This window comes from Amblyomma mixtum, chromosome 2, assembly GCF_055824585.1.
Source record: "Amblyomma mixtum isolate Tamu chromosome 2, ASM5582458v1, whole genome shotgun sequence".
In the NCBI taxonomy this organism is placed as follows: Eukaryota; Metazoa; Arthropoda; class Arachnida; order Ixodida; family Ixodidae; genus Amblyomma; species Amblyomma mixtum.
In genome coordinates, this window is record NC_143013.1 from 12,835,869 (window position 1) to 13,124,226 (window position 288,358).

General features: G+C 48.1%; 5 protein-coding genes and 1 non-coding gene across 6 annotated transcripts in view; 1 reads left to right on the top strand and 5 right to left on the bottom strand.

Moving 5' to 3' along the window:
* The window catches only part of LOC149358456 (uncharacterized), a 20,327-nt gene extending 16,158 nt beyond the window's left edge, over positions 1-4,169 (bottom strand). The window contains exon 1 of the mRNA XM_089567551.1: positions 2,915-4,169. Coding sequence (XP_089423677.1) covers positions 2,915-4,117 — 1,203 coding nt within the window. The 5' untranslated portion in view covers positions 4,118-4,169. The remainder of the gene's footprint in view (positions 1-2,914) is intronic.
* Positions 4,170-24,574: 20,405 nt separating this feature from the next.
* Positions 24,575-161,341, bottom strand: LOC149358457 (uncharacterized). Its single transcript, XM_089570523.1, has 15 exons — positions 160,225-161,341; positions 76,293-76,445; positions 75,151-75,247; positions 71,379-71,503; positions 63,962-64,129; positions 62,603-62,770; positions 57,761-61,147; positions 56,796-56,975; positions 54,272-54,477; positions 52,543-52,678; positions 50,216-50,347; positions 47,275-47,429; positions 38,796-38,943; positions 36,404-36,493; positions 24,575-31,991 (listed from the first exon to the last, which is right to left on the bottom strand). Exons 1-15 carry the CDS (start codon positions 160,945-160,947, stop codon positions 31,965-31,967), a joined length of 5,895 nt encoding a protein of 1,964 aa, XP_089426649.1. The 5' UTR covers positions 160,948-161,341; the 3' UTR covers positions 24,575-31,964.
* LOC149358458 (U5 spliceosomal RNA) lies at positions 101,448-101,568 on the bottom strand. The gene has a single exon (XR_016289291.1). It is a non-coding gene; the product is annotated as a U5 spliceosomal RNA (small nuclear RNA).
* Positions 161,342-163,016: 1,675 nt separating the features above from the next.
* On the bottom strand, positions 163,017-186,647 carry LOC149358459 (uncharacterized). The gene is made up of 7 exons (XM_089568842.1): positions 186,456-186,647; positions 182,875-182,933; positions 180,441-180,551; positions 178,738-178,764; positions 175,191-175,413; positions 172,593-172,924; positions 163,017-163,341 (listed from the first exon to the last, which is right to left on the bottom strand). Exons 1-7 carry the CDS (start codon positions 186,625-186,627, stop codon positions 163,318-163,320), a joined length of 948 nt encoding a protein of 315 aa, XP_089424968.1. The 5' UTR covers positions 186,628-186,647; the 3' UTR covers positions 163,017-163,317.
* An 18,271-nt stretch (positions 186,648-204,918) lies between these two features.
* Mettl14 (methyltransferase like 14) lies at positions 204,919-207,177 on the top strand. The gene has a single exon (XM_089570526.1). It carries the CDS (start codon positions 205,091-205,093, stop codon positions 206,363-206,365), a length of 1,275 nt encoding a protein of 424 aa, XP_089426652.1. The 5' UTR covers positions 204,919-205,090; the 3' UTR covers positions 206,366-207,177.
* Positions 207,174-271,724, bottom strand: Cerk (Ceramide kinase). The gene is made up of 11 exons (XM_089570525.1): positions 271,412-271,724; positions 227,224-227,592; positions 225,405-225,533; positions 223,877-223,940; positions 222,548-222,768; positions 221,927-222,079; positions 221,009-221,123; positions 216,085-216,170; positions 214,934-215,133; positions 212,890-213,038; positions 207,174-209,379 (listed from the first exon to the last, which is right to left on the bottom strand). The coding sequence occupies exons 1-11, from the start codon at positions 271,707-271,709 to the stop codon at positions 209,289-209,291; spliced, it is 1,875 nt and encodes a 624-aa protein (XP_089426651.1). The 5' UTR covers positions 271,710-271,724; the 3' UTR covers positions 207,174-209,288.
* Positions 271,725-288,358: the final 16,634 nt, after the last annotated feature.

The following is a 288,358-nucleotide window of genomic DNA, read 5'->3' on the forward strand; positions in this document are numbered from 1 at the left end:
GGTCCACGATAAGGACTCCATGTGTACGTGTGTGTGCTGTGCATGCGTGCATGGGACGCGTTGTCAGATGCACGCCGCGCAAATGGACTCCAGTGGCGGTAAAGGCCTTGCTCGCGACCGTGAATCAGTGCCGGATGGTACCTGCCGCTACTGTTTGTACATAATGGCTGTAAAAAACTAAATGACTACTGTTGGTAGGAATTTAACCGGTGTTTGATAAACTTTCTTTTTTAGTGCGAAAATACAGCTTCACGAGGTCGAACCGGCTCGCCGAGTTTGTGTGAAGCTTGACCTTGAGGGTCACCTGGGTCAAACCATAATTAAGTAAAATAAATACTGCCGCGACTATGATTCCAACCCGCTGCGGCGGGAACAGATGAGCTTCGCTGGACTGCACAAGAGCGCTAGGCTATCGCCGCAGCACACGCTGGCGCTGTGCATTGGACATCGTCGTCTTCACTGGAGTGAAGATGATAATCATCCGCCGACGTCAACGACGACGCTCTTCATGTTGCCGGCTGACGCTCGTGCTGGAGAACTGCTAACAACAACAAAAACTGCTCTTTGTTACTCTTCCTCTCGCCCCGCTGCTTCATCGATTAACTGTGCGAGAGTCTTCGTAGCCTGGGCTTCTCACGTCCCGATGAACCACCCTTCACTGTTATCGTCTATTCAGCGAAGCAACGACTCAGTAAAACAAATCATAAGCCAATCAGGCTAAACACATGCTTTCGCCCGTCTACTAAAACCCCACCACATTTTTTTTTCTTCTTTGATCACGTTTCTTTTCTTTTCTCCTCATTTTCTTTACACACGAGAGACTAGTGAGCACGACAGTATGCTTGAACAAATAAACTCGAAATGCATTATGTAGTGTAAAACGCTGCAGCTAGCTACCTAGTCACTGACTGCAGTTGTCAACCCATTCAAAAGGTACAAAGTCGCATGTTATTACATAAGCTCCTTCCTCGGTGCTTTCTAGTCATTGCAATGAAAACGTAAACGTGGCTGACTGTATGAGCAGGGTTCCGTGAGAGTTTGTATGCGAGCCAGTCACCTAAAACATTGGACTTGTGTGGTAGTACACCATGGAATTCAAGTAATATCTATCATCAAACGTATTTCGGAGGCTGCTTGGAGTCGAGAGCTTTTTCGTGAGTCATTATTTTATTGCTAAATTCCGCAAGCAAGCTTTTACGCATCGCATGTGCTTTGTGGAGAAGCTTGCACATAAGTTCTGGCGTACTTGACACAAGAATAGCCCCATATTACTTCATTATACACTGAGTAGGCAAGGTTGGATCGCTTGCGAAGCCTGAACGTTCCGCGTCGATGCTTATTTTTTCCTGCTTGATTTAGTTTAACCCAATCTTCGTCCGCCGCAGGCTTTCTTTCCGTCGACTGAAGGAAAAAGATAGTAAGCGTTACTACATTGCCATTCACGCGAAAATAAGACGCTGCCAAAGCTGTTCCAAGTTGTAATCTCAACGCGAACATCTCTATTTTTACAGAGCTTCAGACATGGCAGTTGCGCGAAACACACACACACAAGACAGGTTACGGGACGAGCGCAAACTTACAACTGATTTTATTCAGAATACAAGGCACATATTTAAAGGAAGAAAAATAGAATGCACTTTGAGCATGCGCATCGAGATTATACATGATGTAGCAATCAGAAGCATACCAAGGTCTGAACTTACATCGTCTTATCCAGAAAGGCTACCTCACTATTGTACAGTGCAACCGAAGAATCACTGATACATGCTTGTCCTCTTTTCTTTATGAAATACGCTTCCATCACTTCCCGTGCAACTGAATCTCGACTTTTGCCCAGAACTCTGATCTCATTAAGCCGTGGCCGACAGTGACTGCAGGACAGGCAATGCTTTGCCAAATTTGATCCCTCCCCCGTTGTTAACGATAACCCATGTTCCCGTGCGCGATCGTTCAAGCAGCGTCCAGTCTGGCCTACGTACGTTTTTCCACAAGTCAATGGTATTTCGTAGACAACTCCGACGGCGCATTCTGCAAAGGGCCTAGCGTGCTTCTTGTCACAACCACTTTTCTTTGTTCCTTGATTGGTGATGCGGGGGCATAGCTTTGCCAGTTTGGACGGTGCTGTAAACACCATTGGCACATTGTACTTCCCCGCCACCTTCTTCAGGTTGTGTGACACCTTGTGCACGTACGGCATGACTACTGGTCTTGCTTTGCTTTTCGCCCTTTGCCGCGCTTTCCCTTTCATCTTTTGCAGTAGCGTCTCAGCCACAGCCGCCACGATCGCACGGGGGAACCCGGCAGATAAAAGCCTGCTGACCTGATCATTAAAACTTTCCTGCACTCTGTGAGGACACGATTTCATGAGGGCAGACTCTAGACACAGAGCAGCAATCCCTCTCTTCACAGTTTTGGAGTGCTCCGAACTATAGGGCAACAGACCTTTTTGGGCTCTGGGACGGTACAACCAGCACACACCATTGTTCGAAAAGATAATGTGGATATCTAAAAACTGCAGGCAGTCCCCCGAAGGCATTTCATGAGTAAAAGTTAGACCTTTACCATGTTGCCTGAACTGAAATAAAACCTCATTCACCATATCGTGGGTCGTCATAGCGTGGTGGTTGCTCAAAAGAACTAAAAAATCATCCACATACCTAAAAACTTTTAAAACCTTACTGCCATCTAGGGCAGTTGTCAGTGACTGGTCAATACGTGATAAAAAGATGTTGGTTAGTACAGGTGCTACACATGAACCAATGCATATGCCACGGCGTTGCAGATAATGATCTTTGTCAAATGAAATAAAAGTGGTACTAAGGTAAAATTCCAGAAGTGTCATAAAATCATCTAGGGACATGCCTGCAGAATTCTGGAACGACACTTCTCCGTGTTCTTCCACACATTCCCTTACCGATGCGAACAATTCCGCGTGTGGTACTGAGTAGAAAAGGTCTTCTACATCCACAGAAAACGCGTACCCAATTGAGTGGTTGTGGCCCAGATACTCTGTGACATCTTTTGAACTCTTTGTGCCGAAAGGGTCGTTTACACTCAGTTTGTTCAAATGCTTAAGAAGGAACTTGCTAACCTGGATCTGCCAAGAGCCCTTTTCACTAACAATTGTCCGGAATGGTATGTCAGGTTTATGAGTCTTTGCAGTAAAGAACACATTCAACGAGTTGGATTTGCACTTGCCGATCGCTGCAGCCAATTGTGGGAGGCCCAAGTCCTTGCATAACCGCTCCGCCTTGCTCTTCACCCTTGTAACGCTGCTCCTGACCTGGTTGAAGTTCTTTCTTAGTGCTTGGGCTGCCTTCTCATTGTAGGTACCGGTGGGCATAACGACAAATCCTCCCTCCTTGTCGGCCTGCAACAGTTTTAGGTCGTTCTGCCTGAAGAAACGGACCACAGCTCCCATTTCTTGATGCATTTTTGCGGAAGAAGGCTTGCCAACCGATCTCGACAGAGTATCCACGCCTTCTAAAAGGCATCTCTGCTGGTTCTCGACATCTGTTTTTTTGGCCACTCCCCGATTCACCGCCAGCAACTCGTGGGCTTGTACTGAAGCTTCATAACTATACTTAGGTCCCTTCTTGAGTATAGTGGAAATCTTCTCAGGAACCTGCACGTCGCCCAACACCGTCAGGCCATGATTGGTGTGAAGGGCCGCCTTGCTCATTCTCTTCAGTTTCAGCAGATGGCGAATGGAGTAGTTCCACCAGTTCTCGGTGATCTGTGCGGCGAGACGTCTATGCACACGTAACATGTGCTCTGCGAGCCGCTCTGGATACTGGGCATAACAGACAACTCGTAGCCAGTCCTGGAATAGCCGAACTTGCCGCCACATCTCGGATCTCAGTATCTTGCACACACGCTTGACATGTCCAGGCGACGCATTAACGCTTCCAAAAATTGCACTTACTTCAAAAGGCGTCAATCCCCTCTTGAGACAGAATGTGAGGTTTCTTGCTCGTACAGTAGAAGCGATTATGTTCGAGACCAAGGCGTCCACTTGAGGGTAGGATGAAGGAACACATAAAGATGGGCCCGCTGAAGAAGAAATATGATTAAGTAGAACGTGTTGTCGGGCTAGTTGGTTGAATACTTCAGACATGGCAGTTGCGCGAAACACACACACACAAGACAGGTTACGGGACGAGCGCAAACTTACAACTGATTTTATTCAGAATACATTCTGTCTCATTTGACCTCACATTCTGTCTCAAGAGGGGATTGACGCCTTTTGAAGTAAGTGCAATTTTTGGAAGCGTTAATGCGTCGCCTGGACATGAAAAGCGTGTGTGCAAGATACTGAGATCCGAGATGTGGCGGCAAGTTCGGCTATTCCAGGACTGGCTACGAGTTGTCTGTTATGCCCAGTATCCAGAGCGGCTCGCAGAGCACATGTTACGTGTGCATAGACGTCTCGCCGCACAGATCACCGAGAACTGGTGGAACTACTCCATTCGCCATCTGCTGAAACTGAAGAGAATGAGCAAGGCGGCCCTTCACACCAATCATGGCCTGACGGTGTTGGGCGACGTGCAGGTTCCTGAGAAGATTTCCACTATACTCAAGAAGGGACCTAAGTATAGTTATGAAGCTTCAGTACAAGCCCACGAGTTGCTGGCGGTGAATCGGGGAGTGGCCAAAAAAACAGATGTCGAGAACCAGCAGAGATGCCTTTTAGAAGGCGTGGATACTCTGTCGAGATCGGTTGGCAAGCCTTCTTCCGCAAAAATGCATCAAGAAATGGGAGCTGTGGTCCGTTTCTTCAGGCAGAACGACCTAAAACTGTTGCAGGCCGACAAGGAGGGAGGATTTGTCGTTATGCCCACCGGTACCTACAATGAGAAGGCAGCCCAAGCACTAAGAAAGAACTTCAACCAGGTCAGGAGCAGCGTTACAAGGGTGAAGAGCAAGGCGGAGCGGTTATGCAAGGACTTGGGCCTCCCACAATTGGCTGCAGCGATCGGCAAGTGCAAATCCAACTCGTTGAATGTGTTCTTTACTGCAAAGACTCATAAACCTGACATACCATTCCGGACAATTGTTAGTGAAAAGGGCTCTTGGCAGATCCAGGTTAGCAAGTTCCTTCTTAAGCATTTGAACAAACTGAGTGTAAACGACCCTTTCGGCACAAAGAGTTCAAAAGATGTCACAGAGTATCTGGGCCACAACCACTCAATTGGGTACGCGTTTTCTGTGGATGTAGAAGACCTTTTCTACTCAGTACCACACGCGGAATTGTTCGCATCGGTAAGGGAATGTGTGGAAGAACACGGAGAAGTGTCGTTCCAGAATTCTGCAGGCATGTCCCTAGATGATTTTATGACACTTCTGGAATTTTACCTTAGTACCACTTTTATTTCATTTGACAAAGATCATTATCTGCAACGCCGTGGCATATGCATTGGTTCATGTGTAGCACCTGTACTAACCAACATCTTTTTATCACGTATTGACCAGTCACTGACAACTGCCCTAGATGGCAGTAAGGTTTTAAAAGTTTTTAGGTATGTGGATGATTTTTTAGTTCTTTTGAGCAACCACCACGCTATGACGACCCACGATATGGTGAATGAGGTTTTATTTCAGTTCAGGCAACATGGTAAAGGTCTAACTTTTACTCATGAAATGCCTTCGGGGGACTGCCTGCAGTTTTTAGATATCCACATTATCTTTTCGAACAATGGTGTGTGCTGGTTGTACCGTCCCAGAGCCCAAAAAGGTCTGTTGCCCTATAGTTCGGAGCACTCCAAAACTGTGAAGAGAGGGATTGCTGCTCTGTGTCTAGAGTCTGCCCTCATGAAATCGTGTCCTCACAGAGTGCAGGAAAGTTTTAATGATCAGGTCAGCAGGCTTTTATCTGCCGGGTTCCCCCGTGCGATCGTGGTGGCTGTGGCTGAGACGCTACTGCAAAAGATGAAAGGGAAAGCGCGGCAAAGGGCGAAAAGCAAAGCAAGACCAGTAGTCATGCCGTACGTGCACAAGGTGTCACACAACCTGAAGAAGGTGGCGGGGAAGTACAATGTGCCAATGGTGTTTACAGCACCGTCCAAACTGGCAAAGCTATGCCCCCGCATCACCAATCAAGGAACAAAGAAAAGTGGTTGTGACAAGAAGCACGCTAGGCCCTTTGCAGAATGCGCCGTCGGAGTTGTCTACGAAATACCATTGACTTGTGGAAAAACGTACGTAGGCCAGACTGGACGCTGCTTGAACGATCGCGCACGGGAACATGGGTTATCGTTAACAACGGGGGAGGGATCAAATTTGGCAAAGCATTGCCTGTCCTGCAGTCACTGTCGGCCACGGCTTAATGAGATCAGAGTTCTGGGCAAAAGTCGAGATTCAGTTGCACGGGAAGTGATGGAAGCGTATTTCATAAAGAAAAGAGGACAAGCATGTATCAGTGATTCTTCGGTTGCACTGTACAATAGTGAGGTAGCCTTTCTGGATAAGACGATGTAAGTTCAGACCTTGGTATGCTTCTGATTGCTACATCATGTATAATCTCGATGCGCATGCTCAAAGTGCATTCTATTTTTTTTCTTCCTTTAAATATGTGCCTTGTATTCTGAATAAAATCAGTTGTAAGTTTGCGCTCGTCCCGTAACCTGTCTTGTGTGTGTGTGTTTCGCGCAACTGCCATGTCTGAAGTATTCAACCAACTAGCCCGACAACACGTTCTATTTTACAGAGCCTGCATCGCTTTCCAGCTTTGCACCTTCAGGTGGACCCTGTCTTATCGTAAATACCCTGCGCCCCGAGCTTAACCTAAAACACGGGGCACTCTGTCAAGTGAGAAATGCTCCACAAACACGTCTATCGCGTGCATGCTTTAGGGAAAAAGGGGCCTCGCTTTCTTCGACTCTTGTTTTTGGAGCTGTCAGCACTGAATGGATGCGACGTCAACACCCACTACGGGGGCTATCCTCTTCGTGCATCTAATAGTAGCCGCTTTCTTTCATGGTTCGCCCTGTTTGGGCCGTCGGGCGCCTCAGAGCGCCCTCTGATTTACGGGATAAGCATGGCGCGTGCTTAACCTATTCGTGACCCTCGTGCTTCTTCACTACAAAGTGCGTGTTCATTCTCAGGCTCGTGGCCTAAAAACCCAACATCCCGGCTTAACCTCGCCACGCTTTTCTTTTGTTTGGCGCTCACCCTGAGGCGCTCTATTGTGTAAACGTTCATACATCGGCTCCCATAGCCGCACGCAGCGAAATTAAGCAGAGGACTGCGCTTTCTATGTTTGTTGCCTCCCATCGCACGCTCATGTTTCGCTAGGGATTGTACACAGGGTATGGGCGACCGGCTCGTCGTACGTAGTTCTCTCCAGCCCATCTCCTGCAGAAAAAGAACGGAGGACCAGTGTACGCACGCACGCGCATGCGTGCGTGTTTCCTCCTCTCCTGGCGCCACGCTGACGTAGCAGCGCCATTCTGGAATAAGCCAGCGACACGCGGGGGTCTTTGTTTCGTCAGCGGCGACTGAGGGGGTCGATGCGTAAACAGTCGCAACTCATGCTGCCTACCCCCTTTCACCTTACGTTCGGGGCGCCCCCTTTTCTTCCTCTATGTACGCGAGCACGCATCGACGACGATGTTCGAGGTCTACGCGTTTCCCAAGACAGACATCGGCAGGCTGTAGCTTCGCATGCCACCCCCCCCCAACCCCCTTTTCCCCGCCTCATAGAAACAGCCGCTTACTTCCGCCTCCCGGAGCCGTGTATACTCTAATCAAGCCTACCCGCCGGGCGTGTGTTGGGATGCGCGTCCTTCGGCATTTTCCCGTCACTAAAGCGAGGTTCGGATTTCGTGTGCTTGTCGTGGCGGGCCGTAAAATTTTGACGGAGTGTGTCCAAACGCCGAGAGTAGGGTTGAGTGTGAAATGCTTGGGTACGTGCAGCAAAGCTAAGGCGTTGTGGGGGCCCACCACCGTCCATAACGACACTCCGTATTATGCGAGTTTAGTTTCATTCACTTATCGAGAGGTCATTATTTGGAGTGCTGTCCGTTTATCAGTCTCGCATAGTTCGCTTTAGTTCCATACATCTATAAGATGAGCAGTAGACACACTCGCCTTCCAAGAAAACTGTCTTCTAGGAGTCTGTTTTGGATCTACAATAGATTTAGATTCCACCTTCCACGACTGCTTGGTTAGTCACTCCTCGGTCTTTTGGTTCCACCAGTACATTCGAAACGCATTTTTTTTTTTGTCAACGTAGCTTACTGACGCCGAAATGAGCCACGCGCCGTGTCATGACAGAAGTTCGCTCGACAGACAGCAGGCTTGCGCGCGCCAGGGAATGACGCTTGATCATCAGTCTGAAAAGGCTGGAGGTTAAGGCGACGGTTAACGAAGCTACGTGCTTTACGGTTAACGAAGCTACGAATGTTACGTGCTTTCAGGTTATGTCCAGCGCCCTGACGTGTTTATTTTAACGACACGCGATGTTAAACTAAATGCTCATTATCCCCTACTATTCCTTTGGTGCCGACTGTGGAACTGTTTCGCGCACATTACCTCCTCCTCTGAGCCGCGGAAAGTGGATGCTTTTCTCTCGTGTGCAGGGCAGCAGCTGGCTCGGACCGACTTTGATTTCGGCCTTCGTCAGGTTTTACGAGGCGCTGCGCGAGAAGGATGCGTTCTAAAGACCGAGAGCCCCCGCAAATACATCACCTCGCGGTAGCGCGGCGCTCCGGCCGGGCAGGAGCCGAGGCCCCTGTCCGGCGTTCCTCCTGCCGTTCCGGTTCCAATCAGTCCTGGATTAGCGGATGACGAATGCCTCCTGGAGCAGCTGAGGGCCAGGCCGGCCCGCAAAGAGTTATGGCGGCGGAGTCCCCTCGGCATTAGTTCCAGGGCTCATGTTCTCCTCTACCCTTGCCCTCTCCTGTTTTGCAAGAGGACAGCTCCTTTCACGGCGGCTTGCGGCGCACATTGATCACTGTGCCTCCCCCGCGGCTTCGGTATAAAGCAGCATTGTTTGTGTGTTCGCGGTCAAAAGACGTCCTGTTCTGCTTAGGTAGGTCATGTTAGCTCAAGATGCTAATGAACTGTTTATGGTGATTGAAGCGTCTGGTATCTGAGACGCGTCCGTAAAGATAAACTCGGCGAAATCTTCTACTTCCCATTAATCTCAACGATGTGAAACACCAAAAAATTCAGGGGGCACTTTGGCTCTCTAAAGTGCCGCAAGGCGAAAGCCTTTCCTGGCGCACTGTTTGCATTGACTGCGAAACTGTTTGGGCTGTACTAGGGCTTTATTTGACTACACCTTTGATTACACATTACAACTGCACATTATGACTGCAGGCTTTGACTGCTTCTTTAGCACGACTCTCTCTCTGCTTCGATGAGTTCGGTTGTATCCATGGCTCTGTTCGCAGTAATGAGGTATGTAATGTGGTCACCCACGGGCGCCTTACGCCCCCTGTCGGAACGGACGACAACTATCTTATTAGTAGTCGTCAGCTCCAAAAGGGGACGTCAGGCATCCGTGAGTGACCTCATTTCTTCGAATCCGCGCACTCTGATGTCATAACCATTTCGACCAACCGAAAAGCGTGACACCTCTGCTGACAACCTTCTGCTGACAACCTGCTGTCGACAACGATGAGGCATTAAAGGCTTTAGCCTTAATAGGACGAAACAGGGGGCAGGACGCTGGCTACCCCTATTTCTCTCCAGCCGAATGAATTTGCGGCACGCGGCAAACTTTGACGAGATTATGTCCACAACTTCGTCACGTGACTGTAACGCTAGAAAGAAAATTTTCCATGTTGCTTCTATTTTGATATAGACAGAGGCTATTCTTCCTTCCATCCGCAAAGCCAACTTGTTGCTACGGGCTCTCTAAAATGTCGCTTCGATTATAACAAATAATCACGCGTATTGCCTGGTGAAGGTTAGAGGTCCTACCCCATAATGCTGTATCTACCCTTGCGATTAACCTTAAAACTAAACCAAACAACATTGATATATTGAACAAAATCGAAAAATTGCGAGCGTCCTGCTATGGCCTAAACCGTGGGCAACAGTGCAACTCTAGGCGAGGTTTATTATAATCGTTTTTTTTTTTTTACAATATGCTGCGCACACGATGCAACCTCGTTATATTCGGTGTGTCTCGCCTGAATTATGTTGTCCTTCAGTCCTTTGCTTCGTGCTTGGTCCCTGATGAAATTTCATTTCTTGTTCCTCGTTACAAAGGAGGCTATGCCCCTCATTTTTTTTATGCGAAGCATACTACTTCAGCTACCACTTCAGCCCTTCACCGTGGTTATGCGCCTCCAAATCACGTGATACATGACGTCACACCACGTGACACGATGACGTCACGGCAGTGGAGAAACGGGGGCCCACCTCGCGCCGTCGCTGTGGTTGTGCGCCTCCAAATCACGTGATACATGACGTCACACCACGTGACACGATGACGTCACGACAGTGCAGAAACGGGGGCCCACCTCGCGCCGTCGCTGTGGTTGTGCGCCTCCAAATCACGTGATACATGACGCCACACCACGTGACACGATGACGTCACGACAGTGGAGAAACGGGGGGCCACCTCGCGCCGTCGCTGTGGTTGTGCGCCTCCAAATTACGCGACACGATGATGCTTCGCATTCTCCAGGCTTAACCAAGTTAAGCCTCAGCCATTTTTTTTTTGTAGACTTCTACAAGTACGGCCCGGCCTTCTGCGAAGAACACTTTATTTGTACCGGCGCTCCTTTTTTGACTTGGGTGTTATTTATTGGCTTTGCAGGGAGAAAATTCCGTAGTGGGCGAATGTCAGCGAAGCTCGCAGAATTACTGGACGAACTTTCCAGGCTAATGGTTTTTACCCATTAGCGGAGACTCCTCGACCATGCGAGTGTGTAGGATATGTTTCTCTTACTTACGGTTTGGTCCCACAGTTAGGAAATGAACGGCCCTTTTCTATTACGTGCCCTAACAGCCGAACTGAAAATAATTGAAAGTGAAGCTGAGAATAATTTTGAAACTGAGAATTATAATACGCGTCAAATACGCGTGAGTGGTTGTGAGGCACTACATAGTTGGGGCCTATATAATTTCGACCGCATGGGGTTCTTTAATGTGCGCCGAAATCAGTGCAAACGGGCGTTTCTGCAGTCGCTCCCGCCCTAACGGGGTAGACGCCACCTGAATCTAACCCTGTACCTCATGTTCAGTTGCAGAGCGCCGCAGCCAATGTGACACAACGGTGGATATTTTGTAAATCCGAGAGTGATGTTGGTCTTCGGCGCTCAAATTTTATAGCGGATAGACAAAGGGATGATTTTGTGCCTCATAATTCTCTGGCAGCACTAATTAAACCATCCCAGAAAAGTGCTTGCTTCTCCGTTAAGTCGAATGCTGTCACTTCCAGACATATTTTGCCGCTTTAGCGCCAACACGTGTACGGACTGAAATGAAGAATAGAATCTTGTCACGGTTGTGTGAAGGCGGTGTGAAGGAAATGTGAACGTCTTGGTGATAACACTAATGACTCATCCTTTTGCGCTTCGCAGATGTTGAGCTATATCATCCTTATGGGAACACATGAGGAATAAACTCGATCCTGCTCAGACAGACCACCCACTTCATGTCGCACGCTCGCGGGCAAAATGTTCCTCCCGGTGTTACAGCTAAACTGCTGTTTGTAATGAGGGCAGCTGATTTGTATCTTTATTTACCGACCAAGTTCGCAATGTTCCTGCGGTTAGCTACTGCACAGTCAGTGCGAGTTGAAAAAGTGGCGACCTGCATATCCAAACCATGGACGCACGCTTCCTGCATTGCGGTTAATTTCAGCTAGAGATGTAGGTGTTGCATCCACTTCCGGTATACGAATGGTGGTGACAAATGCAGACGCCGCGATTGGTTTCGTGGCAGTCGAAGGGCTGTTAGGAAATGTCTTGGTCGCCAGTATTTCAAGATCTGCAGAGCATAGAGTTTCTTACTATCACCTAGAGGGAAAGCTGGCAGCCCGTATGGGAGTTTGCTTGGCGACCCCTCGAGACCACTTCAGCCACCATGGGCGCTCAAAGCATCATGGGGCGGTGAGCTACTTGTTGCGGAACTGCAACTTTTGGCCAAAATATAATAGAAAAATTAAGCTGTTTGATAACTACAAACGTCCTAATATTCAATATCTTGTCTAATGATTGCAACAAACGAGCAGAAAAACATTTAAGTGCAAAGTTTGCCCAAAATAAGAGACGACTCGCTCTCCTATTGGCCTAGTAATGAACACTATAAAAACTAATATTTCGTAATTAACAGGCGCACTTTTAAAAGTAAATATGTTTTCAAAAAAGATGTTGTTGCTTAAATACTATAAGAGGTTTTTTAATGGCATTTCGGAAAAGTGAAACCTTTTATTGGCGTCGTGTGTCGTCGCGTTTTCACTACTATGGGTTTTGCACACTGCGTTCGCGCGAAAGTCGTCTGCGCACACACGAACAGAGTTTTCGGAATGAAACGTCTTAGTAGTGCCGCTCCATGTTCCCAAAAAACTACGACTGTGCCGCAACAAGTAGCTCACCGCCCCATGTTGCTTTGGGCGTCCATGGTGGCTGAAGTGCAGCGCCGCCAGCTTTCCCTCTAGGTAATAGTAAGAAACTCTATGCTGCAGAGAGTTCAACTACTTGGAGGCGGGCCCAGACAAACACTTACCCTAGTTTACACATCCTAAGCAAAATTCGCCAAACAGCGTCTAGGGCCGCCTATCCGTTCTGCAGGGAGGTGTCCACATTGCATTACACTTTGTGGGGCTGCCAACGCAAAAAAGCAGTCCCCAGCATGCAACAACCAACACATGAGCTGAGGGAGGAGGCTTTCTCCTGTTGTACACTCTAAACAAGACAGGAGAAAAAGTAAGCGGTCCTCTAGCGCACTCCCTTTAAGCAGTAGGGTATGCTGCCCTAGCCCTGGGGCAGATTTCTATCTCTAAAAATACAGAATACTTGCGGTTGGCAACGGAAACAATTAGTCCTCCTTCAAAACATGCGAAGCTTTAGCAGTCACGATCGAAGGTTACAACTGAGGTTTCTACTCGCTCTATTTGCTAGCCTCAAGACCACCGGTGCATCGTCTAAAAGCATCCTCCCATTGCTGAAAGCATCAAGTTACAACGACATGGATTGGAAATATACCTCCGCTGCCAAGAGTAAGCATCCCGTGTATTTAGTGCTTGAAATCTACTCGGGCCCTTAGGCGGCATACTCTGCTCCTAAAAGGGAATGCGCTAGAGGACAGGTTACTCCCTTTTTACTCATATATGGTCTCATTTGTGCTTACAGTGTAACCTGGATTACCAACGACGCCTGGTGGACCGGGTGAGAGCTGCGCTGAGGTCTCTGTAGGGGCCCTGGACTAAGGGCTCCACCCAATCGCGAGAGAAGGCTTTGCTCGACTCATTCATTCATTCATTCATTCATTCATTCATTCATTCATTCATTCATTCATTCATTCATTCATTCATTCATTCATTCATTCATTCATTCATTCATTCATTCCCACTGCACTGACTGCATGGGGCTGGCCTTGACGCTTCATCTGCAGTGTGGCACAACAAAGCTGCTGATTATGGAAGTCCCCTAACGAGGCCCTAGTGCAAGCATGAAAGAGTGTCTGGACGAGAATACGTCGACAGGAAAAGCGCCCGAGAGGTAGACAATAAGTGTTCCGAACTTCTGGCCAGCATATTAGTGGTTAGCAGACCGCCCTCGAAGCTAGGCCTAGTATGTGGAAACGCAATGGAGCCAGTTGTAGGCATCTGGACCGGTCGATCTGCTGGTGGCGGTTCCAGCAAGGAACTAATCCTGTCTTCTTGGGCAGCCATCTTATTTGCAGTGCTTTCGAAGGGAGTGATAAGCCGTCTAGAGGAACCAATAAGGCATGTTGACGGGCTAGTTGGTTTTGCATCTTGAAACATGAAAAAAAAAAACCACCTAGGCGCAAATGATTTCACGACACAAAAAGAGACGAGGAGACGACGGACAGGCGCCTGTCCGTTGTCTCCTCGTCTCTTTTGGTCCTTGTGAAATTATTTGCGCCTAGGTGGTTCTTTCCAAGTTTCTAGAGGAACCAAGGTTCTCTTCGAATTTCGTCCGGAGCGTTTTCATTTCATTTCATTTCATTTCATTTCATTTCAAATATTTACCTTAAAGGCCCATTTCGGGGTATTACATAAGGGGTGGGATAATCAAAAATTGTTACATTTGTTCACGATGACATATGAAGTTCAATGTTGGCGTTGAAGAGTGATGGGCAGGTGACAGCCGCAGCGGAGTGGGGGAGGCCGTTCCAGTCTGACGCGGCTCGTGGAAAGAAGGACGTGTAAAAGGTTACGGTACGGGCACGTGGACGAGTAACTTGAAGGGGGTGACCAGTGCGATGTGATATGCGCGGCGGAGGTGCGCAGATGTATGGTTCATGGCCGAGTGAGCTGTAATAAAATTTATGAAAAAGAGATAGGGTTGCGACGCGACGACGGCAAGAAAGACTTCGTAAGTTGGACATTGATTTCAGGGATGACACACTGACTTCGTATGAATATTGGGAGTGAATGAAACGGGCGGCGCGATTTTGCACGGCTTCAAGTGCATCGATTAGATATGCTTGATGGGGGCTCCAAATGGGGGATGCGTATTCTAGTTTGGGTCTTACCAATGATGTGTAAGCGAGTAATTTGACCTCTTTTGTTGCGTGACGTAAATGGCGCTTCAGATATCCAAGGGTTCTGTTTGCAGATGAAATAACATTAGTAACATGTTCCCGCCAAGTTAAATCATTCTGCGCGTTCAGAGCCGGGTGTAGTAAGCAGCCGAATACAGCCGCTTGGCGCTTGCATCCTCGAATCTGCCACATTTCTGTTTCGGCTCGAAAGCTGATGCGAGTGACGTTCTTCCAGAGTCTTCACCGCTGGGACACACCCCGTGAAAGCGACGTCAGTGTACGTGCAACGAACAAAAAAGAAAACAAAACTGTGGTGCTCCAAATTAGGTGTAACAACTTTGATTATAACTCATACAGATCAAAACGAACGTCACGTGTGCTGCCTTTCTTGCTGTTTTTCTTTGAATTTTTTTTCTAGAAGCTGTACTTCAACGATGAAGGCTGCATGTGAGGATTTCCGTCATCACAGCATCAGCCAATTTCATTTATTGCAACGTCACTTTTCATAGTCAACCTTTCATATATATATTGCGCAAATCAGCACAAGCGTGAATGGCCACTCCATCTGAGAGGAGTTTAGCGGAGATGTTGGTTGCGGCTTTCGTTTCTTTAATCGATCTCTATTTCATGACAGCGTCGTTATCACTAGAAATATTCTCTCGTTCACTACAGAGTGAACGACAAAATGTATCACGGCATATGTTAAGGTAAATAATGCCTCAAAATAGCGACTGCACTGCTTACCGTTTATGTACAGATTTCGCCTGTAGCCGCACATTTTCAGCAGAACGAGGCAGTTGACAGATAAAAAAATTAGCATAAGATAATTTTTACAAATTTTCCAGACACTGGCTTAGCAAACTAATTAGGTGCATCTGCACCAAGCAGCAGTTGATAACTGCAACTTGTAATCTATACTAATAGCAAGGCGTCGATACATGGGGGGGACAACGTATGTGAGTTTTTCTCATTACGAACCTAATAAGCATTTTGCTGCCTAAAATTATATACTCAGGTCAGCAATTTATCCGGCAGTCAACATGTAACAACCAAAGGCTTGTTTACTAATTGCAGAGCTTCAAGAAAATCGCACGTTATGATAAAGGAAACTCCGAATACAGCATGATGGTTTATGGATGACTAATCTTTCGTTATTAAAGGGCTACTGAAGCGGTTTTAGAATTCGATGAGTTTAAGGTTGCCGAATGTGCGAAACGTGCACGTAAAGCCTGCGAAATCGTTTTGCTCTAGCATTTAAAACGGTGGCGTAATCGCCGAATAAAGTCTTCGTCGGCGTTCAGGCTTCTCTGAAGTGCACAGCGACGGGCAGAGGCCCCGATAATGACGTCACGTATGACGGCACTACGTTTCCAGCGAAGAAACGGTTATTCCATGGAAGAAAACTGACGCCATCGAAGGTGAAGCTCACGATGCATTGTTTGGCGCCATCTGACGACACACAGCAGCATGCAGGCGTAAGCAGCGGACAGCTGAAAATTCGGCAACAATGACGTCACTGCCGAGTTTCCCCGCACTCCTCCAACGTATTGAGAAGAAGCCTAAACATCGTCGCGGTTTTAATCGATGATTATGACATCATTTTAAATTCTAGTGCATAAATACTTTTCATGCTTTATCTAGAAGCTTGATAGATTCGAATTCTTGAACAACCTCAAATTCTCAAAAAACCGTTTCAGCTTCCCTTTAAGAAGCTACCTCGCTGTATTACGGTCCTCTATATGCAGACGGTAAATAAGGTTAGCATTCTGCGAAGGATCTACGTCGGAAAATAATAAACAGCTTTTATCCGTTGTTGTGGTTGCATAACTAAGTGTAAACGGCATAAGATTCAATTAAGTATAGAAACAGCGACAACTGAGACTGGGACGGAAGAATAGATACAAGAACGAGCGCTGACTTTGAAACGAGCTTATTGCTTGGCCCGCGACAGTATACACGACATGCTCAACCAAAAAAAAAAAAAAGTAGATTATTCGGTGGAATACTAAGCCGCCCAAGCTTATGTTTTAGATAAGAATGAAACGAAAGCACAAAAGCACAAACATGATCACTAAGGAAAAGTAATACACTCTTTGTTATCACTCTGTTATTCTTTCGAAGTGGGGTCGTCGCACACCGGAAGTGATATTAAAACAGGCACGTACATGATTGCCGTCTACTTAAGTGTTCTCATTTTCGTACTTGTGTTTGAGTTGCACGGCTCGTCTCCCATTTTTGTGCGACACTATAAACTTCCGTGTTGGAGTAAAATGCGGTATAATTGGAGGCACAGTGGAAATAACAAACATACACTCGCCAACAAATTCTTCAAAAAGGAAACACGACGTTTAGGGGCTTGTACGGGTCCCATGCAGCGCTCTATGTGATCAGGGGGATCCGTACGAGCCCCGAAACGTCGTGCTTCCTTTTGAAGAATTTGTTGGCGAGTGCATGTTTGTCATTTCCACTATGTTCGCTCTTCTCCAGACAATATTCCATCAAGCTCTGGACTATAATTGGAGGCAGTCCTATATCGAGTATTTACTTCCAATTGTAGGTGTTAATACTATAAGGTCTCAAGTTTATAAACAGAAATGGAAAAATACAAATTTACCGTTACCACCACTAGCGTAGACGTGCAAATCGCTTTCAACGCCGTCAGAGGGAAGTGCTCTGTTCTTCAAACACGTAAACTCAGGTCTTTCGCAGCGCAGTGCTTCCCATTTCTTACCAATAACGAATCAACCAGCTTTGAATCGTCACGATGCGTACATTCTCATCGCCACACGTTCTTCGCACTGACTATCAGTGACACTGAACTTCGCGGCCCCCAAGGAATTTGGGGGCCCGAGTTTTCGCCGCTGCAGTTCCCCATCTGGCGTTTAGCCGCGTGCCATGCAGCAGCAGCCATACGCCGTCTCTCAGCGAGGTGCGTTCGGCCATGAACCGAGTCGAGGAAGGGGTCTTCTTCGGCGTCTACGCGGAAAAGAGCAGCTGTTCGTCGCTCAAACGACGTCTCCGAAAACCGCCGGCCCTGACTGAGGCGAACCAGCTTGGCTAAACAAAGCTGGCCCATTTCGCAGAGCCCGGACCGACGCCGCCGCCACGGCAGACGCAACGCCAGCACCAGTGAAGTCGATGTCTTTGCCCTCCCCCCTTCTCACACAGACGAGAGGCTGACAAAGCGCTACAGCGCGCAGCCGTGAGAATGTATGTGCAGCGTCTGTAAAAAGCACCACGGGTCGTCGCGCTCGTCACATGACAGGGGAGACTGTGTAAACGTTGTGGGGCGGCTTTATAGGCTTTCATAGGACGCCGCTTGTAATGGGTGGTCGTTGCCCCAGTGACACCGCGAAAGAAGTAATTAAGAAATCTCCACCCGCAGTTTTTCTCCGGACGGCCGGCGAACACTGAAGGATGCTTTCTTCCGAGGAACGCGTGCCGTCTTTCTAGCCCTTGGGGCTCGAGCTTTGACGCCTCAGGCGTTCGCCGAAAGTTTTAGGTGTAAGATAGCCATTGCCAGTGGTGGTAAAATGTTTAGGGAAATCCCCCAAGGTGGAGTAAATTTGTAATAAGGGAGCAAATTGGGAGGATGCGAAATGAGTAATTTTCTCCCTTGCAAAAACCGAAACGTCTTAGTCTTCATTATAACAACAACCTTTTGGTCGGCGTTCCTTCCATTAAATTCATGAATCATCTACCCGACCAGACGAGTTTTCGTCGAACGTTAGATTTCAGGATAGTCATTGCCAGCCAAAGTAAAAAAGTCATAGAGTCATTTTATTTCGATAATTTTCCGCGCCGCTACATCGCATAAATCAGAACAAAAGGGTAAGTGAGGGCGAGTAAAGAAAAATATTGTACAGTGAGTATTGAAGTACAGGTTTCAGAAGCGACATTTGTCGCAAGCAGCCCCACTTTGTGAACACAAGCTCGCAGTGGAAGTTCGCAATTTTATTAATGGTTATGCTTCTCTGCAAGCTTCTTCGAGGCCGCGGTGAAGGCGATAGTTCTCGCGGCTGTTACATGAGGAACTCTCATGATAGCGCAGAAGAGAACACCGATAAGCCGGCAGATATAACGTGATCAGATAAGAGTAGACGCCGGTATACTTCACTGCACAACAATTTTCCCTCATGGCTTGGTAAATTTAAACTAAAAATGGATCGTAAAGTGGCTAATATATGCTATGGCGATCTCCGCCTTGCATAAAAATAATGGCTCAGGAGGAAACTTGATGCTACTTTAGAAGAGAACCATCAACACCAACAAAACAAAATTGCTCGCGCCTTAGTTGACGTCAACGGACACATAGAGTAAAAAAAAGAAAGAAAAAGTAAAAGAAAGGCTGCAATTGGGCATGCAGAAAACTAGCGTGCACTCTTACCTGGATATTCTGGGTATGAGGTTCAAGTTTGGCACGAAAGCTGTCGTCGATGCCTTGTCGGACTGTCTTCCTTAATCACAGGCTCGATTTTAAACGGCGGAGTAAGATTCTGGAAAAACTGTGCGATTTGTCCTCTTTAAAGTTTCTGTCGAACAGAAAACAGCGTTCAGAAGTGAGAAAAAGTTGCTCTTGCGCGACAAGCTCCTTTCCAACCGGATTTTAGAGGACTTCCTTAGGGTCTGCGCACCAACACACACCTCTGGAGTTCGTTTCACAAAATCTCACTATAGGAAACTTTCCACAAGACCGTCGTGAAGAGCGAATTTAAATCCACACCGCTCTATATTCCAGTTTCTTCTGTGGTAGCAATAGTCTGACGATGCGACGCACACCTTTCACGACGGCATGTCGAAATGGCAGCACCCTGCCTTCGAACTGAGCTCTTCCAAAACAGCGACGAACAATGTGGCGACTGAATCTTGCGTGCGCCAAGCGGCTCCTCTTCTCTGGATGAACTTCACTGAAACGTACAGATTGGTGCAGAAACCCAACCAACTGGTAGTGTCAGTCACTGGTGCCGATGTCCTGTTCCAGTAGCCCTACACACAACGCCCTTATTTCGAAGCTGAAGACACAAGCTCCGCGTGTTCGCCAATGCGCTTGAGATCAGAGGAGCCGCATCTCGGTGACACTGATGCGATGACACTGGAACCACATATCTTCGGGATGGTTTTGCTCCTTGGATGAAGACGGCGACGGTGGGAGTGCAGAAGGCAAGCCTTCTTGTTTCTCGGAACCGGGCGGCCCCGGCGCGATTTGAGAGTTTGGCGAGGGGGGCGTAGCCCGTCGGTGGGCGGGGTCACGGGGAACGCGCGCTCCCGATAGCGGCCGATTGAAGGAAGAGAATAACTACGTCGGCACGAGAGGAGGGGGGGGGGGGGGGGGATTACCCCATACGGAGAGTGATGAGGAGGTTTCGCCGATGCTGCCAACATTACGCGGCCGTTACGTTCAGCCGTTCAGTACAAGGCGAGCCCCTTGACAACTCTTGAGTTCTTTATCTTTTCTTTTTCGGTGAAACTTTCCACCGAATACAAAACTCGGAGTACCAGGCGACTCTTTTAACGTCTTTTCGAACTCTTTTTTCATTTTCCGGTAGTTTTCTGCTGGACGTGCTTTGTAATGATTAGTTTCGCACTCCATCTTCTTGTTTGATGGTACCAGGGCTGACAGCTAGCAAGCGGTGCAGTTCGCCTATTTTGGCATAGACGACTGTGCTGGGAAATGACAAACAGGTAGAAAGACGATTCAGGAAAATTTTCACCCTAATATAGGACCCTGGATATTCAAAGAACCGTACACCTTGTGAGCACATTCGCAATTCCTTGAAGAGTGTATTCATACTTTCACATTATAAATTTTCCCGTTAATATGAACATGGAATACTCATATATCGCCGATGTTCTTTGTGCTTATATTGAAGAAATGTATTATTGTTATGTTCAAATCAAGACCTGCAGTTACGGAGCCGTTCTTATTTGCGTGGCTTGCCTAACGATTGGCTGGACCCCCAGATAGCATCTTGTTGGTTATTGTGATCATTTCCTGCGTGATCTTGAGAACAAACAGCGCTTGCAGACAAAGGACCAGAACAAGAAGGACACACAACTGCGCTGACTAACAACTTTTATTTGGGAAGGGAGCCGATCCGCACCTTTTATACAGAACTGGAGGGTGTGAAGCGCATGCGCAAAGATCAGGAATGTGGGAGCACGGAAAGTGCCAACACATAGACCAAGTATTCTTATCGTCACTGATAACCAATAACACAGCAAAACACAAACGAGAAAAGCAGGGGAGACAAAGGCATGGAGCGTTAAGAAACAATTCTAAAAAATCTAAAAGATCCTGAAGAAGCCAACAACCAACATGGCTAAACGAATGACGATGAAAGGTGACAAAGATAAAGGCACTAAAAACTGAACAGACTGAAGCATAAAAGGTGCAGAAAAGCCTGCGGAAGATGTAAAAAATCGGCACGGCTGAAAGATGACGGAATTAAAAGCGTTAAAACAGATAAAAGCAAAAACCTGAGAAGCCGCTGAGAATAAAAACAAGAAGGAAAGGTGGTCACTAAAAAAATGAAATTGAACAGACAACAGATCTCTAAAAACAAGCAATGAATCGTAAAAACGTGTGGGCGATAAAACCTAAGGTGAGATAACAGAAAAATTTTTACAGAAAAGTTTAGGATAAAAAACATCGTAAAAAAACACGGGATAAAACCAAAAGAATGCGCTGAATCAAATCGAAGCAGAGAGGAATGAACACTCTTTGTCTAACAGGGCAACTGACAGCGTTCTAACGCACTCATCTTTTAGCTTGATAATAGTGGCTGCTTCAATGATTTCTCGGGTCAGTTGATTTAGGTTTTTCGCCAGAATATCTGTTCCTTGAAAGTGGGGGAGATGCGACGGCAAGGACTGCAATCACGGCAGTGGATGGCCAAATTACCGGACCTTTTATCTCAGCAGTAGCTTTATGCTCTACTAACCGCTTGTTAATACATCGGCCTGTTTGGCCGATGTACTTCCTGCCGCAGGGTAAAGGTATCGAATAGACAACGCCCGATGAGCAAGCAACAAACGGATCCCGATGCTTAATTGTGCAGTCTGGAATTTTTTCCCCAGAGCCATTGACCCTTCTGCAGAGTCAAGAAAGGCGGTGAGGAGCAGAGAAAATAACGTTTACCCCTGCCCTTTTTCCAATTCTTTTTAGATTGTGGAAATTACATCGGAAGTACATCGGCCAAACAGGCCGATGTATTAACAAGCGGTTACTAGAGCATAAAGCTACTGCTGAGGATAAAAGGTCCGGTAATTTGGCCATCCACTGCAGTGATTGCAGTCCTTGCCGTCGCATCTCCCCCACTTTCAAGGAAACAGATATTCTGGCGAAAAACTTAAATCAACCGACCCGAGAAATCATTGAAGCAGCCACTATTATCAAGCTAAAAGATGAGTGCGTTAGCACGCCGTCAGTTGCCCTGTTAGACAAAGAGTGTTCATTCCTCTCTGCTTCGATTTGATTCAGCGCATTCTTTTGGTTTTATCCCGTTTTTTTACGATGTTGTTTATCCTAAACTTTTCTGTAAAAAGTTTTCTGTTATCTCACCTTAGGTTTTATCGCCCACACGTTTTTACGATTCATTGCTTGTTTTTAGAGATCTGTTGTCTGTTCAATTTCATTTTTTTAGTGACCACCTTTCCTGCTTGTTTTTATTCTCAGCGGCTTCTCAGGTTTTTGCTTTTATCTGTTTTAACGCTTTTAATTCCGTCACCTTTCAGCCGTGCCGATTTTTTACATCTTCCGCAGGCTTTTCCTGCACCTTTTATGCTTCAGTCTGTTCAGTTTTTAGTGCCTTTATCTTTGTCACCTTTCATCGTCATTCGTTTAGCCGTGTTGGTTGTTGGCTTCTTCAGGATCTTTTAGATTTTTTAGAATTGTTTCTTAACGCTCCATGCCTTTGTCTCCCCTGCTTTTCTCGCTTGTTTTTTGCTGTGTTATTGGTTATCAGTGACGATAAGAATACTTGGTCTATGTGTTGGCACTTTCCGTGCTCCCACATTCCTGATCTTTGACGATGCGCTTCACTCCCTCCAGTTCTGTATAAAAGGTGCGGATCGGCTCCCTTTCCAAATAAAAGTTGTTAGTCAGCGCAGTTGTGTGTCCTTCTTGTTCTGGTCCTTTGTCTGCAAGCGCTGTTCGTTCTCAAGATGTACCCCAGCCAACTCGCCCAGCAACACACCTTGCCCTGCGTGATAGTTTCTGTCCAGAGAGGAGGTGAACTTCAGTATGAACAGCTCCTCTTTGAATCCGGTTCGCGAAGATAGTGGCTAAACTCAATGCCAGCTACGAGTTTAAGACCTCTTTTGTGTTGATTCCTTGCTTTCGGCCTAGACTTTTCCGGCGGAATGCTAGACTTGGTCGTCTGTGGCAGCTAAAACTATTTCACGCTTAAAATTGTTGACGTTCGCACCATCTGTTCCGAAACACAGTCCTGTTGCTCGAGTTGGTCGTGAGTGGCTTCTTAAACCATTTCCCGCTTAAAACGGTTGACGTTCTTACCGTCTGTGCAGGGTTCCGAAACACAGTTCTATTGTTCGGCTGGTTTGCCACTAGCTTCTAAAACCATTTGACGCTTAAAATTGCTATTGCTCGACTGGGTTGTCACTAGCTTCTAAAACAATTTCACGCTTAAAATTGCTACTGCTCGACTGGGTTGTCACAAGCTCCTAACACCATTTCACGCTTAAATTGTTTACGTCCGTACCCTCTGTACAAGGTTGCGGAACACAGTCTTGTGGCTCGAGTTGATCGTTAGTGACTGCTAAAACAATTTAAAGCTTAAAATTGTTGACGTTCTTACAGTCTGCTCAGGGTTCCGAAAGAAAGTTCTGTTGCTCGATTGGGTTGTTACTGGCTTCTAAAACTATTTCACGCTTAAACTTGTTGGCGTTCATACCGTCTGTGCAAGGTTGCGAAATACAGTTCTGTTGCTCGACTGGGTAGTCACTGGCTTCTAAAACTATTTCACGCTTAAACTTGTTGGCGTTCATACCGTCTGTGCATGGTTCCAAAATACAGTTCTGTTGCTCGACTGGGTAGTCACTGGCTTCTAAAACTATTTTACGCTTAAACTTGTTGGCGTTCGTATTGTCTGTACAGAGTTCCGAAACACAGTTCTGTTGCTCGAGTTGGTCGTCAGTGGCTTCTGAAACCATTTTGACGCTTAATATTATTGACCTTCGTACCGCCTGTACAGTGTTTCGAATCAAGTTCTGTTACCCGACGGGGTCGTTACTGGCTTCTAAAACCATTTCACGCTTAAAATTCTTGGCGTTCGTACCATCTGTGCAGGGTTACGAAACACAGTTCTGTTTCTTGACTAGATGTCACTGGCTTCTAAAACCATTTTCACGCTTAAAATTGTTGACGTTCATACCGTCTGTACAGTGTTTCGAAAGAAGTTCTGTTGAGTGACTAGGTGTCACCGGCTTCTAAAACCATTTCACGCTTAAAATTGCTGACGTTCGTACCATCTGTACAGGGTTCCGAAACACAGTCCTATTGCTTGACTTGGTCGTCAGTGGCTCCTGAAACCATCTTCAGGCTTAAAACTGTTGACGTTCGTATCGTCTCTGCAGGGTTCCGAAACACAGTTATGTTACCCGATTGGGTCGTCATTGGCTTCTAAAACTATTTAACGCTTAAAATTCTTGACGTTCGTGCCATCCGTGCAGGGTTACGAAACACCATTCTGTTGCTCGGCTGGGTCGACAGTGGCTTCTGAAACCATTTTGATGCTTAAAATTGTTGACGTTCGTACCGTCTGTGCGCGGTTTTGAAGCACAGTTCTGTTGCTCCTTTTTTGGTGCCATAAGATGCGGGCCTTCAAACGACTCACGCCGAAGAAATGTACGCAATGAGGAAGCTTAGTGGCGATGAAACGGTTTGCTTTTAATGCCCATTTTTCAGACATAGCATATGCACTCTCTCGGAACAGCCAGCGCGCGACAGAGCTCTTTGGAAAGTGAAATAGAAAGCGACAGTGAGAGTTGAAGAGAGCGAGAGCAGCAGGCGTCAGGCTTGACGGCCACACACAGAGAGAAACGCGCACACGGTTCGGCCGCACGCACTGCGCAGGAGTCGTACACGCACAGCAAGCGAACACGAACGGTGCAGTTTGGGAGCGATGCCCTCTGCACCAGTGCTATTGGTAACACGGAGGAGTTCGAAGAGAGTATTGCTGTCGGCACACCACTTCTGCGCGGAGACAGAGGGTGCGCCCCGATCACCGCATGTATCTCACACCGTAAAGATCCATAACTTTCAGTTTTGTTTTCTAAACACTTTTTTCTTTTTTTTTACGTGTATTGCAGCACATATTTCCCACCACAACCATTGCGAATTCCGGCTGAGTCAAGGTTCAGTGAGTACACATACTACCTGGAGAGTTTCCAGAACATTTTGAATTGGAACAACCAAAAACTCTAGAACCACTTCAACCACCCGTACATGCCTTATCGCAAAATTTTAAATCTCGGAGCCAAAACGCCACGCTTAACATGATTTCAAACGAATTTAAAGAACAGAACCTTCTTGAGTGCCCAGACCTTCAAACTAAACCACGGAATCGTTACAGTGGCGCTTCGAAGGAAGAATGAAGAGGTACTGTTCATTACAAGACTGTTCCCCCTCGTGCAATGACGTCACGTCAGAGAGAAAGTTGAGCTTCTGTTCAGCGAATAAAAAGTAGCGCCCTGCCTTCGAATGCGACGTCACACCCATGTGATCATCTCTTCAGCCAACAAAGGTGCGCCACGAGATATAATTTCAGAGAAAAAGAACGCAGTTTCTATAATAACGGTATTTTCCAACCAGTCATAAACCGCAGTTAGGCCTAGTTAAAGGTTGCTTTGACATGTTCATATGGGAGTAAAACTAAATGACACAGCGCCATTTAAGTCATCGTTTATGAAGCTAAACTGGGGAGGTTCAAGGAAATATATCATTTCTTCGCTGCGTTCGTACGTTTCCAGTTTTTGGTTTTATGTTCTGGGGGTCGTGGCTATCTGAACTTCTTGTGTCCTACAGCCAACGTGGCTATCTGTAAGTTCGAACGCCGGTGCGGTCGCTACAAGTGCTCATACTCTACATACCACTCTGTGCGGCTATCAAGTGCGATGGGCACGGTACTGTTCAGTCCCCACCCATAGCGCGCGGTACGAGCGTGTCACCGCTGTCAACTACTTTCCGTAAGGCATTCACTATATTTTATACTAACCCACGCTGTGGGTTGGGTTGTGCGTAAGGGGCGTCATGAAAAATAATAAAGAATCGTAATAACGAGAACATAAGCGGGTCACGCAGAGTGCTAGTAAACATAGAGCTCCTGCACGAACGTTACTCACGTTAATATTGTATAAAAGGAATTGAATTATACCTCGACTTCGTAAACTGCAGTCTTTCAGAAAAATAAGTTCACACATCTTAGCTTGCTTGCAGGCAAGTCGTAGGTGACAACCAAGTTTTGAATCATGCCGCGGAAATTAACGCTGGTTTTCGCACAGTCCTATCACACTACCACATTGAACGATAAGGTAATGATGTGAACTGTGGATAAGAAATGCCTTTATGGTAGAACTCACTCGTCCTGCCTAACCTCCCCCTCTTTCCCCCTTCATACTGAATGAATATTCCAAATGAAGCATGCCAGAAAACTTTAGGGCGCTCATATCTGTGGAGACACTAAGCTTTCCAAAATATCTGCTGCCACCTGTTAATGCGGTTAGGAATGAATGTCTTAATAAACCGGTCTTGGATAGCAGCCATATTCAGTGCGATAAAACACATTGAACCTAATCAACAAAATACTAAAAAAAAGAACCCGGAGAGTGCTGTCATACGTTAACAGTTTTAGCCCAGCCACATTTAGACTTCGCGCATACACTTAAGATCAGATTAGAGGCTTTCCCACACGCAATACAAGCCTTATACAAATTTTCCACCCTTACATTGCCTTTATTTTTCTATGCGCCAACTAAGAAATGCATCCCTCAGGGAAGTAATCGAGTTCTAACTGTGAGGTGCACTAATGGGATGCAGAATCCTAAAAGGTGCTTCTCCTCGCAATTTGCATTTGCATTCAAGCGAGCGCAATTTTCCTCGGTGTGAGGGAGGGTCGGGTGCTAATATCGCATTCAATTATCTCAATCTTCATAGCTGTGCGTCAGCGTTCTGAGACAACCAATTGTCGGGATGCGAAGGCTAGGTCAGGTTGGGTTTCTCATAACCACGTCCGTCCGATGTTTTCCATCTCATGTTACAGCACACTCACATATAGCTCTGTCAAAGCCACGCGGAAGCGAAGCTTTTACACGCAATAGTGATTCCATACACGCCACCCACTCTCGGCCAGGCTGCCGTCGCCTATAGAATATATACGCGTACAAACCATCGTCCTTAATGTACCTGCGGCCTGTGTATAGCGGCGGCTGCGTCATACTCAGGTGAACCCGGCATTCCCACTTGTCCTCCAGACAGACGTTTACAAAAGAACTGTGATAAAGCGCGTGTTTTGTTTTGCCTAAATGCGTTGGCAGTGTAGAGACACCTCTGCGCTTGAGCACGCAAGAACCACCAGAAAGCGTTTTGAAACGAGAACGTACCGACAATCTCTGCACATACGCTGTCCACAGCAATCTTTCTGTTAAGAATTGGCAGCAGTTTTCATAAATATTAGCAGCTTCCCAATGAGGACGTCCTGGGGACGTTTGGGACGTCCCGTGGACGTCCAGTGCAGTTTCGGTGCCAAGCGAGTTCCTTCTTTCGTCTCCGCCCTTCGCGATGCTTTGACGAATGGCTCAGAAATAAACGGATAAAAATTGCCGCATCTGATGCCTAAGTGAACCGGATGCTTCTCACTGCCAATTAAAAGTATAAGGCCATAAGGTACGTGACAATACATTAAAAAAGCATCGTAAGAAAGCGCTCCAACTAACGCCTTATCTGCAACAAACCGTGTTTGAAAACACGGCTGTGTCTAAACGAGTATATTTACAGCTACAGGCTGAAGATCAGAAGGGGCGCATCTCAGTTCGCTCCCCGTCACGCACTTTTTATGGTCTTGCTGTTGACTCTCTGTCCTGCACAAAGGAGGTTCGCGTCAACCCGCTTCCCTTTTTATTGTTTTCCTTTTAGTAAGCCGCTTTCGCATTTTGCTGCATTGCAGTCTGGTGACTCGTCGCTCGGGAAGTGCTCAAGATGCATTCAGTGAAGCCTTATGCACACACTAACACTAGAGTGACATACCATGAGACGCCCGGAATACCCAAGCGTCGTGCGCTCGCCCAGCGTCCGCTCAACGGCCCGTTCCCGGTGACACAGGTCAGCGGCACAGACCATGCTAGTATGTATTTATACATATATTTATATTTACGCGAAACACAAACGCATGAACAAAAACACGCACACGCACACACATGCGCACACATCAACATGTACATATATGTATATTTATATATATATATAATATTTATGTATATATTTATATACCTAGGTAATAATAGAGTGCACACCACGATGACGAGGAGAGGCTGAGTTTCATTTTTTTGTTTCTTTGTTGGTTGGAGGTTACGCAGTTTCATATGGTTTACGCACACTTGGAAGGGTAAATGATGGTAATAATAGTACACGTGTAACAGTGTAAAAACAACAAACGATAAAAAACGAACAAGCAACAACAGTGTTTTTCTCTAGACATCTTCATCTACAATGTCGGATTGACATCATGCACCTCGACAGAGTGAGTTGCCGGCCGGCGATACAAAAGAACACACACAGCCAAGCGCAGGCTGTTCACGTGTGTATACAAGCAAGGGGAAAGAATGAGAAAGTGCTTGCGAGGGGCTGTTCCACAAGTTCCGTGCACAACGCGACAAAAGGAACAGGCGCGCCAAGCGTCGGAATGATTTGAATCGTCTGAGAGAGAGGCACTGCAGATAGCGGAACAGAAAGGGCCACCTCGAAGGCCTCCTCCGACTGAAAGGACCTCTAGCGCCCCCAGACGGAACTAGAATATAGCACACTGGAATCTGTGAACACCCGAGAAGGTGCAGTAGTGTGGTCTCGTAGCTGGCACGAGCTTTGTTCGTAGTGGTTCTCGCGCTTGAGGCTCGGTGTCTTGGGGACCGAATGTGAGAACCTTAGAAAACCGGTTGCAGGAGACGCTACACTGTTCGATCGAACTTCGGTTCAGTTTTTTTGATAGACCGGTGTCAGTGCCACAGTAGTAGGGATCCAGCCCCTAGCTGGCTTCTGGTACAGTACACCCTGGTCTGTTTGACGCAGAGTTGAATTCACGATCGGTTAGAAAGCCCAGGTCTGAGAGTGCGCACAAAGTACCTTCGTGGCAAAGCCCTTAATTGCGGATTGTACCAAATGAGTGGTCATACCAGTAAGCGAGAAATTCTACAAGCTATACGGTCCTGGATCCGTGCTACCGTTGTCTTTGCGTTTTTGACACTGACGCCAGCAGGACAGTTGAAATGCGCGCTTGAGGCGAAGAGAACAATGCCCCGCGTGTCAGCAAATGGTGAAACAGGAAGACCATGATGATTAAGCGCGAGCCTGTGCTGAACAGGGACATGCTAGCTTCGAGACGTGACGGCCGCACCTTCCTGGGCGTCAAGAACTTCGTGCGTGAGCGCGTGTCCCAAGCGCCCAATGTCCGAAGACGTGACGCGTGGGCGGAGGCTCCGGCGCCATCTTATAGGCTTTGCATAGCTAGATGCACCATGCTGCGTAAAAGGCCACCGGTTGGCCGAATGCCAACACAAAAACCGATAGGACTAGAGCAGAGAAACCAAAACGGACTTGTCTACGGATCCGTTCATTTTGGGTCCCCTCGCCGGCTCCAGGAATTCAGGCTCGAGGGCTCGGTTTCTTGCTGGTGAAACTCGCTTGCTGCCAACCCTTGCGGTCACCTCTTGCGAGGAGGAGTCCTGGCAGCGCGACCTTTAAGTATGGGCCAAAGTGCATCTTCACAAGCCGGTTCGCCATCTTTTTGCAGTGCTTAGCCTTACATAGTCCCGCTGTACAGCGTTGCATCACTCGAAAATGCGATGATTCTAGGCGAATGTTTGTGCTGTGATCTGCGTGATAGTTGCTATGATTCGTAAAGGCCTGTATCGGGATCTAGCTTAAGCATTTGTGCGTCTTTTTCTTCCACCAAGAACTTAGACATCTACGTGGAAGATATACCGTTATAGTGTGAGTGTACAAATTAATGCAAAAAGAACTGATAACATTGCAAAATCAAAGAAGCGAACATGATCCAGTGTGGCTCCGGTAATGATGTAAGGACCATAGAGCTTCATTAAGATAAAATTTTGCATCCAAATGTGGACTTTTTTTTTTTCCTGTCTGTGGCGTGTCTACTCACTGAGAGTATTTACGGGATAAGTACAACCACCGAACGCATTAGAAGTGCGGTCGATTAAACTGAAATCAAAGAAGTACGAGAGAAAAAAAAATAAAGCGATTATTTGTATGCAGGAAATGAAAAGAATACCTGCCGCATAAGTCTCTAATTCTTCTACAAAACATATGGAAACAGCTGGGAACAATCTAGCGAGAAATGCAGTTGTAACGTAAAATGCCCTCGTGCACTTACTGCGTCCTCTGAGTTCCTCTTTGTGCAACTCAAGAGGCAGTCTCCGTGCAGTCGTGCCCCCTAACTTACACACAACCTTCAGCTTAGTGTCAGTTAGTGCTCTCTAATGATAAGCTCATAAATATTGTTTCAGAACATGTCTTCACAACTAGGTGCGATAACAGTACAACCTTCTCTCTTTTTAAACTATAGTGATATGTGCACTTAATTATTTTTTGTCATTTTTTTCACGCATACTAAAGTATCCTCCAGACGACGGCGTCTAAGGAGTACTCTGGGTGAAAAAAAGATTTAAAAAAAATGGCACTGTTTATGCCAGTTCAGCCAGCCATCTCTTCAGTCCAGTGCGTACTAAACGCATAACAAAAGTATCCCCAGCAGTACAGCTAGTCGGCCCAGTATTGGAAATGTACTGGCACAGGCCGGTACAACCAAAGAACAGGGTGACACCAGCCATTTCCAATACTGGGCCAACTACCTGCGCAGTTTGGGATGATTGTTTGCATCTTCTCACTCGCCAAGTTTAAGCTAAAGCATAATATTTCTTCTTTCAAGTTTTGGTGAATTTCTCTACTTCACCTGAGCACACGTTGCTCGCACTAAAAGCGATCGTTTATTCAGTTGACTCGATGGGCACTGCTCCACAGCTCATATAGACAAGCGATGTCACTGAAAATGAGCATTTCACCTAAAGGCGCGCAAATGGCCCGAAGCTTTAGAGATGCAGCAACACAACACCTCATTAAAAAGAAAAAAGATTGCTTTCTCGCTTATGAAGTTCTGAAGCAAGCAAACCATCATACGAAAGGCTGCTGGAAATATGCACAATAGACTTCAATACATACGATGAAGACGCCTCAGTGGCGGTCATGAAAGCTCATGCACCGTAAAAACACGCATTATTTACAGACAATATAAGCGGCAGCTTGCCTGTCCCTCAGGAGGAAAAGAGAATTTTAGTCCTCGCTAAAAAAATAGATGAATATTTAACGCTACTCGATTGTAAAAAAAAAAAAGGTTTACAATATGAATGACAAGACTAAAACTCATACTATAAAGTTCGCCGGCCAAAGACCTTCGAACGAAGTAGTGCCCGTCGAAAAAAAAAAAAGAAAACAATGAAAACATTCTGCTGTTAAATCTGGCTGTATGAATAGCACAGTGCGCATTTATATGAAATATACAAAACGGCTCGTGTGTGCCACTTTTCATGGACATAACTTCACGTATGGGGTCAAGTCAACGAGCTGACTCTTTGTACATAAAACCAGAAAGGTCCAAATTGCGGCAACTCTTGTTCACGGCGTTCTTGTTTGTGTCTGTCACGTACGCCATGACCATTTTTGACCAGATTTGGCACGGTGAGAAAAATGAGCGAATAAATAAGTGTCACGTGGTACATCACGACATTTTCATGCGGTGCGTCGACCGACTCTGCTTATCAGCGCAAAAGACTCCCACCGTATCACACACAGATGACTGAAGAACCGATAACAAAAGAAAAACACTGTGGTCACGTGGAATCGATGAAGACTTTTTTGCAGGGTGACCCGATGGGCTCTTGTTGGGTCCCAGTCCGCTCTACAGCCTTGCGTCTTCGTCGATGGCACCTCCGAGTCGAAAGCGGCTCCGCAGGTGCGCGGTACTGGAACGTCACGTTGTGTGGGCCTTCTCTTCTTCCTGCGCGAAGAGACGGCAAAGTGTGAGACGAAACGAAGCAGGTATGAAGAAGTGGAATCCTTTTAGCGCGAAAACTTCACTAGCAAAGCTGAGAAACCCGAGGTATGTGTGTGAAGCCTCAACCTTTGATGAAGCGCCAGCGGTGGAGGTCTTGAGCAGTTGTTCTGTCAGCGTAACCGCTGAATAAAGCTGCGGCGGTGTTCAGGCTTCTCCACAGCGCACCACGCGGGTACAGCGCCCGATCTTGACGTCATCTACAGCGGCGGTACATTTAGAACGCAGAAACGTCTGCTCGGGGAAGGAAAACCAACACCACCGAAGGCGTAGACCGCAAAGCTTTGTTTGGTGACGTCGGACGACGCGTAGGAGGACGTGGGCGAAGCCAACGGAGATCTGAAATGTCACAAACAATGACATCATTGTATAGATTCTCCGCTTTCTTTCGGTGGCATGAGGAGAAGCCTGAAAATCGTCGCAACGTTAACCGAAGATTAAGTAATAACTTTAAACGCTAACGCGAAATTGCTTGGTATGCGTAACCTTAGGGCTCCATACATTAGAATCCCTGAATCTCGTCGATCTCTCAAAAAATGCTTCAGCTTCCCTGAATGGCAGGTCTTGTGTGTTGGTACAAGACGTGGGGAGGGAAGTACAAAATCTAGGATGCAAATGTGGACAGAGCGAAGAACTTTCTGCTCTGAGATCGAAGGGGCAGACCATGGTTGTGCTAGCTGAATGAATGAGTACGAGAAGTATTACCAAAACAGTTTCAGAATGAAAAAGAAATAAAAATATGGGAGTTCAAATTCTAATGCATAGATAAAAACCTGCTTCATGTATTTTCAACAATTCAACACGATGAAAAGGACACGTAGGCATGTCTTCGTTGGAGTTCTCCGTTCTCATGTGTATTTTTGGTCAGAAATAACCTGTTTACTGCGCATTGATTGCAGCGAGGTAAGCTCTCGGTTAACGTCCTGAATTTCAACGCCGAAGCAATAACGAAATTAGGTTGGAAGAAAGAGCCCTGGTCACGACTTTGCAAGTAGTTTAGTTCTCCACGTTAAAAAAAAAAAAAAAAACTACTGCACTTTATGTTAATACGAGCTCATTTGTTAACTCCCAATGAGAGTAAAGTAAACATTCATTGTTCTTGTCTAATACTAACTTGTTTGCTCCCCGGGCTTAGTCTGCTCTAGTTTTTCATGCTTTACAAATCGTAAGAAGTGCCCCAAACAAAGACCATGACATTTCTGATAGCGCAGAAAGCTAGCTTCAGTTTGAGGCACTACTCAGTGCAAATTTCAAGAATTATTCTGGAAATCACATCACCCTCTCATGGGGGATGCATCTACCCAGCAGTAGTAATGATTTCAAAGGTGTTCTAATCATTTTATTATGTCAGTATTACAAAGCACCGCATTGATAGAGTTCATTGAAAGTATTCTGTTATCAGCGGAGTCATCAAATGTCGCTCCGCCCCAACCACCTCCGAAACTCTCCCTGTGCTGTCGCCATTCTTAAAGGGACTATGCAATAAATTATTTGAGATTACGTAAAGTGAACGGGAGATAGGCATTCCATCACTCGTCACCCCAACGCACGAATTTTTGAGCTAGCATCAATAACAACGAAGTTATAGGCGATTAAAAATTACGTTCCTCATTTCCCCTCTCAACCACCACCACCGAGATTAACTGCCTCAACTCGTACGCGCCAGAAACCAGAAAAAAAAATAAAGAAAACAACTCTGGGACTGGGCCCTACCCATGATTACGTCATTCACTGACGTTCGGTTTGCGACTTCCGGTTGTCGCACCGAGAGCCCCAGCCCCAGCAGCAGCGTCGGCAGCGTCTCTCCGGTCTCTTCGCCTTCCTGGATTGCGGCGCGCGTCGGATTTCTTTGCTTGTCACTGCGACAAATGCACTGCGAGTGGCTCCCGAACTCCCGACAGAAAGAGGCGGCAGAGGTAAACTGAAACCATATGCGCGAAGGCAGTGCCTAGCTGGCTCGCGCTTGCCCGAGGGGGTCGAGCGGCGGCACGAGCAGACGATTTTCACGGCGACCGGAAGTGTGCCCGTGACATCGTGGCTGCCGTGGCTCCAGCGAATGACAGTGCGTGGTGGCCTGCCGACGTCACGGGACTAGTGACGTCTATTTTCACGATTTTAGTTTCAAAATCGGTCACTACGAAGACACCAATCGGACCGCGAATTTTAAAAAAACACGGTTTTTAAAATTCATAATAAATTGCTGGCTCAGCGCCGAAGACTCATACTTGGTGTGCATGCTTCTTAGCATCATTTCTAAGCGCTAAAAACATTTACAAGCGACTTTTAATTCGCTGCATAGTCCCTTAAGTGTGATGAAAGGCACTAGGTTTCGACACCGGCGAATTTTCGTCACCTTCTGCTCAGCGGCACAACATCAATACGTCGTGCTTTTTCTCGCTATGGCGGCACCAGTCACACTAGACGAGAATGTCGGCGTCGTTCATGTGAAGCCTTCACTATCCAAAAGCTCCATTCTCCTCCCGACTATAACTCAACGATCGAGAAGAAGCGCCGCCCACCATCAACCCCCTACTTTCTCTCTCCACAAGGCCTCCATCATTACGACTCACCCAGGGGCGGATTTATGGGTCTCTCTTGGAGGGGAGGTTGGGGGTGGCGGTTAGCGGCCCTATTTGAACAACGCATTTCTTCGATTTTTTTTTTGGCAAAAAATGGGGTTCAGCTTAGTTTAACTATGTAACATTTCTCGCTTGAGTGGAGGCCCCCCCCCCCCCCCCCCCCCCCCAGCTTCGTTAATTGGCCCTGGCTCACCTCTCTACGCGACCTCCGCTCTCTAGCTGCACCACACATCCGTCCACCTTCATCTTCTAGAAAAATTCTGTCACGTGTGTAAAGCCTCAGCATCGAGTAAATACCTCAAAGTAATTATCGGGAGTAAATCGAGTTGCTATCACAGATTTATCGCATCAGATTTCATGATCGCCCAGTTATTTCATGATCGTCCTGTCATGATCGTCCATGATTATCCTGTCAACGTAATCGACTATTGAGTTTTATGCTTCTCCTCAAAGCACTGAAGGAATGTGGAGAAGTTTGATGTGACGTCACACAAGGTATGATTTCAAATTACCGCTGCCGTCATCCACACCCTGTAGTGCTTCGTTGGATGCTGCCAAACAACGCTCGGCGAGCTTTGCCTTCCGTGGCATTTTTTTTTCCTTCAAAGCAAGCGTTTACGCTTTGGAAATGCACTGGTACCTTCGATGACGTCATCAGGCGTCTCTCACACGGCGCTGTGCGCAGCGGAGAAGCTTGAAGGTCGTCGTGATTTTAATCCGTAATTACGTCATCGTTTCAAATGCTTGCCGAAAAGGACTTTGCATGCTTTATCTGAATGTTTCACACATTCGACCCCTTAAAGCTCGTAGATTTCTAAAACCTATGCAGTTGCCCTTTAATGATTGGTCGCGAGGTCGCTCGGAAAGAGCAGCCTGGGCCCCACAGGCCCCTTCGATGGCAGGTGCTTCCAGTGGCGCATCGCTTAACCGCTGCACCACTGCGCCAGGAGTGGGAGGAGAACTTCCAGGGGTCTGTGAATGAGAATGACCAATGACTAATGACGACCAGTGAATGACCAATAGAGAATGACCAATTCCGCATATATGGTCCTTGACCAGTTATAGCTATCGGAACAACTTCTATCCGTGAACAATGAATCCGTACACCAGAACCTAAGTGAAACCTGAAATGCTACACCACCTAATTCACATTTGGCCGAGCTACGCAAATGGACCTTCAATTTTTTTTTCGCTTCTTTTCTTCCGGCCATATCTTCGTCTCTTGCTGTGATCACTCTGACACTCTTCGTACGTGATGCTGAAAAAATCACTCCGAAAACAGCTATCGATGTCTCGTGTACGTGTCCACTGCCAAGACGCTCAATACACCTCTAAGAAAAGCGGCCATTTAAAACAGGCCCAAGAAAGGGAGAACAGCTTTCGGAACGATATTGTAGGCTGTCTCTTGTGCACGGACCTTTTATATTTGGCCCAGGTGCACAGTGTCACACGAGCTATTGATCACTCTGTTTACTGTTCATGCTAATAAAGCCAGTAGCTGCCCTAGACAAATTTAGCTTCACGGAAATGTTTCCAACATCGTGATTCCTCGTTAGAGCTTGGAAAGGCGAAGGCCGTCCGTATTCATAAATAGTGCGAATTACAACAGGCAAGAATAAATAGTCAACTTTACCGCCCCCTTTAACTCATTTTCGAGCCACACTCGTTAGATAGAACCCCGTGACACACTACAGATTAAACATCCACATATCCACGTTATGATTTTCTGCTCACACAAGGTGTGAGTGCAGCCGTTATCTGTTGACAATGCTCACTTACTTGCTCGTTCGTTGTCTCGTCAGCCTGATTGCCGTTGACTTGCTTCAAGGCGTCGTCAGCTTCAGCGATCATCTTGACACGACTCTCATTCTGCGATGAGAAAGAGCGACGATTTGATGTTTACAGTAAGGGAGCAGCTTCATTTGCAATTTCATCGCATGTCCATGGTTTGAAAGCTGGTACGAGTGCCTAAGAAAGAAAGAAAGAGAGAAGAAAAGAAAGAGAGCAAACAAAAGAGAGAAAGGGAGAAAGAATGAAACGAAGGAAGGAAGGAAGAAAGAAAGAAATAAAGAAAGGAAGAAAGGAAGAAAGAAAGAAAGAAGGTAAGAAAGAAAGAAAGAAAGAAAGAAAGGAAGAAAGAAAGAAAGAAAGAAAGAAAGAAAAAAGAAAGAAAGAAAGAAAGAAAGAAAGAAAGAAAGAATGAAAGAAAGAAAGAAAGAAAGAAAGAAAGAAAGAAAGAAAGAAAGAAAGAAAGAAAGAAAGAAAGAAAGAAAGAAAGAAAGAAAGAAAGAAAGAAAGAAAGAAAGAAAGAAAGAAAGAAAGAAAGAAAGAAAGAAAGAAAGAAATAGTGCCTCCCTCGCTATAAACAGTAGAAGTATAGCTGCTCCCAAAACTGCGAAATGTATACCTTCCTGATGATCCCTTTTGACGCTGATCTACCTTGATTCTTACTTCCATATCAACTCTGTTTCCTTCTTTGTGGTATCGCGTGAAATAAGCACTCACAAGCACACACATCTGCATGCAGACATGTTGCTCACGTTTGCGCAACGAACAGCTTTTTTGTGGATGAATACTGAACGCCATTAAAGAAAAGTATGTCGTACATATATCGATTGTTTCATATTATTCAGTGCAGAGTTTTCATTTGCATGCCCAATAATTCTGGACAAAGGCATTTTTGAACGGGAAAGAGTTTACTGGCACAATTTTTTTCATATATCACTTTAAAACTTAATATATTCTCAGATCTCCCTGCGGTAGGCTTGTATCTTATTTTTGCTATTTGCGTTCTCGCTCTCCTCAAAAACGTTCCTTATTGGTTTTCTAAGGAAGTTCTAGCTGTTCCATGCGAGCAATGGAAACGCTACGAAAAAAAAAAGATTTTGCGACATATTGGAAAAACGAACCATTACCTTGATTATTTATTTACCAGCCGTTAACAGATTTCCGAAATTCACAATTTTTCTCTAAGAATGGTGGACATGGAAATTATGAAAGATACTTCGGTGCGGTCTGTGCAGGCGGTTTGTGAGGCTAGGCGAGTATTATTTACGCGAGGCACTACAATTAAAAAACGGTAATTAACTAAGCTAATGAAATTTAAATTTTTGGTATTATGGCACAATATTGCATTGAGAAATTGAAGGCCGCCAAAAATTAAGGCCAGCCCAGTTATAAATAAGTCGGAATCAGCGTTGTGCTTCGACATATCGAACATGAAAAGCGCTTTCTTGAAAAACGTTAAGTTGGCTTTCCCCACATCACACAAGAAGCAAATGGCGCAATTGGAATATTTAATGCAGGAAATACTTCTATATTTAATGCGTTTAAGACGCAGACGACGCTGGCGTTGGTTCCACATCCAGAAACGCCATTTCATCGATATGCCCCGTGGCAAATCCTACTAAAGAGCATTCCAAGACGTCTTTTTCACTTTCGGAAAAAATAAAAACCAGTTTGCTGATTTCTAAATTGTAAAAAATTGGGCCCAGTTCAGACACTGCCAGTCTTTAATTTCGCAATGAAATCTTGCAGCCAAAAAACCAGAAGTTAGAAGGTTGATTAATTTTGGTTCAACAAGCGCATTTTAATGGCAATATATTAAGTAAATTACTCCCGCCTTGCCATACTGACCACATGCACGGCCACGCCGAAGTATCTTTCTGTCGTGTCCGGTCGCTGTGTTGAATGCAGCGAAAGACGCACACGGTACTTTAAGACTTCGTTTATTTAAAGCCGATGAGGGTGCGACCAGCGTCGACCGAGGCAGGAGCCGAACTGGCCGCCCGAAGAAAGGGGGGAGCTGAGAAGCGTCCACGGGAGGGAGTGGCTTCCCAGAACAGGAGGAGGGTGCGGGGGCGCACCGTGGGGGGGCCTCTGGCGACAGCGTGCGACGAGGGGCAATCGGTCGTTAGGAGGAGGATTGAGTGGTCGTTAGGAGGAGGATGCGAACTGTCGTTAGGAGGGGAATGCGAGTGGTCGTTAGGAGGGGAATGCGAGTGGTCGTTAGGAGGGGGCGCACACACACAAAAGCAATATGGGGACACAACACTTTCACAACATTTAAATGAAGATTCTGTAATGATTAATTTGAAACACCCAGTACTTCTGGCGTCTTGAATACGAGTTTTATGCTCTTAATGGGGATTAAGCATTATGGATACCACACCTCTATCTTTATCCGCTGAACAAGTCGTTCCTTCTCGGCCCGCAGGTTCTCAGCCTGACGCTTGGTGTTCTCGTCCTGGTGGATCTGTTCCTCGAGCAGCGCCAAGTGTGCGTCCTTTTCGCTGATGGCCGCAGAAAGTGCCTCCAACCTGCAAGCCGTGTTTGCAGTTCCAATTAGATCAACCTCCGTTGCAAATTTTGGTTGCGCAGTGTCAACTTCCTTTGTTGTAAACCTCATTAAAAAAAAAAGAAAAACAAAGAGCTCTGACGGAAACACCGCGTTCTGAAGTGGTCTGCTTGGGTTAATATTCTATAAGCTGTCCATTTTCTGTTTTCCATTTCGCGTCCATTCTGTCGTCTGTCAGTTATCACTCCGATATGCCCCCCGGCTTTCAAGCGTCTGTGCAAGCAATCCGGCCATTGGGTGGTTGGCAACCAGACCTCACAATTGGCTGCATATCATAGCCAATTGCAGCCACTGGCCATGTCCGGTCGCCTGCTGTTGACAGGAGAGCGCTGCGATGCGCCTCACCATTGGCTGCATATCTCAAACGATGGCAGCCAATGGTGAGGTCCGATCACCGACCATCCAATGACAAGAAGGCTTGCCAGAGACGCTTGAAAGCCGTGGGTATATATGAGTGACCAATGAGGGAGGACCGAATGGACGGGAAATGGACAACGGGAAATGGACAGCTTATAGAAAAAAAAATTGGCAGTGGCTTAGCTCTGCTGTGCCAGGATATACGTAGGCTCGTGAGGTGAGGGCGAGGTGTCCACATTTCTGTGGACACCTGAACCAGAGGGAAGGCGCATAACTGCCCCCCTTGGAACAGTGGACACCTCAACCATGCTTTAAGCTAAGTGGCGGTAGTGACAGGTGTGCGCCAACGTTGGTGTGCGCTGCATGCATCGGCACTGACAACGTTGTGCCAGAAAGGCGGAGCTGAAGCCTCCACTACGGCACCTCTTTCTCTCTTGCTTCTTTCACTCCCATCTTCCTCCCTTCCCTCACACCATGGTTCAGGTGCCCGCAGAGATATGCGAGACAGATACTGCGCCATTTCCTTTCCTCAAAAACCAATTTATTGAATTTATGAGGCCTTCGGCGTTCGTTGTGTTCATTGGCACTGGCGTTGACAACGTTTTGCACCCTGATCATTTTAAGGAAAGGAAGTGCGCATAATGGGTCCCTGGGTCAGTGGACGCCTGAATCGTGCTTATAGGTACGTGGGGTGATGAGAGAGAGATGTGAGCTGCAGGCATTGACAAGGTTGTGCCAGAAACGCGGCGCTGAAGCCATAGGCCGTCGGCGTTCATTGTGTTCATTGGCGTTAGCGTTGTCCACGTTTTGCACTCCGATCATGTTAAGGAAAGGAAGGCGAGCGCGCGCGCGGCGAGGCACGCCAGCTGTGCGCTGCGTGACGTCACTACTCGCGCATGCGCAGCACGGCTCTCCAGGAGCCACGCGAGACAGCTCAACCTTGGCCAGTGTAGCTCACGCTACAATACAGATTAACTTCTTCCCGCTCCAGAGTTGGAATGGCAAGGTATCAAACCTAAGGTTAAATAATGCAGTCGTCTCGGTGAAAAAAAAAATGAATCTGAAAGCATGAAGTGCGTTGCGAGTAACTTGTGCGAACTACTCAACTATGCTTGGGCATTATAAATTTCTTTTTAGTTCTGATGGTGGAAATTTCATGAATGCTTAAACGAAGCACTACGACGATGCCGTGAGTATTAAGTGAACCAGTTGAAATTTTCTTATTTATTGCTTAGCAGGGGGGTGTGAACTGCATAATGAAGTTGGATTTTAAGAATAATAATTCAGTTGTGTCAACATACCCCCCCCTCCCCCAAGAGAAAAATATACGCCATGAACCGTTTGTAAACGCACACAGTATCTACCAAGCTATGAACGTATGCTATCTCGAGCGCAGCTACAGGCACCGTACGACAGAGGTCTGAATTTGTTCTTTGATCTTTAGATGCACCAGAGGAACACCTTGGGCTGTTCGTCTTCGCTAGTAGGTTGTTACTCAGCATCTTAACAAATCGCACACGACATTATTGCACGAATATGTGATTATGTCAGCATTTATCTGCGGCAAAGAAATACTTCTTCATCATAAATAGGAAAACACCCGAGGAATTTCTTTTCTGCAGTAGGGTGGATACAAGGAGAATATGCCTTTTTTTTTTGCTGGTTCCAGGATGAGCGGATGTACAGTAGTGAACAGAAAATTGGTGGTGGCTTAGCTTGGTTAAGCCATGGTAATTGCGAAGCAATACGTGGGTTCTGCTATTGTACCGCTTGTGGTGACACTCTGGTTAAGCTTATGCTAGTATAGCTAAGCTATGCTAGTATAGCTAACCGTGCCTACTGCCTCGCACTGCGACGGCTCGAGCCGGGCCCCCGTTTTTACACAGATGGTGTGACGTCACTCCGAACGCGGCGCCCATGGTGAGAGCAGCGGGAGTTAGGCCGCCGCTCCGTGGCTACCACCTAGCATCGCGACGGCGTGTTGTTGTTGTTGTGACAGAGAAGGATGAAAAGGAAATTGCACGGGCCTGCCTACTGGCTCGAGCCGAGCCACCACCGCTGCCACGTGCAGATAGAGGAGAGTTAAAAGATCAGAGGAAAGAGAAAAAGGAAAGAAAACACGCGCGTCGCAGCAACAACTGCGTCCGCCGGAGCGGACGCTGCTCGAAAAAGAAAAATTCTCTGCCTCTCCCGTAACCGAGAGTAGAGTAAGCATGAAATGTTTACGGGCCTAATGTCATCTCGGTGGACACCCGAACCGCACCGTACAGGAAGGGAGGAACGCCACCACCCGTTCAGCGCAATGCCTTGCCATTTGAACGCAAGGTTTTTTGAGGAAAGGAAATGGCGCAGTAATTCTCTGCCATCTCGGTGGACACCCGAACCGCACCTAAAGGAAGGGAGGAACGCCACCACCCGTTCGGCGCGATGCCTTGCCCTTTGAACGCAGCGCTTCTCCCCCGGATCACGTATGACAACGAAGTGTAACGTGGCATTTATGTGCTTTTTGCACGTGTTATTAGAAATCGGAAATTATAATTCCGTGCATTATCAAACCCACAGCTCCACTGATATCTTGATAAACATTGAGAAGGCACTGGCAGCAGTTATTTTTTGTCTCATTTGGAGACCAACCGGCGCTTGCGTGCCGGTCGCGTAGGAGGGCTTAGAGAGTCTCGTTAAATCTCGTTAAGTCTCGTACGGTGCCCGGATGTTCTCGTTTCAGAGCCCGGATGACTGGAATTCAGTGCCCGGATGAGTGGATTTCAGTGCCCGGATGACTGGAATTCAGTGCCCGGATGACTGGAATTCAGTGCCCGGATGAGTGGATTTCAGTGCCCGGATGACTGGAATTCAGTGCCCGGATGAGTGGATTTCAGTGCCCGGATGATGGCTCTCGGTCTCGACGTGACGTCATCACACTGCCGACAACGGGAGCTAAAAGCATTTCATGCTTAAAAGATCAGAGGAAAGAGAAAAAGGAAAGAAAACACGCGCGTCGCAGCAACAATTGCGTCCGCCGGAGCGGACGCTGCTCGAAAAAGAAAAATTCTCTGCCTCTCCCGTAACCGAGAGTAGAGTAAGCATGAAATGTTTACGGGCCTAATGTCATCTCGGTGGACACCCGAACCGCACCGTACAGGAAGGGAGGAACGCCACCACCCGTTCAGCGCGATGCCTTGCCATTTGAACGCAAGGTTTTTTGAGGAAAGGAAATGGCGCAGTAATTCTCTGCCATCTCGGTGGACACCCGAACCGCACCGTAATGGAAGGGAGGAACGCCACCACCCGTTCGGCGCGATGCCTTGCCCTTTGAACGCAGCGCTTCTCCCCCGAATCACGTATGACAACGAAGTGTAACGTGTCATTATTTATGTGCTTTTTGCACGCGTTATTAGAAATCTAAAATTATAATTCCGTGCATTATCAAACCCACAGCTCCACTGATATCTTGATAAACATTAGAAGGCACTGGCAGCAGTTATTTTTTGTCTCGTTTGGAGACCAACCGGCGCTTGCATGCCGGTCGCGTAGGAGGGCTTAGAGAGTCTCGTTAAATCTCGTTAATTCTCGTACGATGCCCGGATGTTCTCGTTTCAGAGCCCGGATGACTGGAATTGAGTGCCCGGATGAGTGGATTTCAGTGCCCGGATAACTGGAATTCAGTGCCCGGATAACTGGAATTCAGTGCCCGGATAACTGGAATTCAGTGCCCGGATGAGTGGATTTCAGTGCCCGGATGAATGGATTTCAGTGCCCGGATGATGGCTCTCGGTCTCGGCGTGACGTCACCACACTGCCGACAACGGGAGCTAAAAGCATTTCATGCTTAAAAATGGCTGTGGCTCAACTTGGTTAAGCCGGGAAATCGCGAAAGCAATACCCATGGCTACGCCGAGCTCGCTCACATGATAGTCGTGCTGTTGTGGTGCTTGTGTGAAACTTGTTGTATACCTTGGTGCTGCTGTGGTGATCACTTGGCTATTCTATGTACAACTAGTAGTGAAACTATAATCGCTGCGGCTGTGAGGATATACTTGGTCACTGTCGACAACACTGAGCGAATCAGTCCCATCATCCACTGAAGAGCTCGCACGTTCTCGCCGAGCCGCATACTGGGCACGTCGCTTAACGAGTCTTGTTTCACGCTCTTCCTCTGTCTCTGTAGCTCGCCGCTCTCTTTTACGCGCATTACGACGAGCCTCCCTAGTGGTAGGCGGCCTCGCCGCGAAGCAATGTTAAGGCGCTGGTGGTTGGCACAGCTACTGCTTTCTAGCGACGTGAGTCGAGCCTAAATCTCTTCAGCGTAACTAGGGAGCCTACATGTCGCTTGGCTTAAGCCGGGAGGGGGCGCGACATGTAGGCTCCCTAAGCGTAACGCCACAATCGCGCTCCTAGCGGAAAGCGCAGGAGTTAGGCGCCCGTGGTCGTGGCCGCCGCGATCTGCTCCGGCGGCGGCGCGCGCTGTTGCTCAAAAGCGCGCTTCGATCGCGGAGGCCACGCCGTGGTGGCACCGCCGCGGCTTGCGACGGCGCGAGTCGGTCGCCCTTCTCTTCGGCGTGACGTCACAAAGCACCTGTTGCGCTCCTAGCGGAGAGCGCAGGCGTTGGTGGTGGCGCCGCCGCGCCACGGCAAAGGCTGAAAGTGCAAGTAGTAAAGCTTTCGCTTTAAAAAATTGGCAGTGGCTTAGCTATGGTTAAGCCTAGATATACAAGCGAAAAGCTGCAGTTATGCTTTGTTTGACGTCATGGCTGTCGCAGTTCGCGCACAATGCACTGGGAGCACCACGATAGCGGTGTAGATTTTGAGCCAACTCCCTCGCTACCACTTCTGGGTCTTCTTTTCTTCCTTCCGTGGCGAAGGTCTGCGTCTCTTCTAAGGCCGCCGCCGCCGCTCACACGTGCGTGCTCGCAACGCCTTGCGAAAGAACCTTCTCTTGGGACGGCAGCGGAGACCGCGCAGCAGCGCCAAGGGGTAAACCGGTGGCGAGGAGGAGAAGTGGCGATGGAGCGCGCGCCGCTGCGCGCGGCCTCTTTTATGTCCGCCGCCGCCGCTCGGGCGTTATCGCACCGCCTTGCGATAACGCGATAAGAATGCGATAAGAACCGCTAGCAGCGGCGAAGGGTAAACAGGTGGCGAGGAGGAGAAGGGAGGGGGTGACGAGGAGGAGGAAGGGCGCGCCGCGGCGGCGCCCAGGGGTGGTCCACGCGAAGCGCGGTGTTGACGAGCCTAGTGAAGCTTTTCGCTTCAAAACAGATACGCGGCCGAAGCCGCGGTCGCCGAAGCGAGATCGCGACGGCGTGAGATGGGGCCCCGTTTTTACACAGATGGTGTGACGGCACTCCGAACGCGGCGCCCCTGGTGAGAGGAGCGGGAGTTAGGCCGCCGCTCCGTGCCTACCGCCTCGCATCGCGACGGCGTGAGATGGGGCCCCGTTTTTACACAGATGGTGTGACGTCACACCAGACGTCATGCTAAAGGTCAACCGTGCCTACCACCGCCTCGCGTTTTGACGGGCTGAGGTGGTAGCTAAAGTAGTATTGCTTCGCAATAAAAGATATGATATTTCAGCTTTTCGAATTTAACATTTTATCGCACTAGAATTTGCGCTCCGGGTTAGAGGGACTACAATGTCAGACTTTTTACACAATACCAACTAATGTTTATTATCATATTAAGCGACAGTTTTTTTGTTCCCTAAATTTATTGAAGAACTGCGGTGGTGTGAAGGCATCGAATATTATACGCTTTTTATTACACAATCAGGCCACAATTTCAAGGGTGCCTTTTCACAATAACTTGATGCGTCAGCACTGCACACGTGAGCCTTTTGCACTGATTCACTGCTCGACTCCGCCGCAGCACGAAGTCCAGAAAAATGTTAGTGAATGTCTAGTCCATGTTTCCCCTCTTCTGCCGCAGCTTCTTGACTCTCTGATCGCAACTGCTGGCTTTTTTGTCCTTCGGACGATGAGCGATTCGTATCCAAAGTTATTCAATTAAAATAATCTTGGTAGGCCGAGTGCCTCGGGTCGCTATTCTGTTGAAACACATATCAAAACCCCACATTCTTGCTTGCCAATGGAAGCAGTACCTTTTCAAGAATGCCCTGATCAACCTATCCGCTCATGGCACCCTGAATTGAAAAACTCAACAAGCGGAGAATCACCCCCATGCCATTACGTTCAAGATTCTTTGATTTAAATTGGGAAGTTAACAATGTGTTGCATATAAACTGCATTTGGGGCGACGTATACAACGAGTCCCATCATTTCCGCACGACAATAAACTCGGGTTGTCTAATGAAATCATTCTTTTCTATTCGTCACCAATCCAGATCAGGTGTTCCTTTAAGTTTAATCGCTCTGGAAACCCAATTCTTTTCACAGATATGCGAGGGTTGAGCTGGGTTCCTGTTGCTTTGTTTAGTACATTTAGAGCCTAATACCATGGCTAAATCTTAGGAAATGTTGATAAAAGTCCGTATAGGGTTTTTCAGGCTCGCCCGAAGAATGTATTTCGAAGCAACTTAGATGGTCGTTTCGGCGTGTGTCCTGCGAAAGTCGAAAAACTAAACGTTCCCTTAAAACTTTTGAACGATGGACGGTGCTACTCTGAAATCAAGTGAAAGCTGTTTCATCCCATAGTTGTGGCCGCGGATAATTGCCATTTCAGCAGACTTGATGGCATGATGTTAATCTCACACTCCGGCCACTGCTTATAAAAAAATGCAGTGATATACGTAACCACGAAATATGTCAAATGAAAATGAGAGCGAGGTAATAGTTATTTAGAACAAACGGAAAATTAACGCAGAGGGAAGCGCCTATGAAAGGACAAAAATGAAAAACGAACAGAAGACAAAGAGTTACTCCCTCAACAACACCTAGCAGTAGAAGAGGTCATTATTGCACTATAATCTACTCAGAAATGACGAACATGCATTTTATATCCGTGATCCATTGAATTTTTATCAGGAAAACTGTAAATACCATATTTCTTTGTTTACTATTGTATGTTTCCAATCACCTTCATTCAAGATCATACCTAACAGAACTTATCATACTGTAGGGTTCTGATTTGTGTTTTAGGGGGTTTAACGCCCCAAGGCGACTCATGCTATAAGGAACGCCGTAGTGAAGGGCACAGGAAATTTCAACCACCTAGGGGTCTTTAACGTGCACTGACATCGCAAAGTACATCGGCATCTAGAATTTCGCCTCCATCGAAATTCGACCGCCGCGGCTGGGATCCAACCCGCGTCTTTTGGGTCAGCAGCCGAGCGCCATAACCACTCAGCCATCGCGGCAGCTATATAATGTAAGGTTCATTGAACGAGTGAACTGAGAAGTCGAAATAAAAAGTACGCTTAAAATTCTACCTTTACCTTCTTTAATAGTCAAGATATCCCGACGAGAGCCTCATCTCATTACCCTTGCCTGCTTACTGACATGATACAAAAGCTTCCGGCTTTTGTCTAATCCTTTTTATCGTGTACATGTTTCAACCGCACCATAGCTAGATGTGAACTTCAGTCCGTTAAGGCCCGTTGAGGCCGACTATCCAGGAAATACAAGCATATACAAACAAGTGCTGCAGAAGTGGTGAAGAACCTTAGCTTCTTGAATACAAAGTGAAAAGCTGCCTAGTGGGGAAGATGTGCTTCTGGATTACACGTATGCCCATGATATCTCAGGGAAACATGAAGCCTTCGGAGAACAGCTAGAAGTTTAGTCAGTACAGGCGTGCTCTCCCAGCATCCTCCTGCAGACGTCCCGTAGACGTCCCGCAGACGTCCCAGCTTGCTGCTGGGGAACCCAGCAGCAGCGCGATGCCCCAGCAGCGTAAAATGTGACGCTACGCTTCTCGTATGGGATGCACTGTCTCTGAGATAGGCACCAAGCAGAGTATTTCCTTTATTTGCAGAAAGACTCACTTCATGTCGTAGAGCTCATCGAGATGCCGCTTCCGCTCAGCCCACATAGCTCTCCAGCTGGCATCCTTGGTCTGGAGCCTGAGGTCAGGGCAGCTGCCGCAACGGATGCACTCTTTGCTTTTGACACGTCGAAGTTCAGCTTCCAGGCTGGACATCTGTGCGCACGAAGCAAAATATGTCTCTACCTCTGCTCCTGATTTTGTGCCAAATAGAGAAGTTCAGGGAGACCCTAGATTGTATGTCCCTCCATGCTACTGCCCCCTGTCTGCTATACTCCTTGTGCGGTTTTGCGTATCATTTCCTCCCTTGTTTGTAGTATTCCAGGAGAAGCCTCCGGCATCATTCACCTGACATGGACCTGCAGAGAACGGTTAGCATCACGTCGCAATTCAGGTGGCCACTCGTACCGCGCTTTTCCTTTCCTCATAATTTCCTCCTCTCCTTTCTCAGGACAAGTGAGCAGTGACATAGTACAACTATGCGAGTATTGAAGAAGCGTAGCTTGTTGGGCCAGTTGGTGCATGGTATGTAGAAAACCAGCGAAAAGGACGCATTCACAAGGAGGAGAAGTACACAGGACAACGCTGGACAGGACAGCGTTGTCCTGTGTACTTCTCCTCCTTGTGAATGCGTCCTTTTCGCTGGTTTCCTACATAACTATGCGAGGTTCTGGCAAGGGCGCTACGAAGAAAACAGTGAAAACAAACGGTAGTAACGGTATCAAGATGCAAATTTTGCCAATTTGCGATAGCACAGCCTTTTCTAAAGTGTGGGCAGAGGTGGTGAAATTTTTGCTGTTGTTAGTGCGTTGTAACATCGGCTCTTATTTCAAAGGTTAAGTAAATGCGAACAATGTTACCGTTACTTATACATGTACAGCTTTTGTCATAAATGCACAGATAAAGCGGTTTGTGTTCTAACCATGTAGTAGGGCTCTCCATCACGCCTGGGGTCCTAAGCTTCGGAGGAGTGGCGACGAAAGCCCTTTCCGCGAACGAGCAGCTTTGCGTGGCCCGGAAGCGAAGCTGGTGGGCTGTATATTTCTGCCAAAGGTTGTACTTCTTTTTGATCACGGACAGCAGCTATGCTTCCTAGCTTCGACACATATCATGCGCATAAGGTAGTGCGCTTAGCCATTAAAGATACGTTCACACGTCTGCGCGCATGCCACACACGTGCACAGAGAAGAACACACAGGAACAAGGAGTGCGCCAGTCCGCCGAAATCTCGAGTCACTTATCATCCAGACAACGCCTAATACACTTGTCGGAGACGAAAAGGGCGACAAGATGCGGCGCCATTCGGCACGCGATTTCCTCGGCCAGGGACCCTTGTGCATATGTGTGCGCGCGTGTGTGCGTGTGTGTGTGCGCGCGCGAGCCGACCAAGTGGCAGGCGCATTAAAGGGGATCCCGCGGCCGTCCCACCTCAACCGTCCCTGAACCGGGCGGCGGGCTTTGATGTTGAGCAGCGAGGTTGACCGTCGCCGTTTTCCGGGAACTCTACTGTCCAAGGTCGGAGAGGCGGGAGCGGCGGCGGAAGAGGGAGAAAGGGAAAACTCGGCCCGGCATCGAAAGGACAGTGGTTTTGTGAGACGCTGAACGGAAAGGTCGTGCTTCCAATCTCTGTGTAAAGTTTTCTTGTGCTACCGTTCGACCAATTAAACCAGTTGTTAAGTTTTACCGGAGTTCCTTCACTGTGAACGAAACTAACGAACGCGTACGTAGAGCACGTACTCTCTCACGTACGAGACAACACTAAACAAGAACGATGTCACCCTGCATAATATCTATGACAAATCACTAAAAACGCTACTAATTGCTACAAGAACCGCGGGTCGTCCGGCCGGTTGTCTCAATGTGGTGCTACCGAAAGGCAGCCGTGGTGCTACCGAAACGTCATTTGTTTTTCACCATGGTCAGTGACTTGCGAACTTCATCGAAGTATAGGTCCGCGTGCACGGTCTGGGGAAAAGGTGTTTCTAAAAGTGGCGTTTCTGTTTATAACTTGCTCGCTGCTTTCATAAGCGCCTTCTCGTCGTTTTCGCCAAGCAGGAGCCCTGCAGACTGAAACAAGTAAATACCTCCTGGCTTTTCTCAACAGCATGCACTACCGGAAAATGGAGCGGTATTGAAGACTGACCAAACCTGGAGCAGTAAATGTCACTTTTGCTCTCGAAAGTATGTTTGATGCTGAGACACTCATGCTTAAAGGACAACTGCATAGATTTTAGAAATCGCCGAGCTTAAAAGGGTCGAATGCGTGAAACTTGCAGGTAAAGCACGCGAAGTACTTTTGTGCAGGCATTTGAAATGATGACGTAATCACCGCTTAAAATCGCGACTCCCTTCAAGCTTCTTCGCAGCGCACAACGCCAAGTGTAGGGCGGGGGAGGGGGGCATGAGGACGTCATTGAAAGTATCGGCAGATTTCCAGCGCATAAACGCCTGCTTTGAATTAAAAAATCAACTCCACCGAAGGCAAAGCCCGCTGAACGTTCTTGACAGCAATCAACGAGGCATGGCAGCGTGTGGCTGACGGAATTTGAAACCATACCTTCCGTGACGCCAGACTGAACTTCTTCGTACTTCTTCGGTGCTTTGAGGAGAAAAAGAGCAAAATTAAATCGTCGATTACGTCACTATTGTCATTGCTAGTGAAAAAAAAAATTGGCATGCTTTACCTACAGCCGATACAGATTTGAATCCTTGAATATCGCGAACTTCTCAAAAAGTGGCGCCGTTGCCCTTTAAGCACCATGTGAATTCCGTCTGCATGCTTTGCGTCCAGCCCTCTTTCTCTGTTTGCATATCTCAATCTGTTTACTTTTTTCTACCACATTTTATGGCTGCGTCTCTGGCGGTGTCTCTGGTTATGTTTTGCTCTATGTGTTGCTTGCTTTCCCTTTCCTTTTTGCAATGGGCGAGGCAACCAGGCAGACCTTATGTTGCGCCTTCTGCAGCAGGTGCTCCTGGCGGACCACCTCGGCTTCGCTCTCGGCGGTGATCTCGACGCTCTCCCGCAGGGCCTCTTCCAGGGCCTCGATGCGCTCGCGCTGCCGGGACACCTCCTCCTGCAGAGCGGCTCGGCGCAATCAGCCCTCGCAGCGTTTCGCTCCACGAACCGCCGCGGCCTCCGGGAGCCGCACAACTCAACGAGGCGATACCGAACAAAGGCAACACAAAGTGGCAAAGCAAACCCGGACCCATTCAAACGAAATAAACAAACACAAAATAGAATAAACAACAAAAGCGACTCCAAGCTCCAGTCGTCCGCACGGGGTAGTAACAGGAGATTAAATCAACAAAATTTCAAAGAAGCGCACTTGCTTTCTGACTTTCGAGCGCTGTGTTCACCAAGCTGCTCAGCTTATGTTGGCGAAGAATGATAAAACTAAACGACATATTCGAGGCATCAATGGAAACTTCAGCGGGCGGTCAGAGTTAAGAGACGATTGCCGTCGGCACTCTTAATCTAGCCCGTATGTTAGGTGACATCTCAGATAAGTGAGAAAGGCAGTTAACACAGGATTTAGGGACCGTATAGCAGGCCTGCACGCCACAAACATACACATGTGCTTATAGAACAAGCGTAAGTCAAAGTAACGCTGCAACGCGTTGTCCACAAGAGATACATAGTGTATATATGCAAATATGTAAACGTCCTTCATCGCCGGCTAGAGATTCCGTCTCTTTTCGTTTAAGGCAGTATTGTTAGCATTACTCCGCGGTTTCTGGATCACCGACTCGTCGTTTATATTACATGCTTGCACGCACAAACGAAGGAAACGAACAACGAAAATGGCGCTAAGTACGCGTAGATTTTGGTGCTCGGCTTCTGCCTTTAGATGAGAGGCAAATCAAGAGGCCCACGTGACCGCCACCAAGCTGCATTATTCTGAGCCCAAAACTCAACGCTCAGGCATGGCTGTCGAAAAGGTAACCCATAACGTGAACGGAACATAAGGAACGTTAGAAAAAACTCGAGAAAAAACTGGCTGGACCGGGCGCCTGCAATAGAACAGTAGAAGGCAGAGGTGAAATTGACACGCTGGTGATCACTGCACAGACAACACTGCAAAAAATTGGGATGCGATGAAAGACTGCAGTGTTGAAGAGCACTTGTCTGCTAGCCAGAAAATTTAATCCGCCCATGGCACACTATTTCAAACTTGAAAGGCCCCTCTTTTTACACGTGCAAAATTTCGTCAGCTGCTTCGGTTTTTGGGTACACCTTTTCTAAACAGCACTGTAACATTCTTACACTGAGCGGTTAATCTTTGTGTTGCAATATTATATACCCAGTTGTCACGTATCTGAGCCATAACAAAGCCCTCCTAAAGACTACCTTTTTTTTTTCGCCGTCAGGTTCGTTGAGTTTGCTTCTCCTCACAAATACACTGTGTGTGGCGGAGCGCGCTTTAAAGGAGAGCCAAGAGAACGTTGACTGGAGTCGAGGAATGGTGGCGATATAAAGCCCAGAAGTCGGCTTTGAGGAACTCAAAACAGGTTATCCTCTTGTTTTCACTTGGTTTTGACCGTTTAAAGAAGCTGTAGGTGCAGCCTGCATATATGCTGACAGTCTCGCATGAGCCTACGCTGTTGTATATCACATTCTAACTGATGTGTTACTTCGTAATTGCTTAAACAAAGTAGATAACTTATTTTAATGCGCATGACCAGACGGGTTTTAAGTAAAGATGATGTTTTAAGCTTATATTTATAGAATAATACTGAGTGACGGTGTGAGGCTGCTATCATCCTACTATATTGCTCTCACTATCGGTCAAAACACCAGAAGCATGCCAGTCAATGAAGACATGACCACCAAAATTTGGCCGAGAGCCCGAACGAAAACTCGGGCAGAAAGCATGTGTAACAAAAAACGGCAAAGGAGATAGACCCTAGTACTTCTTAAAAGCCTCAATAAATACAAGACGCCGATCACAAACAGTAATGACCGCCCGGTAGGCCATGGAATAGCGCGGTCATAACAGCCTCATCGGCAAGCTGTCGATATTTACGTCTGACGGCGTGTAATACCGAACTGCAAAAATATACGACATCCTGAGCAGTAGCGGCTTGTATTTTTTTCATCACAACACCACTACAACCACTACAAATGATTTGTATGTGTTCCGTCCAACTACTGCATTGTCTGAAGCCCTGCTGTTGACTTCGCGGCCAGTGTGTGAAAATGTGTTTCCTTTTGGCAGACATCGGCTTATCGTCAGCGAGAGGGGAAAAAAAGTGTTTTCTTCTAACTCACTTGAGCTTTGGAAGCTTCTCGACCGAGGTCGCCTTCTCTCCGGCGGGCTTCATCCATCATCTGGGCGCTCCGTGTCTTGTCCGCTTGCTGGCTTCGCTTGAGCGCGTTCAGCTTGCTTTCTCTGTCCTTCAGCGCCCTGTGGGGGGGGGGGGGGGGGGGGGGTAAGAAATTCTGGTGAAGCGAGCAGTGACGAGACCACAGCAACTGGCATGCTTTCATTCAAGCCAGTTAATCCGTGAAAAAAAAAAAAAACAGACTGATTGGAGAGTCCATTATATATGCGCCGCATACCTGCCAGAGAAACACAGCAGTCAGGTGTGGTGTGAAACAATGATCGCTTGTTGCGAGACTTGCTTACGAAGAAAAGCTTGTTACGAAACGGACTGAACAGAAAGTGTGTCTAGCCGTTAGGTTCATTTCACTACAATCCATGTAAGTACACGCGCACGTCATAAACTACGAACTTTGCCGTCCATAAAAGGCTTGAAAACTGTGGTTGACACCTGTTAATTGCCCCAGTAGGAAGACGGTATTGTCACCGCTTCGTAATTTAGTTAAAGTTGAGCTTGGCTAACTCATTGTCGACGCCTAAATACTGCGCGACTCGAAGCAAAACTGGGGAGAGCACAAAGATTTAGAAAGGAAAAAGAAGAAGGAGTGAAGGGTTTCATATCAATTTAGACAGTGCACTTTTGGGTTTTGTACTTCGATAAAACTTTTGTCGTTGCCAGATACAAAGGCCGAAGAGTGATTGAGAAAAATCAAAGCACACAGCTTACTCACGCCCGTGTCAGAGACGAGTGAATTGCGAGTGGTAAAAAATGCGATGACAAAAACTTATCATGCCACTCAGCAATGCGTTATAGCCAGCAGAGAACGATCAGAGTGGTATAGGGGCACCGACCACCAATTTTATTTCCAGTTAAAATGTCATATCATCATCACCTTTCCCGCTTTCTCTTTGCACGATACGCATCTTGCGAAAAACCAATTTCTAGTTAGCGCCCTAACCCGCCTAGTTACGGCAGTTTCTTTCGCGTGTACACGCCATTCTTCAGCAAACTGGATGAGCAACTTCATGCCTTACCAAAATCAGACGAAAAATCACAATATCTTTTCGTTCTAGGAATGCTTCTGTCGCCCCCGCAGCAATTTTTCAACTCTACAACGCAACAACGCCCCTAGCTGATCTAATTAGGGAACGAATCTCTGTGGCACGCTGTGTTAGTAAAATGGGCTACGGTAAAGGTTGCACGCACGCCCACTCCTGCGGGTTTCTCATACGCGACGTGGGCGCGGCTGAACTGAACGCAGTGAACGCTAGGTAGCGAGTTATTCATTCATGCAGTCTTTTACCTTTTTTCCAGCACACTTATTTGGCTTCACGACTGCTGGGTGGCCTGACAGTTCTGTGAATCATTGTGCTGGTATGAGTTAGTGCTAACCCATGAAAGTTGTAATTACCACACTCCACATCGTCCAAGGTTTTGCTTCATTTATTTAGAAAAGTGGCATTGCATAGCGACCGGACATACAGAGGTTTTTGTAGTCAAGACCCGGACCGGTAATATTTACCCAATTTTTTACAGATGACCCTGTTTAATTATTTTGAACTGATGTATACACTCACTCGCACAAAAACACGCACACACTGTCTCTCTCACTCACTACTAATTAATTTATCTACTCATTTACAATTACTCGCGAGGCAGGGCAACTTCACACTCACTCCTGCAGCTGCTTGATCTGTGCGTTGAGATGGTTCTTCTCTTCCTCGAGGGAAGACATGATCTGCAGCAGCCGTTCCAGCTCCGCCTCGTTGGCGCCACCCGCCTGTGCCGGCGGGGGCGCCTGCCTGGTCTCCAGCTCCGCGCAGCGCATCTTCAGCTCAGCCAGCTGCCGAACCAACTCCTGCTCTGTCTCCGTGCTACCCGCCTGCCGGGTCGAAGGCGACCACAGACCGGGGTTAGAACCCTCGATTTGACAGCAAAAGCGTACAAGTGGCGCAAAATTTAACGTAAGTGTGAGAGGAAAAGGTGGGAGGGGCGTTCACGTAAGATGGCACATACAAGTGTCAGCGGCAGCTGCAAAAAAGGGGCCGTGTTGGGCTAGGAGGTCATGAGGGCCAGGTATGTAAAGATTTCATAGTCTTGTACAAGGGGATCATTAAGCCACATGACCTGCTGACAATTAATGGGTCACACGTGTAGGGACGCGCTTTACTCGTCCCCTGTGGTTCGCTTCCCCGCAATGCACCCTCCGTAGCCGTGTTAGTTTCTTTAACTAACAAGGGAGGGCGCCGGCGTCACAGCAACACGAGCGCCACGGATGGCGTGTTTGCTGCGCGGGGGGGGGGGGGGGGGGGGGGCGGGGGGGGGGGAGACGGGGAGACGGCCCTGTTCGACTTGGGATTTGGCCGCGTTCCAACGTGTCGCGCGGCGCTCCGGTCTTCGCCGGCGGGCGCCTTGTGGTGGGAACATGCTCTCGCCAGCTCGACCCGTCCGGCCTCGGAGTTTCCCCCTGCCCTAGCGAGGGCGAACATTCGCTCGTAACCGTGCTGGTGAGTCGGACGTCCTCGATTCCTCAGTGTATTTTGTTGCTAGCTGGCGTTATTGTTGTCGTAGCAATAGATGCCTTGTTTGTGTCAGTCAGAGTGTCGTTCTTTGTACTCTCAAAGTAAGGCCCGCCGTGGTCGGCGTGCGCTCGGTAGCGTACGCGACCACGGGGTGGGGTCTCGGCGGCTTTGAACTGGGTCAGCCGCGGTGAAACGGGGAGAACGTAATTATCACCCCAATTTAAAACCCCACACACGAACTATTGATGAGATCACAGAATGACATGAACCATTGTTTATGTGACGCACTGGTTATAGACTGATGACGTAGATCACGTGGTCTTTCTATGTGATGACCTCACTGATGCGGACGATGACAGCCAGGTCATAAAACGCGGTGTGGTAAATATGGCTATAGTGACGCAAGCTTTTAGATGTTTGTTTTTACATTCTTCAGAACTGCCGGCACGCGGCTTCATCGCTCTGTTTGTGATGCAAGACGCCACCAGATTTATCTCGATTGATCGCGCCGACGTATAGCCGATTCCACGTTGTTCCAGACTGTTGTGGTTACTTTGCACGCCATATCTCGAAAGTTTGTTGCCGGCTTTAAATTGAGCGCAGCCGGGAGTGACAGGCATTCTGTTCGCACAGCATCGAGCATGCTTATTGCTACGCCGCTGCCGAGTCATTGAGTTGTTTGTGGGTGCAGGTCTGCCCAATAAACATTTTCTTTCAGAAGCCGTTTTCGCCACCTTCCTGCTCTCCGAGCTGCCGTCACCACTACGTGAAAATATAATATCTGGCTGTCTAAAATATGTTGTGGAGTGATTGATATCTGTAAGCTTCAAAAGAGAGAACATTCACATGTTTATGATGACATTGGCACCTCTTTGTCAAACACCTCAACAACAAGAAAACATAATAGGGCCGACACAACAGCACCCATGCCGCCCCTGTTCACGTGGCAGGTTCGGTATCACCTCTTCATAAAGTGGCCTAGCTGAGAACGTGGTCCCAATGGTGCCAGTACTTCAAGCTCCAAGAGTACTGCTGGAATGTAGCTACTTGTTCTGAATTGCCTTACAAAGTGCTTTGAAGCTATGCAGTCTCCAAGTGTAAATATCGTTGAAAGGATGTGATCAAATACAGCATATAAAATATTCGAAACAAAAGTTACAAAACCACACTTATTACACACATAAATCATGAGAGGCGCAAAATAACGAACCACATTTGTCTCTCTTCAATTCAACAAAATGTTTACGCGCGAAAATGGTGCAGGCACGCGTGATTCGTTAAAAAAAAAACTAATAAATAAATTCACCATCACACTGATATTGCGGCCGAGAAGTTATATGGACTACTTTCTTTGTGGTATACCCAGCGAAGTCAGGCAATAGCGCAAAACTACATTTTCTATGCCACAGTAATGCTTTTGCAAAACAGCGCCGTAACTGTACAGAGCGTTGCCACATCCCTGCTACTACAGGCACACGAGACACTAAATTAAGCGTCACAGGAAAAAGCCTCAAATTCGGTAAACGGAAGAATAAACAGTCAAAATCCAGAAACTTTCTCCTTTGTGAGACCGTGTCGTGGTGCAGGCGCTGATTAATCGCGGAGCGGAACATTCGCCTGCCAACGCGTTAGTGTGCATGTGAATAATATAGACCCTGATAATTCTCGGACTGCGAACCTTTTGCAGCTCGGCTTCGGCCTGCTCCAGCTTCTCCTTCTTCTTCTTGAGCCTCTTTTCGAACTCGTCCAGCTGCTTCTGTCTGTCGTCGAGCCTCTTCTTGAGGGTCTCGAGCTCGGCTTCCATCTTGGGGCTCGCCTGGGGCTGGGCGGCTCTCGCGCGCAGGTTCTGGATCTCCGTCTGGAGAGGAGGGCGAATCGATTAGCTTTTTATCATATCAGCAATTGCGGTAGAGATTTATGCCCGTTTTAGGGCCAACAGAACCAAGCAATCGCCAAGGAACCAATTGAGGGTATACGGCATGCAATTTCATGGACACTAAAGAACCTAGTCGCAGTTATGGTATAGATGCGTCGCATTACGAACTATGCTTAGTTATGTTTACAATAAACGCGGTGTCTATACAGCAGGAACGTTTTGGTGGGCTTGTTAGCCAAGCATCCTGTATCGAGCAGCGCAAACATAGACAAGCACAAGAGACGAGAAAACTGACAAACAAAACGCTGTGTTCGCCTGTTTCTTCGTCTCTAGTGCTTCTCTGTGTCCGCGCTGTTCGATACAGTATACATCAAAAACGCTTACAGCCTTTTCTACTACAGACACGAAAAATACGACTACCATCAGAAAGCTAGCTACATGCTGACAGCCGTACTTCGTCGTGCACGCTGTCATAGTGGCTACAGAAACAAAAGGAAACTATACATAAACCTAGCAGTTCTTGTGCAGAATTAAAGCGAAAATATCTACAGAAATGCAAGCATATATGTTCATCTCAAAGCAAAGAAATAAAAAAGAATAATAAAGGCACATTATTGATGTGGAAACAAAACTGCAAGAAAAGGGGAAAAAAAAAGTCACTGAACCATTCGCCAACAGAACAAAACGCGTGCTGCTAGAACCAGGGTTGGAGTAACCAAGGACGTGCTGAAGCCATTCGTCGATGAGCACACGTGACGGTCACTGACCTCCCTCCGTTCGATTTCTTGCACCAGTTTCTCCAGCTGTTCCTGGAAGCGATCTCGTTCCACGGCGAAGTTCTTGACCTCCGCGCGTGACTGTTCCAGCTGCTTCCTCAGCTTCGAAGCTTCCTCTCTCTGGCTTTCCATTTCCGCTTGCATCCTGTCCAGCTCCCTCTGCATTTTCTCGCGCTCACCTTCCTTGGCTCCACCGGCGGCTTGTTGCTGAAGTTGCTGCTGTTGCTGCTTCAGCATCCGGTTCGCCTCTTTCAGTTTGACAGTCTCCGCGTGGGTCTCGTCTGACTGCCTCTGCGCCTGAGCAGCTGTGTCCAGAGCCCTTTCCAACTTAGCCTTGAGCTCCTTGTTCTCCGTCTCGAGCTTCTGCATATGCTGGCTGCTCTTCTTCAGCTCCTTTTGCAGGTGCTGAAGTTCTTGCTGCTGTTTCTCGATCTCGCTGCGCAGCCTAGCATCTTCTTGCGCCCGTGAAGCCGCTTCCGTTCCGCTTCGTCGCTGCAGTTCACCGACGAGCTCCTGGACTTCGACCTGAAGCCTGTTCCGCTCCTGAGCTGTCTTTCGTAGCTCTTCCTGGACCATCTCGAGACTTTCCTGGAGTCGTTTTGTCTCTGCTCGAAGGCTCTCCTGTTGGTTGCGGTCTTTCTGCGAACTCTCCTGAACGCTCGAGATGTACCGCTCGGCGTCTTCGACATCCTGTTTCAAGCGCTCCACCTCCATCTGTAGCCGGCTGTTCTCTCCGACCGTCTTCTGGAGGTCTTCCTCGGAGCGACCCAGGAGGTGCCTTAGGCGCTCTACCTCCAAGCTACTCTTCTGCTTGTCGCCCTCGCTTGCTTCGTGCAACGAATCCAATGTCGCCTGAGCCTTGTTCAGCTCTGCAAGCAGCGTGTCCCTCTCCTGGATGGCGCGGTCAGATTTTTCCCGCAGCCTCTGACACTCGATTGTTAATTTCTCTATATCCTGGCGTTGTCGATCGTCTGCCGTCGCATTAGCTTTCTTAAGCTCAGCCTGCGTCGCCTCCAAGGCCCTCCGCAAGCGTTCATTTTCAGCTTGGTGTTGGGCGCGCATGTCCTGTAGTTTTTTGACCTCCAACTTGGCGCCTTCGTACTTGTCCTTGGCTTTTTCGACTTCGATGTAGAGGCGTTCTATTTCATTTGCATGTGCCTGGCGTTCTTCCTGAGTGACGCCCTTTTCTGTCCGTGTTCTGTCCAGCTCGGCTTTGAGCTTCGCGTTTTCCTCGCTTGTTTTGTTAAGTTCCGCGAGTGTCTTTTCGTACTTGTCACGCATCTTCTCGACATCGATGCGAAGGCGTTCAAACTCAGCTTGAGACTTGTCCTGGACGTTGTGATACTTGGCCATTTGCGCCTGATAACGATCCAATTCGGCCTGCTGGCTCTCTTTTTCTGATTGAAGGCGATCTTTTTCGTTCTGTGTCTTACGCAGTTCTGTCTGTGCCCTGTCCAACTTCTCGTACAGTTTCTCCAGTTCCACCTGCATCCTAGCCAGTTCTTCTTGGGACTTCTCGTGGTGCGTTTGGGTCTTCCCCACTTGCGTTTGGATGCGGTCCATGTCTAGAGACAGGCGGTCTACCTCGGCTTGCAGCCGATCGCGCTCGGCTTGAAGACGGCGTGCCTCCAGCTGTGCCTTATCCAAACGATCGCGGGCCACTTCCAGCTCGACTTGACAGCGGTCAAGGTCCTGTCGTGTCTTCTCCTCCGCCTCTTTGGTCTTTGCGAGCTGAGCATTCGTTCGGACATACAGATCTTGCAATCCTTCAAATTCTTCCTGAGAGCGCTTGTGGTCTTCCTTAGTTTTAGCCAGCAGGACTTGGCACTTGTCCAATTCCAGGGCCAGACGGTCCGCTTCTGCCTGTCCCTGGTCCCATCGGGCTTGGGCTTTAAAGCTTTCCGCCTGTGCCCTGTCAAGCTTCTCGCGGAGCTTGTCCTGTTCCAGTCTGCACAGTTCCCTTTCTTCCTGGGCCTTCTGCAGCTGCAACTGGAGTTTGTCGGCGCGGTCGCGCGCTGCCCGCAACTCGGCCTGTGCTGCGTCGGCCTCGGCTCGTCCTCGCTCCGCCTGGAGCGTCGCCTTGTCGTGCCTGTCACGCATCACCTCAAACTCGGCCTGGATGTTCTCGCGTTCCTTGTGCGCTTTGGCTAGTTGACTCTGGAGCAAGTCCAGGCGGTCTCTAAGCGCATCGGCTTCCGCCTGAGCGGTGTCGCGTTCCTTGTGCAGCCTCTGCTGCAGCGACAGCGCTCTTTCGGCCTTCTCCCTAGCCTGCTCCAGCTCTGCCTGCAAAGCGTCCTTCTCCTTGTGCGCCCTTTGAGCCTGCAGCTGAGCTTGGGCCAGCTGGCCCTGCAAGCCTTGAACTTCGTCCTGACAGCGCTCGCGGTCGGCCCCCAGCCTTCTAGTCTCGGCCAGCGCCTTGTCCAGCTTCTCCTGAAGCCTGTCGGCTTCCAGCTGCGCTCGGTCCAGCGAAGCTTGCGTCTTCTCCTGCGATATCTGTGCCTTGGTCAGAGCGCCCTGGACGCGCTCCAGCTCCGCGCGCAGCGTATCGGCTTCAGCCAACGCTGCGTCCCGGTCCGACTGTCCACGGGCCACGATTCCCTGCACGCGGTCGTACTCTTCCTGCAGGGCCTCCCTCTCGGCCTGCGCGTTCTCCAGCTTGGCCTTGAGCCGGTACACCTCTCCCTGGGAGCGCTCGAGCTTCTCCTGCAGCTGCTCCTGTTCGCCGCGCGCCCGCTCCTGCTCGGCTTGCGTCATCCTCAGCTCAGCTTGCGCCCGGCGGAGCTCGGCCTGGCAACGGTCGAGCTTCTCTTGTATCCGCTCGTCGGACGCGTGCTGCAGCGGCAGAACGCTGGTGGTGCTCCGGTACGGCGAAGCCGTCACCGTGGGCTGCTCCAGGCGGCCCACGTGCTCCCGGAAGCGGTCGTTCTCGAGCGACAACCGCGCGTGTTCGCCGCGCAGCCGCTCCCAGTCTGCAGACGAGCGGCTTACCTCGGCCTGGATCTTGTCCAGCTCGGCGCGCGCCTGTCCAAGCTCGGACTGGGAGTTCTCGAGACGCGCCTCCAGGCGCTCTTTCTCGGCGTTGGCCTTCTCCAGGCGGCCCTGCAGCTTGTCCATCTCGCTCTCCAGCGCGTGCATCTTCATGCGGTACTCGGCCAACTGGCGCTCGTGCAGGTCCCGCTCCTCGTTGCGCTCCTGCTCGGCGCGGTCCCGCTGCTCTCGCAGCTGCACGATCTGCTTGTCCTTGTCGCCGATGGCCTCCTCCAGGCTGGACAGGGCGCCCTCCGACGTCGAGTGGTGCGCCTGGATCGCCGAGAGACGCGCCCGCGCCATGTCCACCTGGTTGTCCTTCTCCTTCAGCAGGTCCTCCAGGTTCTCGATCTGCATTGGCGAGGGGACATCTGAGCTTCTCACGTTGAAAAACAGAAATGCAGGTGACTTGACAAGAAATTGATACTGGCCTGGGCTTAATAATTTTATCGCCGGATACAACTCAAGAACCAAGTGGCAGATGGTTCTCGGAAGCGGAATTGCAGCCTGTGACGTCCACCAATAGCAACGACGTCCAGTTTATCCCCTTCACCTGCTAGCGCGACATCGCAGGTGGGTGGCAGGAGCAAGGCGATTAACCGTGACGTCGTTAAATTTGGCCCATGCCAACTGCTGCAGTGTCTCTTCCCAGGGCCATCTATCGCTGCGTTTAGTGGCATCCTACTGTAGTGTTATAATGTTATAAAATAGATCACATATTTTGTATACTTTCAGTGACATATACAGCCGCAATTCTTTATAGCATGCCGTAACTGAAAAGTTTACTGCATGCCAAAATTATGTAATAACTATCGGGGCACGTGCAACGATGCTCTGATACCATTTCTCGAATTGGACAGAAAATAAACGTATTTCCTTGACACCAAACGTGGTCGAAGTCGGAGTGTGTGAAAGAAACGCATGTCTACTACAAGGGATCCTGAAGAAGAGTGAAGGAAGGTTCTTCACGGAAGACAAAAGAAAGCTGCTTTAGAGTAGGCTCTTCTTTGACTGCTCCGCTTAAAAGGGGGAACGCATGCCATAGATGAACAGACAACGGTACTTAACCAATGGCATGTAATACATTACGATGCTTTGGAACTAGCCACTCTCCATCATAAGACGTCTAATGTTAGCAGTTGATTATAAATATAATAATCGTTTATTAAAAATTAAGGTGAAGTTGGCTTCCGCAAATCCTTCGGCAGCGAAACACGCCACGTGAGGACCGCCGCTAGTCTTGAGTTAGGTTTTCTTCACCGCAAGACACCGATATGGTGTAAAAAAAAAAAAAATCGAGTACAGGAGAACGAAGGCCACCCTAAAGCACTCCCCACGTTCACCTCGTCACGCGGTTTCACAGCGCTAGCGTTGCCATCAGATGTAGAAGGCTGCGCAGCAGATCCGTCTCCGCGCGCGAAAAGCCATCGAAGGAAGCCATTTCTTAGGAGAGGCGCCACACGCGGGACCGCGGCGCGCAGTTCGATATATCAAAATACCGGCGAAATCTCAGTTCGATATACGCGCGACGCGACTCCTCTATTTATACACAAGATTTTCAAGAGGATATCCTGTATGTTCGATATAGCCAATAATTCGATATATCCAGGCTCGACTGTATGCGCGTTCAAATTAGGTGCAGCCGGTCGGCAGTTTACAGCAGAACAGTTTGCACTTCGCGCAACAGTTATAACCAACTCTAGTTAATTTAAGACGTTACGGCAAACGTACACTACTCCTAACCCCCAAACTCAGTTAGGTAATGAAATGTATATTATGGTGTAAATGTGAAGGGAAAGTACGGACCTTCCTCTGAAGCACGTTGATTTTGCGATCCTTGATGTCCATGTGGTCTCGGATCTCCTGCAGCTCCTGGCTAAGATGGTTGCGCTCCTGCGTCGCTGTGAGCGCCTGCTGCGTTTTTTTCTCGATCAACTTGTTCTTCTCTTCCAGCCGCTGCCGCAGTTCTTCTACCTGCAGGGGGCGTTGCAACCACACCGACCACTGCACTGGATGCGCAGGAACTGGGTGCGAAGGCTGGCAAATTTAGTATTCAGCAACACTGAGATTCTGCAACATTGTTGACATTTGGAGCCGAAGAAAAGCAGTTTTCCTCACTTCCCGGAAATAACTGAGGCACTTGCTAGATATAGATACCAAGAAACTTTTTCGCAGTTGAACTGACCCAGATTACCAAATATAATCAGGTAAGCTGACCCTACACGTCCCGTGCTTTAAGTTCGAAATTTGTTTTGAAAATGAGCTGGCCTACTTCTCTCGTAGATGCTGAGTTTGATTACAGAGCAGTTGGGTAACTGGCGACAAATAACTAAAATCATGGAAAGAGGTTCGAATTATTCCACGCACGCCATGTAGACACTTTCCCTAAGCGCGTACGCGAAAATCATGGCCTTGTGGGTCATGTCTAGAGTTTCTAAGAGCTGTAATATTCATGCGATGGTTTCTTCACTGCAATTACTTGGATGCTGTCTTAAGCATAGAGAAGGCTCTATAACTTTAGCGGTTGATGGGGTCGTTGAAGTCATCACAAAAAAAAAAAAATAGAGTATTTTTGAGCCCTATAAACGACCGGTGAAAAGACATCATACAGCCTTTGCATGTAACCTAGACACACAAACACCGTCGCAACAGACATTGCAACCCACGCGTCGCAGAGGATTTAGTGACAGCATTATTTTGTCTTCATTTTACGCAACAGGTCACTGGAGGAATATAAGAAGAACGGTAGAAAAAAAATTGCAGAGAACCGTGGGTTAGCGATTTCCAAAATTAAGTTCCTTTTTCCTTGTCCGTCTGTCATCAACTGCGTTGTTTTTTGAGTTGTGCCACATGAGGAAGTCTTTCCAAACCTCATTCTCGAAAGCAAGCTATGATGAAATGAAAAAAGCGATAGAACGTTAATGTTGGGAGCACTTGTCCTTCATAAGAGCTGCGTTTGAACATCGCGCAGGAGGCAAATTTTTTCCGCTTTAGAAGAAAAACATTAGCAAATGTACACAAAAACCTTTCCAAGCCAAATGGACCCTCTACTGTCCAGCATCAACAATCGTCATTTCGGCCAACGTTTCTATCTTCTAGTGAACCTCACACATTAATGAGAAGAGTAGTGACAACGAAAGGAGAGGGAAGAAAAAAAGCACTGACGTCTGCCTGGAGCATGTTGTAGTGCTCCTCCTTGGCGCACAGAGACTCCTTGAGCACGGCGATGTGGCGCTGGTAGTCGTGGTGCTGCTCCTCCAGCGTCTTCATCTTGGCACCCATGGCCAGCAGCTCCTGGTCGCGCTTGTTCAGCTCGATCCGGAGCTCGTCCAGCTGCGGCCGAACGCCCCACCATCAATCAGCCACCGCTGCTAGGCTCGTGAGCGCGTCGCTAATCGAAAGCACACTGGGCGTGCTCTAAATCAAGCTTGGAGACGATGTCGTGCGAAGCTCTGCGAACAGCCTCTTTGCTCGAAATTTTCTCTACAACACTGAGCGCTCAATTGTAGAGAAGCTGACTTGAAGGATTTTCTTTCCTTTCCACTCGAGTAACAAAGTTTTGTTCATTATGGGCGCTCAGTGTGATAAAACTGTTGAACTGCAATCTGTTGGTTCCCGTGCACTAACCAGTGCAAGGAGCAATGTGCGATAGCGAAATTTCCCGGAGTAGAGTGCGTTTACTTCTAAATAAAACATGGAAGTTTTGAAGTACTTGAGTCTTTTGTTTCCGCTGCACAAGACAAACAGCATCTGAAGAAGGCATCAATGAAATGACTGCTCAAAATTACCCCATTTCTTGAACAGACACATTAATGAACAAGCAATATCACGTAATACGTGGGTCAAATAACCTAAACTTGCAAGCCATCTTCATGAGAAAACAAGACGGTGCCATCGCAGCAGTAATGCGCTTTGCGAAAAAGCCTACTGTCGGAATTTCTCATATCGTTTATTACACTTTCCAATGAGCTCACTTCCAGGATAAGGTTGAATTGGTTAATTAGTTTTGTGAATTTTAGCAGTGATAAATAAACCAGAATAATTTCGCTTGGGCACCAGCAGCAACTCTTCGAGAGAGCACGAGCAGCAAACACAGCCAGTGGTGCGCCGGACTAGGGACCCCAACCACATCAATCTCCATCAAAAACTGTCAAACATTTTCATCAGCCCCACCTACCGGGACACATTTTGATAACTGGTGCCGACAAGCAGCTTCCTTCTTTCTTTCTTTCTTTCTTTCTTTCTTTCTTTCTTTCTTTCTTTCTTTCTTTCTTTCTTTCTTTCTTTCTTTCTTTCTTTCTTTCTTTCTTTCTTTCTTTCTTTCTTTCTTTCTTTCTTTCTTTCTTTCTTTCTTTCTTTCTTTCTTTCTTTCTTTCTTTCTTTCTTTCTTTCTTTCTCTCTTTCGTTCTTTCTTTCTTTCTTTCCTTCTTTCTTTCTTCCTTTCTTTCTTTCTCTTCTTTTCTTTCTTTCTTTGTTTCTCTCTTACTTTCTTTCCTTCCTTCCTTCCTTTCTTCCTTCCTTCCTTTCCTTCTTTCTTTCTTTCTTTCTTTCTCTTTCTCACCAACTTTTTTAATAGGCTCATCCGTCTCCGTTTAATTGGCATCGTCTCTCACGGCTATTCTTAGATCATGAGCTGAGATCAGAGCCTAGAAAGGAAAGATTTGGCTGCAGTCGCCGCTTTATGGGATAGAACCTAGTCCCGTTGTCTAGTAGGTGCATCGCCATTTAAATACCGTCGGCGCCCAGTACCTCTAACCATCCCAGTACCCATCTTACATTTGGTGGAGGTGCTGGGTACCAAGCACCTCCACCAAATGTAAGATGGGTACTGGGATGGTTAGTGGTACTGGGCGCCGACGGTCCGTAGACAAAGATGTCGAGCACTGAGAGCACACACACAAAGCGATGGCAATGCTGCTCAATACAACGGTCAGAAGTTCGTACTGATCCCAGTACCTCTCATGACTTGCAATAGGCATATTTTGCTATTATCTTCGCCTATGGCTTTGTACGCGACCACATATTTACTCTGTTGCATATATTACCGCAGAAATAAAAGGCACAAGCCCATGGCCGAGCTTGCTAGAGGCGCAAGCAAGGCAAGGTTGACGCATACTCACCGATCTGCTTGTTCTTGCACGTGCTCACTCACAAACCACTACTTACCGACTACGAAGCGAGGCCAGCATGACGTGACCGCAAGAGTGAAGTCAGTGTAAAAGGACGGACACAACGTGTGCGCTGAATGAAACATGGGGCAGTACCTTCTAATAATTCACCTCGTTTTGTTTCATTGAGTCCTCTCTGCCATTGGTGGCTGCTCCCGGCGACGTAGGTCATGGGAGAAGGCGACACGGCGGTAATGACAGAAACAGGCCCATGATGTTTGCTTGCATAAACGCATCTCGCGCTCTTGTCAAAATGGCGGAATGGCGGACCGACACCGAGGCCGACTAACAAAGGCTCTCGGTACATGTGATTCAGTTGTGATGTATTTTTCTTGTTGAGATATGTGTTATGTACACTGCTCACAATTCGTTACCTAGTCTCCTTTGCGTTTTAGGTCACTCGCCACCTTTCCTTTATTAATGTCAAATAAAACTTTTTCTAGCAGCACGACTGAGCGCTTGATGTGCCTGGAAATCTTCATCGGCGCTAATCGTGCCCCGGAAAGGAAGCTATGCAATCCTTGTGGGTCGAGTTGGCACAGCTTGGTACGTGTGAGTCGACTTGACTGAATGCGGACCGTTTTTCTTTTTTGTTTAGCTTAACGGAATTAGTCGCTCTATTCTTTATATTATTCTTCACATTATGCATACTGTTGTGCCTACCCTTATAAAAATGGTCTATAGACTTCTTATAGACTCTATCTCTTTCGTATAGATATTTCTTTTGTCTATTCATGATCTATACACTGTCTATAGAAGTGTATGGCCATAAATCTAAAGATTGTCTACAGACTGTCTACAAAATTTTTATTGCCTATAGACTGTTCTCTAGGATTTGTCTATAGAAAGCCTACAGACTTTATAGGCAAAAGTATGTGAACAGTCTATGCTGTCTAAACATTTTCTGTAAGGGTATTCTTTGTATGTAATATTGTGCATAATTCGCATAGCTATTCTCTATGTGTTAATCACACTCGTCTGTACACTTTAAAGTTTGTAACTCTTTCTTGGAATTAATAAACTTTGATTTAATCTGATGTGCCTTACTACGGGCTCCAGTGTCTCCCTCAGTGTCACTATATGTGATCTCGCGCTATGGACCTGGCAAGCTTCTCCGCCGCCAAGCACGATACTCACCGCGACGTCATCGTTGCCGGCGACCAGCTGTGGCGTGTGCGCATTGAGTTCGGCTCGCGTCAGGCGGGCTGTCTGCTCGAGCTCTTTCTCGAGCAGCTCGACTTCGCTTTCCAGGATGTTGATCCGAGCATCCTGACCAGCACATTGAACAGCGCATGCGGGGAGCGGGTGGGCGCTACGGCAGGCGGCAACAGAAACGACAAAGAGAAACGAAACAAGGAGGGACAAAGCAAACAACAAAAGAAAAACAAACAAGGGAAACAAACACACAAGGGCGAGTTCGAAGGCGGCAGCTACAGCAGCAGCAACAGCAGCAGCAAGCCGGTGGGCAGGATTTCCGACGCATTAATTGAGATCCTGCTCTAGATATGCCCAATTTCAAGCCGCCTGAACGGAGCAGAGATCGTAGCTATCCTTACTTCCGTGACAGGTTTGAGGGAATACCGTGAAGCTTATTTTTCACCCGGGAAAGTAATTCGGAGACATGGACAACTATTAATTAAAAAAAAAATGACACTGTGATCGATGAATGAATTAACCTTTCTAGTTCTCCTGAGTATATGACCACGTTACGTTCACAACTCAGGCGACCATACTACGGCTTCTATCTTGTTGGAACGAATCAGAATAGTTGTAATGGCTAGAATACCTTCTTATGGAGAGCCGTGTAGTGAGTGCTGGGTTAACGTTTTCAGCTTTGGGATTTGCACACAGTTAAAAGCTGTACTTAATGCTACCATAAATTGCAGTAAATGGAATTTTCATTGGTTCGTTCTCTGAACAGAAAGCCTAAGCACTCCCTTGTCATACACATGAGCTCACCGCGTCTGCTCTACTTTTGGCCGAATCACTGAACGTATGCATCTAGCCAAGGTTTGATATGGGAGTTCGTCGCGTGCTCATACTCGGCATATCTACCTTGCCTGCGTGTTTCTGACAGCTCGTACAATGTCATTAACAGCGCATGTGATACAGCCTACAATTATGCTGCTGTAAATAGCTACAAAACAATAGATAAAACACTCGCAACCAACAGCAAACAAAATAATTCAGTGCAAATAAAGGCAACGCGAAGGCTAAGCCAGAATATGAAGATCTCCAAATGCATTTGCCAATTCACTAAACAAATAAAAAAGACTTTAAACCAAACGTCGCGACCTAGAAACTTCAGGGAAATTAATTTTACCGAAGTATCCTCTGATGCCGTCATCTGCTGCATTTCATCAGCCTCAAGGCCAAGCATTTTAGCACAATATATTTAATATTGCTGTCACACTAGCACTTTCGATCACGGTCGAACTCGATGCATATCCGACTTTGCTACAAGACTAATTCGACCACCTTCGGCCCCAATCCGGTTCCTGAAGCGTGTTCGAGCTTTTGATCTGAATTGAGGGCTGCTATCGTCGTGCTCAGGAAAGAAAACGCAAAGTAAAAATGAAACGTAAAGGAAGATGTTATATGAAAGCTCTGGAATTTTATATTAGTCTTCACTTTGTCTAGCGGGCTTGATTTTCAATGTTGTTTAAACGTCACAGGCCTATCTGGGAATTACTTAGCAGTAGCAGAACCCATGTCCACGGGACGATTATATAGTCTTTCGTGTGCGTTTGTGATGAAACCCGCTGTAGCTTCGTCACAGACACGGAATTTTCGATTGGATGTGTTTAAGTTTACTTTTACCTCATAACGAAACCATTCGTTTGCCATAATTTGTGCAACTAAGAGTGCAAGCAGCGCTTACTGGCATTTAGCAAGCCAACTGGTCGATCGGGATCGATTCGTGACAACTAGTAGCGTTACATGTGTGGGATATACAGATATCCCTCGCCGCCCCGCGCTGAGTCACGCGACGAAGCGCCCGCCGCCGGGCATGGGGAGAGGGGGGCACGCGGCCACTCTCCTCACCCTCAGCTCGGACGTGACGTCACGCCTACGCTCTGGCGTCTTAGGAACGGGGTGAACGACCCCTCTTGGTTGCAACCGGTTGCTCAAGGGGGTGCAATGTCGTAGGGGTTTAAGGAGAGCTCACGCGGGAACAAAGGCTGTCTAGTCTCTCCTCTCGCCGCGGTGACTGCCCGATTGCCCCGCCGACCCCGTCTCCTGCCCGCGCCCTCCCGGATTATCCAACGCCAGTCGACGACGACTTGGTAAGCTGCTGAACCATCTATTATCGGATAGAACATTCTTCCGCAGTGTGCTTTGCCTTGCGCTAGGTAAATAAACGGTTTCCTAGCGTACTCTGTTCGTTGCCTACTTCGTCCGAACCCGCCGTGGCTGTGACTTTGCGCCACGGGTTGGGGACACGAGAACGCCCGCGCATAGCTGGCACGGAAGCGCGCCTTCCCGGCCGGCTGCTCGCGGGTGACCCCATACATGACGGAAGCCAAAGCACTACGCATGAATACCCTTGAAAGCGTCGCCACAGATAGCATAAGATGGTTCTCGCACAGCTTCCGCCCTTGCCGGTCGAGCACGTTCCTACGTGGCACTCGCGGTAATACAGGAGGTGCTACGTCGGCCGCTGTGGAAGAGGGTGGCGCTGGTGAACACTCTAAAGGTTCGGTCGATTGCATATAAATACCCCCGAAAGCAGAAGATTGGACAGCCGTAGCCGTAGCTCATTTGGTAGAGCACCGGATACGAAATTCTGAGGTCATGAATTCGGATGCCAACGGCAGCATTTGGTTGTTTTTCTTCTGCTTTCTAATCAGTTATCTTTAAAAAAAAATAATTACTGTATTCATAGCTCACTGATGAACAGAAAAAAAAAAACAACATCCTCTATTCTGCTTGGTTTCTGTGACTGTTGGCTTCCGTCATGTGTGTCATAACGAGCCCTTCTTTCCCCCCTCCTCTTTTGTCCATCTAGCAGCGCTGCACGTCGAGCCAGATCAGAGTCGATCGAGATCGGCATTGCCCGTGCGACAGCAGCATTAATTCTGCGACTACGCGTGGCAGAGGGAGAGGATGGGATGATCTACATACCTTCGTGTCCAGGATGGCCTCCATCATGGCAATGTGGTTTCCGTACGTTGCGCGAAGCTCGTCTGAGAAGGAACGCCCTCGCCGGGCAGGGCTGGCGGACCCGTCGCCTGCCGTACGCCCGGTACCGGCGTCGCACAGAGCTCCTCCGCACTCCATCGTACACTGCTCCGCCAGATCGCCGAACCAACGTCTCTCATTAATTACTCATCGAAGCCTTACACACTGTTTATCCGAGGTGAGAGCGCGCTGTTATGCGCCAGAGTAAAAAGTAATACTTACGTTACCGACGTATGACTGACGTAGCGCACATTGGTGCTTTTCGTCATGCCAAGACAAGCAGAACAGTGAGATGACTCCAATATAATTTGTTCCAACACGCACATGGCCGCGATGTCAAGGGGCCGAAGGGTGCCTACTTTTCCCCAAAGCCAATTTCTGGCTCGCGTAATTACGGTGCATGTGAATGCGATCGTAACGCTGAGTTTAAAACGCTTCATGCACTCGCGAGACACGTGACTAAACGTTTACTCCCTACAGCATTTAGTGCAGGACTTGGAGCATTGTTGTAGGTTGTTTTTGTGGCTATATATATATATATATCAACAAAAACCATTGACATACCGTCACTGCATATCGTTACTATTAGAGAGTTATAGCATAACGCGATCCACGGTCCACTACCGTGATCCGCTTCCCCGAGGCGTCACTGCGCGTGCGCAGAACGCCCTGAGGGCACCAGGTGGCGCCGCTTGCCCGTCAGCTGCGTGCTCGCCTTCCGCGTCGGGACCAATCAGCGCGTACGCAGTGGTGGCCCGCGGAAGGCGATCACGTTAGCCCATCGGGGATCGCGCTATGCTATAACTCTCTACCGTCGCTCCTGCTGCGTGCTGCATATGTATTAATACACCGCGCATGCGCGTAGAATGCAGGGCAGCATAGGTACTTCGCACGGCAATCCGGTAGCAGTATAGTAAAACGTGCTTGTAGAGTGCGCAGCCAAAAGCATGTCCCCTAATTTACTACAACTGTCCTGTGCCCTGAAACATGATCGCGCAAACGCATCTGTCGTTTAGACGTGTTGGTTCACTCTGGCGATTCAGATACAGCGCTGTGCTAAAGCACGATGCTGGTTATGGGCTTCTGTATTTATCAACGACTTTTTAAGCGCTACAATACTGTCGATCGGCGATGATGGACCCTCCTGAAGCGTCCATCGAGTTGTACTGTAGAGGTGGTACCGGAGAAGAAGAGACTCCTTATGCGACGCGTTATGAGCAAGGATCGTGTACCTTGCCAATGTCTCGGTCTCTGGTGTCCAACATGGTCTCCAGGTGCCTCGCACGTGCTTCCGATTCAATGAGGCGGCTCTTGAGTCGCTCCATCTCCATACGCTGTTCATCCAGCATCTGGCCCCCTGCGAGGCAGAGCCACGAACGGCTTGGTTTCGTCTCTTCCCATCACTACATCATCCGGCAACTAGAGAGCTTCCGGTACGTCATCAGATGCTGTGTTCTGCCCAAACGCGCCAATAAAAAACTTAGAGGTCAACGCGCTTGGCTAATCGGCAAAGCCTTTTAGACACATTCAAGAAAGTAGTCTACGACGAAACTTCGAATTTTGTGTAGTGCCGTACAAACTAAGCGCTAATGACGATAGCTATAAATTTCTACAGTTTTTTCACACTTAACATGCAAGCAAGGAGATTTGGGCCGACTAACCTTGTCTAGTGATTACAGAAAACAAAATGGCTTTCCATCTTCAACGTTGTACAACCCTGAAATTTTCTTCTCGGAAGATGTCTTTTCCTAATGAGGTCGCAGCCAACAGCTATATGCACTGCGGCCTTTACAACCTTTGCAGAGCTAACTTACGAAGCTTCGGCCTGCTTACAGCGCAGTCCAAACATCACCATCTGCCATGACAGTCGTGAAAAATATGGCGACGTGGTTTCTGTAAGACGGCGTAGTCTAAGCGGGGAATTCAATTTCTCTGCTGTCTGAAATAAAATGTAAGGAAGTGGCGTCTGATGACCGACTTAAAATTTTGGATTCAGCACTGATGCCTTTATTGTCACTACAGCAATACATCCAATGACAGCCACGTACACAAGGAAAAACAGGTATTGCACAAAAGTACAAGCTCGTCACTAGCAAAATCAAGTCTTGAGATCAACACAACGGCGATCAGAGGAAAAGAAATTTGCAGACGCACTCTCTGACAAGCCGCGTTTGAATTCACCTATACCGTGTCAACTAATCACGTTTTCTTTTATGTACTTCTTTGACTAGATCGAGTTTGACTTCACTGAATAATTTCGTACGTGGGTGAAAAAGTTTTGTCGGAAATTCTACAGGCAGGTTTTCTTGGGTACCTCCATCCAAGAGCAATGATATGTGAAATTCGAAAATATGTGAGGCAAACTCAACTTGGGAACAATTGATACACTTAACATAGCGCGTACCGCGACCGCTACCGCTTACTGCGTACCGCGGCCCGCCACTGCGCATGCGCTGATTGGTCCCGACGCGCAAGGCATGCACGCTGTTGACGGGAACGTGGCGCCATCTGGCGCCCTCAGGGTGATCTGCGCATGCGCATTGACGGCGCAGACTCCCAGCACTCCGGTTACGGTAACGGTATCACGACACATGGTATATTAAAGGTGTCTATTCTCTAGTGTTTGAACTACGTTCATTTTTTGTTCATGCACGTGAATGTCCGTTTTTCCGTCTAGTAGAAATGGGTAGAGCACATGTTTAAAATAAGCGTGCAATGCCAATGCGTCAAGCATAAATACGCTCGTGATATCATGCAGCCTCTCGGTAGCTTATTCTAGGTATCAGGTAAAGTAGTGTTTTGATTCGGTGGGTATTACTACAGTATTCCGACATAGTTTTCTGCCCCCACATTAGACCAGTTAATATTAAAGAATAAAATGTCAAGAACTGTGTCTGATATGAGTTCATCAATCGGGTATTTTCGGCAGCCTTACGCCGTGCAGGTTCTATTACTACTATTACTAGGCCGCCGCGGTGGCTCAGTGGCTATGGTGCTCGGCTGCTGGCCCGAAAGACGCGGGTTCGATCCCGGTCGCGGCGGCTGAATTTCTTTGCAGGAGAAATTCGAGGCCCGTGTACTGTGCGATGTCAGTGCACGTTAAAGAACCCCAGGTGGTCGAAATTTCCGGAGCCCTCCACTACGGCGTCTTTCATAGCCTCAGTCGCTTTGGGACGTTAAACCCCATAAACCAAACCTAGATGAAAGTAAAAAAGCTGGCGAGGGATTCACATCACTACTGTTTTGATGTATTATTACAATATCCATGGGGGAGTTAATCACTGGAAACGAACAGGTTCAATATAGGTACTCCTACGAGATCACGACACACGCGGACTATCATCCCCAGAGCATGCTGGCAGCGAATCCTGAAAATAATCGGTAGATGAACGGCTTCTGCCTGGATCCTGCATATCCTGGCAGTGCAACATGTTTCAATACGGGGATACAAATAGTACGACACAGGCAGCGCTAAATCGGACAGGTGCTGATGGTAGTCAGCAACAACTTATCTGCAATGGTTACAGCTGGTTCAAAACGAAAATGCCTTGCACAGTATACATGTCAGAAAAGGGTTGGCAGCCTGCGATATGTTTTCAGTAATTACTTTGTTTCAGCTTGCCGCGAAATTCCCCCATGCAGACTTTCAAAGTTGAATACCTTGTAAATTAAACTTTCTTGATATGTTATGAGCCGTGACTTCGTCACACCCTGTGAATAGCGGCCTCTGGAGATCACTATGTCTGATTATACGAGTTACAAAAGGGCAGATTGTGATCTAGATTGTATACGTCTGGCTTATGAGTTCATCAGAACCCGCCAGTGGCTGTATTAGAACACTCAGTTGGCAGACCGCGGCAAAAGAGCTCGAAAAAGCTCATTTGAGCTTTGGATAGTGAATACTGGAACTTGCCGGCGCTGTTACCTCAAACGTTCTCTCGACCCTGCATAAAGAGTGCACCCTAAACGCGTACACCTGTAGTGTCATTATAGTTCACCGGCAACATTTTTAGTAGATATCGATTGAGCACGAAATATAAAACGGCAGTGAACTTAGAGAGACCACGAAGAACTGTCATTATAATCGCTGGTAAGCTGACATTGCCTCGTACCTGAACACATTACTTCAAGCTTATTCAGGGGCAATATTAAACTCTCTTCGTCGTCGCCAAGATGCAGACGTCAGTAAAACTATGTCCCAATATTCCAACTGCACATGTTCCAACAGCTACCTGACCAAAATGACCCTGCTGCTCCTTACAGTTGCAACCATGTCTTTACAAACCTTTTTTTTTTTCTTTTCTGCACACCCCAAAGGCAAGTTTTTTTGCCGACTCTGGTGTGCAAGGTAAAGCCCTCATTACAAGCTCACTGAGTGCTAGCTTTTACTTAACAGGCCTGCGAAAAATAAAAAAAAGGACTACTCGCTTCGGCCCTTAGCGCCCTGATTAAACGAAACCCGCAGGAGGCTGAGAAACATGTCGTCGACCGATTAGACGAAATGCCAGGACACAGTGAGGCGCGGCGCTGTGCCATAATCACGTTACATTACGTTATCCGTGATTTTAGGCAGGTTTCTAGCACTCGCAGGAAGAAGGAACGGTTGCCTAGCCAACCTTCGAGGATTTGACCTTTTCGCCATTTCTGCGCCTGCTCGCGTTCCCTCAGCCCGCCGTTCCTCACCCACCTTGGCTCCGCCAAAATATTCCTCTTCCACGTCATTAGGCCGGCATGCGCAGAACGCGTGAAGTGTCACTAATTAGCCAGAAGTCGACAGATCGTTAAGGGCGCTCGAGGAAAAAAAGGCGTGGTTAGCATTCTGTTCGGCCTGGCCCGTTGGACGGAGGCCGAGGGCCGCCGCCCCCTGCGGTAGTGCGGCAAGGAGTCGATCAATCGACAAGCAGGCGCCCGCGTTAAGCGTGTCGTCGCTCGCGATAGCGTGAGACGGCGGCGGCAGCTCCGCGGAGGCGTAGCGCTGCTTATCGCAGGCGAGCTGGAACGCACCGACACCCTTGCTCTGCAGCATCTCCATCAGCTTCTTGATGCTCTCGTCTCGGGATGCGAGCGTCTGCTTTTGGGTCTCTATCCGGAGCTCCAGTTCCTGCAAAGCAAGGCGCATCTTGGTTCACATTCTGGCCCCGAGCTCTGACGCCGACATTGCACACGAGTTGGAACACAACCGTCGAAAAGGAATTACTAACTCTTCAATTTCCGACGTATCGTATGTCATAAAGACTGCAAAAAATGTTCATAGTTTTCATTTATGCTCATACAAGTTTACCAAACCCTGGCAGTATTGCAAAAACAACAGTTTAGATCGTATATAAAAAAAAAAAAAGAACGGGGGGGGGGGGGGGGGGGGGAGCATCAGCTGGCAGAGTTGCGGGAGGCCCGATGCAAAGTTACTAATTTGCAAAAGCTAAGTCTAACGACAAAACAGCCTAAGTTACAGCCGCCGTACTTTGCTGCAAAATCGGCAGGTGACGGAAAAGTTTTTACTATCGCCATCTATATGTAGTGTGAACAAGACGATATGCATGCGCAGTTCTACCGCTCTCAGACGTTCCGAGAATGTCCTATTTGGCGCGTTTTAATTACGCAGTATTATAACTTTTAAAAATAAATCTGCGAGTTTTTTTTTTTGTACTTCTTGTATACTGGAGTCGCTAAAAAAGAAATTCTACAAGTTCATAAAATTTTTTCCATGCATTCATTTCCTCAGCATTCCCGGGTTATTATGAAGGTCTCGTTCGAAAGGCATTGTAAGTGAGTAACTAAGAACAAAGAACAAGCAATGCGAAAAGCTTTGAGTGTAAATTAAAACTAGAATTTAGAGAACTAACGCAAAACAAAGAGCACCGGGTGAAGCCAGAAGGGACTGAATTCACGCAGGAAGATATTTCGCAGTTATTTTGCATAATTGTTAATTGCTCTGGGCATGCCAAAGTCATTGACGGACCGCTTTAAAGGCTTCATTTTTCAATGCGAATTGCTCTCCTTCAATGATTTAAAAAATCAGTGTCGTGAAGAGATCGCACACACTAGCTGGCAAGATTTGCCAATCACATTCAAGCATATTCGTTGATTTGGTCCTAACTTCCAAGTGCGCAAGGGCGTTGAGAAGGGGGGAAGAGGGCGTCGCATACCTTGATGGTCTCCCTGAGCAGGAATATCTCCTTGGCCATGTGCTCTTTCTCGGCGTAGAGGGCGTCCAGGTGCTGACGTAGCTCGGCGTCGGGATTGCGCATGTGCGCCATGCGCAGCTCTTCCTCCAGCTGCCGGATCAGCGATGCCTGCTTCTGCGCACACCGACAGAGAGGGAGAGGAGGGAAGACGGCGTGAGAAGGTTGTCACGTGATTGATTGATTGATTGATTGATTGATTGATTGATTGATTGATTGACTGACTGATTGACCGACCGACCGATTGATTGATTGATTGATTGATTGATTGATTGATTGATTGATTGATTGATTGATTGATTGATTGATTGATTGATTGATTGACCGACCGACTGACTGACTGACTGACTGACTGATTGATTGATTGATTGATTCCATAACTTGCGACCATGATCAAAACAAAACTAGCCCACCTGTTTTTCACGCTGGCACCTAAGAAACGAGCGGAAGAAACAGTGTCATTGTTTAATTCGTTTTCATGTGGGCAGGTCGGTAGAACCTTTGTCAAACACGTTTCCAGCGTTCCAAATTTAGCGAATGCGAGAGGAGCTCTCCAGCTTACATTTCCAACACTTAAGACTTCCTAGGGGAGCTACAGCTTACAAGCCAGCCACTTGGGCTCCTTACTTTCGACAAAGGCTGTGCATATCTTTCCGTACACTTGGAGTGACTTGCTCATAAGCATACATTATGATCTGCGCGAATACAGTTCTGACAGAACCATCCGCGATAGCATTGTTCTGGCGTGAAAAAAATTGTGCTAGGCGTCAGTGCGAACAGGTAGCATACACTGTTACGCATCGCTGCCTCCGCGTGCGGTAATTCAAGTGTCCTCAAATCAAACAGCTACGAAGGCAAGTGCATTTTCACGATTAGATTGTTTATTGACTATTCGAAATCAATTACGTTCGCATACATTCGCAAGGCTCTCCGTTACGTTTTGCGCTTACCTAAAGCGAACTGAAAAGGGCCGTGACCGCATATTATGCCTGGTGCCTTTTGGAATTCCGTCAATATGGCGTCATAAAGATTCATTCATTCATTCATTCATTCATTCATTCATTCATTCATTCATTCATTCATTCATTCATTCATTCATTCATTCATTCATTCATTCATTCATTCATTCATTCGTGAGCACCGGCGTACATATATGATCTCAGCGATAACACTATGAAAGCACAGCACGAACAAAAATGAATCACCAAGGAAAAATGCGGTCGCTTCTGATTTAAAACGTGGACTAGTAATATCGCCGATAAGGCGATAAGGACCCCTTCTTTACTAACATAAACAGGCATAAATGCTGCGAATCGAACACGTGGACGCGTTCATTTCGGCGCGAAGAAGCTGCGCTGCCGGGCATTCCACTGCCTACAAAAATAAAGCCGCAGTCGAGTCAGGCAGAGCCAAAGCCTTGGCGGTGCGCGCGATCACGTCAGTGCGAGATTGGGGCGTGGAGAGCACGTTGGGGAACCACCGTCGCCGGAAATTGCCGTAAAACAAACGGTCGCTCCTTCTCCCCAGTGCGCGGCGGCGCCGATTGAACCACTTCGCCGGCGCACTCACCTAATGGAACGCTGCCACGAAACGCTCGTAACCTGGTCAAGGGACGAAGTGCCCCCGTGCGGCCTTCTCCGACCTCGTGCGCTTTTTTTTTTTTCGCGCCATATGCATTTTCTTTTTTTTTTTTTTGGCAGCGTCATCCGCAGGCAGGCAAAGCTAAGCGCGGCATTTCAACTCTCAGATTTGTCCTTTCCACCTCGTCTGTCGATCGGGGATGGGAAAGAGGCCGGGGAACGTCTCGAGGGAAAGAAGTGACGAGGATGAAGACGATGATGCAAGAACTGCGTGACGAAAGAATCCCATGGTTAATGTGTCTCGTCTGCTCGAAATGGGGTCAAAGACCCATTTCTCCCAAGCCTTTCACACTAGAGAAGCTGATTGCCAGGCAGAGGAACGCTTGTACTCATTTGGTACACGGCGGATCTGGGAATCGAACCCTGAACATCCCGCATACGAGGCGCGTTCTCAAACCACTAGGGCCACCGTCTCAGTTAAGGGGAAGCAGTAGGTCCACTTTGTGGCGTCCAACGAATTCTTGGTCAGTCTCTCATTTACAGCGAGCGTGTGCTGTGCCTCATGGAGATGCTGGAGATGCAAGCTTGGCGGCGTGCACTTGACAGGATGCTACATATGGGGAAATGTTTGAAGTGGTGCGCACTCACAAGGGTCCCACGGACAAGCAAACAAACACAAAAGATTTTCGGCCAGACTGTCGCGAGTCATGTCTCCTTTAAATTCTAAGTGGATCTCCACAGCATTCAACACAAAAGTCACCCTCGAAGGCTAACTCCATGGGTTCTCTTCACAAGCCAAGCACAGTTAGTGCTGGTAAGGGCGCGTTTATAATGCAAAGAGCAAGCTCAGTACAGTCTTTGTCAAAAGTTTAGAGCCCAAGGGGTTTGCTTCTAAGCCTTGTAGTGGGACTCCTGAAGCATTCGTGGCAGCCCTACCCATTGGAGGAGGCAGGACCAGAAATCATCTTACCTTCAGGAAATTTGGAGCGCTGGAGATGCATTACGAACCACACAGTGTGGCTCAGAAGCAAACCCCCTGGACTCCAAACTTTTGACAAAGGGTGTACATGTCGTCGGCCTGCCTTTTTGTCTCAAAACGAGAGGCAGGAAGCGAGGCGAAGGAACGGTCAAAATATTATTGCGACCTCTGCCCCGGCATCAACACCTCGCAAACACGCTCGGTGATTCAACGCACACACGCTGCAAAAACCGCTTTTCTCCGCTCGCACTCCCCCTCCTAAGCGCTTGTTTTCCCAACGGGACGCGTGGTTGTTCCGTCAGGAACGAGAAACAGACGTTCGCGCAGCCAGACCCTCTTTCTCGCATCCAGATAACAAAAACGGGCCGTGTTGTTTCTCCTTCTTTTCTCCCCCCTTTCGTCTTTCTTTTCATCTGTCTATCCGCGCTGCGTCACGTCATTCGCATGCAAAATAAGGAGCAACGGCCCTTTCGAGAGAAGCTCGCCCAAATCCCTGCTTCTTATGCGCCGCTTGAAGGAGGCGGCGGTTCCCAGGGTCCGCGCTGTCTGTATGGCTGCAAGATTTCGCTACAGTGTCGCATGGTCGTGGGTGGTGTACATAGCTGTAGGCGGTGAACAGAATGCCCCCCCCCCCCCCCTCCCCAATCCTTTATGCAAACGAATCGCGAGATCCTCGGCGCTCCCTCGGGCACGCTTAAGTGGTCAATCAGCGGGCTCGGCTGAGGCTGCGTCAAAGCAGACGACAATACTTCTGCTGCGTCTCTGCGCGGAAATTGATCGGCTTCAAGGGCAGTTTCGTTTCAGATCCTTCCCGCACCCTTTATCCCCAAACGCCGATCTTTTCTGTGCTGCGAGAAATAATGCGTATTTATACACTTTGCGCACTCCGCCGGAGTTTTTGTCCTCTCATTTACAAAGGTGAGGTCGGGAAAATAAAAAAACTTCCTTCGAAGTTTTTCCGTGCTTGTGTTTTAGTCGATTAAAAACAGCTCTGCAATTGCACCGAGTTTGAAATTATGGCGCAGAGACCTTAGACATATATGATCTCTCATCACGCTAAACTGCGTAATGCTGCAGTTTTTCTTTTATTCTTCTTCGAGACTATCTGCGTTTCGCTGACACGCCTTCGTCACCACCGTTGACAGACTGTGCGACTTTTAAGGTGCGAATGCTATGAACAAGTTAAGCACCTTTTCTTTGATGGTTTTGGGGATGATGATGGCGTTTTACCGAAGCGTGGCCTTGTGGTAGAGCAGCCGCCTCGCATTCGGGAGGTGCTGGGTTCGATCCCCAGTGCCGCCGGGTACCCACCGGTTTCTTTAATGGGTACAAGATTTCCCCTGGCCTGGTGCTCGCCTTCTTTAGGGTGAGATGCTTCAGAAAAGGCTTTTCTTTGACGCCATTTAACGGCTATACGTTCCTAGGAGTATAATGCTGAATATTTTAAAGCGCACAGAAACAAGAGCGAAATCCGATAGCGAACTGACAGCCGAGCCTGGTAGAATGAAGCACGAAGGGAACAGTATATGATAGAACTTGGAACTTGTCGTCGCTGAGCTGTTTTTTACTACTTCAACTTGCAAACATGATAATTTTAATGCAGAATGCCTACTCGGCCTTCATCACACATTTTCAGAGATTGTGTCCGGATTCTGAGCTCATTCGGTGGTTTGTTGCTGCGCGAAGGTATAGGAACCGCCAAATTGAGTTTTCGGAGCAGCTTTTGGAGCATAAAAATATGAGTAGCGGAGGAACTCTTGAGCAGAAAAATGGGTGCTAGGAGCAGCTATGGATCAGAAATATAATAATTTTGGAGCAGGATATTGCGATTTTGGAGCAGTTAACCTAAGCGTATGAACACAGTTGGCACAGTTAATAGTTAACGAACGGTTAACTAAGTTAAGGCAGAAATTTAAAAACAACACAGTGTTTACGCTAGTTACTTATTAATTACGGTCGGGGTGATGTTTTGCACGAAAAGCAGAGAGGGGGGGGGGGGGGCTGGAGATTAGGTTAGTGAATGAAACAATTCTTATTTTTTATTTAAAAGCTCGGCTCTGCTCAAGCGGGCAGGGCTCTTCAAACATTCTCCTATAAGCTCAATCGATTGCACCTTACCCCGGTTATCTTTAGTAAAAGATGATAATTCTTGACAGCCGCATTTTTTTCAAGGCGGAGTTGTTTATGAAAGCTTCTTTTTTTCTCGTATGTCGTAAGCCTGCGTCATAAAAAAAATTGGCGGGGGCTTAGCTTTGGTTAAGCCTGGTAGGTTGCGAAAGCAAAAGCGCAGCGACTCCAACTGAAGGAACGCAGTGCGCCGCGTCTACAGGTCACGCGTGGCTACCGGCCGCCGCTGCGCGACGACTGAAAGCGTCTTGGAACGCAGTGCGCCGCGTCTACAGCTCACGCGTGGCTACCGGCCGCCGCTGCGCGACGACTCAAAGCGTCTTCGGTATTTTTTTTTATTGCGAAAGCAATACTACTTGCACTTTCACGCCTTTGCCGTGCCGTGGCCGGTGACCACCATCGTGCCGCGGCGGTGACTACCATTGACGTTCATTTGACCTTGATTGCATTAGATTGGATTAGATTAGATTGGATTGGATTACATTACATTGAATTGCATTGGATTGGACTGTATTGGAGTCGATTGGATTGGATTGCATCGGATTGCATTGCAGTGGAGTGGATTGGATTAGATTACATTAGATTACATTACATTACATTTTATTGCATTGGATTGTATTGGAGTGGATTGGATTTGAATGCATTGCATTGGAGTGGATTGGTTTGAATTACATTACATTGGATTGGAGTTGAATGGATTGGACTGCATTGGATTGGATTGCATTGAATTGTAGTGGATTGTATTGGAGTGGATTGCATTGGATTGGATTGGTTTGGATTTGTTTGGATTGGATTGTATAACCGATGCACCACCACAAGTCTAACCACAAGCACCACCACCAGCTACACTACCAGCTGTACCATGGTGTAGGTACAGATATTGCTTTCGCAATCAACGGGCTTAACCAGGCTAAGCCACAGCGAATTTTTTTAAATATTTTGTTTTGATGTTGTTGCGATTGAGAGAAAGAAAAATGGCTGAGGCTTAACTTGGTTAAGCCTGGAGAATGCGAAGCATCATCGTGTCGCGTAATTTGGAGGCGCACAACCACAGCGACGGCGCGAGGTGGGCCCCCGTTTCTCCACTGTTGTGATGTCATCGTGTCACGTGGTGTGACGTCATGTATCACGTGATTTGGCGGCGCACAACCACAGCGACGGCGCGAGGTGGGCCCCCGTTTCTCCACTGACGTGACGCCATCGTGTCACGTGGTGTGACGTCATGTATCACGTGATTTGGAGGCGCACAACCACAGCGACGGCGCGAGGTGGGCCCCCGTTTCTCCACTGTCGTGACGTCATCGTGTCACGTGGTGTGACGTCATGTATCACGTGATTTGGAGGCGCACAACCACAGCGACGGCGCCAGGTGGGCCCCCGTTTCTCTACTGTCGTGACGTCATCGTATCACGTGGTGTGACGTCATGTATCACGTGATTTGGAGGCGCATAACCACGGTGAAGGGCTGAAGTGGTAGCTAAAGTAGTATGCTTCGCATAAAAACAATCTACAGCTGGTATGACGTCCCAGCGGCAGTAGCGCCACAGGTGCGCAGCGCGGCAAACACCACGGCCGCTTGATGCAAGGCACAAAGCGAGGTCTTGATGCAAGGCGCAAAGCAAAGTGCGGCCAGCCACGGCGCGCCGCCGACAATGGGCGAGCAGGTCCTGGCGGAGTTTACAGTCGCGGCCGCTGTTTTCGGTGGGGGCGCCACTGTTCGGGGACAGGTTGCCCGGTTTCCCGGGAGTGGACTCCCGAAGCGCTCCTTGCTTCGTCGTGTTCGAGCGCGTTTGCCTCGTGTAAAACCGCGTTTGCCTTCCATATTCAATGCAAAATAAAAACCACCACTACTACTACCCACGTTCCTCATGTCTGCAGTGCTTTCTTTGGATTTTCTGCTGTGCGCGTGAGTGAGCACGTTTGCCTCGCGTCTGCGGTGCTGGATTTGGACTTTTCGTGTGCGCGTGAATGAATGTTTGCCTCGTGTCTGCCGTGCACGCTTTGGGCTTTTCGTGCATGCGTGTGTGGAGGTCAGTGACGTGTATGGGGCACGATGCCGCTCATCTGCTGTGTGCCACTGTCCGTCACAAGCTCCAGAAAACAGCCAACTGTGAGAAATCACGAGTTTCCCTCTGAACTACAGCGTCGAGAAACGTGGCTGAAAATATCGCTCGCCAAGGACTGTCAGGGAAAGGAAGCAAGTGGGTGCCAAGCGACAGGTCTCTGGTATGTTCTTTGCATTTCACAGAGAATGACTACAAAAAGTAAGGTCAAGGAAGGTTCTTAGTCTGTGAATGGTTCCTTCCTTTCTTGTATGACCATGCAATAAAAGTGTCAAGTACTGTACTTTGTGGTTTTCTCGGCTGGAGGTGGGCTTATGAAGTTCCACAACTTCAGCTATAACGATCGTTTTTCTTTCTTTTTTTATAAATTGCAATAACTTGTGTATATGAGAGCCAAAATTCGACGTGACACGAAGCGGAAATTTACTGCGTGTGACCAGCTGTGCGTGTCCGTCTCTTTCACCGTCTACATGGGGTAGCGAGAAGTGAATAAAAATCAGGGAGCACTTTGACGATCTGAAGTGCGAAGAGGCGAAAGCCTTTAACCGCCTCTGTCGCTGCCCTCTGCTTGGCGACTGTTGAAGATCGTTGGGCGATTCTTGAACGCCTCCGTATGGCATCGCGAGCGCGTTTCGTAGCGGGCGACATTGGAGCGCGCGCGGTCTGCATCCTTCCCCGATCAACGTTCAGAGAGCACCTGAGAGAGCTCTGGGTGATACGACCATTGTGCAAACTTTTGACGTCAGTGCACATGCGCCGTTGTTAAACCACCTGAGGATTGCGCATGCGGCACTGCGCAAGCGCATTGTGCGCGTTTAGTGGGACGTATCATTAACTAATCATCATTACTGTTCGTACATCTACTACTACACCATTAACTATCATTACTGACTTTTCAAGTAACCATTCTTGACAGCTGCCGCGGATGCATGGACGGACGGACACACTGGCGAGTCATGAGCCATAAAAGGCTTCCGCCTTAAAAATAGAATGAAAGCTTCAGGCGCATTAACGCTACATCCTGAGGTAGAGCCGCTGGCCCGGTCGCGCATAGTATATGCGGCCGTTCAGGCATACATTAGAAGGGGGATTCCCACCTGCTGCGGTGATTTGTGGCATAATCGGCGCTTTCAATGACGACTGAAAAATGCAGTCTTTAATGAGGCACTGGAAGCGCACTGTTTACGCCCTCAAACAGTGAGCAACGGGCGCACCGACGCAGCTGTCGCGGCGTTTCCCTGCGAGCAGTTGTCCCTTGGTGCCAGCGCCGGGGGCACCCTAGTTGTCCCCGAGCAGTGGCGCCGCGGCGGGCGTCCGGAAAACTAGGCCCAAGACGCCGTTTCTGTGCGACGTGGCGGGGCGCACCTCGCTTTGCGCTTTGTATCTAGCGGCCGTGCAAACACACACCGTAACTGCAGCCGGGCTATCTGAAGGCGCGAGTTGGTCGCCCATATTCACTCCGCTAAAGGTCAAACGTAACTGCGGCCGGGTCACGCGAAGGCTTGAAAGTGCGAGTAGTATTGCTTTCGCAATAAAAAAAATACATCCGCAGATCTATCCTCAGGGCTGTTCTGGTTCTCTGCTATTTAGTGTAAAAAACGTACCCCATTGGCTTTTATGCTACCTTTAACTGCTCGGTTCGAACGCTGGACAAACTTTAAATTAAACATTTTGCCACGCATGGCAGATCAGATCATCTATATCAATATCTTAATGACGGTATTTTCCAGCATTCAACAGATGAATCACAAAAGCGGCGCCCAAGAATGCTAGAATTGACAGAATTGGTAACTGGTTTTTGAGGAAAGGGAATGGTGCACCTGTGTCGCATCTCGGTGGACACCTGAGCCGCGCTGTAAGGGAAGGAATAAAGGAAGAAGTGAGAGAAGGAAGGAAGAAAGAGGTGCCGTAGTGGAGGGCTCCGGAATTTTTCTGACCACCTGAGGATCTTTAACGTGCACTAACATCGCACAGCACACGGGCGCATTTTGCGTTTCGCCTCCATTGAAACGGAGCCGCCGCGGTCGGGTTCGAGCCCGAGTACTCCAGTACGTGAAACTTAGGAGAAGCCTGAGCCGCCGCCGTGATGGCGCGGTGGTTATGATGCTTGGCTGTTGACCCGAAATACGGGGATTCGATCCCGGCCACGGAGGTCGAATTTCGATGGGGGTGAAATTCTATAGGCACGTGTACTGTGCGATGCCAGTGCTTGTTGAAGAACCCCAAGTGGTCAAAATTTCCGGAACCCTTCACTACGGCGTCCCTCGTAACCTAGGTCGCTTTGGGACGCTCGGTGGAACGCCTTCGCACCGGCTCTGCAGCGCTACTCATGGTGGGACGGGTGAATATTAAGGCGAAAGCCTTTAATGGCTCACACTGTCGTGACCAAGACGTGTTAGCAAATTTGTCCGCGTTTCAGATTGGTCGAAATTGTCGTGACATCACTGCGCGCGAATTTTGACGGGTGTCCACCGAAATATGGAGACAGTTACTGCGCAATTTCCTTTCCTCAAATACATTATTCGACTGGTGTCCACCGAGATATGTGAGAAAGTTACTGCCTAATTTCCTTTCCTCAAATACAATTTTCATTTTCTTCATTACGGCCCCTCTTTCTCTTTCTTCTTTCACTCCACTTCCTCCCTTCCTGTACGGTCTGGTTCACCTGTCCACCGAGATGACAGAGAATTACAGCGCCATTTCCTTTCCCCAAAAAAGCGCTGCGTTCAAAGGGCAACGCATCGCGCCGAACGGGTGGTGGCGTTCCGTGGACTCTCTGGCAGCGCTACAACACGCTGTCGCGTTCCACTCCTAAAGGCAAATATTCAGCGTCATTAATTGGCATTTAATTAATGCACCAACAGAATGTGACGTGAACAATCGCGTAGCAGAATGCAGCACTCAGGCTATCGCCTTTCACCACTTTAGCCGCTAAAGTTCCTCATAATTTTTTCCTCGAAGCAGCTATTGGTGAAGGGTCTGAGGGATAGCGCGGAGGATAGGGTCGCTGGCCTGTATTAAGGCGAAAGCCTTTAATGCCTCATATTGTCGTGACCAAGTCGTGTTAGCAAATGTGTCCGCGTTTCGGTTCGCATACCTTATATGGGCATATGCCAATCAACAGCCAAGCAATACTTAATCGGGTGCAATCGAAAGACATCGGAACAAGATATAAAGAGATTTCATGATTATATAATTGTACTGAATGACTAACTGACTAATTGGTAATTAGTAGTAGCTAAGAAGTGGCATGTGGAACTGTGCACTGAACCTGTACCTTAACTAACACTAATTAATCAGTGTACTAGTTAAGGTAGTGTTAACTATCACTAACCATACATTAACTAGTATCACGAAATGTGCAAGTCATGTTTAACTATCATTAACCATCAATAACAGATGTTTCTAGAAGTTTCATATACATTGTGTCGAACATTCTATTGTGTTCCATCACTTGACAGGTGAGTGACAGGACATGATGGATGGCATTAGAAAAATAGCAAATACCAATTAGCCTAATTATCCTTTCTAGTCAGACCACATAAATAAGTAAAACCGAGTAGGAAATTGGTCAAGTTGGCTTGGTTTGGTTTATGGGGTTTAACGTCCCAAAGCGACTAAGGCTATGAGAGACGCCATAGTGGAGGGCTCCGGAAATTTCGACCACCTGGGGTTCTTTAACGTGCACTGATATCGCACAGTACACGGGCCTCTAGAATTTCTCCTCCAAAGAAATTCAACCGCCGCGGCCGGGATCGAACCCGCGTCTTTCGGGTCAGCAGCCGAGCACCATAACCACTGAGCCACCGCAGTCGAGTTGGGGAATCTAATCAGGGTCTCTCCGGAGTGCGAGACGAGCACGCAACCACTCCGCCATGCCAGTTCGATGGTTTGGAATGAACAAAGGCACGTCTAGCTAATACGGCGTCTTCGTTCACTCCCATCTTCCTCCCTTCCCTTACGGCGAGGTTCAGGTGTTCACCGAGATATGCGAGAGATATACATTTCCTTTCCTCAAAAACCAATTTACCGTCGAGCAAGGGGTAGAGCCCAATGGGCGATGGCGTTCTGTGGACTCCCTGGCAGCGTTGCTAGACGCTGTCACGTTCCACTCTTAGAGGCGACGCTTAACATCTTAACCACCCCTCACCCCTTACCCTAGCACACTATCATCCCTCCTTCCCCAATCCGGCATGCACCCTATGCCCAGAACCCTTCGCCTCTTCCCTCCACATCCTTCCCCTCCGCCCGGCGGACCCTTCCCCGCGGGACCTAGAGAACCTCAAGACCTGGGAGGACTGGGAGCCCCTGCTGCGCTCGGAGGAACCGGCCGTGCAGACCATCGCCACCGGCTGGGCTGCCAGTGTTATGGACCTTAGGAACATAAGCATTAGTGCAGTGGGGTCGTGCGGGGACCCTGGGGCGTGCCCCGAATTCCTTTTACAATAAAGTTTTTTTCTCTCTCTCTCTCGATTCACCGCACTTTCGGTCCACAAAGTGCCCCCCTGAATTTTTCTGATTCCGAGGGAGACCAAGATATACCATCCTGTGACGTCGCCGCGCTGGCTATGTGGTTATGGCGCTTGGCTGCTGACCCAAAAGACGCGGGTTCGATCCCGGCAGCGGCGGTCGAATTTCGATGGCGGCCCATGTACTCTGCAATTTCAGTCCACGTTAAAGAACCACAGGTGGTCAAGATTTCCGAAGCCCTTCACTACGGCATCCCTCATAGCCTGAATCGCTTTGGAACGTTAAACCGCCATAAACCCTATACCGGCCTGTGAAGGTTCGTGTGAGCCTGGTGTATTAAGGCGAAAGCCTTTAATGCCTCATGCTGTCGTTAGCAATTCGTGCCGGCAGCCGTGTCTGCGTCCGTGTCGGCAGCCGTGTCGACAGATGAGTCCGCGTTTTGACGGGTGTCCACCGAGCTATGTGAGACTGTTACTGCGTAATTTCCTTTCCTCAAATACAATTTCCAGTTTCTTCATTACGGCCCCTCTTTCTTCTTTCACTGCCACTTCCTCCCTTCCTGTACGGTGCGGTTAAGGTGTCCACCGAGATGACTGAGAATTACAGCGCCATTTCCTTTCCTCAAAAAGCGTTGCGTTCAAAGGGCAAGGCATCGCGCCGAACGGATGGTGGCGTTCCGTGGACTCCCTGGCAGCGCTACAACACGCTGTCGCGTTCCACTACTAAAGGCGAAGCTTAAGCGCCATTAATTAGCAGTCAATTAGTGCTGAGTGATTAGTCAGTAATTTGTCATTAATTAGTAATTTGTCATTACTTGGCCATCAATTATGTGTGGCGTCATCCAGTGGTGACGTCACCAGTGTCACATAGGCAAAGTGGTGCGGAAAACGCTTTCGCCTCTACGCACTTTAGACAGTCGAAGTGTCCCCTGAATTTTTTTTTGGCATGTCGGCGGACCTCCGCGTGTTTCCCGATTGGAGACCCCAAGCCTAGTTCGTCCCGCATCCTCGGCGTCAGCAACCAAATACCCTATAGATGCAAGCCGAGAAGTGACAGTTACTAAGCCTTTCCTCCTCTAAAAAACGAATTCGATACCAGTAACAACAAGCTTTGGACTCAAATACGTAAATATGTGGTACACCTTAATTATACGCAGAATTTCTGCACAGTTAATTAATAGCTATAGGCGCGTGCGTCGTGCTTTTTCGATTGTTGGATTACAAAACTCCATATCAAGGACACCAAGCGAATCTCTGGCAGAAAAAACCGTGCCCCTTGTTCATGCAGTTGTGTTGGCTCGGGTGTCGTCCACTCGCTAGACGCAGACAACCGTCGCACTGGCTTCTCCCCCATCCCACGTGCTGATCACCAATCATCATGCTTTTTACGCAGTGGCCCATTTTTTTCCCTTCATTTCAATGCCGTGGGGTGGGGCCTATAAAAGAACCTATAGGGTAATTTTTGAGAGGCCCTGCCCGCTTGGGCGGGCCTTAATTTTAAAATCTAAAGTAAGATTTCATTTCCGGGTGAAGGAATGAGTGAAAAAGTGACAGGATAATAATTAAATTGAATTGTTTTTTTTTGCATAGGAAATGGCAAAATATCGGTCTCACATATCTCGATGGACTACTGAACCGCGCTGTAAGGGAAGGGATAAAGGAGGGACTGAGAGAAGAAAGGATACAAAAAAAATTACCGACGATTACGTTACTTCCTAATGCGAAATTTGAGCGCAGCAAAAAGGTGTTTCACCTTTTCGATAGATTGAGGCAAAGAAATCGAGCAACACATGTATGCGCTATCACAGAGTTTTTTTTTTATTTTTCACACGTATTCCTTTAACAAAGATTCCACTAACAGTTCTTGACAGTCATGAATGAAGCTTTGTGGTCGGAGAAATAGACTGATATATGTTCGACTTGGTACACCAATGCTTGATTCTCAAAGACGAGATCTATACAAGTGCCTCGCGAGGTTGTCACAGCCGTGGGACGCGTTACGAGCGAGAGGAACGGGATGTTCTCCCGCATAAGTGTTAGGAAATTGCTGTTTGTCTTTATGTCAACATTAAAGTCCCCCACTACTAACATCGGTGTGGATCGATGGACGGTTAATGCGAGTTGCAGGAAGTGCACGACGTCTTTCGTGAGTGCGGTAGGGGCGAAGTAGGCAGCTACTACCAGCAAGCCGTTGGGCAACTTTGCGGCGCACAGTTCGCCAAGTTCATGTGACGTGCCAAACATTTCGACTGGTATTGCAGAGAGACCTGTGCGCAAGTAGATAGCGACTCCCGCCGCTCTGTTGTGGTTTCTGCGAGCACCACAGCAGTATAGGAAATCTATGATTTCGAGAGGCTCTTCGGGATCCATCCAGGTTTCAGCAAAGCAAAGTACAGAGGAATGGCGCATAATGTGATCGTGGTGTACGTCCTTGGCATGTGCGGCAAGGGAGCGTACGTTAAGAATGTGGTTGTGAATGATGAATGAAGTGCTGCCAGCGAATGACGCGTCCATTGGCTGTCTGCGTGTGTTACTGATGTGTGGTTAACATGTTAAGCTTCGCCTGTAAGAGTGGAACGCGACAGCGTCTTGCAACGCTGCCAGGGAGTCCACAGAACGCCATCGCCAATTCGGCTGTACGCCTTGCTGGACGGTAAATTTATTTTTTGAGGAAAGGAAATGTATCTCTCTCGCATATCTGGGTGGACACCTGCACCTCGCCGTAAGGGGAAGGGGGAAGATGGGAGTGAACGAAGACGCCGTATTAGCTAGACGCGCCTTTGTTCATTCCAAACCATTCAGCTGGCATTACGGAGTGGCTAGCGTGCTCGTATCGCACTCCGGAGACCCTGGTTCGATTCCCCAACTCGACCAATTTCGTTCTCGGTTTTATAGATTTATGCGGTCTAACTAGAAAGGTTAATTAGGCTATTTCATATTTACATTATTGCATTTCTATCCATCGTGTTCTGTCATTAACCTGTCAATTGTTGGAACTGTCTAGGATGTTCGACACAACGTATATGAAACGAGCAACGTCTTACTGAGTTCTCCTCATTCTCCTCTATATTAATTAGGCTAATTGATTAATTAAGCAATTAACTAAACTCAGTCCAACTTAGTTCCAGCATCACTATACGATCCCTTTGATTGGTTGCATGGTTACTAGCCAAAGTACAATTGGCCCCATTTGAAATTCGCGCACTGTGACGTCACGAGCATTTCGACCAATTGAAAAGCATGACATTGGGGGCGGAGCTGGTTACGAGGCCGACGCCGACGCCGACGACGACGACGACGCGAAACCCAGGAACGGACGCCAAAGAGCTGCGCTCTAAAAAGTAGTGGAGGGCTCCGGAATAATTTCGACCACCTGGGGAACCTTAACATGCACTGACATCGCACAGCACACAGGCGCCTTTTGCGTATCGCCTCCATCGAAACGTTGCCGCCGCGGTGGGATTCAAACCCGGGTACTGCCACTAAGTACCCGAGCCCCCTAACCACTGAGCCACTGCGGCGGGTAGGATCTCGGCCTTGAGTGGACCAGATTATTCTCTCTCGCTCACTCGGCCTACGTCACGGATGACGTATCCGAAGAAGAGTAAATCAGGTAGTTGGGCCAGTAAGAGGGTTGCGTGGTGGTGTGAAAACATTTTTAGGAAGGGACAGGAGGTATATTTGGATCAGCCCGTAAGGGACCGATCCTTACAAGCATAGGTGGAGGTCCCTAGCTTGGGACCCCAGTGGCGGTGGCCGCCGCCCGGGCGCGCCCGACTAAGCCTTGTTGGGCCTGTTAATCGTCGCAGCCGAGCAGGGTCGCCTCCCAATCTTCCCGGGTTGGGTTGGGGATGGAGGGAATAGCCGGATTGGATCGGCAGGCCCACACCATGTGATAGGTGTCGAAAGACACCGCTCTACAGAAAGGGCAGCTGCCGTTAAAGGAGGAGTCAAAAATTCAAGGGGCGCTTTGTTGGCCTAAAGTGCGGTGAGGTGAAAGCCTTGAGCACAGTGTTGCTGCTTGTGTCACTGATGTGTAAGAGTGGAACGCGACAGCGTCTTGCAACGCTGCCAGGGAGTCCACAGAACGCCATCACCCGTTCGGCTCTACGCCTTGCTCGTCGGTAAATTGGTTTTTGAGGAAAGGAATTGCATCTGTCTCGCATATCTTGGTGAACACCTGAACCTCGCCGTAAGGGAAGGGAGGAAGATGGGAGTGAACGAAGACACCGTATTTAATAGACGCGCCCTTGTTCATTCCAAACCATCGAGCTGGCTGGGTGGAGTGGTTAGCGTGCTCGTCTCGCACTCCGGAGACCCTGGTTCGATTCCCCAACTCGACCAATTTCCTACTCGGTTTTATTAATTTATTTAATTTGTAGAATCACTATACCACCCCTTTAAATGGTTGCATGGTTATTACGGAAAGTACAATTGGCCCCGTTTTACATTCGCGCACTGTGACGTCACGACCATTTAGACCAATTGAAAAGACTGACATTTCTGTCGACAACTCCTGCTTACAACGTTAAGGCATTAAAGGCTTCCGCCTCAAAATGTTTTAGTGCTGCCGGGCACAGCAATATATTGGTGAGAAGGCGGAGAAGGAGCCGCTCATCCGCCTTCCTTCTTGAGACCGTTACATGGGCGAGGGTAAAGGCGCTGATTATTTTGATAGTAGGTTGTAACATCTTTGAAGGTTTAAACCGAATTAAAATCGAGTTCCTGATCAGGTGGGGAGGAGAAAACAGCCTGGTGAGAGAGCGCGCGGGCGGCTGCGTCTGCTGCCTCGTTTCCTGCCATCCCCTGATGAGCAGGGGCCCACATAGGGTAACGATGTGCGGGGTCCGTATCCCGTGTGCAATTTTGGTAGATTCGATAGGCTAGGAAGGGAGTGCAGCCTTGTTCGATGTTGCGTGTGACTTGGTTGACAAAACATTCCGCTGCTGGCGGTGCGGTGCAACGGATTAGGTTTCGTGCAGTGACAATTTGCAGTGTTTTCCTCAGTGCCGCAGAGTTTCTGTGCGGTGGAATGCGCTAATCTATCGAAGACGACCAGGGCCATATACGCATTCCTTCTGTTCTCCGAGTAGCCATAACAGGCGAAAAAAATGGCAGGGGACACTTACACTCCCCCTTAAGGTTATGACATGCTAGCGCTAACGGGTTAATTCCTATATATGCAGAATTGGTCATTCTCGGCTTTCGTATATCCCTGGCACTACTCACACCATTCCTGGCACAGTGGTGCAGCGGTTAAGCGATGCGCTACTGCCCTGCGACGGCAGGTGCTGCCACCGTTGGAGCTTGGCGTCCCAGGTTGCTCTTCCCGAGCAATCTCTCGCGATCAATCATTCATTTAACGGCCACCTAACGCGGTGGTTGGTTGGTCACAATCCGGTGGGCAGGTTGTGATGACGCAACAAGATCACGTGACATAGGAGGCCCACCTAGGTTGCTTCTGCGGGGATTTGTCGCTCACAGCGCCGACAACGAAGATACAAGAACGGGAACGCCGTCGCGTTAAAGTGTGATTTGGAGTCGCTCAAAGGGCAAAGTGAACGATGTCAAGTTCTGGCAGAATCTGCGTCGTGCAATTGATTGCAAGCCGGTTTTCCGGGTATAGTCACGCGCTTGCTTATTATTTGGTGAATAAGCAAAATTTAAGTTTATTGTCCTCCCGGATGAATCGTACTCGAAACATCAGCGACCGAGCGTTCATAGGCCTGAACGGTATGTGCTCTGTGAAAGTAGGTTGGTTGCGACTGAGAGAAGAATGAAAAGGAAATTGCACGAGCCTGCCAACTGGCTGGTCGTGGTGGTGAAAACATTTATTACGAATGAGCAGGAGGTATGCTTAGATCAGCCCGTAAGGGACCGATCCTTACAAACACTAGGTGGAGGTCCCTAGCATGGGACCCCAGTGGCGGTTGCCGCCGCCCGGGCGCGCCCGACTAAGGCTTGTTGGGCCTGTAAGTCGTGGCAGCCGAGCAGGGTCGCCTCCCAGTCCTCCCGGGTTGGGTTGGGGATGGGGGGAATAGCGGGGTTGGAGGGGCAGGCCCACACCATGTGATAAGTGCCAGAAGACACTGCACTACAGTGTGGGCAGCTGCCGCTAAAGGAGGGGTCAAAATGTTTTAGCGCTGCCGGGCACAGCAATGTATTGGTGCGAAGGCGGAGAAGGAGCCGCTCATCCGCCTTCTTCAGGCCTTTACATGGGCTAGGGTAAAGGCGATGACAATTTTGATAATATGTTGTAATATCTTTGAATGTATAGACCGGATTAAAATCGGGTTCCTGATCGGACGGGGAGGAGAAAACAGCCCGGTGAGAGAGCGCGCGGGCGGCTGCGTCTTCTGCCTCGTTTCCTGCCAACCCCTGATGAGCAGGGGCCCATATGAGGTGACGGTGTGCGGGGTCCGTATCCCGTATGCAATTTTGGTATATTCGATAGGCTAGGAAGGGAGTGCAGCCTTGTTCGACGTTCCGACAGGCCCCTCGCGAGTCGGTGATTATGTATTTTGAATTGGAATGTGAGGCCGCGAGAGCAATCGCGACCTCTTCTGCTTGTGTTGCACTGCGGGCTCTGAAAGTGAGGCCGTTAACTGTGTTGCTGTTGTGAACTACCGCGGCCGTGTACCATCCCCCGTGGTGAGGGCCGGAGGCGTCCACGTAGTATACACCTGTTTTGTTGCCATAATATCGGGCTAGCGCTTCCGCTCGTGCCAGGCGCCGACCATTATGGTCTTCATGTGACATGTTTGCTGGAAGAGGCCGCACGTGGAGGGCACGTCTCCACAGTTCCGGGATGCGAAACCTGTCTTCCATTGGAGGGGTGTGTTGGATATGGAGTCGAGCAAGAAGGCGGCGACCCGACTCCGTTAGCGACAAGCGCGTGTACTGGTTTGTAAGGTGCGCCTCCCGGAGTTCCCGGAAAGTATTCACCACCCCAAGAGCCATAAGCGGGCTGTTTGAAGTAGTGCTGGGGAGGTCAAGGGCACGTTTAACAATTTTGCGAAGGATGACCTCAAGGGCGTCCTCCTCTTGTTTCCGTAGGTGGAGATAAGGAGTCGAATAGAGAATTCGACTAGTTACGAAGGCGTTTGCCAGCCGCAAGGCATCCTTACTTCGTAACCCTCCGCGTTTGTTGGAAACCTGGCGGACCATGCGGCCCACCTGGTCCCCCACCTTACGGAGTTCGGCCAATGTAGTGTCTGGCCGCCTGTGTTTGTGGATGTAGAGTCCGAGTACCCGTATCTCATCACTTTCGCGTATGGGACCACTCTCAAGAGAGAGAGATATTTTAGTTGTGCACTTCTGTGAGGGGCGGAGGTGCACAAATTCCGATTTTTGAGGGGAACATTGAAGACCGCAGCGGCGGGCGTAGCGGTCTACTATCGTCGCCGCTGTTTGCAGGCTGGTTTCAATGTCTCCTGTGCTGCCCTGCGTGGCCCACAGAGTGATGTCATCGGCGTACAGGGCGTGCTGCACGCCGGCGACACCACTCAGCTGGGCCGGCAGGTGCATCATGGCCAGATTGAAGAGCAGCGGGGAAAGTACCGCGCCTTGAGGGGTTCCCCGCGTGCCGAGTAGGTAAGGACCATGGTCTCTATCTTGAATTCGAATGTAGGATTGACGATCTATTAAAAATTGGCTTATGTATTGGAATGTATTGAGGCCACAGTCGGTGTGACTTAGGTTAGTGTCGTGTCCGGTCGCTGTGTTGAATGCAGCGAAAGACGCACACGGTACTTTTAGACTTCGTTTATTTAAAGCCGATGAGGGTGCGACCAGCGTCGACCGAGGCAGGAGCCGAACTGGCCGCCCGAAGAAAGGAGGGAGTGGAGATCGTGTCCGGTCGCTGTGTTGAATGCAGCGAAAGACGCACACGGTACTTTTAGACTTCGTTTATTTAAAGCCGATGAGGGTGCGACCAGCGTCGACCGAGGCAGGAGCCGAACTGGCCGCCCGAAGAAAGGAGGGAGTGGAGAAGCGTCCACGGGAGGGAGTGGCTTCCCAGAACAGGAGGAGGGTGCGGGGGCGCACCGTGGGGGGGCATCCGGCGACAGCGTGCGACGAGGGGCAAGCGGTCGTTAGGAGGAGGATTGAGTGGTCGTTAGGAGGAGGATGCGAACTGTCGTTAGGAGGAGGACGCGGGGGCGCACACACACAAAAGCAATAAGGGGACACAACACTTCCTTCCCCCTTAGAAAGTTGCCTGGTATCGTGCAGGGGGTCGGCGCTCACGCGTGGAGGCGCGCTGGCTTTGTGCGCTCGGGGGAGAAACACTTGTAGGCTGGCTGTTGTTCGCTGTGTCTCCTAGGTCTGTCCTGGGCGAAGTCTCTTCTTCCGAGAAGAGGTGCCAGGCTATGTGGGAAGATGGTGCACGTGTTCTCTCCGCTGGCGGACAGCTCTCAGACGGCGTCGTAAATCTACGCAGCTGGTTGAGATGTCGGCGTGCTACTGTGCCATGTATGTTGACGAGCCAAGAGCGCAGGCCTATGCGTCTGACAATTGTAGCTTCCTCCCAGCGTGGCTTTTTCAGAAACTGTCGGGCGAGGACGCGCTGCCCCTCATTAAGCGTGCCGCAGCGCGGAATTGCTTTTTCTTCCCGGAACGTCTCTGCCTTTGGCTCGGGGAGGATGGCTGTGAGCTGGGTTCGCATTTCACGCTCGAACATCATTTTCGAGGGGGTCTCGCCTGTTGTGCTCTGAACCGTCGTGTGCTGCTTGAAGAGAAAGCGCGCAAGGCGGCGCTGCAGCGAGCCTGTCTGATCTCTTTCAAGGGCGCGTTTTAGCTCGGCTACGTAGCGCTCGGCTTGTCCGTTTGTCGCTGGGTGGTAGGGGGCCGATGTAACTGATGAGATCCCGTTGTCGCGATAAAACTTGAGGATCTCCGCAGACACAAACGGTGTTCCGTTGTCCGACACTACCTTGCGCGGCAGGCCGAACGTTGCAAATAGTGATCGGAGGTTGTCACTGACTGCTGCCGAAGTCGTCTGTCCCATTTGCCTTATCTCAAGCCACTTTGTGTAGGCGTCTACGACCACAAGGAAAGTGCAGCCCTCAATTGGTCCTGCAAAATCAATGTGCAGTGTGTGCCATGGTGTGTCTGGCTTTTCCCATTCTGGGACAGGAGCTTTCGGCGGGGCGCTCCGGCTGCTCTGGCAAGGCTTGCATTCTCGCACCACTGTTTCGATGTCGTTGTCAATGCCAGGCCACCACATGTAGCTTCTGGCACACTTTTTCATTGCAACGATGCCCCGATGTCCGGCGTGGATGAGAGACATAGCTTGTGCGCGTAGTTCTCTCGGCATCACAACTCGGGACCCAAATATGATGCAGCCGCGATGGGTGCTCAACTCTGTAGCTCGCCTGCGGTAAGCGTCGAAGTTGTCCCCTTTGAGTTTATGCACGTTGCCTTGTTGAACAGCTGTGTAAACTAGCCGGAGAGCTGCGCACTTCTGCGTAGATGCTGCAACTGTGCCTGCTGTAAGCGGAGGTTCTGGCAGTGCTTCGAACATCAGAACGTCTCCTGGTGGAAATGGTTCGTCAACAGTTGCGTCTAGTGGCAGACGGCTTAGCGCATCGGCGTTTTGATGTTTACCAACCATGTTCTGGCTCGGCGTCTGGTGTATGCCGCATATCATCACGCCTAGTGGAGAAAACCAGTTTCTCCCTAGAAGGCTTGATCCTGTGCCCTTCACAACAAGCAGAGGTAGCGTATGGGTCTGGCCGTTGTAGTTAACCTGCACGTTGGCAGAGCCCAATAGTGGCAGATTCTGTCCTGACCACGTTCGCAGGTGCGTGTCGTCTTGTTGCAGGGCGGGTGCGTCAGATGGCCATGAAGTTCGGAACGTGTCCTCACTGATCAGAGTACAGGCTGCGCCGGAGTCCACCTCGAACTTAATCAGCTGGTGATGTACGCTTACTTCTGTAAAAATCTTCGGTCGCGTGCCGAGATTCATGGTGTTCAGGTCGTACAACACAGATGGTGTTGCTGATGTTGTTCCATGGAGATCAGATAGCGGCGTATTCTCTGAGGCGTTGACGCTGTGATTAGGCTGGGAAGGTGACTTTATCTTGGCAAGTCTCCGTTTCGTAATGCATGCTCTTTCGATATGCCCTCGCTTGTGGCAAAAATTACACGTGGCTGACTGGAATCGACATCCCTGGGGGTTGTGTTGGTCGTCACACCGCCAGCAGCGTTGTGCCTTTTTGACCGATTTTACAACAACAGAAGCTGTTTTACAACAACAGAAGGCTTGCGCACCTGGTTGCTTGTCTGGTGTACCGGCTCGGTGTTCCGGCGAATCCCTCTCTGCTGGTGACCGGCGCTCTCCGCTCGAACGGCGATGTCGTAAGCTTTGCTGAATGTGAGGTCCTTCTCAGCGAACAGGCGCTGCTGCAGTGACTCGTCACTCAGTCCGCACACAAATCTGTCGCGTAACATCACGTCCAAGGGAAGCATGGTGGTGTTAGCAGAAGAAGCTGCGTCTCCCTCCTGCCCGGTAGCTGTTGTCGACAGCGTTCCAAAATTGCAGTCGGCAGCGAGCTTCTTGAGCGCGGCTACGTAGGCGCTCACAGTTTCTCCTCCCAGTTGATCTCGTCGTTGGAAGCGAGCCCGGCTGTAGACCTCGGATGGCCTTGGGTCGTAGTGCTTTTGCAGCGCTTTTACGATGTCGTCGTAAGACACTGCCGCTGGTGTGCTTGGCTGAATAAGGGCGCAGACAGTATCGTAGGTCTGCTCCCCGCACAGCGTCAGCAGGTTGGCCCTCTTCAAGGCTGGGTCTGTGATGTTGTTAGCTTCAAAGTAGAACTGAAGGCGTCCAACCCACGATGACCACGATGAGCCGTTGAATTCTGGTATCTGATTGGGAAACCCTCGCGTAGCCATGGCTTGTCAATAGCGTTGCGTAGCGCGGGTCGAATCCACTTTCTCGTCGCCACTGTCGTGTCCGGTCGCTGTGTTGAATGCAGCGAAAGACGCACACGGTACTTTTAGACTTCGTTTATTTTAAGCCGATGAGGGTGCGACCAGCGTCGACCGAGGCAGGAGCCGAACTGGCCGCCCGAAGAAAGGAGGGAGTGGAGAAGCGTCCACGGGAGGGAGTGGCTTCCCAGAACAGGAGGAGGGTGCGGGGGCGCACCGTGGGGGGGCATCCGGCGACAGCGTGCGACGAGGGGCAAGCGGTCGTTAGGAGGAGGATTGAGTGGTCGTTAGGAGGAGGATGCGAACTGTCGTTAGGAGGAGGACGCGGGGGCGCACACACACAAAAGCAATAAGGGGACACAACAGTTAGTGAGTATGATCTCATGTGTTACATTGTCAAATGCCCCTTTAAGATCCAAGGCGAGTACTACCCGGTCATTATGGGGGCATTCGACGGGGTCAAGGACTTCCCGATTGAGTTGCAGGAGGACATCCTGTGCGGATCTGTGTGGGCGGAATCCGAACATGGTGCTCGCAAAGACTTGTTTGTTTTCAAGATATGTAGATAACCGATCCCGCACCATCGTCTCCATTAGTTTGCCCACACATGAGGTGAGAGAGATGGGGCGGAGGTTATCTGCGTCAATTGGTTTGCCAGCTTTAGGAATAAAAGTGACCAAAGCCGTTTTCCATTAGATTGGCAGGGGGGTGTCCCCGCGCCAAATCGCATTGACGTATTCCAGGAGGGACTGGTATGCCAAGTCGGGCAGGTTCGTCAAAAGCTTGACGGTGACCTTATCCCGTCCTGGCGCAGAGCCCCGTTTCATTTTGGCGAGAGCCGCCCGCAGATCATGGAGCTGGAAAGGCTGATCCAGCTCCGTGTTCTCTCTGCCTGCATAAGAGTACGCAGATCCACGGGGGTCTTGGGCTGTACACAGATACTGGTCCCGAAGTTTCTGTGCAAGTTGAGTCGTGTTGCCAGAAAAGCGTGCAGGGCTCGGTGCAAGCCGAGCCACCACCGCTGCCACGTGCAGACAGAAGAGAGTTGAAAGATAAGAGGACAGAGTAAAAGAGGGAGAGTAAAGACGCGCGTCGCAACAACCGCGTCCGCCGGAACGGACGCTGGCTGAAAAAACAAATACACGGCCGCAGCCCGAAGGCTGCAAACCGAATCGCCTCGCCTCCCCAAAAAATCTATAACAGAGCTCTCGACCTCCCAATTGCAACATCCAACCAACGTCTCCTCGGCCTGGGGATGACGAACACCTTTGGGGAGCTGCGCGCGGTTCATCTCAGCAATCAATACTTGCGGTTAAGCAAAACACGTGCGGGTAGCCGCCTACTGACCCGCCTCCACATCAATTACACAACCCAAGAGGAGAAGCGAGTATCCATGCCCGAGGCCTGGCGCTTCGCACTAAAGGTTCGCCCCCTCCCCAATAACATGACAAAAGATGCCCATGATGGCCGCCGCCTCGCGCGAGCGGAGGCCATTTCCAAGCAGTACGGTGCTCGACCAGGGGTATTTTACACGGACGCGGCAGGTCCACACCATGGGGGTTGGTACACAGCTGCCGTTGTCCACCAAAACAACCAAGTTCAGGGCCTCACCTTCCGTGCCCCCAACATTACATTCGCGGAGGAAGTTGCTATCGCACTTGCAGCTGCGGATCCAGCGTCCCGAGTCATTATCACCGACTCAAGAGAAGCTTGCCGCAATTTTGAACAGGGCCAAATTCCAGATCGTGCTTTCCAAATTTTACACAGTTGTGAGTACCGGGATTTCCCAACCCGGCGCACCATCATCTGGGCCCCAGCACATGCGGGGATAGAGGGAAATAAGGTAGCGGACACTACCGCCCGCGCGCTTAACCACCGGGCATCGCCTCTCTCGCCGCCTGATCCGGATACTGATTTTAATCCGGCTATTACTTTTCGGGAGATCTCTCTCCTGTATCAAAACGCTCACGGCCGATACCCACCCCCCTGTAAAGGCCTCAATAAGGCAGAGGAGCGTTGGCTACTTCGCCTCTACACCAACATGGTACTGTGCCCGGCAGTGCTCAAATATTTCAATTCGGCCTTTTCGGGCGAGTGTCCACACTGTGGGGAAGTGTTTGCGGACACGTATCACATGGTGTGGACATGCCCTGCCAATCCTGCTTTCCCACCCCACCCCCACCCCACCCGAGAGGACTGGGAGGCTGCCCTGCTCGGCTGCTCAACTCTCCAGGACCAACGAGCCCTGTTGACAAGAGCCCGGGCCGCCGCGGAGGCCACAGGGGTCCCGGACTAGGGATCCCGCCTAGTGATTGTGAGGTCCGGGCCCTTCAGGCACGGTCCAAGCAATACCTCTGTATATAGTATAAATAAATGTTTTACACCACCACCCTCTCTATGAAAGTATACTGCAAGAACTTCTTATACTCCGTTTCATACATAGCAGGCAACGCTGCGGAGGCTGCGGAAGTAGTCCGTCCGCGAAACCATATCACTCCGGCATAACTTCACCAGCGAAAGAACGAGACACGAGGAGAACACAGGACAACGCTGTCTCGTCGTGTCTCGTTCTTTCGCTGGTGAAGTTATGCCTGATATACACCAACTAGCCCACATGATTACCTTGTTACAGTTTATATCACTCCGTCACGTATCATTTGTTCTTCTCTAATCCTCATTGAATGTTTGGGCGAAAACAAAGAGCGGTATAAAGCGAAGTGCTAGCACTGAAAGTCGCAGTCAAAACAGCAAGGTGCTCAGGGTTCGGGCCCTCTGGCTATAATTTTCGCCGAGTGTGGACTACTTTATAGGCTCGGATGGAGTCAGCGATTCACCCAAGGAGCCGCGTAACATACCGTCACGTCTCATTCTTGCCAAAGAGTCATTAAGAACCCCATATCAACAAAGAATGTTAAGTAATGTATACTTGACATCTAAAAGTTCTCATTTTTGATTTTAAAAAACGGCCCAGCCCAAACGGGCAGGCGCCTACAAAAATTACCTTAAAGGCTCATTGGCATGCCCCTCCCCACGGTAATCTTTAGTAAAAGGCGAAAGATTAGTGCGTGGTTCGAGGAGAGGCCTGAGCGATGGTGTTGAAAGTCTATCGAAGGGAGGACATCCGGGCCAGCCTCATTACATGAACAGGTGGCACCAGTTTTTCTGCCCAGAAGCTTCCCTTTCTGGCCTTAACATTCAGCCGTCGAATCCAACAATCTGAGAAGTAGGGCTCACGCACGTAGAGCTATTAGTCAAATGAGTACGAAGTTTTTCGGACAGCTAAAGTATGCAATGCATTACAATACATTTAGGACTCGAGCTTGTTACCGATAAGAAAGAGGAAGTAATGTATGGAAGCAAGGCGCGCAGCAGCAGCCAGATTTCGCATATGCTCCTGAAAGAATTTGCAGCCTCAGCGCGTCATCGTAATCATCATAAAACTTTATTTACACTACTGAGTAGTTTAGAGCACGCAGGCTACCGGGCCCCCGCACGGTCCCACAGCATTCAAGAGCTTCTGTTCCCCTGGTGCTGTGAAAGATGGCATTCACGAAAGCTTGAAGTTTCTTTCACACGTCCATATCTACGTTGTAGCACACCTCCACTAAGCTGTGCGCGTTCTGTGCTGAACCCTAGACGACAGATCATTTACTATCAATGCGACAGCATCACTAGGCTATGTCGACGGGGTCGTATCCGCAAAATGTGTCGGCAGCAGTTGTGGGCAACTCAGAAGAGCTAGCGTCAAACGAGTGGTTTTAATCGAAAGAGGATGATGTGAGGATGCTGAGCAAAAAAAAAATTTCGAAATCGGATGAATAGTTAATTAATTAGAGCCAAATATGTTCAAAAAGTGGACGGGGCCAGGGCAAAAGTGGTGCAAAATTTCAAAAGGCTGAAAGTGTGGGGCCACGTGACAGGAAGTGTGGGCGCAGCTAACGAGTGGCGCCAAATTCGGAAGTCCAGATAGAATACAGATGAAACGAGGGAAAATGCGCAGTTAATCGAAATCTAATCAATAATTATTGATTTAAACAATGTCAAGAGATGGGAGGGAGGGAGGGAGGGAGGGAGGGAGGGAGGGAGGGAGGGAGGGAGGGAGGGAGGGAGGGAGGGAGGGAGGGAGGGAGGGAGGGAGGGAGGGAGGGAGGGAGGGAGGGGGAGGTACAGTTGGAAATGAAAATTGGTTTTTGAGCTATCTCCGGAATGATATAGGCCACCTGGGGGTCTTAACAGTGCAATGCCAGTGCACGTTAAAGATCCTCAGGTGGTCGAAATAATTCCGGATCCCTCCAGTACAGTAATTCTTCCTTCCTTTCTTCTCTCAGTCCCTCCTTTATCCCTTCTCTTACGGCGCGGTTCATGTGTCCACCGAGATACGTGTCTGTGCGAAGCCTCCTCGGTGAGTGAAACCTGCACCCTCCAGAAGCCACACCCACCGGCCACCTCCCAATCACCCCTAAGGAATTACCACTTGCGAACTGCCCCCCTCGATCTACCTGCCCTCCCCAACCCCGCCTACTTTCCCCCATCAGAAGTGCCACCCAAAACTCATCCACCCAACTCTGTCCCCACCGACCACGAACTCCTACCCCCTCCTACCCGAACTCCTACCCGACCACGGACTCCTCCCTCCATTCTCGCGAAGTGAGAAAACCAGGCGCCCCCCAGAAACCTCACCCATCCCCTATAGGAGTCTGCCCACCCAACTATAGCTTCCCTCGACGTTCCACTCACTTTACCTACAACCAACCTCACACTCCAAAAGCTTCCCCCCCCACCCCAAGAATTCTGTGGTGCTTGTGAAGCCTGGTAGAGTGAAAGCATTTATTAGAGTAAAAGAGTAAAAGCATCGCATTAATCACCGACGGTAAATACAAATGTGTCGCAGCTTTCTCGTATCAGGTTTCATGATCGTCCTGTCAGTTTTTTTGTTTTTTTAAGAACAATAACTAAGCATTTCCATTCAAGACGTGAGCCGTCCAGAAGGGATCTTTGTTTCGAAAGTAGACGAGCTGCAGAATCTGCCAAAACCTTGCCGCTATTCACCACTGCTTCCTTGACTGCTGCGAATTGTATTTGTTAGTGCGCTGCAACAGCAGCAAGGAAAAAACATGAAGCAAAGCTGCATTACTTCATTCGACGCCCGTTTTCTGGAGGACAAATCCGATAAAACCGTAGCATGCGACCTCATTTTTCTCGTCTGCCTTCATCGCTTCTGGAGAGCCATAATGATTAATAGACGCGCTGACCCGGCGCGTGCGAAGAAAAGCCTGCGTCAGATCGAAATTGCTCAAGTGTGCGAGATATATGAAATATCTTGCGAGGAACCAGAAAAGGGCTTTGTCGTGTTTTTTGTTGTTGTTGTTTTGACTTCTGCATTTCCCACTGGCGTGAATTTTTATCTACGCAATGAATTTGATTCCTGCGACCATTTTATTTCTTTTTTTTTGTGGCCATGACCTTACTGCTTTCAAAGCACGATTCAGCAGATCATATGTAAGGACTTGAAGCTAGATGTTTGCTGTTAATCAGTGTGTAACGCTTAATGGAACGCTCCAAGTAGTCCGGCTTTCTTTTTGCAAGGCTTCTTCACTTCCATCGATGATGTCACAGGTGCTTGATTGCGTGTTCGGGCTCATACTCGTGGCTCGCCAGTTGTATGTTGTCTGTGATAAGTGAACTAGGGCACGTAGTACCTACCTGGTGAATAAAAGCTCTTCCATAAACTTGGAGTTCTTGGCAATCTTACTTATCTTGTAAGGCTCTCCAGAATTGCTGAATTTGGCACCACCACCACAGGGAAGCTGGCTATGGCCTTTGAGAATTAAGTTTCCTACGTCCATGTGTACTATCTCGATTGTGGCTCCATTTCTAAGCCGGTGATTTTTGGAAGGGAGGAGCGGGGGAGAAGTCCCGGATGTGAGTGACATAACCGATCTCTTGGGTGTCTGAGGCAGTTCACGTTAAAGGGGCCCAAGGGATGAAACTTAATCCTGATCACTCAACTACCGCTTCTCTTTCTCTTCATTTTTCAATCCCTCCTTCCTCCATTCCCTCACAATAACCACCTCACAACGAAGTGAGACAGTTAACTGCATGTTTCCTTTCAACTAAAATCACTTTTTTTTTTTTTTGCTAGGCAGTAACGGCTATCGTCGCAAATAAAAAGGTAGAGAGGGTGTTACGGCGTAAACGCCATGTCCAATCAAAAGGTGAGAAAATCGCTTGCGCAGTGAGAAACGTTGTTCGGCTTATATACAGTAGCAAACCAGCTGACTATGGTGCGCAGCCACATTGGACTGTTTCACACCGTCTTTTGCATCGCACAGTGCAACTATACATCGCTGACGCTTCTCATGCAGTCAAAGAGTAGGAGAGGTCTTTATTTTCTTTTCTTAACAGACTCTCTACCCGTTCGATCCCGGCCGCGGCGGTTGAATTTCTTTGGAGGAGAAATTCTTTGGAGGAGAATTTCTTTGGAGGAGAAAAGGCCCGTGTACTGTGCGATGTCAGTGCACGTTAAAGAACCCCAGGTGGTCGAAATTTCCGGAGCCCTTCACTACGGCGTCTCTCATAGCCTCAGTCGCTTTGGGACGTTAAACCCCATAAACCAAACCAACCATCTCTACCCGTTAAGTGAGCACGCACTGGCATCGAACAGGTAGCTGATTTAAAGCGAAGCTGCCACTTGATCCTGCTTTCACAGAATTAATCGAACAGATGAGCTTCCTCCAACTCAACACAGAAAGAAAACACACAACTTAGCATTAACACCACCCCGTGCGTCGCGCCTACGCACAGCACCTCAAAATCTCGATAATCTCCTTCTTATACGTCTAGGCCATGTGGCCCGTTTAGGTCGCTGCAGTAAGCTGAACGTGTCGCCGCATTCGCAATTTATGAGTCACAGACCATTCCGGTGATCACTTCCGAAACGAGGACGCGGCTTAAGCTCCTGGGAGAAAAACACGGTTCTCCCACCCCGCGCCACTCTAAAAAAAGAAGCAGCCGGCCGGACAGCTGCAGCGGCTCTTTGCATAGCGTATGAATGCTGACACCCTGTCTGCCTCGTTTAAACTTCCGCTCGAGTAACGTGCTGGAAAACGGGACGTCTTTATTAGATGTCTACTGCATTCATGCATCTGCGGGTGCGGTATCCCCTTCAGTTTGAGACCGCTGAGCGAAATTTATTCCGGTAAAGCCAACCAGGGGTGTTGTAAGAGATCCTCGGATGGCACTTTGCAATATATACACTCAGTGCTAGTGACGTTCGTTGTCATTAGCAACAGCCTAATATCGTCCACATGCCAGGCCTCCCGCCAAGACGGCTTCAGTCCGAGATAAACATCGTTACGCGTGAAGCCATCTCATCCCCCAGCTATTTCTTAACACTCTTACGTATGTTTCGTCGTAAGGAGGCCACTTCATTAATAATAATAATAATAATAATAATAATAATAATAATAATAATAATAATAATAATAATAATAATTTTATTGCCACAACACATGGTGATACGTACAAACTCGGGCCTGTCAAAGCCAAGGGAGGCTTGCAGGACTAGGCCCGGCAAAATCGGCGAGCGAAAATTAAAGGCAATAAAATATCAGGGTTAATTCACAAACACTGAAATACAAATACTAAGGAAGATACATTGTATAAAAGAGATGGAAAAAAAAAATCACATTGGAATTAGCATCAATTAAGAATTAAAACTTCACAGATTTAAGCAATTGCTTTACGGTGGCTTTGGATGTAGCCGTCAACACCTGATCAGGAAGCGTATTGAAGATTGTAGGGACATATACACATCGTCTTGCTTTGCCATATCTTGTTGCGTATCTGGCGACCGTGTAGCGTTGACAATTCCGCAGTGCTCTAGCAGAAACTGCTCTCGTCTTGAAAGCAGGATTCCAAAAGTGCCGAAGAATAACAGTGTGCTTATATAAAGTTTCAAAGGACGGAAGACCAAGAAAATTAAACAAGTTTACATGAGGGGGAAAGGAATGTTCACAGGCGGTACTTTTCAACATATATTTTAGAAGAGCGTCTACCCGATCATGCCACCTTTGCGAAGAGTGTGCAAAAAGTGTGATGCCATATCTAATAACACTGTATGCAAGTGCATGCATGATTGTCTTTTTTACCGATAAAGGTAGGAAAGATTTAACTGTGAACAGTAGCCATGCCGTTCTACGCAATCTGCCACAAACGTAAGCCATGTGACTATGCCATGAGAGGTCGCTATCAAAGTAAATCCCCAGATATTTTATGCAATCAGCCTTTTCAACAGGAGTACAATGGCAGTCTTTATCATTGTGGGAGTGCAAAAAAACCGATTCACTCAGTACTGTTGTCTTCAATGGGTTTCTAAAACAAACCAGTTTTGTTTTTTGTTGGTTTACCAAAAGACCATTCATGGAAAACCAGTTCATTGCGATACAGATATTTTCTTGCAGTAAAGCAACAGCACTTTTGTAGGAAATATGCTTCGTAAGTAAAACCGTATCATCGGCGTACTGAAAGACCAAGGCATTTGTCACTGCTGAGGCGAAGTCATTGATGAATAAATTGAAAAGCAATGGTGATAAGATAGATCCTTGAGGAACCCCAGCCCCCAACATCTGACGGCTGCTAACGGCTGTGGTGTAATCAAGGGCTACGACTTGTGAGCGATCTTCTAAATAACTTCTCAATAGGTCATGAAACGGGCCCCTAAATCCAAGCAGGTATAATTTTTGCAACAAAATTTTATGTTTTACGAATTGGAAAAACAGCGCAATCAAAGACGAGACACAAGAGAAGGACAAAACACCAGCGCTGACTAACAACCAAATGGTTTATTGCTACAGGCAAGGCAGCATATATATGAAATGGCACGAGTAAAAACAAAAAATAAGCATGAGAGAAAGATACCGCACAACCACACAACTTGACTAAAAAAAGGCACGTCACTGATTAAGATACGCAAGTTCCTTTGAGAGTAGATTTATGGATGGGCTGCTGATACAGGTGTTACCGAGCTTTCTGATATGGCAAGCCTCCGAAATGAGCCTTGTGGTCTCATCTTTATAACGGGCGATGATAGTGGTCCGATTGAGGTGCGCTTCGCAATCTTCACACTCAGCACAGTGCACAGCAAGGTGGTTTCTGCGAGACTTGTTCTCTATATCTTTTGCATGTTCACGCAGTCTATCGTTGATGCATCGTCCCGTCTCACCGATGTAGAAGCTGCCGCAAGAGGTCGGGATCTTGTAAACGACACCAACACGACACTGAACGACATTGAAAATTTTATGATTTACAGTGTCAAATGCCTTGGCGATATCTAGAAACAAGCCACATGCAAACAGATTATGATCAAAAGTTGCATACAATTCATCTGCAAATTCTTCGAGAAGTGAAAGCGTTCCACGACCTTCGATGAAACCAAACTGACGGTCAGACAGAATAGAAAATTTTTTCACAAAAGAAGTCATGCACTCTAGAATAAATTTTTCCATAATTTGGGATAGTACTGGCAAAACGGATATTGGTCTATAATTTTCCAGGTTCTCTCTCTTGCCACCTTTGTGTATTGGTCTCACAATCGCTGTTTTTAACATCTCGGGTATTGCGGCAGTCTCTAAGAATCCGTTAAGGATAAAAAGAAGGATATTTTCAAGACTTGCATAATTTCTCTGATGTAGAGACGCTGCAATGCCATCAAGACCAGGTGGTTTGTTACGTTTGAAGCTGAAGATTATGCGCGCCAGGTCTACTGCTGACAGTTTAGGTAAAAAGGCGGACGCAGATATGGTACGTGTCAATGAACATCTATCTTGTGGCAAGGATGAATTGGGCTGAGATACACTCGCGAAGTGCTTGTTGAATAATTCAGCTGTTTTTTGAGGACTACCTGAAAAAATATCATTAATAGACGACTCATTTCTGTCTACGCCCCTTAAATTGTTAATCAGTGACCAGGTTTTGGCGGGGTTTTTGGCAGCTAGTTTAAATTGCTCACGGTAATAATGCCGTTTAGCGGAACGAATAAGCGCAACAGCTCTATTTCTTGCGGCTCTGTAGTCGCTGCGCAGTTCATGATTTTTAGGGGCGCGTTTACACCGCTTCCATAACCAATCCCTGTATAAAATTGCCTTCATAATTGCTGCATTAAACCAGCTATGATTACGTCTTTGGTTTTTGCGGATGACCCTCTTCGAAGCTTGTTCAAACATCTTTAATTGTTGGCAGAATAAAGAATAAGCTAAATCGGGGGGATTAGACCTACATAATGCCGACCAGTCAATAATAATAATAATAATAATAATAATAATAATAATAATAATAATAATAATAATAATAATAATAATAATAATAAATAATAATAATAATAATAATAATAATAATAATAATAATAATAATAATAATAATAGTTTATGGTTTATGGGGTTTAACGTCCCAAAGCGACTAAGGCTATGAGAGACGCCGTAGTGGAGGGCTCCGGAAATTTCGACCACCTGGGGTTCTTTAACGTGCACTGACATCGCACAGTACACGAGCCTCTAGAATTTCTCCTCCAAAGAAATTCAACCGCCGCGGCCGGGATCGAACCCGCGTCTTTCGGGACAGCAGCCGAGCACCATAGCCACAGAGCCACCGCGGATAATAATAATAATAATAATAATAATAATAATAATAATAATAATAATAATAATAATAATAATAATAATAATAATAATAATAATAATAATAATAATAACGGACAACTGTTGCAACATGTATGCATCGATTTTTTAAAATAAATTTTTACCTTATCCCAGCTCTAATGCCCTGCAAGCAGATTTTCTTCTGCTTATGGAGGAGAGAAAAAAATTCAGTAGAGACACTTAAGACTCCTTACATGAGGGAATGCGAAAGCATTACTATCTCTGGGTGCACTGACATCCCCCCCCCCCCAACTCACGCACACACACTCGCGTATGACACCACCCGGACTGGTGTTCGACGAACGATTGCACCACAATTTCGATAGGAAAATTGGTTCTTGAGGAAAGGAACTGGTGCAGTAACTGTATCACGTCAAGGCGGACAACTCAACCGCGCCTTAAGGGAAGAAGTAGAGAGTTTTGGAAGGCGTACAATTGAAGGCGCATATGTCGTCGGTTCGAATCCCTGTCGAAAATTAGCCTTCCATTTGACTAGCACACATAAGTTGCATGCAACGAGAAATCGCGTGACACCACCTGGAACGCTGTACGACAATTGGTTGCGTCACAATTCTGGTACGAATTTTGTCGGGAAAACTGGCGCCCCGTTGAGGTAGGCCAGTGAAGAGTATATACCGGGTGTTTTTTTTTTAGAAGGTCCAAAATTTAAAAAAAAAAGGTAAATTGCTTTAGATTTATTTTAGCACTGGGGCTATACTGGAGGCTGCGGCGGGCGCCAGGCAAGAGGAAGACTGCTTTAATTAGTTCGCTGATTAACTAAATATGTTAATAAACTTTTCTAATTTTTGTTTTAGGGGGTATGTTGGATTCGCAGAATTGGAGATCGTCCTCTAAACAGTCCAGCCGAGAAAAAACAATATTAATTAAAAATTTTTCACGCACGTTACGAGGCGCGAGAAAGTCACCCTGGTAGGCATCTTCACACCGTAACACAGCGACGGGAGCGCCTCTGACGTAGTTCACTCCGCCCTGCGCTTTGCGTCACGCGTCCCGGACTGGCGGCCTGCGCTATCGCTGCTTATCTCGCTTCGCTCCGCGGCCTCACGGAATGCCGCGTTGGAACAAAAACTCACTGACACAAAGCGCAGGGCGGAGCGAACTACGTCACAGGCGCTCACAGACTCTGTGTGACAGTGTGAAGCTGCCTAGTAGGGTGACTTTTTCTCGCTTCGTAACGCGCGCAAAAAAATTTTTCATGAATTTTTTTTTTCTTCGCTGGACTGTTTGGAAGACGATCTCCAATCCTGCTAATACAACATATCCCCTAAAATAAAAATTATAAGAGTTAATTAACGTATTCAGTTAATCAGCGAACTAATTAAAGTAGTTTTCCTCTTACCTGGCGTCCGCCGTAGCCCTCAGTATAGCCCCAGGGTTAAAATAAATCTAAAGGAATTTACCTTTCTTTAAAAATTTTGGACCTTCTAAAAAAAAACACCCGGTATAAATGAACGATATGCATACGACTGTCTGAAATGGCGGTGCTCGGCTTGCTGTGTGCGTCAAACGGCAGCTTGATGATGTCACCCTATTTGCTCGCCTTCGTTGAGACCATAGGACTTCTCTCTCTGTAGCACTGTAGAAGGTGGTTTCAATGCTCTCTTGTATTGTATGCTCAAAGAAGCTGGTTCATTCATGGTTATATATGCAATTTTTTTTGTCTCTTCACTTTCCCTCCCTGTAATGACCCTCAAATGAGGGTTGACAGTATTCATAAATAAATAAAAAATAATAATAAATAAATAAATAAATAAATAAATAAATAAATAAATAAATAATAGGACTCTTCTAACAGGACTAGCAACGCTTTCGCATTAAAAAAAAACAACGAAAACAACAACAAACGTAGCAAAAAATTACCGACGATTACGTTACTTCCTAATGCGAAATTTGAGCGCAGCAAATAAGCTGTTTCACCTTTTCGATAGATTGAGGCAAAGAAATCGAGCAACACATGTATGCGCTATCACAGATTTTTTTTTTTTATTTTTCACACGTATTCGCAATTTCGGCTCGGGCGGTGCACATATACAGATCCGCCGCCACCGATCTGGCTCTCTGATTGCCACCGCACAGGGGTTGCATTGGAGGAGGAGCGAAGAAAGGAATTAAGTTCGAGCCGGCGCTTTGACAACCGGAGACTCGCAGGAAGAGGGGGGAGGGGGGCGGCGTGTACACCCAGCGGCAAACGATGGGGGCAGAAGCGCGCGCAGCAAGCGGACAACACGATAAAGGGAGGAGGGAAGAGATAGCAGCGACTGACTGATGCCGCTGACGCCGATAGGGCTGGGGGGATGAAAGGGGGGCGGAGCTGGTTACGAGGCCGACGCCGACGACGACGCAAAACCCAGGAACGGACGCCAAAGAGCTGCGCTCTAAAATACTGCCTTTCGACCAGAAGTTTGGTTACAACACCCTTTCACCACAGTACTCGCCCGTCGCTTTCGCGGCCTCTTATTGGTTCTTTAACCAACCGCACACAAAGCAACGCCCCTACGTTCACGAAGACGAAACCGTGCTCATGGCCTTTCGCAATCGCTCTTTCCCATCCATGCGCATGCGCGCTAGGGGGAACCGCACGTTTTTCTAGCAAGTAAAGAAGAAAAAGCGGTCGAAGAAATCCAAACGCGATCGAATGCGCGCACGGTGACGCAAAACGCGATCACCCGCGGACCACACCGTCCCGACCACAGCGAGCGCCGTTGAAAATTCTTAAATATTTGACAAGAAAAAGCGGAAAGGCGGGGAAAAAGAAAGTGGAGTTCGAGCGGCGCGATAACGCGATCTCCTCAGGAACGCTCCATGAATTCTCCAAGCGACCGCGGAGCGTTAATAAACGCAGAGCGAAGGAAGAAAGGAAAAAAAAAAGAAGTAAAGCATAAAGGGCGAGCCGAAGAAGGAAAGAGCAGCAGAAGGACGCCGAGAAGTGATTGCACCGTGGAATGAGAGGAGGGGAAGGAAATGCGTCGGGGCTAACGGTTTTCTTCACCGGCGACCGGGAGAGCGCGAATGCATACCGCCAGGAACGGGGCGAGGGCGCTGTTGCAGCGACAATCCCCGGAAGAGGAGGAGGAAGAAAAGAGATGCGTCTTGTTTGCCCAACGCACCGGCGGGCCTTTGTGCCTTGCGGACAAGCGACGCCGCGAAACCCCCATTTGCCGCGACCCGGGGCGAACAGACGCGGGTCGTTATTGGGCGCCGGGCAGCGTGTGAAGTGTATACGATTCAGGATACCTGCATTCCGGTTTTTATTGTTTTCTTCGTGCTTTATTTTTGTATTTTTGTTGCTTTTGTTCCTTCGTGTACCGTGGTTAAGCAAACATCTAAGTGCGCTGTTCCTGAATCCTGAGAGACTTCGCGTTGTTATGTGGCCGCGCATTCGAAGGTCTCACACGACGCGTTCGACCGCCCTCTTCGCCTATAGTTTCGAAATAGGATCTCTTCGCCGATGACGATGTTTGTCTTTGCCCGCTGCTAGTGCCGCACCGCGAAATTGATCTCGAAGTGCCCAAAGGAGGCGCGAACAGAGAATGGGTATCAGCACGGGCATTCTGCGCGTCTCTTTTTCCCCTCTGCCCGCGTCTTGGTGCACTGAAATAACTAGAATAACGATGCGTAGGCGACTAGCACAGCAACGTGCAGTTTAATTTGGCTCTAGAACAAGTAGAGCCTCAGCGTCATCTGTTTGTGTTTACCAAGAAACTCGAGAGAGACGACATGCGGTATACCGACACTAGATCATACAAAAAAAAAAGTGCGCGGACACTTTGGCAACTAAAGTGTTGAGAGGCGAAAGCCGAGGACACTATGCCGTGACCACCACTTCCGGTGTATGGGACGTCACACCGTTCCCGTGGCTATATTGGTACCCAAATTGTCATCTCTCGGGGATCTTAAGTGTTAATTACGCTTAATTACACACTTCTTCATCTAATTTGACACAAATCCGACGTTTATCCGACCATCCTGTGACAACTTTTACTATGCCGTGACGACTTCCGGTGAATGTGACGTCACACCGTTCCCGTGGCTATATCGACATCCGCGCTATTTCGACGCAATTTTGACATTTTTGCCTATAATTAATTAAATAATTAACCTACAGTTGTCAAACCTGGCTTCTAGGTTCATTTTTTCCTCCTCTATCTGAAGTAACCATTATTTTTCTTCTCTCTCTTTTAGTTCCCGAGTTAAACGCGTGTGACATGCTTTGTTAACGGACGACAGTACGAGCGATTAAAGCCTTTCGCCTTAAAACAAGAACACGGCCTAGATGATGAGTGATAGAAAGATAAAAAGAAGACCACAAAAGTCGTGACATAGCCTAGGTTGATCAAAATGCAGTAGTTGCCACACTGGAATGCGTGAAAGACAATGCGTGCCCATCGAGGCGTTTCTCATGGGATGCTTTCAACAAGTGGCGCAGAGTTTAAAGGTGGGATGCTGAAAGCGCTTTTGGGAATGCCTTTTAGAAACTGCCGCAGTAGAAGAAACATAGGCCTAGCGCAGCGCTACATGCAGCTACACCACTTGAAGGATTGCTTCACACTTGCACTAGGTGCAAAACACGGTTGCTACTGCCACGGGCAGCGCTGCAACACCGTGCATGCATGCAACCGTGGCCCCTCAGAGGAGCATTCAAGACATGTGTGTATAAGTATAACCCGTGGCGCGACACGCGTAGCATTTCACTCGGAATTAAGCTTCAGCGGCATAGAGCACTGCGAGCTGGTTAGGAAGCATGTCAGTTTCGTCGTAATCGAATCGTTTCGAGTCTTGAGAAGCGAGCGCAGACAGGTATAGGAATGTGACCGGCGTATAGGTCTCCAATGATATCTCTATATGAGACGTTCTGAGGGGCCAAGCAGAATGTTATTAAAGTGCACATGAGAATGGACGATTCTAAGATAAGTCCTTGAAATTGGTGCTTTCGTGACGCCGCCATATCCAGAAATTCTCGACAAGAGCAATTCTTTTAACGGGAAGTTGTTTATGGACGGAGTTTTTTCGCACATCGTAAGAGAGCGCCATAACAATCAATATAGCCACAAATCCGCAGTTTGGTCGCTATTGAAAGTGGCGTACAAAAAATCTGGACTTCGGAGAGGCGAGGAAAGGGAAAGGGGAGCATGGTGCAAGTATTGCTGCCACCTGATTGTCCTAAAGGATAGAATATTCATAAGAAAACCAGGGGATTCCACAATACGCTGATCTTCAAAAGCCATAGCTCGCTTTTTTGATATACTAAACGCCTGATAGTGAGTACACGAAGCACTGTTTGATTGCTGCCACGCGACGCAGCTTGGCTTTCAAGCACTCGTGGGAAGTACTTCAAGGAATTAAAACATTTTTGTATTATTTTTCTTTTAAGAGTTTGGACGGGCGTCCTACGTTTTAGCAAATGACTGTTTGCTTTCGCAGCTCGCAATATGTAGTAGGAAAATGTATGTCAGGCGCGCGTTTGACGATGCAAACGCAACTAAACTGCATGCACGTCTTGTTCGCATTGGGTAATGCGTGCTTGCCGCGGTCGATGGACTTAAACCTTTTTGTCCTTTTTGTTAATGCTACTTCGCAAGGTCGCAGCCGTCTCGTTTTGACTCTTCGCTTAGTGGTTACAGTCTGGACGGTGGAAAATGGAACGTTGCCAGCTAGCCCAAAAACCCATTTTACTTTCGACAGCTCTCTTTTTTATCTCTCGCACTTATTTGAGGTATTTAAAAGATGAGAGAAATTTTATGTTCTAGCAAAGCGGCCACGTTATGCCTCCATCCGAAGCCAATTTGTTCATCTTTATATGGACAAAGCGTTTCAAGAGCGCCGTATGACAGCAGGAAAACACAGCGCATCCATAGCTGTAAGTAATGGTTGCAGCGCATAAATACCTATGGTTATAAAACTATGTCGTTTCACAATCCCGTTCGTTTTTTTTTTTTTCGCGCTCTTCAGAGCTTCGTTTGCTTGTAGGATTAAGCAGGTGCTTGGGCTAGAATACATCACACCGCCGCCCTCAACTTGAATCTAGGTGCTATGCGATCGCGTCATTCGGGTCAACGCCCTAAGCAGCGTACGACAAGGCCCGCATCCCGTACCATTTCACAACCCTGCCTGAAGCATGCTCACGTTATTATACCCGATGCATTTTGAAGCCATGGGGAACTATCCTTCAGCATTTTGCAACGATGGGGAGCCCTTCTTTCGCTCGGCGGGCACGGCCCGTGGCAAAGCTACGGCGCCGTGGAAGAACTATAGCACCGGCCAAGTGCCTATAAACGGGTAAGTAGTGGGTGGCACATTTTATATTGTCACTGACAAACGCAGCGGAAAAGCGGGAAGCACAGCGTTTCCTAGAACGAAGCCCGCCGAACCGCCGAGCTCATGCAGAACGAAGACGACGCGCGGCCACGCGCCTGGAGGCAAGGTTCGGCCACCAGGTGGCGCCGGCAGAGTGCCAGCAGTGTGGCAATACGAGGGGGTACCCAAAAGAAACCGGACTAAATTTTTTGGTCGGCAAAGCTTCTGTGGTACCGTGTTTTGCTACTAGGAGCGCATAGAACGAATATTCCAGAGTCAGTAAGCCGAGTGTCATCGTTGAAGGAGGTCAGACTAGTTTAGGCAGAGTTTTAGAGTGACGACTGTTTTGTGTGAACGTCGTTTTTGCAATGGCTGATTTTCGTGAACAGCGTGCGCCGGTGAAATTTTGATTTTTGCACGGAAAAAGTTGAATGGAAACTCTTGAAATATTAAGAAAGACGTACAAGGACGATGCTATGGGGACAACTCAAGTGTTCCTGAATCGAATCCTGAATCAAAGCAACAATCATGCCAATGGAAAACTTCAAATTCACCTCGCCTCAAGAAAGCTCGTCAGGTGAAACTAAACCTCAAAACAATGCTGATTTGTATTTTCGACGACGTGAGAGGAGTCGTCCATTGGGAATTTGTTCCGCAGGGTCAGACAGTTAGCCAGGCTTTCTACTTGGATGTTTTGAAAAGATTGGGCAACAGTGTGCGGTGGAAGCGGCCAGATTTGTGGCGGTCGGGTGACTGGTTTTTCCATCATGGCAATGCCCCTGCTCACACAGTTCTGTCTCTACGACAATTTTGGACCAAAAATGGCATGACCCCTATTCCTCAACCCTCATACTCTCCCGACCTGGCCCCGTGCTACTTTCTTTGTTTCCTAGAATGAAAAAATAGGTGAATGGAAAGCGTTTCTCTGATGTTACTGAGGTGAAGAAAAAAACGACGGAGGCACTCTCCAGCATCACAAAAGATGAATTTAAACAATATTTAAAAAATGGAATGAAAGATTCGACAAGCGTATCATTGCAAGTGAGGAATACTTTAAAGGAGATTGAAGGTCTTTGCTTAAAATGTGAACAAATAAGTTCAAACAAAAATAAGTCCGGTTTCTTTTGGGTACCCCCTCGTATGTATTCACTACATCATGTTTCTGGGTCATCGTCGAGGATAAAGAGAGGGCAGTCCTATTGATCTCGCGCAATTTCCGTCGTCCACCCTATACGTAACCCCTTAACAGATGCGGGCACATGCGCAACAAAGTTACAGTAAACGTGCTAATGCCATTTGGCTGCTTATACTTTAAAACCGAAACATGTATATATATATCCGCTCATGCGCGTTCTTGGGCGCGTTTAGTGTTCCCCTGCCTTCTGCGCGTGCTGAACACCCACCCACACCTCCGCGTTGACCTTCTTTCCAGAAATGAACGACCAATTTCCACCACATCGCGGATTCCAAGCTAAAGTCGCCATTGCCGTCCATCCCTGATCAGCCGAACCATCGCGGCGTTATAGCCTTTGCTAGTGCTGCGCGATTCCGGCTTTCTCTCTTTCTTTCTCTCTCTTTCTATCTCTTTCACAGGCACACGCTCATAGCCGTACACTCTAAACACGAATACACCTACGTGGGAGTACAAAGGGAGGAAGCTCCCCTCGTGCCCACTTCCTTCTACAAAAGGGAGTGCACAGAGGATAGCTTACTCCCCGTTTACTGCTTTATGTTTACAGTGTAGGAGGAACCCACCAACGCGAAGGTGTACCGCGCGTACAAAGACGCTACCGGCGGCGCGGCATGTCTCTCGTATCCCGAAATAAAGCGCTCGGGTTATAGTGGAAAGGAGGAAGGGAACAGAAGAGCCGTAGCAGCGATCCGAAACGTCGATGGCCATTATCGACGGAGCGCGTCCTGCAAGAAAAAGGGGAGAGGGGGAAGCGGCAGATCGATGTTGCTGCGCGCCGTGTGCCGACTGTCATTCCCTCATCCTCGCTCTTTCCTCGCGCTCTGCCGCTTGTGCCGGCCGACGACGGCCGGGGAGTATTGCGAGCTCCCACGCTGCCCCTGTAATACGCCGGCCAGCTCTGCACCCTTCCTCTGCTCGCAATGTTTCAAAAAGAGTGCTCCTGTTACTTCTCCTAACTTCCGTGTTCGGAAAGGAAGATTTAATGGAGCAGAAACGGAGAGCGCCAAACTCGGTTATTGTGGCACCCGAACACTTGTTCGTTAATTGCCTCCCTCTCTCACATTTACTAGCTTTGAAGGCAAAAACTGTGCTCTTATTCCCCCGTGTACCTAACCCCTTCCCCCCAACCTATCACGGGTGGATGAGGTCTCTCTGAGGCGGCTGCGTGTCGGAGTGGCCCTTCGCAACCACTGGCACAAGATTCCTGCGCCGCAAAAATGCCCTCACTGCGAAGCACCCGCTTCCGACACCAATGTCCACCACCTACTGTGGACAGGAACTTCACTGGTGCGCGCTCGAGTTCTTCAAGAGGCAGGCCTGTCTGCCAACAATGACTCTAGTTTGCACGTGTGGGTAACGAAAAACATTTACGCCCGAAGCTTGTGTGACTATTTACACGCAACCAGGCTTCATGCGTTTTTGTAGCGTATTCTATCGTTCGTCACTAACACCACGTTTTATGCCGCGCGGCACACTTAGCCTCAAAAATAAATAATAAAGCAAAATTGTATTCTACGAAGGTTTAAGCTTCACACACAACGCGGCGACACTTCTGCATCCGCCTTGCACAGCTGACATGCTGGATAAAGTTTCAATAACACTTCTGTTGGGCCAAGTTGGTGCATGATAATACTACAGATGATCGATGTGCGCCAAACATTAGAGACAATCCACGTACCCGAGAGAAACACAAGGACAGGCGCTACACTAACAATCATATATATACAGGGTGTTTCACCTAAGACTTTATGCAATTTTTAAAAATAAGCTATTTGAATTAGATGCGCGCTTTTGTGGCATAGCATTGTCAGTGGTGTAGTACATCATAATTCAGCTAAGACGTGCTAACTAGCAGGCTTGTTAACCAATATTTAATAGTTAACTTTTAAACTATTACCATTCGGCTCCTTAATTATTGAGAGGCATGCAGCCCACCGTAAGTAATGTCCATATCCGTTTTTAGAATTTCGAGAACGCGATTATCCTCGGCGCTGTGGCCCAACAAATTTCGCCTACATCCCGCCAAAATGCATGCGGTTTGAGAAGCTTGCAGGCAAAGCAACCTCTCCAGTGAACCTAACTCGTCGAAATAGCCAAAATTTGTTGGGCCACAGCGCCGAGGATAATCGCGTTCTCGAAATTCTAAAAACGGATATGGACATTACTTACGGTGGGCTACATGCCTCTCAATAATTAAGGAGCCCAACGGTAATAGTTTAAAAGGTAACTATTAAATATTGGTTAACAAGCTTGCTAGTTAGCACGTCTTGGCTGCATTATGATGTACTACACCGCTAACAATGCTATGCCAGAAAAAGCGCGCATCTAATTCAAATAGCTTATTTTTAAAAATTGCAGAAAGTCTTAGGTGAAACACCCTGTATATATATATAGCGAAGTATACGCTTTCGCAACCCATATATATATATATATATATATATATATATATATATATATATATATATTTATATATATTGCCCCATTACAAAGTTAGTCGCCCTCGGGCTGACCATTTTCTATTTTAGCTGAGTTTAAATTAAACAATCTTTCCTTCATTATTTATTCAGTCTAGTTAAGAGCCACAAGCACAGCTCCTCTGAAACATGTTGAAAGAGTAAGTTCTCTGAAAGCCCCACGTGAGTAAATGTATCTGTGCTCATGAACATTAACGACAAACCATAACACGAATTTAACATGTTACAAGACGCAATTTGCTGCACTTAGACTCTCGGCTGCCGGAATTCTGAACATTTAATTTTACGCGAGCGCTAACTCGATCACTCACGTTAAATGCGCGCGCATGCCTGTTAGGGTAAAGTGAATAAGATAGTTTAGAGGTTCAAGCTTCACAAGAAGGTCGGCTGAAAACGAGCGGTGCGGGAGCATCTCTTCAATGGCTCTCTTACGAGCTCACGAGAGCTTCAAGATTAAACCAGCGCACTTAATAATTTATGGTTCAGTGCAGGCTCGCCATGAATTCTGCACAGAATGAAGTTTAAAAGGAGAGCCAGAAAGGCAGCCGGAAGGAGAATGATTCACTAGAGTTGGGCTTCCTCGGCATGCGCTCAATAGTGCGGCTACGCGGCACGGCTCAGAAGGTCTGCAATGAAGTGAAGGTTAAAGGGTGATAGGGATGAGACGGCGAGGCAAAAATCCATGGCGCACGTTGCTCTCAGTGCATCTACGTCTTTAGCGAAATGTGTTCCTTTCAACAGGCTATCGGTTTTCGTATCGGGTTTCACATAAGTCGAAGCACAGGCACGATGCCTTGCGCTCAGGAATGTGATCAAAAGGGCAGGGAGTCGCTAAGAGTAATTAATCGCTGAGTTAGGAGCAAGGGCGCACTGGGTTTGGTATCTGAAGACCTGTTTAGAAGGACGTGAGCGTCAAAGGACTTGCTGCTTGCGCTGAATGCCACTTCAAAGACCACGTACGGCCGGATGTCGCATCTGTGCGCCATTGGTCGCCGCTGCGATGTTTCTGCGGTCATACCTTCCTTTTATCTTTTGTTATATTAAGGCGAAAGCCTTTAACAGTTCATACTGTCGTCCGTTAACAAAGCGTGTCACACGCGTTTAACTCGGGAACTAAAAAAGACAGAACCAATGGTTGCTTCAGATAGAGGAGAAAAAAATGAGCCTAAAAGCCAAGTTCGATGACTGTAGATTAATTAGTTATTATAGGCAAAAATGTCGAAATTGCGTCGAAATAGCGCGGACGTCGATAAAGCCACGGGAACGGTGCGACGTAACACCCACCGGAAGGCGTCACGGCATAGTGAAAATTGTCACAGAATGGTCGAAAAACGTCGTATTTGTGTCAAATTGGATGGAAAAATGTGTAATTAAGCGTAATTAACACTTAAGATCCCCGAAAGCTGTATAATTTGGGTATCGATATAGCCACGGGATCGGTGTGATGTCACATCCACCGGAAGTCGTCACGACATAGTGTCCTCGGCCTTCGCCTCTAAACACTTTAGTTGCCAAAGTGTCCTCGCAATTTTACTCTGACGTTCTCTCAATTTTTTTTTTTTTCAAGTGCATAGCTTCGGTTTTAGTGAAATTTCAGGTTCGCAGTTTTTTTTTGTGCTTTTATTGGTTAATCATGAGATGCTTCTGGGCGTGACAAACAGGTTTTATACAGCTTTCATACATTTCGACAGAAATTCAGTTCAACGCCCTAACTGCACAAAATGTGCGTATAAAGCGGAGCCAACGAGCGTTATGATCAGCTTAGGCGCGCTGCATCACATACGCGGAAAGATATAGGCCACGGGCTCAATTAGAATCTCCCCTCGAGCCCTTCTCCTTGAAACGCTCTCGTAGATAGACACGCATCGTGAAAGCAAGACGCGGTTGCATCAGTAAGGCGCCGGACGCACTCGGGCTCATTAGGGGCCGGCCACAAAATGCTACGCTCACTGCCAAACACCCTCCTAACTCCGCAGCGTGCCCAACCGGAAGTGACTGACAGCATGGTAAGTAGAGTGCATATTTTGCATCGATGGTTGTATACAAGTGGCTTGCTCCGGATCTCTGACGGCAACGTTGTCGGCACGGTACGAAGTAACCAAAAACTCGCTTGTTAATCTGCCGGTTTATGACGATCGGTATTTTCTTCGCCGAAAAGGGAGCAGTCAAACCCAGGAGATGTGGACGAACGCTTTTAGTTTGTATGGCTGCCACCACATGCCGCGTGGCGGCGCTGCGAACAGGAAATCACCGCGGGAATTTCAAATTTTTCGCGCAGCCGATTTTCTGTGGCCGTTGATGTGTGCACAGAAGGCATTTTTTAGGTTATAGATTACAGCGAGGAGAAAGAATCAGAGCGATAATTACCATGTTCGCGCGTAATCTCTCGGGAGTCTCTATTTTTTGCTCAAAATTACAAGTTTAAAATAACCCATTGAGTTGCGCGGTGTTCGCTACTGGCAGCCCACAGATGGCACTAGTTGGTAACGACCAGAAAAGTTGTTCATGCCTTTTTTGTCAATATTAAGGCGAGAGCCTTTAATACCTCAACGTTGTCGACAGAAGGTTGTCAGCAGAGGTGTCACGCTTTTCTAGTCAGACCAGAAAAAAAATCTTTCTGCACGATGGGATTCGAACCACCATCCTTCCGTTCCTCAGCCGAGCGTGCTAATGACTACGCAACCTCCTGCAACGCATATGTAGTTCTCCTTGTCTAGAACGCTGGAGAGCGTTTCCAGAAAGGCGTCGGATCAGACGGATGCCTCCCAAACGCCTTCCAGTGTCTACAGCATTTAAGATTCGCAAACAATTGGTGTACTTAATTAGCATCTTAACCATACATCAATGGCACAAGCAGCAACACCACGCTAAAGGCTTTCGCCTCACCGCACTTTAGGTCAACAAAGTGCCCCCCTGAATTTTTTCTGCGCTGCTTCCTGGTTCCAATGCTGACAGTGGGGCTAGTTGGTATATATTCATAATTCGTATCACAGCGCAACGAAATACTAGTGCATGGCGCGTTCTGGATATGCATTTAACTCAGTGTTTTTATTAACTTATCCTCGATGCGCCTTTGAGTTTGAGTTGCCGCACTGACAATCCCAGCAGGCATTCACTTCCGCGTGGTAAGATCCTTGGCACACGCCAACACCTCTACAACCAAAAAAAAGTAAGTAAGGGAGTCCATTCTAGCCTCTCCGCTTCGAGAAGAACATCAGCCAGGCTGTATTTCTCCGACTGGTTCTGCATGTAACGCCTTCTCTGACGCCGGCACAAATCATTCCCAGGATTACACAGTCGGCGGAGAACTGTATACGAAGCCCCTTTGTCAAGTTTTACGCCATTTCACAACAGCCTCTCACTCCGGACAGAACAACGATCGTAAAAGCAGACAGTCCGGAGGGTCAGAAATGTGCGTGCTATTTCACCGACCGTGTTGAAATCGCTCTTTTATTGTTAGTTATGTTTGTGTGTGTGTTTGTTTGTTTGTTTGTTTGTTATTCTGTTTTTGTGGCACGCTTCTCAATTAGTATATTTTTATTCTTTACCTTACTCGCCTTATCACAGGCGCCTTCTGCTGCCCTCTCTTTTCGTTTTTCTATGACTCGCACGATCAACTTCAGATCATGAGGTCGTAGGCTCGTGTGCAGCCAAGCGCACGCATAACTGCTGCTCCAGAAGGTGTCCTTCAGCGCGAGCAGCGCATCTCGGCTCGCTTTAAACAATATGTCCCGCGCATTTCGAAAGGGCCTTGAGCTCAAATCCTCTCTCTGGGCAGTTTCCACTCTCTCTCTCTCCCTCTTTCTCTCTCTCTCCCTCGGTCTCCGTCTTCTCTTCGTCAAACCCCGCTCGCCCTTCGCACCCGCCCGCGCATGATCCGCGCGCAGCGCCACCACGCGCGCAGACAAAGCCCCACGAGCGGCCTCTTTCGCACGACGTTACACTCGAGGTGTAATTCCTTTTTTTTTTGTTTCTTCTTGTTCTCTGCGCCTTAAATATTAAACCTGCGCCGTCTCAAGAGCTTTGCGCAAACTCTGCCACCGCCTTTGAGGTTTTAAAATATGCAAACCAATGACAGGACACTCCCGCGGACGATATATATTAGCCCACGAGAGACCCCGTCGGCTCTCCCATAAGCTTTCATGGTTCAGACCTCCGTGGTTTTCCCTTTTTTGTTTTTATTGTTATCATTACACTGCTCCCCAGCGCGTGCTAGTAAACAGAGAGCAGGCCCGAGTGAGCCGTCGACGGCGCGGGCGCGGAAAAGAGATCCGGCCTGTTTTCTTTTTGGCCCAGCAAAGCAAGCAAGCAAACAGCCTTTGGCCAGTGTGTGTGTATGCGTGAGGAACGCTGCCGACGAAGGGAGTGGATGGCGCTGTGTTTTGACGCCGCGACCGGCGAAGGCGGATCCCTGGGAACGGAAGCTCGCCACGCCCGCGCGACGGCGCGAGCTTCCGCGCTTTGCGTATACCATTCTCACTTACGTCACAGGGACACAGTCACAAAAGACGTGCGGTTGTTATAAAAATTTATGGCCCACACATCTCGATTCCAGGGTAACGGTAATGCGCACGGTTTCGTATAATTACAAGGCTTTATATTTAGTGTGATTTATTCGCGGTGAAACCCTGTCTATTATTTTGCCGCAGGCGAAATTGAATTCAGAATATTTAATATTTTTAAGAGCAGTGCGCACACCTCTTCAATGATTCCCTTACTAATCCTTTCTCCTACGTTGTGCTGCATTATGACTTGCCTGAACTGTTGCATCAGAGTCATTCAACGGTCGATTGCTGCCTGGTAAAATGATAAAAGAAAGAAACCAAACCTTTTCTCATTGCGGAACACACATTTGGTCCGCTCAACTACCACGTCACGTGTACATATTCATGGAACCGAAGAAATAAAGGAATAAACCGTCGCTAGCCGATGTATCGTCTCACCACAGATCCACTCGTGTGAATGATTTCTTTCTTCCGAACGCCTTGAGTGCATACACTCGTTGCGCCCCCCCCCTATAACGGTGCCGGGCCCCAGTTGACTCAACTGTGCGTTTGTAGCCGGCTAGCAGCAAGAGTGTCGAATAAAGCAGAGGCACATAACCTGACTATACTACTTCTCACAACTTGCCGGCAGTGGAGTAAAACGCAAGAGCTCGAGGAAGCGACGGTTCCAGGTACGTGTGTTCGCAAGCACGCTGAGAGGAGCGCCCGTGTGGAAGCCATCGCCTCGATCTCGTAGCGTCCGCTCCACTGCGAACAACTAGCGAAAAGGAGTTGAGCTGCTAGCAGCGTAGGCTACACGAGAACGCCCCGGCCGAGACTGGATGCGCGTAAGGGATGCTCTGGCAATCTGCGGGCGCCTGCCAGAGATCTTCGCCCGGTTGCAACAACGGCTGGCGCCTATCGACCCCGTCGCTAGCGAGTCGAGAGAGCGCTTGAACTGACGATGAGGCCACGGGCTCTGGCGTTGCCGCTTCTTGTGCAAGATCCAGCGAGTCCACAGCCCACTGCGCCGCATTTCCAGATGCCATCACCGCTTGCATCCATTTTCGTCCAGTATATGTGCACGGTCCGGCATGTGCGTGCGTGTGATTGCGTAAGGAAGGACGTCGTGTCACAGCGGTTGCCCTGATATCGGCCTACGTACTTATACGTGCAAAATTCGCGCCAAGTTGTACATATCCGGAGTAAGTTTGGAAGATATACATCGCATGCAAAAGGGATAGAATTATAATTAATACGAGCAAAGACATGATTAAATTGCTGGTCACCTGACAAGTTGTTCTGTAAATGAAACTTGCGATATCGGCTCGTTAAGGGGAGTCGGGATGAAACACAGCATGAAGAAGACAGTACAAAGTGATTCCTTCTGTATTCTTCATGCTGTGCATCGTTATGGCGCCTTTATTAACGAGCATGACTCCGCACAAACAAGCACAAAAGCAAGCGATTTTATGCCATATCGGAACTAGGTTTGTCAGACGTCGAACGAACTGAAGGTGCCCTTTGGCATTTCCCAAATTTGCTTCTTCCGTTTGTGCGAAGTGAAATAACCTTAGTTTACCGTGAGAAGAAGTTAAAACAGGTGTAAGGGTGGTTTATTTGGTGACGCTCAGGACGACGGAAACAGCAGTGAAGCAGTGGTGGTCAGCCGTCGGTCAGGCTGAGCAGGGTCTCGCTCGGAGCGATGGCAATGCGGCTGGGCTGATGCCCATCTTCTTCACACAGGCTACAATATTGTGCAGACGGTGTTGTCATAAGCTCACGCAATCATGCCTTCGCGACCACATTTCATCTTGCATATACGTCCTTCGTTATTATACTACAGAACGCCATTTTCTACTTTTGTCTCCGAGAGTATACCAAAGGAGGGAAATCAGACCAGAAGACCATCCGCACCCAGCCCCTCCGAAGCCCCGCCCTTCGTTTCGAAGTGATCCAAAATGCGTTTAATTTCCTTCTTTCTTTCGCGATTATTGTTAACCGGAGTGTAGTAGTACGGGGTAGTTACAACAGTTTAAAACGCCTGCTAATTTCGCATCAACACTTTAAAAGTGAATGTAGCTTTATCTATCTCTTTTTCTCGAACGAAAGAGACTAATATAGGTTAGGTTAGGTTAGGTTAGGTTAGGTTAGGTTAGGTTAGGTTAGGTTACGTCAGGTCAGGTCAGGTCAGGTTACGTTACGTTACGTTAGGTTAGGTTAGGTAAGGTAAGGTAAGGTAAGGTCAGGTCAGGTTAGATTAGGTCAAGTTTCGTTAGGGGAGGATAGAGAAACAGGGTCAAAACCGCAACAAATGCTAATAGGTTACAATCAAGATCGATCGAGTGCTTGTTTTTGTCTCTCCTGGTTCACGTTTTCCAGCCGTCCTTTCTTGTAAGAAGCGGTAGCAAAGCGTAGCTATGGGAGTTGAGTTACGTTAGGTTAGGTTAGGTTAGGTTAGGTTAGGTTAGGTTAGGTTAGGTTAGGTTAGGTTAGGTTAGGTTAGGTTAGGTTAGGTTAGGTAAGGTAAGGTAAGGTCAGGTCAGGTTAGATTAGGTCAAGTTTCGTTAGGGGAGGATAGAGAAACAGGGACAAAACCGCAACAAATGCTAATAGGTTACAATCAAGATCGATCGAGTGCTTGTTTTTGTCTCTCCTGGTTCACGTTTTCCAGCCGTCCTTTCTTGTAAGAAGCGGTAGCAAAGCGTAGCTATAGGAGTTGAGTTCCGCGCTGTTATTCTTGGCTGGGGAGATGAAGTGACCTCGCGCTTTTTTTCGGTATCAGGAAGGAGGGGGTGTGTTCGGGGCAGCGGGTTACCTACGCCGCTGAAATCGTTAGGCCGAAACTCGACACGGCTGGCTGGAGCCTCCAGCAAAGGCGCCGCTTATACCGGGGTTCCCCCGCTCCTGTAGGGCCACTGGCGCAGCGGACACCGGTTCTGGGTCGACCATGCGTGCTCGCCGCGTATGCAACAAGGCTCAGGCCGCGGCCGGCGAAGTATAAATAGCGTGGTCGGGCCCACTGGTCTGCACGCGTCGCTGCTGCTTGGGTCGAACGCGGACTCCCGCGGAAAGGCGATCGACGGACGGCGCGCTGCGGTGGAGCTCGGTGCTGTCCCCGTCTTATCTGATTTGTTTGCGGTCTGGCGTGCCCGATCGCATGCGCTCCGACGGACGCATTCGTATACATGCGCACGAAAGTTATTTCTTTCAGGACACGACCCGATAGTCGTTTTTGTTTTCTGGGTGAGTTCTTTCTGTCGTCGCGGAGTGTTTTCTATGGAGCGGTATTGATGAGTCGTGAGCATCGGTGCACTCAAATTAAAGTGGCCTGTCTGCAGTAAGGGAGTCAATATAGAGGTCGGTAAGTTACTACTCTTCTTACCGTTGCTGGCATTTTAGGATGGACGACTACTCGGAGTTCCTTGCTTACTACTGCACTGGTTAAGCACTGAATACAGATGCTTTTCTATCTCCAGACTCAGTTCGGTCCTTAACATGGCGAAAGTTTTCCAAAATAGTTACAAAAGACGTATTAATTTTTTAAAATCTCAATCTGCAATAGTGACACCCAGTATAATAGCCCTCCCGTTATAACAGAAGGCCATGAGTCAAATTTCTGAGATTGACCCCGTTTTACAAAAGAAACAGGTAGAAGCTGGACGAGTGTCCTGCACAGTGGAAAAATTCAAAACGCTCCTCTGCGTTCCCTTTTATCTTCAATCCTTGAAAGACGCGACCTTGAGCGGACCGCGAAAAGACTGCAATGTGAAGCTGGTACAGCACATGATGTTCTAATTTCAGGTAACTAAATACTTTTTGCACCACTGCTGCGTTCAAGATATCAGATAGCAATCGTTCTCATTAAGAAAATTTTAAAAAAGCTCCAAAGTTTACCGCTGGAAGGGAAGTCGCATGCAACGAACTTTTTCATGAAAACGAACGCAACTCTGGTTCCTCAACAATGTTCGGAGATCGCAGATCCTTTGGCGGTCGCCTGTGGCTTCTTTTAGCTCGGCTCAATAATGGATCTACCATTAGGAATCAGAACAAAGGCTACGGATCTGGAACGCCCGGCCAGTCGGTTGCTCTAGGGGCAGACATCAGTGGCATCGGTTGCTCCCACGAGGCCTCCAAGCCTAATTTGTACGGGTTATTTTTTCTTATTATTTCTCCTTCAGTCCTGCGCAGTTTTATGCGAAGCATACTACTTTAGCTACCACTTCAGCCCTTCACCGTGGTTATGCGCCTCCAAATCACGTGATACATGACGTCACACCACGTGACACGATGACGTCACGACAGTGGAGAAACGGGGGCCCACCTCGCGCCGTCGCTGTGGTTGTGCGCCTCCAAATCACATGATACCTGACGTCACACCACGTGACACGATGACGTCACGACAGTGGAGAAACGGGGGCCCACCTCGCGCCGTCGCTGTGGTTGTGCGCCTCCAAATTACGCGACACGATGATGCTTCGCATTCTCCAGGCTTAACCAAGTTAAGCCTCAGCCATTTTTTGTAGCGCGTGTACTGCTGTGATTGTGAGGGCGAGTGAGTTGCCTTTTCAGGTCCCGCTCCATAAAAAGGGGGCAGATTGACCAGCGTCGTCCTATCGTAGTTACACTCTAAGCACAGATGCGCTTATATGGGTGTAAAAAGGGAACAACATGTCCTCCAGTGCACACGCTTTTATGAAAGGTAGTGCGCTAGAGGACAGTTTACTCCCTTTTTACACCTTTATGTTTAGAGAGTACATTCGGTAGTCACGTACCCGTCGTTTCCAAACCAGCCCCTTTACATTCCGAGTATTTTGAAACAAGCGCTAGCACCACACACAAAAAAAGAACTTGTTCGTTGATTTGAATGTGTGAGAGAGTTGCCCGAATAATAACAATCATTGTCATCAGGTCCGTTATGATTGTGTATTCGGTGAGCAACTTCATCTTGCCAAGCCAACCGTTGCCACTTATACATACAGGGCAGTTGGGCATCTGAGAACAAAAAAAAATGCGCAGGAAATTAGAGACAAGCCTATACGGTCGTGACTTTACTATGGCCTCTCAGCTTTTGATAAAATCTATTCAAGAAGGATGAACGGCTGGGCGAGTGTGTAATAATTCATCGCGGGGGTACAGCGCGAACACGACGAACAAGACTACACAGACAACGCTCGTCTGTGTAGTCTTCTTGCTTCGTCCTTCATCTTGTTCGCGCTGTACCCCCCCTCCCCGATGATAAAATCTGTCAAGTATCGAAACCCTTGTTTGTTCATCTGTGCCTCAGACGTGTCTTAGGCCGCCTATTGACTGCCTGTTGACTGCCTTACATTTACGTAACAATCAGTTCCTTAATATTCACAATGTTCTTCCCATTTATAGACACGTGTCTCACGTATGCAAAAGTTCCTAGCACCAATGTCGCTGTGAGAGCACACGACTAGACCACAAGTCGAGGGCGAACACATTATGACAGCAATTCCTGCTCCTGATTGGTTGAGAACGAATGTAGCTTCCACTGTGCCGCCGAAACCTACGTCTTTTGATCAGTTCGCGTTATTGAACATCTCTCGCTTTATAATTTGTGGTATTTCGGCGCTAGTATTGTGTCCCTTCATGTTACATGCAGTGTGCTAGCCCAGCTATCAGCAAGAAATGATTATCTTACAATAACCTCAACCCCAAACCTCAAATGATGAGTCCCGTGGTCCCCGCGCCTTGTTCTTTCACCATTTTCATTTTAGCACTGGTAGTTTGTACCAAATTTCCTTGAAGTTTTTCCGCAAGAATATCTGATACAAACGCTATACAGTTGAACCTCGTTATAACGAAGCAGAAGGGGCCCGGCGATTAATTCGTTATAGCCAGTGTTGACCAAGCTGCCACCAGGAATCGTCATTTCTTCGTTATATTCATCATTTCGTTATAAATTGTTTCGTTATAACAAGGTTCGACTGTATATTTATTGGGTACTTCCGATTCGTAAATACAATGAAAGGACGTATTATTTTTTGTTCTCTAACGCCGCCTCGCCTTCGCTGGCCACAAAAAGACATCTCACGTTGGCTCTTATCAGCTTCTTACTTTTTTAACGCAAGGACCCAAGTGCAGTTTCTCCTTCCCCGACTATACCTATAATGCATCTTCCAAAGATCTTGACGCAAAAAAAAATAAGTGACGAACACTCAAAAGGCATTGAAGGTGCTATATTATTTTATTAGCGTCCAGCATATTATTCGTCATCAAAAGTGCAACAAACGAAACCCTGATCTCCGCAGTAACTGGACATTTCCTCAAGAAGGATACAGCCATAACGCCCTATACCAGCAATTGCGCAAGTGCTCCCAGCCGAACGACTGACGCAGAACGAGCGTAACTATAACCAAAGCTCCACCGGCCACCAGAATCAAACCGCCGGACAGCCCACATTACTATTCCAAAAGCAGAGCACACATTTCGCCAGAAGTTACCATCTGACTGAACTCTCACCCTTCTACTTCCGTTATCGCGCACCTTTTGCTTCCACCGTCTCTCCTTTCCATCTGTCTCCTGTACGTGGACGGTAAGCACAAGCCGGTAACGTCACGTTTCCGGTCACGATCCCACTTTTGCGTACAGTCTCAACCGCACTCGCCATCCGGGCAGCGGTCACCTCACCCCGTTAACTCCGATACGGGTGATGTCAGGCGCGAGCTTTACGATACGCGGACGTCGCGACCCCAAACGGTAGCACTCTGCCTAACTAGAGCCCGTGCAGCGTTCTAGAGGCGTAAGCCTGAATCGACAGCTAACTAAAAGCAGGATTAACATGGCGATTCGCACGCAAGGTTTGTTTCTGATTGATCGGATCTTCTGCTATTGTATCTTGGCTGAGTGGGCGAGCTAGTCCGCAGCTGACTTGTCATTAACCGTAATTCAGGTTCGCTCATATTTGTGGATTCGAGCTGTAATTAGCTGACCCAAGCTGGGCCGTCTACAGTACTGCACCGTTTCTGAGGACCGCAGTCTGACCCGTAGCATAAATATCTCTCAACCGCTTTTATTTCCTGTCTCCCACTGCGCGCATACGAAACACGGCCGAAAAACAAACTCGCGCGAGGGCGCGCCAAGCGCTAGCAGCGCCCCCTCAGCCCTTCGCCGTCGCCCACAGCGCGGCGGTTCTATCTTTCCCTCATCAGGACAACCCGGCGGTCTCATTAGGCGGCCCAGGGAATGTGCCAATCCGTGGCCGCACGCAGTAGTAGCGGTGCGCGGCCCACAGGCGCGTATCCCCTCCCCACCCGCGCCATCGCACGCCGTCGCCGCGTCTCGTATATATATGCAAGCGAGAGCACGCGAGTGAGGGCGGCCCCGTACACGAGCTTTTTTCTCTTTCCTGCACGGGACACGACGATTAGCGTGCGAGCGAGCGGGCTCGTCGCTTTTTTCCCCCGCGCCGGAAGCGTCGGTCCGCCGCCGCCGTCATCTGTCCTCCGGCTGCGAGGGACCTGCTCGCGAGTGCTAGACATATCGCACAGTGTTGCCAGACGTGCCCATCCTCCTGGGAAGGGATGAAAGAGTGTTTCTTCGGAAATTCAGCAGATAGCGACATGGTGTAACATTGTCAGGGCCTACTTTGCTCAGGATTCTTCGGTCCTTCACGTCTATTTTCTTGCGTTTTTTTTTTTTTTTTGAAGCATGAAATAATTCTAACTCCCGTTGTCGGCGCGCCGTGGGTCATCATAGCGCCAGAAAGGAGGAGAACATGGAGCCGAACGTAAACGAACTATGGCGAAACTTTCAGTTCACCTGCCCCCTGTGCCTACGTGCTGCGCCGCCGCTGGAGCAGCGCATGCGTCAACAACGGCGTCTGCATGTTCCCGTGGTGGTAAGAGCCAGTGCGCTACGCAAAGTAGCCTAAGTACTGGCATGCAGACCGAGAGGCGCATGCGCAGTCCTGGTGGCACTTCATGAGCGAGGCGACAGTGCCGCGAGAGTTTCCGTTACTACGTAATGCGCGCCGGCAACACAGGTCCCTTGGCGCCATCAATCAGCCCAGTCAGTGACCAGCTTTTGTAGCGAGGGCCACCATACACACAAAGTGACAAAGCCGAGCCCGCTGTCGATACCGAAGGAAACCTTTAGAAAGAAAAACAACTGATAGCTTTCCTTTGTAGCCATATGGCTGCGCTTGGGTTGATGTCAATGAGTAATTACTCCCTTATTACAAATCTACTACACCTTGGGGGATTTCTCTAAACATTTGACCAAAAACAACTGATGTAAGACGCTACCGAGTGCGGCTATCAGTATCTATGAGCCGTCCTAGGATACGTTACAACGCTCCTCAGTGACTTGCATTCGCGGTTATGGCTACCACATATGTAATGTAGCGCACATAAAAATGCATACTGTGATGCTGGATGTTTGCGATCCAATTTTATTACAGCCATAATTCACGATTCATTTCAGCTTATCTTTGTTAGAGCTAGCAAAGCTCAAGCATCAGGCACATTAGTTGGATATGTGTTTAGCCAAGGATAGGTGGCTTTAAAGTGAACCTAAAAGAAAGTCAAATGGTACAGATTTAGTCTTGAGCGCTCGAGCCCTCAAACACACATGCTTACGTCAGCACGTAGTGACTTCTAAGCTGACTGCTAATTTAGAACTGCGTATTATCTCGTTTCCTTTTCACGTGCATCACCACCTTGCAGTCGTGATGAGTACAAAATATTCAACATAACGAAAACATAGGAGCGCCAGGGTTGTCACCAACGCCGCGACGTCATCCCACAGGAGTGGAAGGAAATCTAGATGCGTTATTTGACTGCATAACCATTATCATCAGCAGCCTGACAGCGCCCACTTCAGGGCAAATGCCTTTCTCGTATATCTCCAATTAACCCTGACCTATGTCGGCTGCGGCTACCCTGTCTTAATTAGGATCATCGCCTAAAACACAGTGCCAACAATCACCTCAGGCGCCGTGTAGTACGTTCTCGGCTGAAACGAGGGCTATACGGGAAGCCTGTATTTAAATGTCATTCCGTCACGAACACGCAGAACGTCTAAGTTGATTTATTCTTTGTATCTTCTTTAGGTGCAAATAAAACTTAAGTAGTAAGGTTTCTGAATGTGTTGCACGTTCTTTCACACACACTGTTTTGCTCCCTATACGAGACGGTGTCTATGAGAAGCGTAAGCTCTGCGCTACTGAATTCATCTGCCTTCAGTTTCACTATTTCTGTCTTGTCGCAACGTAATTACCCGGAGTTCGCGCGAACAGAGCTGCATTTCTGTCTCTTTGTGACGACGAACGAATATGCCGGAACTAATTAGTGTCTCGGCGCGAGTTTCGGCCCTCTCTCTTCCGTTCAGACTTGGTTTCCCGTTCAATAATTTAAAAACAGATGTCTAAAAATACCCGCACAGGGTTCCTTGGCTTTCTCAAGTTACCCGCACGGAGATCTGCAAGGCAAGTAACTATACAGCATTCTACCACCGCTCAATGACCTTTTCCCTTTTTTTTATCTCTACAATGCTCTCCACGATCACCGCCCACCGAGCGATATGGTTGCTGCTTTAATTCGATCTGCGCGACGCTAGTCCAGACTAATGAAAACCGTATGTGTTTTTCATAAAAGTTGCAAGTCCAGATTCTATAATTAATTAAAAAGCAATACGTGGTGCCATGCCCTCTGAGAGCTTGTTTGTGAACTGGATATGAACAAGCGCAAAAAGTGGATTGACCTTTCTGTGAAAAACAAGCCGTTTCCTACGCGAGAAAGCCAGCTTACCTCAGTTATTCTCTCATCATGTTGGAGGTTGAAAACAGTAATTTGAAACCCCGTGTCTCTGCTTTTCTGCCCACTCCTTATTAAAATGAGAAAGCTTAGTCAGGGCAAGGAATGAGTGAAAAAGGCAAGCCTTTATGTGTAGTTTGGCCATACTTGGCAGGTTATCAGGTAAAGTTAAACGGACAGAGAGGTTGTTTTGAAATGACCGGTGTGGCTAAAAATTCCTGGAATGGCAAGATGGTTCAGTCGAAAGGGAAAACTAAGTAAATAAATAGATAAATAAAGGGTGGCATAAAAGGGGCATCTCAATTAACCAGCGGTCAGTGAAAGACGTTTTTGTGTGTGTGTGTGTGTGTGTGTGTGTGTGTGTGTGTGTGTGTGTGTGTGTGTGTGTGTGTGTGTGTGTGTGTGTGTGTGTGTGTGTGTGTGTGTGTGTGTGTGTGTGTGTGTGTGTGTGTGTGTGTGTGTGTGTGTGTGTGTGTGTGTGTGTGTGTGTGTGTGTGTGTGTGTGTGTGTGTGTGTGTGTGTGTGTGTGTGTGTGTGTGTGTGTGTGTGTGTGTGTGTGTGTGTGTGTGTGTGTGTGTGTGTGTGTGTGTGTGTGTGTGTGTGTGTGTGTGTGTGTGTGTGTGTGTGTGTGTGTGTGTGTGTGTGTGTGTGTGTGTGTGTGTGTGTGTGTGTGTGTGTGTGTGTGTGTGTGTGTGTGTGTGTGTGTGTGTGTGTGTGTGTGTGTGTGTGTGTGTGTGTGTGTGTGTGTGTGTGTGTGTGTGTGTGTGTGTGTGTGTGTGTGTGTGTGTGTGTGTGTGTGTGTGTGTGTGTGTGTGTGTGTGTGTGTGTGTGTGTGTGTGTGTGTGTGTGTGTGTGTGTGTGTGTGTGTGTGTGTGTGTGTGTGTGTGTGTGTGTGTGTGTGTGTGTGTGTGTGTGTGTGTGTGTGTGTGTGTGTGTGTGTGTGTGTGTGTGTGTGTGTGTGTGTGTGTGTGTGTGTGTGTGTGTGTGTGTGTGTGTGTGTGTGTGTGTGTGTGTGTGTGTGTGTGTGTGTGTGTGTGTGTGTGTGTGTGTGTGTGTGTGTGTGTGTGTGTGTGTGTGTGTGTGTGTGTGTGTGTGTGTGTGTGTGTGTGTGTGTGTGTGTGTGTGTGTGTGTGTGTGTGTGTGTGTGTGTGTGTGTGTGTGTGTGTGTGTGTGTGTGTGTGTGTGTGTGTGTGTGTGTGTGTGTGTGTGTGTGTGTGTGTGTGTGTGTGTGTGTGTGTGTGTGTGTGTGTGTGTGTGTGTGTGTGTGTGTGTGTGTGTGTGTGTGTGTGTGTGTGTGTGTGTGTGTGTGTGTGTGTGTGTGTGTGTGTGTGTGTGTGTGTGTGTGTGTGTGTGTGTGTGTGTGTGTGTGTGTGTGTGTGTGTGTGTGTGTGTGTGTGTGTGTGTGTGTGTGTGTGTGTGTGTGTGTGTGTGTGTGTGTGTGTGTGTGTGTGTGTGTGTGTGTGTGTGTGTGTGTGTGTTTGAGTTTGTGTGTGTGCGCGAAGCAATATTCCGCGTGGGAGAAAAAATGATAAAGCCGTGCTAAAGGCAACAAGCAATCCCTCATTGATTCACAAAACAAACACTACCAGAAAATGTTATTTTCTGGTCCGCTCATTTGCTTTTTTCTTTTTATTTTAGAGCTTAACCCTTCTTTAAGCTGGGTCTGAGCAGTACCCAGCTTTTTTTACTGATTATTATGGAGGCGGACTTTGAATGGTTATGGCGGCTTTTACATAGATGGAAACGAGGCCCTATACATGCAAGTTTCTTGAAGCAGGGCTTCCAGCATCGTGGAAAATGCCGGAAGGAGTGAACTCCAGTGAACTCCATTGTTTATCCAGAAACAGGGAACTGACAGCGAAATTACAGATGCTTCTGAATTCAAATCACTGTATATCTTGATCGATATTAACTAAAACGCCAACACAGTGTTCCTAAAATCAATGTCTCTACTTTCGCGCAGGCGCCCGATTCTGACAGGAACACGAGTAATAGGCGGAATAAATTCCGTCTCAATCGTCTTTTTTTTTTCTTTAATACTTCATCATGCGAGCAAATTTTTATTTTTAGGCGAACTTACAAAATAACAAAGTACAATCTGAGGCCTGTCACGCTAAAATTCATTCTTCTGCAGCTGTATCAACGTTCTTGGGCAGACAATCACCAAGAAAAATGCGAAGCACAATTCCCAGCACTTCTGTAGTGGATGGTCAACTGCAGCGTCAGTTGTTTTCTTTATGCAACTGTGTTAAAGTAGACCGCACTCAACGTATCTCTGCCTCAAACGTTCTCTTTCCAGTTTGTACGAAATGCCTTCACAAGGTCACCATGAGCGCGACTTATTTTTTGTGTTGTCATTTATGCATGTGTCTGTTTAAGTCGACCGCCTCAGCGGGCTTTAAGGAGAAAGCAGCATAAGGTAAAAGCCGTGCGCAGAAACTAACCTTTTCATCGGTGACATTTAACGTTCGCCGCGGAAGAAACGTGAGAAGCCTATACTCGCCCAGAGCAAGATAAGGAAACTTCAGCAGACGCTGTTTGCTCGCCGCTGGTTTACGTAAAGCTTTTGTAACTACGCCTAGGTCTTGGTCGCAAATTAAATCCGAAAGCTTCTCGTGTGCCAACTGCACAAATACGTCGAGTAATGCGTATGTGAGTGCAAAAACACATGGCTTCGGTTTCTTACACGTGTATCTGTCGTCTTTCCTCAAATATCTCCAAAACGCCATCACATGTGGTTGTTTTTCATACCAGATATACGCACGAAATGCTGATGACTTTCAGCCTATCTGCTCGAGGCTGGCTTCTTCCGGCGTTTCTAAACCCGCGCGTATGTAAGCACAAAAATCTCGTGTTACTGAGAACAAAAAAAAAGTAAGTGTATGCTCGTCTCCCTTCCCCTTCGCCTGCCCTCCTAGCTGGAGGCGGACCACAGGAGGAGACGTTTTGCCGACCCCGGATAAAGCCCCCGGCGCGGCTATGTTTGCACATGCGATCTCCACGGCAAGCCAGGTCCTTCCTGCGAAGCTTTCGAGGACTTCAGAAGAGACAGCTTTTATCTCCAAGCGCGCCAGCGCCTTTTAGGCTTAGCCTTTCCATTTGCTCCGCCTCCTCTGTTTTGTTCCGAGCACATGCGGCCCCACTTCCGGCAGACTGCAGCGCGAACGGAACTTAACGATCCCCCGGCGCTGTCAGGGATCGGGCGACTGCGTCGTCGATAGAGCGGGCCCCGTTTGGCGGCGAGCTTACAGTTGGAACTTCGGCACAGCACTGAGAGAACAATGCGCCAGTAATCGCTTCCAGGCGCCGCCGCTTTCGTATGTCACCGCACTGCTTGCCATGTGCGTCGCGGACTCTGCAATGACAACGGCAGCACCGGCAACAACGGTGGCATCTGCAGCGAGGGCTCGTTCGCTTGTTGAGCGTGGGCAGGGGGCTCTCTCTTTCGGCAATGTCGTGGCACCGCCAACCGCTTCGTCGCGAGCCCCCCAGACGAGCTGGAGGAACTCGTGACGTGGGTGGGCTGGCTGGCGGCGACGACGCGCCAGTTAAGCAGACACGAGTGGAGCGGCTGTGAGCCGGCGTTAACTATACGTGCAGGAATTTCGACGTCAGCAACGCGCAGCAGACGACAGACGAGAATTAGAGACACTGGACTAAGCGCCGGCTATAGCCGCATCCGTTAATGCAGTTACTAATGAGTGCTCGCGTAGTGTTTCTCGTCGTCGTCTGGAGCCTCGTTTGCTGCTTTTCACGCCAAAATGTCCGTCAGCAGTTAATCAGGACTGATGTCTGTAGCAAACTCTGAACACAGAATTGTACTGGCAGGCATTAGTGATGTGTTGTACTGAGGAGCCTAAGATTTTCAGACTTTATGATAGATATCGCTGTCTTCGCGGGAGTGATGTCCTTTTTTCTTTTTTTTTTCTTTCAGGACTGACGCGAACATTATACTGCAGACAGAATCGAAGGATCGAGAGGCAGTTCGATGACGGTAGAACGGAACCACCTCGGCCAGCTTCGTACTTAAAGCGTTTGCCCAATACTGACACACGTTGGTGAAATAGTATAATCTGGCATGGTGCAGAGAATGGCTGTTTACTTTTTCCGCCTGTGATCTTCCTGTTCTGCGCTTGCGTCCGCAGATGAACGTAGCATAGACCTCTTCCCTGCATTCTGGAAGAAACGTGCTGGAACCCTGGCTGCTAGCTTCCCGAATGCTTGCGGAAATCGCGTATCGTTGTGTACACTTTTCGACAACTGAGACAAAGAGGGACTGACGGTTGCAATTTTCGGTACACAGGCTTGTTACAAATTAGTCGACTGAAGTTTGCGTGAGTGTGGGGGCATTCCGCATACCATTAGTATACCTTTCCAATGTGCATTCAAAATAGACTCCAGGGAAAATTGCACCGTCACCTCACAAGCTTATGAGACGGCACGAAAGAGAATTACGACAGAAGTGTAGCAGAGATGCCAGTGTGTCAAGTGCCAGTGTGTCAAGTGCCAGTGTGTCAAGTGTGTCATTATATTTACTGTGGCCTTAGCTGCTATTTAATTTGTCTTTACAGAGACCGCTCACCGAAGAAGTATTTATAACTACCACACTGTTAAAGTTATACGGCTTGCCATGCGCGCGCATGTGCGTGTGTGTGTTTGAGAGAGAGAGAGAGAGAGTGGTTAGACATGTGAACTGTTGTGCCGTATACATGTTAACAACATAACATATCGAAACGCTTTGAGCTGTTATGGCTGCGACTTATTTGGCGAATGTTGACCTAAATCTTTCCTCTAAAGGCAATGTGGATACCGATGAAGGTGAAAACTTATTGCCAGAACACTTTGAACTGAAAAGTATTACGTTTTAAAGTATCGCCATTGCTATTGCACCGTTGAAAGCGCTGACAGGACAGGACAGCGCTGACAGAATCATTGCATTGCCAGCGTCATGCAGAAAATAGTGCAGCGCTCTGAAGCATTGCTCTTTACATTGATTGTTAGTTCCAAAACACGTTACTTTTGATAAGTGAAAAAGGTTCAACGTATGCAGAACTACGCCGGAACGCATGCTTATAGCGTTACTAAACTATTATTTTTCTCGAGTTCCGCCATGATTAATGTTTCAAGTGCTACAGGAACGGTGTGGCATATCATCGCCGAATTCCCAAACGTTTCTTTCCAGTACTGCACGTTTGCGTGAATGTCCGTGTCCGCCTCCGCGCAGCTCGCAAGAAAAATGTTTTAAGCGTTGAAAAATGGCGCGCAGTCGTTCTTCGGCGAGAAACAACGGTACGTCGACTCCAGCGCATGGAGCCGGGCGTGTGGCGTGCGCCCCTTCTGGCGACGGCCAAGAAGAAAGTGATCGTGGGCGCCGAAAACGCACGCGTCCTTGTGCGCGAGTAGGCCAGCGAACATTCCGCGGAGTAGCAGTCGCCCGTGGGGTGCGGACGCAGCGAAATTCTCGCGACGAAAAGTTTCGCAACAGCGTGGCGGCGCCTTACGCTAACGCCAGCTGCGTGGGATGCGAGTGGCGGAAGAAGACTGATCGTGCCAACGCGCGGAGAAGGCAATTTAATTGAGCAACAGAAGCACGACGGTGATTCATAAAGGGGAAGGAAGAAGGGAACGAGGAGGAGACGCTGAAGAAGGAAAAACTGATATCACTGCGGTTACCTGCATAGGAGCAATGCGAAAGCAAAACGTCCACATACTATATCGACGTTCGTGGCTGTTCTGACGTCCATGTACTATATCGTCGTCCGTGCCTATTTTGACGTCTAAGTGTATTATCTCGCGTTTAATTAACTAATCACACCTCATCAATCAAATTTTTCCCCCGGCAATATTTTATCACACACTATGTGTCACAATCACACTTCTGCACATTTATCTTCAGAGAACGGCTTTACATTCGTAGATCGCGGGGAGTACTCAACATTCCTGGAGCAGTGATGCAGTAGTTAAGCGATGCGTCACTGCCCCGGCAAGCGGCTGTTTCAAACACAGCCGCTGGTTGGGGCTTGTGTGACCCAGGCTGCTCTGCCCGAGCAACCTCTCGTGACCAATCATTAACTTAACTGCCACCAGCATCGGAGAGCAGGTTGCGATGACGTCACAAGGCCACGTGACCCAAGTGTCATGCGGGCAATCTGGTTTTCTCGACATTCCGATGACCTCAGAGCTGCAGATGAACGTAACCCTCGACGATATCACGTTCAAATAAGTGTCATGCCGTACGTTGTACCTCCACATCTCAGGACTGGCGTGGAAGTAAGCGTGCGCGTCGCAACTAAGAAGCCATATCGCAAATTGTGAGAAAGGCACGTTGCATAAAATCAAATGTGACCATGGTGTATTCGCAATAAGTTCTAAACCAAACTTGCAGCATGAGGCGATGTGTGTGTCTAAAACTGAACAGAGCTAACAGGCGACTCGAAACAGGAAGCGCGAGAATGACCGGTCTGCATCGCTACGACTTGGCTGCACTGCTTTCTTTCACATCTTTCTCACAGATCTTTTCGGCTCCCCGGTTGCCTTGTGGAAATGAAAAACCTCCGAAGACTCATCGAGACACCTAAAAGCAAAACCCGTAGCGGGTGCTTGCATGTTGCCTGTCGGCAGTGAATAGGAAACGACGGCAACACCGGAAGCCGGAAGCAAAAACTTCACCCCGCACACACACCCATGCAGGCGAGCCTGGTGGTGCGGCACAAAAGCGCTTCTCTCCGCTCAGTGCCAATGCGCACTCGCTCGTACGAAGGGCTGGGATAAAGCAACGCTTCGAGTAGTGCTCAAACTCTCCTCCAATCGCGCGTTCCCTGACGGGCAGACGCACACACACTCATGCACAAGCACGCACGCACGCACACAAACCGCGCAAGCACCGACGCCGGCACGTCCCCATTTCCTCGTTCGACAGCTGCGAAGCGGCGGAGCAATACGGCGTGCAGAACCGCGCGAGAGCAGCGACCCTCCTCGAAGCTGTCTTTCCCCCCACTTCCTTCGTCGACACGTCTGGCTTCCCGCCGAATGCCGACCCCCCTCCCCCCTTCTTCCTGCTCGCCTTTCCCCACAACTGCAGCGGGCCTGAATGGAAGCGGCCCGTTCCGCTGCAGCAGATGTTCCCCCGCCGCCGAGCGGTGAGTATTACGGTACGGACGAGGGGCGCACCTTGGGATGAGAAGGCGCCCCTTCCCGCCGCGGGTACTATTCATTCCCGGCGTGACGGCGCCACGAGAAAAGGGAACGGGTCAACGCCGATGCATGCGAGACGCCCTCCTGGGTTGAGCAACGGCCCTTTCTTGTGACCACCTTGGGCGGGAGGTATTACGTCACAACGCTGTGTGCCCAAAGTTTTGCCTTAGAGAAAATACGTGAACCGATGTGTAGTTCAGTTCAATGCAGCTTAGTTGCAATGCAGGTGCAATGCAGCTGCAGCTGTAGGTGCAATGCAGCTTAGTTAGGGTTAAGTAGAATAGCTTAGCGTATGCGGAATATTTCTCCTTCCTCCCGTCTCTCTCTCTCTCTCTGTCTCTCTGTTTTGTTTGTGTTTTGCTTCAATAGCACGATTTGATTTCAATGAATTTTGTCTTTGTCAAGTGTGCCGCACGGCTTCTTTCTTCTTTCCTGTTTGTACATGATCATCGTAGCGAAGTTTACTGTCATAAAGTACATTTAGAGTTCGATGATTTTTTGGCTATCTTACGAAAATTAGGTAACTGTTTCTTTTCAGGATTTCTTGGCTACCTAACAAAAAATTGACTGTTCTTTTCGGGATTTTTTTGCCTATCTTACGAAAATTTGGTTGCTGTTTCTTTTCGGGATTTCTTGGCTATCTTACGAAAATTCGGTTGCTGTTTCTTTTCAGGTTTCTTCCGTCTGCCTGGAAAGAAGGTTTTTTTGTTTCGTTTAGTTACCATTCATTCAGCTTAATCCTTCGTTTTCGTGACGAACGCAGGAATATATAAGCACCCGTGGGACGTGAAGTCACGTGACGTCATGAGGAGGACTGTGGCTGTCCACTGTGTACTACGTTGAGTTGGTAAGCCCCGTGCATGGCAGTGGCATCGAAGCAGGGATATAATCAAACAAAGGAACTATGCAGTCGTCAGTTGGGCGGCACAAAGAACAAATACAAATAAAATTATCCTGCCCGCACCACCAATCGGACGGCCTTAAAGGAACAATGCTGAGGTTTCTTGCTTATATTATTTCCTTTCTCAGAAAAAACTTTATGAAATGCAAACAATAACTTGACGAAAAAAGGTTAAACTTCTGTCTTCAAAGAAAAAAAAAGTTGCAAGCCTACCCCGGGAGATAAACCTTTCACATCTTAGCTTCTACTTTGCATTTCAAGTTTCAAGTGCGGTTTCAAATCATGCATTTCACTTCATTTCTTTTCTTTTGTGCAGAGATAAATTTTTTGAAGTCGACAAGCATATGGGCAGCACCACTTTTTCTATCTTTCCTCAGACGAAATCACGCACAGCTATTAGGAAGACTGCGACAAGGATGACGTAATGCATGTTTGCGCGTGCTTTCAGTGCACGTTAAAGAGCCCCAGGGGGTCGAAATTTCCGGAGCCCTCCACTACGGCGTCTCTCATAGCCTCAGTTGCTTTGGGACGTTAAACCCCTTAAACCAAACCTAACCAAACCATTTGTAGCCATTTCGTAGCTAGATCCAAGTCTTGTTTAGAAATAAGCCACAATTTTTTATTTAATTATTAAGATTAAATAAGTAATTACGATTCATTATTGTATTTGCGCATTTTATGTTTGGATCGCCGACAGATTATTAGGCACTATTACTAGAGTGTTTCAAGAGGATTATAAGCATGACGTAAAGGACCCAGGTAAACGCATTCAAGCAACCTTCAGGCCTGGTCGAAGGGACCGCACAGATTTTCTTTTTCTTTAAGCTTGACAAATTGTGCAGTCTTTTGCCTCGCTACCTTTTTATAGTGTCGTGCAGTAGCCTGACGGAATGTGTATTGCTATTTGTATGAGTATTGGCAGGCTGGTCGTAATTTAGGATTTCTGCCAGCTGGCAGTATACATAAGCAAAATTATCGGACAGGCAACGAAAGGGACCGGACCACGGAGACAGAAGGCTTCTCACTGAAGAACCTGAGTGAAAAAAATGCGGTGCCTATTCGCCTTCAGTGTTTTTTCAGAGTCATCACGTCCCTTTTATTGCTTCTAGTATTTGTTAGTTCGAGCGAGGGCATGCCGAAAGAATTCATGATAAATCCTCGAGTGTTTTTAATTTTCGCTGACGCAAGGAAGTGATAATAGCTGCGTCACACCGACCGTAATGTGCACTCTCTGAGACAGGCAGGCCTCATGTATAGATCGCATAACCCCAGGTGGCCCATTGCATGGGCCAGGGGGTGACTGGGGCAGTGCTTCACCCTCATTGGTCAGAAGGCTGTCACGTGATCACGTGATCGCGAGATTCAGGGACATCTGCCTCACATCGCTATGCCACTATGAAAAGTATTAAGAACTCAGAGCGCATCTAGAAATCGTGGCCAGTACAGCATGTAGCCTTCGGTTTCCTAGACTGTGCATAGTGAAGCCAACTTAAAAGATAAACGCTTTGAAAGGCCATAAAGAAATTAAACATCGTGAATTTCATCATGAAGGAAAAGAAATTAAATATGTGCGGCTTTAAGGAAAAAGCGCACATAAAAATAAAGAGGGGGCACTTTGGTGACCAAAGGTGCAACGTTCTCCAGCGTCCTTACGCTAGACAAGGAGAAGTGCACATGCGATGGCTGGAAGTCGGCGTAGCATAGTGGTTAGCACGCTCGGCTATGGGACGCATGGATCGTTTTTCGATTCCCGCCATGTACAAGATTTTATGATTTTTTTCTAGTTAATGACTAGTTAGTCATGACTTGTGACTAGTGATGACTAGTTATGACTTTCACTTCAGATGTAACGGACGGACGGACGGAATCATGGCCGCAATTATGAGCCATTAAAGGCTTTCGCCTTAAAATCGACCCATCTGGAGAACAAACCAAAAAACCTTGGCAGCCACAAGCAGCTCCTCCCACGCTACGTCATAGCTCCGATGGATTGCGATTTGTTGGACGTGCGTGATCGCGTGTGGCCATGTTGATTCCGCTGTTGGCGCCTTCGTCACGCACTATATACATGGGGCAGGTTTTCCGAACAGCCAAATCAGTACAGCGCGCGTTTCGGGACCAGCGAGGCCCTCCTTAATAAGCCGACAGTCCATGAACAGTCTGCAGATTGCCTTTGGTGCTTAGACAGAGAATAGCGCTAAACGGCAGCGACGAAGGGAAACACGTGGAAAGGCACTCGTGCGTGAGCAAGCCGAATGTTTATCTTACTGTCAATGAAGTGAACCTCTTGAATCGGAAGGTGCCACCTCACATGCGTTTTGGTTGATGATATTTTTTAGGCACTGGCCTTGCCTTTATAAATGCCTATTATGTTGCCTTTATGTATATTTATGTCGCCTTTATAAATGCGTGTTTTCTGTGAATAAAGTCAGTTGATGTCTGTAGCGCTTGTGTTGTCTTCTCTCCATTTGTCCCTGTCTTTCAGCGCAAGTATTATATAGTTCAGCGCTAGTACTCTCTTTAGGCTAGAGGCTATACACAGAATGTAGACTAGTACTCTCCTTATGCTGCACACTATCCACAGAATGCAAACTAAACTTCCCATACTGTCCACAGTCTATGACTGTCATTTGGGCTCCGCGTTGAAAATACACCAAGTTAACTGAAAACCGCTAGACACTCTATAAGTTCGTGAATGTTCTGTACCAAATAAAATTCTGTCAGGGCCTATAGTGCGGCCGCTCCGGTTGGCGACCGCGGCGGCAACGTATCCCCACCCCCGAGCAGCAAGCGGAACTGGCCGGCGATCGATGGGCCCGCGCTGGAGGCCCCGCGAGGCAGCAGCTATGCGGCGGCGGCGGCGCGCGCGCTCGCTCCCCTCCGGTGCAGCGTGGCAGAACAATGGGAGGGCGCGTGCGGTAATTCGATGCCAGTGTAACGCTTATACGCTGTCGCAGATGACCGTACTACTACAGCGTGTATAGAGACTGTGCACGTGGTTCGAGTGATGCACTATATAGTCAATCAGCCAGTACCTGCAAAGAGGGGAAATGGTGCGCCCGGGGGCCATGCCCTTACTAATTCTCCCCTTTAGTTTTTTATCGTTATTATTTAATACAATGATGCCTTATTGGGCGCCTACCACAGGGTTGACGACCTCGGCGTGGCCGTTGTATGTCGTAAAAAAATGCACGCTTACACCTAATAACCTTATCTCCTGGCAATGCGATAGCATTCAAAGCTGTTGATGCCGTTAGCGGAAGTGACGTCACTTCTGCTATGGTGACGTAACTTCCCTCAAGCGAATGGGTGATCTTTGTGACCGATGACACATTTTTTTTTCCCCCGATGAAGCTATTAATGCCATCGTATTTACAAAAAGTCCTGTGTTCATGTGTTCACGCGACTAACACCTGGAAGGGAACGTCTCGCGGGGTTTCGAATAGCGGATTTGAAAAGAAAGCGTAACAGGCACCAAAAGTTGCCCATTTTCATGAGCACCCAGGGGCCGTCTTTTATAAGCTGTCCACTTGCAAATGGTCATTTCGCGTCCGCCTGGTTCTCTGCCATTGGCGACCGGCGAAGGGGCCTCACCGTTGGCTGTATAACGCAACCAATAGCAGACAGTGGCCAGGTCCGGTCGGCTCCTGTTGACAGAGCGCTGCGATGCGCTTCGCCATTGGCTGCATATCTCAGGCGATGGCAGCCAATGATGAGGTCCGGTCACCGACCATCCAATGACAAGGAGGCTTGCCAGAGACGCTTGAAAGCCGGAGCGGGGGGAGTATATATCAGTGACCAATGAGAGAGGACCGAACGGGCGGGAAATGGACAGCTTATAGACTACGTCCCCAGGCGTAGAAACCTTTAGTCAGTAAAATAATGTTGACGAATATGAAACCGGGCGTTGTCAAAAAATACCCGAATTTTAAAGCACCTTTGCAGAAACCGAAGTGAAATACGCAGTGAAGCTCTATTTTAATTTAATTTAGGGGCGTATTAGACCATCTAAGATACGTTCGCAGTGATGGATTCGAACCAGGAACATTAGAACACGAAGCCCTAAGCATTCGATCAGGAATACGTCTGCGGAACACTCTAGACTGCAGTGATGCCGTAATATGGAATATGCAGCAATATGCAAATAAAGGCAGGTTTATTTTCGAAGCGATTGGTGGTACTAATCAGCCCTGCTGAGTCTTCTATTTTCGCCTTACCCTTGGTGACGAGGTGCACAAGTAAAAAAAAAAAAAAAACTTCATTTCTTTTGGTCTACCTCAGAATGAGATGCAGAGTCGGTGTGCTTAATGAACCAAGACACTTCCATAATTAATTAGCTTGCCAGAAGGAAGATTCGTGATTTCGCCCGACTGACTTTTTCATGAGTGCGTGCAGCTGGTTGTAGCTCCCTTACCCGGGGGCAGCCATATTCACTGCGCCCTGGCAAGACATGGAACCGGCCTCGGCGCAGATTACGATGATGATGATGATTATGATGATGATTTTTTATGGCGCAAGGGCAGCTTTGGCTAAAGAGCGCCATGGCACAAGGTTTTTCTTCTTCTCAAGGTGAGGTCAAATACCCATTTCCCGAACATTTCTCCCTAAAGAAGACGAGCACCAGGAAGGGGAAAGCTTGTACCCATTGTATCACCGGTGGGTACTCGGCGGGACTGGGGATCGAACCCCGAACCTCCCGTATGCGAGGCGGATAGGAATACGAGACAGGAGTGAACTGGCAGGTACGCACAGCGGTAAACGCGGTATGTTAGTTCTGTATAAGACAGCAGTCCGTCACTGTAGGGACATCTGAATAGCGCTGCGCAGGCGAAAAAAGTTAGGAGGAAGAGAAATACGAACGAAAATTAGGACTCGCATACGTGAACCACTAAACAGGAAAATAGTAAGCGCGCAGAAAAGATCCCTCTAGCAAAATGCAAAATGCTTAGCTTAAGTACAACGCCACAAAGCGACTGAGGTTATGAGGGACACCGTTGTGGAGGGCTCCGGATGATTTCGACCACCTGGGGTTCCTTAACGTGCACTGGCATTACACAGTAGACGCTCGTTTTGAATTTAGCCTCCATTGAAATGCGACCGCCACGACCGGGATCGAACCCAAGGAATAGGCACAATTTTATGCAAATTGTAATGTAATAAAGGAAAATGTGAGTGAGTGAGTGAGTGAGTGAGTGAGTGAGTGAGTGAGTGAGTGAGTGAGTGAGTGAGTGAGTGAGTGAGTGAGTGAGTGAGTGAGTGAGTGAGTGAGTGAGTGAGTGAGTGAGTGAGTGAGTGAGTGAGTGAGTGAGTGAGTGAGTGAGTGAGTGAGTGAGTGAGTGAGTGAGTGAGTGAGTGAGTGAGTGAGTGAGTGAGTGAGTGAGTGAGTGAGTGAGTGAGTGAGTGAGTCGGAAAGCATGCCAGCGGGCGTGCAATATATAGGTCTATATACACAGCGTCTATATATACGTGCAGTATATGCAGCGTGCGCTGTATGCGTCTATAGGAGACAAAAGAGAAATAATCGGACGACAGAACTGAAGCTCGCAATTTCGGGATGCAATAGCAATTCACTTCGCCTGAAACAGGTCACGACGAAGACCAAAACACAAAACATAAACGAAAGATACCACTACGGTCGTTAATCAACGCTTCGAGCAGCGGCAGTGCGGTTTGTGCGCCTTCTTGAGACGGAAGCTGGCGACGGTCCATTTAGGCGGTCCGCCGAAGCCCGGGCGGGCGCTGCTAGGAGCGGCGCCTCCGATCTTGCGGAGGAGCCGAGGTCTTCTCCTTCCCTCACCCTCTTTCTCCCGCGAAGCCTGCTCGTTCGGGGCAGCGCGGCCGAGGCCATGGAAGCCAGCCTAGCCATGGTGTGGTGTATGTAAGGCAGGCGCGGCACAGCGCTGCGCCCGCGCTCGCGTCCTCCTCTCCCCCGCACTTCCTCCTCTCCCGTCTCGGCGATAAGTGGGCCACGGAAGATGCTCGGCGCAAAGGGGAAAGGGCCGACGCCCTGCCGCGCGGGTCGCTGTCATATGCGCGTCGTTTGTCAGCGAAGGTCAAGAACACACCCTGCCAGTTTATCGCCTTTCTTCACCCCTCCCCCGCAACCTCCTCCTACCCCCCCCCCCCCCCCCCCGTGCCCCGAGTGCGTATATATCACCGAGTTTCGTTAGGAGATGAGATCGTCCAGCTCCCCTCCCAGGAGTACCCCGAAACCGTAGAACTGGGAGCAGTTTTATTGTTTTGTTTATTTTATTATATCGAAGGCACAACAAGCAAAGAGACAGAGAAGAGACAGGGTACTTCTGGAGCAGGCCCTCTGTCCCTGCTCCTGCCCTTATTGAGCTTCGGGATTTGCAAAAAGCTGCGCGAAATCGCCAGCTCCGCGAAATGAGTCTGCATAAGCAGCGTGTGGAGAAAAGGAAATGGTTCGAAGGAATGGGCGAGACGAGGGCAAAAATTCTAATGAGGAGACATCCTCTTCTCCACCACGCATGTATTCTTGTGATCACGTGACCAACCATGAGTTGCTGTAACGAAGAAAGCGATGTCTGCATGCGGCGTTATGAGTTAATCTGTCAAGCAGTGGCAGTTCAGGTGCACGGGACTCGTACGTATTATGCGAAAGTTTATATACTGGAAAGAATTACGAATGAACTTGGTCAGTGTAACGCAGGAATTATTTGTTCTGGCAGTCAAGCGCACGTACAAGTGGGCAGAAGTCTGACAGGAAAGTGAGGCAATAACCGAATTACAGTGTAAGTTAAGCGGCTGCAGGGATCGAAAAACAGCAGCAACCAAAACAAACAGAAAAAAAAACACGGATAAATATCAGTGCGGGAAATGGGGACCGGTATTTTATAAGTACTAACAGAAAATCTATAGAGGTTATGCATTTGAATGCCTTTGACAACAGAGAACTCTCACATATATTTAAACATAAGTCTGCCTTTCGCATGTTGCTGTCCTATTGATGTCTGCCGATTGATGCCTCTGTTCCGTCATTCAAACTCATGACAAAATTAACGTTTCGTTTTTTTTTTTTTTTCTGCCAGCTAGGCACAAAAACAGGACTACAAGGAGTTGTGTTGAGATTGCGTCTTCAAACTTGGTTTTCATCTTCCTTAATGAGCTTTTTCTTTCACCTCCCCATAATTTGGAGAAACATGAAGATAAACGGTATCTGTATCCGTTTGCCCGCTGCGCGTGTATAAAACAAGTTCGGGATATTAATTCATATTTAACCCTGCGTTTAGAACATGATAACCGGAGACATTTAGGCCCCATAAAATCCACTATATATAGCCATAAGGTATGCAAGAAAGGTGTCAACTTTTTTAGAATAGAATGAATTAAACCCCAACAAGAGACGCACAGCTTCGGAATTGCCTCTGACGACGGCATTATACGGCTGCTTTAACTCGCTCCTCCCTCCCACGGTAATAACTTCGGACAAGTTGTTTTACTAAACAACTAGTTGAAAGACTTGGTGTTCCTCAACATAAATGGCGCCTAAAACGGATAAAACGTGAAGTTTTTCGGCAGGTCAACTTGTCACTTTCAACAACAGTAGGAGAGAGAATAACTTCATGAGGGAAATGTCAGAGAAGTTCCCCTGAGGTAGGCTGCTCTACAGACCAACACAGTATTTACAAATACAGAAAGCGCTAGTGAACGCCGGAGGTGGTCTGGAGTGTCGTCAGCGATATCGTCTGCTACGGTGCGTGGATTGTTTGTCATGCCGTCCGAGACCTGCCTTCCATTAAAATTGTCTAGGACAAGGGACACTAGAAGCTTGTACGTTGTGACGAATAACCCAGCTGAATGAGCACCTAGACATATAGTGGAGGGTATGCCCCGCATCACAACACACATTTATTGTCACTGTTTTAAAAAGACGTTTTAAAGAAGCATGAAGCGTACTTTTTCGTGCGCTTCCAAAGCTGCTCGTCAGCTGATAACGGACGTCCACCTTCAGAGGTATGAGAGAAAAAAAATTTGGAACATTTTATTTGCATTTTTTTTTATGAGCCGTGCTGCCGCCCTGTATAACCGCGCCGGAGGCAACTCCGGCATGCACATAATCCGGTGTTTTAAAAATTCAGTTCCTTTCCAAAGAAGTTCCTTACTTTCGCATTCGCTTTTTATAGGATGTACTATCAGCAACAAATGAAAAGCGAACAATAAAGTTGAAATACCAGCACAAAAACGCATACACATTTTCCCCTAGAGAGGAGCAACCTGCCTTGTATGTATAAGTGAGGTTGATTGACACTTCTAAAGGACAGCCTTCGCGCCTTCGAAACGAAATTAACTCGCGCTACTATTAAATTCCCTTGTTTAAGATCTTCTGATTTTGCTGCTCGTCTTTCAATTGTCTTGTTCGAGTTTCATCTGGTGATCAGCCCAATATTGCAAATGATTTGAATTGATTTGATTTGGTTTATTGGGGTTTAACGTCCCAAAGGGACTGAGGCTATGAGAGACGCCGTAGTGAAGGGCTCCAGAAATTTCGACCACCTGGGGTTCTTTAGCGTGCACTGTCATCGCACAGTACACGGGCCTCTAGAATTTCGCCTCCATCGAAATTCCACCGCCGCGGCCGGGATCGAACGCGCGTCTTTCGGGCCAGCAGCCGAGTGCCGTAACCACTGAGCCACCGCGGCGGGTCAATATTGCAAATGGTGGTTTCACTCTTGTCCTTTGTAGGAACGCGCCTTTTCCAATATATTTCCAATACTGGACCGATTACCAGTCCTGCATATGTACTCGGCTTCAACGAAACAACCTCTAAAGGTGCACTGTGAAATAAGAAAGCTACTTTGAAAACTTTCGTCTACATGCATTCTTGAGCGCCGTACTCCCACCTGTTACCCCTATACCACGCGGCCAGCGCCACGGTATTTTGCTTACGTCACAGATCGGTGTTGTCCTTAGCCTGGTTCTCTTGGGGGGAGGGGAGGGGGAGATTGTGGCAGGAAAAAAGACGCGTCGTAAGAGGTGACGATAACGACAGAAGATAACTGAGGGTTTGTAGCAATGGCTAGTTCCTCATGGGCTTGCTTACAATAGGCGGGGTAATGCCGGGTATACGTATAAAAACTCGGAAGAGGCCCGGATAATTTGGCACGTTTACTTAAACACCGTTTTCGAGGCACCAAAGAAAAGCATGTCCGCGGTAAGGCCGTCGCGTCAAATAGGGCGTGAGCCACGAAAACGACGAATAAATAATCGTAATTGCATAAGAGTAGAGGAAAGCCCTGTAAGAGTTAATGTAAGTGCAAGAGTCGCTTTGAAAACATGAAAAACTACACGGCAAAATGGAAAGCGAAAATGAACAAGCCGACAGGCACCAACCACTTCCGTTCTCTCTCTAGCGGCAAGCTCTTGTTTGGAATTGGGCGTGTCTCTACTGCACTGATGTAATGAGTATTGTAAAGCAACTCGTTAATCATCACCTCACCTCTTTTTCTCAATGTTTGTTGCTGAATTCTCCATGCATTCACGAGAAATTATCATTTAAAACTTGCATAAAGTCCGTGTATGAGTTGAAATGGCTGTACAACCTTACAAGGACTAATTTAAAGCAGTAAGTGATAATGAATAGCAGAATGGCGCTCTGAAAAATCTCAAAGCAAAATTAACCAGATATGTTTTCGTTTTTCAGAATTTTTCCGAATCACCGAGTAACAGGCTGCTTGCCAAAGGACAGATCTCTTCATCGGCTTTTCCTTCCTTTTTTGTTTTTAAGTCTTCTTTGCTTCCTCAACTTTTCATTTCTCTCTTCTTTTTCGATCCCTCTATCCACCTCCCTATGTACAGGGCAGCCAACCGGGAGAGGTTGACCTTCTGTCTTTCGTTTCCACAAGCACTCGTTATCTTGCAATTTCTCCAGTCGATTCAGAACCCCTACTCAATACTCAAGGCCAGTTTTACGCACACTTATTTGATTTTTTTTTCTACCCTTCAAAAATGTTTTTTCGATTTTGCGTGTGAAGGAAGAATTACGTATAGCATGATGCATTCAATCTGGAGGGATGGTGACGTTACAGGTTCAGAACTTTAGTACACATGGCCACGTGGGAATTTCGCCCCACCAGAAGCACGCGATGGGTAGTACCATCTGTGTACCAAAGGTACCAATGGGTGGTACCATTGGTACACGGATTGTGGACCACCTAATTGGCGTAGAAAATTCTCAGTTGTATCAAGCGAATCAGCGCGTTGCGGAGCATAAGATTACTAGTCGAATCAAAGCGTAGTATATAGTAGGGATTCGCACCGACGACCTTTGGTTCCCGAAAACGTGACTTGTTGAAACTTCAAACATCCATTACTGGTTTGGTTTATGGGGTTTAACGTCCCAAAGCGACTAACACACAAATTGACGTAGGACATTCAAAGTGGCGTCAAACGATTTGTCTTCTTGCGCTGTATGCGTTGGCATAAACAAGTAGATATCCGGGTATAACGAAAAATTTGCACCGCATATAGCGAAGGTGGCTGATGACGCAATATTCGTTCGATATTGCTAACGCTCGATACTCAAACGATGTCTCAGCGATTTGCTCATTATTATTTTTTTTTTTTTTTGAAACGCCAGTAATCAGCCGCCTCGCATTCTCGTGCTCCCTCATTAAACACCCACAGCTTGCGCGCACCTGGCCAGCGAGCGCATCGCTCGACGCCTTAGCGCCTGGCACACACACCCCTGCGTCGTCTCTCCGGCTGTCAACAGCGGTCGTTGGCAGAGTTGCAAGACTCGCCTGCGCTGCGTCTCGTATCGTTCGCGCGCAGCAACCCGACCCCCCTGAAGAGGACACGTGTTAGCCGCAGCGCCGACTGCGTGGCTTCTCGCCCGCAACATCGCGAAGGCCCTGACGTTGCCTGCAGGCTGTGCTGGTTGGCTTCTAAACGGCATGTTGGCGTGATTACGTAAACCTCTTGGACACTGCAGTTAACTCTCTCCTGCACCTCATAGGGCTGCAGCCACCCCTGAATTACAAAAGAATTGCTGCAATGGAAAATAAAATTTCAAGAATTTTCCTGGTTTCATTCTACCGTTGCAGTGATTGCGCATGGGCCTGTATGATTCCCTATATTGTGGACATTTAGTTTGCACCTTCTGTTGTATAGCTTTCACGTACTTAATTTCCTCCATTGTCGACCCTCTAGCCTCCCCCAAAAGTATCCGCTTTCAGGGTAAAATTAAATAAATTAAATTATTTTTGTTGTTTATTTGCTGTTGCAGCATTGTCTAAGATGATGGACGTTATAAAGCTGCAAATATAGTTTTTTTTTCTTTTTTAGAACTATTCTATCACAACACTCCCTCCGCGATTTGTCTTTGCCAAAGACTTTGCGTGGAAGTTACGACGCTGATGCTTTCTGAGGTGTTAATAGTGGAACGTGGGAATGGTTTACGGTTAACTTTGAATTCTTTCAAGCGTTTTCATTCGTAGAAATCGAATTTGCAGTCATCCTTCTTACGTCAGCTAAATTTGATCTATTATTCGTGTTAAACCTCCGTAACTGCTGTCAGCGTTTTGTGCTGTCTTTTTGTCCTTCCGCGTTCGTTTTCTTTTTCTTTTTTTTTTGTGCATCGACTGAAGTGAAGCATGTGGAGCCAACTGGCCCCTCAACTCGTCTTGCGCAATTTCGCCAACCATTCGTTCAGTCCCAATAAAGAGCAAAATACGAAGTGTACATTTCAAATGTTCCGACAAATTGTTTTATACTTATTAAGGTTCTCTAAGCACGTAAAATAAAAACTACCACAACAGAGCACACGAGCGCCCGTGTGTGTTCTTGCTTGCCCCTGTGTACTTTTGCGCTATTCTGTATGTCATGTGCAACCAACAAGCTCAAGTTGCCACCCTAGTAGGCTCTCTAAGCCTTTCTCTAACTCGGCTGGCGTTCGAATCACTGTGGACTTTGTGCGTGTACTGGTTGAATACTATTTATAACATAAACTTCAAAGGAAACAATATGCTCAGGCAGGTAACGATTAAAACTAAAAATCTAGACCCTGCCAATACCTTACCTGCAACACGACACCTGAAATACTGTAGGCATTCCAACTGCGTCCGAGAGGTGATGCCTTGTCGCCGATACAAGTTATCATACACACGCATAATCATTCGCAGCAATGAGATAAATATTATCGGAAATAAAGTTACTTGTAACAGGCGTTCGGCGTAGAGGTTAGGGAGAAGGCCGCTCAGTATACACGCCCTCTTAGAAAACACTGTGCAAGTAAAGACAGCACCAGTGGTCATCAACACCACCTACTGAGCTGTTCTTTCCCTCTCTTCGTCAAATTCGCCTAACAGTGCCTTATAGCATTCGTACACTCTCCATGGGGGTAGCTTCGGCTTTAAATCTTTTCACTTTTTTTTTTTCAGTTCAAGGGAAAGTGGGTGTAAGAGAAAAAAAAAATATGCTCGTATGAAAGAAAAACTGCAATATGATGCTTTTTAATGCGCCGATGAGCAGAAAAATACCGATGACAACCAAAAATAGCCCCCCCCCCCCCCCCCCAGTTTCGACGTGTATAGAGCTCAGCAGGTTGTTGACAGTAATTTTTTATGTATTTCCCTTAGCTCCGAATGTTCCGCTCTTCGATGTAATGGTAGCAACTATTTGGAGTAAAATATGACGAAACACTGGAGAGATGTCTCGTCAGGAATGTCCAATACAGGGGGTGTTACTTTACGAGCCTACGACACCGGTCGCTTGTTTCCCCTTTCCGCCGGTAGCTGCCGTTTTTAAAGGTGTGGAGATACCAAATTTTGAGGCTATAGAAAGCCTGCTATGGGATTCCTCTGTACGCAAGGGCACTCACAGCCAGGTGTTGGACACAAGAAGCGTTTAAAAAATATTTTAATTCGGTTCCAAAGATTGCCTAAATGCTCGCTCTCACGATCTAGACCCATCGCTAGCGCGATCAACGCTGACGTCACTACGCTGGTAGAGTAACCAACGTTTCAGTGACGTCATACCAAAATACAGTGACGTACGATGAGCGGGCCACAGCCACAGCCGCAGCCATGAGGCACGAGTGACGAGCCACGTCAGCGCAGTTGACGCACCAGCGAACCGCATTTGCTGCGAACCGCCACTCACTCGGTCAGTTTTCCTCAACGTATTGCCGAACTAGCCATGTCTACTGGCATTTTGCAAAGTGCTTCGCATCCTCACGCGAACCAGCGAAAGCGATATTAGCGTGCGATCAACAACAAAAAAAAAAAGTCGATGGAATCAGATCCATTTAAAACCGGAGCTGCTGGGACTAGCCATGCCTTTGTTTGTTTTCATGCGCTGGTCAGCACGTGTGTGAGAAAGCAGACGATGCAGCAGTAGGTGCGTCACAACTTCGTGGGCCCACGTGACCAGGCAAAGTAGTTGAGCATCCTAGATAGTGACGTCACTGTCCAACTCGGCGTTCAGAAACTGAAACTGAAAATCGTTCAACTAGAAATGCGATATTAAATTATTCACTGGGAATATATGAATCTTTGAGTGTGTCATGCTTCCTGGAGCCATAAGAAACGTTTGAAACAAAGAACGCGCCAACCGCAAATTTGGTGTCTCCACCCCTTTCAATAAATATTTTAACCGCAGCGCGGGGGAGTCGCGAGGGGTGACGACAATGCCGGCTCTCCGGGGCTTTAGGACCAAATGGTTTGTGATTCCAACGGCGCTGTGCCACGGCAGAGCATGCGGCGTAGAGGAGGTTTCTCGCAGTCGCAAAGGGCCAAATACCATTTTGCTACAAAAAACTGACGAGTGCTCAAGACAACTCGCAATTAATGTTAGCAGCTTGAAAATAAAGCCGACAAGGGGGCGCCTCAATGAGTTCTGCACTTCGCAAGCTGTGGAAGTGAAACCGCCGCGCTACGCGTTCCCTGAGGTGAGCGGTCCACTAGGTCTTGCTCTGGCGAGCCTTAGGCTCCGCCCACTTGCCTGTACAGTCTTGGTCAAAAGTCCTAAGGCCACAGTGTTCGCCTGCAGCGAAATGAATGTCCCTAGAGTGCTCCATGTAGCGGGTCATTCAAAAACACAAGTGAAGCAAGAAGATTCTCTACATCCAGCGGAAACCTTCTGCTTTCATTTCAAGGCCCTTCGGTCTTTAATAGTGCCGTAATAACTCTATTATGCGGCTGAAGCGGAAAGCCTTTGGCCTTAAGACTTTTGACCAAGACAGTACCTTCAGGTGTGTTCCGTGAGTGGATGAAATTCGGCGAGAGCTCGAATAATACAGCTCCGCTCAACCACCTCAGGTAATAAGGGAGTAATTACTCACTGAAATCCACCCAAGCGCAGCCATACGGCTACAAACGAAAGTTATACAGCTTTCTCAGAAATTTCGCAGTTAAAGAAAAATTCGTCCTGGTCCGGGATTCGAACCCGGGACCACCGTTTCACCGGAGCAGTCGCTCTACCAATTGAGCTAACCGGGACGGCAAGCTTATGGTAGGGCGAGAGCGAATTGATTGAAAGCTGTATAGCTTTCCTTTGTAGCCGTATGGTTGCTCTTGGGTGGATGTCAACGAGTAAATTACTCCCCTATTACAAATCTACTCCACATTGGGGGATTCCCCTAAACATTTGACCAACCACCTAAGGCGTTAAAGTGAGCTGCAAAGAAAGAGTGGGGGAGCGCGCCGGGTCTCGGTGTTGGCCGCTTCCAATTGTCTTCCGTCCCCGGTAAACCAATTTTGTTAAGAAGTTCGATGCGGACCGCACCAACCGGCAAAGTGTCCCCGGGCGAGCGTACGAAGACGCAAGATGGTCTTCATACTGCTAACTGCCTTAGACAATCACGGGCTATTGTGCCATCATCGTTCTTCATCGATCGCGACGGTCATCTGAGGAGCCGTAACAGGCCGCTTATTATAGAAAATTTAACTAGGGGTGAGAAGGACTACCGAGTGCTCGTTGTTCGAGGCTTGCGAGGGGTGTAAGCGATCCCATAGCTGACCGGGGTTTGGAAATGATTGTAACTTTGCTGCGCAGCAAGACAACGCAGCTGCAACGGTTGTCTGGCTCGGTGCCACTAATAGCGTGCTTAACGGAGAAACGCGGCTTCGCTCCAAAAAAAGCGCAAATATCGTCTCTTGTTTCTGTTTTTATTGCACCCATTTTTTTTTAGCTTGCCAGCCGAAAACGCTGGCTAGTCTAAAGTACATCGCCCGGACATGGCACTGAACTTTAGATTTCAGGAACAAATCCGCTTAAAAAGATAGAAATCGGTGTAATAATGTCAAGTGAAACTTTCTCAGCCAGATAAGTGAAGCTGAGTCAGTTCACAATGCGTAAAAAAAAAAATTCATTCCGTGCAAACGTCACTGAAAGTAGCCAAGTGAAATGGTGGGGCAGAGAGGAACACAATGACCAAGAGATCCGGTCGAATCCAGCAGGTTGCCCCAATTGCAAATTATTTGCACTTGAGCTGACGATAAAAGCCCGTTTAGTGTAGCAGATCATTTTGACACCACTAACTCTACATAGGAGAGTCTGATCTCACTTCACGTGGGGTCGCATAACCAAGAATTCTGGACAAAAGCATTTTTCAACGGGAAAGAATTTATCGGGGCATTTTTTTTTTTCATATATCTAAGATTTCTCTATAACAATCAATATCCGCAGAGCTCCCGTCGGCAGGTTGAATTTTGTTGCTATTAACGCCCTTGCTGTCGTCAGAAGCATTCCCCACTGTATGTATCAGCAGCGCGAACACCACACAGGAAGATACATATGCGCTGCTGATACATATGGATCGCAACCAACTAGCCCGACAGATGGTGTTATTCCCCACTGGTTTTCTACGGCGGTATTAACTGCTCTATGCAAGTGATGGAAAAACATTAAAAGAAAGATTTTGCTACGCATCGTAAAAATGAACGATTACATTCAATAATTCCATCGCAGTACCTTACAATATTGTAATATTCAAAGTTGTTGTCCAAGAACGCTGTACATGCTTCAAAGATAGAGACGGTAGGAGAAATTATTGTGGCACAAATTATAAGAATTGCGAGCCGCACCCCCCCGCCCTTTCGTCTCATTTAGGAATTAATAAAATACCAAGCAAGAAAACGCATACGCAGACATTTCCTATCCTCCCTGCCTGCAGAAAAAAGAACAAAAATACTGCACTCGACAAGGGCGCTCGCACCACCACCATCAATAATGTGCGCCCGTCCTCTTCACCTCGAGGCCTTATTCACGGGATTTCCCACAGAACCCTAGAGGCCACGGCCTCTGCACGTTCTTCTAAGCCCTGTTTGTCGCATTCTGTATCGATCAGAAAGCGACTATGTCAAGTGTTTTGAAGTCCTCTTCCCGTCACAGGTTAAATTATACAAATCTCCGAGAGTGATTCGCGAAATCTTTCCTTTCAAGAAGACGGCGACGACTACTGGCAGGTTTAACCGACCACCACACACACGGCCAGGAACAATTTCCCGACATTCGTGAGAGTAGCAGAGATAAAGCGTGTTGTTTGTTGCAAGCAGCATCCAACCGTGCGCCGAAATGATTTTCGGGAAAATTGGAAGCGACAGCCGCGATTCGTTGACAGCAGTGCTGCGTCTTCGAGTCTGGAGCGTTACCAACTCCGCACACTCCGTCTTCTTGGTTGTAGCATCCGAGTGATGCGGCGTTATCGAGCTAAGAGAGCACTGGTTCACGCTTTTTGATAGCCTTGCCGTTTCACGTGAAGTCAGTCTCGTCTAGCAAAACAGGCATTCTATTCGCCGGTCATAAACCCTCTGGGACTGAGCCGTTTCAAAGGGAAGCCTTGAGGGCTGGCTTTGGATTTAAAGGACGGATCATAAATTTTGCTACCCTCTACTCGTTTCGAATTTAACTTCGCAGAGCTCCTCCTTAAATCACTTCCACACGACTGCTACGAATCTCGCTGCTTTGACAGGATGTTTAACGAAGGCTGGCATTTCGTGTTAGCAACGCAGTGAATGAGAAAATTGGAAATGTTTCTAACGCCACCGCAAGATGAGCAAAATGGCTCGACATTTTACGCCTCTGTATTTTCTTCTAGATAGCTAATCCAAACTAGAGCTTGCTTCCAAAACGTACCAATGACGTTGAAGCAGGCTCAATTGAAAGAACCCTTTTGTTACGCAAATCCCTTGCGCATACGGTTATATCGACAAGACGTGTGAAGAGGGAAACGAGCTGCGTAAGTGAAATCCAGACCTGTCATTACTGACTGCCAGCGAAGAAATCCCTCAGCGCTCGCAGCAGTCAACATCCACGTAAGAAAGCTCAACACTGATCCGAACAACTGCAGCAAGAACACAGTGCGTTCATGAATTCGATGCAGAAAGGTTGTAAATCCGGTGTGATGGCAGTAGTCCATCGCCTAAGTTCACAGCGTGACAGACATGGAAGAGGAAATAACCCGTCACGTGCGGTTCCTTCTCTGTCTTTTATATATATTCTGCGCTGCGAACTTGAAAGGTATTCAGAAATAGGTGTATAACAACACTGTGGTAACAAAACGTGTAAATGAACGTCGAAGTATTACGGATGTTCCTTCCGAAGAGGCATAAAGCATTTTTTGTACCGTAGTAAGTCCATTCGATCTTTCAGAAAAGCGATTATTAAACGAGAGCACGGAACCCAGAGTATGTAAGTTAGTCCCATGTTCCGGGGAATGTTTTGCCTGCACTAGATTGTTTATAATCCACTGCTTGGGGTTGTTGGACTGGCACCGTTCATTGGACTAACATCGTCCCCGTTCGATGTTGTTGATATAGTCGCTTTCGCCCTAGCATTCGCTAGCCGTCCTGGTTCGCTTACAGGTACGTCTCCATGGGGGAGGTGACCACCCACCACCACCTTTGTTGTCTTGACAATGCTCAGGGAACTGTAAGCGCCCCCCCCCCCTCGCCCTCCCCCGCCAGTTAGAACAAAATTACCTTGGGTACCTCCAGCATAGCATATCTTTATAGCAGATCTTTATAGCAGGCTGCGTTTGGATGGATGCTGATGAGTAATTACTCCCTTATTACAGTCCGCAAGTTATACCCGAGTCGTAAATGCGAGTGGAAATGTTTATTGTCTGTCATGTTTACTGATTTAAGCAAGGTTAGCTGCTTTGCTCTCTCTCAAAGCAGCTGTTGCAGAAGAGGCAACATGCCGCGAACGCCATGACAGTTTCGCAATCGCAGGGTCCGCAGCTCCGCCCCCTTCAGATGTCCTGCGGGACTGTGGATCTGCACACGCAGAATACGCTGCCAACCTGAAAAACTATGGCACAAATCTAGTATTTTCGGGTCTGTCTAGAAAATGTTTGCTGTTAGTGGCTGAGCTCAACTGCTCTGTAGACACCATTCCGCAATACGTTTTGTCTCTTGCAGTTCCTTCGCTGAACAGCCAACTAAAACGCGTCCCATTCAGCCTTCACGGTATAATTTCTTTTACAACGTCCGTGTTCCTCTGTTAGGAGACAATGAGAACGACCTATATGAATGTTGACCGACAAGATTGAGGAGAATAATTTGGTGCACATCAGAAACGTACAGAGAAGCGAGGAGCTTGATATGCATATTTCTGTCACGGCCACCGTCTTCCCCTAGCTCTGCCCGTTCATCAGTACAGTACTTCCTAGTGCTCAGAGCCAGTTGAAGTGGCTTCCATGGACACTGCACGATTCAGGCTTGCATGCACTGCTGGTGGCGGCTTACCTGGTTCTCGGAGCGCAGTATCTTGAGCTGGTCGTTGATGAGGGCGTACTTGGCGGCCTCTTCCTTGCGCAGGGCGCGCTCCTTCTTCAGCTCGGGGCTCCAGAAGGTCTTGATGCTGTGCATGCTGGAACCGAGTTTCTGGGTGGTCGCGTCCAGCTCCCGCTTGACGTTGCCGTACTGGCTCTGGAGCTCGTTGAGCCGGCTCTGCAGCTCGGCCACGAAGCTCCCTCCGCCGCCTCTTTCGCGGCCGTAGTCCCGGTACGGGTCGCCGTCGATGGTGGTCTCGCGGTACATGTCCTCGCGGTAGCCGCCGCCGCCGCGGCGCCCGAGGTCGGCAGCCCCCCGCTCCAGGGAGCGGTCCCTGATGGGCATGAAGTCCTGGTCGACGCCCGGGTACGAGGAGCGCATGGGCGGCGGCGCGGCCCGCGTGGCCGACCGGCTACGGTGCGACACGCGCAGGTCCGGCTCGTCGCCGTAGTAGTCGTGCGCCATGGTCAGCGGGCTGCTGTTGCTGGAGCGGCTGACGCCGTACGGGCCCGTGGGCCGCATGCGGCGGCCCTGAGACGGTGACGACAGGTTTCGCGCTATGGGACTTCCCCTGGCAGACGGCGGCTGCGAGATGGACGCGTAGGACGTCTTAGGCGGCCCCAGCATCACGTCGCGCGAGCTCTGGGCCGCCCGGGGCGACCTCTGCGAGCCGCCGTACATGTCGCGGGAGGACATGCTGAGCACTGCGCGCCGCCCCCCTTCTCAGCTGCCCGGAAGGCCGCGCACCTCCCGCATCCGCCTCAGCTCGTCGCGGCTGGAGCTGCGGGCCCCGCCGGCATCGCGCCACTCACGCACGCGGAGCTTCGATCCGGCCGATGGCCGCGCGGCTCCTCCGGGCTGGCACTCCGGTCGCCGCCGTGTATTCCACTGCGGTCGGGCTCCTCGGCGGCGGAGACGAACGCTGCTCGCGCACTGCACCCACTGAGAACCGCCTCGCCGGTGATGGCCGCCCGCAGATGGGATGAGTGCCGGGATGAGAAAATGCAGCGTCCACCAGCGAGTCTTTGGCGCCGCAGCAAACGGCCGCCCTCCGAGGCTTCACAGAGCAGAGCCCGAGCGGACGACTCCTCTCTCGGCGGCACGCTTCCCGCGGCCGCCCCGCGATGGAGCCACTCGCGCCGGCCGGAGGAGGGGCGGCGACCGTCACGTGATCTGGCTGCTATACGCGCTAGATGGCTCTCCCTCGCTCTTTGCTGTTCCACGCTAGGCATCCTATTCTGCGCCTCCCTGATTACTCGCAGCTCCCTCGGCTAAGGGGGTGCCGCGCACCGATATATCTGTGTGAACTCGCTTAACTAAACGGACGAAAGTGGATGCAGCAAGCTAGGACGAGGGTAGCGGCGCAACAGTATTGGTTTTCTTGAAACTTCGCGGCAGCTATGAAGATTATCGCAAACGCACTTCGACCCCTCAATCTGAGCTGCTGCCTTAGAATAGACCTTTCACAGCAGACAATATATGACTGGCTGCAGCCGGAACGACTGAAGTGCTTATTGTTCGCTGGCAGCTTCAACAAAGAGAAAAAACGAAGCATAGAGGATGCGATGTTTCTTACGAACGACCTTTGTGGCTGGGCGGTTTCTTCGAGGGAACAAATTGTGCAACAATAGCACATAGTCGCTGTTTCTCTGGATTTAAACGGTTTCTATAATAGTGGCACGTTCAGGCACTAATGCCAACGGCCCCCAAAATTGTGTTACTGTTGTATACATCTTACGTTATTTATTATCCGACGTTATTTGTTCATTCGCACGATTGCCTTGCTTTGTTCCGTAAATTTTACCGAATCCAAGTAAACCGAGCTCGACCGGGAACTCCACTATAAAAAAAAAAAAAACTTCAATAGACGTGTCAGCTTAGTTTTATTTTCACCAAGGCATTCAAGATAGACTAACTGTTTGTTTTATCTGCGGTGAAAAGAATAATAAAGTTATGTATAAAGAAAATAAATCCAACCAGAAGCAACGCTTCTTTTATCGTTAATTTTTAATGCCAAATCTAAAGATTAGTGGTATATCTACTGGGCCATGCACTTATTAGATGTGATGCTTTATGGTAAGTTTCACTCTGTAATTGCCTCCAACGTTGCTGTGCCAACTTGAAGAGGCTCTTATTGGTCACTGTTCCGCACCACCTCATAATTGCAAGCGCGCTTTTTTTGGAGGTTGATGGTTTTGGTTTATTGGTTTATTGGGGTTTAATGTCCCAAAACGACTCAGGCTATGAGGGACGCCGTAGTGAAGGGCTCCGGAAATTTCGACCACCTGGGGTTCTTTAACGTGCACTGACATCGCACAGTACACGGGCCTTTAGAATTTCGCCTCCATCGAAATTCAGCCGCCGCGGCAGGGATCGAACCCACGTCTTTCAGGCCAGCAGCCGAGCGCCATAACCACTGAGCCGCCGCGGCGGGGTGTTTTTTTTTTTTGTGGTTGGTGTATTCTCCATAACTGTTACGAGTAACCTATATCCCCTCGTATTGCTGGAACTGCTAACTTCATAACATTGGGACCTTATTATATAGTCATGATCACATCATTGTCATGTTAAGACTGATTATTCTAGATGGGATCAAATATGTGTTTTAAACTCAACTTTGTCTGAATTCGTCACCATCAAAATCAACTGCATTTTATCAACGAGACAGGTACTTCACGATAAAGTCGTTTATTAAATTCACAAATCTTGTGGTTTAGTCATAATAAAGATGTTACAAAAAATTTGATTCCTTATTTCTTGCTGATGAGAGTTCCCGCAGCTGTATGGCTACTGCAGCCTCGTCTTGGTGGTCTTCTTTGTTACAACTGCAACACTGGTGTTCTCTCGCGCAAGAAACCAAAAACAACACAAAATCTACTTTACACTGTTAGTACCATCACGTCTGTAACACCGTTAAAGATGGTTAGCCATTGTGTCGTGTCCAATGTGCGTAAGCAGGTGCCTTGAATGGGCGCTTGGACGTAGTCGTTATTTTGCGAACTTCTTGCCCCGATGTCGCTCGACTTGTAAAAATTGCACTGGCACGTTGAGGGAAGCCGAGTTTCTTCAGTAGCTTGCAACGAGACATTCCTGTAATAGATAGAACGCAAAGTCACATACATCATCATCATCAGCCACAATACGTCCACTGCACAAGAAAGGCCTCTCCAATCAACCCTGCCCAAGTCACATACGGTACACCCTAACTACCTTATTTACCGCGACAGAATCTGCCTGCTTTGGTGCAGCGTCCTGCGAATGTGCCTAGAGTACAGCTGACTTGATCCCGGGATTTTAACCAGGTTTTTCTTATGCTTTCATGCGGAAAAAAAAAACAAGAAAATAGTTTTGCTGCATGCTTATTGCATGTACCATTTACGCCGAGTGAAAAAAATTAGCTATTTAATTGCACGTGGGCACGATCAGTACACTTCGCGAAACAAAGCAAAGCTCCCTTCACAATTTGGTAGCATCAAAAACTAAATATCATTGACCGGGACTTTTAAATTAGTCAGAGAAATATTCAAGATGCTCCAGAAATGTTGCCCCTGCAAATCGCCGGTAAGTGCGCTGCACCTCATGGTCTATAGCTTTGCAAAAAAGCCACCTTTGACGAACGTGACTGACAAATTTGTATGATTGATTGATTGATTGATTGATTGATTGATTGATTGATTGATTGATTGATTGATTGATTGATTGATTGATTGCGCGCTCCTCAGCGGATTTATATATTTCGTTTAATTAGTTAATCAACTGAGATTAATTATGCAATTTTTTTAATATCCACTTCAAGGTCAAGAGCGCTTCGCAGAATTCTAGAGCACGTTCAGAAACAATCGATTCCGTTTTTTTTTTTTTTTGTGGTAGCGCTATTCCTACGAGGCCGTTCTTCCTGACGTTTAAAGAAAACCGGCGAATTATATTTTAAAAAATAACGTAACTGCCCTCATCCGCTACCATATATACCAGCGCTCCCAATCGCGTTTTGAACGAACGAAATGTGTGCTCTGACCGTGCCCAAGTGAGCGGCCGCGGCTCACTTCAAGTTTTCAATGATACAAGTAAAGAAAACGGAGGCTAGCTTGAATTACGCAGCTTCACTGCCTTCCCTGATTTTTTTCTCTTTGCCTGTGTGATGGCTGAATTGAAGTTCCGCCTGCATTGTCTTTCGGTGGTCTGCCTATTATTTATTGCAGATCAAGGCGTGCGCTTTACAGGTTCCGGACGAATGTGCTGACCCGTCAAGATTATGCTGACAGCGGTGCCGGCCGCTCACTTCGAGTCGATGAGTGCGCACGCTTCGTTCTTTCAAAGCACGTTTGGCAGCGCTACACTGCGTTAGCGCAAGAGCGCATCAAAGTTTGTTTTTTTTCATATGCCGCAGAATTTTTTCAAACGCTAGAAAAAAAGACAACGTATACGCTAAACATTTGTTCAAAAAATTGAAATCGGCTGTTTCTTAACCCCCTCTACAGCTCGATTAAACGCTATTAGGCCTAAAATGAATAGCGGATAATTAATCGTAGTTAATGAACTAATTAAGGGGAATTAGAAAATGCTTTGTAGAGTGCCACATGACGACAAACAATATGTCCTTGGTTTCACCCGTCTGTAGTGCACCAATATTTTTCTAAGCCGTGGCTCAACTTACGTGACACATCCTGTATATCCACATGATGCATCGTTGTCAACAGTACCTGCCACTGACCACACCCGCGACTACACTAGCGTGCCCATGGTGGCCGCTCTCTCCTCCTTGCAAATGCAAACAGCGGTTACGAATTTCTGAGGAAAGCAGCCATCTCTGTAAAAGAAGCGTTCAAACAACAATCCGCCTTTCGTAAACTTGCCCCATAAACAAAAGCGCATAGTTTTCAGCATTTGTCACTCTTGACGCTTACTTCAAGACCAACGCCTAACAAGCTAGTCTTTCAACTGATCCTATACTACTTGCTGACTGTGCAGTTCGCCTTCATACTTCAATTCGCAGGCTTTTATCCTATCCTGAACAACTATACGCCTCCAAGGCTGTAGTACTTGACGAGCTGGTATAGTCGATACAGCGCTGTGTTGTGCCTTCCTTCCTGCAGTCCTTGTTTTTTAGTCTTGTTTATTGTTTGAACATGCAGAAAACCAAAGTAATGTTCAACAGCCTAGCAAGGGAACAGCAGTTCGCAATTGGTAGCGAGATGCTGGACGTAGTAAGAGAATATGACATCTACTTAGGGCAGGTAGTGACTGCAGATCCGGATCATGAGAGGGAAATAACTAGAAGAATAAGAATGGGGTGGAGCGCATATGGCAGGTTCTCTCAGATCATGAATGGTAGTTTACCAGTATCCCTCAAGAGAAAAGTATACGACAGCTATATCTTACCGGTACTCACCTATGGGACAGAAATGTGGAGGCTAACAAAAGAGGGTTCAGCTTAAGTTAAGAACAACGCAGCGAGCTATGGAAAGGAAAATGATAGGGGTAACGTTAAAAGATCGGATGAGGGCGGAGTGGGTGAGGGAACAAACGCGGGTTAATGACATCCTAGTTGAAATCAAGAGGAAGAAATGGGCTTGGTCAGGGCATGTAATGCAAAGGCAAGATAACCGCTGGCCCTTAAGGGTAACGGAGTGGATTTCAAGAGAAGGCAAACGTAGCAGGGGACGGCAGAAAGTTAGGTGGGCGGATGAGATAAAGAAGTTTGCGGGGATACAGTGGCCGCAACTGGCGAAAGACAGGGTTAATTGGAGAGAAATGGGAGAGGCCTTTGCCCTGCAGTGGGTGTAGTCAGGCTGATGATGATGATGATGATTCTTTGAACTAGGCCATCCTACAAGTGCTTCAGGGCGCACATAATTTTGACTACATAGCCTACATTAGTTCGCAGTGCGCTTCAACTTCATCCTTCCCTTCCAAACTCATACCGACTTTCACATTTTTTTTTTATGATTCAGCGAGCAAATCCCACGCTATTGTAGATAACTCTGTTCTCGAAACCTCCCCACCGACAGCACGCGAGCCGTTTGCACGCGGCATCTCGCCGGCGACAGAGACGAAACGGCGGCCGAGCGAAACTACAAAACGATTTTCCAATCGCTTCACTTGTGCAAGATAAAAGTGGAAAGCGTATAACGAAAGAGAACGGGGGGAAAGCGGTCGAAGAACGACAAAGGGGCGGAAAAGTCACCCCGGAGTCTGCCGCTCTCCCAAGCGTTGCGTCGGCTGCAGCGCCCCAGATCTGCGGCTGTTTCATAAATTCAACTGGAAGCGAAAGTGTGTTGCGGTGTCTAGAAAATCGATCGCCGCGCGCCGCTGCAGCCGCGTGCTTGGGCAGGCTCGCCACGGACGCCCAACGTGACCGGCGAGCGCGGTCGCGTCTCTGAGCGGCCTTGCCGCCGGCGCCGGTGGACGCTGGCACGCGCGCGCGGGTGTCGATGACCTGCGGCCGGGTCGCCTGGCACAGAGTTCCCCCTCACCCCTCGTCCCCCGGGGTGACGTCACTTACCACCTCTCCAATCTGGAACTTTCTAACCACAGCCACGGTAATATCACTAGTCGGATACAACAATGGTAGATTTTGGGCCAGTTTGTCCAACATAACTATGAGGAAAAAAACCATGACCTGGAACTTTCGCCCCTTGAAGTGGGTGTTCGCACTGAAACAATATGCCCTCCATTGACAACACGCACACACTTGTAGTATGGAGAGCTTAGGTAACCAGAATTCCTGCCGCGCATACCTCGTACTATAACACCGTGAAAGACGTGGTCGAAAATTAAGCCACATGTGTCACTGCTAGCGCAATAGGGATTTGAGTACTTGGCATTAGATACTTGAGCTATTGCGTTAAAACAAAGAGATAATCAGTGAGACTCAAAGGAAAAGAAATTTACACTATACTTTCCCTCGCAATAGCTCTCTGCATCAATCATCTGCTCAATCCGCATCGAAATTTTGTTGCATCACTTGAGTCGGACACGCAAAAATTGAGTATATTTTTCTTTAGCAACATTTCACTGTACACAGTACACTAGGTTAGCCTGCAAACAAGGAAATGTATTCCGCTTTCTGCGCGCGCACCCACACACACACACGCGCGCGCACACACATCGACCTTTAGCTTGCATATACAGACTACTCATTTTTCACGAGCTTCGATAAGGTGAAAGGTGCGCCTGCCCCGGAAGGCTGACAGGATTTTAATGCTGTGAACCTGTCGCCGAGCGTAAACCTAATAAATCGCTCCCATTGTCCTAATTACAGTATCAGTTCATTCAAATTCTCACCTTCGATCTAAGAATAACATTTCTGCTCAGTCGTTCTCCTCACACGTCTAAACGAATGAATACGTACTTTGCCTCACAACATTGTTGAGATTGAGAAAAGCGACTAAGAGCTATTCAAGGAATGTCGACCTGGGTTGAGAAACTGTTTATGGTTTATGGGAGCTTAACGTCTCAAAGCGGCTCAGGCTATGAGGGAAGCCGTAGAGAAGGGCTCCGGAAATTTCGACCATCTGGTGTTCTTTAACGTGCACTGACATCGAACTGTACATAGGCGTCTAGAATTTCGCCTCTGTCGAAATTCGAGCGTCCTGCACGGGATCGAATCCGCGAGGGTTGGAAAATGTATGAACTTGTTCTTAGATTTTACTACTGGTTTTTATCTGCTTTCTCTTTTTCTTTATTCTTTTCGGACTTCTTAAATTTTTCAATGACTGAAACTGAACAACATTGCCTTTTAATACAATAAGGTGACTCCTTCTTTATTATTATTTTTTTTTTTGCTTTCGAATGTTTAGTTCCATGCACGACTTTTCCCTAACCCAAACTATTGTACATTGCCACTGTTCAGGGCCACTAAGATAAAAAAAAAGGAATATTAGTTACTATGCCAAGTTATTGTCGCTGGGCAGGAATAGATGTACCAGCTATAAGTTACAATCTCTCAATACCTCCTAGCTCATTTTACAGCGACAACTGACCGCCTTGACTGTGCTACCGCCACTTCTTCACCTCTCGTAACGGCGAAAAACTCGAAAGTTTGGTCATTTTGCGACAACCATTCAGGCTCATCCACAGTCGCTAACTTTAGGGTCGGGAAATTTTGATCATATAAACTACATCAATCGCCACGCGTGCAGTTGTCATTGAGTTGAAATCCTCAAGCTCGCGACCTTTTGTTCTTTCTGCTCTTATTTTCTGCGTGCCGCTCGACGTGTACGTGTGAAGCAACTGAAACAACCGCTCAGTGCGTCGCTCCATACGTTGCCGTAACAATTGGCGCCTTTTGCCGTTGCGTCTGGAAAGCGTAACGACGTGACGAAACGTTCGTTCTTTGTTCACGCGTCCACACCACCCCGCCGCGACCTAGACGGTATTGTGCAAACGACGGCAATTTGGAACACTCGTTCTGGCTCACACTTTTGATAACGCTTTTCATTGAAACGCTTTCAAGTTTTTGGCAACCTTAGCAAATTGCATCGCTATCAAAGAAGTTGTTTTAGGTGAAAAAATGCAAAGTGGCGACTTAACGATCTTTCATTTCGGCCAGCACGTCCGACATTGTCTCTAATTTCAAAATTATTCAGGATTCAAGCTTTTGTGGACTGCACAACAGCTCGTTTATTCTGGCGCTTTATAAGTGCCATCTAGAAATCCCAAATGTATTGTCCGTGCCTGCGTTTGCCAGTTAATTGTCTACTTTGCATGTAGAAAAAGAAACTAAGTTGCGTTCCATTATTGCTATTCTGCAGTAGTAACTGCGAAAACAAGTTTCGCAAACAAAACCCGATACCAGAGTGCTAGGGGTTTGGGCTTTAAGCGTGCTTTTACCCAGTTCACCCAAAACCACAGGCAAGGCCGCCGATGCCTAATGTACTAAACGGAACATGGTTCAACGAGGGTTTACGAAAGGCGGTCAGCGCAACTTTGCTGTTCAGCAACACGCCTAATGGGAGCATCAATCATGCATGAGCACATCGTTCAGTGGCGTCAGAGTATCAGGTTTTAGATTTTTTTTTTTGTCTTTACGGTGCCTGGGTGTACTTTTCGGCGTCCTGTGGCCAGATTTTATGCGTTCGCTGATTTTGCTTTTGTATCGATCCACCGAAACTATAGGCAGGGTACCAATGGCAGCGGCATTTATTTTTCTTTTGCGAATTATCGAGACTTAAACGGATGTGTACTCGGATGTGCGTTCTTCCTACATGCGGAGTACGTTGGTAGAAGTGTATTTCTAACACGTGTAGGAAATGCCCTACGCAATAAGCATGACGGACGCACGCGCCTGTGTGCGTCGTATGCATTTTTCACGGGTACAAGTGGTACGACAAACTAAAATCCTCTGCGAAACCAATCCTGCAAGCGTTAGGAAAGTTAAAAACACTACGCTCAAATATTTTATGGCGTTTAACGTAAAAAAAGAAACTACTGATGCTATGAGGGTTGCCGTAATGGAGAGCTCCGAATAATTTCGAACAACAGGGATTCTTTAATGTGCTCTAACATAGCACAGTGCACAGACCTCTAGCAATTCGCTTCCATAAAAATGCGACCGCTGTGACCGGGATCGAACCCGCGACCTTTGGGTCAGCAGCCGAGTACCATAACCACCGAGTCACCGCGGCGGCACTACGCTCAACTGGACCTGGCTTTAAGTGAAAGAGCAATAAAAGCGGAAGATATTAAAACGCTGTTCGCGTTTCAGTATTAACCTTCGTTAACGAAAGGCTCTGGGGACATTCGCTGAAGAAACGTGTGTCTGACACAGAAATGTAAAGTCCCGGGTGTTTCCTCTAACACACCCTTTTGGGACACGCCAGCCTTAAGTCTAACATTGAGACTTCACAATTGTCTGAGAAATGTATCATTGTTTAAACTTGGCAGCCTGTTGTGCGCACTTGATATTTTTCAACAAAAAAAAAAAATCTGCTTCGCTTTAATACTTCTCTTTCAGTGTTCCGTTTTAGCGCTAAAAAATATATATTTACTATGTTGGCTGCATCTAGTGTACAGTCCGCACCCAGTATATCAAATCGCTTTGGGAATTTCATGCTATACGAATGACATTAAAAAAAAGTGATATAAAGTCCAAATATATAGATAGCCGCAAAGCCCAAAGTTCTAATTTTTTTAACATATATAACCCGCGTGCGTCATACCGGAATTCAGGGTACTGCTTAAGATTGATTTTTCTCACCTTTGATTGCGATCTCTCGAATCAGGGCAGAAAACAGTTAAAAAAAATGTTAAGACTAGGTTTTTCTAAACAACTGCGATTTTCATTAAAAACGCTAGTTAAATATATAACCAAATATTAAATTTTGCGGCAGTTTTCCGCGCACGTATGTACTTCCAGTTGTGCCTACGGATTTTATTCTTTGACATCTTCCTGTTCCGCGTGCTCTTAGAAGATAAGAGTGAAAACAGCGCGAAAGAAGAAGCCCGAAGGCGAAACGAAGAAGGGACAGGAAAGAGCGCTCTTTCCTGTCCCTTCTTCGTTTCGCCTTCGGGCTTCTTTCGCGCTGTTTTCACTCTTGCCACAATGAACTAACTAGCCCAGCAAAAAGTTCTGCTTAGAAGATAAAATTGAAAAAGTTTTTGGCGTAGAGCTCGCACTTAAATGCCAGTGATGCAATATAGACTGCCCATGTGAGTGCTGCGATAGAGTGAACATGACATGATCGTCAATAAATCGGGCGTCTTAACCATGTTGCGAAGACGCCTTCCATGTATTCACTAACGGCTCAGAAAGCTAATTGCTGAGCCTTCTGATGTTAGTTTTAAAGGTCCAAAGGCGCGAAGACAGCGATGCATCTTGTCCATTAGCAAGTTTAAGCGAATAATGTCTCTATTCTTAGGAAAGCTGTATGGTATCGGCAGGCCTCCGCAACGGAGACAATTCACGCCTTTTTCTAAAGCAGCCGGATATCCGCTCCCCTGTTCCCTCCCAGCTCTGCTGCCGAAACTGGCGGAGCTCAATCGCTCGTTTACTCCGATCGTGAATCACTCCGATCAGCATCTGCGCGAAGCACTAGACAGGGCTTCGCGGCGGCTCTCCACAACGCAGAATGTAAGATTTCAGTGAAAGCCTCGTTCTCCGTACTGGCGCCCATAAATCAACCTCGCGACCATCGCCAGTGAAATCATCTCAAAACAAGTACTTCGCACAGCCTCCTTGTCAATACTTCGATCCACCAATCAGTCACCTTCATTGCGTGATACACCGGGGATATTAAATCTCCCATATGCGTTACAAGTGGCTCGTCTAAAGTCTCTTCAGTTACTCAAATCGTCAAGGTTTCCCAGCACTTCCACTTCATAGCTCAACTGCAAGATCGCTTGCACGCGCTTTCACTCATACACTCGAATTACACCATAACGTCTTCCACCTCCTCTGATCTTTCCCTTTAATTAAAATATGTTTACTCCCTAGCGAAGAGTGCTAGGAATCACCGACTCCGGACAGGCCGCCATTGGAAACTGAACCTAGTAACACATAACCCTTGAACCTTATCCAGTGAGGCTATGCTTGCTAGTTCGAGGAACTAGAGGGTATCATATGGGATGTCACGGGGCTGAGTCACGGGGTGGCAGAAAGTTAGGTGGGCGGACGAGATAAAGAAGTCTGCGGGGACAGGGTTGCCGCACGGGGCATGATTAGCTGAGGAGATATGGGAAAGTCCTGTGCCCTGCAGTGGGCGTAGTCAGGCTGGTAATGACCTCCCACCAAAGAGTAGTGAAGGGGGTGATCGTGACAAAGCAAGTGAATGCACTGCAAACAAAGGTCCCTTTACCGCACCCCTTGCCGGGGCATGTTTTAAGGCGAAAGCCTTTAGGCTCATACTGTCATCCGTTAGCAGAGGGTGTCACACCTTTGGCAGCGTGTTAACTAGGGAACGAAAAAAGATAGGAGAAAACGAATGGTTGCTTCAGATAGAGGAGGAAAAAATAAACCTAGAAGCCACGTTTGATGGCTGCGGAGTAATTAGTTAATTAACTAAAGGCAAAATTTCAAAATTGCGTCGAAACAACGCAGACGTCGATATAGCCACGGGAACAGTGTGACGTCACATCCACCGGAAGTCTTCATGGCATAGTGCAAATTACCACAGAATGGTCAGAAAAACGCCGTATTTGTGTCACATTAGACAGAAAAATGTGTAATTAAGCGTAATTAACACTTAAGATCCCAGAAATATGTATAATTTGGGTATTGATATAGCCACGTGAACGGTGTGACGTTACATCCACCGGATGTCGTCACGGCATAGTGTCTTCAGCTTCCGCCTCTGAATACTTGAGTTGCCAAAGTGACCTCGCAATTTTTTGTGCGTACGCACCCTGACGACGTTCAGGGGGAAGATGAAGTTGTAGTCCTTCCACGTGATGGCGCGCGTGCGGCGGCTGTTCATGCGCGGCTTCCAGAGCAGGCCCCGGTACTTGGCCTTGCGGGCGCACAGGCACGGGTAGAAGCTCATCTCGTCGCTCACGCCGGGCACCTCCCCGGGCAGCGGCAGCGGGTCGTCCGGGGGAGGCTGCGCGTCGACCGGCGGGGGTGGCGGCGCCTCCGTCGGCACCGTGCTGGGCGTCGGATCTGCCGTGCTCGGCAGGGACGGCTCGTCCTCGCGACCACCTTCGTCATCGCCGGGCTTCACCGGAGGCGGGTCCCCTCCTGGAAGCGGGGATGTGCAGCTCAGTTTTCATCGAAACTTCGTTAGATTCAGGCAAAAGACAAGCCATGCAATGTAAACAGAAAGGAGTAAAAAAGAGTAAGCTGTAATTCTTTTATAAAAGGGAGTGCGCATAGAGGACGGCTTACTCCCATGTAGGCGTATTCCTATTAGGGTGTGTATCTCTTGCAGTAGTGTCTTCCCTTGACTTCCCGAATAATTATAGTTGACGAGGGGCCCCTTCCCCTCGCGTGATGTGCCCACACACAATTTTTCAACTTGAAGGTACACCAGGGATGAACTGCACTTGATCTGTATCGATAAATTACCGAATTTTAATGTACTTTAAATGAAAAAACAAGCTTTTAAAAGCTTTAAAATGCAAATAATAATAATAAAAGGTTTAGCCACCAGATGACATTTTGGAAGCAAAATGCCACGACATCACCGATTTTTTTTTTATTTGTATATGTGGTTGATCGCTGCGGCTAAGCAAGGCTGTCATTCACTCTCAAATGATGATCCGAGTTTTAGTCGAGTGGTAGGCAAAAATTTTTCATTTTTAAATCTAACTTTGTGAAGAATAAACGCGGCTTTTGATGCCGGAAAAACACCAACTAATTCCACAATGAGCGAAAAAAAAGAATTAGTTTTAAGAACAAAAATTGAATGATGTGCTCCTCAGTGCCCCTGAAAGCTCATGCCAATTCTTTGCGACGAAGGTGGTTCTCTCAAAACTATCACGGAGAGAGGTATAGTGCTTATTTTTTGAGTCACCGCCACATGTCGTTCGACAAGCCAGCAATTATGAGCAGCATTAAGTTACGCTAAATCCGAAAATAGTCATTTCGGGGTTTTTTAAACAAAAAAAAAGGTAAAAGGAAAGAAATCATAGCCTGGCTAATATTTGAGAATTCCATTAACTGTCATATCCCTAAATATTCAAGTCTTCCTGTGACGTCGAAAATAAAACTGAAATTTTCATCCAGGAGCAAGGTAGATATTTTTTACTAGTAACTCGACATCGAACACCAGTTCATATTTTGCGATGCAGGTATTCGTAACAGTCACGCCTTAGGGTGCATATGATCGTCTGCGATTGCACCTATTTTTGACGTACGCCTTTCAAAGGTTCCCTTGTGGGATGCACACGTAAGCCTCATCTTTTAAAACACGACAGGCCCAAAGCGCTGCGTTTAAAGAAAAAAAAAAGCACTGGGTAATACTTCGTTTCCAATCGCTACACTTGGGAAGCAAAACCATGCTTGAAATGAGTTCTTTCTTGTGCTACTAAGGCAGCTTATGAAACACTGAACTTACGTAAAGAAAGTTAAAAATGGCATTTGTCATTTCAGACGCCGTTAAACTATGCCTCGTAGAATTTTACTCGTTTAAAACCGCACCGCAAGATTTGTCTACTCAGGTTACTCGTTTTCTAGCGTGCAACGTGAGACTAACACAGGCTTCCCTACCCTTCAGAAGTGCCGTTAAGTCACCAGGCTCTTACAGAATAGGACATGTTTTTCGTTAGTCTTTTTTATTATTCATCCTAGTCATGTTTTCACAGCACGTGCAAGTCCGCGCAAGGCCCTGCTCGAGCACACGCCGTGACCTCTGCTCGCCCTTCTTTTGTCAAAACAGCCACGGACCGACTACAACGACGTTCCCACAAGCGCCGTCCTCTGCGTATACTCGGTTCATTTCAAGACAACCACTGAATCATCTTTGTCAGCACGTTTTGCACCCGCGCAGCCGCCATGTAAAGACACTGCGGTATTTTAGATACGCCAACATGTAGCTCAACAAACTAGACGACCATTCCGCTCCTTAGATAATATCATGTCCTTTTAATTACAGTTAAATATGCCCATGAAATGCCTGGTGACTTAGTTTTTACTGCAGTTGTATTCTTTTATGTGAATCCACTTCGATTGATTGATTGATTGATTGATTGATTGATTGATTGATTGATTGATTGATTGATTGATTGATTGATTGATTGATTGATTGATTGATTGATTGATTGATTGATTGATTGATTGATTGATTGATTGATTGATTGATTGATTGATTGATTGATTGATTGATTGATTGATTGATTGATTGATTGATTGATTGATTGATTGATTGATTGATTGAACATGCCAAGCAAAACTTCGGGCCACGAGACACCTCGTTGTGGAGGGCCCCGGACTAATTTCGATCACCTAGGGTTCAAACCTGAAGGCAAGCACGGGATGGCGCCTTGACTGGAAGTGTTGTGCGAACCTTCGGGGGGCGGGGCGGGCGCCGTTGAGGGAGGCACCGGATCGACAGACACGGTCGAGGGTTCCACTGGGACCTCTTCCGTGGGCGCACTCGTCGGAGGAGCCGCCGTGCTATCGGACGGCACTGCCACTCCGCCTTGCTCCGGACCTGACACACCCGCCTGGATAGGGTTCTCAGCCTCCGGCATGGTCGGCGGCATCTGAGGCCGCATGTTGTTCTTCGACTGAGGGAGTGTACAATGCAACAACAACAAAAACTTTTTGACATAATATAATTGCTCATTTCCTCTGATTATATTCAATTCTTATCGTCCAGTTTGTTTGCTGATCAATCGCAGAATTAGCAGGGGCGCCACTTTCCCTCAATAAGTGATAAGATGTGAAAACAATAAAAATGAAGTAGAACTGCAATAATATTGTGAACACCGTTTGCGGCTTCGTCCTTTTCACCGATCTGTATGCAACTTCATCCTTCTCACCTGTGTACACTAGTCATCGTTGCTCAAGCTGTTCGCCCGGAACGCGGCTCTTGCTGCGGGTTGGAATAAACCTGGTCGGTGGAGTCCTGCCTTAGAATATTTTCACTATTTTGGCACTGGTCGCATAGTTGCAAGTTAGGAAAGTTCGAACCAGGAATGAATTTTGTGTGTGTATGGAGGCGGGATGGAGGGGGATTGGTAATGCAAGCACTGCTGGGTTCCTCGCATTAATTTCTTATTTTATTCAGAGAAGCATCCTTCCAAACAACCCTACCTATAAATATTCCACACCGCACGTCGGGTAAAAACTCCGGAGAATTTTTAAATATACTCAGGCAATTTTCCCCCTTTCCAGAAGCAGAGAAGTGAGAGCAATACAAGTCAGAACCCTGCCTCCCATACTCGAGAGTGTATTACTTCTCATGCCGGCACATATGAGCACAGATGACATATTTTCGAGAATGCCCACTTCAAGCTGAATGTCTTTTGTAGACGTGGATTTACCAAGATTGACCAGGATTTACGTGGATTAAAGCGGATAGTATCATAAGTGGCCAACAGGTTTCTCGGTGTTTTCAAGAACACCGGGTCGAATAGGCTCCTCGTATCTACAGCGACCACTGTTGCGCGGAATCCAATATAATTCCTACTGCCGCTAAAGGTGCCTTCCTGGTGGTCTTTGGTGCCTACGATGAAACAACCTTTTCAAGAGCAATTCATACTGACATGGATGTAACAAGCTGGTACAGATGCGGATACTCATTTGCTATCACTTCTTTCGTATTTCACCAAATCATAAGTCGTTAAACAGCCTCTAAAAAAGATATTTCGTTGTAACCACTACATATGGTCAGGAATACACCTTTTGAAACACTAGACACTACGTTGTCTTTGATGTACAGCAGTATCAGTAAATGCGCATCGTGTTCTTCTTGTAGAACATGTCAAACGTGAACTTCAACGCAGGCGTAAATATTGGACCGAGTGCCATTTTCGTTGGTCCAACTGTAATAAAGCTTATTTAACGAATCCAAGTCTATGCTCTTCGTCCTCCAAGAGACGACCGTCGAACAAGTGGTCGGACGTGCTGCGGCCTATAGCTCTTAGTTGTACATAATCCTTTCTTTTCCCTTGCTCCCCAATAAGAGGAGCTGATTGCGTAAGGGCATCGGCACGTTACGTCGACACAGCAGTATTTTACACACGTCGTTGCGAAACTCGTTTGTTGCCTATATGGTGCGTACTCGGCGCAAAAAGTATTTCCTGGAATGGAAAACCTGAGATTGAGCAGATGGAACACTGCTCAAAATACGTCTCAGACGTGATGAGAGGAAATTATTATTTGTACATCTGTTTAAACCAGTGCTCGAAGGTTGCGCATGATTTCACAGCCCTCTGAGTGCAGCAAAATATGAGTGTAGAACGCCCACGATATGACTGGAAGGCTGTGATGCGTTTATGCAGTTGAGAGATTGTGTCTGTTTTGCGTTTCATCAAAATAGGGAAACTACTTTCCTCAACTTAGTGCGTGGTCTTACTCAAGCAAATAAATGTATGTAGAGCTAGCTGATTGTATATAAATCAATAAAATCAACAGCTTAACACATGGCTATGAAAAGCAATCAGCGCTAGCTGGTTCAAGAAATTATTAACACAGTAATGGCGACTGAGTTGATTTATGTTATTAGAAAATTACACTGAGCGTTTTATGTTGTGAGAAATGTGTGGCCACACACTTGCGGCTATTAACGTGTAGCGTGTTTATGGGCGGCGTCCTTAGCGCGTTGCAGCTTTTCTCGACTCGGCTAATACTGGGTTCTGGTCTTCTGCTTACGTGCAGCGTTCCGAGCGCGACGCTGCCGCTCAGGTGCATTCATAGTCTGACCGGGACACCTGTATCCGCGCGCTACCGCTCCCCCTACGCCGCCATGTGCCTTCCCCGCCTACTTAGATTGCCATTCTGCTCCTCCTCTCCTCCTTCCCCCTCTCCGTCCAAACTTCTGCGCTGATTGCAAGTAAACAATGGACTTGCGGACAGACGCCGACGACTACGCGAAACCTGGAGAACGAGGGCAAAACAGCAGCGTTCATTAAAGTGTGCCTGAAACGGTTGTTTCACCGTAGGCACTAAAGAGTATTAAGAAGACACCTTTACAGGCAGTGGACATTATGCTGGATTTTGACAATTATGTTGTGTAGCGCTTGCAATACATGGAATGGTAGTGGGACACAGCTAAGAAACCGAAACTAAATGGTGTTTTATCCTGTGAATATGAACTGTAATTAGCAATTACAATCGCAAATGCTTCCTGCCCGTGCAGCTGACGGGAGTTCATTTCGTCTTTTACATAACTTACTGCCAATTATTTATTGTCGCCATTATTATAAAATAAATCCTTGGGAGTGCTAAAATAAAAACGAAATGTTTTTCAACTAAGCACGATTTTAGAAAGATACATATAAACATAATTTGCAGCGTCAGTTACGAGACGAAAATTAAAAAAGCGCGTACTTCGTGCTCAGAGAATTGTGGCAACCTGAGGATCACATTTTATGGAAGCTTCCAAGATTCAAGAACAGACAGGAGGAATGACGGTTCAAGCGCAAAACGAAATAAACTGTATTTCGGGTGTGTGGTTTAGCGCACAAAATCTTGTGCGCCAAGAACATGAAGAAAAAGAAGAAAGCATGCCGTCTAATGCGTCCCTGTACACTTGGCGACAACCCATAAACACGCTGCCTATTTATTTTTCGCGTGTTTCCAATAGTACATCGTAACCTCACGGTTAGTACGCTGTGCAGCAAAATAGCGCATGTAGTGGGCATATAGTGCAGAGGGTGTAGACATGCTGCTGCTGCTACTGGTGGTGGTGATGGGGGTGATGATGATAATGATGATGATGTGTCGAGCTGTTGTCATCGAGTAGAGATTTTTTTATCTGTTCTTCTTTGCATTTCTGGTGCGCTCTAATGACGAACTCGCAACAGGCTACCGCCCCGCGAAGAATTTTAAATTTTAAGGAAACCAACGCTAACACAAAACGCGTAGGGAACACATAAAATACTCACCCTTTCTGACGCCATGCACGCTCGCAACTGAAAGGAGAGAAATAGATCGATAGTTGTAAACAATAAATTAGCACGTATAAAAAAACTGCGCAATTAAAGTACAGGGTTTTCTTGTCCACACGTTTCAATGTAAAACTAACAGCGCTAGAGCCACTGGTACATCCTATGAACATTGGCCTAAAGGGAACATGAGAGCGCTATGTCCTACCTTTGGTTCGCTTCCATCAGAGCGCGCATAAAGTCTAAATCAGGATGCATATCATTACGCTATGATGGACCAGAAGCTCCTCGCGTCAGTGAACACCACTGATTTCTGACAACAGAACTCAATTTGTTTCACACCTGCGTTCTCAGACTACGCGATAAGGCAGCGCCACATGCATCTGCTAACTAAATTTCTTTTGTCTACCTGTTAGATATTTAAAAAAAAATTACTCCTTTCTTTTTTTTTTCTTTTTTTGCTTCCCGCGAGCACTTTTTTGTAGACACCGTGTCTTTTTCCCATTAACTATGTGCAATATTACTTTCCAAAGCTTCCCCCGGACCACTTTTTGCCACGAAAACAGCGCAAGCTTCACGAAGGACGCAGAAAGGTAAAACGATACATAGGCTCTGACTAACAATGGTTAGTAAGCGCCTGTGTCTTGTCTTCCTTTTCTGTACCCTTCGAGAAGTTTGCGCTGTTTTCATTGTGATGGACAACCAACTAGCTCATGATGTGTTCTTCAGGTTAACTTTTTTCAGTGATGTTGCATGCCATGACCGAGAATTGTCTTGATTATACCCGAAAGTTGCCATTCCAGGCCATTTTTCACTGCAGCGGCTTCAGAACTCCGTCGGTTTGGAAAAATGTTAGGCAATTTCGGTTTCTCAATATCTTTAAACCTGCCCAAAAATTTCCTTTTCGCTCTATTTTACCCCTCGGCTTCCCTGAAAACGAAAAATTTTCGAACGGAGCATCACAGACTTTTTTTTAATCTTCCTTTGTTCATAACTTCCTCTTCTTCCGCCGATCGATATCGATCGACTGGCGTAACCACGGTCGGCACGGCGGTTCATCAATAATGTTCACCTCACTTTGTACATTGCCTGTAAGTATAAGTACAGGTGAAACCTTGTAGCAGCTCGAGCTGCTACAGGGGGCTCCAGCAGCTGACACTAAAAGCTCCCCGCATGTCCAGACTCCTCGGAATGACTGGAGCTCCTCGTTACTCTAATTTCTGCCATTGTAGAGATAATGAAACTGCGTTTGGTTCCTTTAAGCTTGCTTCTAGGCAAGTCAATTGTTTGGGCCTACACTCTAAACACAAATACTCCAAAATGGGAGTAAAAAGGGTGTAAGGTGTCATCTAGCGCGCTGCCTTTAATTCAGAGGTGTGCTCTAGAAGGTAGCTGACCTCTTCTTTCTCGTCTGCTACTAGCACCTTTCTAGAGCAATAAAAGTCTTTCCTACCTACCTACCTACTCCCTTACTCCTTTCTGCTTAAAGTGTGCTTTCATGACTCACATGAGCGCAGTTATGCCTTCTTAGAGGACGAATGTTCAAATGCTTCTCGAGGTATCAATTAGAAACAAAAAAGTTAAGTCAAAGCATCACGTTGCTTCTTTCGACTGTGCCCGTTGAGTAAATAGGTTAGTCAGTCAAGCTTATGTTACTGTGTAGCACTGATTGAAGTAGCTGGAACCTATGCGCTTTCGCCCACCTTAGTGCATGGCAACTTGTTCTCGCACAACGCAGTGAGGAACGTAGCAGCGTCCATGGTGCCACCCACGTTGTATTGGCAACCCAGCACGACCGCTTTGTCCGCCGGGTCCTGTAACAATCAATAATGCATTATCAGGCGCAACAATGTATTTATTTCGTTCCGTTTTCCGGGTCCCTTCAGTGCCATTCTTTGACCCCTTAGTCCTAACAAAGAAAGGCACAAAAGGCGAACAGAAAAATTATTAGGCACCGCGTGAAAGAGAAATCATTATTCGTGCATTTGAAGGGAAGAGAGCGACGCCAGAAAGGGACATTTTCGAGGTGCTTCGCAGAAGTTCGAAAATTTTAAATAAGAAGACGGATTCGTAATAACGTTACAAAATAAGCTTGGACCTTCAAAAGGTCACCGCATATGGTGTGAGTCAGTGATTTGTGACCTAGCAGCTGGGCTATATACTACATGCGTCAGATGAGCCGGCATGCAGTTGGTTTATTCAACGGCTTATTTTCGGTTTTGCTCTATCTAGCTTAACCTACATTGCGCCGTGTGGGCTCGCCAGTTCAATTTGCCGAAATTTCCCGTGATAAATCCTGGGTTTGTATCGGGGTACAGCAAGTTTAACGAGGTGACGGATAAGCTAGCGACGCATTGCATTGTTCGGAAAACTCCTCGCGTAATGAGGAGAAGACAAACTGAACTCGTCAGCTTAATGCTGAAGTTATGAGGTATGAACAAGCAGACCCAAGATTTGTTCCAACCTCCAAATGGAATCACCCAGACTCATCTTCGTCGCAACGCTAGCAACCTTCAGCAAATAAAAATATTAATTCTAAACGATCATAACTTACTATGCTAAATATAAAAAAACGGCATTGAGAGCTTTTCAACACCAATCTTAATGCGAAGTGTTAAGTGTCTTGTATTTATAGTCTACCTTTTAGTACAACTATCCCTAGCGTTCGCGTTTAGTGAGCCTAGCACAACTGCGATATATTTTTTCACAGAAGTGAGCTGTTACGGTCACGTTTGAGCCGAACTTTTACGAAAACAGTAACACAAAGATTTAGCAAATACACACTCTAAACGCACAGCACTCTAGCCTGATTGTTTCACGCGAAGCAATCACAAGGAATTGATATATGGATGGAAAAGGCCGCCGGGCCCCTAAATTAGCACAGCCACCCACGCTCCACTACGACGCAAGCGCTTGATGGCATAATGTTCAGTAGTTCCTCGGCAGTTCCGGTGGAAACTAAATATTCGTGCATTAAAGTTCGTGCTTGCCGCCCACAGTCAAATGCAATGTTACTTCAAATACCGACTGCATCACTCGCAGTTATGAAACAATTTTAATAAGAGTAGAGCTGCGATGACCACTTTAATCTGCACCGCTATCCTTCGTTGAGCCGGTCGTTACAGGTACTCCCGCATGATGAAAGCGTTGTCAAAGGTCGCCATCTAACGACACTTCAAACGGCGACTTCAGATCATGAAAAGCACACGCACTTCGCATTTACGCTCATGCAGTTAGCTTCAAAACTATCTTTTATATTATTGGATACCGATCAATATTACTGCATTTCAAGCGTCTATGTTGAAATTTTTTCTTTAACATTTTATTTAATTTAGAAGAACTTCTTGTTGGGCAAGTTGGTGCATTGCTTTGAAGGAACCAAGTTGCGCTATAAAAAAGACAGCCACAGGAAAAAGCCAAGGAGACAGACCGAGCGCAAACTATCAACTGAGTTTATTTGTGTGAAAGTGCCTTATATAGTCAGAATCACAGCAAAAGAACAAGGCGAATGAGAGAGGGATACAGCCAATGAACAAGGGGAATGAGAGAGGGGCACAGCCAATCAACCAGGAGTTGACCAGGAGTTGACCAGGAGTTGATTGGCTGTACCCCTCTCTCATTCCCCTTGTTCTTTTGCTGTGATTCTGACTATATAAGGCACTTTCACACAAATAAACTCAGTTGATAGTTTGCGCTCTGTCTGTCTCCTTGGCTTTTTCCTGTGGCTGTCTTTTATAGCGCAACTTGGTTCCTTCAAATTTTATTGTCTATTGCTTCTTTCTTAAATTTCGGCCAAATTATGTACAAGAAGTCCACCTGACGGTTTCGTGCCTTGAGACCGCCTTCTGTATTGTTATGAACACAAACTGAAACACGGTTTCAACTCCAGTACTCGCATTCTAATCAGCCGTGTAGCAAGCATGCTACACGGCCGAACTGGAAGATAGCATTCAGTGCGAAAAAGTTATGCCTGGTGCCCCAGGCTGTCTTCATCGGGATTGAGGGGATGCGGCGGCGCTGACTTAGGAACCAGAGACATTTTTTCTACCGCGGATAACTTCTATATTTATAGTTGTCGCGTCGTACGGATGGTCCCGTACGCAGGGCGGTGGGTGGGGTGGTATCGATGGTACATACAATGTTATTCAGCAGGCACTGAAACCGCTTGACTTGGACTTCGGTGCTGACAGCTGTGTCTGCAAAAAAAAAAAAAAAGTACAGATATAAATAAATGAGCAGCAGAGCTCACCAGGACTCTTCAGAGCGCCCTTGTAAACACAACTGGCTGATTTCACAGGACAACGGTCAGTAATATCTCGTACCAACAAGCTAACGTTATTCGTCGAGTTTCCCATAGTTAACAGTTTCCTCAGATTGAGCACCCTTGAATAAAAATAGTATTCAAAATACCGAACCTTCCATAATTTACTAATCTGAGAGAAAACGCTAGCCTGCGATAAATCGCATATATTAAAGTGTGCATTTATTTGCACTGTACAGAGAAAAGAAAATTATACAACCAGGCTAAGCAAGTGGTGTTTCAGGTGTTTTTTTATTATTTTTATTTTCAGGCATTTTTCGAAAGTTCGACAGGTCAGGGTCACATGCCATTGATTAGTTTGTTTGCATATCGCATAGCTTAGGGAGTTTACTACAAAGCACCTGTAATACAACCGCAAGCACGCATCCATGCTTGTAAGCTACCCCTATCGCAGTCCACCGTACTCCTGATATACTGCCCACATTCACCACGAAAAAGTTTCGCATGACGCATGGACCATGAAAAATGTTGCCTCAAATTAAACGCATTACCGTCCTTCTGCAGCGGACCGACGATCAAGTTAGGCCGCTTATGCGTTCAGATAAAAATCCAGTTGAATTAATACATTCAATTAAGAACAAGTTACCGGCACACTCAGGTGGCGCTTTAAGGGGGTTTTTGAAATGATAAGAAACATACAGGCTGACTTCTTTTAAGCTTTGCAGATTTTTTGTTCTAAAAATCGTGAGAGATACGTGAGTGCTCTCTGTGCGGGTAGATTGTACAGCAAAGCGAACACTGTGCACGTGATAGAGCTACACTAATTGACTATTCATTAGCTAAAATTAACTAAGCAACTTTCTAATTTTTAGTTTTAAGGCACAGGATTATACCACGAAATGTAAAGCCGTCAACATATAAATCGAGCCCAGTTTAAGGTTTCCTGAATCGACATTGTGCATAAAAACGTCAAGCGCAAAAAATACGCTTTTAAAAACTCGTTGAGTTGGCTTCCTCATGTTACACATTTATAAAATGGCGCGGTTGCGTATGGTATCATCGCCGAAATCGTTAACTTCTCCCTCATTAAATACGTACAGAGCGTCTATATTTGTTGAATAAGAAATTCGATCGATGCCATTTTACCAGTGCATAGTGCGAGAAAGCCAACTTAGCGAGCTTTCTTTCGCGCATTTTTCGACTTCGATATTTCGAACCACAGTGCGGATTCAGAAAATTTAGACAAATGGGCTCGCCTTCAGTATTGACGACCTTCAATTTTTGCAATATAATCTCCAACCCTAAAGCCAAAAATAAATTTATTAGGTAATTTTCGTTAATTTTATTCTTTTAGTTTGGCTTAATCGCGTACATAATGTCCGCCTTGCTGTATAATCCTCATGCAGAGACCGCAGTGACGTCCCTTTCACTGGTTTTAAAATCTACAAAGGTTACAAAAACCACTCGATAAAAATGTCATACCCAATAATATAGGAGAAAAGTAAGAGTTTATGAACGCAATTTTTTCATATATATTGTAAAATTTCACCGTAACAATCAATATATCCGCAGATCAACCGACGGCAGTCTTGCATTTTTTTCTATTAACGTTCTTGCTATCGTCAAAAGCGTTTCCCATTAGTTTCCTATGGAAATCTTAACAGCTCGATGCAAGCGATGGAAACACTACAAAAGAAACACCTTTCTACATGTCGTAAGAATGGACCATTACCTTCAATATTTCCATATCAGTACCTTACAGTTTTCCAGTATTCAAAATTTTTGACCAAGAATGTCTGTAGTATCTAGCAGGTTACTGAGAACGGCTCGGTGCTAACACAGCGCCAAGCGCAATCGAGCGGAGGCAACCGGAAACGCGGAACGGTGTCGTGGAGCAAGGGGCGGGCGTCGGTGACCACCGTCACGCCTTCAGGCGCTTTCCATAAAGATGGTTTGGTTTATTGGGGTTTAACGTTCCAAAGCAACTCAGCCTATGAGGGAGGCCGTAGTGAAGGGCTCCGGAAATTTCGACCACCTGGGGTTCTTTAACGTGCACTGACATCGCACAGCACACGGGCCTCTATGATTTCGCCTTCATCGAAATTCAGAAAGAGGCGAGGGATATGTAGCGGACATGGTTTTCGACCTTCCATTAAAAACATACCCAATGTGTCAAGCTTGAAGACATTTAGCATGGGCGAGTGTTAATTCTGACATCCAATTTTTTTTCCTGAGCAGATGCACTATTAACGAGAGAAATTTGACAGTATTCAGTAACCACAAGATTCCCATAGAACGATGGTAATAAAGAACGCGTTTTCGCCATTATTTCTACAACTGCGATAGTGGATTTTCTCTTTAAATGACGGAGATCAAAATCGGTTCGAGAAATGATTAAGCATAGCTACATGCTTCCTAAGTAGCACCATTTGGACGCCTCATGCTGCAGCCGGATGGAGAGCTGAATGCGGCTTCAGAAAATTGGCGCAAGAAAAACTGGGAAGACTCTTCAGCCTATTCACATAGAAAAGCCACCGCTTATGGAACATAACTTCTAACAACAGGCATCTATATCATGATGCTGCAACACTTTTGGAAGGAATTTCATTTCGAACCTGTAGCGCTTGATCTCAATTTCTCACTGCAGAAGTACTCTTAGCAACTAATCAACTTTTTGCGTGAACTAAGAGCCTGCAAGGACATTCATAAATAAGTCTGGCAGCACTCTGCAGGCCGAATGTTTGTTGAAGCATTTTCTCTGCTTGAAGACTGGAACATATTTTCCTCACGAACCTCTCGACAATGTATTTTAATATCGAGTCATTTCTGAGCTGTTCCTAGCGATCGATTTAGTATAATAAAACTTAAGGATGATTATGCGACTGTTGCAACGTAAATGTGAGGAACGGCTGAAGGTGCGAGAGCTTGCATGCAAAGCTTTGTATAATACTTCCATACGGCAAGGTTCCACGGATAAAGCTTTGATCCCCACCACAGTCTCTGCAATGTAACTGATGCTTCCTGCACACCAAGCTCTCGATAAGAACGTTGTCTCAGACCGTCAGTACGGCATGTTCCAAACACTCATTCGGTCTCATAGTACGTGAACGGCAACGATGCTCATTTCAGGCAGAATTCAGCTTCCTAGCTCCTGCGCGTAGAGACTTTACCGGCCATCTAAGTGCGAACCACCTTACATTATGCCAGCAGCTTACGGCGAACAAAATGTGGCGTAGCTACAGGACATCCTAACAGAAGTCACGTGATAGACCGTTCGCCAACTGTGTTAAGCAGGAACCACAGGTAGGAACTTCAATGGGAGCCTCAACAGGAGCCTCAGGCAAGACACCAAACCTAACTTAATCTTCGCGCACTCTCAACAGACAAACGCCACTCGGTGCGCCCATAGCGACGAGTAGAAGGAACGTTTCCAAGCTGCATGGCGGCGAGCGCTCACCGCAGGCCAGCGTGTAGAGGAGCGAGAGGTTGATCTGCCTCAGGGCAATGTCCATGGCGTCGCTCCTCCTGTGCGCGAAGCGGGCGAGTCCGTCGGCCCTGCCGGCGCTTCCAGCGGTGGCGGCCAGCGCGAGCCACACAAACCAGGAGCCACTGCGCCACCGACCGTCCATGCTGCTGCTGCTGCTACCCGGCCAGCTGTCGGCGTCGATGTGCCACCGGGGGCGACGATCTTTGTGGAGTCGGTGACGCGCCCCCCGCCCGCGTGCTGTATGCTTCGCTGATTGCCCTCCCTCCCCCGGCCTCCTCCTTGCCACTGGGCCCCTCCCTCATCACGTTTGTTGGGGGGAGCCCCTTTTTTTTTTTTTGTCTTTCAGTTCGGTTTTTGTTTCTGCCCGTTTTTACCAGGCGCGCGGAGGCTTAACGGTCGATCGAAGCCTGCACTCACCTCGCCTCCCCTACAGGCCCAACAATGTGGGTCGTTCGCGGTCCCAGACTCCGCCCTCCTCATCGGCGTTATTTCCCTGCGTAACTATGCTCCGGACGACGTGTCATGCATGTGCGGCCACGGGTCCCGTACACAACAGGACCGCCACCGCACGCCCTCCAAGGTCTCCCCCTGGTTCAAGTTGCGCGAAGCTCCTGTAGACAACTGGCAACTGGTTCAAAACGAGTTGGGACGCTCTAGCGTATCCTGCTTCATGTCTGGACGTTATTGTTAATACTCCCACGCACACAGCCTACAATACGTCTGCAGTACGCCCCATGAGCACAGCTTTTTTTAAGTTCAGCTTATGTGTTTAACTCGATAGCACGATGGAACTGATCACGTCCTCTCGGCTCCAGCGTGTTGCTGTCTCCACAGGCTGAAGAACTGGCCATACGAAAGTGCTTCATAAGTTCACAAGAGCCGCCAGGGTTGACGTTCCGCTATAAACGTTTTATCTCTGTGCTGTGTCAAGTGCAGCTTGAACACACACTCCCATGAAGGCTGACATCTTTCTCGCTAAAGCATCCTGTATGATGCAGAAGTAAAGGCAGACGAATACAAGTTGAGAGACACGTCCATGTCCTGTCCGAGCTTCAGATTTTAGGCGTTGAGCCAAATGGAAAGGGATGGCCCTGTCACGAGTTCGGTGATTACGCGAGGTCATCACCAAGACATCACAATAGAGAGGTGTGTCATTTGATACCCGGTGCAGCCAGTAACCGGACGTAGAGAATGAGACGGAGGCGTGTTGCAAAAAAAAAAAACTACAACAAAACGATGCCTATAGGTTAGAAAAAGCAGATTACAAAAGCTTTTTACAGGATTGCAATATACATACCACAAGACAAATAGCGCTAAGAGTGAGAAACGCATCACAATAAACACATTGAATTATGATATAGAGTGAATTTAAGCGCTGGTCTACAAAGATCCGGACGAAGGTAACAATCCAATTAGCTTCATCTGAAAATAAACTTCAGAAGCTGCGAAAAATTAACGGATAACTAAACGAGCCCTTAGACTGCGGCTCTAGATGGTGTGACTCTGGAAGAGAAAAGTAAGACACAGCAAAAAAAAAGGGGGGGGGGGGGGTATATGCCAACAACTTCTGTCCTGCTAGGGGTCACCTTGCAGGCGAGAAAAGTTTACGAGAACGAAAACCGAGCTCAAGACTTCTTCCTGGGAAACAGAAAGACAAAACAAGCAGCACGTACGTTCCCGCTCGTGTATTGCGAGGGGCGAGCTAAAAAGAAGAAAACTGCCAGAACTGAACGATGCCCACATACTCCTGTTCTTGCAATAACTGAACCATAAACACATGCAGACTACGCGGGTATAATATGTTTAAGAAAACCAGGAAACAGCAATTTTACCTAAACACAACATACGTAAATTCAAAGATGCCGCTGCTACTGTGACAGTCTGTGTTCTATGAAAGTTCGTATTAACATCTCTGGTAGCTCTCGTAATGCTAACACTTAACATTCAGAATTCCTATAAACGTTTATTACACGGATGTTTGGCTTTAGGTTATTTTCCTCTCAATGAAGACTCCACTTCAGTACATGCTGCTCGAGAAGGGGAAAGCGACAGGGGGGAAAATGCCTCAACCTGCTGGGCCATTACATACAAATAATGGGAGAAATAAATTTTTCGCAATGAAAAATATGCCCTCTCCATTCTCGATAACTTCACAGACAAGTTAAATCCTCTGTTTATTCGCGATAAACGATATCATGTCCCGTTTTCCCATCAACGTTGCTTGAATGTTTACGTTATGCAGGACAGGAACCACTGTTGCTTCAGCCAGCCTGCTGAGACAACAATACAGCCTGCTGAGACAATTAAAGCTACCACACTTTACGCCTAAGCGGTAGCGGCGGCGTTTTCCATAGAGCGCCCCTTCCATACGTCTACGCCACGCAGATCCTATGGCACGGTGGGTCCAGTCCACGCATGCTCAGTACCGTGGTGTCGCAACGCACCTATTGCAACCTTTGCAGGTTGCAGACACCTTTGCCGAAGATCATATTCGTCTACGCAAAATGGTAATGACATACAGGGTGTTTCATCTAAGATTTTATACAATTGTTAAAAAATAGGCTCTTATTTAGAAGAGCGTTTTCTTCGGCATATCATTGCCAGCGATGAAGTACATCAGAATACAGCTAAGACGGGCTAACTAGCAGGATTGTTGCCTAATAGAGAATTGTTAACTTATTATTGCGAGGCGTGTAGCCCACCGTAAGCGATATCCATTTCAGTTTTTTTAAATTTCGAAAACGCGGTTATCCTCAGTGCTGTGGCCCAACAAATTTCGGCTAATTCGACTTGTTACGTGCACTGGAGAGGATGCTTTGCCTGCAAGCTTCTCGAAAGCGCATGCATTTTGACGCGATGTAGCCAAAAATTTGTTGGGTCGCAGCCTCGTCCACATACGCAATGGTAGGACCCAATTACTGGTTACTAATTTCACCCACGAACTTCGGCACCTCTTCCGCGCCACAGCGATCGCGTTCGCCGACCAATTAGCTGATGTTTCGGAATGTTTTGCGTGCACAGCCGAGGAATCTCCGAACATGTCTCTCGATCACATTGACATCAGCTCAGGGCTGTCACAGGTTCAAAGCCGCGCTCTCCGTACCTTACTACACCAATACACAGCCTGCTTTGTGTCTTCTTCGAAAGTTCAACAGACAGCCATTACGAAACACCGCATCATCACGAGTGAAGATGCCCGTCCCATACGCCAACAGCCGTACCGTATTTCACCTAAAGAACGCGAGGCCATCCAAACACAAGTGGAGGAGATGCTCACTGACGGTATTATTCAACCATCTCAGAGTCCGTGGTCGTCGCCTGTTGTTTTAGTTAAGAAGAAGGATGGAACGCTGCGCTTTTGCGTTGATTACAGGAAATTGAACACCATAACTAAAAAGGACGTATACCCTCTGCCCCGCATAGACAACTCGCTCGACCGCCTTCGCCGCGCCAAATAATTTTCCTCGATTGATTTAAAGAGCGGGTACTGGCAGATTGAAGTTGATGAACGGGACCGGGAAAAAACAGCTTTCATTACTCCCGACGGTCTATACGAATTTAAGGTGTTGCCCTTCGGCCTCTGTTCAGCGCCGGCAACGTTTCAGAGAATGATGGACACAGTTCTCGCTGGTCTCAAATGGCAAACTTGTTTAGTTTACCTAGATGACGTGGTCGTATTCTCCGAAACCTTTGACGGACATCTTAAACGCTTGCGGACTGTATTAGATGCCCTTCGGTCGGCCAATTTAACGCTCAAGCCCGAAAAATTCCACTTCGGCTACGAACAACTGAAGTTTCTAGGCCACGTTGTGAGCGCCGCCGGTGTCCAACCCGATCCCGACAAAACTGCCGCCGTAGCCGAATTTCCGGTTCCTACCACGAAGAAAGCGCTGAAACGCTTCCTTGGTCTGTGCGCCTACTACCGTCGCTTTATCGCCGCCTTCTCCCAAATTGCCGAACGCCTGACCCGTTTGACGCGTGACGATACCCCGTTCGTGTGGACTACCGAACAACAGGAGGCTTTCATAGAGCTACGCCGACACCTGCACAGCAGCCCTGTTCTTGCTCACTTTGATGAGGAGGCTGCCACCGAGATCCACACAGACGCCAGCAACATCGGCCTGGGGGCTGTCTTAGTCCAACACCAAGATGGCGTGGAACGCGTGATTGCATATGCGAGTCGCGTTTTGTCTCGCGCCGAAATTAACTACTCTACCTCGGAGAAGGAGTGCCTCGCGGTTGTGTGGGCCATGATGAAGTTTCGACCCTACCTCTACGGCCGCCATTTCAAAGTCGTCACAGACCACCATTCCTTGTGCTGGCTGGCCAATCTACGGGACCCATCGGGCCGCTTAGCAAGGTGGAGCCTCCAGGAATTTGACTACACCATAGCCTATAAATCTGGACGCAAGCACGAAGATGCCGACACGCTCTCCCGCGCACCAGTCGACCTAGCTGATGACAGCATAGAGGACGATAGTCGTTTCCTTGGAGTGGTCAGCGATTCCGACGTAATGGCGAGGCAGCGAGATGACATCACCCTACGACCCGTCATAGACCATTTGGAAGGCCGCACTGCTACCATATCCCGGGAGTTTTCCCGGAACCTCTCCTCTTTTTGCATGCGCAATGGCATACTGTTCAAGAAAAACTCGAGCCACGGCGACCGCGCCTATCTCCTCGTCGTGCCGGCAGACCTCCGTGCCGACATTCTTTTTGCCTCTCACGACGAGCCCACCTCTGGTCACTTGGGGTTTACACGCACTCTCGCTCGAGGACGCAAGGCCTATTATTGGCCTAAACTTGCTGCCACCATCCGCCGCTACGTCCGAGGTTGCCGTCAGTGCCAGCGCCGCAAGTCATCTCCCCTCAAGCCCGCGGGTTTACTCCAACCAGTTGCACCTCCTCGTACGCCCTTTGACCAAGTCGGCATGGATCTTCTCGGCCCATTCCCCCTATCGTTGGCCGGCAATAAGTGGATAATTGTCGCCACAGACTACCTGACACGCTATGCCGAAACCAAAGCGGGGCCGCGTGGCACATCGTCTGAAATTGCGCAGTTCTTCATGCATCGCATTGTTCTGCGACACGGCGCCCCGTCCAGCGTAATCACCGATGGGGGAACGGCTTTCACAGCGCAGCTCATGCACGAGGTATTCAAGTTGAGCCATACCAGCCATCGCAAAACTACTGCCTACCACCCGCAGTCCAATGGGCTCACCGAGAGACTCAACAAAACTATAGCATACATGCTCGCTATGTACGTAGACGTCCAGCACAAGACTTGGGACGAGATCCTTCCATACGTGACTTTCGCGTACAATACGGCAGTACAAGAAACCACTCACTTTACGCCATTTCGCCTTGTTTATGGGCGCGATGTGCACACCATGTTGGATGCCATGTTTCCATGCACTGCTGACGACCGGGCGCTCACGCCACACGCCGAAGAATTTCTCCAAAACGCGGAGGAAGCCCGCCAACTCGCCCGCATGCACATCAGGAGGCAGCAGGGCTCAGATGCACGCCGCTACAACCAGCGACACCGCCACGTCGAGTACCAACCGGACGACCAAGTGTGGGTATGGACCCCTGTCCGTCGCCCAGGCATGTCGGAAAAACTCCTATGCCGCTACTTCGGCCCATACAGAGTGTTGCGTCGCATAACAAATGTGACTTATGAAGTTCTGCTCGACGGTTCTGTGCACAGTGCGCGCCGTCGACCACAGCCAGAAGTAGTGCACGTACTGCGTATGAAGCCCTTTTTCACGTACTGACAGCGCTTGCACAGTTGTTTCGGTTTTTGTTTTTTCCGCAGAGGCCCGTTTTCCCCCTGTCATTTTGCCCCTTCGATTGTTGTTCCCCTACTTCCTTCAGTTAGCTCGTGGCGTCGTAGTGGTTTTCCGTATTCCCTTTCTTTTTTCCGGGAGGGGGAGTAATGCCACCAGGTGGCCCCAGGTGGGATCAGAAGAAAAAGAGGTGAGAGTTGGCTCACGCGCCCTGAGGGCTGATTCTGTTAGCGCTGCTGGCGAACGGTGTCTCCTGCCTTGGTTCCGTGACAATATACAAGGCATCAGCCACATGAACATCGCAAAATCCCCATTCCACTGACCCATGCGTCGTGGAAAAAATATAATAATAATACTAAAATTACAAAGACCGCATTCACCTTCTATCATTCAGGGTAATTCCACAGCTTCCGTTGCCTGATCCCAGTGCAGAAAAATTTGGCTGTAAAAGGTAATCATAGCAAAAGCAGAGTCAATAACAATAAAAGAACAAAAAAAAAACACTTTCAGCGCCCAAAAAAACAAACAGCAAGCAGAACTGAATTTCAATCTTCGAAGTAAACGTGGCTGTTTCCTGTCAAGGCCGTGTGATTATAAACAGATTCCATGAAGGCAACTTCTTTTCTTCGAAGGGAAACAGCAACCACTACAACATGCGCCGCCTTTCTTGACAACCAGAAGGGCCCCAAGTACTTCATGAGCCATCTTATCGTTACTCCAGCCTACAATCCTGATGTCATCAAGCAACGGCCACATTAGCCCTTTTTGCCGTGAAGGGCAAATTCGACCCAGTTTCTTTTTCTAACGATTTATGGTGCTCACATGGTCTATCGTTGATACAACATCCTGTTTGGCCCATATAAACCCTTCCACACGTCAGTGGTATTTCGTACACAACAACAACCGCGAAAAGAGGCATGGTAAACCATCTGTGGACTGTGCGGTTGAGGATGTGTACGAAATACCACTAACGTGTGGAGGGGTTTATATGGACCAAACAGGATGTTGTATCAAAGATAGGGCATGTGAGCACCAGAAATCGTTAGAAAAGGAAACTGAATCGAATTTGCCTCTTCACAACCAAAAGTGCACATGTGAGCCGGCGTTTGATGGTATGAGGATTATGGGCAGGAGTCGCGATAAGATGGCTCATGAAGTACTTGAGGCCTTTCTGATTTAAAAAAAAAAGTGACGGATGTTGTAGTGGTTGCTCCGATGCCCTTCGAAAAAAGGAAGTTGCCTTCATATGGAATCTGTTTGTAATCGCAAGGCCTTGACCGGAAACAGCCACGTTTCTTTCGGAGAATGAAAATCAGATCTGCTTGATATTGTTCGGATTGTTGGGCGCTGAAATTTTCCTCTTTGTTTTTGTTGTTTTCTTGTTATTGACTCTCCTTTTGCAATGATTACCTGTTACTGCCAAGATTTTCTCTACTGGCATTATGCAACCGAACCTGTCAGCTACCCATAAAAGATAGAACGTGAATGCGTTCTTTGTTATTTTTATCATTGTTATATTTGTTCCTCGACGGATGGGTGAGTACGATGGCGATTGTGCTGTGGTCATGTGACTTGGTGTCTTATATATTTGAGCCCCAGTCTGTTATATAAACAGTTGGTAGTCAAACCTCTGTCCTGCCATCTTCTCAGTTTCCTGTGTGTATCTGCTTTTTGCGCCGTTATTTCCCTAAATGCAATGCGCCAACTAGTCCAACAATTTTACTAACTTGGCTCTTGGTTTGACTTGCACTGGCTTCTACGATCTCCTTGAGAGCCATACGAAGTCAAGTCATGCCAAGCCGAGCCAAGCTTACAACTACAATTACTACGGGCTTCAGTTAGGCGACGACTCAGGGAGGCTCTCATTAACAGTTGTAGGCTTAATACGGCGCCGGCATGCATGAATAATAAAAAAAAGAAAGACAACCGGCATAAGCTAATGCCTAATAAGAATAATCCACCGGAAAACATTCCCGCTGCTGTCCGACTTTGCGAGTATGCTCTTCATACGTTAGCGCGCGTTTAACAGGCGGCGGCTACGTGGACTATTCAGGTAAAGCTAGTCCGGAATCTTCTCTCTTACGCTAGCGATACTTCGATCATATGTTGCGCTCATCTGGCGACGATGTTCGGTTTGACCGCAAGACCGCCTCGCGTACGGCTTGATCTTTGCCGCAGCCGACGCTGTTTCTCGCGCAAGAGCACACTTCATGCATGCTGCTGACTGCGGCTTATCCGACAGTCCCGAGTCTCTGATCACAGAAGTTGCACGCTACGCGCGAATTCAGCTCTGAGCCGCGAAGACGGCGACGCGGCCACGGGCGTGCAGGAGCGTTAGTGCAGCGTTGCAGCTGGGCCGAGCAAGCCGCAAGCTGGGCAGCTGCAAGCGTTTTACTTCGGACTTCCTGCAGATCTAAGCCGCAGTAAAAGACTTGTGATCACCTTGATCGTTATTCCGACTGTACAGTCAGGCCGGAATGAAAAGCGAACAGAGCCTGCCTCTGAACACAATGTTTTGCAGCATACAGCTGTATGCTGCATTTATTTTTATTAGCCTTATTAGATTGTTCTTATTAGTCTGGTTCATGTTTCTGGGTGAACATTCCACCGAAGTAAAAATTCATAAACCGGATATAAAGTAGAAAAGTACGGCATAAAGTGCATGTTCACGTTTCATTCCGGTCTTTTTGTAATCTGGCATTCTGTCCAGATCACAATGCGTTACGCATGCTACGTATGAGGTTGCGGACAGGATCACCTCTCACTGTCCCTGCTTTGCGAAGTAGTTAAGCAGCTGCTGCGCCGTTTACAAAATAATTTCGGAGACATGCTATGGGAACATTGAGTAGAGGTATACTTTTCTCTGGATACGCCCCAAAACTGTATTTCTGTCAATAAACCCGGTATTAGCCCATGCCACGCACAAGGTAATGGAGTCATCGGCCGCAGATCTTTGCTTTGTGCTGTACATTACAAACGCTGACCATTGTAGCGACCCATGAAACTCATTGTCCGTCTGCATTTACACTTTCCAGTGTCCATTTCCCCTGCACCCGCTCTCTTCTAGTGTCCGCTACACACGCGTCCGCACGTGTGTGTCCCTCCGCCTGTCCGTCCGCGGACGGGAAAAAAAAAAAACATAAAGCGCAGATCTAGAGCCATACGATTCATTTCGTTTATACTTTACCTGGTCATGACGTCATCGTGACGAAAGCAGCAGGCATCGGGAAGCGAACGAACAAACCAAGGTATACAGCCTGGCCGCATCCAGTCGTGCCAGGCCACACTGATTATTCTACGCCAGTCTTTCACGCTACAATCGCACTGTTTCTTTGCCGAAACGGGATTAGAGATGACAAACGTCACCAGGTGCGTCAGTCGCGTCGTCGTGCTCCTTCATTCGTCGACGTCGGCGCCGCTGGACGAGTGCGACGGGGGCGTGGGCCCTGGGTCATGTTTATGCGAGTAAATGGCGCCGTTGGCGTGTTTTTGCTACGACCAACGAGATGTCTTCTCCCAAAGACCTACATCATCGGGAGCCTCGACCAGCGGTGGAGGACCTCATGAAACGAAGACGGAATTGAACATTACGAAGTACGGCCCCCGGATAACAACAAAACACATGTATTCTGTCAAATGTTTAGGGGAATCCCCCGAGGTGGAGTAGATTTGTAATAAGGGAGTAATTACTCGTGGACATCCACCCAAGCGCAGTTATTGATCAATTCGCTTTCACTCTACCATAAGCTTGCCGTTCCGGTTAGCTCAATTCGTAGAGTGACTGCTCCGATGTACCGGTGGTACTGGGTTCGAACCCCGGACCACGACGAATTTTTCTTTAACTGCGAAGTTTCTGAGAAAGCTGTATAGCTTTTCTTTGTAGCCGTACGGCTGCGCTCGGGTAGATGTCAATGAGAAATTACTCCCTTATCACACATGTATTTATTTATATGCTTACATTGCATGTATGGCTACGTAGATAGGAAGCTCGGTTATTCAGGATAATAATGGGGACTCGAGAAAGAACGTGGGCTTTTTTGGGAGCCCACCGTACCCCAATAGCATTACTGTGGGTCCAAGGCCTCATTCATAAAAAATGCAGCTCCCATATATTTTCACAAGAGTGCACTGTAAGCGCGAGCGCGTGTATACCAAGCTATAGGTTATCTGTCCTACCCAAGTGGTCTCGGAAGATCAACAAGAGGAAGTAGCAGCAGACGAGCAAGACAGCCACGGACATTTCGAAGACTTCTATGGGAGCTTCCTTAATAGAATCGTCACGCAGACAGTGCCGAAGGCGCCCTACTGCATTAAATTGTTCTCTCTGCCACTCTCTTTTTAATACGATTGGGAAATCCAGGTTATTTAACAGCAAGCTTTCTTGCCATCGAGCCGTTGAGAGAGAGCAAAGGGATCTTTCCAGCCTATTCGCAGCATGTAACATTTCGATCGGCATAGCTTCACTATCTATTAGGCTCACAGCCACTCAAGCGCGGCGATTTGTGTTCAGGCTGCAGATATGACACTTTGTTCTTGTTCCTGTGTATTTTATGTACCCTACTCTGCATGACTCGACACAGAAAGGCATTGACAGTCGTTTTCGCCACTGAGGATAGAAAATGTTGGCATCAGACTTAGTGTGCCAGCTCATGTAGGGATGACTACAAGGCGTACAAACGATATGTCGCGAATCATGTACACAGCTCACTAAATGCTGAATAGTCTAGGTATGCAATATCATTTCGGGACAGCGCTACCGGGGGTATCGCGTACATTCTGCGCGTCCTGATGCCCAACGACACATTCGCTTATTGTCTCTGTTCCTACGCAACAGCTCTCCAGTTCACTCTCTTTCCTCATCCTTGTCTCCCTATCTGCAACACATGGCTTGCCTCTGGCAGGCTATATGACCAACTGGCCATAGTAACAGAGTACTCTGTACACTGTGGGTACAGAGTACTCATCTTTCTGTGTCCTGTTTTAAACGCTACGTTTTTTCGTTCAGATTTTGGCCATAGTAAGCCAGGTCCGAAACGTGATCATCGATGCCTCTCTGACGGGCTATAAATAAAGTTGATCTCTCCCTCTTTCTCTGACCGCCGCTTTGGAGCCGGACGAAATGCAACGCTCACTGCGCAGTGTAATCGTATGTGCATTCAATGCTTCGGTTGTTGCGACTCAGCACTCTGTCTCAGTTATCCGGTCCGTAGTGTCCCTTTCAGTCTTCTTCAGGCGTGACTATCATAGCGGTGCTAAATGTGACTATTTTTCACTACGTGATGCTGAACGCTGGGGAGATGAATCACAGATAATTTACTGATCTCCAGGGCCCGGAGTCTCGTAGATGTATGCTATCACATCTCAAAGAAAGCAGTGGTGTCCTCGTCAGCACCACTGCTCATAGCCTATCAGCAGCTCCATCTATATTTCCGGGATAAGGAGAGCGTACGCTGGCTCCAGGTGCAGGCGAGGCGCCGCTGTTCCATCGAAGGTTCATGTAATCATGCATTCTACCGCCAACTCTTCCGAAGCCCACGTAACCTCGCAAGCACGCGCCCCGTGCCAGTGCTTTTCCCGCGCACCAACAGCAGCTCTGAATGAGAGCAGCAGCAATAGCAACCTCTGTCGCAACGCCTGCCTCCGCAAGCAGAGGGACTGGGCCTGCAAATAAGCCGCCCCGATCTCCAGGCGTAAGCGGATATCCCCCCGCCGCGCGAGAACCGTATGTGTTTTGCCGCCTGTACTGCTGCCCGGTTCGTCGTGCCGTCCCTTCCACACTACCGCGCGCAACGAGAACGGAAATTGGCGTCACCGCGTCGCGGCGGCTGTAGCGCTGCTCCGGGCGCGACGCACGTGAGTGCGGCGACGACACTTCAACGCTGGGCGATGGCCGGTGTTGTTGCTGTGTCAGCGCGGCGCTCTTTTCCCCCAGACATCCGTCGCCTTGGCGGCTCCGTCCGGTCCGACGATGCCCGGCTGCCCGTGGCACAAGGAACGTTGGGAAGGGGTTCACAAGGGAGGGGACGATGCTCTTGTTTGCGTCGGACGTGCTCTCAATTACGTTGTTCTCAGTCTCTCTCTCTCTCTCTCTGATGTTTTTGGTTTTTACTTTCTATCATGGTCAGTCTCGGGGTGCAATCATCCTGGAGTTGATTCGTGTCCAAGTCTTGAAACGAGCACTTATGGTTTATGGGAATCCCAGAGCGACTCGGGCTATGAGGGACGCCGTAGTGAAGGGCTCCGGAAATTTCGACCACCTGGGGTTCTTTAAAGGCCGATTCGCACGACGGTCCATTCGCCCGCGGCGCGCGCTACGTGTTCATGCGTCACCACATTGAGGGGCGCGCTGTCGGCTCGCGGCCTGGTCAGCGCGCCTCTCAATGTGCTGACGCCTGAACACGTGATTCGCGGGCCGCGGGCGAAAGGACCGTCGTGTGAATCGGCCTTAACGTGCACTGACATCGCACAGTACACGGGCCTCTAGAATTTCACCTCCATCTAAATTTGACCGCCACGGCCGGGATCGAACCCGCGTCTTTCTAGTCAGCAGCCGAGCTCCATAACAGCTGAGCCACCATGGCGGCAAAACGAGCATTTAGTCCGGAGGGGGTTGGGGGACCGGGGGAAGTACACGATGCATTCAATTAATATTAATTAGAAAGTGATTACCAACTTATTACCATCAATCTGAGCGTGGGCACACGGCAACGAAGGAATACTCTGCTTTCCTAGAATATTGGTAGTTGAATCAAAATTCTTTCTTGTCCGAGGATCGAACCCGGGACTATCGCCTTCGCTTTTCCAGGGCTGGCGCTCTATCAACAAAACTCAACTTTTCACTTTGGGGGCTCCTAGTCTAGCACGTAGTTGTCTGTTCACGGCTAATAGCCTATATGTCCAACGCTGAATAAACTTGAACTTTTACTATAGTAGGATACAACTTAAAAAAAACAGCAGTTGCTAACACTGGGCCGCGGTCCCCGGCGTTCTGTATTACTCCGCTGGCTAATCGCAACAGTAAACGAAGTCAGGCTTTTAATGTCTGACTATATCAAACAATCCACATATCAAAATTCTAGAGCTCATAATTTTTTTTATTGTGATAAGCTTCTTGTTTAGGTAACAAGAAATGTTTAAGCAGTGGCCTACTTTTTCGTCGTGTAGGAATTCTGTGCGCAGAGGCTGAATGTGGGCAGAGCTTCACTGCAGACTTAAGTTGTATCCGACTACATTCCTAGCAGATCGCCCATGTAACTTCCGTGCCGCTACTCGACTTCAAATCGCATGTAGAGCAATAGCTGTGCGTTAGTGCGCATGCTGTGTTAAAGACAGGGTATCTACTTAGCTTGGAAACAAAAAAAGGTAACGCTTCAGTTCTGGCAAAATCAATGACCTCTTGCCGATTTATTCGTTCGTTTCCTTGCTCCCTTTTTTATTTTTCTGCCGAGCTCCACAGGAGTGCTGCCGAGGTAGGCGCCATCGATTCCTATATCTAGCAAGTCATAAATAATCAGCAGAAGATCCCCATCTTCAGAATACAACACTGCTGTTTCTTTCCAGTGAACTGCAACAGCGCCGTACTAATGAGCCGCCGCACAGTGCCTCTTTCCTCTCCGCCTTTCTCTTCTTTCTTTCTTTTTTTTTTCTTTTCTTTGCCTGTGCGTGCAACTATGCCCCGACACGCGCTTAACCAGGCATCACCGACAACGAAGAAGCGTGGTGCCGCGTATCATTGCCATCCGTCGCCCTCATTCCTCTGCGTTCTCTTTTTCATTGTCTTCTATCTCTCTCTCTTTTTTCTGTGCGCTCCTCCTCCCCCTCCGGCTGCATCTGCGGTGACCGCGTAACGCAACGCGGTTACCCATCCACGCGTCCGCTCGACGCAATGAACCGTGTGACAAGCCGGCCGCTGCGCGCAATGCGAACTGCTGGCACCGGTTCAACAACGCATACGCGCAGTAACGGGCGTATACCGTAGTTGCGTGTATACGTTTGTTTCCTTCGTTGTCACCTTTACAGTGCCGTTCTGTTTTGACGTGCTTTTACGCGGGTCTGAAAAGCTGGTGAAGTCAACAAACCTACACCTCGAGCAGACTCGTACTTTGCGATAAATTCGTTGTCAAATCATAAGCTACATGCTATACGCCCGTGGAATGACAAGGGTCTCTCCTATAGCAAAGCCGAAAGTTGGGCAAGTTGGATAACGTTCATGATGTAAAAATATTCTATTGCGCGTGTCAGCAATAAACCTCAGTTGCGAGTCAGCGCTTGTCTGCGGCGTTTTCTTTCCGTCCCTTGTGTTCCTTGTGCGCTATTTTTACATCATAATCTCTCCTATAGTCCTCCTGTTGATAGTGTCCTGCGCCATGCATGCATGCATCATGCATGCATGTACACGTACGGAAACAAGGGAATGAGGAGAGCATAATATTCGGTATGAATGGCCCACACCAAAACGTCGTACTATTGTGCAGCTTGGAAACTGCAAAGTAATGCTGCTCCGCCAGTTCTTACACGTACCCCCTTTACGAAAAGTAACCGAGCAGCAGGCTTTTGCTTCTCGGCCGTATAACGGAGCCTTGATGTCAGAACGTAAGGACAAGGGTTCACCTCACGCTACACAAATTCATAGCCTAAGTGCTATCATAAGTGCTTCGCTACGCGGCTAAGAAACAAATTACCGCTGCCCGGTTACTTTTGGCAAAGACAGTACGGTCTTAGAAAAAAGGTAGTAGTACTTACTAAGAAACAAATGGAAATTAAAAATGGAAATTAGAAGAATAAAACATAGACTCAAACTTTTTTTTTCCAGATAATGCAAGGGACATTAAAAATAAATAAAGAACATTATGTGAAAGCGCCTCTAAAACGTGGTTCCCGGAAAAACCACAGCAGGGTACTACAGCCTATTAACACACGTACGGATGTGTACCGGTATTCCTTCTTCCCTGATGTAATAGAAATGTGGAACAAATTGCCAAGTGATGTTGTGGAGAGTACGAACGTGCAACAATTTGAGCTAGGTGTTGATATATTTTTGAGAAATGGTGTACAAATTTTGAACTCTGACTCATGATTGCTCATTTATGTATTTGTTTTTGTTCCCTCCCTGTAACGACCCTCATTTGAGGGTTAACAGTATGACCAAATAAATAAAAAAAAAATAAATTTGGGGTAGCAAATGGTTGTCACATATGTTACTACCCTGTTAGTAACTGCAGTTAGCAACGGGAAGGTTAGTAACAGCTACTAACCCATTCAGTTAGTAACGGCTGCTACCCGCAGTTAGTAACGGGAAGCTAGTAGTAATTACTACGAAAACGAATAGAAACTCGCAGATGTTGCTAGATTCATCGTACGGTTTGCTGGCGTGGCTTGTCAGGTTTATGCGTACTCGAAAAATAAAACAGCTTCATAGTTAATTTGACTAATTCCCCAATCCAGACAGTGCTCTCAAAGCGTGCTGGCCGTAAACCACACACCTAGGTTTAAGCTTATCGCGTATTACATGCACAAATTATGCGAGGTGATGGCATCAACAATCTTACCATGCACACACAACGGTTCAGAATGCAGGAAAAGCCCAAATCAGAAAGGTAAATCTTTCTGTCTTATATACTCCATAAATCAGACTCTCATTTACGGGCTAGTGGTTCTTACCGGTTGAGCTAAGATACCAGCGTTAATTATGAAGCTGAGGTTGTAGAAACTGCCTAGTCTACCTAACCATATGTCCCTGCAGAAATGTTTAATTGCAAAACCAATTTATTGGCATGACAGTCTGTGTCAGTTATATTGACTTTATTTTAGGGATAAAGTAACTGTTACTAACTAGGTAGTAACTAGCGACCATAGTTAGTAAAAAGTAGCAAGGGCTACTTTTACTAACTGTACCTTGAAGAGGGTAGAAAATAGGTGATAAAAAGTAGTAAAACGAAGTCAGAGTTCGTAACTGCTGCGCTTACTACCTTTCTATTAACTTTTTTTAAGAGTGTACGTAACAGCCTTCCTGTCACTTCTCCACGCTTGACTGGCCGGGTGTTTTAGGGGTTTTTGCAGACGCTAACAAGATTTAGCTCCGTGCAGATTTATGTAATCAAAACGAGCTAAGCTTCAGTTAACAGTTTATCATCAAAAAAATATCCTGCTGAAAAATGCATATAGGTTTGAATGGGTCAGCAAATAGGATTACGGCACATTTGATTTGGCTTTATAGGATTAACTCCCCAAAGCGACTCGGGCTTTCTGGGACACCGTAGTGGAGGGCTCCGGACAATTTCGACCGCTAGCTGGGGTCCTTAACGTGCACTGACACCACACAGTACACGGGCATCTAGCATTTTCCTTCCATAGAAATGCGACAGCAGCAGGTGGGATTGAATCACCGACTTTCGTGTACTTTGCGATGTTAGTGAACGTTAATGAACTCCAGGTGGTAGAAATCATCCGGAGCCCTCCCCTACGGCGTTCCTGAAAGCCTGAGTCGCTTTGGAACGTTAATCCTATAAAGCCAAGTAGATAGTTTAGTTTAGTTTATGGGGTTTAACGTCCCAAAGCGACTGAGGCTATGAGAGACGCCGTAGTGAAGGGCTCCGGAAATTTCGACCACCTGGGGTTCTTTAACGTGCACTGACATCGCACAGTACACGGGCCTCTAGAATTTCTCCTCCAAAGAAATTCCAGCCGCCGCGGCCGGGATCGAACCCGCGTCTTTCGGGTCAGCAGCCGAGCACCATAACCGCTGAGCCACCACGGCGGCTATAAAGCCAAATCAAATGTGACATAATCCTATTAGCTGACCCATTCAAACCTATAAAAATTTTTCGATAGGGGTCAATAGGGTCATTAACTTTGCGCTCTTTGCTTCCTGACTTTGCGTCGTCTTCCTGTATGGCTTCTTGGCCGACACGTATGCGAGCAGCTGCTTGCAGGTAGCATTTACAGCTAGCGTTTGACTTGTAGCAGACACTCTCCTGCTCTTATGCTCCAGACCGCGCCGCGAGACTCGCTCGAAACACATATCGCTTCCGGCTTCAGCAAGAACATCTCTAAATGCATTCTAGCGTATCGCTCATGGTAGCTGATTGAGCTAAATGGTGTATCAGAATGATTACTGTAGCGATATGACCTTACAGTTGGAAAATTTCCGCCTAGGCAGCGCCGAAACGATACAAAGGCCGATCAACCCATTCCGGGCAGTTGGCAGACATGGGTAAAAAAGCGGGCAAAACTGCGCGACCAGCACTTACGCAATCGCGTGGGCATGTATTCGCCCTTACGAACAATAGTGGATGGAAACACACCGTCGCCCGTGATACTGAACCTAGGGAGGATTTTTTGAGATACGTCCGACTTTGAAAAACACTGATTGGAGCTGTCCGACGTACCCGAAAAAAAAACGTACCGGGTCCATCCGTAGAACGGGTATAAGCAACATGCGAATAAACACGGGAGTGTGTGGCCTTCGCGCTTCATGACGCACTACCACCGAGAGCCGGTAAGAATTTGCGGCAAAGGCACTTGCCCAGTAAGCATGGTCGGCTGCTCTTTCCGCGCATGCGTCTGGTGCCGTCCATTCTTCCACCTGTACTATTAGTAATTTTCACACAATAAACCAGCTGGAAGTAGTGCTCGTCCGTGTTAGTCTTTGTGTATATGTCGTTCCTGCGCTTCAGAAAATGACATACCTGCACCAACTATCCCATCTGCCACCCTTTAGCCACAGCCTCAAAGCACAGCAGTCGGATCTGTTCGATGTACGCCGAAGGGAAAAAAGTAACGCAACAAAAACAGACAACCGTTTTGAACGAGTCGCAGACTTTAATATGCACATTAGTGTCACGAGAAATAATTATTGTGAACTTTTACGGAATCGTAGTTAGACCTAAAGCGTAATGCTAGAAGCCTCGCACCCGATCCTCGCGGACATCCCAGCGTCGTTCAAATCCAGCGCGCAGGTTAGCAGGATACGTGGTTGCCATGCGTGGTTGGATGAAGCTCCGCCCTCCACCCCTCGTAGAAGTTCCTGAGTGGAATCCAAACTATAGTGTGTTATAGTGCTATATATGATATCCAAGCCTCCAAGCCACGCTTTGCGCGTCAGCGCGTAGAGGAAGGAGACTGGACCCGCGAAACAAATGATTGTCCTTTAGAAAAAGCAGTTACATGCGCGCGCGCGTGTAGAAGGTATGTGCTGCCCTCCTGTGACGCTCAAGGCGTTTGCATAGACTCAGAGACATTTCCACGTTTCGGAGGCTATGCCCCCTTCATCGTTCTTGATGATGGCTAGATTACGAAATTTATTAATTTTCTAGACGCTTTCAGTATTACATGAATTCAACTTTTTGTTTTTAAAAACCAGTTTGCGCCTCTAAATTAAATACTAGTTTTAAAGTTGACCACTAAAAGCGTTGTCTACCAAACTTTCACAGCAACTATCAAACGACATAAAAAAAGCTATTACAAAGTAATGTTAATAATAAATTCTTGCTCAAGTGTTTATGTTTCCTTTAATTTTCTTTTTACAAATGTTTGTTAAACAAATTTAAGTAAGAATAATGCTTTGAATTTGGTATGCAGCGCTAGAGGTGGGCAGCGGTAGCGTATATAACCACGTTAAAAGCTTTCAGTTTTGGTGTAGTGCAAAGCCTAATGTGTGATTAGGATTCGTTACAGAACCCAAGCCGGCGCCCGAAGCCAGCGTAATGTAGCTTTGTTTCGTCTTTCGCCTCGAATGCATGTATCGTTTTTCATATTTATGGAAGTGCGCATTGAATCACATAAACATCGGTCGTTCTTGTTCGCATTAACGTCAACATGAGCGGGGAGTTGACGATTAGGCAGGCGCTAAAGGAGCGTTCTCAGAAAAGGCGGGCACTCTTGGCGCAGCAACTCGGCGCCGGTACAGCGAGCAACTTAAGTCAAATTCTCGGCAATGCCAACGAGAGACAGCACCTTGCTCACGACGAGTCGAAAGGTGCTCAACCGGTAGCCGATTCTTCTAAAGATTCCAAGGTGGCCAAGCTCGACAGCGAAGCATCGCGTTCCCCGGCGCATTCTGCCGACGACGACCCTTACGGTGAGGACAAAGTTTACACATATCGTGATTCTAGCACGTTTCTCAAAGGTACCCAGAGTGCCAACCCTCACAACGATTACTGCCAGCACTTCGTGGACACCGGCCAGCGGCCGCAGAACTTCATTCGCGACGTCGGTTTGGCTGACCGCTTCGAAGAGTACCCAAAGCTCAAGGAGCTCATCAGACTGAAGGATGAGCTTATACGCGACACCGCTACGCCTCCCATGTATCTCAAGTGCAACCTCGAGGCATTCGACTTCCGCAGTTTGAAGTGCAAGTTTGACGTGATCCTGGTCGAGCCCCCGCTCGAAGAGTACCAGCGCACTTGCGGCGTTTCTCACACCAAGTTCTGGAGCTGGGAGGAGATCATGCGGCTAGAAATCGAGGAAGTTGCCGCGTCGCGTTCCTTCCTCTTCCTCTGGTGCGGTTCCTCAGACGGCTTGGACCTGGGCCGACAGTGCCTGCGCAAGTGGGGCTTCCGCCGGTGCGAGGACATTTGCTGGATCAAGACTAACATCAAGAACCCTGTTCACCTGAAGAACCTGGAACCTCGCGCCGTGTTCCAGCGGACCAAGGAGCACTGCCTGATGGGCATTAAGGGCACCGTGCGGCGCAGCACAGACGGCGACTTCATCCACGCCAACATCGACATCGATCTCATCATCTCGGAAGAGCCCGAATTCGGCGGAATCGAAAAGCCCGAAGAAATTTTCCACATCATCGAGCACTTCTGTCTCGGCAGGCGACGCCTGCACGTCTTCGGAAGGGACGTGACCATCCGACCGGGATGGTTGACCATCGGTCCAGAATTGACCAACAGCAACTTCAGCAGCGAGGCGTACAACGCGCACTTCAACAAAGGACCAAATGATTATCTTACCGGTTGCACGGAGCGCATCGAAATCCTGAGGCCGAAGTCGCCACCCCCGAAAGGCGGCAAAAATGCCGGTGGGCCACCCGGGATGTCCAGAGGAGGTAGCCGCCGTGGCAGAGGAGCTCCCAGAGGCCGCTGACAATGAGCCACAGCATTGCCGATGTTCTAGGCAGTGCACATTTAATGCTCTGTGCAAAGACGCCCAGATTACAACAAGGCGACTTTGGGGGCTTACAGGTTGAAAAATGTCCTTGGGAGTGCTACAATGTGAACAATCAGGAGCAGTCTCCTTGTACATGCCATGGTTCAATTTTGAACGCAGCAGAGACTGAGTTTGGCCAGAATATTGAAGATCCAGCAACTTTTTGCTGTGTACGAACTGAAACCTCCATTTCTTTTTTTTTTTCCAGCTGCATCAAAATCCCTGATTCAGCTGCTGTGCATGAAATCCAGCTGTTCAATATTGTGATCATAGCCATCTGTTGTCATGATGTTCAAAATCGTGATCATAGCCACCTGTTGTCATGGTGTTCAAAATCGTGATCATAGCCACCTGTTGTCATGAGAATGGCCTGTTTTATTATGGCCAACATCTCCATGCCAATGTATGATGTTATGTATGGTGTGCACATTCTTTTATATGTACAATTATCTTTTTGATTGAATGACGAAATGGAATCATTTAGCTTGTGAGCATGCATCGTGCTGTCCTCGTATGCTTTGTTTAAATCAGAATCACATTGTTTGCGAGACCTCTTATCATATGAAACATTGTCCCGACCTGCTGTGCCACTTGGAAACGAGACCAACCTCGTCAATCGCGTCCTTAGGGACAGTGACTGAAAGTGCATCAAACTTAATGTCTGTGTGTATGACAAGATACTTCTGTACAGCTGCTCTGCAGTATTTCTTTTATAAAAATGTGTATATAAAACAAAAGACAGAAGTGGATTTGTATCTTTTATTTTACAGTTGCATGTGCTTGTATACTCTCAATTTTCATGGGTGCAATTGCAGATGCCCCAGCCCCTCAACTTTGTCGTTCAGCACCAGACATAAACCAAAATATACACATCTGTACAAAAAAGGCAAACATGGAAACGGTTTCACATCAAATACCAACAAGACATGATTGCTCATCGACTACTCCTCCGAAGTCATGTATACTTCCACAACAAATCCCACCTTCTAGTCGTACAGCTTCCGCGAACCATGAAAAAGTGGCAAATGAAAATTGCACAACACAAGACATGATCTGGTCACTTGTGATCAGCAGACCATCACATACTGTAGAAAACGTGCTTTCTCATACATGCGTGAAAAAGGATTATCACATGTTTATCTTGTAAGAAGAGTGTAGGTATCACAGTCTCTGATGGCAACGCATCAGTGTGTGCAATGCTTTCATGCATACCGAGCTTTTCAATGCAGACTTAAACCATACTTAAACTCCACATACAAGTACACAGGAAAAGAAGAATGCAGACCCATTTCTTCAGCATTTCAGCCCAGGCGCACTTTACTCTTTATCTCCTCCCCCAACCAGCTCCATCTCTTATCTAAGCAAAGATTTGTGCGACTGATTATCAGGACTAGGCAAAGCATGCCCTGAACATGCATAACTAGTGAGAAGAAAAAAACATACCAACAAGTGACAACACAGTCAGCAAGCAATGTCAGTAACAACACAGGCTCTGCAAAGAGCCGTTTGCAAGGCGGACCACACAATTCTTCACTGGCACTTGCTTTCACCGTGTAGAAGGCCATGCCAAGTCATAATGCGAGCGCCAGTTGCCATCTAATTAATTTTTTATTATATGGTGAGAATTTCTCACATCCTTAAGGTGTTTTGATGCCTTTAAGCAGCAAATTATGACCACAAGCTTGTGAAGTCAGTCTCTGTAATATTAAATGTTCTTGGCTTGACGCAGTCTTCTGAAGCAAGTGCAGGTATGTCTCGCTGATGACTGTCTTGATAATGATCACAAGAGGAGATGGCGATACAGCACGGCATTATGAAAACAATCCGCACCATAACAAAATAACAATCTTGACACATCCAACAGAGATTATGATTATGAACACCAGAGGACAGCACATGAAGCAAACAGATTTGTACCCTTCAAATGAGCATTTTTCACAGCACAAGCATCAATGAATGAAAATTGAAAACATGGTGGAATGTGTTTGGAAAACAAACCACACACTCAATATATATTAGTTGCCTGGAGATCTCCGAGGAAACGGAGCCGACACTGGCTCGCCAAGCCACAGTTTCCTACCACAGGGGCATCACTAGAGAATCGCGGGCTGCGAGGGCAACTGGGATGTTATCTACGTACTGTTCAAAAATGATCCGAGGCAAAGTTTGAAGTCGCTAAGCGGAAAAATACTAGTACGACTAATGCTGGCAATTCACTGCATATCACTGCCACCTAGGTAGTTTTGCTTAATTCTAATCTGAATCAAAAATTTCTGCACAGCTAAAGTGCATCCACGGGAAGCAACTATGTTACGGCCGTCAAGTTGTTCCCACAATCACCAACAAAAACAATTCAACAGCAGCTAAGGGCAAAATTATGTCACCACTCTTCAAGAACAAGTCAACAAACTACAGAAACGTTTTGACACATTAAATACCACCAGGATGGCTGCTAATTCTCAACGGTACAACTGCTAACAAGCACCAACAGCAGCTGTTGGCAAATTATTCCCAGCAAAAGCATCTGCTAGCTAAAATTCTGCATTTCCATCACTGCGTAACAAGTGCAGGAGTTGTGCAAGAAAACAAAAAAAAACTAAGGCTTCTGCAAACCGAAAATGGAGCATTAGTTCACTTTTGTGCTAACAGTAGTGATGCGTGAACCTGGCCCCGCTGATACTGGCTTCAACAAGTGAACATGGATGCAAAAGCGTCCAAAAAAAGGAGGTGATGAGATAACTCTGTCGATGACAAACAGAAGATGAAAGACGCAAAAGCGAGGTCGCGGTGAGAGGTGACTGGACAGTGGCGTGGAAAGCCACTGCAGTTGTGATGCACCCATTCCATCCACTCTGCTTGCTCACTGGCATGTGCAGAAGCAGCGATGCGGCTGTTGTTCATCCCGCTCTTCAATACCATGCGCATACAGCTTGAGCAACTGGCGATGAGACCTGGAAAAGGCATTACAAAAAAAGCCAGGATTTAACTCCACAAAAAAAATATTCTATTGGTTTGCTGGGATAAAAAAATTCGCAAACATTCTTTTTCTTTCTATGTTGCAACTTTAACTGATAAGCAATGCTTTTCTGGAGAATACAACAGTTGGAACTATCGCACAACAGATGCACAGCTTCAGGAGATAAAACTGCTACAGCAAGAGTAGCCGACAGTCTAAAACAGAGAAGCGCGGGGAAATACCTTTGTCATAGTTCCTTTTTTTTTTAAAAGAGGGAAAGTAACTGAATTTTCTTCTAAAACAAAACTATGAAAATATTTTCCTACGCTTTCCTTACTTCAAGACTCTAAGCTTCTTTTGTGTCTATACTGACCAGCGTCTCGGCTTTCCTATTTTTGCTTGCTCAAAGCAAGAGTAAGGCAAACTTGGATACATCCAAGTAAGAGAATGTTCAAACATGCCAGAGAAGTCCACTGAAGTTTAAAATACAGATGCACCTCACATTTGCAAAAAGATCTAGTCTCTGGTACTAGATTTTAAAAGAACGCTTCTGATATCCCTTGATACTTTTCTGTGCAAAGCTTGACAACAAACTCCAGTGCTCATTTAGAGCTCAGTGTTTACTGTCAACTGTCAAGCTTTGAATTGCAGACAGATACAAAAACCATAAAAGAAGCTGTGTAGTGGAAAGCTTTTGAAGAAATGCACACAGCATCAAATTCTTCAACACCAGGATATCAAGCAGCATCTGTTTCTTACATTTCTATTTCTCTTTAATCCAGGCACGGTGGTGACAAATTCAAAAGCTGCAAGGTCCTGGCAGGTAGTTCTCGCAGCAAGCATGTTGAAACTAGCAAGCCATATGAAGCAATAATATTACGTTTCTTTTAGCTAATACATCTCAATGTGCCAAGACTATGTACTGTGTGCTATAGTCGGATACATCTCAAGTCTGCAGTGAAACTATCACATGCAGGACCGCCGAACAGAATTCCTCCGCAACAAAAAAGTAGACCTTTTTTGAAGCTTTTCTTGTTACCTAAACATCAAGATAACCATGAGAAAAAATTATAAGCTTAAGAATTTTGATGCCACTGGCTTCTTTGATCGAGTAAAACATTAAAAAGCTGATTTTGTTGAATGTTACAATAGGTCAGTGGAGTAATGCAGGACGCCACGGGCCATGGCAAATGTTGCCAACTGCTGTTCTTTTAAGCTGTACCCTACTATAGGAAGTGTGTTGTAGTGGAAGGCTCGTGATCAGTTTGACCACTCGCAGTTCGTTAACGAGCACTGAAATCTTCAAATATGAGTGTCCTTACATTTCACCTGCATCGTAATCTTAGTTCAAACCTATGTCCTTGTGCATATAAACAGGCCTCCACAGCCTCTGAGTCATATGGCTGGTACATTACTGTTGAATCGTGAGGAAGTTGAACTATGAAACACTGCTTGAGTGAAAAATACCGCTAAAATATGCTGCACTTATATCAATTGCTTTTTCCAGCATGCTGAAGTTTCTTTAGAGCCAGAACACATGTTCGGAGGGGTAAAAGAAAACATGCTGCCAAAGTAAGAATTCTTGCTGACCCCTATAGCTCTCACCATGACTATTAGTTACGAGCCAATACTAATCCAAGAAAAAGCCGCCGTGGTGGCTCAGTGGTTACAGCACTCGGCTGCTGAGCTGAAAGGCGTGGTTTCGATCCTGGCCGCGGTGGTCGAATTTCAATGGCGGTGAAATTCTAGAAGCCCGTGTACTGTTCGATGTCAGTGCATGTTAAAGAACCCCAGGTGGTCGAAATTTCCGGAGCCCTTCACTACAGCGTCCCTCATAGCCTGGGTCATTTCGGAACACTAAAACCCCATAAATAGGGGTGTGCGAATATTCGATAATTTCGAATATTCGATCGAATAGCACGGTATTCGATATTCGCTTCGAACCGAATTCTCGGTATTCGAAATTTCGAAGTATTCGCCTCGCGCGAATAGTGTTTCTGGGGCGCTTGCCCGCTTGCTTTATGTGGTTTCAGTTCCGAGTACTGCCGCATAGATGGCTTTTTTTTTATCGCGCTTTCAACGCTCGGGGGTCAGTCAATGCACGAATCACAACCAGGTCGGGGTGCGAACCCAGCTACAAACGAAATAAACGTGAGGGCGAGGCGCTCTTGCGGAAGATCCTGCGTTCTGGCCGTCTCCGAGCCTCCGCACTAAGGCTGCCATAAGCCGCGTCGCTGCCACCGTGTCGAGGCAGACGCAAAGAAGGAAGAGGTCGTCTAAGCTTCAAAACAAGAAACCTCAGTTTACTGTTGTTGTTGTTGCGACTGAGCGAAGGATGAAAAGGAAAGTGCACGGGCCTGCCGACTGGCTCTAGCCGAGCCACCACCGCTGCCACGTGCAGATAGAGGAGAGTTCAAAGATAAGAGGAAAGAAAGAAAAACGAAAAAAGACGCGCGTCACACAACGCAACAACCGCGTCCGCCGCGGACGCTGGCTGGAAGATCAGATAAGCACCGAAGCCGCGCCCGCTCCACCGCCTCTCGATTTTTTTTCCCGTTAGAGTTACGGAAAAGATTACCAGATAGGACAGATGCGAAGATAAACACGCAGCCCTACCGCGCTATCGCTTCACCCAGTCAGGTGACGAATCATGCGTACGGAACATGAGCGACCGTTCTCGGCAGCTTTCAAGCAAGCCATCATATTACCGGCGGAGGCGCGAAAAATTCAGCGGCAGCGCGGGGACTCGATGTCGCCGAAGTGTATACTTACGTCAATGGGAAGGGCGCCTTTAGCGTGTGATAACGCTAAGCTTATTGTGCACCCGTGGAGGATTACTGCCGTTAACGCTCGGCATCTACGACTGGCGTCTTTTCTTGCTATTCTGACTGCTTGCGCGTTGATGGGAACGGAACGTAATCAGGGCATTGAGCCATCTTCGGTGGTGTGCCGAACTCCGTCGCCGCAACTCGGGCACTCCCATACGTTGGAGGCTGAGAGCATTCTTGATGGAAGTGCGATGCTGAGTGCTGCTCGGAAGTACTACCGGGGACAATTTTGCCAGGACGCGCGAGCGGTGCGAATGACGTTTCGCTTGCGGCGCGAGTTTTGTGCAGCCGTTTCCATTCTTGCTCGAGGGAATGCAAGTCTGGGAATGTAAAAATTGTTCTTCCAGTATAAATTGCCAGTAAAAATTGTTCTTCACTCTAGGTGTTAAAATTTTGAAGTGTGGTTTTAAATAAAGCCTCAGTGCAGTGTGTAATGGCATCGTGTGTTGGGAAAATAAATGGTTTTGGAAATGCCTACTGTCACTCAGCCTCTTTTTAGTGCCAGAAGTACTATTCGAACTATTCGCTTCGAAATTATTCGAAGAAAATTGCTATTCGCTTCGAATTCGCTTCGAATCAAAAAACCACTATTCGCACACCCCTACCCATAAACCATAATCCAAGAAAAAAGCTGCTGTGCCTTACAAAGTCTTGTTCAAGCAGAAGGGATAACTCACCTGACAAGCAGTGCAGATTCTGAGAGAAGTTCCCCGTCACACTGCCATGAGCCAGTGCGCTTGACTGTGCCTTCGTCGCTAGAGTCTGGTGTCTTGGGCACAAATTCAAAGCAGCTTGTTCGGAAGCAGTGCACGAAAGGAAACTTGAACTGCAACAGAGGCGGTGCAGCAAAACAGCATAAGGTAACAGCACCATATATTCTGCAAGGAGCTACACATTATGCTTAAGGAATGCCTTCATGAGGTTGGAGTATACGTATTTCTCCATATGTGAGTAAGCACACTATGCAATAACTCGAAAATGCTTTCACTGCAGGCACCAACACATTTAGCAAAACTTGTAAGCAATTGAATGAAGCTGGCTTAAAAAGGATCTGACAACACCTATAGTCTGATAAAACTCGGGAAGGAGCCATTGGCATCGGCCGATTCTCATAAACCTGCCAGTGCGAAAATACAGGAGGGGACTATCCCCTTTCATCTGCCACTCCCTGCCGTGTCACACTAGCAGGCTCACAAGAATAGGTCGACGCCAGTGGCTGGAAGGGGGTCCTTTGATGGAGAAAAGCCGTTACCACGGTGGAAGCAGCAGTGGAACCAGTTTGCAGCAGCCCAGAGTGGCGGCATTTGACATTCTTCTCGCCCAATGGAAAAGTCAATAGCAAGTTTGTTGCATACTATGCTTGCCACAGACAGCTCAACAAAGCTACAAAAGGTGCTAAAGTGGAAAATAGTAGCATTCTGCTTATCATGGAGTAGTGGACATAATGTGTACTTAGGAGACCACACAAAACTCAAGTGGTGTAGGAGACATAGCGTATCATGCACAAAAATAATTAACCTCATAACCTTCTGGCAGCCATAAGATTTTAAGTTCTGACAGCCAAAACCTGAAAACTAGACTTTGTAATCACAACTTTTAGTAATCAACACTAGAGCACCAACTGTACAATCAGTGAGGTTCAAACATAGGAGGTTCCTGACCAAGTAGTATGTCCAATGCAAGCCTTGATGCTTATTTTGACAAATCTCACGTATATCCCATTCAGTCACAAATTATTATCAAAATGGGGGCAGGAATGTAAAATTTTCAGTGTTTATTAATTAAGAAGCATGCCATGATTCCACAGAAAAAATTTCCGATCTCCAAGATGCTTTAATTAAGCATCTTGCGCAGCTTCTGCCAAGACCTCATTTCTCCAGATTCATGACTCCAAAAATTGTGAATTTCTGCCTCTCAATTACGTATGCTGCCTTTTATTTATTCCCGTTATAAGAGCACAAACGAATCAGCACATTTTAAGCAATTCGAATCACTCATCCATGCAAAACGAACAAAAGAAAATGCACACTGGCTGCAGCCGTACCAAAACTAATATAAAACGTGGAGGAGACGACCTTTTGACGACGTCTCCGAGAGGTTTTTGGTTTGCTGGGTTAGAAACGATTTTTTCCATTTCACATGCCTGGCTTGAAATGGTTCTACGGATCATTTTGCACTCACACTTTACTAGACTGCCCTCATCTCTGCAAACTGCACTTTCTATACGGAGATTTGACACAATTTAGGATGTAAGTACAAATGTATATGCAGTGCTTGAAAGGGATATGAATCATGACTAATTGTCAATTGGCTGCCTGAAGATCTCTCTAAAATGCAGTTCTGAACAGACTACATAATTTCCACCACACCTTGCACTTAACTCCCCCTGATTTTCTAAGAACCAGCATGATCTTTGATCAAAAGTCTGATCAGGGCTAGTTGATCTACACTGATCTCTTCTTGTACAAGAAATTTATTATATAAGTTTGCTTCTGTATTATCGCAGGATGATGGTTTCCCTCAAATTTGTGCATGGTTGAACAAATAAAAGATAGCTGGTAGACTGTGCTTATCCATGTCATCCATTTTTTTTTTTTTTTGCACCTACAGTGTTTTTTACTGCACAATGAAGATCACCACTTCCTGCCTTGGCCACAAGTTTGTGCCAATAGCAACACAACACAACCCTCACTGATACTTTTGGAGTTGTGCTATGCTTACAGGGCTGCACGTCTCCGAGTTGGCGAGGGCAACCAGGAACCTGAGGAAGTTGCGCCGCGAGCACTGTGAGACCAGGACGACGTCCATGAGACCATTGCCGAGATGCGCAGTCGGGGCTACACCGGCGGTGCTCCGCGCACACCGGTTGGCCATCAGGGCACAGCTCACCGACAGAAAGTGGCCCTGGATGCCCAGCCAGTCTGCACAAAAAAAGAGGCAAATTGCTCATTCCCACTTTCCACCAAAAGGAACATGCAAATGTCACATTTGGAGTCATGTAAAAGCTTTATTGAAAAAAGAAAAAAATTTGTTCCGAGGAAAGGAATGATGCAATAATTGTCTCAGTTGTCAATGGACACCTCAACCATGACATAAGGGATGAAGGAGGAGAGAAAGGCGCCATTGGTGGAGGGCTCTGGAATCAATTTGGCCACCTGAGGTCCTCAAATGTGCACTGACATCGCATAGCACATGGGCACATTTTGCATTTTGCCTCCATCGACACACGGCCGCCATGGTCGGGATTAAAGCTGCATCCCTGGGGTCAGCACCCGAGTGACCTAGCCACCGCGGCGGGTCATTACCATGTGTTGGTACACTTCAATACTGCTAAAATTCTCGGAGAGTAAGGGGAAAAGAAGCAAAAAGTGCTTGGGAAAATAAGCCTTATTATGCACTTTTTGTATGCAGCAGGATTCCATGTACAATCCTGCACAAAGGTAATTGTCCACACGACCTCCAAACAGCCTATTTCAGTCTCGTTTACTGGTCGTCCATAGTTCTCATTAGACACTACATGTTCCACAAAGAAGCATGGAAAACTTTTCACCCGACAGGAATCGTGCTGCGTTAGTACTGTGGTTAGACAAATTAATGTGGTGAGAACTGTTATCACTTATTCAACCTACTGAAGCTGAAATAAATCACATTTGATTAAGTGATACAGTTCCCTCTTGCAGTGCCATTTATTTGTTCTAACGTTTACTACTGTCTTCACATTTAATATTTCATTTCTATTTCACTCGGTTTCACGACTTGCTTTTTCATCTGAATACATCACCTTGTTAGGAAGAAACACTTTAAATAAGGACTCCAGGGTGCTGATAAGTTTATATATCAGTTATACTATGTCAGTGTGCAAACAAACTTACAGGGCTTATTTTCAGTGGCGTTGACATCCGAACTGCTAAGAACCTGCAATGGGATGTCACCAGGCGCTGTATGGCACACTTCGCACCTGTGAAATGACATGGCACGACAATGAACTACCAGCTGCCGTTAGGCACAACACATACACAAGCATGCAGAAGAACAGAAAGAGCTGTGTTGCTTCCCAAAGAGCAAAGTAACATCACCTGGAAATGGTTCCTTAGTTTTTACCGTACCACAGGTAAAAGGTACAGACATGAGCAAGATGAAGGCCAGAAGCATAGAAATAACTCTGTAGTATACTAGCACAGCAATTACACTGGGCTGCACTATGCAATTAAGAGAACAAAAGCCAAAAAGTAAAGTGCCACAAGTAAATACCATGCCCCCCCCCTCCCAAAAAAAAAAAAAATTCAAGGGGCACTTTGTTGACCCAAAGTGCGGTGAGGCGGAAGCCTTAAGCGCAATGTTGCTGCTTGTGTCACTGATGTGTGGTTAAGGTTTTAAGCTTCGCCTCTAAGAGTGGAACGTGACAGCGTCATGCAACACTGCCAGGGAGTCCACAGAACGCCATTGCCCGTTCGGCTGTGCGCCTTGCTCGTCGGTAAATTGGTTTTTGAGGAAAGGAAATGTATCTGTGGTGCAGGCCTCCATGGACACCTGAGCCTCGCCGTAAGGGAAGGAAGAAAGATGAGAGTGAACGAAGACACTGTATTCGCTAGACGCGCCTTTGTTCATTTCAAACCATCGAGCTGGCACGGCGGAGTGGTTAGCGTGCTCCTCTCACACTACGGATACCCTGGTTCGATTCCCCAACTCTACCAATTTTTTACTCGGTTTTATTTATTTATCTGGTCTGACTAGAAAGGTTAATTAGGCTAGTTGGTTAATTAACTAATTAACTAAACTCAGTCACACTTACTTGGAGCATCAGTATACCATCCCTTTAATTGGTTGCATGGTTACTAGCCAAAGTACAATTGGCCCCGTTTGAAATTCGCGCACTGTGACGTCACGACCATTTCGACCAATTGAAAAGCGTGCCATTTCTGTCGACAACTCCTGCTTACAACAATGACGCATTAAAGGCTTCCGCCTTAATAAAAAGATGAGCACTATCTATTCCCCTGCAAGGTGCTACTTGCAAGGAGTGGCATTCAGGATGATTCAGATCACGTAAAATGAATAATTCCTTGATGAAAAACAGCACTTTTGGCTACTTGATGACTAACTAAAATCCAGTTCATGCAGAATACACCCGGCAGTGTGAATGGAAACACCATTTTTGAAAACACAGCGCAAAAAAAGGCACGGACGACACAGATGTAGACGGGACAGGCGCTGCATCGTCTGTGTCTTTTCTGCGCTATATTTTCAAAGAACTGTTACCAACTAGCCCAAACCAAGCTACTGGATAACACCAGCCAGTCCTCTACAGTAGTGAACTCAACTGACATAAAATAATAAAAACAAAAATCACTATAAAATATTTTCTGCAAGGCTCCTTGTTTTGCAAACACAAAACTTGGAACTGAAACACCTTGGCGCGTGTGAATTATTATAATCCATTACCAATTCTTACATAAGACAAACAATCACAGGTAGCATCGTGATGATAAAATCCTCAGACGAATATGACTTGTGACAACTTGCATAATTGCCACTGACAACAGGCGGCCTTGCAGTTGCAAATAAGAACAAGTACTATGCAGTGTTTAATATATGTCAACATCAAATAAAAAGAGAAGAAAATCACGATGAGAACAACAAAAGAAGAAGACTTAAAGGGACTATGCAATGAATTAAAAGTCACTTGTAAATGTTTTCAATACTTCGAAATGATGCTAAGAAGCATTCACACCAAGTATGAGTCTTCGGAACTGAGCCGCCAATTTATTATGATCAAATGTTTAGTGGAATCCCCCAAGGTGGAGTAGATTTGTAATAAGGGAATAATTATTCATTGACGTCCACCCAAGCGCAGCCATGGTTGCGCTTGGGTGGACGTCAATGAATAATTACTCCCTTATTACAATCTATTATGAACTTTTAAAAACCGCGTTTTTTTAAATTCGCGGGCCAATTGGTGTTTTCGTAGTGACCGGCTTCGAAACCAAAATCGGGAAAATAGACGTCACTAGTCCCATGACGTCGGCAGGCCACCACACGTTGTCATTCGCTAGAGCCACGGCAGCCACGACGTCACAGGCACGCTTCCGGTAGCCGTAAAAATCGTCTGCTCGTGCCGCCGCGCGACCTCCTCGGGCAAGCGCGAGCCAGGGCATTGCCTTCACGCATATGTTTTCAATTTACCTCTGCCGCCTCTTTCTGTCAGGAGTTCGGGAACCAATCACAGTGCCTTTGTCGCAGTGACAAGCAAAGAAATCAGATGTGCGCCGCGATCCAGGAAGGTGAAGAGAGAGACCGGAGAGACGCTTCCGACGCTGCTGCTGGGGTGCTGGGTGCGACAAACGGAAGTCGCAAACCAAACGTCAGCGAATGACGTATTCATGGGCGGGGTCCAGTCCCACTGTTTTCTTTATTTTTTATTGGTGCTCCACACGTACGAGTTGAGGGGGGAGAGGGGGAGTATGATTTTTAATCGTCTATAACTTCGTTGTTCTTGATGCTAGCTCAAAAATTCTTGCGCTGGGGTGACGAGTGATGGAATGCCTCTCTTTCGTTTCCTTTACGTAATCGTAATCAATTTATTGCATAGTCCCTTTAAGACCGAGTACTAGCACACTTGATTTTCACTTTGATGGCATAAAGACCACTTTGCGGATACGTTAATGAACACCAGCTGTATTTCTCCTTCAGCAGCTACCCTTTGTTTCCTTTTTTTCCCATTTCAGTTATCTGCGTGTTTCATTTGGCATTGACGGGACATACCGTATTTATTCGAATCTAGGCCGATAGTTTTTTCAAAAAAATGAGATGTAGAACTCTTATGTCGGCTTAGATTCGAGGATTTCGTTTCGAGGTTTCGTATTCGTAAAATACGAATAAATGTAGCACGCAGGTGGCGCCCCCACAAAACGCCAACGAAAGACAGCACTGTAGCCGTTGCTATCCGTAGCCGTTGCTATCCGTAGCCGATACTGATCAAAGCACACATGAGCACTGGCTGCCATTTTGGCCTTGTTCTGTTCTCGTGCGGTGGCGTGAGCACATTCGCAGCAGTGAAGTTTTCGTGCGTGGTTTTTAAACAGGCGGTGCCATTATAGTGCCGCCTTCAAGCGGAAAGTTATACTCGCTGCAGAGCAGTCGTCAAATCTTCAAGCCGGGCGGGACTTCGGCGGCTGATCCCGGGCTGGCGTTGCATATGTCTCCTCGCCCAAACGCCAGCTCGGGATCAGCCTGAGCGGGTTCCTGGCAATAAATGTCGTTTGCGTGCTGTACCTCTTGTTCGCAGTTGTTTTTTCGGCCGGCCTACAATCGAGGTAAGTTTTTTTTTTTTCTGTGACCTTCAACTTTCGGGTCTCGGCTTAGAATCGTGGCCGGCCTAGATTCGAGTAAATACGGTACTAGCTAGCCCAACAACATATTTTATCGAGTCATTACACAAACACATTTTTATGCCGTCAGCCCAAATGTTTGACATGACATGAACAGTATCCATAAGGTTGAGCATTTAAAATGTGTTATGACAAACTGTGTTATGAGAAAGCTTGTTATGTGAATGAGAGACCCCACTATGTGCTGAGAAATTTGCAGGTAGACACTCTTTGATGGCAGTGCTTAGTGACCTGTCGTGAATTCACAAAATGATGTATTGGTCAAGCTACACCACCACCAGTCTTTACTACTGCAGTCCCAAAGCAGAAAATCTGTGGCATCCGTTTCCACTACGCTTGGAACACTGCAGCAATGACAAGAAAATCTGCACTACAAAAAATCATATCGCTACTCTTATGGTTTATTGAAAAGTGATGTGCTCCTGGGCAACTGTTAAAGCTTTCAATTTCAACATAACATCTTTGAACAAGTTTTGTTTAAGGGGGTTCAATGTCCCAAAGCGACTCAGGCTATGAGGGATGCCGTAGCAAAGGGCTCCAGGAATTTCAACCACCTGGGGTTCTTTAACGTGCACTGACATCACACAGTACACGAGCCTCTAGAATTTCGCCTCCATCGAAATTCAACCACCACAGCCGGGATCGAACCCGCGTCTTTTGGGTCAGCAGCGGAGCGCCATAACCACTGAGCCACCCAAGCAGAGCAAGGACACCTGTAACTTATATTGCGCACAGTCCATAAAACTATAAATTATTTGAGTTGTTCAGTATGTCCTGTATAAGCAAAATGTCAAGCAAAGAACATTGGACTTTCAGACACTATAAGCCAACCTTCCATATTGTGTGCCGACATCAGGCACTGAAGAAATAACCATATTGTAGGCACCCAGGGAAGCCCTGCAGAGTGTTAACTCCATATTGCCCAGGAATTGCAAACAACAAATAAGATTCTTGAACTTTCAGGATTTAATCACAATGGTCTCTACACTGCAGAAATTTAAACTAATTAGGAATATATTGTGAAAAAGATGATTGCGACATAATTAAATTTAGCTAATTTTCATAATTCCTGAACGTCTAAGGACATTAATTAAACTGCGCGTAGATACAGTATGCAGGCGCATGTAGTAAATTGAGAAAAACTAAAAACTGCACCATGACCTGTGAATGCAACATTACAACCATGGTAATTTCAGGCTGTTTTGATGCTAGGGTTAGCCTTCACATGAATTCATGTTTCAGCTCGCCTCCTACATCCCTAGCAGCTGATATTTTGACCCAGTGAGGTTTCTCAGCAATCCCGCAGCCAGCACGTAAGCATCTGCAGCTTAAATGTTCGACACTGGAGATGATGTTGTCTCATCATACCTTGCAAACGAAGCAAGAAGCAAGGAACAAATGCACTCACCCTGCACGACAGCGGTCGTTGCCAGCAGGGTCGTAGCTGGCATCCGCAGTATCTGGCTGCACGAGCAGCTTGAGTTCACCCTCATAAACATGGTGCTTCAGAAAGGTCTGCCAGCCTGCAGAAAGGCAGTCAATCTGTTACAACTTTCCAACCAATCACTAACAATTTCAGACTCCTCTGTAAGGCATAATGTGGCCTGTTTAGCAAACTAGTTTTGCCATTTTGAATTTTAAATTTAGCTGAATTTCTGTAGTAGAATGCAACTGTGGCAAGTGATGGAATAAAGAATAACTACGGCTGAATTCACAGCCCATGCATTCGTGCTCATCTATGCATTCGTGCTCATCTACGAAAAATCTTGCACACACAGAATCAAGAAAAGAATTCAGCAAGCAAGAAGCTCAAATTTCTAATGTGGCACACATGTAGATGCACCTGCTTCAAGCACATCATTTTAAGTGTTATTTAACAAAGCAAAGCATGCTATTTTTCTAAAAAAAATATAGTATATCAGGTGTCAGCTATGACAATAGCTGTAAAAACTTAGCTATAAAAGGGTAGTGTGTTGCATCAGGTTATAAGGTGCTTAAGCAGATAAGGCTATCATGCACCAAACTCAGGGTCAGAAATGTCTGTTGTGCTAAAGAACTAAAGTTTTTAAAAGATTACAATTTATTTAAAAGACTTCCTTACTCTAGAAACCTACGGACATATGAAGGATCTACAACTGCATTTTTTCATAAAAGGAAGCCATAGGGTGAAAGGAACTGCAGTGGACAGAAAACTGCATGAAGTTGTTTTTTTTTCAGTTCCTATTTTGTGCATGAAGAAAGGAAGCAATTTGCTGCGAGCTCATCACACCACCCTTAGAAACAATTATAGGAGTGGCAAATGCGTAAATAATGAGAAAGCACAAACCAGTCCAGTTGTAGCGCAATGGTCCCATCCAGCGAAACTTCTCACTGGCTTTGATGTTGTCCCCAAAGAAGCCATAAGAAAGGAATCCTGAGGAGTACCGCACCAGCCGCTCACCACTATGGATGCTTGCAACATCAACGCCTATCTCAGCACCTGCATTCGGAGTGAGAACACCAGTCTATCTTGCTGCCCATGGCAGATGTATGCCCAGAAAGTTTGAAATGGCTAGAACGGCACATACTGGTTAAGGAGTACAGCATCAGGGAGCAAATGAGACTTAATGATATCCCAGCTGTAATCAAGAAGTGGACATTGGCAGGGCATGGCAAAGAGAACAAATTGTCCCTTAAGGTAACAGATTTGAGTTCAAGCGGAAGCAAATGTAGCAGGGGGTAACAGAGAGCCAAATAGATGGGTAGATGAGATATGAAGTTTGTGGGGACAGGGTGGCTGCAGCTGGTACAGTTAATTGGAGGCTAGTAAAAAGAGGCCTCTGCCCTGCAGTGCCCATAGTTAGAATGGTGACGATGACTAAGGCGAAGACAGCCCAGCCATTCAATAATATATGCACTGAGCTGCAACCTAAAAAACGCAAAAACAAGGCAATGAGTTCATTCTCACCCATTGTTATGAGCAGCGCTGACGTTACAGGACTGTTTTCGCCCGTTGTGGTGCAAACTAGTGCATCTGTGGAGCCAGCAGGAATAACCCCAATCTTTATCATTCCTGGCTGTAATCGGGAGTTCGGATCATTGGCGTCGATGCCAGCATCGCGCTGAGCCCTCAGCAACACACCATTGACAATCTCGTTGACCATGCCATCGCCACCGACACATATAACACTGGAACAAGAAATGCCACTTGTTAAATTTCTGCTGCGAACTGTACAGCACAGCTCACTCAGCTTGAGCAAGATGCAAATAGTATGAGTAGAGGCATGCGTACACCAGTTGATGTCTGCGGTACCATCAAACGTGCATGCAAGCTAAATTTTGAAATGCTTCCAGTGAAAGGATTTTGCCTGCATTTTGATAGTAGCTTAATACCGCCTGCCGCAAAACAAAAACCTATGGTTGCATTCTCAATCTCCTAACAGCTACTACATTCATTAGAGCTTCAGCTTCTGCACTCGTTCATGGCTTGACCCCGTGGCACAATGGTATTCCGCTGCACAGGGCCCTAGTTCGATAGAATATGATAATGTAGCACCAGCTACCTTACATAAAATATTTTTTTACTTTTGTTGCTCCAGTTGCACCCACTTTTTTTCAAAAAAATGTGGGAAAAATTAACATTCAGTTCAGTAGGAGTGAACACTTTTTTCAGAACATGGCAGCACAACATAACATTATTCAGTGTTCAATGCACGAATCTGGAGCACAGTTAACACTAGTGAACTGCAAAAGCAGTGCTATAAATTTGAAAGATCTAAGAGACCTCACTGGAGGCCACAGGTGAGCAGTAAAGACACCATAATATCAGGGCATGCTCTGCTGGCCTTGCTCGGACTATGTATTTTCTAATAAACTTCAGTTGATAGTCCAGTCATTGTTGCGTGTACACTCCTCTTGTCCCTCGTCTTATGTGACTGGTTCCTTTCCATTTACAATGCACCAACTGGCCCGCATTTCAACTCTTCTGTACTACCTCTCTCCTGCCTTTCTAATTTTGTGTATGCGTACATTTGTGTAGTCATTGTTCACTAAGTACTTATAATTCATGTCTGTGCCTCATCTGCAAATGAATAACCATGTTCCAGATAAAAAGCAATGTTAACAGATGCAAGCTAAGGACTTCTCTGTGAAGTAATCATGCTGCGTGCGGAATGCTGTAAGTGTGTACCGCCGCCCACACACTTAAAGGTGCACTAAAGAGAAATTTGATCATCTTTTTATCACAGGAAAACGGGCAAAAGTAAGCCATAAGAATGTAACAATGGATGTGTCATACCCATCATAAATAGAAAGATCCATTTCAAGTAGACATTCCTTGGCGTGACCTGAATATCGTGTTGCTGCGTCAAAAAAAAAAGATAAAACTGTAAGTGTATTTAATGACATGCATATATATTGGCAGTACTAAAATCATACTGACTCTTTTGACATGTGGTCAGTCGTATCAGCGGTACCATTGGTTTATTCTCTAAAGAAGCTAAATGTACTATCAGCATCAAATGAAACATACGTAGACCAGGTAAATAAAACAATGAGCAAAAAACCTAAAAAGCTAGGTTTCAGATGAGGGGGACTAAATACTAGTGCAGCCAATCTTCCCTTCTAAGGTGCGTCTGATCTTCGAAAATGTTAATAACTTCACCTGTATTTACTCTCCAGCAGCTCTTATTTTTACGTTTTTCAGTTCACATTTCAGTTGTCCAGTTCACGTTTCATCTGATGCTGAGTACGTACTAGGAGTGATGGGCTGGCAGCAACAACATACCACCAGAATGACCATACAAGCTTTGCCCACCCTAAAATGAATAAAAAATAGGCTCCATATTTATATTACTCTTAAAGAGTTCGATATATCTGTGATTTTATATGACATTTTCCTGGAAACGTCAAAATCTTTTGGGCCTTAAGGAACCCAGCAAACCAAAAACCTCTCAGAGACATCTAGCTAGATGTCTCTGAGAGGTTTTTGGTTTGCTGGGAAGCACCTCCAAGTCAGATATTGAGAGCAATAACTAGATCATACATATGTAAAACCACACCGTTTGTGACAGAGGTCATGCAAGTGTGTACTGCTCAATACAATCAGTGCAGCCTGGAAAGGGCATGCTCTGCATGTTTCAAGGCTGTGGCTTTTTGAAACCTAGAAATTCCTGCTCCCGTGCCACCTACTGAACTTGCTCTCAATAGCATTATGCGGATTACAATGCAACTTGGCGGTGCTTAAATTGCCATGCACCGTATTTTTGGCAACAGCTGTCTAATGCCATCTTCAAGTCATCAGACATGCACTTATTCTCATTTCAGTAAATGGCTGAACATAAATGGCTGGTCATACCAACAGCAAAAAAAACATCAACTTCAAAATTTTCTAAGGCAGAAAACAAGTGTACATCTCTGTACTACAGCACGAATAATGCCAGTCACTTTCACACACGTGAACATAGAAATTCTAAAAGGTACATCCCCTAATTAAAACTGCCGGCATTTCATTCCAGCCCATTAGTACAAGCTAAAGTTTGGTTTTTAATGCACTCGATGGCAAAAGAATACTTGCCCCTTCGTTAATGCCAGGCATTTAATTCATTTTCTCTGACTCCACATATGTCAGCCCATCAGTAACATGTCTTCTCTTTGCTCTCTAGTATTCACTTCACTTTTTTTCATCTGTCTCAGCAGCTAGATAACAGCGCTTCCGTCTGATTTTTCTCAATTTTATTTTTTGTTTTTGCATAAAAAAAACTCTTAGTTAAGCTGTGCACCTTTGTTCTCCTGAGAAAGAACAAAGCTAGGACGATAATACTCACTAATTAATTCCACAGAGATGCCCGCCAGTTGGAATATGGGTGCCACTTTGCGCTCGTAGACGGCAGGCGCTCGTTTACGGCCCCCAAAGGGGTTGACGAACACCAACAACTTGCGCGGCCTTTTTTCCCCTAGAGAAATAAAAAGGGAAAAGTTAACGTACACAATGTCCTGCTAGAAAAAATAAACAGCAAATAAATGCAGAACCCCACATAAAATCAGTTGAAGAATGCCTCTTTGGTATTTCTTGAAAGCACCACATGTGCATGTCATTTCTAGAGCTGCAGTACACTCAGGTATGCTGTCAGTGAAATCTGTGGGGACCTCAAGGCCCCATTTGCTGCAAAGGACCTACATTTGCGAACATAAGCAAAGGCTGCAAAGCTTTGTGCATAAAAAGGGGGGCCAGAGTAACAGCATTATTAAGCTTTGCAACATTTGACTGTAATGTGCTTAACGTATCATCAGTTTCCTGGGATAGCCAATGCATGCATGCCCTTCTTTTATGAAAAACAAGGGTCACAGGTTCAAGTGAACTATAATTTTAACTGCCCGGTTATTTAATTTACTGGCCCACTGACAATTAACTTTGTGCTTGCTAAACTAGAAAATAGGCGCTCGATTCGCTTTCACTCATCTCGCATTTTTCATCAGCAGGGCCATCGCTTCCCTCTCTACAGTATAGGGGAGCCAGCCTACATTCATAACCACCACACACTGCTCCTCTGTGACAAGGAAATACTCTGTCATTAAGTCTTTTTCTTGTCTAAAAAGAGCTATAGAAACACAATGCACAATTATAACTGGAGAAGTTTTGATATACCTCCAACCTGATCATTAGAGACACACATTAAAATGGTTATTTTTTTTAAGGCTGCAATCAGATATGGCACCTTACTGGCCATGGGCTGTTGTGCCAACTGATTCTGAACCCCGTACATAAAAAGCACTGTAATAAAAAGTAAACGGGAGAAAGCCTGACCCATGCATGTGACAGCCTGTGGGGAACTTAATTGGCCTGGGAACCCTCTTGTGGGGCTGACTTTAGCTAATGTTCTTGGAAGCATATACAGGAACACTAACTTTGGCGAGTCTACAGCGCCGTCTTTCAGCATGGAAAGAGCTACCTTCGACCACACAGCCCAGTGTCGGTTTTGCTTACTCTTGTTTTTTCTGCCACAATCCAAAACTGCTTTGGTTATTACTTTAAGAAACAATCTGTTGCAATGAACATAAGACTCAACTTCTAAGATATGCAACGCAATCACTAAAGGAAAATATCATTAAAACCCCTGGAGTTGCCAAAAGCGGCAGGGGCGGAGGACAAAGAAGGCAAAAATTCAGGGGGCACTTTGGCTCTCTAAAGTGCTGCAAGGCGAAAGTCTTTCCTTGCGCACTGTTTGGCATTGACTGCGAGACTGTTTTTGCTACACTAGTGCTTTATTTGACTACACACTTTGACTACACGTTACAACTACACACTTTGACTGCCAACTCTGACTGCTTCTTTAGCACGACTCTCTCTCTGCTTCGATGAATTCGGTTGTATCCATGGCTCTGTTCACAGTAATGAGGTATGTAATGTGGTCACCCACGGACGCCTTACGCCCTCTGTCGAAGCAGGCGACAACTATTCTATTAGTTGTCGAGTGCTCCAGAAGGGGGCGTCAGGCATCCGTGGATTCGAATCTGCGCACTCTGACGTCATAACCATTTCGACCAACCGAAAAGCGTGACACCTCTGCTAACAACCTTCTGTCGACAACGGTGAGGCATTAAAAGCTTTCGCCTTAATAATTACAAAGTTCACCGATTACGCACCCCTGAGCCTGTCCTGGACCGCGTCGGCCCACTGGTGCACCAGCGCGTGGTCGCTGCGTCCCGTGACGCCCCGAAGCAGCAGGGTCTGCAGGCACCACGAGTGCTTGCGCGCCGGTTTGGCCACGTGCAGCCGGAGCGCCGGGTCACCCAGTACCACGCGGCCCCCGTCGTCTCCGACAGCCACGGACGACGCCGCAGCGGAGCCGTCGGCCGTCGCCACGAGGCAGGCTGCGCTGGCGCTGACGCTTGCCGTCCGCGGCACTCCGCGATGCAGTTGCTGCTGCTGCGAGTGTCCGCAGCAGCCACCGCTGCAGGGCCAGGCTTCGGCAGCCACCAGCCTCGACAGCGGGATGAATTCATCCTGGGATTCTGCAGCACAAGAAAAGCGAGATATGTGAGATCGACGCTGAGCTCGACCGTCGTTTCGCCATAACTATAGTCTCCAGATAAGATTATCTGTCACACGTACAACAAACTCCTGTACCACATGATGACCCGCTGAGGACGTTTTAAAAATTCAGGAAAACTTCAGAACGGTTCTGGCAGCCGCGCATTCTGCGTCTGCTAACCGCCACTTGTTGTGTGCAGACATTTCGAAACAGCCCCCATTCCCAACGGGCGCACCGGCAGTTGGAAATCAACGCAGTCAGAGCTCAATCAGGATGACCTGCTATCTTAAATCTCCACGTGGCTGACCGCCTGGCAACGCCCCGCTGTGACGTCATCATCGAGCCAGAAGCAAACGGCGATCGACACTATGATCGACACTTCAGAACGGTTCTGGCAGCTGCGCGTTCTACGTCTGCTAACCGCCACTTCTTGTGTGCAGGTGGGTTAACCAATTCACCACTTCGCATTACATTATAGACCTTGCGGCTGCTGAATCGTTTTGAAGCTGTGATGTACTTGTCATACTGATCATACGAGTGTATTGATTCGTTAGAGCACATTTTAGGCGTCGTGATGGCTGGTGAAAATGGTGACGCCATTTCCAGCTTTGCTGCCACCCTGAGTGAGAAGGCACCTGGTAGCAAAGAGGTCGCAAAGGTTCTTATAGAAATGACTTCAAAATTTGTGGAAGCCCTGTCAGAAACACTGACACATCCACTAAGTCAATCAAAACTGAAATCGCATCGGTTTGTTCCTCAATGGACTTCATTAACGAAAGCTTTGAGGAATTGCGGTACGAAATGAAGTCGTTACGAGAGGGGCTGACAGAGGTGAAAACTCAGAGCAAAGAATTCCAAAAGGAAAACCTGAAGCAAAACAAAGAACTGAAGGATTTAAAACTACAGTTAGTGGAACTGAAACAGTTTAGCAGAAAAAACAATATTGAAATAAAAGGTGTTCCAGTAACTTCGAATGAAAACCTTGGTGAGGTGATTGGGAAAGTTGCCAAATCACTTCAGGTAGATTTTTCAGACAGCGATGCCGAAGTTTGCCACCGGGTTCCAACGAAGGCCAAGGGACCTGACAAAACCATAGTGCGGTTTCTTTCACGAGCTACCCGCGATAAGGTCTTGCAAGCAGCCAAAAAACACAGAATGAACACATCCCACCTGGGCTTTGAGGAAGAAGACCCAGTGTTCGTCAATGAACATCTGTGTGCTGAAAAAAAGACACTCCTTGGAAAGGCCATCAAGGCAAAACGAGAGAAAGAGGCGCTTCGCATGGGTTTCTGAAGGCAAAATACTGTTACGGAAAACGGAAACTTCCCGGGTCATTCATGTGACGTGCGAAAAAGACCATTTAAATATCTAGGTGTCACATGTCACAGCCACTTACAGTGACAAGACGAAATTGAGGCAGTCTGCAGGAAGTTGGCGTCTGGATGCCATGCTCTTCATCAGGTTAAAGAATTATTTGACATGTCTACATTACGTATGCTTTATTTTGCATTCATTGAAAGCCATCTATCATACTGTGTCGAAGCACGGGGTGGAACTTACCATACGTATTTAGATCCTATTATCCGTCTACAAAAGCGAGCATTAAGAATAATAAATAAGTTTAACCGTTTTGAGCACAGCGAACCGTTATTCCCCAAGTCAATGATTCTTCCATTTGATTTATTGTACCGATTAAAAATCTCTGTATGTGTTCACAACATAGTAAGATACAACCGCCCTTTTCATGCATCAGTACTTCATCCCCCGCTTCGGTCCACTAGAAACCTCCTTCGGCAATTTCAACCTCCCTCCCATCCACAATGTATATGGTGAACGTTTAGTGCAGTCTGCTGGGGTAAAAATCTGCAACGCGATTGGAGCTCAGTTGAAGCCAACTTATACTGGCGAGGAGGGACGGTGTTTTTAAATGTTCCTACGCAAAACTCGAGGGAAAAGTCGCATTTCGTAGCCAAGATCGAAAGCGATAAGTTCTGACGCAAATTTTTCTTTGCGCAAAGTTCGCAAGGCAACACCAGAGGGACTCAAATATGGGAAAACTGCCTGCCACAGCCCATTGTACCAGAGACGTCTGTGGAACACCCACGGGACATCTGGCAGCAATTACCTGGACGTCCGTGGGACATCCGCACAAGTCCCAAGTCTGTACTTCGGTCGTCCATCTCTCAAAGCAAACGCCCTCTTCCACGACTCGAGCGCACTACAGCGGAGGCAGCAGTGCGTTTGACTGGCGCAGACGGCGAGCAAAGAAAATACAAAAGAAGTACGCAATCGGCTTCGGCAAGGGGGGGGGGGGGGGGGGGGGGGGCTGAATGCAACGTCGCCGGCACCGACGGGCGGGGAGTTTCAAGGTCCCGCTCGCTCTTCCAAGCTTGTCCTCTACCCAGGAGGACAGGCCGTGTTTTCCGCGCACCTACTCTGCGCCCGTTCCCGCTTGACAGCCCATCGGAACGCAGCCGCTGAGAGAGCAAACACACTTGGCCCCGCGACCAGCTTCCCCTAGCCGGGGCCGCGAAGATGAAAGTGTACGTTCGCCAACGCGCGCGAGGTCGCAAAGCCCTGCGAAGTCCTCAGTACACAAAGAGGGGATAGTTCCATTATACGAGAAGTGCGCGCCTTTTAGGGGTTGGGCAACGGAGGACACTGCACTTAGATCGATGTGGCAATCAAACAGTCCCCTGCGTTAAAAACGATAGTCAAGAGTACGATTTCTTCACCGCTCTTCTAACCAGCAGCGACGAGGGGCGTGTTGTGCAACATCGCATTGCAAAAGAACCTCTCGCGGGAAAGTCTCGCTTTACTCCGGGGCATTGGGAACAGGATTCCCGAATTCTAAGCATCGGCAAGCCCTCCAAATGCAGCTGTTCAATGTCTTTCCCGCACGCACGTATGAAGCAAGCGCATGAAATACGAGGTATAGCTATAGCACAGATGCATACATGGGAGGAAGAACAGAAGCTGGCTTTTTCAGATTTCATCACCGCTTTTCCACACTATACTCAAACGAAATAGCGCAGGTCACAAAGGGACCTTCTGCGACGTACGGTTTTCGACGTGCCACAACGCAAAGTAGCTCACTTTGGGAAGGAAAGCACGGAGGACCTTCTCTTTCGATACCTTTTCCAGACGGGGAGGTGATCGCCTTTATAGAATAATGGTGATTCCTCGCAGTGCCAGGATTTGAACCCGGTAACTTCCTGCATGTCAGGTAGACTCTATACCACCAGGGGGCCGTCGTGCCATGTGGCTGTGTCGTCACGGTAAGCGACAAAACGCTATGCCTTAACAAATAAAGAAGAACGAGAGGGTGAGGAGGGGGGGGGGGGGGGGGGGGTCGTGCATGCTGTTCACATAAATCGTTGCGGTATGCAGTAGCCGGAGTTCCGCGGTCAAGAATGCGCGGAGGATTAAGCGACCCCTGTTTACACGGCGCCGCTTCAAAGACGCTGCCAAGACGCGCCGTTTTTGGCTCGCACTGAGGGCGCTGCTGCGGCTGCTGGCATGCAAGCACGGTTTCCCGGACAACCTTCTGGGTCAAGGTGTGAGCTGGGCGAGCGAGGAGCATCTACGCGAAACGAATGACCCGTGGAAGGCAGAGAACAGGTGTAACGACATGGGCTAACCAGCTTTCGAGACCATGAGACATCGCTGGCGTAATGCAGTGAGCTACGTGCGGAGTCGAAGACATAATTCAGAAGTCCACGTACACACAATTTTCCACACACGTCACAAAGAGACTTGCCTCAGAGACGTGCATCAAGCGCGTCCAGACTGCTGGTGTCGCATGCGGTGTAATACGCGCATGATCGCGCACATCACGCACATGTGCTTCAGATGATGGGCGTCCGCTCAGACCTGCCTTACGTGAAAACTGGATCACAGCCTTCGCCGAGAGCCGGCCTTGACTTATTTCCGTCAAGGCGCCCAGGGCAGTACCCGCGGAGGAAGGCAGGTTGTACAGTCGTGTAATGACGCCACTCGCAACAGATGTGAAAAAAGCGTCTCTAATCACCGAACGAGCATTCATTCATGCCTTCCCACGCAGGCTTCCATTGAAGAAATTATCTGTGCGCTAAACCGGCCTTGGCTAACAGAGAGAGAGGATTAATTTAATGACACATACATCCTGTTCAACACTGATTTGTTCCTCACGGTTCGACGAACCGAAAAAAAATGGCGGACGATTTAGCGTGGCAAGGCCAAATGCGAATTCGGTTTTTCGGAGTTCAGATCCATTGCGCACGGTTGAAAAATGGTTTAATGTCCCTATATGCGGAATGGGTCATTCGCTGTTTTACATTCGTAGATCCCTGGGAGTCTTCATCCCACTTCTGGCGCAGCGGTCAAGCGATGCGCCACTTCCCTGCGATGGCAGTGTTTCCCAACGTTGGTGTTTCCATCGGCGGAGCTTGTGAGACCCAGTTTGCTCTTCCCGAGATTGTGGTGACACCAGACAGGCAGTGGCGAAATCTGTAAGTGGGTCCTAGGGCTAACGCACTAAAAATAAATACAGAGGTCGCTACCGTCGGTCATTACGTCAAGTACACTATAGACGCTATGCACACACGGTGTCAACGTGCTGGTTCTCAACCCTTCAATTTTCAATAAAAGAATTACTAGCTTCTGTGCTTCGTGTGTCTTGAGGCTGGTCAGTAACTTGGCTAACGCCTTCTCCCATCATTTTCCTGCTTTTCCTCCGCCACTGAGCACACACCAAACATCATATAGAGTCGAACCTCTTTACAACGAAACTGAAGGGTGTTGGGAGGAGTCCACGGTGCTGTCCCGCAGGTGGCGGTGAAAACATTTATTAGGAAGGGACAGGAGGAGGTATGCTTGGATCAGCCCGTAAGGGACCGATCCTTACAAGCACTAGGTGGAAGTCCCTAGTTTGGGACCCCAATGGCGGTGGCCGCATGGCCGCAACTCGTCTCCATGCGCAGCGGCAAGCTTTGTGGGATGCTTCCCCGGCGGTGCTCCCTGGGATGCTTCCCTGCACGTCGTGGCGGGCGCTGCTCGAAGACTCACCTCGTTTGGGAAGGCGATGTTCCTTTGTTGAACTCCGCACCCGAGAACTCGGGACCAGCAGAATTCTTCGGTCACCCGTGCCTTGCCAGACGTAAGATAAATGGGTAATTGGTGCCTTCGGGCGCCAAGTAAGGGGGGTATGGTCACAACAAAGAGCTGGGCAATCACTTCATTATAGCCGTAGCTTCGCTATAGCCCGTGTTGACCGAGCTTCCAAGGGGAATCGTCATTCCTTCGTTATACCCATTCTTTCGTTATAACGAGGTTCGACTGTATACGCTTTTCAACGGAAGGAAAAGTCTCTTTTTGTCTTTATAGGAAGACTGCCGGGGGAGGACCATTATACATAGGGGCGCGTCTCTCATTAGCACAAGGTAGCTGAACCTGCTATAGTACACGCGAGAAAGTCAACAGACGAACGCCTTCCTCACCCTATCACTTCCTCTCTCAGTCTTTTTCATAAGGTTCCTAGTGGTACTGCCCTCTCCCAGCCGGCGTGCCTTTTCCTCCTCCACTAGCGGGCGGTGCTATATATATATATATATATATATACATTCATTCCAGACTCGGGCACAGACCTCGCAGCATGAGAAAAGAAAGAAGCAGACGACCGCGGTGCGCTTTCACGCGGCAGGTGGGGAGTCAAAATGAAAGGGTAGCAGCCAGCCGCGCGGCGCGGGCGCCGAGCCCTCGGAAGTCGTAATCCCTCCTGGACGGCGGCCAAGGATGCCGCAGCCGCGGAATCCCCTTCGTTACCTTCTTTCTCCCTTCCCCTCGTCCATCTTCCCGCCGCTGCTCCACCCGTCAGAACGGCACGCTTCGCGAATGCGCAACCTCCGCCCTGCGTGCCGTATAGTATATATTCCGAGCGTCGCCGTCCGGAAGGCGCATGCCCGACTTTGCGACAGGACGCGCGCGCCAGCGTTGATTGACCCAAGCGACGAAGACGGGAGGAGCAGGATCACGAGACCCACACGAGCACGGATGGAGCGAGTGTGGCAATGCCGGCTTGCTCTAAAGAAAAAACGAATGCGGTACTCTGAAAATCTTTCCAGTGACTCTGAAACTCTGCGTCACTCCGCGACATCTGGAGGAAGTAAGTGGCGCAGGGCAACATATAGCAGAATGCAGGCTAACGCGCTTATAGAAAACGCTTGAAATTTCAATTCCTTGCAGAATATCCACCACCTATTCAGGAAAAAAAAAATGTCATTTCAAGCTTGTAATCTTCGACTATTGTCAAATGTTTAGGGGAATCCCCCAAGGTGGAGTAGATTTGTAATAAGGGAGTTAATTACTCATTTACGTCCACCCAAGCGCAGCCATACGGCTACAAAGGAAAGCTATACAGCTTTCTCAGGAACTTCGCAGTTAAAGAAAAAAGAAAAAAAAAGAAATCTCTGCGAAACTCTTCTTGAACTGCGAAGTTCCTGAGAAAGCTGTATAGCTTTCCTTTGTAGACGTATGGCTGCGCTTGGGTGGACGTCAATGAGTAATTAACTCCCTTATTACAAATCTTCAACTATTCGGTTTTGTTAGCACACCGACAGACATGAGTGCGGGTAAAGCTGATAAGACAAACCAGCGCATCCATGTCGCCCCCATCAAAAAAAAAAAGCTAAGAGGTTATAACATCTACACGACAAGTACGGCGGCGAAGCGGTGATCTTGGTGCTGCCTGACTCCACGCTCGTTCGCCAAACCCTTGCGCCTTGCACGCTCTACCGGCTGCCCGCACGAAGGTCCCCAAGCGGAGAGGGAAGAACGCATGAGGGGGAAGGGTAACAAACTTTTTCTTGCTGCCTTTGTTCTGCGGCTCATCGAGGCGGGCGGTGGTGGTCGGTCGCATTCAACTCCTTCTTTCCAAGGCCGGCTCCTAACTGCGCCGCCTCACGCGCTCCAATGACTCCGGCCCCGGCGGCAAGTTGTTTTCTTCGCTCCACCTCGGCGGCGGGCGACCCCGGCGCCGTCGGGAAGCAGCGGCAGCAAAAGCATGACTCGCGAGAGCGTCGTGGCGACGGGAGAGAGGCCGCCGGCCTTTTCGTTACGAGCCGCGAAGGACGAGGCGGGAGCGAGGAGGTCGAGAAAAAAAAAGAAAGAATCATCAGACAACAACGCCACCATCCAACAAAGGAGGAACAATGGCGGCCGCAACGGCCTCAAAAGACGTCCGGAGGTCGATCAGCGGAGAGCGCGGAATGAAATATCGCACCCCTGACGCCACACGGCAGCCGAAACCGAGTGAACGAGGGAAAGAGAAGTTTAGTTTGGTTTGGTTCGGTTTGGTTTGGTTTATTGGGGTTTAACGTCCCAAAGCGACTGAGGCTATGAGAGACGCCGTAGTGAAGAGCTCCGGAAATTTCGACCACCTGGGGTTCTTTAACGTACACTGACATCGCACAGCACACGGGCCTCTAGAATTTCGCCTTAAAGAAATTCAGCCGCCGCGGCCGGGATCGAACCCGCGTCTTTCGGGTCAGCAGCCGAGCGCCGTAACCACTGAGCCACCGCGGCGGGGCGGAAAGAGAAGTATCGGACTCAAACTCGCGTGCTATGCATGCAGCCATGCTATTCGGCCTTCCATGTGCGCGGCACGAAACGAGTAAAGAGTCAAGGGACAAAACTGGAGCCGAGGAAAGTGCTTGCAGACATTTTGTGGGCACCGTTGGTTATTGCGGTGCATTCCGCTCAGCCATCGCCTGCAGTGCAAGACCGCACACTGGGCAAGTTGCTAGACTTCCACATTAAAAATCAGTGCTTCAAGAAACAGGACTTCTTCTCTGTCCTGTCTCTTGCAGCGCTGGTTTGAGAAAGGTGTACAGCCGGACATCGGAAAAAAGCGAAAAATAAGGGAGTTCTTTTCGTTTGTTTGTTTGTTTGTTTTGTTTGTTTGTTCGTTTGTTTGTTGAAATTGTGTCGTTAATTCCGTTACCTTTGCAGTTCGAGTTAAAGCCAAGACAGACGACAATTAAGCATATTCGCCTCAAATGAAAAGCATAGCCCCCCCTCCCCCCCTCGCTCATCATCGGTGTTCGCGTGGACAAGCAAACTGAGCATATAACAAGCTCTTTCCTTGCTTCGTTCCGACCACCTTCCGGCAAACAATGTCGTCCCGTTGCGAAGAGGCCACACGCACAGATATCGCCCAACGCGCTTCGGCAGGCCTTGCGTCGCCGGCGTGAGTCGTCAGCCGGCCAGCTGCGAGTGAGCCATACGCACGTGCAACGAACACCTCATGTCGACGGGATTCAGTGGACCATAAAAAAAAAAAACTGGCCCCACAGAAAGAGCGGCTTGGTTGTGGAGGAGGAAAAGGAAAATGCGGATACTGGCTCGACCGACTATAAAGAAGCGCATTTTCCACGCGCCGGTAACGACAGAAGCCGGGAGCTCCAAGTGCTGCAACCCGTTTCACGAGGCAGTTACCCAACGTTAGTGGCATTCGCTATACGGAAAGACGCGGTCGCTAGGAAAGCCAGTTCTTGCAAAGCGCGCAGGGGTGCAGAACGACTTAACCGACGCACAGTATTGTGCATGGGCTATATAGTTGGTGCGGTAAGAGCGTGCTAACAAGCAGCGCTGGCGTTCGCTTTGACGCTTAATCGTACTATCAGAGAGGGCGGGGGTTGAAACGGACCCCGCTGAGAGAGAAAATTTAAACTAAAGTCCAGACTAATTAACTCACACTTCTTGCCAATAAATTCGCCTCTGCATACAACAAAGGATAAGAGTGAGACAACATAATATAACATGCTAAAAGTTAGGCCCACTGCTGTCTCAGTGCGTGTTGCATTTTCACGTAAAAGCCCACTCACTAACAACGTCCACAAACACCCAGGCAAAATGCACACAGCCAGCGGCTGCAAGCATTCACCGCCGAATTACAGCTACACGCAAGCCAGTCTTCCTCCAACTTGACTATACGACGTCCGCGCGACAAAGCGCGCACACAACACGCGCCCTAGGGCCCATCATTTCTCGCAGCTCCAGCCCTCGTCTAGCCATAATTATGGCTGGAATCGTGCGCTTTTTTTTTTTTCTTTCAGCGGGCTCTTTTCCTTGCAGAACTGCACATGCGCGCTCTTCTCGCCGCTATCCGCGTCAAGGACACACGATTTGCCTAACAACTAATGCTCCTCTGGAAAATCCTTCTTGTATGCGTGTGTCTTCTGTGCCGCGTTCGCTCGAGGCCCGCTGAAAATAAGGACTAAAAAGAGAACGACAACTCGCACGGCTCGTGCGGATTATACCGCGTTTGCCGAAGGGCGCCATCATATCCGCGCGCATATGTTTCTAGAGCGAGGAGATTTGCATGGGCTTAGGCGAGGAGCGTCGGAAAAACTGCTGCTCTAAGCCCGCTCGCCTTGGCACCTCGTGTATATAGAAAGCTGCTGTGTTTGCAAACGTACATATAAGCGCATGGAGATACAGGCAGCGCCAGAGTTTCGTTCCGCTGAACCTGTTAAGCAGTTTGTCTGCAGAATTGCACAATGAAAGGGCTGTCACGTTAAAGGACGCTTGAGGAAAACTCCGTCCAATTTTCGTTCTCGGTAAGAACCGATCGTTCGTATGGGTACTCACGCTTACGCTGATGTTTGTTCGGTAAAAAAAAGACGCATTTATCGCTGAAAGAAATTGGAAGTTAATAACGGAACATTTTTTTTCCCCGCCACTCGATTCCGATCGTGAAGATAGAGAAGGACTCCGAGATTATCGTTATGTAGTCAATGGCGGTGTAGAACAGGCTCAACGATCCGGATCCGGGCAAAAAAAATCTGTCTTCATCCAGCAAAAAATTACTTGCGTATAATGATCTGTATAATACCTGCATTTAGTTATTTTTTTGTACTCTTTCTTAGCTTTTATAAGCTAGGAAAGGGTACAAAAAAAAACTTCGCTTTCATTAAAGATTCGTTTTCATTAAAAGTATCGTCTTCGTCATTAGAACACGGCAATCTATCGATGCAAGTAATTGCTTAAGCTTCTCGGCTAATTTGACGGCGAGCTTCATGTTTTTGTGCGCAGTAATAAGAAATACGTCAGTTATTTTCCGCGTCGTTCTTTCCAGGGGAAATGGAAAACACGACCTAACCAAACAGCCAGCCAAACCTCATGCACAAAACGGGCATTGCTGCTCTTACCAGCAGCAGGTATAGTATGCCTTGTCACATTGTCACCAACACAGATGTGCGGGTTGAGCGCAGGCGGAAAACGTTGTCAAATAAAACGCGGGACAATAACGAATTAACAACGTAGGAATGCAAAAGAAAAATGGATCGTGAAATAGTGCTGCGTTAGAAACACTTTGCGACACTGGACAAGCAAGTTGCGCGTATGAACGCCGATCTTGGTTACACAGAACGAAACCGGCGATGATCGCAATATAGTGTTATGTAATTTGCCCAAGGCATCGCAAAACGCCGTCAAAAGGGCCCAGTAGAAAGCAGTAAACAAAAATATGCCGCCAGTGTACGGTATATGTATACGGTATACGGTATACGGTATGCACATACGTCGGCGGGCAGAACGCCGTAGTGGAGAGCTCCAGATTGATTGTGACCACCTGCGGTTGTGACCACCTGTGACCACCTGCGCCGTGAGGTATAACGATGAAGGAGGGAGTGAAAGAAAGCAAGAGAGAGGGGGATGGGGGGGGGGGGGGGGGTGGCTTGGTTTAGTTTGGTTTATGGGGGTTTAACGTCCCAAAGCAACTCAGGCTATGTGGGGCGCCGTAGTGGAGGGCTCCGGAATAATTTCGACCACCTGGGGTTCTTTAACGGGCACCGATACCGCACAGTGCACGGGCGTCCTTTACATTTCACGAGCTCCATCGAAATGCAGCACCCGCGGAAGGGATTCGATCCCGCAAATTCGTCGTGTTTAGAAGCTGGATGCGATGAGCAAAGGCGACAAGTAAAACCTCACGCTCTTGAGCTTTAAAGGAGCCTTTTATAACTGCGATTGTAAGCAAATATTCTTCTGCCTAAATATAATATCCAGGCATCAGGAGAGAGCCAATTCACTTTTCAAACCGAAAACACCAATGCTGGTTTGGTTTGGTTTATGGGGTTTTAACGTCCCAAAGCGACTGAGACTATGAGAGACGCCGTAGTGGAGGGCTCCGGAGATTTCGACCACCTGGGGTTCTTTAACGTGCACTGACATCGCACAGTACACGGGCCTCTAGAATTTCTCCTCCAAAGAAATTATAGCCGCCGCGGCCGGGATCGAACCCGCGTCTTTTGGGTCAGCAGCCGAGCACCATAACCGCTGAGCCACCGCGGCGGCTGAAAACACCAATGCTTAATTTTTCCTACGTAAGGACACAATTCATTACAAACTACCAAATTATGTGGAAACTGTAATATTAAAATACCAGGATTTGTGAAATTAACACACTAGGGATCCCATAATCATTTTCTCTTTCTAGTACGCACATAAGGCATGAAACTGAGGAAGAAAAAATTGACAGTATTGGTGGCAAAGTCTGTCCGCAAGAAAATGGCGGAGGACATGCTATACCACAGTAACTGCTTCAATAACTATTGTTTGCTATGTTCACTAATTGGCATAAAAAGCACTTTATTTACAATATGAAGGATGCTAAATTCGTCTGAAATAAATAAACAAGTGCTAGGTATAGCAATTCCCAAAGCAACTCACGTCCCAACGTCCCAAAGCAACTCAGGCTATTAAAGACGCCATAGAGAAGGGCTCCGGAAATTTCGACCACCTCGGGTTCTTTAAACGTGCACTGACATCGCACAGTACACAGGCCTCTCTAGCTGCGGGTTCTCAAAGTACACAGTCGTGTACAAAGCGCCTTAAAAGGTTTTAAATTCAGTTTCAGGCTTTGCAGAAACGAAACAGCAGCGTGTACAGCACGAGACCTACAGCAGTGACAGCGTGCCACGCGGACAACAACATTAGATACAACATAGACACGCTTCCCACCAGGATCGCGTCGCATACACAGCCATGTAGTCGCGCGAGCCCGTAATAGGCGGTTCGCGGCCACAGGACACGCTCGCCACGTGCCTCGGAGAACGGTCATCGCGGATCCGGTTGCCTCGTTTTTCCTCTAACCTGGCCCATCGGGTCAGTGCGCCACGCCGCCGCCCCCGTGCGCGACGCGCTTGGGGGCGCAGCGGTCGAAACAACGGACCGACGAGATGCGTTTACGTACGCTCCGACCGAGAGGAAGTTGGGCGATGAGCGCGTAAAAGGGCAACCAAATGCGATAGCAGCCGCAGTGCGCGCTGTGAGGTTCCTGTGTACTCGTCACTGACTGCTGTAGGAAAACGATGTTCGGAGACGGGAATAGAGCGCGGCATGGGTTAGAACAAACTCGAGTCGATGATAACGCAGTGGAAATAAAGTGGAGGAAATTGGCCTGGGTGCGGAGTGAGGGAGTAAGGGGGTGGGGGGGGGGGGGGGGGGGGGGGGGGCATGTAGCGCGCAGAGGAGAGGCGGAGAGGTAACCGGTGGTCAGTTAGGGTTAGGGTAGAGAGTCAGGTCACATTGGAGGAAACTTTGTGGGAATAGACAGGCTGGCGCAGTAAAAGGCCCATTGCAGATCGACGGGAAAGGCGTTTGTGCTCCAGTGGATGTAGCAGTGCCTTGACAAGCTTTTAAAGTAGAGACTTTCGACGAATCCTAACTGATGATGATGATTACGGCTGTAATGGTGGCGATGATGATGGTGACGATAAAAAGTGTTTTATTCACGCGAATGGATTCGAGACTGACACGAGTTTCTTTTTTTGGCTCTTCGTAACAGAAAGGAATTAAGGCACGTAATTTGCATACCGTACCAAGTTATTGAAATTGCAGAGTAACATTTTCACTAACTCGACAGCCCTGACCGGAACTCAAGACAGCATCGCGAGACAGCTGAAAGACGCCTATAAAGAGCGGAACGCATAAATTTCACTCCAATGCTGCTGCACAGCTTACTGCTGGCTACAGCTACTGCGCAGCTTAGAACAACCATAGGCTACTTAATACAGCAGATGGGTTAGTGATACCTAACACAGCCAAACTAGCATTACATTTGAAGTTATTCAGAAATCTCAGAACGGAACTGGCTGAAGAAAACCAAGAACTGTCGGCTTCAACCGCATCTCTCCGACGTGCACTCGCGCTTAGTAGGCCTTGCAACACGCACGGCGTGCTGGTCGGAGTTTTCTTCACAAAATCAGCAGGATTAAAAGTTAGCGATCTATCTGACAGCTGAAAGGGAAGTGCCCTCTGCAGTGTGTGCAGCTCATCTAAAGTCGTGGCCGGTACGGTGCTGTCCACACAGGGCGAAACTGAAAGTAGTTCGGCGAAACAATCGACATCCTGCACAAAAGCGCAAGCGCCCCGCAGGCCTTCGGGGAGAGCAAGCGTTCGACGAACGTACGCGGCATCGTCGCAGGAAGGGAAACGCAAGCATCCGACCGACGCGCCGCCAGGAGTGATGCGGAGAGGAGATAGCACGCAGCTGCGGCACTGAGCTGGCAAACATGCCCCCTTCCCTTTCCCTCATCCCCCCGAGAATGTCATTTACCAGGAACTGCAAGTTAGCGAGAGAGAAGGGTTTCTTTCCCACTCTTTCCGAAAAGTGCACCGAATGAGCTTTTTATCTTTACCCCGGTAAAGTGGAAGGGGTCGAGCAGAACTGGTTGTCCGGCCACGGCGCCTTTCGCCCGTTCCCGCCGTGAAAGCACCCGAAGAGCAAGGCAATGGTCAAGGACCAGGCATATGGAGGAAACGGTAGCCGCCGCGCGTTCCTGCGCCAAATATCCCGAGGGAACAACTCAGCAAGGCCGCTCAGAAATCTCCGCTATGTTCAATAACACATTACTCCACGCGCCGCCTATTTATAGCACGATGGGGACAAAAATTAACGAGAAAGGAAGAAGCACTTGGCGAAGACTCCGCTAAGCCAACTTCTGGTTGACATTAATCCCATCCCGACAACGACCCTGACCACGGGAGGAGATTCACAACTCTGCTCACGTAAGTGGGTTTTGTGAGTGACCAGACGACTGGACAGCGCTCTTGCAATTTCCGCGGGATCGCGGAAATAACGGCTTGAATCGTCCGATGTTTTTTTTCTGTCCAAGGTCACCGGCCTAGAAGCGTTTTCTGATTGGTTGCAGTCGTGCACTCCAATGTCAGATGTAAAGCCCACCAAATACAGAAAAGAGCGGAAAGATATTGGACAGGAAAAAACTTGTTTTGCACAGAACAGCGCGACAGGAACGAAAGAGGAGGAGGAACACTGGACAAGCGCTTGCCCCGTGTTCCCAAAAAAAAGTATGCGTCAGCCCTTCAGCTAGCAACTTCAGAGGCTAACCTCGGTGATTAAATCTTGTGTACATCCGTCTTTTACCTGGCCCTTGAATTTACACGCTCACTGGAAAATTTGTTAGACAAACAAACAACACAGCACGCATTCCCATCCGTTCTCAGAACTTTTCACACCCTACAAGAAAAACAACACAAAAGCAAAATCACGATGAACCACACGGTTATGTCAGTCAGCGCGACACCCGCAATGCGACAGTGAAATTTCTCGCTCAGTATATCAAAGCCCGACAAGGAGGGTCATCGAGCCGCACAAAGGTCGACGCTTCCGCAATTAAAAGGGGTGGAGGTCGTTGACACGACGCCCGAGGTCGCGCGCGGCGGTCAAGCCACGTTCGTCGTACACTCGATTTAAAACTGAGCTATAACCCTGACCTACCTCAATTTGAAATGATAGGAATTTAAATTGCAAACAGGTACTCCATTTCAGTAATCATTACCATCATCGTCGTCATTCGCTCAGTTACCGCTCGCGGCACGACAAAAACCTCTACCGCCGATTAGCCCTCTCCTGTGCATGGCATCCCGGTCATCCCAACAAATTTTCTTACCTAACCTCGTCATCTCCCTTTCTGCCCCCCCCCCCCCCCCCCCCCCCACCCCTTGGCGCTTCCCTCCCTACCGCTGGAATCCACTGTTTCCGTAAGGGGCCACTGGTTACCTGTTCCTCACATTGCAGATCCCCTTCCACGTCCATTTCCTCTCGCAGAGTACAGCTATAGGATGTCAGTAACTCCAGTTTGTTTCCTGGTCGGAGATTGTTCTCAATTTGGTTAAAATACGCCTACTACGGGAAGTTGAACTAAAATTTACAGATTTTCATTTGCCTTATTTGAAGGATGATGGTGCCACTCCGTAAATATATTACAGGGCACATCCACAATTACGGAGCTTTTGCAATACAGCGTACAAGCCCCTTGTGACGCGCACATGCCTGCTCCATATCATTAGCGCGTCCGATAAAAATCGACGAGGAAGGGGGGGGGGGGGGGATTAGTAGGGTTTTAACGTAGTTAAACCGAGTAGAAGTGCGAAAGCATGTGTTCATTCTTCGCCTCTTTCTGGCATCGGGTTTCTCGCTGTTCATCGGCCTCTCTCCGCTCAGCGGCAGCTCGAGGGACGCCCTCCTGCCATTGGCTACAGCTGGCCCGACGCTCCTCCGAACTTTTCCGAGCTTCCTCCCATTGGATGCATCATGCGCGACGCTCTTCCGAACTAAACCGAACTTACCCGAGTTACTCCGATAACAAGGCAAGATTCTTGCTCGGGGTTGGTACGTCTGGAGTAATGCTTTCGCACCAATACAAAGCTGACAGTCTGACACCCCTTTTATTACCCAGGAAGCTACTTCTTAGCGGGTAACATAAACGAAAGTCCGCTCGCGAGCCAACTGTATAAGTTCGCTGCGGCCAGGCCGAACACGGTGAGCCCAGACTCAGTTATAGCCCACGGCGTTTCCATGCGGAGCTCGCGAGCTAGCTCGTTTAAAGCCAGACTTTCGCCAGCTGCCTCGCCTCTACACCAAACAAATAATGAAAGAAAGAGAGGAGAAACCGGAAAATGAGGCAACAGAAAATGAAAAGTTCCACACTGCGCGGACTCCCTCGCGAACTGGGAGCACCTGAGTATATACGCGGCTGTGGCGCGGCCGTAAATCACTCTCTGTACTTCCGCTGTATACCCGTACGCCCCCTCCACACCCCGCTACCCGAGCTTTCCCGCTTTCGGTGCGCCTTGTACGAGTACGAAGCTTCTTTCCTCCGCAGAAGGTGAATTGCGCGTCCTGTAGAGCGAACAGACAGAATGCACGTGGACTCGTATTAAAGATGCCACCTCACTACATGTAACTCGTCCCACTTCGTCCTACGTGTTCAGCGGAATCCCCCAATGTAGAGTAGATCTGAAATTTTTCAACAAGGTGCGCAGCTATAGTGGCAGTTACATTACTGTAGAGGGCAATTTTGAACAACTCTAAACGGGAGCTGCGTTAGTCCAACATGCTCTTAGATGGTGTAGACACACTGCTCCGGACATACATGTGGTGGTACCGGTTCTAAAGAAAAAATTGCGAGGACACTTTGGCAACTAAAGTGTTGAGAAGCGAAAGCCGAGGACGCTATGACGTGACGACTTCCGGTGGGTGTGACGTCACACCGTTCCCGTGGCTATATCGACACCCAAATTATACATCTTTCGGGGATCTGAAGTGTTTATTACGCTCAATTACACGTTTCTCCATCTAATTTGACACAAATACGACGTTTTTCCGACCATTCTGTGACAATTTTCATTATGCCGTGACGGCTTCCGGTGGATGTGACGTCACACAATTTCAACGCAATTTCCACATTTTTGCCTACAATTAATGAACTAATTATTCTACAGTCATCAAACTTGGCTTCTAGATTCATTTTTTTCCTCCTCTATCTGAAGCAACGATTAGTTTTCTTCTATCTTTGTTAGTTCCCGAGTTAAACGCGTGTGAAACGCTTTGTTAACGGACGGACGACAGTATGAGCCATTAAAGACTTTCGCCTTTAAAAACCAGCAGAAGGACGCATACAAAGAGAGGGACACAGAACGACGCTGTTCGTCCGGGTTCGATACTCGGACGAACAGAGCGAATTCTTCTTAAACTACGAAGTTTGTGCGGAAGTTGCACATCTTTCCGTAGTAGCCGTATATGGCTACGCTTGGGCGACATGCTCATGAGCAATTGCTCCCTTATCTCACCCGGCTTTTGTTGCACTTTCCCGACACTCCTTCGCACGCCCATTTCCGGAAGTACGTGTTCCTTGCGGTTATTTTTCTTTATACAGCAGCAGATGCGTGAGGGGGATCGACTTCGCTGTCGTAGAAATATATCATAGCGTTCACGTAACGTAACCAGACTAGTGCCTAACGCGTTACAAGTATTTGATTACTTAAATTTGGTTCGCACTGTGCAACACATTGATTAGCTTTTATTAAGGTGTTACGTTCTCTGTAATAAAATTATTTATTTCAGTAATCGATTACTCGTAACCTGTAGCATTTTTTCAAAGAAGCAAGTTGTAACTAATGATACAAAATTGGAGACCAGAACTCAGTGGCAACCTCTGCTGCAGCACGGAATTTTCTCGCGTTCGAGCGACAACGGTCGGGCTGCGTGGAAGTCGCGCGCGCGAGGATGTCCGCTGCACATGCAAGACCGAGCAGCCTGCAGATGACTATAGCCCCGCGTATAGCGCGCTTCGCATTTCCTATTCCATCACGACAGCACAACGGAATGTCATATTTGGTGAGCCGTGTTTTGTTCCTCTCGCATTCCTCGGCAGTTATTCGCACCGCGTATTTCAGGCGCTCTTTGTGAACTTTTCAAGAGTATTCCCGTCAGATCTAGCATACATCATAATTCACATTTGTCTATTGCGGCGTTTGAAAAACAAAAACTAACTACTTCTGCAGCCTGAGTGTCACTGAAAGTCAGAGAGTACTATCTGTGCTCCCATGCAGTCATCTTTTCAAAAATTGCGCAGCACTATAGAGCCGCTATTAGCAGCTTCCAAGTTTGGAGCATTTGGCTAGACCAACTTCCTGCTCCCAGTGGCCAAATAACTCCCAAGTATCTCGCGCACTTCAAGACGTTGCTGCATGTTTCTGAAGACACAAAGACAAGTAACACAAAACATGAAGAACGGCCGTAGATAAAAAAAAAATAAAAACGACGAGTTACGAGAGACGATGAGTTATTTCGACGAGTTACGTGCACTGGAGAGGTTGCTTTGCCTGCAGGCTTCTAGAAAGCGCTGTATTTTGGCGCGATGTAGCCAGTTTGTTTGGCCACAGCGGCGAGGGTAACCGTGTTTGCGAAATTCTAAAGACTGATATGGATGTTACTTGCGGCGGGCTACACGCGTCTCAATAACTAAGGAGCCTAACACTAATAGTTAAAAAGCCAACTATTCAGTATTAGTTGACCAGCCTGTTAGTTAGCACGTCTTAGCTGTATACTAATGTACTACACCGCTGACAATGCTATGCCGAAAAAAAAAGTGGTCTTCTAACTCCAAAAGCCTATCTAAAAAAAAAACAGTGTAAAGTCTTAGGTGAAACATCCGGAGCAGCCGCCCAGGCAACCAACTTCCTTGTATGGCGCGCTCGGCTCAGTAACCTTCGCTCGCGCGGCCACAGCGAAATGCACCGAACATCACGTCCCGCGATAACTCGATCATCGTCATCGGGAAAGCTATCCGTGATGCAACGCGCAGAACGAAGGGCGCATTCCCTTCGCGCTTTTGTGCACGCACTCTGCGCTTTCGCTCCAGGCTGCCCGCAAGCACACGGTGCCGAGGAAGAGACAGCGAGGGAGGGGGGGGGGGGGGAGAGAGATTTCGCGCCGCAGTTGCAGCATCCGGTCCCTGCATACATATGAGCAAAGCGCGACGCCGGCAACCGAACCGCTGCCGCCTTGGCCGGCTCTAGACGCTGCAAAATTAGCGCCGCGCACAGCTGAGCAGCGCCGCTCCGTCCTCCGGAAGGGAAGAGGCACGCGGTTCTCCGAGAATAGACCCGCAAGGCGCGGGTCTCCCCTTTGTGCGCTCTCCGAGGCATGCACGGTGGTCGGCCGCGCCTCGCGCAGCTGGGCGCGCGCAAGTCTTCTCTGTGGGGCTGCCGATACATGCATTGGGGCGCAGCAAGCAGTGTTGTCGCGGCAGGTGCTCGCAGACGCGGGCGTCCACACGTTGGTCTGAGACCGGCGAGCGTGCATAACGAGCCCCCATTGTTTTGCGTCGCGACGCAGAACAATGGCGGCGCGGAGGAGCGGGTCTATAGCGCTCGACCGTGCACAGCAATCTCTCTCGGGCGAGGTATAGCGTGAAGAGCGGGCGGACGCGTCTCGTTGTTGCACGCAAGTGTAGATAACACCGAGCGCGATGTTAGAGGCGGCACTAATCTGCTGACGACGACCCTGGCAGCGGGTGCATTTCTGTGCGTGTGTGTGTGTGTGGGAGCTCACGTGCGGAACCGGAGTGCGAGGAAGCGCTTGGGTAAAGAAAGAGAATGGGATGAATGAGTGGACGAGGTTGACGAGCCGGAAGGATGATTACCGCTTTCTTCGAAAGTCGTTTTTCTTTCAGCGCGATTTCGAGCTAGCAGTGCTTTTGCAGGTGGTTGATAGTTGTGCATCTGATGAATATGTTCGGATTCTAGTGCACCTTGTGCGCGAGATGCTCGAATAATTTGTTTAAATCCTGAATCTAGTCTTGCGCGTACGCCATAAAAGAGCAAAAGGAGAGGCTGCACAAGTTATATATATAAAAAAGCCTTACACCAAGTTCACAATAGGTTCTTAAAATGAATGTAGCAAAAATCGCGTTAATAGCGGTTACTAATCTGGTGCTCACATCAACTAATCTACACCTAAATCAGTTGCTGAGCTTGTCAGCAAAGCAGCTAACAAACTTGTGCCAAATATACTGTGTTCCCAACTCACAATGGTGCCTCTTGCGGATCTGAGACAGTAGGGATAATTCTGTTATGTGTATCGGTGTCCTTTTTTCATGTTAGTCAACGGGTACATTACAAAAGGCCAAACTAAGTCTCGGAAGTAAGGCCACCGAACACCGGCAATTGCGTGAGTGTCGGGGTGCAAGAACAGGGTGGAAAACTTCACACACACATATCATCGCCCTTTGGCGAGACGCGATAAACTTTGTTCCCCTTCCCGTTAAAAAGGCTTCCGGTTATTCATAAGCGCCGTCCGATTCATTATCCGATTAGTCGTATCTCAAGACTTCAAAGCGGTTCGGGCCGTGGTTCGACCATGCATTTGCACAGTTTGTCTCGAAGCAAGCGTGATCAGGATTATTATGAGCTACAGACACGCACTGCGGCGAACTTGACACGGAAATAATAATTTTTTTTTTCACCGCCGCCAATTGAAGCACACAGCTTTCCCCAGTTAATTGCCCAAGGTGTAAAACTTAACCAATACACTCCATCGGGTCTTGATGAGACGCGGGGAGTTCTTATCTTCGTCTCTTCAGTTCCTATACACATCACACCTGCAGCCTCTCCAGTACCTTATCAACGCTCTGCTGCAGGGTCGGACAATACGTCAGAGATACCGCCTGTAGGCGATCTGCAACGCAAGCATGTCGCTGCACTCTTCGCTCGGGCGCTACGGGCGGCTCCCTTCCAACGCAGCTCGGAATTAATCCAGGTGCGCCCGTTCTCAGAGAGCGCATACAGTATATCGTTGCAGCATCGGGGCTGCGTTCAGGAATGTGTCCGGCCGACCCCAAGGAGAACGCCAAGGCGGAAGAAAGTTGATGGCGTCGATAGGGAACCGGAAATGAGGGTCCCTTCGTCCTCCTCCTCCTCTTCCGCGCCTCACCCTCCTCTCCTTCCATGCCCCCCGGTATGCGAGAAGGAATCGAGTGCCATGGAAACCAGCAATAGCGCTCTCCTGGGGCCATATTGGGATTAAACGGCCGCTAAAGGCGGCCACGCTTCCATAGGCGGCACAAAGGTATACGAGGCGGAAGCCCAGCGTCGTCGTGTGTGCACGCGTCCGCGTTATTTTCTCTACGCACCGAGTGCAGCCCAAGGTCATGCCACATAAATGCGTTACAATGAGAAGTCTTTCAGCCGTATGAGTACTGTCTTACACCAGACATGAAAGAGACTGATCTATAGGGCAACCTTTCAGAGCTCTCGCGAATGCCGGACCGTGCGTGGCTTTCTGATTAGTGCGAAAACATTACATGGCTCATCAAAACGAAAATCCGGCGCCAAAAAAAAAAAAAAGGTGGTGTTACAAAACTCGCGATCGGTTGAAACTGATTTCCCGGCGTCAAAGGGGAAGAATAGTAATAGTCAGTACTAGTACTTACAACTGCACCAACTACAAGAGAATAGAATAGAATCAGAATATAATTGGAATGCAAATGGAATAGAAATCGAAGAGGTGCAATGCGTTACTCGCCGCGTAACCCGGTAATTTTTCCGAACGCCGAATAAACCACCGTATCCAGCTCAATCCCTGTGACACCCTCCGTTGTCTGAGTTTATGGGGGTTCCAAAGAAACCGAGGCTATGAGGGACGCCGTAGTAAAGGGCTCCGGAAATTTCGACCACCTGCGGCTCTTTAACGTGCACTGACAACGCACCGTACACGGGCCTCCAGAATTTCGCCTCCATCGAAATTCAGCCGCTGTGGCCGGGATCGAACCCGCGTCTTTCGGGTTAGCAGTCGAGCGCCATAACCACTGAGCCGCCGCGGCGGGTCATTGTTGTGTTCATTGCAATTCACCGGTACACACAGGCCCGGACCGAAGAACATCACATTTTCACTCCTTTCTTGCACAGGTACCTACAGGGTGTAGCAAGGAGTGGCACGTTTATTGGCGCTTATTACGAACTGCAAGTACCACAGCTGTTTTTCGTCCGTACGTGGATACATTAACCGGTGTAATGTGACCGTTACTGCCACGTATGCCGCCAACAGGTGGTCGAATCCACGTCGAGTGGACAGCGAAATTCGGCTCGTTTTTCTACTCGGTCTACTACGCAGCTCCTGCAGCCTTATCGCAAGTATGCAGACCAGTGCCGGCCTAACAGCGAGATACTAGTATACATGTGCAGAAGGAAGCAACCCGCAGGGAAATGCCGGACGGCGTCTGAATATGCAAATGCATACTTCCGGCTACAGGCGCACGCAATCACCGCGCCATCTCGTGTTTATTCGCAACGTCTATAGCGTCCTAAAGACACCTCCGCCGCGGCCCAACTAGTCTCAATCACTGCGCCCAGCCGACCCGAGAATCCGCTCTAGCGCGACACTGCAACGGTCCAGCGAACACAGCAACAAGACGGCTTATATACAGCCAGACTCGGCGCCAGGCCCAAAGAAATCGCCGCGAAATCCACTCGAACAACCCACACGCGCAGTCTGCTTTATATAGGATATAGTATATAAAGGCCAGCGATCACTCGAGGATCGCGGCGTTATATACACCCCGTAGAGAGAGAGAGAAAGCTAGCCAGCCAGCAAGGCGCGCCCTCACTACAGACAGCCACGCTCCACTTGCCGGAAACAATTTGCATGCGCGGCCGGAAGTTCATTTCCTTCCTGAAGCCCGGTCAGCAGCAACTGAGAAGGGGAGCCACCACAACCGGTAGAACAAGCGCGCGGACTGCTGTGCGGTGTGTGTTGCTGTGTATGCCGCTCGCGCGCGCCACCAGCGACCGCTTAAAGGAGAAAAGGCTTCCGGATCGCGCCCTTCTTACGTAACCCGGCACCGCCCGTCCTCCAGATAGGTGCCCGGCCGTTCGGGCGCCAGAGAGGAGGCGGTCAAAAGAGGCCAGGAGGGACAACCCGCGATGTCCCAAGTCAGTTAAGTCACCGCTGCACAGCTTATGGACGAATCGCGCATCCTCCGTGTACACGTGACGTAATAATTCAGTGCTGCCCCCTCCTAAATGTACGCCGTTCGTATAAGCGTGCATATAGTATATGCACAGCGGTGAATGGGTCCGGGAAGCCGTGCCGATGACACGATCCGGGAGTGCTTACCAGTGTCGTCACTCACGCGCCGGTGTGTGGCAAGAGGTTCGCCCGTGTCGCGCACAAATTATATGGGCGACGCGTAACACCTCGCTTCTGAAGCTGTGCAGCAATATATATGTGCGCGACTAGCGGTATTCCTCCCTCTCATGTATGTGCCGCTTCTTTAATGTTAGGCGGTTTCGTAACGCTTGTCTGTCATGGATGGCGGTCGAGCGGCAGCCGTTGGCGAGTGTGCCAGCGAGTCATGCATGCACTCTTCAACCGTCTGAAAATGTCCGTATAATTGTCGGCTCGTCGTGAAGTAGACCGGCAGAAAAGGAAGAAATTAAAGAAGACCGCCAAATGAAGTGGGTGGATGGGGTCGTGAAAACAGAATGCGTGAGGAAAAGAAATAAGATGCGGTTCGGCAAAAAAAAAAAAAGGACCTCCGCTTCAAACGAGATCTAACGGCTCCCTTTATGAGATAGGCCTAATTACTGCAAAGTAGATAACTAGTAGTAACTGCGGTTGCGGAAGAAGGCCAGCATGCTATAAGCGAAAGAGGTTATCATAGCTGCCTGCGGTTGTTCGAAGCCTCTACGCGATGTTCGAAGTCGCTTGGCGGCACGTATGAATTGCGCGGTCCGCACAGCCGAAATCCACAGCGCAGATTTGTTTTGGTATGTCAGGGGGGGGGGGGGGGGGGGGGGAACCTGGGCACAAAAATATTGGCTCCTCTGTGCCGCCTCCACAGCAATGCTGGACAAAGAATTCCACTCGTTGCGACCTACCCTATATTTTTTTTTCGGAACTGTGCCTTTGGGAACTGTCCTTCAGCTCGTCAAGCTGCCATAGCAGATTCTGCATCCGCGTCTCAAGATCGCCAGCCTTGTGCAACGCGCCTGCGCCAATTATCGCCGCCTCATCCGGACCCCTGCGTTCGCACGACGCCGAAGAGGGCCGGCATATCGTTACGCCCACGCCCGAGCCGTTAGCGCACTGCTCGGTCAGTTACGTAACGCGGAAACGAGCGGGGTGAGAAAGGAAGCTTCGCGAGAGAGAGCGTCGTCGTCATCGCCGCCGCTCCGCGGGTCAAACTGGTTTCTTTCCGCGCCCCGCCGGCGCTGCCGAGACTTTCGCCCGCGCACACATCGCTCCCCTTTCGCCAACCCGTCCGCCGTTCCCTTGCACGCATCGGCGACTCCAAAGGCCGAGGAAAAGGAAAAAAAAGCGAGGCGAGGGAAAATGCCTGAAAGCTGAGAAATACACTCCGCGGAGTCGCCCAGGACGTCGTAAGCGCTGTTGGGTTGCCGAAACAAAGGGCCCGTTCAGGCTGGCCGCGTCTCTCGCCGTTGAAGTGGAGATGGAGTACATAGAGAACCAGACCGGCCGGGCCGGTGTTGCCGCATTTCCGGTTTAGGTCACAACCTTGGCCACGACTGCTAGCGCAGTGTACGCAGCACCCGCCCCCAAGCTGTGCCGAATAAAACGGTAGACGCTTAGATGAAGAGCTAACGTTTCGGCAGTTAACTAGGAAGCCAAATAAACAGGCGTCGAGCAGACCACCTGTTGGCAATGCCATGATACGCGCCATGTTCCACCACACACTAGCACTTAATCTCCCAGCCTCTTTAGTCCGTATGTAGTTCTGCCTACTTAGTGTCATGGGCTGTAGTGGGACCTTACATCTCCGGCCTAGTAGCGCTGGTCTGCCATCGTTCATGGTCAATGCTGATGAGCGAAAGAACCGGTCGTTCGCCGGCCACGCGTTAAGAGCTCACTAAGCTTCCAACCCTCACAGCGTTTCAAGAAACAGCAGCGCAGCTGAAGAGTACCACTCTTCACGCCACACTGAATGCGCGAGCCCACGAACTGTTCTCAAAGGATTTGGCGACAGCAGCGCTTGACGCTCGAAGGTGCGTAACCGCCAAACGTCGCGTAGCACAGAAATTCCTGGTAATACAGATCCAGCTCGACCAGCACTCCCCGCAGGTTCACCGGCGAAGATTACCCCGATCAGGCGCGCAGCTCCCGCTCACCACGCCACCACACATCCTCCTGCATCGGTGTCCCACTAAGTCGGGCTGCATCGTTGCACGCGCCTCATTCCAAGCACGCCTCGTTTCCGACCAACAAGGAACCGGATCAGCTCCGCCACCGGACACACACACACGACGCCGCGTGCTCTCAAAAAAAAAACATCAGAAGCAGCAGCATAGCCGGGCGCCGTCTAGCTAGAAGCCAGTTCCGACCCGCGACAACCTCCCCGCTTCGCGGCACGGACACGAGAAAAAGTGGCTCTCGTCGTCATCTTGCTCTTATCCGGCGGCGGGAACGAGCGCTGCGAAGGCGAGTTTCTCCTCCGGAGACCGGTCTCTCCGCGGCCGCCAGACGCGGCAGCCCTTGCTCCTCCTCCCGCATCCTCCGAACGCGGCGGTGATGGGCGGCAGCTCCGGCGTTGACACGGCGGCGGGAACGACCTTGGGCCGCGACGCGGCAAGCTTTCAACGACGAGGGAAGCGAAGAGAAACAGAAAAGAGAGGGGGACGAGGGCAATGGCACGCAGTCTCCGCGCGGCGGCCCCGGCAGCGAAGGCGTTCCGTCCCGCCGGCGCAGCCGCGACGAACCGCATTGGAGCGTGGGCGCAAGACGAGGCCGTCGGGGTGAAGACTCGAGGAATTCCGTGGGGCGGTGGAAGCTGGTATGCCTTCTTTCCGGACAAACGCTACGTCGGCGGAAGGAAGAAGCGGGGTTCACCTGATCGGCGTCGGAAAGCTTCGAAGATAACGCGGCCACGCCCATCCGGCCCTTACAGATCCCAGCGAGCGGGATAACGATACAATGGCGATAAGAGAAGAATGCAATCGCGCCGAATATGAACCAACGATTAAAACGCCCGAGCTATAATCGTGACACCTCGACGCTAGGTCGTATACGGTGCACATACGCGTGCTTTTCTGCAAAATACGCAGGCAACTCGAATGCGGGGTCAGCAGCATCATCTTTTGACATTCCCCGTCCCGTTTTAACTTCAGTATTAGTTCCAATGATCCTGCGAAACATTTAACGCATGACGCGTACATTCGACTATATATTTCCTCCGAGGCGAGCACAATCTACGTTAAGCCAGTTGGTGAATACTTTCAAGGAAAACTTCGTCCTGTTTGTGTTGCGCAATTTTCCTTGAAATATAGGTCTTTAATAATAGCGTATCATACTACTACCCGTCCTAACGCAAAAAAAAAAAAAAAAAACTCCCAAGAATATTTTTCGGCCTCCTTTTGGCCAGGATGAAAAGCACGACCTGCCACTGTCTGACAGCCCTGCGACCTCCGCAGAAACTCCCCGAGTCCCATCACTTCACTATGTCGAAACCAGGACTTCACAAAATACCCATAGGAGTTCCAGCCGCCTCGCCTGCCTAGAGGAACAGAGAGCTCGACAATGTTTAACCTGTGGACACGAAACCCCGGATGTAGCTTTATCACCAGCAGCACGCAACGATCCAACTATCAGCAAAAAAAAAAAAAACAGGAATGAGACGAGCGCAGGCACACAGTGACAGGCACGTGCGCGATGCAAGCAGTGGACAAAAGAAAAATGTCGCATAAAACCTCTACACACACGCACAAATGCCTACGCCGCTAGTGACAGCCTAGCGTCCGCATCGGGAGAAATCAGTCCTCCCACAACGCAGAGAAAAAGAAAGAGAGAGAAGGGTTGAGCGAGGGCGTCGTGCAAAGACCGCATTCCTCCCCCACCTCCACTGTCAGCTCCTTGCACTTTCATCATTTCGCTGTTATGCCTATTTTTTTCCCTCTGCCTCCAGCTGCGCGGTAAAAGGCACGTGCAGTTCAGCTTGCGCAACCTTGTATCGCCGAATGCACGGCCGTGTGTCCGCAACAGCAGCAACAGAACTAACGGGCAGACCGGCAACCATAGAGGAGAGCCCCTTTATCTGAAAGGCGGCGCGGAGCCCGCTCCACCGCTGCCTTTGTTCCTGGCCGGTGCAAAAGGGGGTGGGCGAAATCAACCGTGAAGTATGTCGCGTACACGCACAGACACACGCCCGCACGCACACACACGCACAAGAAGTCTTGACGATCGATGGCTCTGCGCACGCGTCACACTGAGCATCTGCAGCCGAACGACCGCGGTGCTCCACATCTGATCGAACGCAAAGCGTCGGCCGGTCCGGACGCTGGGTCGAGCATTGCGACGTTGTGCACAGTTCGTTATACACACGAGAAAGACAGTACGAGGCCACTGTGTGCTTGCGTGTGTCAGTTAACTTGTGTGTGTGCGCCTTTCTTTACTTTCTTTCGCCGCCATCTTTTCTCCGTTCGGCGCCGCGTCCTTTCGCCCTCAGCTCGGCCCATTTTGCCACCCCCCACTCCTTCTTTATAACAATAGGAGTCATCCTTCTCCCCTTCCTCCTCACTCCTTATCGTTCATGGACCACGCAACGCCGGAGCACACTGCAGAGCGGCTGCGATAGCGCGGGCACGGCGCCAGCTGCCGAAGACGACGCTAAAAGCGTTTCTTCTTTTTTTTTTCTTGTTTCATTACCGGCTCCAGGGTTCTCCCGCGCATTACGACCCATTGACAGATAGATAATCGAACTTCCCTCGAAATGTTAGCTTCAAGCGGGCAACAAGCCGACGTCGGGAGGGGGAACAAGGCGCGGACAGTTGTCTCCGCTTCTTCGCGTTTTTTCGTCATTTATGTCTCTCTCTCCCTCTTTCTAAGGCTGGTGAAACAGCGGGAGGTCCATCGTGGTGCCGCAGAGGTCACTAGCTTCGCTATGATTCAACCGGCTTGGAATGTTTGCCCCCCTGTGTTCTCTGACACCAAGGGCACAGAGGTCGGCGACCGAATACGTACGGCGATAGCAGCTAGACAAAGGCAAATAAAAAAAAAAACGAACGTGGGAGGGGGACGCATAGAGACAGAGAGAGAGGGGGGGGGGGGGTATGGGGTGGCTAAATGCAGGAACTGTTCGCTTATTGTTTTTGTGCTTTTCTATCGCGCATCACAAAGTCAAGGTGACAACACATCTGTCACGCCTGTCAGTGACGGAGGGTATCATCACCCGACGAATGATTAAAACACGGACTCCGACAGCGCAAGGTCAGGAACTGGACGAATGGAGCGAACTAACACAGGCTTCGAAATGCGGAGATAATGCACGACGCCGAGGAAAAGTACGGCAGTCAGGGCAGAGGACACAGAAAGAACGCGGATGAGTTACGGCTATGAGGATCGCGATAAATGCACGGCCCTCTTATCTCTACACAGCCGGCTCGTATCCACGCGCGACGAGTGGTTTCTCCCCACAGCTCACTTCCGGCAAGGTACGCTGCGTTGAAAATAAAAAAAAATGGGTGGGGGGGGGGGGGGGAGGGGGGGCTTCACTTTATGCCGTTGTAACGACCGTCACGTGACATGTTCCACTTTTTCGTCACATCGAAGGAAAGAAAACGACGATCGCACGCGCTGCATGTCTTGAAGATGGGGGGGGGGGGGGGGGGGGGGGGGGGGCATCGCAAGGGGCTGCGCATAACCTCAAGTGCGTAAGCTACAAAAATGAATGAATGAATGAATGAATGAATGAATGAATGAATGAATGAATGAATGAATGAATGAATGAATGGCACGTTAAAGAACGCCAGGTGGTCGAAATTTCCGCAGCCCTCCGCTACGGCGTCCCTTATAGCCTGAGTCCCGAAACCGAATGAAGGAGACTGCTCCTCGCCAACTATACCAAACAACGGGAGCCTGTCAGAAGAAATAGTTGCTCCATGATCTGAGCTTCGCCAGTTTTGCTGCATCCGCAGAAGCGGTGCCACAGCACACAAACACAATTTGGTCATAAACGCAAAATGTCTCTTCCTTGTGTACTAGATGTTTGTTCTTATTTATGATGTTTCCCCCTACAATAATGCCCCAGTGAGGGCGCTGTAGGTACTGTGTATAAATAAATATAAATAAACAATAGACATAAACCTTCAAAACTGCCTCCAAGTTTGTTTGTGTTAAGTTTTTAACCACATAAAAGAAAGGCGAAGTTTCGTTTTCGTTAGTTACGCACGAATTTTAAACGACCCCGGCGCTATACCAACGTGACGACAGCCTGCTGATGTGAATGCTTCCGCAGCTATAGCTCATACGCGGTTCAATTTAGGCTGAGTTTTGTGCCAAAAGCTGGCACCAGTCTCAGTCGACTCGTATACCGTAGTCGAGGGTTCACCGAGGGCGAACCCTCGCAAACCCATGCGCAGTCGGCAGAGCCAGCATATACAAACGCTGTTCGTTTTGCGTGGCCTACTTGAGCACGAGTGTTTACGAGTGAGCAAAACTGCACAGCCAGCAGTCCTACAGCAAACGGTCAAACAGGCGACGCACTGCAGCCGATTATATATATACGCAGAGATCCCTGGAGCACGACGGTAAATCGCAAATTCCTCGTCACTGATACCACTGCAGACAATGAACCCTTACATAGGGATATGCGGCTAGCTAACGAAGCACGGCCAACCTATCTCGACTACGTAACATACGGGTCAACAGCTTCGCGATCCGTGGAGTGGCGCCGTATCTGTCGGCCTACAACGCGCATTTTGTTGGGCGCGATTGCACGTAAAGCGTGCAAGGCAGCGGAAAAAAAGCTACACGCTATACAGCAGGCTCTCGAGATAGCGTCACGAAGCACCGCGATGTTCCGAACACTCCCGATTCGCCCACGTAACCCGGGTCGCACGCGACTTGTGAAGGACGGGACACTACACGCGTAAAGAGGAGTGACTGAAGGGCGAACTGCACTCCGCAAGCCGTTCGTGTGGAAAGTGACTAGGCACTGATTTAGCGTATATAGTGTTCCGTGTCGGAGAGAAGATGTCTTTGGACTTAAGGTGGCAATAATTAATCGGGTTTGGACACAACCTAAATCCCCATTAAACACTCCCATCCAGCTTTCAACCTGACTGTCCCACCCTACCCCGACACCAGTCGAGTTACATCGGAAAGAGCGCTGCAAGGAAGTGGAGGTCACGGTAAAAAGCAACGCCATCGTATCAAGGAACTCGCTCACGCAGTCCACGCAAGACGTGAGCTATGCGTGCCAGTAGATGTCTCAACTGCCCTCTCGCGTGCTCTGTGACGCGTAGGTATACACTTCCCTTAGGTGCGCTACAAAAGCGCAGAGGAAGCCTCTCCGCCAAAGCATCTGGAGGGCACTCAGAGGAAAACAGATAGCATCGCAAGGTCGTCACAGCTACAGAGAAAGAGGCTTCCTTGGAGAGGCGGCCGCGTAACAGGAAGAAGTAGCTGCGTCGCAGATAGACACGCCAATCCAAGAATCCGGCTGCATCCATGTACAAGCTCCCAAAGGCACGGTACCAAACATTTTGAGCGAGAGATCTCTACAGTCGGGTACAAGTTTAGAAAAAAAAAAAAAAACGGTTTTTTCCCATCAAAGGAACCCTTCCAGCCAAAGGCGTCAGCCGAATATCAATGCAGGGAGTGACAACGCATGGAGAGGTCCGACAGTGCAGTAGGGAGACTATCTTCAACAATGCAAAGATGGGGACTACCACCTTTTATCTGCCGCTTCCTGCATTGCCACGCAAGCAGGTTCATGAGGATTGGCCGACGCCACTGGCTGGAAGGGGGCCCTTGATGAGGAAGAGCCTTTTTTTTTCTTGACTTGTATCCGACTATAGCCGTTAGGGGCGGAGAGGAGGAATGAAGTCAGGAGAAGTCGCGCGTGCGCAACGTCACAAGGAAATCGCGGCAGTACGGTCAATAAGGCGATAACGTAATCATTGATTCATTATGCGTCACATCGAAAAAAAAAAAGGAAACGGTTGCACGTGGACAGCGATAGCCGTTGCATGTGCTGTGATATATATATAATTAATATCAGCTCGCCCAAATTTCAGTTCTAATCAAGTAATGACTGATAACGCGCGAATACGGAAGCTTTCCAGGAGAGTGCGCGCCGCAGGATGCCCACACAGTGGCGCAAATTGGCGCAAAGACTGCGTCACAGTTTACAGTGCCGAGCGAACATAACTGCCCACTTGGGGTGAGAGAGTAGGCGGCTAAATGCTAAAGTTCCGAAAGTCCTCGCTACATACGTACACAAATCGCTGCAGCGTGAGTAGAATGAGGTTGTCGTTGAACAAACAGGAAGCACAAGAGCGCAGACTTCACAAAGGACACAGAAGGGAAGGCGAAGGCACCGGCGTTGGGTGTCTCGTCTTCCCTTCCTGTGTCCTTTGTGAAGTTTGGGCTGTTCTGCTTCATGATGAACAATCAACTAGCTCAAGATGTTATTCCTGAACAAACAAGTTAAGCATGGCTTCACCTCAGCCTCGCACGAAAGTCTGCACAGGAGACGACATTCACGAGCTCTGTTATCGCCAGTTTATTCTCAAGAAACCATCGTGCTATACTGCATACACTGCTTCCGACGCGCGCGCACAATTTTTTTTCCATCTGACGTCAAGCACATCAATGCAGTGCGCAAAGCAGCTCAAGAAACAAAGACCACTTCTCGCCAAAGACGCGCAGAGTAAGTTCAACGGCTGCTTATCCCCGCGACAATGCGAATATCAGCGACGGCATATACCTGCGGTGGCGCAACTGCTGACGCCACAGTCCGAGTGTTTAGCGACAGGCTGAGGGATGTCTGTTTCCCTCTCCCCCTCCCACTCTCTCCACTTATTGCTGTTACCAAGCGCACGCGGACGACGATGCCGTGATACCCGCCGAATGTACCAGCTGTCGCTGTAAAATCCAACCGCTATACGGTACGAACTAAAGCATTGCGCAGTGCTTTGAAGCGAGTACGTTTTCAATTCGCTGCAGGGCCGCCAGTAACTTATGAATTGCTGATCTCTCCGTTTTTCTGTCACCTCCCCGCCCGTCACCGGCGAGTGTCAAGAGATGCTGCAGAGGGGGCGGGGGGATGTATAATTGCGAACGGGGCTGCCGCCGCAAATGTCGCTGACAGCGGGTGACGTGCGCGCGAGCCTCCGGGTGTGCTCGTCAATATCCTCTGCCCAGCGGGCCGGAAATCCTGGCGGGGAGCGTGCCCGTATAACGAAACGGCGCCGACGCCGCGTGGATGTGGAACGCGGACGTGCGACCCGGGATGCCGATGCGTTCACAGTGAGCTCGTGAAACAAGCAGGCTGCGCGGCGATGGGAGAAGAGCCGCGCTGTGGAGTCACACGCCGCATTGCGTGCCGGGACGAGTAGGCGCATGCAGCGCGTGGCCGCGTTTCCACGCGACCGTCTAGGGCGACGCGAGGGTTTCACGACCGTGTCACGAACCCGAACGTGAGATCCGAACACTTCGGAAGAGTCTGCGTCACTTCGCGCAGCAGTGGCAATGATTATCAAGCCGGCCAATGCTTTCAGAAAAAGCGCGGATGACTACAACATGCGGAAGTCTCCCGTTCTAATAGATAGAACCTCGTTATAACGAAATGATAGATATAACGAAGGAATGACGATTCTCCTAAGAAGCTAGAGCAATAACTAGAGCTATAACGAAGTAATCGCCGAGTCCCTCCAACTTCGTTATAACGAGGCTCAAACTGTATATCGAACACAGTGCCGCCAGTGTGAAGCGAGTGGGCACGCCCCTTATAAACGTTTCGTTACGTGGACCATATGAAACACCTAAAGAAACAGAGAGTCAATCGAACGTCAATAGATAAATTTGAATAGACAATCTGTCGAACGAATTCAATGCCTGCTTGTATGCACTCTCCCGTGTATCCCCTCGACCTGTCATTCGATATTTCAGTAGGCAATCTATAGAAAACATATATTTCCATCGTATTCCAAGAGACACTCTGTAGACTGTCGAGTTAAATCTTTGTAAGGGACCTCTGCCCCAAATAAGCGTGCGTTACTGACTAAACTACACGCATCCCTTTCTTCTCCATCTTCATCAAGCTATAGCGCGTGCGTGTGCGCGTGTGTATGTCGTTATACTGCTCGTCTTTCTGCGACAGTGAATGATACGTTACGGGCCATAGCCGAATAATTCAGAGGCATGCGTACGACTGACTCCTCCCGTATACGCGATACCTCCACTAAACCCCTGACCCTATGAAACAAAGTGACAGTGCCCCAGGAATTAAAAAATCTCTGCCTCTCCCGTAACCGAGAGTAGAGTAAGCATGAAATGTTTACGGGCCTAATGTCATCTCGGTGGACACCCGAACCGCACCGTACAGGAAGGGAGGAACGCCACCACCCGTTCAGCGCGATGCCTTGCCATTTGAACGCAAGGTTTTTTGAGGAAAGGAAATGGCGCAGTAATTCTCTGCCATCTCGGTGGACACCCGAACCGCACCGTAATGGAAGGGAGGAACGCCACCACCCGTTCGGCGCGATGCCTTGCCCTTTGAACGCAGCGCTTCTCCCCCGGGCCCCTGTGCGCCTGCGCGGCTTTGCTTCGATGCGCGAAGCCCCTAAGAGATCACGTGCGACAACGAAGTGTATCGTGGCATTTATGCGCTTTTTGCACGCGTTATGAGAAATCGGAAATTATAATTCCGTGCATTATCAAACGCACAGCGACTGATATCTTGATAAACATTGAGAAGGCACTGGCAGCAGTTATTTTTTGTGACTCCTTTGGAGACCAACCGGCGCTTGCATGCCGGTCGCGTAGGAGGGCTTACAGAGTCTCGTTAAATCTCGTTAAGTCTCGTACGGTGCCCGGATGTTCTCGTTTCAGAGCCCGGATGACTGGAATTCAGTGCCCGGATGACTGGAATTCAGTGCCCGGATGACCGGAATTCAGTGCCCGGATGAGTGGATTTCAGTGCCCGGATGAGTGGATTTCAGTGCCCGGATGAGTAGATTTCAGTGCCCGGATGATGGCTCTCGGTCTCGGCGTGACGTCACCACACTGCCGACAACGGGGGCTAAAGCATTTCATGCTTAATAAGCCCTCTCCACTGTACCACACACTGTACAGGGCATGAGCGGCAAAACGCTATTCGAGTTCCAGGCTTCAGGGGCTATACCAGCCAGCACGTAAACGCGCATTAAATTCCACAACAGCCTGCAATCAGCTTGAGGGCGGCACAGACGAGACCTCTAAACGTCAGTCGCAGGTCAGCAGAACTGTTCACTTCGTGCGAGCCTGTTCTGCGTGTCCTCGATGGCAGCAACACAATCCAAGACGGGCGCGCACTTGGAGACTTGGAATCTAAAAGGAACGCGCTTATGACTACTTGAAAGTTTGCCAGCAAGTAAACAGGGCGTGTTTGTCAACGCTGCTGCATATGCGACGCCATGGGCTGAAAGACAAAATGAAACGTCGTGCCTGCACTAATTCTGGAGCGCCTCCCAACCACAGATTCCGTTCACGCGTCGCGCACGGCTGGTAATTTAGGCAGGCGTAAACAGGCACCGGCCCTCGCAGTTTTGCAGCTCTGAGGGAGGGAAGAAGAGAGAGGGAGGAGGAGGACCAAGAGACGACTAGCCAATAACGGGACGCCGCAGAGCTCAGTGTAGAAGTAAGACATATATTGCGAAAGATGGGGTCAAGAAGTGGTTAACGTCGTGATAACACTACGACAAAGTTACTGTGACAAAGTTCTGGCGAAAAAAAAAAAGAATAAATCTTTCTGGGTAAGGAAGTACACATCAACAGTACTGCATATTGGGCGAGTTGGTTGACATACATCTTGCAAAATTTTAGCGCGAAAAACACGGACAGAAAGCGTAGAGTAGTCAGCGCTCGTGTCGTCTACTCTTTCTGTCCGTGTTTTTCGCGCTAAAATTTTGCAAGAAGTACACATCTTAAGGTAAGTTTGCGTACAGGTCGCAAGTGCAGTGCAAAAAGCTCGAGCTCGTACCACTCACACGTCCCAAACACAATTACAATGCACAGAATAAAAGCTACAGTGTGGTCAAATAAAATAAATGCGTGAAAGTGAAATTAGGCACCCCGCGACTATAAGTACACGCCGTTTGTGACGAACTTATTTCAGAAAAGGAAAGCCAGATTCAAAGAAAGACCATGGGCCAATCCCAATTAAGTGAGATATCTTCTGGGAAGCCACTGGATTCGAAGTAACCTATACAGTCGACCATGCAAATTCCATACCTGCAGGAACAAGAGTATTATATTCGCACTAATAGGTACAGAAGCAACCGCAGGATCACACCTATACAGCATCAAGCTATAGCATCGCTCCGATGATATTTTCGGCTGCTTGAATAATTCCAGCGCGCCTCAAAAAAATTTTGCCTTCTTTTAGAGCGAGGTATCACGCAACCCTGCCGAGACGGTGTTTTCCAAGCCAATGAATCGACTGTTAAAAAATTGGCTGTGGTTTTGACCAATGGCCATCCCGAGTAGAATTGCGGAAGCAACGGCGCGGCAATCGCAGCGGCGGGGCACTTTGACTATAGTGTACTAGAATCTATACTTTGACTCTCTAAAGTGCGTATAGAGGCGAAAGCGCTTTCCGCACCACTTGGACTGCCTCTGTGGCACTGGTGACGTCACCACTTGATGTCGTCACATATAATTAAGTGATAATTACTAAGTAGTGGCAAATTACTAATTAATGGGTAATTACTGATTAATGACTAAATACTAATTAACTGTTAATTAATTACGCTTAACTTTCGCATTTAGTAGTGGAACGCGATAGCGTGTTGTAGCGCTGCCAGGGAGTCCATGGAACGCCACCACCCGTTCGGCGCGATGCCTTGCCCTTTGAATGCAACGCTTTTGGAGGTGGTGGTGGTGGTGGAACTTTATTTCCAGCGGATATAGAGGAGCGACCCGAAGTCACCCCCCGCTTAAACGGCGGCCGCTATCCCTTGGGCAGCGGCGGCGTCTTCAGCCAGCTGGAGGAGCTTGATCTGTGTCCCCGGTTCGGGGCTGAGCAATAGAGCCTCCCAATGATCAGAGTCGGTAATGAAGCGACTCGCGGGTAGGGACTGCGGGCAATTCCAGATCATATGATTTAGATCGGCTTTGGCATCACAATTTTTGCATTTGTCTGAGTAGAGTCCATCCGAATAGAAGCTACACAATTGGGGATTTGGATAGGTTTTAGTTTGAAGTTTACGCCAGGCTTTGGCCTGTTGCTTGGAAAGCGTTTTATCTGCTGGGGGAAATCTAAGTCTTTCAAGCCTGTAGTGCTGCAGGATTTCTCTGTAAGAAAACAACCTGTCCTTGCCGGAGTATAGGGCGGGTGGACTGCACGACCCAGCTCGGCGGGATAGCTCTCGAGCTAGGTTATGAGCCGCCTCATTACCAGCAAGGGAGGCATGAGCAGGCGTCCAGATTAGGCGAATGCGCCGCGTGGGCTGATAATTTAGCAGAATCCGTGCTGCTTGTGGAGAGATTCTTCCAAACGTGTAGTTACGTATTGCCAATTTTGAGTCGCTGACAATGGTTTCTGCCGAGGATCCCGCAATGGCTGAGCAACACATGTTGGAGAAGAAACAGCCATTGCTTTTGGAGGAAAGAAAATTACCCAGTAACTCTCGCACATATCTCGGTGGACACCCGCCATCCATTTGTAGAGGAAGAGAGCAAGTGGGAGTGAAAGAATAAAGAGAAAGAGGGGCCGTAATAAAGGAAATGAAAATCGTATTAGAGGAAAGGAAATTGCGCAGTAACTGTCTCACACTCGCTCCTCGCGCATGCGCAGTTGGGGCTCTCCGGGACCGCGAAATCGCTCACACCTAGCGTACTGTTGCTTCTGCTACAAAAGCGTACCTATACCTCGGACAATTCACGACAAACGTCGACGACGTCGGACGAGATAGGGGCCGCACGTTCCATATCTCGCAACCTTGAGCTGACGCCCACCCACCGCCTTTCCGGAACAAGCACGCGACCTTACACTTCTCGCGCATAAGCTTCCGCGCCAATGGAGAGAACCTTGCGAAATTAACTGTCAGGGTTGCCGGGACCATAATCTCGGCAAGCCATCTCCGCCGCTACAACCTTGAGCGACGGCGTTCGTGAGCTGCCAAATCGCAGTCAAGTTCGCCCGTATGCAAGCAGGCCTCGAAGGTATATAGGTGGCCATATCCGTGAATGTATAAATACACACGCATTCACGCGCGCGACACTGCATGAGGCTGTCGTCGATGGAGTCACCCTGACCCCTTCCCCAAATACATTGCGCAGCTCGCCGCGAGCGCCTGCTCTACGTGTCTACGTATCTGCTGGATAGATGATGCCGGTGGATAGGGGGCAAGGATGTTGGAAGCAAAACATGCGTGCCCCAGCGAGGACGCAGGGAGCCTGGCCGCCGCTGCAGCGCTGTCTCCGTGATTGGGAGTTAAAACGGGGCACGCCGCAGCCGTGCTTATGTATATACACAGGCCGCGGATCGCGAGCTCTGATCGGCCCACGCCGCGAGACTCGTGTCCTTGGACGTCGCCCACATAAACGACGGGGGCCAGGCGGCCTTCGGCGCCGCCATTCGGGCATGCAAAGCCGTCTGGATTCCCAGCGCAAGTCCGCCGCTTCGCTGTGCCTCCAGAAACAATGCATCGGGGAAACTGCTGCAGACGATGTGCGCAAGCGCTGTGCTTGTGTGTGCGTGCTGCCTAGCTGCCGGCACTTCAGAAATTTGTCATATTAACAAGCCTGCTATAACAACCTTGAAGAGGCACACTGCGGGCTAAGTTAAAGTATTTCGTCATTTCGTTATTTCGTCTTCCTTTTTTAATTTTCTTTTGTGACTGAATGCTACTACTGCCTGCGGAGGGTCTCGTGAAAGGAATCCATGACCCGGCAAAGCGGAAACATCAATGACTCTCGCTTAATTCAAATTTCCGGTTTATTCGAACTGATGATATGATCCCTCAGTGCATTGCCGTCAAAACCGGCATTGTTTGAACAAATTTTCAGTTACCTATGAGTTCGAATTATAGACATTTGGCCATCAGCATGTAAAAAGCACTCCACACAACTTTGTTCCAGCGCATCAGGGGAATCCTCCAAGCTGGAGTAGTTCTGAAATGGTGTAATTTATTTATGGCCGTATGACTGAGGTTCGGTGGATGCTAATGAGTTATTACTCCTTTTTTTCTTCCCGATTATGGCATATGACCTATGATTAGAAATAGCACCGCGAATGTGGTCGTAAGATAAGGACTGCTTAAGGCGCGGCAGAAAGCGTAAGGTGCAAACTGGATTCGCTCAGAAGAGGTTCCTCTCGCATGATTCGAGAACTGCGTGCATTTTGCAAACAATTGCAGAACGCATTCGAGCGCTGAACGAGGCGCGACAGGCGACAGATCCGGTCATAAGGAGACAATTTTTTAGTGCGAAAGTTCGCCTGAATACCATCAAGTTCTTTCATAACGCTGCTGGTATTCCGTATTAAAAGCATCTCTACGCCGCATCGAAATGTCGCACGCAAGTACTGCCTGAATGCATTCCATGCCGCCTGTAAGGAGCGAATGAGCAAATAGCAGCAAAGTGATCGTAGCAAGCGTTTCATATCAGAGGTGCAAAGCTGCGCGGTGGAAAAGCACGGCATAAAAGCTGCGAACATGTAAAGGCATTTACTGCACAAAAACAATCGCCAATGAGACAAGGGCGAAGCAATTCTGCCGACGACATCACTGTAAGGCTAATCCCGCCCGCCCTAAACACCACTACCACCGCCACCATCACCTCACGGCAGTAAAATTTAATCCAGACGCTGTCATCGCTGTACTAGCGAAATTTCCGCTACTACCTCATTTCCACCACAACAGCCGCTTATGCTTGCGAAACTTCCGCTATACGAGCGTAGGCAGCGAGAGCTGAGGCTCGTCGGATGGCGAACAAAACGGTGCTGCACAGACGGTGCAATCTGACATTACCGACAAAATCACTGGCGCTGCCTCGCTACAGAAGGCCAGTCATACACATCATGCAGCTCCCGGAAAGAACGCGCACACTATGGAACAATGAAATTATTCTTCATTAGAAGAACCGTTTTCTTGCCAACACGTCTCAAATTATTGCTTTTCTGTGCAGACTTGACAAAGAAAATTTCGTGCGTGCGCAGCCCAACTTTTTTGTTCTGGCCGTATTCAACTATACAGCTGTTGCCTCGCCGCTGATATAATGCCGCTCCGTGAGGTGTCGCTGGTTCTCCGCAGGTCTTTATTTCGATCAGCATAGAATGAAGTGTGGTGGTGGGTTTTGAAGGAGCGCTTACAAAAACGACTGTTCTCTGAACGCTCCGAACAGAAACCTAAAGGCGAAAAAGCCTTCCCTTCTTCACCTGATTTGAACAAACTATACTACGTCATGCCTTCGCGCTCTACAACACCCCCCGCCTCCCCGTTAGTTTTATGTCAAACGACCATATAAGGAAAGGTCAGCACCCGAAAGTGGCGTCAACTACTCCTCTTCGCAGGTGTGAACAAACACGTGAAAGGACTGACAGCATAATACTCAACGCGACATAGACACAGAACTCAGCAAAAAAAAAAAAAAAAAACGCACTTCACGGCGCAACACATTAAGTAACGTTAACTGAGAATGCTAGAACCAGCAGACAACGGAACAAAAAAAAAGTAAGAGGTTATTCTGCACAATCAGCAATATCCTAACAAGACGAGCGATCGTAGTCAGAGTCGTGAAAGACAGCATATAATGCAAAGGTCATTACGTAACATTTTCTTTTTACGCATTCTTTTCAAGGCAATACACTTGAAGGCCGCCTAAATGACGTAATGTTTTCGTACGACCGTTCTTTCCGTTTGTCCGTCCTTCCTTCCCTGTATACTCGCTCGAGCCGCGAGCCAGTTCATGCGCCATTCAAAGGCACGAGGACGGGCGACCAAAAAGAAAACACTATGGCGTCCCGTCGCTGTAGACAGAGCGCGGAAGGGGACGCACACACACAGCGACGAGAGGCTACTTTGTTCGTGGAGTGCGCGGCCTGTGTCATCCAGCAGGAAAGAAGAAAATGCAGCCTGACAGGTTTTGCTAGCGGAACGTTATGCACAAGGCCAAGCGACAGATATAGCAAGCCGCACTGGCGTGTACGCGAACGGCTGGCAACAATTCCAAGGAAAGTGCGCAGCAACAGCAATGGCGGTTGTTTTAACTGGAACGAAACGGCGTATAGCGCGATAAGCGTTCTCGTGCAATCGTTTTCCCCGGAATGAAGATTTAAAATGAAGGCATCGAGAACGCTGCGTCCACTTCAGCCAGATTTCTTCGCAGTTAAGTGCAAAAAACTTCTTCGCGAAGTGAAATTTGTACAGTACGGTTCACTGTTAGAGGGAACATGCGATCCCGTGTCCGCCGTGCTTCGCGGAGCCCTGCTGCGACAGCCGGCGAGAATCAGTGGATCGAGGCGCATGCGCAGAAACCACGGCCGGCTACTGCAGCCGAACCTCGTTACAAACAAACTGTTTGTAACGAAATGATGGATACAGCGAAGGAATTACAACTGCCCTTGCAAGCTCGGTCAACACCGGCTATAACGAAGCCACGGCTATAACGAAGTACACCGGGCCCGTTCAAATGTATTTCCGCTCATGCATCTGGAGTCGCCCATTCTCGCCGGCTCTTGGCGGCAGCGCTTCGCCGAGCGCCGAGGCCACGCAATCGCATGTTCCCTTTAACAGTGAACCGTACTGGTTTGGTTAATGGTTTGGTTAATGGGGTTTAACGTCCCAAAGCGACTGAGGCTATGAGAGACGCCGTAGTGAAGGGCTACGGAAATTTCGACCACCAAAGAAATTCCAGCCGCCGCGGCCGGGATCGAACCCGCGTCTTCAGGGTCAGCAGCCGAGCACCATAACCGCTGAGCCACCGCGGCGGCCAGTGAACCGTACTATACATGTTGTTGAAATGAATGGTTTATGGAACGGAATTTAACAAAGACAAAAAATTACCGTCGCCTTCGCATGCAGCTTGGAAAAGGTATGCGTGGCATAATTATGTGTGGACAAAATTCACAGTGTACCTTTAAACCTCAACCAATACGTCCTGTAATTACTCTATGATAAACGAAGGCGGGCGTACGCATTAATAACTCACTACCTGCACCTAGCTACAGCATGCGCAGCGTAAGGCGACACAAACGCTGACGAAAATAAAAGCGCAGTTCATCCACTACCTCAACGACACCCATGTATGATTCTCGATGATGATGTATGAGAATCGATGCTTCTCGAAAAAAATTAAGATATTCTTGGCTAAGCGTATGGAGATTGTTTCCCCTTCTTTATGTAGTTTTAAAATTTCTTTGGGCTGCAACAAAATCTGTACTCCGGCTGCTACGAATCAGAGAAAGTTTTCCGCGAGCACCAACACGGATGCCAAACGCCTCCAGCAAGTGAAACGGCCGTCCATACGCGCATTGATTACTTACGAACTGCGCAATGCGCCGATCGATTCAAAAAGCCTCGCGGAAAACACGCGCCAAAGTTTCTCTAATGAAGCTCTTTTCCAGATTTTTTTTTTTTGCTTGTTTGTAAGAACTAATCAACGTCTCAGTGAAGCAGGAAACCGAACGAAAGCAAGCGGCGGCGGTTCCCACGCGGCGCGCGCGGGGCGAGGAAATGGGAAGATATGACCGCCACCTCTTCGCTCCCAACCTCCCCCCTCAATGGCCTCGACCGTGCTCAAGGGCCCGCGGCCATTCCATCCATATGCGACGCGCGTACCACGACATGTCCAGGGAGCGCCCGAGAATGACGGCTACTGCCCTCTGAAATCACGCACCCGTTTATTCCCCCACTACCGCTGAATGCCGCTGCTTTCTTTTATTACTTCCAAGAACAAAACAAAACAAACACTCTTCTTTAATGCGTGTCTCATCACGTCGTTTCACGCACACCGGCCGTTTTTCCCTTCTCCCATCACGGACGTCATCAGGCGCTCGCGAGAGCTTTCCAACGTCAGCTTTTATTTTCTTATTTTTTTTCAACCCCTCCAGGACTACCAGCACGTACATCGGTCGAAGGGAGCAGCGCGCGTCGCAGTGCGGCGACAAAAACAAAACAGTGCCCCTCGCTTCGGTTGCATAACCTCGCGAGGCGGTCCGGTCACTGAAAGGTCGATCGAATTGTTTTCGCCGTCACGTGGCGCTTCGACCGTATATAGCGTCGCGTATGCGCGAGTACCCGCTCGTTTAACAGGGAGACAGCAGCGAATAGAAGCGGAATTTCCTCGATAAAAAGAGCTCAGACCGGGTTATGGCGTGGGGTGGACTGCCAGCACAAGACGGGAGCCATTTTCGCGAGGACTGCAGCACGAGTTAATGTCTTCTTAAAAGCACCTATATGGACGGTCCTGTACGCGACTCAGGGAAAGCCGCGGGGCTGTCATCTTCCGGCACTAGGTTCACAAGCACTCGAAAACAGGCACAGATGGAATGTATCAGCTGTAGATATACGAACGGCCCTGTTCAAACAGAGGAAGAAAACTAACGACAGAGAAGAAAGAGCTACGGCAAACCGTCTGTCCCGAAGGTCGCAACTGTGATGCATATATATGTATGCCGAGCACGATGACTGATAACCAACGCGATCAATGTCTGATTTCCAAGTTCAGGGACTAGATAAGAGTTCGCTTCATCGATTATATATGTATATACCAGTTAAATAATAATCTGGTGCGTCGCCTCAAAGACAATACACATTTTTCTTGCATTAACGGGCAAACAATTTTCGCACAAGTCTAGATATTTCAGCTTGTAGGTAGCTTTATTTTTTTTTAAGACCTTTTTTGCCCAGGAACACATCCCACAATTTTAATATCTGTGTACGGATAAAGCGATTAGTCAGGAAAACAGACAGGCGAAAAAGTACAGGTGTATCTGCCGCCAATGTAAACGCGACGCATGCGCGACCGCTATAGATGGGAACAGAAGCGGACAGCTTACAGCACTGTCGTGCTCGTTCCAAGGAAACTTTGAGGACACAGCTGTTACACGACGACAGAGCTGCCACGGGTGACGTGTAAACGCAGCTGTTAGCAGCAGGCGACTGAGAGCGAAGCGAATGTCTTCGTTTTGTTTTCGCTGAAGCACCAGTGCAGTCGCGCACTTTCATTAACTCTTCCGACAGGACGTTACGATCACTCTATAGTCCAAAACACTGCAACGTGCTCCAGACATCCGAAACAAACTTGTTTAAAGCAGCCGCACGGCAAAAAAGAATGCTGCTGGTTACGTAGATCATTACTCTAATTAAAATTGCCGCTAATTCCAGCATCGGGAACCAAAAAAAAAAAAGCAGATTTGTACCATTACATCTTTCCTTAACCGATAACTTATAACAATGTCAGCATGTCATCAAGGCACCAACTACTCACCAAACACTAAAACGACATCAACACAACAAGCAGCCCCGCAGATGTAGCGCGACGTGTGGGTGCTACCTGTTCCCGAAGGCACCGGCATGGGCTTTCCAACAATGCTCCGAAGCGGTAGGCACGCCGACGACTGCCTGCTTTCATTTACTCACTCGTGTAGCAGCTGTTCTCTTTTCATTTGAAGCAAATTCAACCGCTGACGTAGCGTTTTCTAGCACCAATTACGTTCGAAACGATCGCAGCACACAAACGCGCGCAGCAGGACGAAGTGTTGTGTGAGAGGTCATGGGAATGAATGAGACGCATTCACTGAGCCCATTTGCATCCCTGCTTTCACTACTTTCGGTTCGTCCCTCCTCAGCATCTTCTGTCCCCATTCCCTCGATACATCAACACAAAAACGTGACCGCCCAGTTAATCGGTCGTGACGGAATGAATGGGAGAAACCTGCCCGATAAACCGAGGGACTCCACGTTCGATCGCGACTTTATGTCCGGCAAACAAATGAGCGGCTCTGCGCCGTACTCACTGCTATGGCGGCAGACATCGGCGACGCTGATGCCGTTCTCGTAGAGCATAAGCCTTTTCTTGGTGCCGCTCAGGGCGAAGGTGGATACCAGGAGCGCGTCCCCGGTGGGACCGCCCGGAGCCTTCGCCATGGCACTGTTTGGCGTCTCGCGTCGGCCGCCGCGAACGCGCAAGCTGCCGGTGACGGCACGGCGGCGGCGGAAACCCGTCCCTCGGATTTTGCTACGCGTGATCGTTTTAGGGGGATTGTGTTTTCTTGCTTCGTTGCTTCGTACCCGCCCCTTCTTTTCTCTCGCCATCGTAACTCGCTTTCTCAGATCGTGGATGAATGAGGGAAGTGCCACTAGACGGATAGCAAACCACCTAGCTTCGCTTCTGCGTAACGGTGCGCGCCCTCTAATAAGACACACTTACAATGGTATGGTGGCGCCATCTACTATTTTCTGCTTAAACTACTTTCTAGCGGGTGCTTTCGTCCGCTTTTGTGCGCTTTTGTTATTTTTTTCCACTTCGCATCTATAGATGGCGCTGCAGGCAACATTACCTCGCGTTAGCAGCACGGTTGCGAACATGGTTGCGAATAACGTTTGGTGCAGGGAGCTGCATGGCGCTCATATTTCGGAATTAACGCCAACACTTCCCGGCCGTTTGTTCGTTCGTGACAGGAAGAGTGTGCAAGATAAATAAAGTCAGGCTAACACGCAGGATCTAACTAACGACTTTCTTCATCTGTTATTGTTCTCATCTTTTTTTTCTCTCTCCCTCTCTCTTTCCCTCTATATCGCTCCCACTCCTTCATCCGCTCCAAGCTGCTAGGCGCGGCTGGCCTTCAGAAAACTGCGGCTCACTTCTCGCTCGCGTCTGCTCTCACTTCCGCGAGCGAAGACGTTCGTGTGAGTGTATTAACTTTCACTTCCGTCGTGTTCTTGCTCGCGCAGCAAAAAATGCAATTAGAGGCACCATGTGCGCCGACAGCGGCGGTTCTCCGCCTTTCGAAATAAGCCGCTTTTTTCACGAGTGCGATCCAATCATTTTACCCAAATACCATACGTGCTAACGCCGCATTTCTTTACGTTCAGCATTATTTTCAGTTATAAATATGCCCTTGTATACGCCTTTCTAAAAAGAATAAAAATTCCATTTCGTTACTTCTTGAAATCGCAAGGACGACAGCCGAGCACGCCTCTGTTTTCCCTGTCCTCGAAGCGTGTCATAGTGGCAGCGTGTCGCTATGACGTTCCGGCTGCCTGCTCCAATCACAGATGCCTGTGTCTGGGAAGCTTTACGACGGATGGCAATAAAGGGAAGAATAAGTCTCCAGGGCACATTGGCAGCTACTGAAGCCGACAGATACACGTTATTAGCCGGTGGCTCGGGACCACACTAGAGGAGACGAAAGCTGTACTCACGTACCAACGTTTCTCACGTACTGTATTATGTGTTGATGAAACGAGTTCGCCGACAGATGGCACTGCAGGCATGGTACTAATGCGCCTACTTTGCTATTCTCGTCCTGGAGAACTTCGTCGCCGATGGTACATTGCGCACTTAATGGATCGGCCAGAGTATTATTTCGGAAAGGCGGTTATGTGCCTGAGAGATGCAATTCTTTAATAAGAAGCTTATGAATGGAATGGCGTCGACATCATTGCGGGACGAGGGGAAGAAGAATGCTTCCGCCAGATTCGCTGCCTTTTGTCCTTTCCTCCGTTCAGTCGCCGCTGCAGTAATGACCCATAGCTTTACAAGCTGCAGTCATTTACCGTTACTGAAAGGTTTACACTGTACTTGATCAAGCTCGCCCTTCATTCCTACCGTCGTCGTTCATTCCACCATCATCGTCATCATCTCAGTTGTTTCCACTGACAAATAGTAAGAAGGCCGTCGTCTCCTCGAATTCAGGAATATTTTTCACCTCAGCGTCCCCTCCATCTAAGGGGGTTTAGAAGGTGCACAGAAGGTGTAGTTGCAACAAAGATAAAAATTTGAAGGAAATTTTTTACAGTTTGTTTAATTTTCTCATTTTCTTTCTAGACCTCTGTACCTTTTTCTCAAGAGTGGCCTGAAACACAACTCTGAAATTAGCAGTGCGTGAAGGCACATACATGTTGTAATAGCCGTACCAGAATTATAAGCCTAGAATAAAAACTACATTTTCTCGATTTTTTTCTTCGTCTTCACTGAGTGAATTAGCTCAGTGAAAACAAAAAAAAAATCTAGAGAATGTAATTTTTATTCTTGGCATACAATTGTGGCACCACTTCTGTAACATCCATGGGCCTTCCCGCACTGCTAATTTCAGTGCTATGTTTCAAACCATGTCTGGGAAAAAGGTACAAATGTGTAAAGAAAAAATTCAAATTTTTTTTTAAATTATAAGAATTTTTTCGTCAGGTTTTGCCCCTTTTTGCAACTACAGCTTCAGTGAGCAATTTGTGAAAATTACATTACCGCACCTTTTATTATACCATTGCTAGAGAGTATTTTTTTATTACTACATTACTCTATATTACTAAATTACTCTATTTTCCTCGCAATCGCCTATGTGATTTTCCTTGACATTCACCACCGAACAGCAGGAACAACGACCAAACTTTGTGTTTGTCACTTGCGTTTACTATCAGTATACACATTGCTAATCTAACGCAGAACAGTCAAAGCAACAACAACAGCCGAAGGAGAGAAGCCATAGCTTAACCGACAACATTTTCTTGTCCGCTTTGATTAATTTACATGTTTGCCTGTGTGGAGCTGTATATGATGACGTTCCCGATTACATGCTCTGATGCCCCCTTACCCTTTCACTTGGGTCCCACCTCCGGCCTTCCCAGCCTTCTTCTCCGCAGAACGAATATATCCCGCTCTTTTGCCCAATCCCCGGTCGTGCGCTATCTTCGTTCGGGCTGTAAAATTGGTGGAATTCACTCTCGTTCCGCCCGTCGATCCCTCGTCGTCGTCCAGGACCGAATGTTCTTTAGTTGTCCCTTGGTCCGTTTCCGCTAGTGATCCCGATGTTATCCAGCCACAGATTCCCAAACGGCTTTTCTTTGTGGGGTAAGCTTCCCCGCATCGCTTCGCGTTGCGGCCGGATCTCGTTACCTCTTTCGCCTCCCGTTCTCACCTTTCTTTCTTTTGTTGTTTTTTTTTCACTATGCCATATCTACTTCATTCCTTCTTCTCTTCTGCCCCCCCCCCCCCCCCCCCCAGCCCTTGCCTTCTTACTGTTTGTTTTCTTCTCTTTTCTCCTCCATTTCCTTTTCTCTTCCACGTTATTTCCTGCGCCTTGCTGGTTTCTACCCGTCGAATTTGTCTATTGCTTTGTCTGCTCCACTGCCCACTCTTTTCCATCAGATGCATGCTTCCCAGCAGCATATATTGAGCTCTTGCCTTTTCAACTTTTCACGTTTCTCAGTCCTTATCTTATTCGTTCTCCCTCTAAGCCTCTTCAACATTTTTGCTATTCACCTATTCCTTCTCCCAGCACCTTCCTCTGAAACATCTGCCCAATTCATTACCGTTGCCCTGTCTACATGTATCCGCGTACTTATTCCTGCCCTCTCTCTTCGTGCCTCTACCTGCTTCAAACGTGCTATTCTACGCTCTGCCCTCTTACGTTCTTTTCGAGCTCTTTTTCCAGCCAACCCCTGGCAGGGCCATCAAATTAATCTGCACCTGGATATGTCTGCTCGCCTTCTTTGTTATAATGTTCTCTACGCGAGGTCCATCTGTTCTCGCTGAACGAACATAGTATATACGCCGCCGCGGTGGCTCAGCGGTTATGGTGCTCGGCTGCTGACCCGAAAGACGCGGGTTCGATCCCGGCCGCGGCGGCTGGAATTTCTTTGGAGGAGAAATTCTAGAGGCCCGTGTACTGTGCGATGTCAGTGCACGTTAAAGAACCCCAGGTGGTCGAAATTTCCGGAGCCCTTCACTACGGCGTCTCTCATAGCCTCAGTCGCTTTGGGACGTTAAACCCCATAAACCAAACCAAACCGAACATAGTATATACAGCCTGCGTTACAGAGCCCACTTTTACAAAGAAGCTGTCAGTGGTTCGCATGCGGTGCTGGCGGTGTCGTTGGCGTATCAGATCACGTGATCATCTCATGGTCATGTGACCGGCGCTGTCACCGGCAGCGCGCAGCAGTCAGAGCACGTTCCGCACAGGTGTTGGTGGATTGTTCATTTCATCGCAAATAGCAACGGCACAAATCAGAAAAGCAAACTGCGCTGGTCTAATGCAGTAATAAGAAAGCGTAATTGCAGAGGCATATTTATTTCTTTTTCCAACTGGCATTGCACCCAAGTTCTGCGCTTTGAGGTTTTTTTCTTTCTGTTTGGACTGGTTCAATCCTGTCCCTACTGACAGGTGAAGGCTTTCTCAGGTTTAATTTTTTCTATGATTTCATTTTCGCAAGGCTGGAACACTCGCGGCGAAATTCTCGGAAAAAGGGGTCTTTGACCCCACCGCGGGACCAAAAACAGGTTAGGCATGGCGCTAACTTTGGTCAAGCTGTCCTTGGGAAATTAAAATCAAGTCGTTATCGAATAACCCGAAGGCCTCCCAATAGCACATCCAAGCAAAATATTGTTAAGTGATACAAGACTTAGACGCCTTCAGGTTGCCCAAGGACACCTTCAACTGGCCTAGCATGTGAATCGATTTTAGGAGCCAAATATGTACATTCTCACAGCTATTACAACTGTGTGAACCTCTTCTGGGTATTCTACGCGCATTATACAAGTTTGTAACAACAAATTACACTGGAACACGCTATTTTACTGTTAAATTTACCCACTACTAACAGGAGCGATGGCAGATATGCAAACCGCCTTTTACTTTTTTTTCTGCCCTCGCTCACGCCATTTTCTTGCCGGCCAATTTCGCCATACGAGTGCCTTCGTGCAAATAAGCAGGCTGTCAGACCGAAGAAAGTGCATGCTACACTAATGGGCACGTTTGTCATAACCATATCCAACCAAAATAGGACACTGAGGTACGCAAATAGCGCCAACAAAAGAGAGCTTTAGCATAGCGCTACTGTGTACCGCTACCTGCAGCGGTGGCGCATGCGTTCTTGACTTCTGGCGGTAGCGGTAAATCTAAGGGTTGGACGTTTCGATTTTCATTTTTGTTGCGAAAGCAACACTGCGCGAGTCGCTGAGCCATTTCGCGGAGCTGGCGAATGGCCATACTGCGCATGCGCGAGGAGCAGTGATGTCACACTGCGCACAGTTGGCGCGCCGCCGCCGTCGCTGCGCAGGGGCTCAGGTGCCGCCGCCGCGCTCGCCAGTTGCGCATGCGCAGTAGCGGCGCATAGCTAGCGTGCCGGGGCCGCCGCCGCTGCCGTGCGCTCTCCATCGCCTCTCTCTCTCTCCTCGTTGCTTTCGCAATCCAGAATCAGAATCATGTTTATTCAACATCATATCGATGTTGGGTGCGTCGACAAAAAGCCAGTGAAAGGCTTGACGAGGCCGACGCACCCCACAGAGGCAGGTTTAACCAGCGCTAAACCACTGCCAATTTTTTTTTAATTCGGAGGTCTTTTTCTGGCGTTAATTTCAGGATGCACGTTTCGGTTACTTTCGATGAATGAATTACTGACTTTTGTTCTAAAGGGCTTCGACCAAAAGGCCTTTACCCTGAAGGCATCTACCTTGACGGCTTTCACTCAGGTGTACCCTTGACCCAGGCCGTTACCTAGGTGAAGGCCTGTCAGGTGTACACACCTGGCGGGGGGCCCACAACCACTGGGCAGGTGGGCCGCCTGCCACAAAGCAGGCTTCAGGGAAGTACCCCCTTTACCAAAAGTAACCGAGCAACAGGTTTTTGCTTCTCAACCGTATAACGGGGCCTTTACGGCACCCTTAAAGACCCAAAGGAGTCAAAACGTGAGGACAAGGGCTCACTTTGCTTTACACAGATTCAGAGCATCAGGCCTGCCATATGTGCTTCGCAACGCTGCTATGAAACAAACCACCGTTGCCCGGTTACTTTTGGTGAAGACGGTACCTACGTATGTACGAACATACACATGCCCGAAATCGGAAAATGCGTCTAGTAAGGCTACCGCAATAAATAATTATTGAAAAAAAAAACAGGAACGCCGACTAAAGGTTGGGGTAGAAACTCAAAAGACTTTTCTGATCTTACGTGGAAAGCTTACCCACCTTGTGGGTGAGCAATTCTTCCGTAAGTTCACTCACAATTGCGTGTGTCTTTTAGAATTTGGCCCTAGGATTTGGTAGGCGTCCCTGTTTTCCTTCTTTCTTTTTTTTTCTGACATGAACTTGCTACCCGACCAGACGAGATAACAAAAACTTATGGCGCATTCTATTGGCAGAACAGGAGCAGAGGCAACGAGCAGTGAGGAACAGAGCAGCAGCACAGCGAGAGAGCAAAGCTTTTGAGAGAGCACTTTTGGGATGCTTTAAAGTGCTCCTTTTCTGCCAGTGGAATGCGCCTTTAGATGTTATTGAAGAGTGCGGTTCGGGTTGTACTCTTCTGTAACAGACTGCACAGAAAGCACGAAGACTCTGCGGTGAGAGACGAGAAAAGGTACCTGGCGTGAAAGTTACAGGTGGATTTGAACCAGAAACCACGAAACGTAGAGGTCATTGTCTTTGCGATTCGATTGAGGTTGAGGTTACGGCTGTTGCTGGCTACTAGCGAGTCTGTGGTTTGCTCCGGAAATTGCTCCGCCTTAGCGACACTTCAGATGCGCGCTCCCAGTTCATGCTATTATCAATTGCTTTAAATTTTCTTTATAACAATTAAAAATCGTGTGTTACATTTTGGTTTTAAGCTCCGTCATCCGAACTAGGCGGTGAAACCATCGAGCTGGCATGGCGGAGTGGTTAGCGTGCTCGTCTCGCACTCCGGAGACCCTGGTTCGATTCCCCAACTCGACGAATTTCCTACTCGGTTTTATTTACTCTTCTGGTCTGACTAGAAAGGCTAATTAGTTAATTGATTAATTAAATAAACTCAGTCCCACTTATTTGGAGCATCACTCTGCCATCCCTTTAATTGGTTGCATGGTTACTAGCCAAAGTACAATTGGCCCCGTTTGAAATTCGCGCACTGTGACGTCACGACCCTTTCGACCAATTGCAAAGCGTGACATTTCTGTCGACAACTCCTGATTACAACGATGAAGCATTAAAGGCTTCTGCCTTAAAAGTTGGAATGCACAATAACGTGAGCAAGCTTGTCTATAGAGCACTGGCGCGACATTCATCATTGCCGAACCTCAGAGGAGCTTCTTTTGTTGGAGGCCCGGAGCCTGTGCATTAGTCGTTCTTACAGCTATGGGCCAGCGCCTTGGCGCAAACACTGTCTGTGAAGAACATTACTTGCTTTATAATTTGGAATCTTTGGTCGCGCTGAGCAACGCTTGAGCGCTCTAGACAAGGATGCTCACGGTTGCACAAGACAAGCAGTTTCATTTGCAGAACAAGAAAAAAATTCACCGGGACACCCAATTCTATTATGCGTTGGTAATGCGATAGAATCAGCAGTTGTGGATTCCTTAGCGGCAGTAATGTCACGCTCAGTCTGGTGACGTCAGTTTCCTCCAGCCAATTAGTGAATTTTATGAACGACGATGCATTTTGGCTCCGTGGGGAATCGTTCGTCGTTTATTGAGGTTACTACATTGAAATTCAGCACTACACTGGAGCATGCCCCGGACACGATATGATCCATGTGTGTTCGTAAGAGACTGGTTCGGGACTTCCTGCCTCACCCTCACCCCGTAGACTTTGCCATTCCTCAACCCTTGGTTTACTGATTTTTCTCCGTGGATACTCTCAAACCCTTACCTCACGGCAGGCTGAAGCAATCAGAGAGCGCATATACATGTAAGGTGGTGACTAAACAATAGACCACTACGACAAACAAATTTAACGGCGAATTCGCTTTATAAGGGAAATTATCATCGATCCTTCTTAATACAAAGCATCGGTTGTATATAGAAATAAACCTCAAAGAAAAAATAATCTTCTTTTTTTCAGTCAGTACTTTCATGTGACGTAGTGCTTCGCCTGTCAAGAAATGTCCTTGGAGCCGACTTGCAATGACTTGCGCACGGCGCTAACTACTACTAAATGCGGACCTCTCAAGAGCCGCTGCCTCTATCCCACGGACTGCTTAATAAGATTTATTCCTCCTACTACTCATTTCTATATCTACGAAATTGGAAGCAGGACGTTAACCTAAAACGAGCAGGCATCATACACGTAGCAAACGACCGGTGTGTATGAGTTAATCTACCTAATACCGAAGTTTATTTCTCTAACGTTCTACCCTTAGACGAGCACTACAGGCGCGTATTGGCTAACGCTAATGCACCTGATAAACTTAACTTTTATTCCCTCCGAGTTAACACCAGCTATCTAGTTTCGCAAATCCCCCTGCGATGCGTGTTGCAAGCCCTTCCTTTGCCAGCGCGCATTACCTTCCATGGCAGTGTTAACGCTGCCGCGTAGCCAGCTCTGCTTCGCTCCGTGTTAACTGTGATGCAATGTTTCCCAGTATAAACGCTTGTCAGTAGATGGGCGAACAACGCGAACAGAACGAGCGAAGAAGGCGTCCCGATCGATGGGCGAATCTCGCGAGGCGCGCGCCAGCCATCGTTCGATGTTCTCGAGCTCTTTCTGCTCAGGCAGCCGCGCTGGCCGCGTTTAATCCGAGACACTCCTCGTTTTGTTGCGGCGGTGACGCAAGCCGGTCTGTGACCCTCTTTGAAGAGCCCTGCCTGTCTTCGAGGCGGAGGAGGAGGATGAGCGATGCGCGCGCGCTGTCATCAGTGTGTAATGCAAGTTGCTCTCCGTCTCGCGAACACCGCGCAGCATTAAGGACGCTACAGAGCTGACGTCAGCTGCTCACCTGACGAGAAAACGCGTACGCTAGCATTTCTCGATACTTAACGATGCGATAGACACCCGCAGAGTTCTTTGTTTGAATATAAAAGCCGAAAAGAAAAAAGAAATCGGTAAAAACGGGAGTAAATGTACCATTTAGTTTTTGCCATGAGCGGTTACTCCGTGGGGGAGGGGGGGGGGGGGGGGGGGGGGGGGGGGGGGTAAAGTGCGGCTGACGGCTCTTTGCGATTAGACCATAAAAGAATAATGGTTATAGGAACGCGGTTAGTCTAGGAAGGACTAACCCCTTAGCACACCTACAGTAGTTGCGAAACCTTCATTGGGCCCATGTAATCGAGAGCGTGCTCTGGTTGATCCAAAACTGTGAGGTTAGTGGAGCGTCACGCCATTTGCGGCATTCAGATTAACTGTTTAACTCATAACACGGCTACGTCAACGAAAAAAAAAGTTGCAGGGCGTTATCAATAGATGACGCCACCATGTGTTAGGATCTAGGGTGCTTCGATGGGCCAGCGGAGACGTGGCGGGGATCGAGGCACCCTACTAGCCTCCAGAAACTGGCTGCAAGTTATGGTCATTATGGTTATGGAGGTTGTGCTTGTTATGGTATAATTCTGATTAGGAGTTCCGTAATGGCAAGACCGGAGAACTCCGACAGCCACCAGTGAGTCGGTTTTCACGCGAGAAGTTCTGACTGCGTGCGAAGCAGGTGACGTCACCTTTATAGCTTTCTCAGTACTGCACGGTTTTCTGTACTGAAGAGGGACAGGAAATTGAATAGGCGCCATTTTTCTCCTTGGCGTGCATGCTGTATACTATCCGCTGATGCAAAGAGGGGGTGTGGATTTCAGTGTCTTCTCTATGCGTGCGCTCACCATCGCGATGTCTTGTCATAACTTCGGGCATCGGATCGGTTCGTGTCATGTTTCTTGTTCTCTATGCGTCCGTTGCATAGATGCCCTCCCTGCCGCTGAGGCATTATGGAGTTCGGCGCCGAAGCTGCGGGGCCGGTTTTCCTTTCTGTCATGTCACCAATTCTAGCTTACGTAACTAAATACTTTGACCAAATAAAAAGAAAGTGGAAAAGACATGAAGGAAAATAGGCGGAATAAAGACGGAAGAAAAACTTGTCCAAAAGAGAAAAACCCTGCGCTTAGGCGTAGGCAGATGTCTTCAGATAAGCGAATACCCCCCCCCCCCCCCCCTCCCCCCTTTTTTTCTCGTCGCTACGGGGCTAATCAAGTACTCACAGGGGACCTAGCATGTAGTCAGTACGCGTAGCCCATGAACCCTCATGATGAGCATTTCAAATACATCAAATACGTAAAGCTGGCAAGTGTTCATGGGACACCTAACACAACACCAAAGATGTCTTCTGATGACCATATTACATTCTATGCGTGCGTGCGTGCGTGCGCACGGACGCGCGCGCACGCACACACACACACACACACACACACACACACACACACACACACACGCGCGCGCGCGCGCGCGCGCGCGCGCACGCACGCACGCACGCACGCACACACACACACACACACACACGCACGCATTGAATGTAATATGGTGTGCGCGCACGTCTCAGAAAAAAAATTCCAACGATGGAGAAAAAAACCGCCATGTCTCCACGTGGGTATAGGTTGCTCCGCGAGACGATAACGTTTCAAAAAGCGTATTTTCAACGTTTGGCAACGGCACATTATCTGGCAGCCTGCCACAAAAGCGCCTCACTTCTGAACTACGCATGCTGGAATGCGATAGCGCTATTCGTTTTTGTTTTGTTTTTTTTTTTACTTGGCGGGAAACGTTTTGAAATAGGCGTAAGCAGTTTGGCGCGTTCCGACAGTGGGTGCCACGTCACTTCTGTGCCTCGACGCTACACCTATATGATGACTCCTAGCGCCCTGGGCGGAAAACAAACAAAACAAAAAAAAACTGCGGGAACACATCGCATGGCTGACACGTGGGATGGACTGTACGGAGTAAAAGAGCTATATCTAGACTGTTGTCGATGTCCGAAGGACGTTTATACCGCTCTGTTCAGGTTTAGGAACTGTGTGCGTTTGATATATACTATGCAAGGCCTAGCATCAAATACAGAAGTTCGATATGAGACTTGCTAACATGCCTCTCGGTCGAAGACATTGCTTTTGCTACGGTAAAGCATGCGACATCGATTATGCTAATAATACGAAGCGCTTCCGGGGGAACATGTATTACTGCAGCCGCCTTAAAGTTAAACAAACGTGGAAATGTCATTGAGTTCGAAGTTCCATCAAGCTTCTCCTGGCTGTTGGTGCACTAAAGGAATTGCCCACACATGGAGATTTTGAAACTATGTTAATTAGCTGCCTCATTAAAGCTAATTTACAATAGTTAAATAAATATAGTCAACACTGATGCCCAGTCACTTAAATCAGCTCTACTCTCGCGGAAGGCTGATTTGTGCCGCCAATTTTTGGGAAGCATTGTGTGTTTCATTGAGCTGGCTGTCGGTGCACTTAAATGTGCACTGAGGACAAACTGAAAAGGCTAGAAAAGACCGAAAATATAACACAGGGGTCGCCATCACCGGTCGATTTTGTAACTAAATTGTGTACGTCGACACAGTTTGTGTTAGCAGATCTCGGAGGCTCGGCTAACCTTCTCTCACTTCAAAGCTATCATGGCAACGGGGATCACGAAGCCCTTTCGGTGTTAATGTAACAAATCTGAATCGAGTGGCGGAAAAAAAAAAAACTGAAATGCAATTTTCTAAGGAATAAATACGTCTTTTGCTGATGGCACAAACATCAACGAACCCAGAAAGAGCATAGAATCGATTTTTCGTATAGTTCTTCTCAGTCTTCTTTTCCTCAGTTCCCTTTAAGAAACTGTATAGCGCGTGGATATTTAAAAGACAACTTTTCTACTGTCTTAAGTCGTTACCTTTCCCTATTCCCGTCCCTGCTCTATGCGCTGCAAACCGATAGCGACAAACCTCTCGCCCACACCACACAGGAGAAAAGAAAATGAAAGTAAGGACATAATGCAGCGCAGACATCAGCAGGAAAGAAACGTTTTCGCTAGACTCTGTCCTCGGATGTAACCGTGCACGGGGGCGATGTCGTTCGGCTCATCATTCAGTGCTGTTACGCGCACCAAGTGACGGTAAATCCTCACTGCGCAAGTACCCCCCCCCCCCCCCCCCCCCCCCTCCCCTTTCATTTCTCCTTCCATTCTTTCCCAAGTAATGAGCCTAAGCCTTGTTGGACATTAACGGACGAACGAGTGTGACATAGCGAATGATCTTCCTTATCCGTCCGTGACAAAAGTTCATCTTGCCATTCTTTTTTTCCCCTTTTTCCTTATAGAGAGAGAACACGGAAAAAACGCACAGTGCTTGGGAAGCCTGCGCGCGTATCTTACATTTCTCACCATTATCCTGTAACCATTCTCATGATAATTGCTCATTATCATGGGTATAATTATCATGTTATATGGATGCTGCCTGAACCCTATCGTTTTTAATTTGAGGCTCCCCAGCGTATCTTAACGATAAGGTTTTGGGTGGCACATATTTTGGCTTTCTTTGTGCTTTCAGCCACCGCATTTTTTTTTTTCGACCTTCCCTTCTATTTTGGGGCAATAGAAGTAATGATACTCTGTCTGTGCTGCGCCTATTTCATTCTTATTCCTGCTTATATAGTGCGCTGTTCAGCTAATCTTCGTCGAATACCGCACCGACTAGCCCAACGAGGCGGCCTTGTGCAGCGGGTCGTCTGCGTGACGCCGTCTGCATTTCCTCTCTTCGTCGAGAGGCGGCGCACCGTTCTAGCGTTTGCAGCCAGTGGAAAGAGAAATGGAGGACATCGCGTGTGCGAAGGAGAAGGAAAGAGACGAGATCGGCGAGGGAGCGCGATATTTATTTATTTGCGCCAGGCATGCTTTCAGACCTACCTTAGTCTTAGTTAACAGGGCGAAAGACGGATGTATACCTTCTACTTGACGCACCGATGCACGGTTCAGCGAATGCATAAAAGAAGCGCAATCAAACAAGTACTAATGTAGCAACAATACAAATGACTGCACAGGCATGCAAACTGCATAGAAACGCACTGTGCAGAATTACGTTGTGCGTGTTGCGTTACTGTTACCTGCAGCGCTCCTGTGTGCCCATTCCTGCGTTTGTTTGTTTTTTTTTTTGTTTTTTTTTGCTCTCCGTTCTTTGTGACTTCTGTTGCGTCGTATTGGCTTATGTCTAGGAGGTTGGACTTCACGGTTTTTATGTTATAGAAATTCGACGTACTTCTTTTTCGGTGTTTATTTCAGAACGCAAGTTTCTTTTTTTTTTTTTTCAGGCGAATGTGTACGTATAAAATTTTCGTGGGGGGCGAGGTTGAACTATATGTGATGTCTCTATGCGGTCGAAAGTGACGTACTATTCATCTTGGCATTTTGTTGTTCTGGAACTAGCACTTAATGTAGCAGAAACACATAAATGCTAGAGCTATCCCTGCAAAAGGGTGCACCCCGGTGGCTCACTGGCTGTGGTGCTCGGCTGCTGACCTGAAAGACGCGGGTTCGATCCCGGCCTCGGCAGTCGCATTTCGATGGAGGAGAAACGCCAGAGACCCGTGTACTGCTCGATGTGAGTGCACGTTGAAGAACCCCAGGTGGTTAAAATTATCCGGAGCCTTCCACTAAGACGTGTTTCATAGCCTGAATAGCTTGGACGTCAACCCCTATAAAACCAAACCACACATTTCAGAAGGTGGTACAGCTGTAACAAAAACAAAATGTGTCGAAGTTAAATGATCGTACCATGATGTGGATGTTTATTTCTAAATACTTCGATATCATGTTCAGGTTGCACTCTGCATTGAACGAAAGGACAGCTCATCATATAGTTCGTATGCTGACGGCAACGAAGGAACGACACTTCCGTACCATTTATGCATGGTTTCGCGTGGATGGCTGTTTGTTACTGTTCCAGGAGTTGCAAGTGCCCTTGCAGCGAAAAAAAAAAAATGGAGGAGACACCTAAGTTCCGCCTTATGAGTATGGAACGTACTATTATGATACATTCCAGCGGCTAAAAAGACACGGACGAAGGTAGACGAGACAGGACGAACGCCGGACTTCAACTGAGGTTTATTTCACAAACAGCGATAATATACAAAAGGGGGCGCAAGGAAAAGTAATCCGTGACAAGATTAACCCATAATCAAAAAAGTGCAGAAGGCTCCTTTGCCATGCCACTCATGTTTTCCACATCGGCGCACCTGCTATCTATCGCCTACCTGGCTGAATCCACCCGTTTGCCTTCAGGTAATCTATTTCTTTTTTGTTTAGCGCCACAGAAGGGCTGCTGACGCAGTTTTCTTTGTCATTGAAAATACTGAACGCTTCAAAAATTTCTCGGCTCTTTTGAGTCTTAAATCTGCGCATCACACTTGTCCTTTCTAAAAACGCCTTACATGCTGGCTTGTGTGAGCAACGGCGAATGTGGTCGGCTAGGTGACCTCCGCCAGATAACGAATGGGCTGTCCGGCGATGCTCTAGCAAGCGTTCGTTGAGGCAGCGTCCCGTCTGTCCGATATACCGTCTACCACAGGCGAGGGGGATGCTGTATACAACACCAACTTCACATTGAACAAGAGGTTTGATGTGCTTAATTTTGCACATAGGCCTCTTTTTGGCGTCATTCACCAGGCGGCACATGCGTCCCAGCTTTTCCGGGGCCGAAAATACTACACGCACGCCACACTTGTCGCCGACCTTCTTGAGGCGGTGTGAGACCTGATGCCAGTAGGGCACAACGACAGGTCGCTGTTTGGTACGTGCATTTTCCCTTGGCTTGCACCGCCCACCAGATTTCACCTCGCGAATCTGGGTTTCCACCACAGATGCCAGAATTTCTCCTGGATACCCAGCCTTATCCAATCGCCCTAGTTGGGCATGGACGCTGTCACGCACTTGATGTTCGCACGACTTGGCAAGAGCAGACCGGACGCAATTTTTTGCTATAGCTCTTTTCACGAGCTTGGAATGGGCCGAATCATAGTTCAGAATTTGTTTCTTCGTGAAGCTCGTGAAAAGAGCTATAGCAAAAAATTGCGTCCGGTCTGCTCTTGCCAAGTCGTGCGAACATCAAGTGCGTGACAGCGTCCATGCCCAACTAAGGCGATTGGATAAGGCTGGGTATCCAGGAGAAATTCTGGCATCTGTGGTGGAAACCCAGATTCGCGAGGTGAAATCTGGTGGGCGGTGCAAGCCAAGGGAAAATGCACGTACCAAACAGCGACCTGTCGTTGTGCCCTACTGGCATCAGGTCTCACACCGCCTCAAGAAGGTCGGCGACAAGTGTGGCGTGCGTGTAGTATTTTCGGCCCCGGAAAAGCTGGGACGCATGTGCCGCCTGGTGAATGACGCCAAAAAGAGGCCTATGTGCAAAATTAAGCACATCAAACCTCTTGTTCAATGTGAAGTTGGTGTTGTATACAGCATCCCCCTCGCCTGTGGTAGACGGTATATCGGACAGACGGGACGCTGCCTCAACGAACGCTTGCTAGAGCATCGCCGGACAGCCCATTCGTTATCTGGCGGAGGTCACCTAGCCGACCACATTCGCCGTTGCTCACACAAGCCAGCATGTAAGGCGTTTTTAGAAAGGACAAGTGTGATGCGCAGATTTAAGACTCAAAAGAGCCGAGAAATTTTTGAAGCGTTCAGTATTTTCAATGACAAAGAAAACTGCGTCAGCAGCCCTTCTGTGGCGCTAAACAAAAAAGAAATAGATTACCTGAAGGCAAACGGGTGGATTCAGCCAGGTAGGCGATAGATAGCAGGTGCGCCGATGTGGAAAACATGAGTGGCATGGCAAAGGAGCCTTCTGCACTTTTTTGATTATGGGTTAATCTTGTCACGGATTACTTTTCCTTGCGCCCCCTTTTGTATATTATCGCTGTTTGTGAAATAAACCTCAGTTGAAGTCCGGCGTTCGTCCTGTCTCGTCTACCTTCGTCCGTGTCTTTTTAGCCGCTGGAATGTATCATAATAGTACTACCAACCAACTAGCCCAACTTTCTACGCTTAAAGAGTATGGAACGATAGCGTTAATGGGTTAATGGCAATTTATGCGGAATTGATCATTCCCTAGTTTACATTCATAAACGCCTAGGAGTTCTCATACCACTGCTTTCTAACTTTACAGTATATTTTTTGAAACCGAGTCGAATAAGAATCGAATATTTACTTGATTATTCACTACCTGTCCGGATATTCGTACGAAACAAATATTCATGCGAAACATCGAATATGCCGAGGCTGTCAAAAGATGCTGATGTCCACTTGCGGACACTGAACGCGAAATCAGTGTATTAGCTCTATGGCCGTCAGATGCACAGGAAAATTACTTTACTGATGACGACAACCATTAAACGAGCGCCAAATCTCTCTTGTGCAGTATTTTTCTTTTCCAGCTATTGAACACATGGACGCGATCGATTCGACTCTGGACAGATTTTGCAAACTGTATTCTCGTTGAAAGCTGACGCTAAAAGAAATGATCGAAAGTTATGACCTTTTGGCCGAGGCAAGTTGAAGCCAGTAGTTGTGGACGGTTGAGTGCAAGTTCGTATCTCTGCGTCTTGGCCGAACTATTCTCTGCGTCCTCCCCTTTGTTCTTCGTGTTGTCCCTTTTTGTCATTCACATATGTCGTTTTCTTCGGTAAAGCACGGTAATTCTTAACGGCGCTACGTCGTTTTCCTCTGCCTCATCTTCAAACTGCCAGCAGGGATTTAGTCAGGCTGGACTATGAAGAAAGAAAATTCATGCAAACTCACATCCTTACCTGACCCGCTCCAGTTGTCAGCACACTCTAAGCACGGATACGCCTATGTGGTTGCAAGAAAGGGAGTAAGCTATCCTCTAGCGCACTCTTCTTACCCCTTTCTGTACAGGGTGTAACACCTTATTGATGCATTAGCATTAGAATCCCCATGGGAACAAAGTGGGTCGGCGGTCATATCATTCGCCCCTTGGATGGACTTAAGTGATGTCCGGATCGGAGTACTA

Excerpts from the sequence above, each read along its gene's own strand:
- LOC149358457 (XM_089570523.1), bottom strand. The coding sequence starts at position 160,947 with ATGTCCTCCCGCGACATGTACGGCGGCTCGCAGAGGTCGCCCCGGGCG. Across the intron at positions 47,430-50,215 it reads TGCAGAAGGCGCAACATAAG|ATGTCCAGCCTGGAAGCTGA; the intron begins GTCTGCCTGGTT and ends TCGTGCGCACAG. Across the intron at positions 31,992-36,403 it reads ACGAGACAACGAACGAGCAA|GAAGAAGAGAAGGCCCACAC; the intron begins GTAAGTGAGCAT and ends CTCTTCGCGCAG.
- LOC149358459 (XM_089568842.1), bottom strand. The coding sequence starts at position 186,627 with ATGGACGGTCGGTGGCGCAGTGGCTCCTGGTTTGTGTGGCTCGCGCTG. Across the intron at positions 175,414-178,737 it reads CGTGCATGGCGTCAGAAAGG|TCGAAGAACAACATGCGGCC; the intron begins GTGAGTATTTTA and ends ACACTCCCTCAG. Across the intron at positions 163,342-172,592 it reads TCCCCCTGAACGTCGTCAGG|GAATGTCTCGTTGCAAGCTA; the intron begins GTGCGTACGCAC and ends TATCTATTACAG.
- Mettl14 (XM_089570526.1), top strand. The coding sequence starts at position 205,091 with ATGAGCGGGGAGTTGACGATTAGGCAGGCGCTAAAGGAGCGTTCTCAG.
- Cerk (XM_089570525.1), bottom strand. The coding sequence starts at position 271,709 with ATGGCGAGAGAAAAGAAGGGGCGGGTACGAAGCAACGAAGCAAGAAAA. Across the intron at positions 227,593-271,411 it reads CGATGTCTGCCGCCATAGCA|AATCCCAGGATGAATTCATC; the intron begins GTGAGTACGGCG and ends CTTGTGCTGCAG. Across the intron at positions 209,380-212,889 it reads GAATCTGCACTGCTTGTCAG|GTCTCATCGCCAGTTGCTCA; the intron begins GTGAGTTATCCC and ends TGCCTTTTCCAG.